The 288,358-nt window shown below is 46.5% G+C and overlaps 6 protein-coding genes across 10 annotated transcripts; all 6 read right to left on the reverse strand.

Moving 5' to 3' along the window:
* Positions 1–4,224: 4,224 nt before the first annotated feature.
* On the reverse strand, positions 4,225–36,602 carry LOC136613056 (oocyte zinc finger protein XlCOF22-like). The gene is made up of 7 exons (XM_066593882.1): positions 36,562–36,602; positions 32,810–32,954; positions 7,806–7,985; positions 7,600–7,723; positions 7,453–7,517; positions 6,834–6,936; positions 4,225–5,670 (listed from the first exon to the last, which is right to left on the reverse strand). Exons 2-7 carry the CDS (start codon positions 32,885–32,887, stop codon positions 4,586–4,588), a joined length of 1,635 nt encoding a protein of 544 aa, XP_066449979.1. The 5' UTR covers positions 32,888–32,954; positions 36,562–36,602; the 3' UTR covers positions 4,225–4,585.
* Positions 36,603–60,536: 23,934 nt separating this feature from the next.
* Positions 60,537–191,104, reverse strand: LOC136610384 (zinc finger protein 585A-like). Its single transcript, XM_066589616.1, has 14 exons — positions 191,062–191,104; positions 181,784–181,925; positions 181,406–181,585; positions 100,708–100,831; positions 100,561–100,625; positions 99,942–100,044; positions 97,662–99,094; positions 71,213–71,301; positions 65,940–66,084; positions 65,562–65,741; positions 65,356–65,479; positions 65,209–65,273; positions 64,604–64,706; positions 60,537–61,902 (listed from the first exon to the last, which is right to left on the reverse strand). The coding sequence occupies exons 2-14, from the start codon at positions 181,859–181,861 to the stop codon at positions 60,749–60,751; spliced, it is 3,843 nt and encodes a 1,280-aa protein (XP_066445713.1). The 5' UTR covers positions 181,862–181,925; positions 191,062–191,104; the 3' UTR covers positions 60,537–60,748.
* On the reverse strand, positions 123,111–131,498 carry LOC136613057 (uncharacterized). Of its 3 annotated transcripts, none has more exons than XM_066593883.1 (2): positions 130,598–131,498; positions 123,111–123,410 (listed from the first exon to the last, which is right to left on the reverse strand). In XM_066593883.1, exons 1-2 carry the CDS (start codon positions 131,423–131,425, stop codon positions 123,198–123,200), a joined length of 1,041 nt encoding a protein of 346 aa, XP_066449980.1. In that variant the 5' UTR covers positions 131,426–131,498; the 3' UTR covers positions 123,111–123,197. The 3 variants fall into 3 exon arrangements, with proteins under 3 accessions (XP_066449980.1, XP_066449982.1, XP_066449981.1); XM_066593885.1 differs by lacking the exon at positions 123,111–123,410 and adding an exon at positions 123,805–123,939; XM_066593884.1 differs by lacking the exon at positions 123,111–123,410 and adding an exon at positions 126,597–126,701.
* A 43,223-nt stretch (positions 191,105–234,327) lies between the features above and the next one.
* Positions 234,328–258,063, reverse strand: LOC136613055 (oocyte zinc finger protein XlCOF22-like). Of its 3 annotated transcripts, XM_066593879.1 has the most exons (8): positions 258,022–258,063; positions 252,655–252,708; positions 250,695–250,837; positions 249,490–249,666; positions 249,284–249,407; positions 249,137–249,201; positions 236,957–237,059; positions 234,328–235,802 (listed from the first exon to the last, which is right to left on the reverse strand). In XM_066593879.1, the coding sequence occupies exons 3-8, from the start codon at positions 250,770–250,772 to the stop codon at positions 234,634–234,636; spliced, it is 1,716 nt and encodes a 571-aa protein (XP_066449976.1). In that variant the 5' UTR covers positions 250,773–250,837; positions 252,655–252,708; positions 258,022–258,063; the 3' UTR covers positions 234,328–234,633. The 3 variants fall into 3 exon arrangements, with proteins under 3 accessions (XP_066449976.1, XP_066449977.1, XP_066449978.1); XM_066593880.1 differs by lacking the exon at positions 252,655–252,708 and having other exon boundaries at positions 258,022–258,049; XM_066593881.1 differs by lacking the exons at positions 252,655–252,708; positions 258,022–258,063 and adding an exon at positions 252,405–252,642.
* Positions 258,064–264,765: 6,702 nt separating this feature from the next.
* LOC136610385 (octapeptide-repeat protein T2-like) lies at positions 264,766–265,467 on the reverse strand. Its single transcript, XM_066589617.1, has one exon. The coding sequence runs from the start codon at positions 265,465–265,467 to the stop codon at positions 264,766–264,768; it is 702 nt and encodes a 233-aa protein (XP_066445714.1).
* A 9,320-nt stretch (positions 265,468–274,787) lies between these two features.
* On the reverse strand, positions 274,788–275,723 carry LOC136610915 (olfactory receptor 10A7-like). Its single transcript, XM_066590107.1, has one exon. It carries the CDS (start codon positions 275,721–275,723, stop codon positions 274,788–274,790), a length of 936 nt encoding a protein of 311 aa, XP_066446204.1.
* Positions 275,724–288,358: the final 12,635 nt, after the last annotated feature.

A 288,358-nucleotide genomic window follows, 5' to 3' on the forward strand; every position in this document is an offset into this window, starting at 1 on the left:
TACACACAAAATTGTGCGCGTCAAAACGCCTGTGTGACCGAGCCCTGAATCCCAAAATGCTAGCAATAAAATATTCATATTACCTCATAAAAGAAAACAAAAACAAGACAAAAAAATAGCCATCACTCAGCAAAGTTGATAGGAAAATAAAAATGTTCTAATATAAAATATATCTTTTTTTAATAACACATGCTTTTATTGTACATTGTCGTGGATTTGGTATTGCTGTAGCTGTACTGACCTGCAGAATGAAGGCTACATGCTATTTATGTCACACGGTGAATGGCAGAAGATGTAATAAGTGATATGTAACGGTGCCACTAAAAACAGAACTTATTTAACAGAAAACAATCCCTAACATGATTATGTAGCTGAAAAAATAATAAAAAAAACATCAATTTGGAACAAAGTTTCACTGCTATTTTTATCACATCATCAATTTGTGCTCTAAATGACATTATTTTTCTCTTCTATGACACGAAAGGGCGAGCTGGCAAATGTTAGCCTTGGGGGGGGGGGGGGGGGGGGGGCAAGTACAAAGCACCGAGCTCAGTCAGGGCAAAAAAATAATTGTAATATAGTAAAGCTATTTTTAATTTAATTAAAATGCTTTTATTTTACAAAAGTAGAAAAAAATTATATATACAAGTATGAGAAAAACTAAGAACACTCTAGGTGAACAAGGCTGTAAGGCTGTGACTCGTTCTTCGTTTTTTGCGTGCCTGACTATTTAAAGCATTAATTTGAAATAAAGCAAGGAATATACTACAAAAATCCATACTTCCCTGTATCTACTATTTGTTCCTATACAAGCGTTCACATGGATGATTGTTAGACACAAAACTGCGCACGCCTAGCAAAGATAGGACATGCAAGTGCAGGTCGCATGTAGCTCTGTGGTGCTCGCAAAGATAGGGAATGTCCTATCTGTGCTGCGTGCATTCCAAAGGCTCCTATGAAAGGACGCACCTTGGATCACGTGAACGGGCTAGATCAGGTAGCTGGAAGCAGCCCATTAACACAATCTTTACAGCACTATAGCTAGCTGCGATCTTTTGGTGCGGCTAGCAGGGCGAAAATTATGCTCGCCTGAGTGCAGTACAATGTAAGGAAATGGGGTTTTATCAAACTCCGCTCATTCACAGTAGAAGACATCTGCAGCTCCATCTATTTCACATGAAAACGCCTCGCATCCACAGGGCTGTCACATGGTGGGGAGCGCAATATGGGGGCGGGATTCACAGCCCGATATCATCTTCAGCCGCGTGTGGCTTGCCTTATTAACACATTTTTACCACCACTATATCTGGTAAGAATAAAATCAAAGGATTATATTCTCTGCATATTGCACTCACAAATTTTGCGAAGCCATTACAAAAATGGCAGAAAAGAAGTTCCAAACCAATACCCTGCTGCAAAAAGCACAATGCTTGTAGCACATTTAACCCTTTCCAATCCATTTTTTTTGGCCACGTGCATTTTCCCCAGCTCCAATTTATTTTGTGCGGGAAAGAGGTTGGTGGATTACTTGGAACAACAACATAGAAAACCACACAAATAAATTAACCTAATGATTTTATTAGCAATTTTAGATAAATTAAAATGTTTTTATTTATTTTGACTTAAACTTTTTTAGCGTGTGATACTTTTTGAAACAAATTGCAGGATGAAGTCCAGGCTTCCTAGTACGTTTTTCACAGTAAAAGGTGGTTTCTCTCCTTCCCCCTTTCTCATTTCTTTTGCTGCAGACTATACAATCCTTTGTTTGTTTTTTGGGGTTTTGCATTATGAAGTGCATCTTTCCATTTAGTCGTTCCTCAAGGTCCGATGAGGATGGTCTTCCTCTCTTTCTCGAATTTCTATTCCTCACGTTGCCTACAAGCTGCATGATGAGATTTCTCCTGTAGGAAAGATGTGTCTGCATTTTTTCTCCGCTCTCCTTTTTATCCAATGAGTATAGGATGTAGCTGTTCACAATCCCAACTTCCAGCAGCCAGAAGAATAACTTTTTCCACCATTTGTAGGACCTCCTTGTAAATGCATAACATCCGCAGTACTGATCAGCTCTGTCCACTCCTCCCATAAACCTCGTATATTCTAAAATTACTGTCGGTTTTTCAAACTGGACAGACTGTTTCTTCCGATAACCGGTGATCAATTGCGTTTGAGGGGCAAAGAATGTACTAAGCATTGTCACTACCCTCCTGTCGTGAAATCAGAGGCACATCATTTTGAAATTACTTTGATAGGCGCAGAACTGATATTCCTGAAGTTTTTTCTTTTTCAGGTCACTTGGAAAATCCTTCCGAGAGGCCATTACTGTTCCAGTAATGTGCATTTTTATTTTATGCAATTCTCGGGCAAGCTGAGGGCTTGTATAGAACCTATCAGTGAATATGTGGTAGCCTGAACCACTGGTTTGGCTTTGCAAAACTTGTGCCATGTGAATAACAATGCGATACGTAAATGGCAAATCAGGGCGAATGAGGCTTTCCGTTGTTGTCTTTCCGTAATAGGGAACATGAGAAAACACATAGCCATTTTCTGAATCACATAGACAAAAAATTCGCAGGCCCCACTTTGTAGGCTTCTTTGGATTGTAGCACTTGAATTGAATTCTTCCTTTGAAACCTACTGTGCTCTCGTCTATTGCCACGTTTCTTACCGGTACATATAGATTTCTGCATTTACTGTCAATATATTCGCTAACATTTTTCACCTTGCTCCCTCGGGTACGCATACCCTCTTGAGCTGTGGCAGGAGAAACTAAATGGAGCATCCAAAATACTTGAAAAAAACGGCGAAGAGAAAACATCCTTGAAGAATGGGGTTTTGTCCAGCCATTCTTCAGTAAAATAGTCATCCAACTGCGCTTTCGAATTCAGAGCCATATTCAATATGACGCCAAAGAACGCCTTCATTTCTTCTGGTGAAGCATTGTTCCAGTAGCGCCATGCTGAGTATTTTGTTAGCGGAGTGACTTTCTGTATTTTTTCCGCTGCATAAATATTTGTCGTAAGTCACTATTTGGTCAAAAAGTTCATCTGTGAAAAACAGCTGGAAATATTCAAGTTCCGTTTTTGGACGAGAACTTCGAGGAAGGGTGAATCCCTGTTGTGTAACGGAATATGGGAACTTTATAAGATCGCCATCACCATCACGATAAATCTTCCAGTTATCTGTAACAGGTTGCGTATTATTGTCGCTTTCTTCATCACTAGAATCCTCAATTTAACTGGAACTAATATCACTGTATGATAGAACAGTGTCTTCTTCATGCTCATTTTCATCACTAAAGTCTTCTTCACTGTCACTCTCCTGACTAATCCACCTCAGAATATCTTCATCAGATATTCTATGCATATTTGTCATTTTATTTATTGCTGTCATTCCTGTCAGTTTTCCTCACAGCTGGGCGGGAATTCAGCCAAATACATAGCGACATCTACTGGCTGTTCCGTGATCATACCAGTAAGCATCATGTAAGTGTGTCGGGTAGGCTCCGGCAGCAGAGCGGAGGGGAAAACATCTGGCATTCAGTAAAGGAAGAATCCAGCACTGATTAGCACTGGATTCTTCATTTCATGAATGCCCCTATGTGCTTCCTCCCCGCTCTGCTGCCAGAAGACACCCGACACACTTTTATGTCAGTAAGTGAGCTGGAAACAGCTCTGAACAGCGCTGGATTCTTCATTTACTGAAAGCCAGATGTTCCTTCTCTGCTGCTGTGTATTCTCCGACAATACAGGAGGGAAGAAAGAACATGAATGCAGTCAGTAAATGAAGAGCCCAGCGCTTAGCAGTGCTGATAGTGAATGCCCGAATGTGCTTCCCTCCCCCGATCTGCTGCCAGAAGACACCCGACACACTTTTATGTCAGTAAGTGAGCTGGAAACAGCGCTGGACAGCGCTCCATTCTTCATTTACTGAAAGACAAATGTTCCTTCTCTGCTCTGCTGCCGTGTATTCTCCGTCAATACAGGAAGGGAGAAAGAACATGAATGCAGTCAGTAAATGAAGAATGGAGCGCTGTCCAGCGCTGTTTCCAGCTCACTTACATAAGTGCGTCGGGTGTCCTCCGGTAGCAGATCGGGGGAGGGAAGCACATTCGGGCATTCACTTTCAGCACTGATAAGCGCTGGGCTCTTCATTTACTGACTGCATTCATGTTCTTTCTTCCCTCCTGTATTGTCGGAGAATACACAGCAGCAGAGAAGGAACATCTGGCTTTCAGTAAATGAAGAATCCAGCGCTGTTCAGTGCTGTTTCCAGCTCACTTACTCATATAAGTGTGTCGGGTTGCCTTCAGCAGCAGAGCGGGGGAGCAAGCAGTGAAGAAACAGCATGTCGGGTCTGTCCCTACATGGGAGCTATAGAGGAAAATGATGATGTCGGGGCAGACCCGACAATGGATTGGAAAGGGTTAATAACTTTTTAGTTAAAATCCAACCATAGCAGGTTTTTTTCCATTAAACAAATGTCAAACCACCCCCGAAGAAGTCCATTAATACTGTGGTAACTGCTGGACATGTAGTCAACTTTTTGTATATTTTTTCTTGTACTATTTGTTAAAAAAAGAAAATAGTTACTTGTCTGCGTGAATTCGTAGATGGTTAAGAAATTGTGATTGCCTAGTAAAACATTTCCCACATTCTGAACATGAAAATGGCTTCTCTCTTTTGTGACTTCTCTGATGTTCAACAAGATTTGCTTTTCTCGTAAAACATTTGCCACAATCTGAACATAAAAACGGCTTCTCTCCTGTGTGAATTATCCGATGTTTGGTAAGATAGGATTTCCTAGTAAAACACTTCCCACATTCTGAACACGAGAATGGCTTCTGCCCTGTGTGAATTCTCTGGTGTACATCAAGTCTTGCTTTGCTAGCAAAACATTTGCCGCATTCTGAACAAGAAAATGGCTTCTCCTCTATGTGAATGAGCTGATGTGACACAAGATTTGATTTATTTGAAAAACACCTCCCACAATCTGAACATGAAAATGGCTTTGCCCCTGTGTGACTTCTCTGATGTTTGGTAAGATGTGATTTCACATTAAAACACTTTCCACATTCTGAACACAAGAATGGCTTCTCCCCTGTGTGAATTCGCAAATGTATAGCAAGCTGTGATTTGCTTGAAAAACACTTTCTACATTCTGAACATGAAAATGGCTTCTCTCCTGTGTGAGTTCTGTGATGTATAACAAGATATGACTTCACATTAAAACATTTCCCACATTCTGAACATGGATATTGCGTCTCCCCAGTGTGACTTTTCTGATGTTTAACAAGATCGGATTCCTTAGTAAAACATTTCCCACATTCTGAGCATGAATATGGCGTCTCCTCTGTATGACTTCTCTGATGTTTAACAAGATATGATTCCTTGGTAAAACATTTCCTACATTTTGAACATGAATATGACTTCTTCCCTGTATAAGCTCTTTGATGTTCTTGTCTTCTGAGATATTTCTTCTGCTTATCAGTCTGTGATGAATAAGAAGATGGGACCTGTATAAGAGGATCAGATGATGGATCTTCGCTGTGAAGGGCTGAGGTAATAACTGGGATAATAGCAGGTTCTTCATATGTATCTTGTGTGATGTCACAATCCTCTGCTTTACAATCTTCAGATATCAGACAGCCCACTGAGCTCCCGATACAGTCATCTGCCAAGAATTTTACTATTATTGAACTTGATAAGTGATAATTTAGATTTCTATAAAAATTAGATCTCACATAGAAAAATACAATTAGTAATAAGCAAATAGAACACCATCTAACAGTAGACCTTAGAGTGAGGACCAGTGAATCAAGACGTTCTGCCACCAGGCTGTTATCTTCCAGTAAATGCTCAGTGGAGAACCATAAAGGTTATGTCGGTCAGTGCTATTAGGTGGTGTCTGTCTCACGCACTTCGATCTACATGCAGTTTATATGGTTACATATTTGGATGCTTTTTGGATACAAAGAGCGGTGTCATTAAAAATCTGAAAAGCATACAATGAGGTTCACCTGGATATGGCGGATGGGCCATGATGTTTTGATCAAAATATGAGCTAACAGCCTTGCATTGGTGGTATAAACAGCAGTGCAGTTTTAAAATAAAAATAATCTTGCTATTTGTATAGTGCCACAGCGCTTTCAGGTAATTTATTTATTACCCCCTCCAAGCTGGGTACTCATTTTACCGACCTCGGAAAGATGGAAGGCTGAGTCAACCTTGGACTGGCTCCCTGAACCATGCAGTGATTGAACTTGTGACTTTCAGGTTGTCAGAGAGTTTAGAACTGCATTTCTGTTGTCTTAACACTATGCACCACATGGGGCTCTCACATTCTTGTTTTATTCAGTTATTAAATGTGTATGAGTGCAGAGGCGTGTTTCTATTTGGCCTAGTTGACGTCACCTGCAGCCATTGGGCAATCTTGCTCTTGCACAAAAACTTTGGTGAAGTGGGAGGGAAACTTCTGTTGCCTACTCCTTGGACTGTTCTCTGGATCACTGCAGTCCCCATGATCTTGCTTTTCATGCCTAATCAGACCCTCTCTGTTAATGCAGCAGCCAATACAGCAGGACCAAAACTGCACTCATGCCTCATGTACACCACATAGCGCACACCAAAATTCAGCTACCATGTAGCCCCGTCCTACTTCAAATACAACTTGGGTAATGTAGCCATGGATACAACGGTATCAGATTTCATCCATATTTAGTTTGTACTTTGGAACCTGACTGATCCCAGAGCTTATAACTCTACATACACATCTGCAGCGGGTGACTGAGGAGAATCTGTGACTCTTCTCTGCTGTATTTAGTGCTTACTACTCACTTAGGAAGTTACCTGTAGGAATCTCCTCCTTAATCTCCTGTTTGATCCTCACATTTGTCTCTGAAGTATTAATATTGGTCGGATCGTCATCCGAATACAAAAGCTGTGGAGCAAATATTGTAAAAGTCAGCAGACGGTTGGAGAAGTCATGCAAAATGTTTTACATCACCTGAAATGATCATTAACCATCATCACAACCCAAAATGACCTGACAGGAGTAGTTATCTGAGCCACATAGCTGCAGGTCTAGAAGCTGGACATAGATATTAGATGGCGGGCTCAATGACACCTCCGGAACCTCATACACATGTATATCCGGCATGGCTAGACACGCTGTATGTTGTCTCAGTGAAGGAGATCAGCTTCTACCAGACACATCCGCTGGTTGTCTCTGGGGAAATAAAGTAGTCAATAGATATAAATCCAACCTGTTGGCTCCTTATTCCCACCAGCAGTCTCCACCGCCAGAAAACTTTGAGAAGATCCAGACATGTAATGTCTCTGGTCAGCGGTAAGCCTGCCATCTTCACAGGCCTCATCACACAAGTAGAAGACATCTAATAAGCCTGAAGACAAGAGCTTCACAGCCTTCTACAGATCAGAGGTACATCTCCATTACCTGGTAGTCCTGTGGAAGAAGAGCACGGGTACAGCTCTCAGGGGTTCTTCTCTTACTGGATAGAACTGAAGGAAACACAGATGGACACTAAAGTGATTCTTTATATACAGATAATAAAGTCCCTGTGGATTTAGTCCTGTCTATTACCTGGTGATGGGAGTGGCTGGCGGGTCTCCATCATGGTGTCCTTGTACAGATCCTTGTGTCCTTCTAAATACTCCCACTCCTCCATGGAGAAATAGACAGCGACATCCTGACACCTTATAGGAACCTGACAACACAATATACAGTCATCACCCAGAAGCCTCCAGTGCTGTTACTGCATAATGTCCAAGCATTCCCTGCAGCGTCACCTCTCCAGTCAGCAGCTCAATCATCTTGTTGGTGAATTCTAGAATCTTCTGTACATTGATGTCCTCATGTATCAGGTGGTGAGGTGAGGGCCCCAAGATTGGGTTCAGGGGTCTTCCCCATCCATCACACACAGGGGGCTGACAGCAATCACTAGAGGTCTTCTTCACTACTGTGCAATCCTGTATATGGGGAGACATTAATAAATATCACTACAGACATTTCCAGTATCCATTGCCTCCCTAATGACATAATCTGTTATTACCATAGATAAGAATGATGTAATATGACATCATCAGAATCTCTCATCTCTCCAACAACATCATCTGTTATTACCATAGGCAAGAATAATGTAATGTGACATCATCAGAATCTCTCTCCTATTGATTGACATCTGTTATTACCATAGATAGGAATGATGTAATGTGACACCAAATTTTCTCCCATCTCCAGTTACAGTTAGGGCCAGAAATATTTGGACAGTAACACAATTTTCGCGAGTTGGGCTCTGCATGCCACCGCATTGGATTTGAAATGAAACCTCTACAACAGAATTCAAGTGCAGATTGTAACGTTTAATTTAAAGGGTTGAGCAAAAATATTTGATAGAAAATGTAGGAATTGTACACATTTCTTTACAAACACTCCACATTTTAGGAGCTCAAAAGTAATTGGACAAATAAACATAACCCAAACAAAATATTTTTTGGTTCAATATTTTGTTGCGAATCCTTTGGAGGCAATCACTGCCTTAAGTCTGGAACCCATGGACATCCCCAACGCTGGGTTTCCTCCTTCTTAATGCTTTGCCAGGCCTTTACAGCCGCAGCCTTCAGGTCGTGCTTGTTTGTGGGTCTTTCCGTCTGAAGTCTGGATTTGAGCAAGTGAAATGCATGCTCAATTGGGTTAAGATCTGGTGATTGACTTGGCCATTGCAGAATGTTCCACTTTTTTGCACTCATGAACTCCTGGGTAGCTTTGGCTGTATGCTTGGGGTCATTGTCCATCTGTACTGTGAAGCGCCGTCCGATCAACTTTGCAGCATTTGGCTGAATCTGGGCTGAAAGTATATCCCGGTACACTTCAGAATTCATCCGGCTACTCTTGTCTGCTGTTTTGTCATCAATAAACACAAGTGACCCAGTGCCATTGAAAGCCATGCATGCCCATGCCATCACGTTGCCTCCACCATGTTTTACAGAGGATGTGGTGTGCCTTGGATCATGTGCCGTTCCCTTTCTTCTCCAAACTTTTTTCTTCCCATCATTCTGGTACAGGTTGATCTTTGTCTCATCTGTCCATAGAATACTTTTCCAGAACTGGACTGGCTTCTTGAGGTGTTGTTCGGCAAATTTAACTCTGGCCTGTCTATTTTTGGAATTGATGAATGGTTTGCATCTAGATGTGAACCCTTTGTATTTACTTTCATGGAGTCTTCTCTTTACTGTTGACTTAGAGACAGATACACCTACTTCCCTGAGAGTGTTCTGGACTTCAGTTGATGTTGTGAACGGGTTCTTCTTCACCAAAGAAAGTATGCGGCGATCATCCACCACCGTTGTCTTCCGTGGACGCCCAGGCCTTTTTGAGTTCCCAAGCTCACCAGTGAATTCCTTTTTTCTCAGAATGTACCCGACTGCTGACTTTGCTACTCCAAGCATGTCTGCTATCTCTCTGATGGATTTTTTTCTTTTTTTTCAGCCTCAGGATGTTCTGCTTCACCTCAATTGAGAGTTCCTTTGACCGCATGTTGTCTGGTCACAGCAACAGCTTCAAAAATGCAAACCCACACACCTAGAATCAACCCCAGACCTTTTAACTACTTAATTGATTACAGGTTAACGAGGGAGACGCCTTCTGAGTTAATTGCAGCCCTTAGATTCCATTGTCCAATTACTTTTGGTCCCTTGAAAAAGAGGAGGCTATGCATTACAGAGGTATGATTCCTAAACCCTTTCTCCGATTTGGATGTGGAAACTCATATTGCAGCTGGGAGTGTGCACTTTCAGCCCATATTATATATAAAATTGTATTTCTGAACATGTTTTTGTAAACAGCTAAAATAACAAAACTTGTGTCACTGTCCAAATATTTCTGGCCCTAACTGTATATTATCTGTAAGTACCATAGATAAGGATAATGTAATGTGACATCATCAAGATTCTTCCCCTCTCCAGTGACATCATCTATTACCATAGATACAAATGATGTAGTTTGACATCATTAGTATTTACACCCTCTCCAGTGACATTATCGGCTATTAATATAGATAAAACTGATGTAAAGTGACATCATCAGAATCTTTTCCCTCTTCAGCGACATCACCCGTTAGCATAGATAAGAATGATGTAATGTCACATCATTAGAATCTCTCCCCTGTCCAGTGCCAACAGTTATTTTTTCTTTCTTCTTTGCTCCTTTTTCTGCTTCCTCTTCTCTTTCTTTTCTCTCCCTTCCCTCTCCCCTGCACCCCCACCACCTCCTCCTATGGTTTACTCATGATTTGTCCATCAGGGCAATATTCTTTTTTTATTGAATCTGTTTTTATTAAGTTTCTCAATTTTACAATATACGTTATAACAACTTCAGACAACAAAGGGCTGGTCACAATCATATTACACAGTTTTGGGTTCATAGGGTATTTGGTATATCAAGAGACTGTGCAGCATTTTACAGATAACAGGGTGATTAATAGGCTGAGAAAACGTTTTAACTCTGCCATATCAGAACAATAAATGAGTATCTCCAATAAACTGAACCTTGTGGCAAACATATCCAGACAGGGCAGAGACACAGACAGATCAAAACAAGAGAAAACATGACGAGACAAGACGAGAACAGGGGTGAGGGGGGAGAGGGTAGCAGGGGGGAATTTGGGTATTTTGTAAGAGTGCCTCTGACGGTACCTATATCATGAAGATACGTAGTCAGGCTAAGTAGAAAAAATGTCGAGGAGTCTCAACTCACGCCAGGAGAACCAGGTTTTAATGAACTTATCATATGTGTTGTTGTGCCAGCTGGATAGCTCCTCCAGGTTGTAGATTGTGTCTACTTTGTCTCTCCATTGTATCAGAGAGGGGGGTGCCTCGCGTTGCCAGTGGAGAGGGATCAGAGCCTTTGCAGCGTCTATCAGGAGGGCCATCAACCTATCTCTTTTAGGGAGAAATGATGAGGATGGCCTCCAGAGGAACACTATGTCAGGCGTGAGTAAAAATCCCGGTTTTATCTTTACCAAGACCTTCCCCACTCCCTCCCAGAAGGGTCTCAATCCTTCGCACGCCCACCATATGTGTAGGTACGAACCCACCTCCCTCTTACACCTCCAGCAGCAGTCCTGAGAAGATAATTTGTAAGCTGAAAGCCATTGCGGAGTCCTGTACCACCTGACCAGGAGCTTATAGTGGGATTCCTGAGCGAGAATGCAAGGAGATAAGCCGAGTGAGGTGTTCAGGACCGCTTTAATTTCATTAGGGGAGAGAGTTAGGTTCAATTCCTTTTCCCAAGAGGTGATAAATGTGGGTTTTGTTGGATGATGGGGAGTGATGAAGTGCTCCCTTAACAGGGAGATTTTCCTTTTGCTTGGCATAATGTGCTTAAGTGTACTTTCGAAAGGGGTCAAGGGTCTAGCTGTACCGTGGCTCTTAAGAAAGTCTCCTAATGTCTTAGACACTGAGGCAAGAGTAAGGAAGGAGGGGGACCAGCTCGGAAGCAGTCTTTGTGGGATCTCCGAGGGGGGTATGTGGGCTAGCTCCTGCAGATCTCCAATTTTGAGGTCCCGGAATTTCTCCCAGATTGAGGCGTTACATGAGTCAGATGGTAAGTCTAACAGTTTATGAATAGTGCTTAACGGGGAAATTGGGGATGGATTTGGGGCCAATTCCTTCTTAACCGTGTCCCACACCTCGCAAGGTCCTCTCAAAAGGGGGCAGAAGTCCCTTTGTCTATAGTTGTTTCTGCTCGGATACCAAAGATCCTCCAGAAGCATCCCACCATTCCTGGTCAAGGCTAGTTTAGGAAGCAGGTTATTTTTAGCCGGAAGGACTAGGTCCAGCCAGTGGCTCAGCTGCGGGGCCCTATAGTAATCGAATATGTTGGGGAGTCCTATTCCACCCTCCGATTTTCTCTTAATCATTAGGCTGTAAGCCAGCCTTGGTCTTTTATGTCTCCATACATATGCCGCGAAGGCTGAGCGTAGAGACCTAAAAAAGCTGCTCGGAAGGTGTATAGGAAGCATCCTAATTTTGTAGAGAATTTTAGGAAGGACATAGGATTTCAGAATATTTCTCCTACCGAACCAGGACATAATTGGTAAATCGTATTCGGTCAGTAGTTTCTTCACCTGATCCAATAGAGGAGTGAAATTTACCTCATATATGTCTTTGGTTTTCTTTGGTATTTTAATACCAAGGTAGTCCAAGGAAGTCTCCGACCACGCAAAGGGAAATGTTGTTCTAAGTGTTTCGCAACGAGAAACGGGGATGGAGATGTTGAGAACAGTCGATTTATTGAAATTTATTTTAAAATTTGAAATAGTTCCAAATGCATTTAGTATCTCGACTAGCCTGGCAAATCCTTTTTCGGGGTTGGTTATGAGAAAAACTATGTCATCCGCGAAAGCCGCAGTGGACAAAGTTTCTTCTCCTATGCTTAGGCCTTTAATATCCGGGTCCTGTCTAATCTGTGTCAGGAGCGGCTCAAGTGTCAGTATGAAAAGTGAGGGGGAGAGAGGGCAGCCCTGGCGAGTGCCGTTTTTAATGTCAAACGGGAGTGATAGCACTTCGTTAACCCGAAGTCTAGCGTGGGGGGATTCATACAGCGAGAAAATTGCGGACACAAACTTCTCTGGGATATTGTAGTTAAGTAGAGTGCTTTTCATGTAGTTCCAGCTAACTCTATCAAAAGCCTTCTCGGCGTCGGTTCCTACGAAGGCTAACGGAATGTTTTGGGTCCGTGCATATCTCGCCGCATAAAGGAGCCTGTGGCAGTTGTCTTTACCCTCTCTCCCCCCCACGAAGCCCGCCTGTTCTCCACTGATCAGAGCCGGTATGAATCTATCCAACCTTCTAGCCAGTAGTTTCGCCCACAGCTTGACGTCCTGATTGATGAGAGATATGGGCCTGTAACTCCCACAGAGCGCAGGATCCTTATCTTCTTTGGGAATTAATGCTATATGTGCCTCCTGCGCCTGTTTGGGTAGTTTGGACCCTGAAAGGAGTGCATTGAACAGGTCCGTCAGTCTGGGGGTCAAAGCCGACTCGAAAGTCTTATAGTAAGTCAGGGTTAAACCGTCAGGTCCTGGGCTCTTATTGGGTGGACAGGAGGCTATTAGGTCTTTTATCTCCGACTGTGTCACAGGTTCAAGTAGATCATTAGCTTCTTCTCTTTTTAGTTTTGGCAAGGTGAGGCGGTTTAGGAAGGAGTCAATTTGCTCTTTAATTTGGTGTGTCGGGTCCTCTGGGAGTTGTCTCTGCAGATTGTACAGATCCGTATAAAAAAGTTGGAACTGATCGGCTATGGCTTTGGATGAAGTTACTATTGTATTAGCTCCAGTTTTGATAGCATGGATTGTACTCTTGGCCCGTGCTTTCTTAATTAAAGCAGACATATATTTGCTGCCTTTATTGCCTTGTGCGTAAATGATATGTTTCCTATAGAAGTGCCTTTTATTAAATTTAGAATCCAAACACAGTCGAAGATCTTTCCTTAGCTCGGACAGTTTATCTATGAGGGAATTGGTTTGCGAAAGCTTTGCTAGCTGTTCTATCCTAGCTATTTGCGCCAGTTTGTCGTCTATTTCTTTTTGTTTTATTTTTTTTGTTCTAGAGCCCAAAGCAATGAGCAGGCCTCTAATGTAAGCCTTATGGGCCTCCCACACCATGGGCAGTTCTACCTCACCTCCCGCGTTGAGTTGGAAGTATTCCTCAATTTGACTGGTTAGTTTTAAAGTCTCTTCCTTTGAGTCGAGTAGAGTAGCATTAAGCCTCCATCTCCATTCCTTGGGGGTTTGCCTAAGAGTGTGTAGAGTTATGTGTACCGGTGCGTGGTCGGAGACTGTTATCGAGCCCACCTCGGCACCCACCAAATCCTTGAGAAGCCCAGATGAGACGAACAGGTAATCTAGTCTCTGATAAGATAGATGGACATGGGAAAAGAAGGAGTAATCCTTCGTTGTTGGGTATAGAAGTCTCCAAGCGTCCACCAAGCCCATATCATGTAGGCATTTATTGAGTCTTCTAAGTCTCAATCTAGGTAGGTGAGAACGTCCAGTTGAAGAGTCGAGTATGGGATTGAGGGTGGCGTTAATATCTCCTCCCAATATAATCTGTCCCTCTGCGAAGTGTGTAAGTACTTCTAACTGGGAAACTAGCCAGGGGACCTGGTCGGTGTTGGGGGCATATAAATTTGCAATTGTGATTTGTTTGTTGTTGATGGTCCCTTTCAGAAACATGACCCTTCCCTCACCGTCAGTGTACTGCGAGTTGCAGATGAAACTGAGGGTTTTATGAAAAAAGATTGAGACCCCCCTGGAGGATGAAGTGGTGCAAGTGCTGTGAAAGCTCTGAGCAAATTGCTTACCTGGCAACGCGAAGCACCTGTCCCCCTTGTAGTGGGTCTCCTGGAGGAGAAGGATCTTTGTGGCGTATCTTTTGAGGAGTAGAGACACTCGATGGCGTTTTCCTGGCGTGTTGAGGCCTCGCACATTGAAAGAAGTTATCTTCAGGTCATTCATGTCGCCCTACTTACTGGAGAGAGGTGTAGGAAAAAGGAGAGACTGCTTAGTAGAGATTCCGGACTTATATTGAAGCCTTCTTACCAGACAAGATATAGGAGCGAACAAATGGAGGGGTGGGGGTGGGAACCAGGGTAAGTGTAAAGGGAGTTATACACTGGGGAGCAGGACACTAGGAAAAAATGATAGTTACACCAACAGACAATTAATACAATACAGTATATGATAATAAGAGAAAGTTATATAAAACTCTTGTTATTAGGTGTATGGGTTACAACAAGCAGCTCACCCACTGCACCTAAGTACTTTAATAGAATGAATTTATGGCCTGGTCCGATAAGCACGGTCAAGGACCTTTGCTAATGGTGGGGAATCAGGCAGGTAGCTGGTATATCAACCCGCGAAGATAAGTAGGTACTAAAAAGAAAAGCAGCACAATCACGGAGTGAATAATACCATATCTATGGCAGAAGTTTTAAATAGCCGGAGACCTTAAAGGTCTTGAATGGAACTGTAGGGGCTGGAGAAAGACGTCCCCTCAAATACTCAGGGAAGAGTTAAGCGTGCTCACCGCCTCCTCTGTAGCCCGAACAGTTCAAAACGGCCACAAGGGTCGGGCTCCACCAACACACACAAATCAACAATGTCGACTCTTCCACAGGTGCAACTAGCAGTAAAATAGAGTCGGGAATATGATAGTGTCCACAGGTGATGGTAACCCTCTACCTCTCAGGGGGAGAAATTTTATCAAACCTCATGTAGATTCAGGTGTCCATCATGTCCATTTCCTCTCTGGACTTCTTCTTCCTCCCTTTGGGCGATTTTTGGTTGCAAACCGGAGTCCAGCCTCCAGAAGTAGGTAGACTGGAAAATGAAGGAAGGTCGGGTAGAGGCAACCAGCTCGGAATTTCAATAGGCGAGATGTCCAGCAACTGCCAGCATTGTTGGAGGTCGCCAGGGGAGCGGATGTTGATTTTTTGACCCGCATGGGTTATCCCCAACCCGAAGGGGAACAACCACGCATATCTTATTCCTTTTTCTTTGAGGGCCTCCAGAAGAGGGCGCATCAGTCGCCTCTTGAGCAGGGTGGAAGGGGCCAGATCTTGGTAGAATTGAAGCGGGGTGTCACCGTAGCGAAGGTCTTTGTGTTGCCTTGCTGCCTTTAAAATTGCCGCGGCGTCAGGAAATGAGAGCAATTTACAGACGACATCCCTGGGAGGGTCCGAGGGCGGGGGAGGGGATCTGAGTGCTCGGTGAATGCGCTCAATAACGATGCCGGAAGATCTTTCCTCTCCCAGTAGTAGACTGAAAAGTTCTTTGGCTATTTTCAAAAGGCAGTCAGACGCCCAGGACTCTGGGAGCCCTTTGATACGGATATTGCTGCGTCTGTTTCTGTTTTCGATGTCTTCTTGTTGTAACAGGGCTTTGTTGATCTGGTCATGATGCTCTCTCAGCGTTTTTTCCATTTCAAGCGAGTGAGTTGTTAAAGAGGTGGTTGTTGCCTCCAATTCCTCCACCCTGCGGCCCATGAGTCGGAGGTCTTCTTTAATTTCTCCCAGATCTGTTTTTAAGGGTTGCAGTGCTTGGGAGAACAGCTCTCTCATAAAACCTTTAGAGACATTTTCTCCTTCTTCGCCATCTGTGGATGCCTCATCCTCTCCCTCTCTGTTGTTGTATGAAGTGCTCTCCTGCGCCTGCGCCGTCTTGGAGGAAGGTCGTGGAGAGCGGGTGCTCCGTTCTTTAAGGTATCTTTGCATATCTGCCTGATTTTTATGTGGTCTAGGGGTGCTCTGAATGTCTCCCCCTCTTTCTCTGCCAATTTTCCCCATTCCTGGATTAGAAGCAGCTGTAGGTCAGGTCCCGAGGGTGCCGCTCGGACGGGCTCTGCATTCAGCACTCCATCCTACTCAGGAATCCGGGCAGGATAAATAAAAAATTTATAATGCGGCAACTTGTATAAAGCGTCCTGGAAATTGTATTATTGGAAGACCTGCATGAAACAGTTCTGAAAAAATTAGAGCGAAGCTCTGCAGAGTGTTTTGCTGTACTGAGGGTCAGTAGGCTGTCTGTGGCTACGATAAAGTGCTGCGTAGCGGCAAAAAATTGTTTGTAAAGTGAAATGGGAGGCAAATTGCTTCTACACTCCCCAGAGAGAAAAAATTGTGTTAATAGTGGAGCTGGGTAACCAGCTCCGAAAAAATTAGGGTAGCACCCTCTTCTCTATTCCTGTACACTGCAAAGTGGTAGTTTCAGCGTTGTCTGAGTGTTCTTTCTTGCAGCTAATACTTCTGCTCCCCTTCACTGCTGCAGACTTAGTAGGGGGGAGAGAAGGGGGGGGGGGAGAGAGAAATGGCGGGAGATTCGGGCGGGAAGACTGGTCTTGTGGAGTGATGCAGGGGAACAGAGTGGGAATGGTGTTCCTTGTGGCTCAATAACAGTTCAGTTCAGGGTGGGTGGGTTCCCGGAGGTCCCCTTTACTCACTGTTCGGTGTGCTGACTAGAGTCCCTCACCGAGCCGGCTGCCGCTGCTTCCGAACGCGGGGTTATGAAGGAGGCACCCTGTGAGCCGTTCCTGCAGCGGAGCTCACCTCCGTTTCACTCTGCAGGCTCCGTTCCCAGCAGAAAACAAACAGGCAATTAGAGTTAACGGCGGAAGAGCGCTCCTCCGCTCCGCCGCTCTCCCTCCTCACACAAGGACCAGACCGGAGCTCCGTGATGGCGCTGTGTCCCGATACTCCCGCCTCACCGATTTTGCGGGGAGATGTCTCAAAATGCTCCTCACACTGCAGGGAAGCTTATCCAGAAGTTGTTGGGCACAAATGATAGCCCAAAAAGCCGCCAAAGTCGCAATAAACTACTGATGGCTCCGGAGCACGGTCTCCATGCGACTTCCCGCTCTGCAGGCTTGGCCACGCCCCCCATCAGGGCAATATTCAAGGAGTAAAGGCTCATGGTTGCTGTTCCTTCATTTCCGTACAGATATTATATAATGTATATATATTGCATGTATTATTATAAGCTGTATCTTTGAGCTGTATTATCTTAGGGAGGCGAACAAGTGGCTCCGAGTTGGTGTAAGAAAGAGGGGTTTGGGTTCCTGGAGAACTGGGCTCACTTTGCTGTCGGCTTCAGGCTCTACTGTAGGGACGGGCTGCATCTTAATGGGGAGGCTGTGCTGGAAAAGAAGATGGCTAGAAGGCTGGAGGAGTGTTAAAACTAGGGACTGGGGGAGGGCAAAAAGAGAAACAGGGGAAGTCAGTGTAGTTAGCGACCTGGGGCCAAGTTATGGGAATGGGGGTCGAACAAGGGGTAATACAACCATAAGTAGCAAAATGAATTTAAGGGACAAAAATACCCGTATAAATTGTATGGCAACAATTGCAAGAAGTCTGATTGGCATAGTGGGAGAGATTGAAGGGAGAATGACTGATGAATTACCATATAGTTGGAATAAGGGAAACATGGCTTCATGATAAGTGCGATTGGGCTGTGAATTTACAGGGTTACAATCTCTTCAGCTTAGACCATAGGAAACGGAAAGGGGAAAGGTTATGTCTGTACTAAATCCTACTTAATGCCAAGGCTATGGGAGTATATAGGAGCAGGAGAGAAACATGTGGAATCTCTGTGGGTAGAAATACAGGGAGAAGAAAAAAATAACAAAATCCTGATAGGGGTTTTCTAAAAACCACCAAAAGCAACAAAAGAAACGGAAACCTTACTATTAAGGCAAATAGAAGAGGTGTCAAACTGCAATGAAGTAATTATTATGGGGGACTTTAATTATCCGGATATAATATAAGAAAACGAGACCCGTAAATCTTACAAGGATGTTAAGTTCTTGAGAACAATTAAAGATAACTACCTTACCTAAATAATAAGGAAGCCAACTAGAGGGAGGGCCACTCTGGACTTAGTACTAGCTAACAAACCAGACCGAATAATAGGGGTGCAGGTTGAAGAGCACTTGGGAAATCGTGATTACAATATTATTAATTTCCAGCTATCATTCAATAAGAAAAGTCATCAGGGAGTGACAAATAAACTTAACTTTAGTAGCTCTGAGCTGAACAAATTTTGCTTTACTATCGGTAACATTAATTGGGACAAAATCCTCAAAAATATCAGTACGGACAGCAAATGGGAAACATTTAAAAACATCCTAATTACCTCATGTAAGCAGTTCATACCCTTTAAAAACAGTAGAACTACAAGCAGAAGGAAACCAATGTGGCTTGACAAGACTGTAATGGGGGCAAAGAACAAAAAAAAGACTGCTAAAACAAAAAGGCAGCAAAGAAGCGCTAATATCATACAGGGAAAAAAAATCTAAGTATGGCCGCCTGCACACGGGCGGAAATCCCGCTGCGGGATTTCCCGCGGGATTTCCGCCACTGAAAGTTTGCATAGGAGTGCATTACAATACGCACTCCTATGCAGGCGGCCGTGGTTTGGCCGCGCGAAATCTCGCGCGGCAAACAAACCTCGGCATGTCCTATTTTTGTGCGGAGCACGCACTCACCCGGCCGCCGGCTCCGGTCTGCGCATGCGCCGGCTGCGCGGCAGCCGGCACATGAAAGAGTCGGGGCCACCAGGCGCGGGTGAGTACGCGCTCGTCCCTGCAGGCTCTCGGGTCGGGTCCCGCGGCGAGAATTCTCGCTGCCGGATCCGACCCGCTCGTGTGCAGGCGGCCTATGTAAAGGAAAGATCAAAATTACTAAGGAGAATGCAGAAAGACTGATCGCCAAAGAGAGCAAAAACAACCCTAAACTATTCTTCAATTAAATTAACAGCAAAATAATTTGCACTGGCCCTTTAACAAATAATACAGGAGAGCTCATGGAAGACGATGGGGGAAGGCAAATCTATTAAATAGGGTTTTTTTTCAAGTGTATTCACGAACGAAAAGGAAATGTCACACAAGATGCAGGGGAATAAAACGAACTCCCTGCAAAATATTGCATGCCTAACACAGGAGGAAGTGTAGAGCTGGTTAAAAGAGGATTAAAATCGATAAATCGATGGACCCAGATGGAATACACCCAAGGGTTCTAAGGGAACTAAGTGAAGTGATAGCTAGACCACTATTTCCAATATTTATGGATACTATCAAGACCGGGGTTGTACCATTGGATTGGCACATTGCCAATGTGGTTCCAATATACAAAAAGGGGTCCAAAAGAGAGCCTGGAAACTACAGGTCAGTAAGTCTAACTTCAATAACTGGAAAAATATTCGAGGGATTATGGAGAGATGCCATTCTAAAATACCTCAAGGAGAGCAACGAAATAACTCCTTACCAGTATGGGTTCATGAGGGTTCGATCATGTCAGACCAATTTGATCAGCTTCTACAATAAAGTAAGTTCTAGGCTGCACCTGGGAGAGTCTATTGATCTCGTATATCTGGATTTCTCTAAAGCATAATAGGTTGATATATAAAATGAGACAGCTCGGACTGGGTAAAAATGTGTGTATCTGGGTAAAGAATTGGCTCTGAGATAGAAAGCAGAGGGTGGTAATAAATGGTTCATACTCTGACTGAGCCACCGTTGCTAGTGGGGTGCTACAGGGTTCAGTATTAGGGCCCATTCTGTTTATTATATATTTTTTCAATGACCTGATAGAGGGACTGCACAGTAAAATATCAATATTTGCAGATAATACAAAGTTATGCAGGATAATTAATATAACGGAGGACAATGCATGGCTACAAAGAGACCTAGATAATCTGGGGGCTTGGGCAAAAAAATGGCAAATGTTGACAAATGTAAGGTTATGCACATGGGTAGGAGAAACAGATGTCACCAATACACACTAAATGGGGTACAGCTAGGGAAAAGTGAGATGGAAAAAGACCTGGGGGTACTAGTGGATTGTAGATTTAACTGGAGCAACCATTGTCAGTCAGCTGCTGCAAACGCTAATAAGGTCTTGGGGTGCATTAAAAGAGGCATAGGGGCAATGAATGAAATCAGTATTCTTCCACTATATAAGGCACTTGTCAGACCACATATGGAATACTGTGCACAGTTCTGGTCACCAATACTCAGGAAATATATAGCAGTGCTTGAGAGGGTGTAAAGGAGGGCAACTGTATTAATAATTGGAATGAGGGGATTGGAATACCCAGAGAGGCTATCAAAGTTGGGATTATTCACCCTGGAAAAAGACAGCTAAGGGGCAATCAAAACACCCATGTATAAATACATTAAGGGACAATACAAGGATCTTTCCCGTGATCTGTTTATACCCAGGACTGCAACTGTAACAAGAGGGCATCCACTATGTCTAGAAGAAAGCAGGTTTCATCACTAACACAGAAGGGGGTTCTTTACTGTGAGAGCAGGGAGACTGTGGAACTATCTGCCTGAGGACGTGGTGATGGCAAAATCCATTGAGGAGTTTAAAAGGGGACTAGATGTCTTTCTCGAGCGGAAGGATATTACAAGCTATAGGCATTAGGTGACCAGCGGGTTGTTGATCTTGGTCTTACAGTCAGGTAGGAACTATCAGAGGTTGATCCAGGGATTATTCTGACTGCCATTATGGAGTTGAGAAGGAATTTTTCCCCAGATAGGGCTAATTAGCTCTGCCTCTTGGTGTTTTTTGCCTTCCTCTGTATCAACAAGGAGGTTAATAAAGGCTGAATCAGATGGACATTGTCTTCATTCAGCCTAATATACTATGTTACTTCTTGATAAGATCGGTCAGCGGTTGAGCAATAACATAATAATTCTTAATGACTCTACGGTAAAAATTTGCGAAACCTAAAAACCGCTGGAGAGCTTTCAGACTATCTGGTCTGACCCATTGGGAGATTTCTGCCACTTTATCAGACTCCATTTGAATCTCAGTGGTTGAAATCACGTAACCAAGGAAAGACACTTGTTTAGTACCAAAAATACATTTCTCAAACTTGACAAAAAGTTAGTACTCACGCAAATGTGTCAGAACCATCCTCAGGTGCCGCACATGTAAATCACAGTCTGGGGAATACACCAGAATGTCATCGAGACCAAAAATACCCCCAGGAAGTCGTGGAAGACCACGTTCATAAACCCCTGGAACACAGCGGGGGCATTACAAAGTTCGAAGGGCATGACTAGACATTCAAAATGTCCGAACGAGGTTTTGAATGCGGTCTTCCACTCATCTCCCTTTCGGATGCAAATTAAATCATAAATTCCCCTTAAGTCCAATTTGGAAAACCAGTGGGCCCCTACCACCTGATTCAATAAATCGGGAATCAGGGGCAAGGAGCCCTGGTTCTTCACTGTAATTTTATTCAAAGCCTGATAATCCACACAAGGCCTCAATGTCCCATCCTTCTTCTCTACAAAGAAGAGACCTGCCCCGGCAGGGGACCTGGACAGCTTAATATGTCGTTTGGCCAGAGACTCCGAAATATAGGATTTATGGGCTTCATGCTCACGCCCAGACAAATTGAAAATGGCTCCCTTAGGGATGGGACTGTCGGGGATCAAATCAATACCACAGTCTCACTCCCTATGGGGAGGCAAAGTCTCATACAGTTTCTTGGAAAATACATCATGAAAATCAGACAAATACTCAGGAATAAGTATGGTATCTGCTGAACACATGGACATAGTAGCTAAGTGACTATAACAGGAGAACCCCCAATGTGTCAATGCCCGAGTGGACCAATCAAATCGGGGATTGTGCAGTGCCAACCAGGGCATACCAAACACTACATCAACGCACATCCTTTCCATTATCAAGAACGATAGATTCTCAGAATGGAGAATATCCACAGTGAACTGTAACATGGAAGTCCTCCATTGTACAACACCTGCAGACAAAAGGGTAGAATCAATACTAGTGAAGGGTATGGGAATCTTTAACGCCGAGAATTCAGTCATCAGAGGTCTGACAAAACTTAATCAAATTGGCGACAGCACCCGAATCAATAAAAGCTTAACTGGACTGAGTAAAATTCCGGAAGCCAATCTGAAAAGGCACCAACAACTTACGGAGTACCTGTGATCCTAGGCGATCCTCCCAAAAATCGCCTAGAATCTGAAATTTTCCACCGGTTTGGACTGATGTTGTAGACACGTCTGAGGACAGGTCGCTATATGATGTCTGGCTTTCACACAATAGAGGCAGAGATGATGAATCATCCGGAACGGTCGCCGTTCCTCGGGACTTAGCTGGTCCACTTCCATAGGCTCGGCACCAGAAGTTGGCATGGGAGAAGTAGGAGCCTTACAGGCCTGACATTCCTCTTTTCTAGATCTCAGGCTGGTGTCAGCTTTAACTGGCAATTCCATCGCATCATTGAGTGTCACGGGAGCGGGATGAGAAATGAGTAGATCCTTGACAGCGTCAGAAAGACGGTCCGGCTCATGAAAAATACCTCCAAGTTCCCAAAAAACAAATCAACTGACTGCAGGCAAGCCGAACTCTCAGGTAAGGAGTAGGCCCATGTCTGGGGGGAACCCCGAAGTAAGGACATAATCAATCCAACTTTCTCGGATTCTGAGCCGGAGGAGCAGGACATACAATCTACATGCCTGCTGAAAAACAAAAAACTTGCTCCTCTTCCCTGAAAATACCTCAGGAAGCGGACACTTGGGCTCAGGAATAGAAGGGGCGGTAGAAACATGCCCTAACTCCCGCTGCTCCTGTGGCAACATACGACCAGACAGGTCTTGGGTAACGTCCACTAAATCCTGCAACTGACTTGTGAGGGTACTCATAGCCTCCATATGAGAGCAATTTTAAAGGCCAGTTATTATGTTACGGTATACTACCCTTGATACGCCAGCCCGGGTGCCCTAGATCTCACCCACAACCCCTGTCCCTGCCTACTTGCCTCCACTCCTGGCTAACCCCAGGCGGGCAACTGGGCGGCGATTCCTACTCTCACTAGGGACCGAAAAAGGAACACTGGCGTACCTGGATGGAAAGGGTAGAATACTGACAGAAAAGGCAGATGTAAATAACCAACACGAACAATACTAAGCTGAACTGAGGCAGATGGTAAAACCTGGTGGATAATAGCAAAGTATAGCAGACAAGATGACAGAAGCAGGAGACCAACAGAGGCAGACCAGCTAGCACACTGAGGGAAAACAATAACTGGCAGTGATTGCAAGTCTCTGCCTGACCTTTAAACAAAAGCCTCCGCCCAGAGAAGGAGACAGCCAACTCCCAACAGAACACAACGAAAGGGAGCTCATGCATGGCAGCTGCACTGACCGCAGGACCCCACACACCGCTGCCCAGGGAAGACTAGCAACCGCTGCATGGTAATACTAAGTCCCAAAGAAAAGGCCCCCATGATGGATCTGAGTGCTAGAGAACTAGCCAACTATTTAAAAAAAAAAAAAAGACAACATGCAAAAAGAAATCTCAGAAAACTGCATGGCTAGTACAGATCCCAATCTCCTCAGCACTGCATCGATCCAAATTCACTTTCTATGTTGGAACCAACGACAGAGAAAGAAGTCTCCAGGCTGCTTTGTCGCTCGCCCCACCACCTGCGCTAGCGACCCTCTCCCTCCTCATCTCCTCTGATCCCTTGTCCCAGCTGTAATTACCCACCTCATCACCATCTGCAACGTCTCCCTAAGCTCTGGGATCTTCCCCTTCTCATTCAAAACACTCCATCATATCCGCTCTGCTAAAAAAACAACAACCCTTGAACCGACTGATGCTGCCAAGTACCGACCAGTCTCAAACCTTCCCTTCATCTCTAAAATACTAGAATGCCTGGTCTACTCCCACCTCACATGCTTTATCTCTGACAACTCTCTCCTCGACCCCCTCCAGTCCAGTTTCCACCCTCTCATCTTGACCGTAACAGCTCTCACAAAAGTTTCAAATGACCCGATGACGGTAAAGTCGAGAGGAAACTGTTCCCTACTAATCCTACATGACCCTCTCTTCTCTATCTACACAGCCCCAATTGGACAAACCATCCACAAATTCGGCCTCTAATACCATCGCTACACTAACGGAAAGAAATATCAGAATTGCGTCTCGTAAATTCTTCATTTAAAACAAATTTAGAAGGTGAATATTTACTCACCTGATACAAGGTGGGTTTAGATCTTGATGCTTGAAAAAGGCACATTGTGTGGTGCCGATACATGTGACATTCAATTAATGAAGACGTTTTCAAGCATATTGGTTGCTGATTGAATAATCTACGGTGGAAGTGCACCGGAGTCCCAAAGAGCACAGAGTGGATTTTTCCATCACCCCTAGATCTCTATGCTAATGACACCCAACTATACACCTCTTCCTGTGACATCTCTGAACCATTCCTCCAAAATATCACTGCCTATCCACTGAAGAAGTGAATTCAAACACCTCATCCACAAAGCTCTCCCTGGCACCGCACCACCATACATCGTTTCCCTCCTGTCCGTACATGACCCAGCCCACACACTACGATCCACTGACACACTCAGACTAAACACCCCTCTAGTACGAGCCTCACATGATTGCCTACAGGACTTAACCAGAGCAGCACCCATTCTCTGGAATGCTCTACCCCAAGGCATCCAGACAATTCCCGATTCACGAAATTTCAGGCGCACCTTATAAATGCTCTTTTTCAAAGAGGCTTAACAAATCTCCTGACCTAGTCCCCCTGCCCCTCCCTATGGCTCCCCACACTGTCCGCTCTGCCTGTTGCATACAACCTCTACCCCTGCACTTCCTTACCACCCCTACCCCTTTTGCTGCCTAACATCTGTTTTCCACATGTAATTCCCACACTGCCTGTGTTCCACCGTGCGTTATTTTCCTCCCACTTGTACCTCCTGTATCACTCCCACCCCATTTGTTTCAAAGTGATTGTATATCACATGCAGTTGTTGTATTGTCTGTGTTCTCTGATGCTTGAAAGCGCTGCAGAATAAGTTTATGCTATAGAAATAAAGATAATTATTATTATGTAATGTGATGACACAATTTCTGCAATCTTTAACATAGATAAGAATGATGTATTGTGACATCATCAGAATCTCTCCACTCTGCAGTGACATTATTTGTTATACCATAGATAAGAATGATGTAATGTGACATCATCAGAATTTCTCCCATTTCCAGTCATAGCGACTATTAGCACCATAGATAAAAATGATGTAATGTGACAATATAAGAATTTTTCCCCTCTTCAGTGCCATTTTTTATTGTCACATATTAGAATGATGTAACATTACATGATCAGAATCTCCTCCCTCTCCAATAACAATCAGAATTTCTACCGTTTCCAGACATATCATCTGATAGTACCATAGATAAGAATGATGTAATGCGACCTCAGAATTGTTCCCGTCTCTAGTGACATTATCTATTAGCAAAAATAAGAAAGATGTAATGTGACATCATCAGAATCTCTCCCTTCTTCAGTAACATCTGTTATTGCCATGTATTAGAATTTCTCCTCTCTCTAGTGACATATTGTTTTTACTAGAGATGAGCGAGCACCAAAATGCTCTGGTGCTCATTACTCGAGCCAAACTTTTTGTAATGCTTGAGAGCTCATTTCGAGTAACGAACCCCATTGAAGTCAATGGGAGACTCAAGCATTTTTCAAGGTGGCCCATGCTCTGGTGTGAGATTTACCTGAAAACATCAGAAAGTGATGGAAACACCACAGAAGCCATTAAGCCAAATTGTGGGCAAGAGCCTGGTGGCCACCCCCCTAACAATTTAGTTGGGCCAGACCATAATTAGCAAGGCACATGTGCTGGCACATCTTAGCTAAGCACCACACTAAGTGGAACGAAGGCCGGTCACCGCCTTCGGGTGAAACCACTGCCTCTTCTCCTGTGTTACATGCAGGCAGGATGAAAGCATGAGCCTGCGTTCACAGCGTACTGAAATTTTTCACAGCACAGCGTCCAGCTATCCTCATCACAGACAGGCTAAGGCGCACGCCTTCGCCTACTCAATAGGCCACAGCTGACTGAAATTTTTACCAGCGCAGCGTTCAGCTGTCCTCATGCTACACGGTCACTTGATAGCCACACCACCCTCATGCCTATTTATAAGTTCGTATTGGTTGAGGAGGAACAGGAGACACACTGCGGAGGGTTGGCAGGGCCTGGTAGTGACCCTCATTGAAATTGTGGGCGATATCAGCAATTCTTATCAGCATTGTGGCCTAAATTAACGTATGATCATAATTCCAATCCCATGCCACCTCCGTCAGAAAACTTTTATGAGCCACAAATGTGGGCATAAAGGGGACTCAGATGGCAGTACTTCTACACATCACCACAATTCAACAACCCATTCTAAAACAAAAGATTTTTTTTACCCAGAGTGCAGGTAAACCCCGGAAAGATTTGTTTACCAAGAGTATAGGCGAACCCCTGAAAGATTTGTTTATTAAGAGTGCAGGTGAACCCCTGAAAGATTTGTTTACCGAGAGTATAGGTGAACCCTTGAAAGATTTGTTTACCGAGAGTATAGGTGAACTCCTGAAAGATTTGTTTACCGAGAGTATAGGTGAACCCTTGAAAGATTTGTTTACTAAGAGTGCAGATAAAAACCTGAAAGATTTTTTGAGCGACAGCTCATACTTGCTTAATTGGATTTAGGTGGCGTTCCACCAACAGGCAAGCTACCGCCTGTCCCAGCCCCTGCCTCTCCCGGAGAGCTTGTTAACCAGTGCCCCAGGGGAAGACATCATGAACTGTAAAGAAATTAGTGGCCAAAGATGGACACCGCGCTGGGATACGTGTCCGTACGCCGTGTGACCCTTTTAAAATTGTACTCCATAGCTGACAAATCGCAGACAAATTAATATATGATTATAGGTGCCATCCCATGCCTCCTCCGTTGCAGCATTTCATTAGCCACACACGCCAGCATAGGGGGGACTCAGAGGCCAGTACTTCTACATTTTTAATGAAGAAAACAACCTATTTTAAAAAGAAGAATTTTTTTTACCAAAATTGCAGGTGAGAACCTGAAAGATTTTTTGAGCAAAAGTGCAGGGTATTTGTTTACCAAGAGTAAATCTTAAGCTTCTTTCCACCAGTGGAGAAGAGAAGTCAGGGAAAATCCAGACTTTGTTCATCTTAATAAGTGTAAGCCTGTCGGTGCTGCCAGTTGACAGGGGGGTACGCTTATCCGTGATAATACCCCCAGCAGCACTAAACGCCCTCTCTGATAACACACTAGCGGCAAGGTAGGCCAGCACCTCCAAGGCATACAGCGCAAGTTCGTACCACGTGTCCAGCTTTGACACCCAATAATTGTATGGAGCAGAGGGATCACGGAGGACGTTGGTGCGGTCGGCTATGTACTCCCTCACCATCTTTTTACACTGTTACCTCCAACTCAGGCTAGACTGGGGAGTGGTGACACAGTCTGGCTGGGGTGTCATATAACTGGCAAAGGCCTTGGACAGTGTTCCTCTGCCTACGCTGGACATGCTGCCTGTTCCCCTCGTCTCCCCTGCTAGTTGGCCCACTGAACTACGTCCTCTACTGCTAGCATTGTCAGATGGGAAGTTTAGTATCAGCTTTTCCACCAGGGCCTTGTGGTATTGCATCACTCTCGTACTCCTTTCCTCTTCGGGAATGAGAGTGGAAAGGTTATGTTACGGTATACTACCCTTTATACGACAGCCCAGGTTGCACTGGATCTCACCCACAACCCCTGTGCCTGCCTGCTTGCCTCCACTCCTGGCTAACCCCGGGCAGGCAACTGGGCGGCAGTCCCTACTCTCACTAGGGACCGAGAAGGGACGCTGGTGTACCTGATGGAAGGGTAGAATAATGACAGAAAAGGGAGATGAAAAGCAACCAACACGAACAAACTAATCAGAACCGAGGCAGATGGAAAAACCTGGCAGATGGTAGCAACTATAGCAAACAAGCTGATAGAGGTAGGAGACCTACAGAGGCAGACTAGCTAGCACACTGAGGGAAAACAATAACTGGCAGTGACCGCAAGTCCCTGCCAGACCTTTAAACAAAAGCCTCTGCCCCTCTGGGGGTGGTCTGGCTATCAAGCGACATATTGTCAAACCCCCATCTCCTGTTCTATCTGCAAAGCATCTGCCTTAATGCTTAGCAGCGACATTCTCAGCAGGCAAAGCAGCGGGATGGTTACGCATTGCTGCTAACCATTTTTGTTGACTCCTCAAAGTTTCCTAACACCTGACAGATGTCAGGCATCCATGCCCACTCCTCTGTGAAGAAGTGCGAAGGGTGACTACCACTCCGACGGGCATGTTGCAGCTGGTATTCAACAATGGCTCTACGCTGCTCGTAAACCCTGGCCAACATGTGCAAAGTTGAAGTCCAGCGCGTGAGCATGTCGCACAACAGTCGGTGAACTGGCAACTGGAAGAGCTGTTGCAGTGTCCTGAGGGTGGCAGCATCTGTGGTGGAGTTTTTGAAATGTGCGCACACGCGACACACCTTGCTGAGCAGCTCAGACAAATTGGGGTAGATTCAGAAAGCGCTGAACCACCAGATTGAGCATGTGGGCCAGGCATGGCACGTGTGTTAGTCTGTCAGGCTGCAGAGCCGCCACCAGGTCACACACGACCATGCCTGGTTTGAGATTCAGCGGTGAAAGCCATAGATCTGTCTGCTCTGCCAAACCCTGTAACAGCTCTTGGGCGGTGTGCCTCTTGTCACCTAAGCTCAGGAGTTTCAGCATGGCCTGTTGACGCTTTCCCACCGCAGTGCTGCAGCGCATCGAGCTACCGACTGAAGGCGACGTGCTCATAGATGGTAATTGAGAGGTGGATAAGGAGGGAGGTGGAGGAGGTGGCATAATAAGTCGGAGAAACCATGACCAAGGTAGGACCCGCAATTCTCGGTGTGGGTAGCATGTGAGCGGACTCAGGGTCAGACTCGGTCCCAGCCTCCACCAGGTTAACCAAATGTGCCATCAGGGAGATGTAGTGTCCCTGCCCGCCAGCAGTTGTCCACATGTCGGTGGTTAAGTGGACCTTCCTAATAACCGCGTTGGTGAGGGCACGGTTGATATTCCGTGATACGTGCTGGTGTAGGGCAAGGATGGCACAGCGGAAAAAATAGTGGCAACTGGGGACCAAGTAGCGAGGGACAGCCGCCGCCATGAGGTTGCGGAAAGCCTCAGTTTCTACAAGCCTATATGGCAACATCTCCAGGCTCAGCAGCTTGGAGATATGCACGTTTAGCGATTGTGCATGTGGGGGGGGGGGTGGCTGCATTTGCTCTTGCGCTCAAACGTTTGTATGCAGATGACAACTTACTAGTACCGTCTTGTAGGACTCCATTCACACAGTGAATCCCACCTTAAAAAACCACAGGAAAATATTTTCTGGGCCAGTTATGTTACAGTACTAGTAGGGTGCACAGGTACGCATGGCGTGGAACTCCCTGACCCTCACTCACAACAATGTCCCTTCCTAGAGGTAGCCCCAAAGGTGGAGAGGTCCAGGCCGCCAACACTGACCCTACGCTGCCTAGTGGCAGGACAGGAAGGAAACGCCGTACCTATGTAGATGAAAACTTACTAGTACCGACAGGCTAGGCCGATGGAATAAACCAACACGACAGGAAAACCACTGAACACAGGCAGAGCTGGATCGAGACAACGTAACTTTTACTAGAGCAGGACCGAAGTCAGACACACAGGGAACGGATCCAATAACTGGCAATTGCTATCAGCAGCTGGCAGACTATATTCAAGAGTCTCCGCCCCTTGGCGTGCCACACGCCGCGCCCGCACACCGGAGCATGGCACCACTGCTCGCCCACCCAAATGTGAGCTCAACACCATCCCAAAACGCCATACGAACCGTGCCACTACCACCCATGGTCCCTGACCGGCCTCATTGTAACAACAGCTGAACATTGGTGGAGGCAGTGGAGGACCGTGCAGGTAAAGGGGTGGGTGCAGGGTGGGAGACGCTCATGCCTGCATCCTGGGAGGGGGATTGCTTCTTAGTGCCGGCATGTGACACAGGAGAAGAGGCAGGGGTGTGACCCACAGGCGGTGAATGGCCTTAGTTCCACCTCATCGGGGGCTTAGCTATTATATGCCTGCGCATGCTGGTGGTGGCTCCCCTGCTGATCTTCGTGCGGCACAGGTTGCACACCACTCTTCGTCGGTCGTCCATGCTCTCATTAAAAAACCTCCAGACCTTCGAACACCTAGCTCTCTGTTCGGGAGCTTGCTGCGAGGAGGTGCTGTGGGGAACAATTGGGGGATTACTTGCTCTGGCCTTGCTTCTCCCACTGGCCACTCTATTGCCTCTTCCAACCTGTTCTGCTGCTGTACTTGCCTTCCCCTCTGAAGCGCTGTCTTCAGTAGGCTTAGCAAGCCAGGTGGGGTCAGTCACCTCATTATCCACCAGCTCTTCCTCTGAATCCTCAGTCTGCTCCTCACTCAGACTTACTGCCCTAACAACAACCTCACTGACAGACAACTGTGTCTCATCATCATCATAAACAAATACCTTTTGAGACACTACTTGGAAGCCCCCACCCTCATCACTCCGAGACTGTGAATTGTCCAAATTTTGGGCATTGGTCACGACAAACTTCTCAGGTGGCTCATGAATCATTATTTGCGACTCAGGGAAGGGACCTGAGGTCAGTTCCTATGAGTATGCCTGTTCTAAATCTCTCCTTTACCTGGAGAGACCAGGCTGGGAGGAAGGAGGATCAGCGTGAGGATTCACAGGTCCAGTGGCTAGCATGAGTGGACTGCGTGAAAGACTGGGTGGTGAATAAATTACTGGACGCGTTATCCGCTATCCACGTCATCACCTGATCACACTGTTGTAGTTTTGATAATGGTGTACCACGCGGACCTGCAAACTGTGGGATGAAGCTAGGGAGCGTAGATACATGTCGTTCTACTTCTCCCTCAGCAGCAGGCACTGTTTCACCCCACCCAGGATGTTGACCTTTGCCCACACCCTCATTTATACGCCCACGTCCTCGACCCTTACCCCTAAATCTTGATCATGTTGTATAATGCACAGCGTCAAAATGCTACGCAAACTGCGAGGTATTTTGCGTATGCTTTAAGCCAAAAACAGACAAAGTAAAATGTGTACAGTCTTGTTATATAGTGCGGATCAAGAGGACACACACTAACAGTATTTTACGTACGCTTTAAGCCAAAAATAGACAGTGTAAAATATGTACAGTCTTGTTATATAGCGTGGATCAACAGGACACACACTTGGGTCTATTATGCAAATGCTTTCAGCCAAAAGCAAATAAAAAAAACGAAAAATGAGGAGTTCTGTTAGTTCCTATATACTCTGTGTACACCAGTAGCAGTATACTGTATAGATCCGGTAACAGTATGCAGTATACAGCCGGGATGCTTGTGAATGCTTTGTGCGCACTACTGGTCCCAGGCAGCCAAACTGATGATGCACTAAAGTAGAGTTGTAGTCCTAAAAAGGACTGTTGGGTTTTTTGAAGATGGATCCCTGCCTAAACGCTCCTTCTAACCTACACTAACACTCTCCCTCATTCACAGCAGCTCTGTCCCTCAGCTAATCCAGCCTCCATGTGAGGCAAGCATCAGGTGACCTGAGTTTTTATGATCCTAGGTCCCCTGATCTGGCCAACCAATCACTGCTATAGATGTGCACAGGGCTGGCACGTTATAGCAGGAGGTGCGAAAGCCTTCCCTGCATGTTCATTGGCTACAAAAGCCGCAAAACATGTGGGGAGGAGAGGGTGAAATTTTATCGAACAGCACATGGTGCTCACTCGAGTAACGAGTACCTTCGAGTATGCTAATGTTTGGACAAGCATGCTTGCTCATCTCTAGTTATTACCATAGATAAGTATTATGCAATGTGACAGTATCAGAATCCCTCCAATTTCCAGTATAATGTAATTTGTCGTCATCAGATTTCACTCCTCTCTATTACCATAGATGAGAATTATGTAATGTGACATCATGAGAATTTCTCCCATCTCCAGTCATAGCATCTATAAGTACCATAGATAAGATTAATGTGACATCAGAATTTCTCCCCTCTCCAGTGACATCATCTCTTACCATAGATAAGAATGTTGTGATGTGACATCATGAGAATTTACCCCATCTCCAGTCAAAACATCTATTAGTACCATAGATAAGAATGATGTGATGTGACATCATCAGAATCTCTCCCTCTCCAGTGACATCATCTGTTATTACCATAGGTAAGAAGGATGTAATGTGACATCATCAGAATCTCTCCCCTCTCCAGTGACATCATCTGTTATTACCATAGGTAAGAAGGATGTAATGTGACATCATCAGAATCTCTCACCTCTCCAGTAAGCTGGAAGATTATCTCTAAGGTGAGATTTAATATACTCTCCGCCATCTTGTCTCTGTCCTTCTCCATCCTTGACAGGCCAATCAGGGAAACTGTTATATAGAAGATAACAACAGAGGATATTATATTGTCGGACCTGATGGGAAAGAAGATGAATCAATATGAAAACCACAGAGATACAAAATAATAAATACTTTTACTGGAGAAAATACATGCTGCATATTTGCACAATACAAATACAGCCATTGTGTGTGTAGTTTGTAAATGTTTGTGTCTGTTAATATGTAGTGATACCAGCGTAATTATGTGGGTGAACAAAAACAGTAAGATACAGAAGACTTCCCCGTTCATTCTGTGTAAATCTGCAGTGCATACGCAAATTAAATATGGATTTTTACCGCTCCCATAGACTTGTATGCAGCATAAATGATATGATAACTTTTTTCTGTGGGTCGGTACGATTACGATAGTTAAATATTTTTACTTTATTTTTTATATTTATGATATTATTAGATTTTTCAACTTCTGCACAATAAAATCCATTTGACATAAAAAAAATAACAATTGTAAAAACAAAGTTTCATAACACATTTTTTGCCTTGGACAGAGCTCTAAAAGGGCTTGGTTTTTGCATGATGAGCTGTAGTTTTTATTAGTACGCTTTTGGGGTACATACATAGTGACCCAGAGGGGTCCTACACAGTGCTGTTGATATATTAGGGAGTGTGGGAATTTACGCAGGGATTCAAAGGTTAACTACAGGTTCATCTGCCCAGCAACTAGCCTCTTTCCTATTGGCTGCTGGCAGTTCTAACTGTAATTGGCCAGTCTGCCTGATGAGAAAGACTCGGGGATAGAGAGAGAGAGAAAAAGAAAAAATAAGAGAGAAAGAGAGAGTAAATGAGAGAGAGAGAAAAGAGAGAAAGAGAAAAAAAAGGAGAGCGAGAGAGTGAGAAAGAGATAAAGAAAAAAAAGAGAAAGTGAAAAAAAAAAGAGAGAGAGAAGGAAGTGTGCATTTACCATAGTTGGTGATGCAGAGTGGATGTGCGTGATGGAGGTTAGTGAGAGCAGCCGTGAGGAGATGATGGGGAGTGGAAGTAGTGGTCGGAAGAGAGATCCTGGAGCAGCTGAAAGCTCTGAAGAAGGAAATGCAGGAGCCATTCTTCTTCCAATCAGAGTTCAAAATGAGCGTGTGAGGGAGAGGTAAAGCCCCTGAGGCCGGGTATAGTCACCTTGGGTGAGGAAGTCAGCACAGCATTAAGTGTCCAGCTCTGACAGAAGGGTTACTGTAGAAGCAAGCACCATATATCACCTCACAGCCAGATATCCCCAAACCATCTGATACCCCATAGGCATATATCCCCGAGTCATCCAGTCACCTCACATCCAGATATCCCCGAGTCATCCTGTCTCCTCACAGCCAGAAACCGCCGAGTCATCCTGTCTGCTCACAGCCATATATCCCCAAGTCATCCTGTCTCCTCACAGCCAGATATCCCCAAGTCATCCCATCACCTCACAACCATATATCCCCAAGTCATCCTGTCACCTCACAGCCAGATATCCCCAAGTCCTCCTGTCACCTCACAACCATATATCCCCAAGTCATCATGTCACCTCACAGCCAGATATCCCCAAGTCATCCAGTCACCTCACATCCAGATATCCCCGAGTCATCCTGTCTCCTCACAGCCAGAAACCGCCGAGTCATCCTGTCTGCTCACAGCCAGATATCCCCAAGTCCTCCTGTCACCTCACAGCCATATATCCCCAAGTCATCCTGTCTCCTCACAGCCATATATGCCAAAGTCATCCTGTCTCCTCACAGCCATATATCCCCAAGTCATCCCATGACCTCACTGCAATTGTTTAAGCAATCGATGTGACCACTGTAAGACTGAAGAAAACCTTTAGGCTGCATTTTGTAAAAAAGTGTAACCATTCCATTGGGTGAAGATTAGTAACTTGCTTCCATCTTGGTGACTTTCCTGACGCTCTCAGCTTCCGTCTGATTCCTTCACTAGTAACTATTGTGCTGTATGGCACTGGCGTCACGACAGTCACCAGCACAAGTCATCAGTTGTTAACAGCACTGCAGACGCTGCTATTTGGACAGAATTGGCAATGGCCGCAGTGACACAGTTCAGCTATCTCCGCTTCTCACGGTTCGCGTCCCGTCTGGCGCTGCAGACATAATGTAATACCTATAAGATGTCCGGTATTCGCTCTCACATTTTCTGCCTATTCCTGTATAGAGCCGGTACAAATAAGGTAATGGATGGTAACTGCGCCGGGCTCACAGGAATGGATGTTTGTTGTGTACGACACCTGCGTGTAATGGCCTCAGCGCCGTGCTTCTCTCGGCTTCCCTCACACTTACAGATATGTATTGCAGATGTTGTGCGCATAAAAAGATGGCAGCCGTTCTATTCTCTGCAGATTCCGTATATAAGAGCCTCTCGCCCTCTGATTCCGCATATAAGAGCCTCTCGCCCTCTGATTCCGCATATAAGAGCCTCTCGCCCTCTGATTCCGCATATAAGAGCCTCTCGCCCTCTGATTCCGCATATAAGAGCCTCTCGCCCTCTGATTCCGCATATAAGAGCCTCTCGCCCTCTGATTCCGCATATAAGAGCCTCTCGCCCTCTGATTCCGCATATAAGAGCCTCTCGCCCTCTGATTCCGCATATAAGAGCCTCTCGCCCTCTGATCCCGCATATAAGAGCCTCTCGCCCTCTGATCCCGCATATAGGAGCCTCTCGCCCTCTGATCCCGCATATAAGAGCCTCTCGCCCTCTGATTCCGCATATAAGAGCCTCTCGCCCTCTGATCCCGCATATAAGAGCCTCTCGCCCTCTGATTCCGCATATAAGAGCCTCTCGCCCTCTGATTCCGCATATAAGAGCCTCTCGCCCTCTGATTCCGCATATAAGAGCCTCTCGCCCTCTGATTCCGCATATAAGAGCCTCTCGCCCTCTGATTCCGCATATAAGAGCCTCTCGCCCTCTGATTCCGCATATAAGAGCCTCTCGGCCTCTGATTCCGCATATAAGAGCCTCTCGCCCTCTGATTCCGCATATAAGAGCCTCTCGGCCTCTGATTCCGCATATAAGAGCCTCTCGCCCTCTGATTCCGCATATAAGAGCCTCTCGCCCTCTGATTCCACATATAAGAGCCTCTCGCCCTCTGATTCCACATATAAGAGCCTCTCGCCCTCTGATTCCGCATATAAGAGCCTCTCGCCCTCTGATCCCACATATAAGAGCCTCTCGCCCTCTGATTCCACATATAAGAGCCTCTCGGCCTCTGATTCCGCATATAAGAGCCTCTCGCCCTCTGATTCCACATATAAGAGCCTCTCGCCCTCTGATTCCGCATATAAGAGCCTCTCGCCCTCTCTGGCGGCGCCGAACACAATGCGGATGCCATTACTTAGCGTATTTGTGATGTTTTTCCACATGTTGCTAGGAGACAAGTGAGGGAAGTTATAAAAGCAGAAGAGAATGGTGCGGGTCGGTCATGTGAGCGCTAGAGGGGGTCTCGGGGGGGACAACGTCCCCCATCATCCCCTGCAGGCAGGAGTGATACGGACGGGGTCAGGACAGCCAGACTGTATCCCCGGGACAGCAGGAAGGCTAAAATATAGATTATTGGGGGATTATTATTTTTAGCCCCAAACCGTCAGTCCTGAAGGGGTTAATCCTCCCCTCCCCCACTGACCTGACTTGAGGAGAAACACTGACCTGTAGAGCAGGACAGCAACACACCTGCTTCCAGGACCTGTGATGATGTCACCGTCATGTGATCAGTCATCTGTGGGAGGAGCAAGAGATCACATGACCCGGTAGTGATTTCTGGATCTGGAATGCTGCTGTACTGAATATAATGCTAGCTGGATGAGCTGAATGGGTCAGGATGGATGGAGTAGAGCTGTGTGTGTGATGTGTGGGGGTCAGGATGGATGGAGTAGAGCTGTGTGTGTGATGTGTGGGGTCAGGATGGATGGAGTAGAGCTGTGTGTGATGTGTGGGGGTCAGGATGGATGGAGTAGAGCTGTGTGTGTGATGTGTGGGGGTCAGGATGGATGGAGTAGAGCTGTGTGTGTGATGTGTGGGGGTCAGGATGGATGGAGTAGAGCTGTGTGTGTGATGTGTGATGATCAGGATGGATGGAGTAGAGCTGTGTGTGTGATGTGTGGGGGTCAGGATGGATGGAGTAGAGCTGTGTGTGTGATGTGTGGGGGTCAGGATGGATGGAGTAGAGCTGTGTGTGATGTGTGGGGGTCAGGATGGATGGAGTAGAGCTGTGTGTGTGATGTGTGAGGGTCAGGATGGATGGAGTAGAGCTGTGTGTGTGATGTGTGGGGGTCAGGATGGATGGAGTAGAGCTGTGTGTGATGTGTGGGGGTCAGGATGGATGGAGTAGAGCTGTGTGTGTGATGTGTGGGGGTCAGGATGGATGGAGTAGAGCTGTGTGTGTGATGTGTGGGGGTCAGGATGGATGGAGTAGAGCTGTGTGTGTGATGTGTGGGGGTCAGGATGGATGGAGTAGAGCTCTGTGTGTGATGTGTGGGGGATCTGGATGGATGGAGTAGAGCTGTGTGTGTGATATGTGGGGGTCAGGATGGATGGAGTAGAGCTGTGTGTGTGTGATGTGTGGGGGTCAGGATGGATGGAGTAGAGCTGTGCGTGTGATGTGTGGGGGTCAGGATGGATGGAGTAGAGCTGTGTGTGTGTGATGTGTGGGGGTCAGGATGGATGGAGTAGAGCTGTGTGTGTGATGTGTGGGGGTCAGGATGGATGGAGTAGAGCTGTGTGTGTGATGTGTGGGGCTCAGGATGGATGGAGTAGAGCTGTGTGTGTGATGTGTGGGGGTCAGGATGGATGGAGTAGAGCTGTGTGTGTGATGTGTGGGGGTCAGGATGGATGGAGTAGAGCTGTGTGTGATGTGTGGGGGTCAGGATGGATGGAGTAGAGCTGTGTGTGTGATGTGTGGGGTCAGGATGGATGGAGTAGAGCTGTGTGTGTGATGTGTGGGGGTCAGGATGGATGGAGTAGAGCTGTGTGTGTGATGTGTGGGGTCAGGATGGATAGAGTAGAGCTGTGTGTGTGATGTGTGGGGGTCAGGATGGATGGAGTAGAGCTGTGTGTGTGATGTGTGGGGGTCAGGATGGATGGAGTAGAGCTGTGTGTGATGTGTGGGGGATCAGGATGGATGGAGTAGAGCTGTGTGTGTGATGTGTGGGGGTCAGGATGGATGGAGTAGAGCTGTGTGTGTGATGTGTGGGGGTCAGGATGGATGGAGTAGAGCTGTGTGTGTGATGTGTGGGGGTCAGGATGGATGCAGTAGAGCTGTGTGTGATGTGTGGGGTCAGGATGGATGGAGTAGAGCTGTGTGTGTGATGTGTGGGGGTCAGGATGGATGGAGTAGAGCTGTGTGTGTGATGTGTGGGGGTCAGGATGGATGGAGTAGAGCTGTGTGTGTGATGGGTGGGGTCAGGATGGATGGAGTAGAGCTGTGTGTGTGATGTGTGGGGGTCAGGATGGATGGAGTAGAGCTGTGTGTGATGTGTGGGAGTCAGGATGGATGGAGTAGAGCTGTGTGTGATGTGTGGGGGATCAGGATGGATGGAGTAGAGCTGTGTGTGTGATGTGTGGGGGTCAGGATGGATGCAGTAGAGCTGTGTGTGATGTGTGGGGTCAGGATGGATGGAGTAGAGCTGTGTGTGTGATGTGTGGGGGTCAGGATGGATGGAGTAGAGCTGTGTGTGTGATGTGTGGGGGTCAGGATGGATGGAGTAGAGCTGTGTGTGTGATGTGTGGGGGTCAGGATGGATGGAGTAGAGCTGTGTGTGTGATGTGTGGGATCAGGATGGATGGAGTAGAACTGTGTGTGTGATGTGTGGGGGTCAGGATGGATGGAGTAGAGCTGTGTGTGTGATGTGTGGGGGTCAGGATGGATGCAGTAGAGCTGTGTGTGATGTGTGGGGTCAGGATGGATGGAGTAGAGCTGTGTGTGTGATGTGTGGGGGTCAGGATGGATAGAGTAGAGCTGTGTGTGTGATGTGTGGGGGTCAGGATGGATGGAGTAGAGCTGTGTGTGTGATGTGTGGGGGTCAGGATGGATGGAGTAGAGCTGTGTGTGTGATGTGTGGGGGTCAGGATGGATGGAGCAGAGCTGTGTGTGTGTGATGTGTGGGGGTCAGGATGGATGGAGTAGAGCTGTGTGTGATGTGTGGGGGTCAGGATGGATGGAGTAGAGCTGTGTGTGTGATGTGTGGGGGTCAGGATGGATGGAGTAGAGCTGTGTGTGTGATGTGTGAGGGTCAGGATGGATGGAGTACAGCTGTGTGTGTGATGTGTGGGGGTCAGGATGGATGGAGTAGAGCTGTGTGTGTGATGTGTGGGGGTCAGGATGGATGGAGTAGAGCTGTGTGTGTGATGTGTGGGGGTCAGGATGGATGGAGAAGAGCTGTGTGTGATGTGTGGGGGTCAGGATGGATGGAGTAGAGCTGTGTGTGTGATGTGTGGGGGTCAGGATGGATGGAGTAGAGCTGTGTGTGTGATGTGTGGGGGTCAGGATGGATGGAGTAGAGCTGTGTGTGTGTGTGTGATGTGTGGGGGTCAGGATGGATGGAGTAGAGCTCTGCGTGTGATGTGTGGGGGTCAGGATGGATGGAGTAGAGCTGTGTGTGTGTGTGTGTGTGTGATGTGTGGGGGTCAGGATGGATGGAGTAGAGCTGTGTGTGTGTGTGTGTGTGATGTGTGGGAGTCAGGATGGATGGAGTAGAGCTGTGTGTGTGATGTGTGGGGGTCAGGATGGATGGAGTAGAGCTGTGTGTGTGATGTGTGGGGGTCAGGATGGATGGAGTAGAGCTGTGTGTGATGTGTGGGGTCAGGATGGATGGAGTAGAGCTGTGTGTGTGATGTGTGGGGGTCAGGATGGATGGAGTAGAGCTGTGTGGGATGTGTGGGGGTCAGGATGGATGGAGTAGAGCTGTGTGTGTGATGTGTGGGAGTCAGGATGGATGGAGAAGAGCTGTGTGTGATGTGTGGGGGTCAGGATGGATGGAGTAGAGCTGTGTGTGTGATGTGTGGGGGTCAGGATGGATGGAGTAGAGCTGTGTGTGTGATGTGTGGGGGTCAGGATGGATGGAGTAGAGCTGTGTGTGTGTGTGTGATGTGTGGGGGTCAGGATGGATGGAGTAGAGCTCTGCGTGTGATGTGTGGGGGTCAGGATGGATGGAGTAGAGCTGTGTGTGTGTGTGTGTGTGTGTGTGATGTGTGGGGGTCAGGATGGATGGAGTAGAGCTGTGTGTGTGTGTGTGTGTGTGATGTGTGGGAGTCAGGATGGATGGAGTAGAGCTGTGTGTGTGATGTGTGGGGGTCAGGATGGATGGAGTAGAGCTGTGTGTGTGATGTGTGGGGGTCAGGATGGATGGAGTAGAGCTGTGTGTGATGTGTGGGGTCAGGATGGATGGAGTAGAGCTGTGTGTGTGATGTGTGGGGGTCAGGATGGATGGAGTAGAGCTGTGTGGGATGTGTGGGGGTCAGGATGGATGGAGTAGAGCTGTGTGTGTGATGTGTGGGAGTCAGGATGGATGGAGTAGAGCTGTGTGTGATGTGTGGGGTCAGGATGGATGGAGTAGAGCTGTGTGTGTGATGTGTGGGGGTCAGGATGGATGGAGTAGAGCTGTGTGTGATGTGTGGGGGTCAGGATGGATGGAGTAGAGCTGTGTGTGATGTGTGGGGTCAGGATGGATGGAGAAGAGCTGTGTGTGTGATGTGTGGGGGTCAGGATGGATGGAGTAGAGCTGTGTGTGATGTGTGGGGGTCAGGATGGATGCAGTAGAGTTGTGTGTGATGTGTGGGGGGCAGGATGGATGGAGTAGAGCTGTGTGTGTGATGTGTGGGGGTCAGGATGGATGGAGTAGAGCTGTGTGGGATGTGTGGGGGTCAGGATGGATGGAGTAGAGCTGTGTGTGTGATGTGTGGGAGTCAGGATGGATGGAGTAGAGCTGTGTGTGATGTGTGGGGTCAGGATGGATGGAGTAGAGCTGTGTGTGATGTGTGGGGGTCAGGATGGATGGAGTAGAGCTGTGTGTGTGATGTGTGGGGGTCAGGATGGATGGAGTAGAGCTGTGTGTGATGTGTGGGGTCAGGATGGATGGAGAAGAGCTGTGTGTGTGATGTGTGGGGGTCAGGATGGATGGAGTAGAGCTGTGTGTGATGTGTGGGGGTCAGGATGGATGCAGTAGAGTTGTGTGTGATGTGTGGGGGGCAGGATGGATGGAGTAGAGCTGTGTGTGTGATGTGTGGGGGTCAGGATGGATGGAGTAGAGCTGTGTGTGGTGTGTGGTGTCAGGATGGATGGAGTAGAGCTGTGTGTGATGTGTGGGGTCAGGATGGATGGAGAAGAGCTGTGTGTGTGATGTGTGGGGGTCAGGATGGATGGAGTAGAGCTGTGTGTGTGATGTGGGGGTCAGGATGGATGGAGTAGAGCTGTGTGTGTGGTGTGGGGGTCAGGATGGATGGAGAAGAGCTGTGTGTGATGTGTGGGGGTCAGGATGGATGGAGAAGAGCTGTGTGTGATGTGTGGGGGTCAGGATGGAAGGAGTAGAGCTGTGTGTGTGATGTGTGGGGGCAGGATGGATGGAGTAGATCCGTGTGTGTGGGGGTCAGGATGGATGGAGTAGAGCTGTGTGTGTGATGTGTGGGGGTCAGGATGGATGGATGGATAAGAGCTGTGTGTGTGATGTGTGGGGGTCAGGATAGAAGGAGTAGAGCTGTGTGTGTGTGATGTGTGGGGGTCAGGATAGAAGGAGTAGAGCTGTGTGTGTGTGATGTGTGGGGGTCAGGATGGATGGAGTAGAGCTGTGTGTGTGATGTGTGGGGGTCAGGAATGAAGGAGTAGAGCTGTGTGTGTGATGTGTGGGGGTCAGGATGGATGGAGTAGAGCTGTGTGTGATGTGTGGGGGTCAGGATGGATGGAGTAGAGCTGTGTGTGTGATGTGTGGGGGTCAGGATGGATGGAGTAGAGCTGTGTGTGTGATGTGTGGGGGATCAGGATGGATGGAGTAGAGCTGTGTGTGTGATTTGTGGGGGTCAGGATGGAAGGAGTAGAGCTGTGTGTGTGATGCGTGGGGATCTGGATGGACGGAGTAGAGCTGTGTGTGGGATGGTAAGGATGGTTGTAGTAGCGCTGTGTGTGTGATGTGTGGGGGTCAGGATGGAAGGAGTAGAGCTGTGTGTGTGATGTGTGGGGGTCAGGATGGAAGGAGTAGAGCTGTGTGTGTGATGCGTGGGGGTCAGGATGGAAGGAGTAGAGCTGTGTGATGTGTGGGGATCAGGATGGATGGAGTAGAGCTGTGTGTGTGATGTGCGGGGGTCAGGATGAATGCAGTAGAGCTGTGTGTGATGTGTGGAGGTCAGGATGAATGCAGTAGAGCTGTGTGTGTAATGTGTGGGGGTCAGGATGGATGGAGTAGAGCTGTGTGTGATGTGTGGGGGTCAGGATGGATGGAGTAGAGCTGTGTGTGTGATGTGTGGGGTCAGTATCGATAGAGTACAGCTGTGTGTGTGTGATGTGTGGGGATCAGGATGGATGGAGTAGAGTGAGTTTTGGGACGTGTGTGTGTGTGGGGAATAGATATGTAGTCAGGTTAGATGTAGTAGACCTGTGTGTGATGTGTGAGGAACAGGTTAGATAGAGAATGATAAAAACTGAAAAAAAAAGCATATACAGAATGAAAAGAATTGAGCTAAGCAGCAGCACATGTGAAAAAGACTTGGGTCTACTAATAGATCATACAATGAATATGAGTCAAGAATGTGATGCAGCAACCAAAAAGGGAAACACAATTGTGGGATGTATTAAGAGAAGCACAGAGTCTAGATCACGTGAGGTCATTATCCCCTTCTACTCTTCCTTAGTCAGACCTCATCTAGAATACTGTGTCCAGTTCTGGGCACCCCACTTTATAAAAGACCTGGACAAACTGGAGCAAGTTCAAAGAAGAGTTACCTCTTACTTCTGCAAAGGACGTGGTGTACCAGCAACTGCAGACATGCAAAACAATTGCTCACAGTGCGGCGGCCCAAACAAACTAGCAATTAATAAATGGGAAGTCTTTCCCTAAATATGTAACAAACGAGGGAGAGGGCCCTGCCTAACATGGCAGACTGATCAAGTCGATAGATGCGGGCTTGCAGTCGTTCCTGGAACCTAAGTAACCCTACTTGGTCAAACTGATAAGGGACAAAACAAAAATAAAACGCAGTACTTAGCTTTTGTAGAATAAGCCGAAGCACACAGAGCCGAACCCCAAAAGGGAGCTTCAGTCAAAAAGTTTTCTTCTTCCCAATATCGGTTAGATGTAAAAAGGTTCCAACGGATATATCAGATGGACATATTTGCACATGTGTACATGAAAAATGTGTGCGCTCAAAATAGAAACTACTGATTTCAAAGAGTTAATTCACACGCGCACTTTGGTCACCCAAAATATTACCCAACATGCTCTATTTTCCTGAGCATTTCACCAGGAAAAGAATACATCTTGAAAAAGTTAAACTAATTGGCCATATCTTTGGCTGAGAGCATTGCAGAATAATTTTTTTTGTGTGCACAACTGTGTATGACTTGCACGTGCAAAATGTACAGTAAAAGACGCTGATGCGCGAGCAAACATGTATTGCTCATTCAGCAAAAGCGCGGCACAATTATGTATCCGCCCGTGTGACGCAGGCCTAACACTTCCCTCACTGGTCATTGCAGGTTTGTTTCTGTCTTGTAAAGTACACTGTCAATTTCATGTACTTTCTTACACAAATCTGAACCCCATTCTTTTGAATATGGTCATACCCATAAGCGATGGTTTCCGCACGGCACCACGATTTGATGTTATCCATGTGGGTAACAAATCATGGCGTGTTCTATCTAGCTGCGTGATCTCGAAACGTAGCCCCATTGCAAGCAATGGGAGAACTCGGCAATCCCGTGCCGCTGCTGTGACAGCAAGGAATTAATTTCATCCCGAAGTGATGCGAGGATGTTTTCACATAAAAATGCCTCACATCTGGTAACCACATCCATTAACTATTTGGGCATACATATAGGAGGAACCCCTGAATCTATTTACAACCTTATTTACCTTCCATTGGTAACCAAAATGTTATCGGAACTCCGTAAATGGGACAATCTCCCCTTAGCTCTTGTAGGAAGATGTCACCCTATTAAAATGCTTAGTTTCCCAAGACTTCTTTACCCACTGCAAACTATTCCATTGCTGTTAAAACGGGAGGTCGTGTGAAAACTTCAGTCCGCTTCTTCTGCTTTTATATGGAGGAACAAACGCCCGGCGGAATACATTTTCCAGACATCCGTAGCTATAATTTGTCATGCCTCTTCCATCACTCATTGGACTGCTGTCAAGGCACCAGCTAATTCTCAGACCATAATTTGGAATCCAATCTTCTCCTGGAATTTAAACGCTTTACTACACACAAACTTTTCTAAACTTTTATTGGCGGCCAGGCGATCTCTTTTAGCTAAAGCTACCCGTGCCACATAAAAAGCCCTACAGAAGGCGTATGGGCTACCCTTTCGACTATCAAAACACATGCACCTGTGGAATCACCCAGAGTTTAGTGCAGGTTGTAATAATAAGCTTTTTACATTCTGGTGTAGTAGGAATATTAAAAAGTTATCACAACTATTACATCAAAAAGGAAGCTAGGTATATGTCTTTAACAGAGCTTCAGATGCTTTATGGCCTCCCTTCTTCCCACTTTCATCCATATGGGTAGCTTTGGGGTTTTTTGAAAGATAGACTAATTAATATAGCAAAGGAACATGTCGCCAACACACTTGACTTCTTCATACAATACCCTCCTAAGAAACACTCAATCTCTACTTTGTACTTTCACATTAGAAAAAATCATGCGGATAAAGATTACCCATCTCTATTTAAAAGATGGGCACAAGAACTAGAAGACCCTAAAAATTAGTGAGAAAATACTTGAAGAATGGGCTTCAGTAAAGAAAACTATCATAAATGAAAGATGGAGGGAGTGACACCTTAAGCTAATACATAGAGCAATTTATGGTTTAGACCCCCCCCCCCCTACCCTAATGCCTCAGACCACTTGCTTGCATGCCCTAAATGTTCTCAAACGTGGACTGACCTATTACATGGTATGTGGTCCTGCCCTAAAATCCAAAAATACTGGATGGATATTAAAACCCTTATATATAGAACATGGAAACGTGTTAGCCCTGTTAATAACATACTTATTTCCTTCTTTGCTGCCCACAATAACAATGACAAGGCTGTCATACATTATATTGTTTGTAGGTAAATGCTGTTTATTACAATATTGGCGACAACCACAAGTCCCAACAATATTTGATATTATACAAAAGATCAAACACTTCCTGCACATGGATAGGCTAGAAACAGAACGACAGGCGGAATCGCAGGCCAAAAGATTCTTCCGACAATGGCGTTACTTCATTGAAACATTTATCACTACCCCAGAAATAAAATCATGTGTGTACCCCTTTAAAGATACTACCTGGTACCTCACCCTGGAAAATACCGGCAAGCTAAGGAAATGGAAACTAGATGGCTAAACTATGAGGAATTAGAAATAACTCAGGTTTCTATATTTTGAATATGACCCACATCCAGATGAGAGTGGAGATGTCATGTCCGTGCAACACACGAGTTCCTCGGTCAGCACGAGACACAGGGTGATGATAACAACTACAGTAGATGAACGACTATTGCACTGAAGAACAGTGCGCACCACAAGTGAAGTACGTAACCCAAATATAAAGCCATTGCAACACCAGAGTACAACACTCAGCACGGCGATAGGGAGCATACACATTGTGGAAAATAGCCACACACCAAGCTATGCTGAACGGTAGCACCACTCCAGGCAGAAGAAAGCCTGGCCCTAACCTAGCTGGGGAGGTGGAGGGTCCCTGCCTAGAAGTGGAGTATTCGTCTCGATAGTAATTCGTAAACCCCAAGAATCTTTGTAGGGCCTTCAAAATTCTTAGGTTGAACCCAGTCCAGAACAGCTCAGACCTTTCCCAGGTCCATCTTAAATCCCTCTGGGGTTATAATATGCCCTAGAAAAGAAATCTCCTGCGCTGCGAAAACGGGAATTTTTCTTACCGATAATTCCCTTTCTTGAAGGCATCATGACAGCATACATCTGGAGGTTGCTCACCTGCTGACCTGATGGGACAGGAAAAGGCAGAGCATAAAAGAAACCTCCCCTCCACCAAACACCAGTGCGTTCCAAATAACCACAGTGACAGAATACTTAACCAGAAGGTGTGTTTTTATTGTCATCACACACCTTAGACAAAGAAATCATAAGCATACACATTACCTCATGTGTTAGACAAAACAAGGGTAACCATGTCGGTAGGGGGGGGGGGGGGGGAAAGCCCGTATGTTGTCATGATGCCTTCAAGAAAGGGAATTATCGGTAAGAAAAATTCCCGTTTTCCGTTCGACATCATGACAGCATACATCTGGAGGAATACCAAATAACTAAATGTGATTGTTCTCAGTAAGAGAAACGACGTAGTCTTGTAGATATGATACCTTTTAATGGCTAACAAAAATACATGATGTAATAATAGCGAGCTTTCGTACCAACGCAGGGGTACTTCTTCAGGCTAATGGATTGGATCTGAAGAGGCATGCATATTTATACACACTTATAACATACATACTTCTGACAAGGCACAGATATGGATGTGATTGGTTCGCACTTAAAAGGAATTCTGCAACAGCAAACAAACTTTTTTTGTCTAGGCACTGATAGCGGAGTGAAAGTTTTATGGTCCCTAAATTACTGTTGGAGGGGGGGGAGGTCATCAGGCTTGACTTTCTACAAGAGATACACAAACATTTTTAGCTAAGCACTGATAAGGGAGTGAAAGTTTATGGTCCCTGAATTACTGTTGATGGGGGTCTTATCTGTGCAATCAAGTCTTACACTTCCCATTCACGCATAAATCCTGGGGAATAATTTAACCCAGTATTCAGCGTGTCAAAGGTTGTTATCAATTTATATTCCCAAATTCTTCTGTGGTTTTGTGACTTGAAACCACCCTTCAATATCAAAACTCTCATATCTCCTATGTCATGTCCATGGTTAGAGAAGTGTCCACACCGCATTAAGTTCTCTAAAGTTAGATGAACCAGATCTCTCATGAGCGTCCCAAGTACCCTGTATATGACCGCCTTCAAAGTGGGCCCCCCACCCTTTGGCGCTGGCATCTGTTGTGATTATTATTGCAGGGTCCAAGTTCCATTCGGATGCCCGTGACAGGTTGTCCGATGACAACCACCAGCGGAGTGAAGATCTGGCTTTAGCAGAAATAGAGATTGTCTGGTCAAGTGAGGACTGTAACTTGTCCCAATTCTGAAGGATTAGTGACTGGAGACCGCGACTATGGAACTGGGCCCAGGGAACCACACCAATACACGAAGTCATTAGCCCCAGGATCCGCATTGCGTCTCTTACTGTTACTCTAAATTTTTTATAGAGAGTGGAACATTCCTCTAAAATAATCTGTTTCCTTAGAGGAGGAAGGGACGAATTTTGGAGACTGAAATCCAGAATGACTCCCAGGAATTTTTTCCTGGTTTCTGGTTCCATGTTGGATTTTAGATCATTAATAATCCAACCCAGGTCCTTAAACAGTTGAAGCGTGGAACCCAAGTGTGACCTCAGAATAGTCGGGGAATCTGCCACCAACAGGAAGTCGTCCAAGTAGGGGACGATAATAATCCCACGATTGCGCAAAAAGGCAACCATTTCTATCACCACCTTGGAAAAAATCCGCGGAGCAGAGGAAATTTCAAATGGGAGGCAAATAACCTGAAAGTGACAGATTTCCCCTTCCATTCTCAGCGCAAACCTCAGGAACTTTTGCGAGTTGGCGTAAATAGGGATGTGAAAGTAAGCATCCTTTAGGTCAATTGTAGCCATTACATTATCCCTGGCAATTAGGGGAGTTGCAGTTCTGATAGTCTCCATTTTAAATTTCCTATACTAATAATACTAATAATAATTATTGTGGGGTGGGAACCATCTGGTTTGGGAACCAGAAAAAGGGGGGAATAAAATCCCTTCCCCCGTTCCTTCTTGGGGACGGGGATAACCGCGCCAAGATCCAGCAGGTTCTGTACACCTCTCAACAGAGCCTGCTCTAGGCCTGGAGACTGGATTGAGGTTACAATAAATCTGTCAGGGGGGCGAGATACTAGTTCGATCTTGTACCCCTCCGCCACCAGGTGTAGCACCCACTCGTTAGTCGTTATGTTACGCCAACTAGTGGAAAAACGAGCCAGTCTACCGCCCACCGGGCACGAAGATGCGGGCTGAGGGACAACAATAAGAGTCTTACCCCTTCCACCCTTCGGATAAGACCATCTTCCGGTCTTCCCTTTCCCAGCGTATGTAGACGAGGGACGTGGAGTGAAGGGTCTCTTGGGTGGTCTGATGGCTGGCAGTCCCTGGTTCTTGTCAGCTGCTTTTTCCAGCGGGCGATCCAGGTCTGGTCCAAAAATGCGTGCGCCCCGAAAGGGTAGGGTACACAGCTTGTTTTTGGATGTTAAGTCCCCCGACCACTCCTTTACCCAGACTGCCCTTCTGGCGGTGTTGGATAGGGCTGCCATGCGAGCTCCGAAGCGGACCGTTTCCATAGAGGCATCCGCCAGAAACCCCGTTGCCATCTGTAGCAGAGGGATGCCGCTCGCAAACTCTTCCCTGGAGGCTTTTTGGTCAATTAGTGACGCGATCTGATCCAGCCAGACCGCCATGGAGCGAGCCACAGAAGTGGCCGCGATATTGTATTTTATAATAAGGCTGGACGTGGACCAGGCCTTACGCATGGTTATGTCCACTTTATTATCCAAGAAGTCCTTTAAGTGGGACGTATCTTCAAATGGTAATCCAGACTTCCTGGACACCATAGCGATAGCCGCATCTACTTTCAGCATTTCGTCCAGAAACGCCACCTCGTCTCCCACAAATAAAAGGCGCTCCTTGAACTCCCTAGGGATTAGCGGAGCCTGATCCACACAATCCCACTCGTTTAGGATTAGTTGTTTGAGTGTGGCATTTACAGGAAATGAAGATTTCCGTTGTGGAAGCAATCCCGCAAACATATCGTCTTGCGCCGTGCGGGGTTGCTGCACATCTTCCTCCACCTGCATGGTTCTACGTACAGCTTTTAAAAGTTGATCCATGTCACCTGGAAAAAAGGTACTTTTTCTCCTCCTGCAACACTTCCCTTTCCTGAAGGGACAGGAAAAGCACTGGTGTTTGGTGGAGGGGAGGTTTCTTTTATGCTCTGCCTTTTCCTGTCCCATCAGGTCAGCAGGTGAGCAACCTCCAGATGTATGCTGTCATGATGTCGAAGGGAAAGTACATTTCTCCTTCTTGGCAAATAGATCATTTTCATGGAGAGCTGGCAACACCTGTCGAACATGCACAATATGACTGTCAAGGATCTGGGGTCTGGGTATGGTAGTCCCTGAAAACAACCCACACCCCTGTCCCTACCTACTTGCCCTCCTGGTCTAAGCCCCTGGGTGACAACTGGGCGACGGTCCCTACACTTACTAGGGAAGCGGGGCACAGGGACCGATACAGACAAACACTGGAAACAAGCGAACACAGAGGAGAGTCAGACAGTGCGGGTCGGTAACAGGAAGGTACGTGGTACAAAGGGGTCAGGCAAAGCAAAGTCAGGTCCGAAGTCCGAGGGTCAAGAGCCGGGAGCGCAATCCAAATATGCAGGTGTAGCCTGGAGACAAACATACACTGGCAATGCTGGAAGGAAACAGGCACGTTTAAATGCTGTCAGAACTCCCGCCCCACCAGCTGATTGGCCCAGACATAAGGCAGCGATTGCGGAGATCCAGAAATCCAGCAGCAACTGCAGAACATGGTAATCAGGATGTCATGGCAATGGGGACGGCATCTGCCACATCCCCAGCAACTCGATCACCCAGGTGCCGCCCCCTGAGCACAGGAGCACGCGCCCGGAGCCAGTGTCCGGGACCCCGACGGCCAGGGGAGGTCACCAAGACCGGGGCTCCCCTGCGCCGCACCCGATCAGCTCGGGTGATCGTGCCCGCACCACCGGTCCTGAGACCCCGAGAGCCGCCGGTCCTAACAATGACAAACATGGGAAAAAAATAAGGATGTCATCCAAATAAAACCAACACAAAATGTCCAACGAACTTCTAAAGAACCTCATTTATGAAAGCCTGAAATACTACCGGCACATTGGTCAAACCGAAAGGCATCACAAGATTTTCAAAATGACCTTTGAAATTTGGGAGTATTGAAAGCAGTCTTCCATTTATCCCCCTTTCTGACCCGTATTAAGTTGTATTCCCCCTCAAGTCCAGCTTGGAAAACCAGCAGGCACCCATTAACTGGCTAAACAAATCAGGAATAAGCGGTAACGGATAAGAGTTGCACTTAGTGATCTTGTCGAGTTCCTTAAAATCTAGACATGGTCGCAGACCCCCATCTTTCTTCTTAATAAAAAAAAACCGACAGCTACTGGCGAATTGGATGGGTGTATGTGTCTCTTTCTCAAACTGTCTGTGATATACTCCTCTCTGGACCTGACACATTATAAATGTGACTTTTGGGTAGCTAGCAACCTGGAATGAGGTCAATAGTGCAATCCCCCGCCTATGAGGTGGTAACTTGTCTGCTTCCTCTTTAGAAAAAAAGTCAGCAAAGTCCTTGGTGTACTAAGGTAACTCCTCGGTTTGTACCGCAGAGACATTGATTCCATGACAAACAACATTATTTTCTCTGTATGTAACAACCCAATCTTAAGACAAACATCTGGCACAAAGAATTTTAAGCAGTTCTGGGACAGTGGAGTGGAATAAATGGCTGATACAGTTATTGGGTAATCCAAGGGTCTTATATCAAGTCTCAGCTATTTGGTAACCTCATAGTAAATTAAATTAACTCCAGCTCCATTATCTAAAAAGATTGTTACCGAGCAACTATGCCCACCAATACGGATCTCTGCTGGAAGGACCAACCTGGAGGATGATATCCAGGCGACTTGCAGACCCAACGTGAACATTGTGAGGGTTATGAACATATTAATTTATATATGTATGTATCTTTGATATACGTTTCCGGAGGCTGTAGGCCTAAATTGTACACTCTATTCTGTGTCCTATAAAAAGCTCTGCTACATTAAGTACAGGTGTAATCTTAAGTGTCCATCATGTCTCCAAGAGCTTGTTTATCTCGTTACACTGATCAAAAGGTTGTATGGAATGCTTTGTTAATGTAGAGTGTGATGATAATCAGGATACCAGACACGATGTCTACATACAAACAAATAAAGCATTGTTTATAGAGAAGACAAAATTATGTACCAGTAAAACAGGTCGACCTCTGTAAAGCAGTTCAACCTCTGATACGCCTACTATTTTTTGTATAAGAAAGACAATGTACACAATAAACTCAGATTGCTCTAAGACACGACCGTGATGCCTGTGTCTATTGCTTTCTCATGGTGGCTGCCATAACCACCTCTGATTTGGAGCCCCACAGCATATTAACGTAACATGGAAAAATCCCTATCAGTAATTGGCGCCCGATCGCGGGGCTTGATGGAACAAGAGGACCACCTACACCTCGAACCCCCCCGGACCCAGATGGGATAAGGAGCCACTCGGAACCACGGATTGACAAAAACTGCGCAGTAAGGTAAGGTTTTATCTTGCCACAATCTATCCGTGCTTCCTGGCTGCTCCTTTCCTGTCCGAGGGGTAAGAAGTGCATGCCTCTTATAAATCTTCAAGCTTTTTAAGAATTCATATGGTGGGCTGAATATGCTGTGCGGGTGTTTAACTGTTATTGTCTTTATTTGTTACTTTGCATGGTCAGTGTACAGAATATGATACCCTATTGCCAATCTCTGGAAGGCATGGTATAAATTATACCAGGGAAGCCTAAAGTATTCAGGGGATAAAACCCCTGATGGGATCCTCTTATTAACATAAGAGAAGTAGTAGAGACGAGGTAAAATATGCAAGGTGAGGAAGTACAGAATATGAAACCCGCTTGCCGATCTCGGGAAGGCATGGTATAAATTGTACCAGGGAAGCCTAAAATTTTCAGGGGATAAAATCCCTGATGGAAGCCTCTTATAGGTATAAGAGAAGTAGTTGAGACGGGGGGAAATAAGCAGGGTTGGGAAGTACCGACACTTTTAGACAAGTGAGGAAGTACTGACACTTAAAAAAAGTACTGACACTTTAGTAACTGACATGCAAATGTTTTTGTCTATATGTGTGTGTATAAATGGAAGGACCTGTATGAGAGTTAGACTGTGTTATATGGTGTATACTGTCCGGTAACCAGAAACGAAATGAAGCAAAAATGACCAAATGCTGAGCCAGACCACAGGGGGTGGAACTAGGTGACGTAAGGAGATGGGAGGGAAGAACAATAGGAACAGGTCTTGCTCCACCCTACACACAGTCCAGCCTAGGTGAGAAGTGTGTCTCCATTTTAAGTGGATGTTGGTGTATATATATGTATATTGTGGTAATGTATAGAGTGAAGGTCACTCTTAGACTCCATGTTAAGTCTCTCACTTGAACAAATAGAGTGACCAAAGGAGGGGCATCTAATTTTATTCCTGAGACTAGTTGTGTGAGATAATAGCCCAGGATTACCACAGTGTATATATGTATATACAGATTCGTGGAATATGTGGAATTCAAAAATATTGAGTTGTGTTAATTTGAATATTATTGAATTAAGATATTAATATGAGATAATTGTGTACTTGAAACACCTGATAAGTACTTTAGTCAAATTAATAGCAAAAGTTCTATTTAAAGTGTATCTCATTTCCAATTAACAACAGTATTTTATTTGAAGAGTGTATAAAGAAAATAATAATAAAAATAATAAGCCTCTTGATGTACATAAACCGCCAGCCATTGTCCATACTGCTGGTAAAGAGGATAAGGTGTGAAAGATAGCTAAAGAAATTGGCAAATGAATATTGGTCCCCATCCCACTTATTAGGGTCCCAATCAACTACAGTATGAACCTTTTATAGTGTCTAACTCTCTTTAAAGCGTAATTTGAACTAAGTCTTGCTCCTTGCAGCAATATATATTAATAGCGCTGTGAACAGGATTACGCAGAGAGTAATACACTAGTTTGTTTTAAAGGAAAATTTTGATAAACTGATAGTTGAAGAATTTCTTGTGATAATCTGGCACAGTGTGAAAATGTCGCCGTTTAAGAAAATCCGAAATAGTACGAAAATGTCGGTAGCTAAGAACAAAGAAGTGTCCGATGAATTGTTAATTATGCCAGGGTGGAATAAAGCCCCCTATAATATATTGGCCGCTGAGTGGTCGCAGTGTGGTGAATATCAGTATGTGGGTAGAAATGGGCATAAGTTGTATTGTGTTTGTCATTGGGTAGCCTATTCTGAGCAAATTGTGTAAAAACCGCGGTACTAAGAGTTTTTCTTATCTATACATAATTCGCTCATTATTGGAAGTCTGGTGTACAGTAAATACAATCCCAATTTCTACTTCACATATTATCAGTCCGTATAGGAATGAATAAAACCCCCCTTAGTGAGTGTGAATTTGCAGTTTTTGTAAGGTGGGGGCAAGTGTATTACACTCTAAGTTCATTTTGAATAGTCAGCCCAGGTTATTTGCACAATAGAAGATGGTCACAGGCAGTGGAACCAGTTATACAGCTATTTGTCTGGAGAAGTTTCTGTGTTCTATAGAAGATAAGATACATTTCAAAGGGTGGAGTACTGGGCTTTAGAAGACCTACTTGTCTTTGCAAAGAAATCTGAATTAAGAATTGGTTATATTTGGCTACACAGGAAGTATGTTGTATTATATATATATATACTGTTCAGTAGCTGAAAATGAAATGAGAAAAGAATTCAAAGATGTTCTCTCATTGTCGGGTTAGTTCCCTCTTCCATCTTCACCCCCTCCTTCATCTCAATTCCAACCGTCTCCTCCCCACCCTATGCCAAGTCATCCACTCCAAGGTCAAACATTGGACTGGAGGGATGGACCTGCTGGCATTGTGGACAACAGAACCCGGATTGGAGAGAGAGCTGCCCTGCTTGCGGAGCTCCTCGGCACAAACCGGTTATGCCTATGCTCAGTAGATCCTAGGCTAGTGAGTGGAAGCATGAGAAGGAGGACAAGGAGGAGATGCAGGAGTATATGTAGAACAGGGAAGGCAGCGGGAACTATAATCTAAAATTATGTGAAAGACTATTGTGGCACAGATTGGGATAAAATTAAACATAGAGAATTGAGAAGTGGTAAAATATTTTTAATTTGTCTGAAACATTGGGGAAAAAGAAAAAAAAATTGAGAGAATCCTCCTTGTCTCTTTCTAATATCACACAAAGAGAAGGAAGAAAGTGTAAAACAATTCTATGCCCCCCTTCAACAACGTTTGTCAGATCTGGGATATAGGGGCATAGAAGAGAAGGGTAAACATGTACTTAGTATGGCCTTTGTAGAAGGTCTATTGAAATCCCTAAGGTCATAGATAATAAGCCAGAGTGGAGACAGTCTGAATCTCCGGCCCCTTTTCAGACAAAAGGGCATTTATGTAACTGTCCTGCAGGCTTGGACTCCGCCTGAGGGGACTGTGCTGTTGCAATATGTTAATGACTTTCCAGCTTTGTGCTGAGGATATGAAACATGTCAATCTGCACCCATTTCTCTTCTAAAATTTTTTTAGCAGAAAATGGCTGCAAGGCTTAAAAAGGAAAAATTACAGCTTTGTAAACAAAAGGTTGTTGTCTAGCTCAAGAAGGCAGACATCTCACAGAACGACGCAGGGCTGCAGTTCAAGCCATTTCTGTATCTTCTTCTGCTGCCAAAGCTTCGCACCTTTTTGGGACTTGTCTCATACTGCCGTCCCTGGCCTTTCATGCGACAGCAGTATTGACGCAAAAACATGGAGGACGTCCACGGTCACTTGGGTATTACTCCGGTAGCCCGAGGAGCCCCTCCTGTGTCTGTGCGGTGGCAGCAGTACAAGTAAGGGTTGACAAGTCTTCTGAGTTAGTCCTGAACTACCCCCCCTAGTGGTTCTCACCCCTCATGACATCCAGAGTATACTTACTCAAGTACAACCTAAACATCTGTCTCTAGCTCGTCAAATAAGGTTGCAATGTGCTTTGCTCATGCCCCCCCCTTTAATATTTCTTTTCAATGGTGAACCCGGCTACTCTTCTTCCAATCGAGTATCCTGTTTCAAATGGGGGAGGGGGAGGCATAGGTGATCAAATGGGGGAGGGGGATGCATAGGTGATCTATGTACTACAGATCAGCTATTTAAAAAAAAAAATTTTTGCAAATAAGAACGTGATCTATTTGGAATAGAATATCAGCATGATTGTCTAGCATTGATGCAACAAGAAAGTTTAAGTTTTAAAGAGTTATTGAAACCCCTTGTTAATACATATTTTGAGTTGTTTTTATAGATGGTACCAGGGTGATTGATGACTCCACACCAGATATGCAGTGTTCACACAACAAGATCTCTAAAAGCAGAATGCCTCCGCATGTCTCAGTACAAGAAGCGGAACTGAAGGCCCTCACTGAGGCGTGTAGAGTGACAGAAGGTAACCATTTACACTGACTCCTGGTATGCATTCGGCATAGATCATGGTTACGGCCCAATATGGAAGGCCAGACATTTTTAAACTTCTGTAGGACAACCCATTGAGAATGGTGTAGCAGTACAGAACCTTATGAAAGCCCTACTCCTACCAGACAAAGTAGCAATCCTGAAGGTGAAAGCTCATACTAAAGCCAACAGTGCAGAAGCAAAAGGCAACGCCCTAGCAGACTTCAGCGCAGACAGCGGCCCTCAAGCCGTGGAAGAAAGAAGAAAAGAAGATACTGACCGCACAAGTCAGAGACTATGATTTGGACTTTGATAAAAATTTGAACATTGATGTACTAAAGACATTACAGTCACAAGCCAGCAAAGAAGAAAAAGATAAATGGACTAATATGAGAGCAGTAGAACAGGGTGGCGTATGGCAAACAGTCAGTAACTTGCCTACCACGATCCCTGTACCCCATGATGGCCCAGCTGATCTATGGAAAGACTCACCTATCGGAGGCAGCTATGCTACTGATGCTTGAGAGAGAAAGGGTTGCCCCCTGGGTTCTTTGTAGCTGCTACATCATTTGTCCAGTTTTGCATGAGCTATGCCGTAAGCAACAGGGTAGAAGTAAATTGACCACAAAGGCACTTGCCAGGACCACTCTACCCATTTCAGGGATTGCAAATTGACAACATTCAGCTCCCACGTGTTGGGAAGTATGAATATGTGCTTGTTGTTGATGTTTTTCAGGTTGGAGGCGTACCCTGTTACAAAAGTAAATGAGCAGGTAACCGAAAAGAAGCTCATGAATAAGGTAATCTGCAGATACGGGGTACCAGAGGTAATCGAGTCAGATAGAGGTACACATTTCACAGGTGAAATAATGCAACACTTCATGTCTGCCCTGGGTAACTCCCAGGCATTTGACACCCCTTATCATCCACAAAGAGCCAGAAAACCATATTGCATTATAATATTTCTCTTCAGGCAATGAAACCCTGCACCAGAGGAAAACGAAAATGGTATGATACCCTATTAGGGGGAATTGGTACAGGTGTAGGGGTTCTAAACTCTATAGATTTAGAGGTGATGAAGAATAAAATGGTTGGGGTAGGACAGGATGTTTCTAGATTGATAAATGTTCAGGCACAATGCATGCCTTCCTTGTTCCTCCCCCGATGTCTTGCATTAGGATATGATAAGGATGTATTAACGCTTTTTAATCTGGTTTTGCGGTTTAAAAGGATTTGTTTGTAAATATGAGTAAATTCATGAACTATACACAATGTAGCCTGCAATATGTATATATGATTCACGAGAGGGACAAAGCAGTCAGATGTGATGACAAATAATGAAAAATTGTGGAGAAATATTTTCAAGAATGTAATTCCAGTAGCATCTTGGATACGGCCCGGGGCTGATGGTATAGAATGCTCTGATGAGTATAGCACTGGGGAAATGACTTTATGATGTAAAGGACACAAGCCTGATGTGTAAGTTTGTAGTACTACCTGTGGTGTTTGGACCGCCTCTATATGCTTTCCAATATTGGTTGCCCAAGTTCACAGGTATGATGATTTATAGTGAAAATAAAACCCATGGTATAGAGAACTGTGAAGAAACACTGGATGGCCTAGCATGCGGACGGAGTACAGCCGCATATGAGCCATGTTTCCTGCAGCCTTCAGTCAGCATATGTGATTGGACGGTGGTACCTGCTTCTTCCCATATGCTGATGGAAGTTGGCCCCCAATATATATGCTTTGTTACCAACCAAACTAAAACCACCAGTATGTATAATCTCACCACTCCATTATCTGGATGTATACAGAACATATCGGTGATACATTGGTTTACAGAAACTTACACCTTTTTGCCAGATGCTGAAGCTGCAATAAAGTATTACTAGCACCCAGATGCTATCCCTATGTCAACTCTGACTGTATCCTTGGGTAGAATTGTAAGACTAATGATAGATACTGAACACCTTTAAAAACATTTGGATGTTACTAACCTCTCCCTTATGGAATTAGAAAAATGTATGGGTAGGAGATAACCTAGTCAGCCTAGGTACTAAGATCCAGGTAGACACAGAGTATAACTGGTATGATATTTTTACTGAATGGTCACCTATTGCAGGAAAGATGATGGATTTTATGTTTCACCCTTTACTAATACTGTTTCTTTTGTTCATTCTTTTGAGTGCTTGCAATTTATGGAAATTCTGTGGGATACGGAGACAAGCAAATTATCTGGAATCGCTCCCTCTACGATATCGTTAAAACAGTCATACGTAAAAGAGCAACAACAGTGGGGATCCGGCGAAGAGGATAGAAAGACCGGCGGGGGTGGCTTAGCACCCTTGATAGTACCACTACAAAGGCTCTTTTCAAGATGGACTGTTTCAAAATGGGGGATTGTGAGGGTTATGAACATATTAATTTATATATGTATGTATCTTTGATATACGTTTCCGGAGGCTGTAGGCCTAAATTGTACACTCTATTCTGTGTCCTATAAAAAGCTCTGCTACATTAAGTACAGGTGTAATCTTAAGTGTCCATCATGTCTCCAAGAGCTTGTTTATCTCGTTACACTGATCAAAAGGTTGTATGGAATGCTTTGTTAATGTAGAGTGTGATGATAATCAGGATACCAGACACGATGTCTACATACAAACAAATAAAGCATTGTTTATAGAGAAGACAAAATTATGTACCAGTAAAACAGGTCGACCTCTGTAAAGCAGTTCAACCTCTGATACGCCTACTATTTTTTGTATAAGAAAGACAATGTACACAATAAACTCAGATTGCTCTAAGACACGACCGTGATGCCTGTGTCTATTGCTTTCTCATGGTGGCTGCCATAACCACCTCTGATTTGGAGCCCCACAGCATATTAACGTAACATGGAAAAATCCCTATCAACATCCTCTTATCTATCAGGCCAGCAAGTTCCCCTGACTGAGACCCTCAGAAAGGACAAACCTGTATAAAGTGTCCTTTATAGCTGCAGAAAAAACAGCGACCTCTGCCACCTTGCTTCTCCCTTTTCCCCGTGCCACTATATAAAGAGCCTTATTACATGGGTTCATTAAACTCAACGGGCTCTACAGAAGAGGCAAAGGATAGCTCATTTGTTCGATCACTCATCCACCGACTAATCCGTATGGCTAGGGAATTGACCTCATCAAGAGTTCTAGGTGTGGGATGTGAAACCATGAGATTCTTTATCCTATCGCAAAGCAAAATTGACTGCGCAGTGCGGGGTCATTCCACTTTAAATCATTAGACCAATGGCAAAGCTCTGCGCAAAAATCTTCGATAGGTAATTTTCCCTGACGTAGGTCTCTGATTTTACCCTTCACCAGGAATACCCTATCGGGGTCATCATAGATCAGACCCAAAGCCGAAAAAAATGAGTCCACCAATGAAAATGCCCAGGCCTGGGGATCTCCCTGCAACCTGGAGATTACCAGCCCTACCCTCTGAGACTCATCACCAGAAGAAACAGGGCGCAGTTTAAAATACAATTTAAGGATTCTTTGAAAACAAAAAATTTCTGCCTTTTACCAGAAAAAAGATCTGGCAGATCCAGCTTAGGTTCTCTAACTAAACCCATACCGCCTAAGTGTTGTTGCTTGACTCCCGCAACCTCGATAGCCAGAGACCCAAGCTGATTGGATAATACCTCTATGGGATCCATACTACTGCTAGGCAAAACAAAAAGCCACTGAGGAAACATCTGGCTGCTTATTATGTCACGTCCGTGCAGAACACAAGTTCCTCCCTTAGCACGGACATGATAACAAATACAGTAGATGAAAGACTATTGCACTGAAGAACAGTGCGCACCACAACTGAAGTATGTAACCCAGATGTAAGGCTCATGCGACACCAAAGTACAACACTCAGCACGGTGACAGGGAACATACACACTGTAGAAAATAGCGGCAGACCAAGCTATGCTGAATGGTAGCACCCCTCCAAGGAGAAGGAAGCCTGGCCCTAACTTAGCAGGGGAGGTGAAGGGTCCCTGCTTAGAAGCGGAGTATTCATCTCCATAGAGACGGCCCTGCTATCTTCATCCACGGGCCCTGACTGTCCCTCAAGGGACCCCTGGAGAGATGAACCAAACAGCTGAGCAAAACAGAAATGAAAAGCAAAAATACAACTGAAAAGGAATCCGCAGCAACTTATCTGCAGGTAGAAAAACAGCCAGCACAGTAGAGCTCCAAACTCCAAGTTCTCCATTATGGAACAGAATAAGCAGCACTGATCACCAGGAGGGGTGAGAATATAAAGTCACTCTGCACCTGAAAACTGGCAGAGTGAATAGAAAACCACACCTCCACCCTACTCCCAGGCATGACTAATCCAGCATGCTCTAACCCATAGAATCTTACAAGTTTATGTACAAGCTTACGCGGTTTCCATATTATAAATAATGTTACATTGCCTTACATTATTCTTATTGTTATAACTAAATGCCAGTAAAAAGATCTTTAAAAAAAAATGCCTTGCATCAACGCGGCTGTCATGTGGTTGGGAGCGCGAAATGGAGGCGGGATTCATGGCCTGTTATTACCTTTGCCAATGTGTTGCTAGCCTTATTGTTACACATTTTACCACCATATCTGGCGCACACTGCATGAGGAGAAACATTGTAAGACAAAAATATTTAACACAAAAATGTAAAACGAGTGCAGAAAACACCACAAACAGAAAAGCATTGTTTGCACAAAGCTTTAGATTTCACTAATGGCTTCCAGCTAACATCTGGCAGTGTATTGAGCAATGACACGGGTATTTAGTGCGCATTTGTGAACCTCTCATAGACTTCTATGGGACCTTTGGTGCACAAATATAAGAAACAAATCAAAAGATTCTATTCTCTACATATTGTGCTACAAATTTTGCATATGCAAATAGTCGTGTGAAGTGACCTAATAATGAAGCCATTACAAAAATGCCAGAAAAGAAGTTCCAAACCTATAACCTGCTGCAATTTCCAAAAACCACAGTGCTTGTAGCAGATTTATTAACTTTTTTAGTTAAAATTCAACCATAACAGTTTTTGCTAAAAAAAATGTGAGCCCCTCCTCCCTCCCCAAAAGCCTATTAGTACTGAGGCATTTTTTTTTAAGAAAATTGCTGGACATGTAGTCACCTGTTTATATGTTTTTCTTGTACTATTTGTTAAAAACGAAAATAGTTACTGGTCTGTGTGAATTCGTAGATGATTAAGAACTTGTGATTTCCTAGTAAAACATTTTCCACATTCTGGACATGAATATGACTTCTCTCTTTTGTGACTTCTCTGATGCTCAACGAGATTTGCTTTTCTAGCAAAACATTTGCCACAATCTGAACATAAAAACGGCTTCTCTCCTGTGTGAATTATCTGATGTTTGGTAAGATGCGATTTCCTAGTAAAACACTTCCCACATTCTGAACACGAGAATGGCTTCTCAGCTGTGTGAATTTCTTGATGCACATCAAGTCTTGCTTTGCTAGCAAAACATTTGCCACATTCTGAACATGAAAATGGCTTCTCTCTTGTATGACATCTCTTATGTTCAACAAGATTTGCTTTTCTAGCAAAACATTTGCCACAATCTGAACATAAAAACGGCTTCTCTCCTGTGTGAATTATCTGATGTTTGGTTAGATAAGATTTCCTAGTAAAACACTTCCCACATTCTGAACACGAGAATGGCTTCTCCCCTGTGTGAATTCTCTGATGTACATCCAGTCTTCTTTTGCTAGCAAAATATTTGCCGCATTCTAAACATGAAAATGTCTCTTCCTCTACATGAATTAGCTGATGTGTAACAAGATTTGATCTATTTGAAAAACAATTCCCACAATCTGAACATAAATATGGCTTCTCCCCTGTGTGACTTCTCTGATGTATAACAAGAAGTGATTTCTTTGAAAAACACTTTCTACATTCTGAACATGGAAATGGCTTCTGTCCTGTGTGAGATCTCTGATGTCTAACAAGATATGATTTCACATTAAAACATTTCCCACATTCTGAGCATGAATATGGTGTCTCTCCTGCGTGACTTCTCTGATGTATAACAAGATACGATTTTGTTGTAAAACATTTCCCACATTCTGAACATGAATATGACTTCTTCCCTGTATAAGCTCCTTGATGTTCTTGTCTTTTGAGATTTTTCTTCTGCTTATCAGTCTGCGATGGATCAGATGATGTGAAATGTATAAGAGGATCAGATGATGGATCATCATTGTGAAGGGCTGAGGTAATATCCGGGATAATGTCAGGTTCTTCATATGTATCTGTATCATATTTACAATCTTCAGATATCAGATAGCCCTCTAAGCTCACAATATCGTTATCTGAAAAAATTGTTAATGATTTTACTATTATTGAACAAAAGTAAAACTGACAGTGATATTTTATAACATTTCTATAAAAATTAGAAACTCACAAAGCAAAATGCAAATAGTCAGTAATAAGCGAACTGAACACAATCTAACAGTAGACCTCAGAGTGAGGACCAGTAGATCATGATGTTCAGCCACCAGGCTGTTATCTTGCAGCTTTCCCTTTCTGTGGTGAAGCCTTCATCTTCAATGTACCTGTCACCATGCTTCTAGTAAATGCTCATTGGAGAACCATAAAGGTTACTGTCATTTAGTACAATGAGGTGTTGTCTGTCTGTCACACATATCCTGAGTTCTACATTCACTTTATCACAAACCAAGATAAAGGGGAGTAGAAAACCAATATACCTGGCTATATGGTTATATTGAAGACTCATTTTGAGGCCCTTTCGGTCCAAACAGCGGTATCATTAATAATCTGAAATCCATACGATGAGTTTTACCTGGATATGGCAGATGGGCCTCCATGTTTTGATCAAATCATGGAGTTAACAACCTTGTGTTTTCATGTGGGTGGTATAGACAACAGCAGTTAATAAATATGTATGAGGGCGGAGGCATGTTTCTTTTTGGCCTGGTTGACATCACCTGCAGCCATTGCATCTGCAGCTGTCTCCCCTGCTCTATTAATGAAGAGGGGAGACTCCCTCTCCTCACACACATGGGCAATCTTGCTTCTGCACAAAAACTATGGTGAAGTGGGAGTGAAACTCCTCTTGCCTTCTCCTTCTCCTATGGATCACTACAGTCCTCATGATCTTGCTTTTCATGCCTAATCAGACCCTCTCTGCTAATGCAGCAGTCAATACAGCAGGACCAAAATTGCACTCAGGGGCGTAGCTAGAGGCTCATGGGCCCGGGTGCAAAAGTTTAGCTTGGGGCCCCCTTCCAGACCCGTCCACCCACCACTCCTTTTCACAGCTACTCCTTGTATATCACTTTTAGCTACATTACTGTTTTTTTTAATGACCCATTCACGGATCATTAGTAATCAGGGGTTTTAGATTTTTAAAACATCCAGAACACAAGCCTCAAGGCACGCTTTGCTTCCCCAAGAAAGAAAAAAATAATTCTATATACACATACATAATACAGGCACACATACATTGGGGACAGCATGAGCTAACTTTTATAACATGTTAGGGCTCATGTGCACGGCCAGGTTTTCACCACGTATTATGCACACGTGGTAATCCCAGCATGCTCTCTTTCTCTGCGTACCACGTAACGTGAGCCCTGTACACTTGTATGATACACTGCCCATACACATTACATTGTTTCCATACGCATTGCCACTCTAAACAGAGTGGGGAATTAGAAAAAGAATCCCCCTGTGCATGTGCAGTGCTACACAAAACCGTATGTGGTCCCTACCGGCAGCGTGCACGGCTGGGAAATGTGTGAGATGCTGGTGGTCTCCCACAGTGTTGTAGGCTTACGGCTGTGGCATTGAGCCCTTAGTCACCAATACAGCGGCTCGGTTCTAGCATACCTCTAATAGTGAAGTCAGGTGCCGGCTCGCAGAACCCCCCTCACTCACCCCCACTCCCCATCACACAGAACCCCCCTCACTCACCCCCACTCCCCATCACACAGAACCCCCTCACTCACCCCCACTCCCCATCACACAGAACCCCCCTCACTCACCCCCACTCCCCATCACACATCACACAGAACCCCCCTCACTCACCCCCACTCCCCATCACACAGAACCCCCCTCACTCACCCCCACTCCCCATCACACAGAACCCCCCTCACTCACCCCCACTCCCCATCACACAGAACACCCCTCACTCACCCCCACTCCCCATCACACAGAACCCCCCTCACTCACCCCCACTCCCCATCACACAGAACCCCCCTCACTCACCCCCCATCCCCATCACACAGAACACCCCTCACTCACCCCCACTCCCCATCACACAGAACCCCCCTCACTCACCCCCACTCCCTATCACACAGAACACCCCTCGTTTCCCCCACTCACCATCACACACAGAACACCCCTCACTCACCCCCTCCCCCTTCTTAATCATACCGAGGAGGTTCCCTCTCACTGACTGCACTTACTTTCACTATGGTCTCTGCGCAGGCAGGCACATCGGTGCACATATCCGGGCACATCGGTGCTTCCTCCCAGGACCTCCGCTCAGACTCCTCCCCTCTGATGATCTCTGTGCTGGAGAACCAGATGGGGGAGGGGTCTGAGCGGAGGTCCTGGGAGGAGCGCCGATGTGCAGGAGAGCCTGCCTGCCTGCGCAGAGACCATAGTGAAAGTAAGTGCAGTCAGTCAGTGCCGCCTGACTGACTGCAAAGTAAGCCCCGTGGGCCCCCAGGGGCTCAGGGGCCGGGTCGCAACCGCACCCCCAGCACCCCCTATATGTACGCCAGTGATTGCACTCATGCCCCGTGTACACCAGATAGCACACACCAAATTCCAGCTACTATGTAGTCCCGTCCTACTTTAAATACAAATTGGGTAATGTAGATACATACAAAGATATCACATTTCATCCATATTTAGTTTGTACTTTGGATGAATGGGGGAACATACAGCGGAACCTGACCAATCCCAGACTTTATAAATCTACATACATATCTGCAGCCAGTGACTGAGGAGAATCTGTGACTCTTCTCTGCTGTATTTAGTAACCTGGGCAGTTACCTGTAGGAATCTCCTCCTTAATCTCCTGCTTGATCCTTACATTTATCTTTGTGGCGTTAATATTGCTTAGATCCTCATCCTGGTACAAAAGCTGTAAGACAAATATTGTGATAGTCAGAAGACAGTTGGACGGTTTTACATGACCTGAAATGCTCATTAGTCATCATGACAACCCAAAATGACCTGACAGGAGTAGTTATCTGAGCCACATAGCTGCAGGTCTAGAAGGACATAGATATTAGATGGTGGGCTCAATGACACCTCAGGAACCTCATACACATGTATATTCGGCATAGCTAGACATGCTCCAAATTGTCTCAGTTGAGGAGATCAATGTCTACCAGACACATCCGCTGGTTGTCTCGGGAAATAAAGGAGCAGAAAGATATAAATCCAACCTGTTGGTTCATTATTCCCACCAGCAGTCTCCACCACCAGAAAACTGGGAGAAGATCCAGACAAGATGTAATGTCTCTGGTCAGTGGTAATCCTGCCATCTCCACCGGCCTCATCATACAAGGAGAAGACATCTAATAAGACTGAAGACAAGAGCTTCACAGCCTTCTATAGATCAGAGAGACATCTCCATCTACCTGATGGTCCTGTGGAAGAAGAGGACGGGGACATCTCTCTGGGGTTCTCCTCTTACTGGATGGAACTGTAAGAAACACAGATGGACACTGAAGTCATTCTTTATATACAGATAATAAAGTCCTCATGGATTTAGTCCTGTCTATTACCTGGTAATGGGAGCGGCTGGTGGGTCTCCATAATGACGTCTTTGTACAGATCCTTGTGTCCTTCTAAATACTCCCACTCCTCCATGGAGAAATAGACAGCGACATCCTGACACCTTATAGGAACCTGACAACACAATATATAGCCATCACCCAGAAGCCTCCATTGCTGTTACTGTATAATGTCCCAGTATTCCCTGCAGCGTCACCTCTCCAGTCAGCAGCTTAATCATCTTGTTGGTGAGTTCTAGAATCTTCTCTACATTGATGTCCTCATGTATCAGGGGGCGAGGTGGGGGTGACAAGGTTGGGCTCAGGGGTCTTCCCCATCCATCACACACAGGGGGCTGACAGCAATCACTAGAGGTCTTCTTCACTACTGTGTAATCCTGTATATGGGGAGACATTAATAAATATCACTACAGACATTTCCAGTATCCATTGCCTCTCCAGCCATATCATCTGTTATTACCATGGACAAAAATAATGTAATATGACATCATCAGAATCTCTCCCCTCTCCAGTGACACCATCAGTTATTACCATGGACAAAAATAATGTAATGTGACATCATCAGAATGTCTCACCTCTCCAGTAAGCTGGAAGATTATCTCTAGGGTGAGATTTAATATACTCTCCGCCATCTTGTCTCTGTCCTTCTCCATCCTTGACAGGCCAATCTGGGAAATTGTTATATAGAAGATAACAACAGAGGATATTATATTGTCGGACCTGATGGGAAAGAAGATGAATCAATATGAAAACCACAGAAATACCAAATGATAAATACTTTTAATGGTGAAAATGAGGGGTCTCTCCCACAATCGTAATTTGCTGCATATTTGCACAATTGAAATAAACCTATTCCGTGCGTATTTTGGAATTTTTATGTATGTTAATATGCAGTGATAACAGCGTAATTATGTGTGTGAAAAAAGAAATGTAAAGGTCCGTTGCACTCCGAGTGGGGGATGCAGAAGACAAGCGGAGCCGAGCACTCTAAGCGGGGTATAAAGGACAGAGCTGGACAGCTGTGTTCTTCATACCCGGCCTGTGTTCTGGGAGCGGGATATAGATGAAACAATAGCATCCGCTGAATCCCGCTGTGAATTCCTCATAAGGCTGATCGTTGTCTTTCAGCATGCTAAAAAGACAAAAATCAGGGATGGCTGAATGAAAATTCAACGATGTAAGTGCAGTTACACACAACGATTATCGCTCAAAAGACCTTGTGTCTAAATGGGCCTTAAGAAGGTGCCGGAGATTTCCCCTTTTTATTCTGTGTAAATATGTAATGAATATGCAAATGTCAGGCATATTCAATGCGGATATTAACCGCACCTAAAGACTTGTATGCAGGATAAATGACAAGATAACTTTTTTTCGTGGGTCGGCACGATTACGACAGTTAAATATTTTTACATTTTTTTTAGATTTATTATATTATTACATATTTAAACTTCTGCAAATAAAATCCATTTGAATTTAAAAAAAAAGAAAATTAAAAAACAAAGTGTCATAACTTTTTTTTTCTTTCCATGGACGGAGATCTGTGAGGGCTTGGTTGTTGCATGATGAGCTGTAGTTTTTATGAGTCCCCTTTTGGGATACATACATAGTGACCCAGAGGAGTCCTACACAGTGCTGTAGCTACATTAGAGAACTTAGGAATTTACACAGGGATTTAAAGGTTAACTGCAGGTTAATCTACCCAGCAAAGGGGTTAGGTTTAATGTGCCCGGCAACTGGATTCTTTCCTATTGGCTGCTGGCAGTTCTGTCATTGGCCAGTCTGCCTGATGAGAAAGACTCAGGGACAGATAGAAAGAGAACAAGATAGAATAAGAGAATGAGAGAGAGACAGAGAAAGAGAAATAAAAAAGAGAGAGGGAGGGAGAGAAAAGGAGAGCAAGAGAAAGAGAGAGAAAGAGCGCGCAAGAAAGAGAGTGAGAAAGAGAGAGAGAGTAGGAGAGAGAAAGAGAAATAGAGAAAGCGAGAGAGAAAAAGAGAGAGAGAAAGAAAGAGAAAGAAAGAGAAAGAAAAGAGAAAAAAGAGAGAAAGAGAGAGAAAAGGAGAGATAAATAAAGAGAAATGGAGAAAGAGAGAGACGAATAGAGAGAGGAAGAGAGAAAAAGAGAGATTGAAAAAGAGAGAAAGAAGTGTGCAGTTACCATAGTTAGGTGATGGAGAGTAGAGTAGATGTGCGTGATGGAAGCTAGTTAATGAGCAGCAGTGAGGAGAGGAGGGGAGTGCAAATAGTGGCTGGTAGCAAGATTCCGGAGCGGGTGAACAACTGGGAATAAGAAAACGCAGGAGCCCTTCTTCTAACCGGAGTTCAAAGTGAGCCTGTGATGGAGAGGTAAACTGCCGAAGCTCCTGCATTAAGTGTCTAGTTCTGACAGAAGGGTTCCTGTAGAATCCAGCGCCATATATCACCTCACAGCCATATATCGCCAAGTCATCCTGTCTCCTCACAGCCAGATATCCCAAAGTCATCCTGCCACCTCACAGCAATATATCCCCAAGTCATCCTATCACCTAACAGCCATTCATCCCCAAGTCACCCTGTCTCCTCACATCCATATATCCCCAAGTTATCCTGTCACCTCACAGCCGGATATCCCTAAGTCATTCTGTTACCTCACAGCCAGATATCTCCAAGTCATTCTGTTACCTCACTGCCAGATAACCCCAAGTCATCCTGTTACCTCACTGCCAGATATCCCCAAGTCATCCTGCCACCTCACATCCATATATCCCCAAGTCATCCTGTCACCTCACATCCATATATCGCCGAGTAAGCCAGTCATGTCACAGCCAGATATCCCCAAGTCATCCTGTCACCTCACAGCGAGATATCTCCAAGTCATTCTGTTACCTCACAGCCAGATATCCCCAAGTCATCCTGTCACCTCACAGCCATATATCTCCAAGTCATCCTGTCACCTCACTGCCAGATATCCCCAAATCATCCTGTTACCGCACAGCCAGATATCCTCAAGTCATCCTGCCACCTCTCATCCATATATCCCCAAGTCATCCTGTCACATCACAGCCATAAATCCCCAAGTCATCCTGTCACCTCACAGCCAGATATCCATGAGTAATCCTGTCACCTCACAGCCATATATCCCCAAGTCATCCTGTCACCTCATAACAACGTGTATCAATACTGGGTAGACAGCAGCACACATGCCAAACTCATATACGAGGGAGGCTTCTTATATTGTGCAAAGGATGCACGCTTCCAACCTGGTTCTGGATCCTTAACCACGTCAATATAGACAGTCCAAAGCAGCATCCAGGGTAACTTCCAAATGATAGTTTCACTCATGTCATCCGGTGAGAATAATCTTTATTATGCACATACATCACGACAACGTTTCGACCGCATTGTCAGCGGTCTTGACAAAAACCGCTGACAATGCGGTCGAAACGTTGTCATGATGAATGGGCATAATAAAGATTATCTTCACCAGATGACGTGAGTGAAATTATCATTTGGAAGTACCCCTGGATGCTGCTTTGAATTATATATGGACTGTCACCTCATAACCATTGATCCCCAAGTCATCCTGTCACCTTACAGCCAGATATCTCCAAGTCATCCTGTCTATCTCACAGCCATATATCCCCGAGTAATCCAGTCATGTCACAGCCAGATATCTCCAAGTCATCCTGTCACCTCCCAGCCAGATACCCCTAAGTCATCCTTTCAACTCACATCCAGATATCCGTAAAATCATCCTGCCACCTCATAGCCAGATATAACCAAGTCATCTTATTACATCACAGCCATTTCTCTCAGAAAGTAGATGGAACATCAACTAATCTTCCCTGTGCTATTGGGGGAATAAAAGAATGCAGGCTATCTGTAAGCAGAGAGATGGTGAGGGAACACTTAGCTAACTAATATGAATTCAAGTCTCAAGGTCCAGATGAATTACATCCTAGGATACTAAAGGAGGCAGCAGAGGTAATTGCTGTACCACTCGCCATAATTTTTGAAAATTCCTGGAGAACAAGAGAAGTCCCAGAAGATTGGAAATGGGCACATGTTGTCTCTATCTTTAAAAAAGGGAAGAAGGTGGATGCAGGAAACTACAGGCCTGTGAGCCTGACTTCTATACTGGGAAAGATCTTTGAACAAATTATTAAACAGCATGTATGCAAGTACTTGGATGAAAATGGAGTAATTAACCAGAGCCAGCATGAGTTTGTAACAAACAAGTCATGCCAGACGAATCTAATTTCTTTCTATGATAGTATCACTGACTGGGGTGATGAGGGAAATGCGGAGGTTATAGTTTTTCTTGACCTTAGTAAAGCATTTGACAAAGTATCTCATACCATACTTATTGAAAAAATGACCAAATTTGGGATTGACAAGGTAACTGTTAGGTGGATTCACAACCGGCAAAGTAATCGTACTCAAAGAGTGGTCATAAGTGGCTGCACATCCAAGTGGAAGAATGTATCAAGTGGGGTACCACAAGGCTCTGTCCTAGGCCCAGTGTTCTTCAACATTTTTATAAATGATCTGGAGAAGGGAATTGATGGGAAACTGGTTAAATTTGCTGATGACACAAAGCTAGGAGGGATAGCTAACACTAGGAAAAAGAGAGAGAGTATTCAAAAAGATCTAGAAAAGCTTGCACAGTGGGCAGCGACTAACAAAATGGTATTTAACAAGGAGAAATGCAAAGAAAGGGCAAGAAGAATGAAAAAAGGAGAAATAAAATCGGAGGAATTGAGCTAAGGGGCAGCACATGTGAAAAAGACTTGGGTATACTAATAGATCATAGACTGGATATGAGTCAACAATGTGATGCAGCAGCCAAAAAGGCAAACACAATTCTGGGATGTATTAAGAGAAACATAGAGTCTAGATCACGTGAGGTCATTATCCCCCTCTACTCTTCCTTAGTCAGACCTCATCTGAAATCATGTGTCCAGTTCTGGGCACCCTACTTTAAAAAAGTCATAGACAAACTGGAGCAAGTTCAGAGAAGAGTTACCAAGATGGTGAGCGGTCTGCAAATCATGCCCTATGAAGAACGGTTAAAGGATCTGGGAATGTTTAGCTTGCAAAAAAGAAGGCTGAGAGGAGACTTAATAGCGGTCCACAAATATCTGAAGGGTTGTCACACTGCAGATGGATCAGCCCTATTCTCATTTGCACAGGGAAAGACTAGAAGCAATGGGATGAAACTGAAAGGGAGGAGACACAAATTAGATATTAGAAAAAAAACATTCTTACAGTGAGGGTGATCAATGAGTGGAACAGGTTGCCACAAAAGCTGGCGAGTTCTCCTTCAATGGAAGTGTTCAAACAAAGGCTGAACAAATGTATGTGTGGGACCCGATGACCCTGGAGATTCCTTCCAACTCTAGCATTCTATGATTTATATATCCCCAAGTTATCTCCTCACCTCACAGTCAGATATCTCCAAGTCATCCTGTCCCCTCACAGTCAGATATCTCCAAGTCATCCCTTAACTCCACTGCCAGATATCCCCAAGTTATTCCAACACCTCACAGCCAGATACCCCAAAGTCAACCTGTCACTTCACAATCGGATATCCCCAAGTGAACCCTTAACCCCACAGCAAGATATCCCGAAGTCATCCCATATCCTCACTGCAATTTTTTAAGTAATCTATGCGATCACTGTATGACTGAAAAAAAAACTTTATGTTGCATCTTGAAAAGGAGAAAAGTGTAAACATTCCATTGGGTGAAGATTAGTAAATTGTTTCCATCTTGGTGACCTTCCTGCTGCTCTCAGCTTCCTTCTGATTCCTTCACTGCTGACTATTGTGCTGTATGACAATCACTATTAAAAGTCATCAGCCACTTACTGCACTGCAGATGCTGTTATCTGGGCAGCATTGGCGCGACCACTGTGACACGGTTCAGCTAACTCCGCCTCTTGGCGTCCCGTCTGGCGCTGCAGATATAATGTAATAACTATAAGATGTCCGGCATTCGCTCTCATATTTTCTGCCTATTCCTGTATAGAGCCGGTACAAATAAGGTAATAGATGGTAACTGCGGCCGGGCGCACAGGAACGGATGTTTGTTGTGTATGACATCTGCGTGTAATGGCGGCAGCGCCGTGCTTCTCTCGGCTTCCCTCACACTTACGGATCTGTAATGCGGATGTTATGTGCATAAAAAGATGGCAGCAGTTCTATTCTCCACAGATTCCGCATATAAGAGCCTCTCGCCCTCTGATTCCGCATATAAGAGCCTCTCGCCCTCTGATTCCGCATATAAGAGCCTCTCGCCCTCTGATTCCACATATAAGAGCCTCTCGCCCTCTGATTCCGCATATAAGAGCCTCTCGCCCTCTGATTCCACATATAAGAGCCTCTCGACCTCGGATTCCACATATAAGAGCCTCTCGCCCTCTGATCCCGCATATAAGAGCCTCTCGCCCTCTGATTCCGCATATAAGAGCCTCTCGCCCTCTGATTCCGCATATAAGAGCCTCTCGCCCTCTGATTCCGCATATAAGAGCCTCTCGCCCTCTGATTCCGCATATAAGAGCCTCTCGCCCTCTGATTCCGCATATAAGAGCCTCTCGCCCTCTGATTCCACATATAAGAGCCTCTCGCCCTCTGATTCCACATATAAGAGCCTCTCGCCCTCTGATTCCGCATATAAGAGCCTCTCGCCCTCTGATTCCGCATATAAGAGCCTCTCGCCCTCTGATCCCACATATAAGAGCCTCTCGCCCTCTGATCCCACATATTAGAGCCTCTCGCCCTCTGATCCCACATATTAGAGCCTCTCGCCCTCTTATCCCACATATTAGAGCCTCTCGCCCTCTTATTCCACATATAAGAGCCTCTCGCCCTCTGATTCCACATATAAGAGCCTCTCGCCCTCTGATCCCACATATAAGAGCCTCTCGCCCTCTGATTCCACATATAAGAGCCTCTCGCCCTCTGATTCCACATATAAGAGCCTCTCGCCCTCTGATTCCACATATAAGAGCCTCTCGCCCTCTGATTCCACATATAAGAGCCTCTCGCCCTCTCTGGCGGCTCCGAACACAATGCGGATACCATTACTTAGCGTATTTGTGATGTTTTTCCACATGTCGCTAGGAGACAAGTGAGGGAAGTTATAAAAGACCCCAGAAGTTGTAGCAGACGGTGCAGGAGCCCCCGGGGACCACCGACCCCTCCGAGCTGTTACCGTGGATATCAGGGGACATTATATACATCCCACGGTGACTTCTGATATAGGCAGACTCATCACTCTGATGCATCGGATGTGGGCGCGCAGAGAGAGCGCCATCCTCTGGTGAAGAAACGGTAGTCAGAGCGCCAACATAGGAAAGCAGAAGAGAATGGCACTTGTGCGGTCATGTGAGCACTACAGGCAGGTCTCGATGTGTGTGTGTGTGGGGACAACTTCTCCCATCATCCCCTGCAGGCAGGAGTATAACATACGCAGCACACACAGGCGTACGTAGGGAAACCGCTGCCAATATTACATATTACGGTACGGCCGTGCCAGCGCACAAGTCAGGACAGCCTGTATCCACGAACAGCAGGAAGGCCAAACACTAAATTATATATTACTAGCTGATATACCCGACTTCGCCCAAGTTAATTTGATACACGTGTTTATGTGTTGTTCGCACAGAAAATTTTATGAGGTCAAAGTTACTTTAGATTAACCGAGTAATAAAATATGTATACACATAGAGAAGCGTTAGATTCTTCTCAGGCTGCATGCACCGATGTCCCTCTGCAGAATGTGCCACCTCTTCCACTCATTTAGGACCCAAAGAATGCTCACATCAAATATGTTTGTACGACATCAGAACGTTAGAGAATTAGTGGCAAGCCAGTCAGTAAGGGCCATTACTTTTATACATATATAGATTTGGTTATTATTTTTAGCCCCAGTCAGTCTTGGAGGAGTTAATCCTCCCCTCCGACACTGAACTGACATGAGGGGACACTAACCTGTAGAGCAAGACATCAGCTCTATGCTTCCAGGACCTGTGATGATGTCACCATCATGTGATTAGTCACATGTGTGGGAGGAGTCAGATCACATGACCAGGGAGCAATTACTGTATATAGAACTCTGCTGTGCTGGATGTAATGCTAGCTGGATGAGCTGAAGGGATCATGATGTAGTAGAGCTGTGTGTGTGATGTGTGGGGGTCAGGATGGATGGAGTAGAGCTGTGTGTGATGTGTGATGGTCAGGATGGATGGAGTAGAGCTGTGTGTGTGATGTGTGGGGGTCAGGATGGATGGAGTAGAGCTGTGTGTGTGATGTGTGGGGGTCAGGATGGATGGAGTAGAGCTGTGTGTGTGATGTGTGGGGGTCAGGATGGATGGAGTAGAGCTGTGTGTGTGATGTGTGGGGGTCAGGATGGATGTAGTAGAGCTGTGTGTGTGATGTGTGGGGGTCAGGATGGATGGAGTAGAGCTGTGTGTGTGATGTGTGGGGGTCAGGATGGATGGAGTAGAGCTGTGTGTGTGATGTGTGGGGGTCAGGATGGATGGAGTAGAGGTGTGTGTGATGTGTGGGGGTCAGGATGGATGGAGTAGAGGTGTGTGTGATGTGTGGGGGTCAGGATGGATGGAGTAGAGCTGTGTGTGTGATGTGTGGGAGTCAGGATGGATGGAGTAGAGCTGTGTGTGTGATGTGTGGGGGTCAGGATGGATGGAGTAGAGCTGTGTGTGTGATGTGTGGGGGTCAGGATGGATGGAGTAGAGCTGTGTGTGTGATGTGTGGGGGTCAGGATGGATGGAGTAGAGCTGTGTGTGTGATGTGTGGGGGTCAGGATGGATGGAGTAGAGCTGTGTGTGTGATGTGTGGGGGTCAGGATGGATGGAGTAGAGCTGTGTGTGTGATGTGTGGGGGTCAGGATGGATGGAGTAGAGCTGTGTGTGTGATGTGTGGGGGTCAGGATGGATGGAGTAGAGGTGTGTGTGATGTGTGGGGGTCAGGATGGATGGAGTAGAGCTGTGTGTGTGATGTGTGGGGGTCAGGATGGATGGAGTAGAGCTGTGTGTGTGATGTGTGGGGGTCAGGATGGATGGAGTAGAGCTGTGTGTGTGATGTGTGGGAGTCAGGATGGATGGAGTAGAGCTGTGTGTGTGATGTGTGGGGGTCAGGATGGATGGAGTAGAGCTGTGTGTGTGATGTGTGGGGGTCAGGATGGATGGAGTAGAGCTGTGTGTGTGATGTGTGGGGGTCAGGATGGATGGAGTAGAGGTGTGTGTGATGTGTGGGGGTCAGGATGGATGGAGTAGAGGTGTGTGTGATGTGTGGGGGTCAGGATGGATGGAGTAGAGCTGTGTGTGTGATGTGTGGGGGTCAGGATGGATGGAGTAGAGCTGTGTGTGTGATGTGTGGGAGTCAGGATGGATGGAGTAGAGCTGTGTGTGTGATGTGTGGGGGTCAGGATGGATGGAGTAGAGCTGTGTGTGTGATGTGTGGGGGTCAGGATGGATGGAGTAGAGCTGTGTGTGTGATGTGTGGGGGTCAGGATGGATGGAGTAGAGGTGTGTGTGATGTGTGGGGGTCAGGATGGATGGAGTAGAGCTGTGTGTGTGATGTGTGGGAGTCAGGATGGATGGAGTAGAGCTGTGTGTGTGATGTGTGGGGGTCAGGATGGATGGAGTAGAGCTGTGTGTGTGATGTGTGGGGGTCAGGGTGGATGGAGTAGAGCTGTGTGTGTGATGTGTGGGGGTCAGGATGGATGGAGTAGAGCTGTGTGTGTGATGTGTGGGGGTCAGGATGGATGGAGTAGAGCTGTGTGTGTGATGTGTGGGAGTCAGGATGGATGGAGTAGAGGTGTGTGTGTGATGTGTGGGGGTCAGGATGGATGGAGTAGAGGTGTGTGTGATGTGTGGGGGTCAGGATGGATGGAGTAGAGGTGTGTGTGATGTGTGGGGGTCAGGATGGATGGAGTAGAGCTGTGTGTGTGATGTGTGGGAGTCAGGATGGATGGAGTAGAGCTGTGTGTGTGATGTGTGGGGGTCAGGGTGGATGGAGTAGAGCTGTGTGTGTGATGTGTGGGGGTCAGGATGGATGGAGTAGAGCTGTGTGTGTGATGTGTGGGGGTCAGGATGGATGGAGTAGAGCTGTGTGTGTGTGTGATGTGTGGGGATCAGGATGGATGGAGTAGAGCTGTGTGTGTGATGTGTGGGGGTCAGGATGGATGGAGTAGGGCTGTGTGTGATGTGTGGGGGTCAGGATGGATGGAGTAGAGCTGTGTGTGTGATGTGTGGGGGTCAGGATGGATGGAGTAGAGCTGTGTGTGTGTGTGATGTGTGGGGATCAGGATGGATGGAGTAGGGCTGTGTGTGATGTGTGGGGGTCAGGATGGATGGAGTAGAGCTGTGTGTGTGATGTGTGGGGGTCAGGATGGATGGAGTAGAGCTGTGTGTGTGATGTGTGGGGGTCAGGATGGATGGAGTAGAGCTGTGTGTGTGATGTGTGGGGGTCAGGATGGATGGAGTAGAGCTGTGTGTGTGATGTGTGGGGGTCAGGATGGATGGAGTAGAGCTGTGTGTGATGTGTGGGGGTCAGGATGGATGGAGAAGAGCTGTGTGTGTGATGTGTGGGGATCAGGATGGATGGAGTAGAGCTGTGTGTGTGATGTGTGGGGTCAGGATGGATGGAGTAGAGCTGTGTGTGTGATGTGTGGGGGTCAGGATGGATGGAGTAGAGCTGTGTGTGATGTGTGGGGATCAGGATGAATGGAGTAGAGCTGTGTGTGTGATGTGTGGGGGTCAGGATGGATGGAGTAGAGCTGTGTGTGTGATGTGTGGGGGTCAGGATGGATGGAGTAGAGCTGTGTGTGATGTGTGGGGGTCAGGATGGATGGAGTAGAGCTGTGTGTGTGTGATGTGTGGGGGTCAGGATGGATGGAGTAGAGCTGTGTGTGTGATGTGTGGGGGTCAGGATGGATGGAGTAGAGCTGTGTGTGTGATGTGTGGGGGTCAGGATGGATGGAGTAGAGCTGTGTGTGTGATGTGTGGGGGTCAGGATGGATGGAGTAGAGCTGTGTGTGTGATGTGTGGGGGTCAGGATGGATGGAGTAGAGCTGTGTGTGTGATGTGTGGGGGTCAGGATGGATGGAGTAGAGCTGTGTGTGTGATGTGTGGGGGTCAGGATGGATGGAGTAGAGCTGTGTGTGTGATGTGTGGGGGTCAGGATGGATGGAGTAGAGCTGTGTGTGTGTGATGTGTGGGGGTCAGGATGGATGGAGTAGAGCTGTGTGTGTGTGATGTGTGGGGGTCAGGATGGATGGGTAAGAGCTGTGTGTGTGTGATGTGTGGGGGTCAGGATGGATGGAGTAGAGCTGTGTGTGTGATGTGTGGGGGTCAGGATGGATGGAGTAGAGCTGTGTATGTGATGTGTGGGAGTCAGGATGGATGGAGTAGAGCTGTGTGTGTGATGTGTGGGAGTCAGGATGGATGGAGTAGAGCTGTGTGTGTGATGTGTGGGGGTCAGAAAGGATGACGTAGAGGTGTGTGTGTGATGTGCGGGGGTCAGAAAGGATGACAGTAGAGGTGTGTGTGTGATGTGTGGGGGTCAGAAAGGATGACGTAGAGGTGTGTGTGTGATGTGCGGGGGTCAGAAAGGATGACGTAGAGGTGTGTGTGTGTGATGTGCGGGGGTCAGAAAGGATGACGTAGAGGTGTGTGTGTGATGTGCGGGGGTCAGAAAGGATGACGTAGAGGTGTGTGTGTGATGTGCGGGGGTCAGAAAGGATGACGTAGAGGTGTGTGTGTGATGTGCGGGGGTCAGAAAGGATGACGTAGAGGTGTGTGTGTGATGTGCGGGGGTCAGAAAGGATGACGTAGAGGTGTGTGTGTGATGTGCGGGGGTCAGAAAGGATGACGTAGAGGTGTGTGTGTGATGTGCGGGGGTCAGAAAGGATGACGTAGAGGTGTGTGTTTGATGTGCGGGGGTCAGAAAGGATGACGTAGAGGTGTGTGTGTGATGTGCGGGGGTCAGAAAGGATGACGTAGAGGTGTGTGTGTGTGTGTGATGTGTGGGGGTCAGGATGGATGGAGTAGAGCTGTGTGTGTGATGTGTGGGGGTCAGAAAGGATGACGTAGAGGTGTGTGTGATGTGTGGGGGTCAGAAAGGATGACGTAGAGGTGTGTGTGTGATGTGTGGGGGTCAGAAAGGATGAAGTAGAGCAGTGTGTGATGTGTGCGTGTCAGAAAGGATGAAGTAGAGGTGTGTGTGTGTGTGTGTGTGTGTGTGTGTGTGTGAGTGATGTGTGGGGGTCAGAAAGGATGACGTAGCGGTGTGTGGGGATCAGAAAGGATGACGTAGAGGTGTGTGATGTGTGGGGGTCAGGATGGATGCAGTAGAGCTGTGTGTGTGATGTGTGTGGAGTCAGGATGGATGAAGTGTGTGTAATGTAGGGGGTCTGGATGGATTGAGTAGAGCTGTGGATAGGGTTGTGGGGCAGGATGGAAGTAGTGGAACTGTGTGTGATGTGTAGGGATCAGCATAGATGCAGCAGAGCTGTATGTGGGGTCAGGATGGATGTAGCAAAGCTGTGTTTGTGATGTCTGGGGGTCAGGATGGATGCAGTAGAGCTGTGTGTGTGATGTGTGGGGGTCAGGATGGATGGAGTAGAGCTGTGTGTGTGATGTGTGGGGGTCAGGATGGATGGAGTAGAGCTGTGTGTGGGGGGGGGGGGCTTTGTCTGATGTGTGGTGCATCAGAATGGATGTAGCTGAGCTGTGTTGAGCTGAATTGAGGCTTGCAACAAAGTTGAAAAGCAATAAAAAGGCTTTTGGGGGGGTATGTAAAAAAAAGGTCAAAGATGCAATTGGATGCTTACAATATGAAAATGGTGAATTTGCTAAGGATGATGTTAAGAAGGGCGAACGTTTAAATTCCTATTTTGTATCTGTTTTCTCTCAGATGTAACATTAGCTGATCTTCCCTGTAATATTATAGGAATAAAGAATGCAGGCTATCTATAAGCAAATAGATGGTGAGGGAACAAATAGCTAACTTAAAGGGGTTGTCCCGAGAAAGCAAGTGGGGTTCAGCACTTCTGTATGGCCATATTAATGCACTTTGTAATGTACATTGTGCATTAATTATGAGCCATACAGAAGTTATTCACTTACCTGCTCCGTTGCTGGCGTCCCCGTCGCCATGGTGCCGTCTAATTTCAGCGTCTAATCTCCCGATTAGACGCGCTTGCGCAGAAGGGTCTTCTCCCTTCTTTTGGGTCTCGGCACGAGCGGTGTTCTGGCTCCGCCCCCTTCAACGCATCATCGCGTAGCTCCGCCCCGTCACGTGTGCCGATTCCAGCCAATCAGGAGGCTGGAATCGGCAATGGACCGCACAGAGCCCACGGTGCACCATGGGAGAAGACCCGCGGTGCATTGTGGGTGAAGATCCCGGCGGCCATCTTAGTAAGGTAAGGAAGAAGTCGCCGCAGCGCGGGGATTCGGGTAAGTACTAAACGTTTTGTTTTTTTTAACACATGCATTGGGTTTGTCTCGCGCCGAACGAGGGGCCTATTGAAAAAAAACAAAAACGTTTCGGCGCGGGACAACCCCTTTAAGTTAATTCAATTTTCCAGGTCCAGATGAATTACATCCTAGGATACTCAAGGAAGCAGCAGAGGTAATTGCTGAACCACTTGCGATAATGTTTGAAAATTCCTGGAGAACAGGAGAAGTCCCAGAGGGGGAGGCAAGTGCAGCAGCAGGGCAGGTTGGAAGAGTCAGTGGGGTGGCCAGGGGGAGAGGCAGGGCCAGAGCCAATAATTCCCCAACTGTTTCCCAAAGCACCCCCTCGTGGTAAGCCTCTGTGCAGAGGGCTAGGTGTTCAAAGGTGTGGATGTCTTTTAGTGAGACTGCAGACGATCAACGAACAGGCATATGATGCCCAAGCACCCCACAAGGTGGGATGAAGTCCATTCACTGCCTCTGGGTCACATCACTGCCTCTTCCCCTGTGCCACAACCTGGCACACAGATCCAATCCCCCTCCCAGGATGCAGGTACAAGCGCATCTCGGCCTGCACCCACACCCTCACCTCCACGGCCTCTAGCAATTTCTCCTAGCGCAGCATTCAGCTTTTGCTAACACAAGCATTGGAGCAAAAGCAAAAATACACCGCCACCCACCCACATGCACAAGCTTTAAACTTGCACATTGTCAAACTAATCAGCCTGGAGATGCTGCTATATAAGCTTGTGGAAACGGAGGCTTTCAAAAACATGATGACGGCGGCGGTCCCGCGCTACTTGGTCCCCAGTCGCCACTATTTTCCACGGTGCGCCACCCCGCACTACACCAGCACGTCTCCCACAACATAAACCGTGCCCTCACCAACGCGGTTACTGGTAGGGTCCATTTAACGACAGACATGTGGATAAGTACTGGCAGGCATTGACACTATATCTCCCTGACGGCACATTGGGTGCACTTGGTGAAGGGTGGGACCAAGTCAGAGTCTGGGACCGCTAACGTGCTACCCACACCAAGGATAATGGGTCTTACTTCGGTGCTGGTTTCTGCGGCATATTATGCCACCTCTTCCAACCCCCCCCTCTTCCTCTGCCACCTCCACCTCTCAATGTGTGCACACATTTCCGCAAGACCACCACGGATGCTGCCACCCTTAGGACACTGCAACATTGGTTCCAGCTGCCAGAGCACCGACTGCTGTGTGATGTGCCCCCGAGCTGGAATTCTACGCAGCACGTTTGCCAGGCTTTATGAGCAGCGTAAAGCAATTGTGGAATACCAGCTGCAACATGGGCACCATAGTGGTAGTCAGCCTCCCCAATTCTTTACTGAGGAGTGGGCCTGGATGGCAGATATCTGCCAGGTCCTTGGAAACTTTGAGGAGTCTACCCAGATAGAGAAGTTCGCTGCAAAGCATAAAAGCCAACGCTTTGCGGTTCGAACAGGATACGAGGGATGACAGTATGTTGCTTGATAGCCGGACCATCCTCACATTTCTATCTCAGCTCGTTTTGGAGGAGGAGCAGGAAGGATAGGGGAGGAGGAGGGGGAAGAGACTGCTGGCCACACTGCAGAGGGTAGCCATGCTGCTTCCCTCTCATCTGTTCAGCGTGTATGGGCTAAAAAGGAGGAGGAGGATCCTGAAAGTCATCCTCCTAGGGAGGACAGCGATGTGTTGTCTATTGGGACCGTAGCACACATGGCTGACTTCATGTTAGGCTGTGTTTCCCGTGACCCTCGCGTTAGACACATTCTGACCAACACGGATTACTGGGTGTACACCCTTCTCGACCCACAGTATAAGGAGAACCTTTTAACTCTCATTCCCGAAGAGGAAAGGGGTATGAGAGTGATGCAATACCACAGGGCCCTGGTGGAAAAACTAATACAAAAGTTCCCATCTGACAGCGCTAGCGGTAGAAGACGCCAAGTAGCAGGGGAGGTGCGGGGATCAGGCAGGATGTCCAGCACAGGCAGGGGGACACTCTCCAAGGCCTTTGCCAGTTTTATGGCTCTCCAGCAAGACGATGTCACCACTCCCCAGTCAAGATTGAGTCAGAGGGAGTACTGTAAAAAGATGGTGAGGGAGTACATAGCCGATCGTACCACCGTCCTCCGTGATCCCTCTGCTCCATACAACTATTGAGTGTCAAAGCTAGACACGTGGCACGAACTTGCGCTGTATGCCCTGGATGTGCTGGCCTGCACTGTTGCTAGCGTCTTGTCAGAGAGGGTGTTTAGTGCAGCTGGGGGGAATCATCACGGATAAGCGTACCCGCTTGTCAAATGCCAGCGCTGACATGCTTACACTCATTAAGATGAACAAATGCTGGATTACCCCAAACTTCTCTTCTCCACCAGTGGAAAGCAGTGGATCGTAAAGATTCTTTTCACTGCAACAGAAGAAATATGCATCCTTTATCACCCCAAAAAGGGGAGAAGTAGCTTGGTCTATCCCTCTCAGATCTTACTCCTCCTCCTCCTCCTAAAACAGCATGTCATCATACTGAGCTACCAATTTTTCTGTGGGCCAAAAGGCTCAGCTTAAAACCAATCTTTTTGGAGGATAGCCTCCAGGTTCTGCTACAAATTAAGCAACAACGAACTGTATATTTACAAAACGTTTATGGGTTTCAACTACCCTTGGGGTAAAGCAATTTTTCAGGGGTACACTTGTACTCCTGGTACACCAATTTTTCAGGACCTCGCCTATACTGTTAGCAAACTAAATTTTCCGGGCTTCGCCTATACAGTTGGTAAACAATTTTTTTCAGGTGTTCGCCTATTCTCTCGGTACACCAATTTTTCAGGGTTTTCGCCTATACTCTTGCTACAGAAATGTTTCAGGGATCCGCCTATACACTTGCTACAGAAAAATTTGAGTGGTTCGCCTATACTATTGCTACAGACAGGTTTGAGGGGTTCACCTACACTCTTGCTACAAAAACGTTTCAGGGGTCTTCCTGTTTAATTCTGTCCATGGGTTTCGTAGGCTCGCCTATGCTGTTGGTGCACAAAGGTTTCCCAGCGCAGTGTCCAGCTGTCTAGCACAAATACACTGCATGACTTGGGTAGGGCACAGACAGCTTTCCCATTGCATTGTGCAGCTATCTGACACATACATGGAATGAATTGTGTGGGGACACATGGGTTTCCCATAGCTATGTAACCCACTGCACCTTGGCTCACACAAGGTGGAGGTTGCTGACGCAAGGTGGCGATTGGCCTTGGTTGCAGCTAGTCTGGTGCTTATCTAAGATGTGCCAGCACGTATACCTTGCTGCTTATGATCTGTCTAAAGTAAATTGTTAGGGGGGTGACCGCCAGGCTCTTGCCCCCAGTTTGGCTTAATAGTGCGACCTAGGATCCTCAGATGCACCCCATGCATGCTGCTCCTGTCATTCCCTATCTGTTTCTGTGGTATTTCCATGACTTTCTGATGTTTTTAGGTGCTTCACACAACCTCAGCTTGAAAAATGCTCGAGTCCCTTATTGACTTCAATTGGGTTCGAGCATTACGAAAAGTTTGACTCGAGTAACGAGCTCCTGAGCATTTTGGTACTCGCTCATCTCAAGTTGTGACCTCTTTAATTTTCCTATTTAGGACCTAAAGAATGGTCGTTACTAATTTTATGTTTGTACGACACCAATAAGCTACATTACACAGGGGTGCCATTAATTTTGCACTTAGCATTGAATTTTCGAGTTGTGACCTTTTTACTTTTCCTGTTAAGCACCTACAGAGCGCTCCTACCCAATTTTATGTTTGTACGACATCAGAAAGTTAGAGAATTAGAATTGGTACATTACACAGGGGTGCCAATACTTTTGCAATTTGCATTTTATTCTCGAGTTGTGACCCCTTTACTTTTCCTCTTTAGAACCAAAAGAATTTTCCTGACAAATTTATTGTTTGTGCGACACCAGTAGGTTAGACAATTAGTAGCGAGTTAGTCAGCCAGTGAGTCAGTGAGTGAAGATAGATATAATGATGGCACTGAGAAGCTCATTCCAAGCAGAATTCAAAGGCCTATCAGCTACATTAAATTCCTCCCTTCAAGAACTAGGAGGCAGAATCGACCATGCTGAAAATAAAATTGTTGAAATTGATGGTTTGCACAATTTAATAGATGCACATTATGCACTGGAAGAGGTGGTGGAGAAACTGAGGGCGAAAATTGCAGATTTGGAAGATCACAACAAAAGGAACAATATTAATTTGCATTCCATCCCTGAAACAGTTCTATTGGCGGATCTTACAAGTTTTGTGCAGCAACTGATAAAAAAACGCTTACCAAACATAGCAGGCAGTGATATGAGTATTGACAGAGCATATAGGATTACCCAAGCCAAGATTTTTACCTAACTCTACCCCACGTGACACAATCACCAGAGTTCACTTCTATTATACTAAAGAGGCAATGATACAGGCGGCACGCAAAACCGACTGACCTCCAAGCCCCTTTACAGATATTCAGCTCTTTGCAGACCTCCCCCAAGTGACTATTCAAGCAAGACACCAATTATCCAACATCATGGCATCCCTACACTAAACTAGAATTGCCTAGAAATGGGGCTTCCCGACCAAAATTATTCTCCAACGCAAGGGAGAAACACATGTGTTTTACAAAGCGCCTGAAGCAGAGGCAAAGCTAAAAGCATGGAATATACTCATTGCTGCTCCGGACAAAGGTCCTCCTGAGAACAGGCTCCAGAAACAACATCAGGACTGGTCCCGCAAATCAACATGTTGGGGTAACACCATCATACCTACTATTGCTAAGGAAGAGCCCACTGTGCAGGAACTTTGCACCCCTCCGATATGTAGGCCTGTAGTCCTGCCGTAACTTTGACTTTGCTTGTTTCTATGCTGCATCAGTTTCACGCCAAAAGGCAGTATGGCTTCTGCCATGCCCCTCTCGGACGTGATGGGATGTAATGCCCTACTCAATATTCTTAATTGTCTGTTATGGTTCCTTATGGTTAAGTTCCCAGAAAATGCACACCTCCAGCTAAGCCAAATACAGCTTATTTTCTATAAGCCACAATGACCCTAAATATCCTTTCACTTAATGTAAATGGCCTAAATTCCCCACAAAGAAGAAACTTAGCATGGAAGAAAGTGCTGCTTCATAACATGGATGTCTCTGTTTGCAGGAGACGTACTTTGCCACCTCTACGACTCCCAAGATGGCACAAAAAAAAATTCCGGTTGTAGTATCTGCATGCACAGACAAAAAGTAAGCAGGGGTGTTAATCGCCATCCAAGAGAGTGTCCAGTTTACTACTACTACCCAACTACTAGATACTAAAGGCAGATACATAATATTGGTGGGCTCTATAGATTCAAAACCTATCACCATAGTGAATATTTACGCGCCTAACACAAGACAAATTAATTTTATGTCCAGAGTCATGGTGGAAGCGTGGAGTTTGGCAAAGGGAAACGTATTTGTATGCGGTGACCGTAACCTAGTACCAGACAAATTGTGCTACTCCATAGTTTCAGAAAGACTTACTGGTTTAATACTGGGTCCCTGGTTACAACGCGAGGGGCTGTACGATACATACAGATCTCTAAATGCATCAGTTAAAGAATATACCTTCTTCTCTGTGCGCCAAAGGGGTTTTTCTAGAATAGACTTATGTCTGGTAGGCGGGGAGACTTTGCCACTGATAATCTCCTCTTCAGATCATCATGGGGTCTTGGTTGGACCATGCACCAATAGTGTCCACATTTGCCATAGGGAACAAATATTCCCTCCCTACAATGTGGAAAATAAATACATTCCTACCCCAAGTACAAACATTTAATCTCCGAAGCCATCAAAGAATATTTCATGCTTAATGCGAATCCAAAATGCACACAATGACTGTCTGGGCAGCCCATAAGGCCTACATGAGGGGTAATTTTATACAGTTAGGGTCTCAGTATAAAAAGAAAAAGCAGCTACTATTGAACACCTCCTAACACAGATTTGTAAGACAGAAAGAGAAGTGCAGGCAGCCCCATCAGACTCCCTCACCGACCAACTTTTTAGTCTAAAAGAGAAGCTATGTTAATCGTTCATAAGCGACGATGATAAAAAAAAAAAAGCGCCAGTACAGGGCTTCCCTCTATTTGTCACTAAATAAACCCTTCAAGATGCTGGCCAATCGTGTTAGGAAGAAGTTTGCTAAAACAAGAGTCCCCTTCATTTGGAGCACAGATAAGACCATAAAATCTCCCATCCTAAGCAAATGGTGGATGTCTTCAGGACATATTACAGCAAGCTGTATAATCTAAATAATGATAGGCAAGTCTTCCAACCTTCTCCAAACCATATAGCAGATTTTTTGCAAACCTGTCCCCAGAACTAAATGCTTTGTTGGGGTCTCCTGTATCCCCCTCGGAACTAAATGAGATGTTTGCATTCCTAAAAGCTTAAAAGTTCCTGGGGGCAGATAGCTTTGCCGACGAGTATTACAACATTTTTCCTTCCTCCCTGTCCCCCTTTCTATCTGAGGCCCTGAACTCCCGAATGTTTCAGGATAGATTTCCACGGGAAATGTTGCCAGCTACCATAGTGGAAAGATATGGAATAAAAGAATGCGCCTTATAAAACAATTAATTCTCCTGATAAAACTTTAACAGAGAATGGAAGGTGAATGTTAACTCACCTGGTGCTTGAAGGGTTAACTCTGTCCTGGGAAAGCTTTCCGGCACCCTTTATCCAAGATAGCGTGTAGTAATTACTCTTTCTCCTCGATCCACCATGGTTGTGGAGAGCTGTCTGGGGTGCTCAAGTTCAATGGATAACCAGGAGCTCGCGATAATAGATATACATTTTAATATAGAATACCCCACGCTGCAGGCGACTGGGAGTGAATGGGTTTCACAGAGTTGTATTTTCTCAGAACCTTGCCTGTCCAAGTCCCGAAAGGAATACTGAAAAAATTTCAGACAGCTATCGACTTTTGTTTGGAGCAGGAAAAAAACCCAGGATAGCACTATCCATTCTAGCTTTGCACCCAACACGAGGGGGAGTGGGACTGCCAAAACTTGAAGAGTATTATAAAGCTTGTATCCTAGGCCAAACTAAGCTATGGATGCAAAGAAATGTTAACTTGGGGTGGGTGGGAATAGAAAAAGATCTAAATAAATCTAGGCCTCTCAATCTCCTACCCTAGCAATGACTATATCGTGTGTAATTAACTATCCATCACTAATAGAGATGAGCGAGCACCAAAATGCTCGGGTGCTCGTTACTCGGGACGAACTTTTCGCGATGCTCGAGGGTTCGTTTCGAATAACGAACCCCATTGAAGTCAATGGGCGACCCGAGCATTTTTGTATTTCGCCGATGCTTGCTAAGGTTTCCTTGTGTGAAAATCTGGGCAATTCAAGAAAGTGATGGGAACGACACAGCAACGGACAGGGCAGGCGAGGGGCTACATGTTGGGCTGCATCTCAAGTTCACAGGTCCCACTATTAAGCCACAATAGCGGCAAGAGTGCCCCCCCCCCTCCCAAAAACTTTTACTTTTGAAAAGCCCTCATTAGCATGGCATACCTTAGCTAAGCACCACACTACCTCCAACAAAGCACAATCACTGCCTGCATGACACTCCACTGCCACTTCTCCTGGGTTACATGCTGCCCAACCGCCCCCCCCTCCCCCCCACAGCGCACACCAAACTGTCCCTGCGCAGCCTTCAGCTGCCCTCATGCCACACCACCCTCATGTCTATTTAGAAGTGCGTCTGCCATGAGGAGGAACCGCAGGCACACACTGCAGAGGGTTGGCACGGCTAGGCAGCGACCCTCTTTAAAAGGGGCGGGGCGATAGCCCACAATGCTGTACAGAAGCAATGAGAAATATAATCCTGTGCCACCGCCATCAGGAGCTGCACACGTGGGCATAGCAATGGGGAACCTATGTGCCACACACTATTCATTCTGTCAAGGTGTCTCTGCATGCCCCAGTCAGACCGGCCTTTTTAATTCATAGACACAGGCAGGTACAACTCCCTATTGTGAAGTCCCTGTCGACCGACAGCATGGGTGGCTTCCTGGAACCCACCGACGATACATAGAAATATCCCATTGCATTGCCCAACACAGCTGAGGTAGTAATGTCGTGCTTAATGCAGGTGGGCTTCGGCCCACACTGCATGCCCCAGTAAGACTGGGGTTCTTTACAAGTGGACACATGTAGGTTAAACTCCGTGTGCACCTACAGCATGGGTGGCTCCCTGGAACCCACCGGCGATACCCAAAAATATCCCATTGCATTGCCCAACACAGCTGAGGTAGTAATGTCGTGCTTAATGCAGGTGGGCTTCGGCCCACACTGCATGCCCCAGTCAGACTGGGGTTCTTTACAAGTGGAAACAGATGCATTTATAATTCCCTGTGGACCCACAGCATGGGTGGGTGCCAGGAAGCCACCGGCGGTACATAGAAATATCCCATTGCATTGCCCAACACAGCTGAGGTAGTAATGTCATGCTTAATGCAGGTGGGCTCCGGCCAACACTGCATGCCCCAGTCAGACTGGTAATATGTACCTTAACAGTAACCGCGTTGGTGGTAATGTGGTGGTGACTGCGGACCTAGTAGCGCGGTTTTATTTTCTTGGTTTTCGGAATGTGGCCAGGATTAAGTGGGCCGTGGCGGGGGATGTTTTGGAGGCACTACGTGTCCTCTCCACGTGTCCGTGGTTATATGCACCTTAACAGTAACAGCGTTGGTGGGAAATGGCCTCGCCGCCATCATGTCTTTGGGAAGCCTCTGTTTCCACACCCCAGAGACATACCATTAGCAGCGGTATAGGCAGAGCCCAGAATTAGTAACATTTCAGCCGTAGCATTAGCGATAGGCCCCACTAACATATCACTAGCAGCATTATAGGGGGAGCACAGTCTTAGTTCCATTTTAGTAATAGTAGCAGCCTACACAGGCCCTAGTAACAATTCCGAAGCAGCAGTATAGTGGGAGCGCAGTCTTCGTTCCATTTCAGTAGCTGCAGTATAGACAAGGCACAAGTTACATTTATGTAGCTAAAGTGTAGGCCAACCCCACACACCTTTCTGTACCATGAGTGCAGGCGAAGAACATAGAAATTGCTATGATTACACTGTAGGCGAGGGGCCACAAAAATTGCTGTATCAACAGTACTAATGTACATCCAAAAAATTGGCCATGGCCAATCAAGAGGGCAGGTGAAACCTATTAATCGCTTTGGTTAATGTGGCTTAAGTGGTAACTAGGCCTGGAGGTAGCCCAGTTTAACGAAAAATTGGTTCAAGTTAAAGTTTCAACGCTTTTAAGAGCATTGAAACGTATAAAAATTGTTTAGAAAAATTATATGAGTGAGCCTTGTGGCCCTAAGAAAAATTGCCCGTTCGGCGTGATTACGTGAGGTTTCAGGAGGAGGAGCAGGAAGAGGAGGAGGAGGAATATTATACACAGATTGATGAAGCAGAAATGTCCCCGTTTTGGATGGTGAGAGAGAACGATGCTTCCATCCGCGGGTGCATAATACGTATTGCTTAGGTAACGCTGCTGTCCGCTGGTGGAGAAGAGAAGTCTGGGGAAATCCAGGCTTTGTTCATCTTGATGAGTGTAAGCCTGTCGGCACTGTCGGTTGACAGGTGGGTACGCTTATCCGTGATGATTCCCCCAGCCACACTAAACACACTCTCTGACAAGACGCTAGCCGCAGGACAAGCAAGCACCTCCAGGGCATACAGCGCGAGTTCAGGCCACGTGTCCAGCTTCGACACCCAGTAGTTGTAGGGGGCAGAGGCGTCACGGAGGACGGTTGTGCGATTGGCTACGTACTCCCTCACCATCCTTTTACAGTGCTCCCGCAGACTCAGCCTTGACTGGGGAGCGGTGACACAGTCTTGCTGGGGAGCCATAAAGCTGGCAAAGGCCTTGGAGAATGTTCCCCTGCCTGCGCTGTACATGCTGCATGATCTCTGCGCCTCCCCTGCTACCTGGCCCTCGGAACTGCGCCTTCTGCCACTAGCGCTGTCGGATGGGAAGTTTACCATCAGTTTGTCCACCAGCGCCCTGTGGTATAGCATCATTCTCGAACCCCTTTCCTCTTCGGGAATGAGAGTGCAAAGGCTCTCCTTATACCGTGGGTCGAGCAGTGTGTACACCCAGTAATCCGTAGTGGCCAGAATGCGTGTAACGCGAGGGTCACGAGAAAGGCATCCTAACATGAAGTCAGCCATGTGTGCCAGGGTACCTGTACGCAACACATGGCTGTCTTCACTAGGAAGATCACTTTCAGGATCCTCCTCCTCCTCCTCTTCCTCCTCCTCAGGCCATACACGCTGAAAGGATGACAGGCAAGCAGCATGGGTACCGTCAGCAGTGGGCCAAGCTGTCTCTTCCCCCTCCTCCTCATCCTCCTCATGCTCCTCCTCCTCCTCCTGAACGCGCTGAGATATAGACAGGAGGGTGCTCTGACTATCCAGTGACATACTGTCTTCCCTCGGCTCTGTTTCCGAGCGCAAAGCGTCTGCCTTTATGCTTTGCAGGGAACTTCTCAAGATGCATAGCAGAGGAATGGTGACGCTAATGATTGCAGCATCGCCGCTCACCACCTGGGTAGACTCCTCAAATTTTCCAAGGACCTGGCAGATGGCTGCCAACCAGGCCCACTCTTCTGTAAATAATTGAGGAGGCTGACTCCCACTGCGCCGCGCAAGTTGGAGTTGGTATTCCACTATAGCTCTACGCTGCTCATAGAGTCTGGCCAACATGTGGAGCGTAGAGTTCCACTGTGGGCACGTCGCACAGCAGTCGGTGCACTGGCAGATTAAACCGATGTTGCAGGGTCCGCAGGGTGGCAGCGTGCATGTGTGATTTGCGGAAATGTGCGCAGATCCGGCGCACCTTTCCGAGCAGGTATGACAAGTGGGGGTAGCTTTTCAGAAAGCGCTGAACCACCAAATTAAAGACATGGGCCAGGCATGGCACGTGCGTGAGGCTGCCGAGCTGCAGAGCCGCCACCAGCTTACGGCCGTTGTCACACACGACCATGCCCGGTTGGAGGCTCAGCGGCGCAAGCCAGCGGTCGGTCTGCTCTGTCAGACCCTGCAGCAGTTCGTGGGCCGTGTGCCTCTTCTCTCCTAAGCTGAGTAGTTTCAGCACGGCCTGCTGACGCTTGCCCACCGCTGTGCTGCCACGCCGCGTGACACCGACTGCTGGCGACGTGCTGCTGCTGCTGACACATCTTGATTGCGAGACAGAGGTTGCGTTGGAGGAGGAGGAGGAGGAAGGTGCTTTAGTGGCGGAAGCATACACCGCCGCAGATACCACCACCGAGCTGTGGCCCGCAATTCTGGGGGTGGGTAGGACGTGAGCGGTCCCAGGCTCTGACTCTGTCCCAGCCTCCACTAAATTCACCCAATGTGCCGTCAGGGAGATATAGTGGCCCTGCCCGCCTGTGCTTGTCCACGTGTCTGCTGTTAAGTGGACCTTGGCAGTAACCGCGTTGGTGAGGGCGCGTACAATGTTGCGGGAGACGTGGTCGTGCAGGCCTGGGACGGCACATCGGGAAAAGTAGTGGCGACTGGGAACCGAGTAGCGCGGGGCAGCCGCCGCCATCATGCTTTTGAAAGCCTCCGTTTCCACAAGCCTATACGGCAGCATCTCTAGGCTGATCAATTTTGCAATGTGCACGTTTAACGCTTGAGCGTGCGGGTGCGTGGCGTCGTACTTGCGCTTGCGCTCAAACTGTGGCGCTAGCGACGTCTGGACGCTACGCTGAGAGACATTGCTGGATGGGGCCGAGAACAGCGGGGGTGAGGGTGTGGGTGCAGGCCAGGAGACGGTAGTGCCTGTGTCCTCAGAGGGGGGTTGGATCTCAGTGGCAGGTTGGGGCACAGGAGGAGAGGCAGCGGTGCAAACCGGAGGCGGTGAACGGGCATCGTCCCACCTTGTGGGGTGCTTGGCCATCATATGCCTGCGCATGCTGTTGGTGGTGCCTCCCCAGCTGATCTTGACGCGACAAAGGTTGCACACCACTGTTCGTCGGTCGTCAGGCGTCTCTGTGAAAAACTGCCACACCGTAGAGCACCTTGACCTGTGCAGGGTGGCATGGCGCGAGGGGGCGCTTTGGGAAACAGTTGGTGGATTATTCGGTCTGGCCCTGCCTCTACCCCTGGCCACCGCACTGGCTCGGCCTGTGCCCACACCCTGACTTGGGCCTCCGCGTCCTCGCCCGCGTCCACGTCCTATAGGCCTACCCCTACCACTCAGCATGGTGTATTACCAGTGATTTGATTTCCCAGGCAGGAAAGAAAGTGGCGCAAGGCTGCAGCCAAAATAGAATTTTTTCCCTTGTTTTTCAAAGGACAAGCCACACTGCGTGTATTCAATGAATACTACTAAGTGCAATAACTGTGTTGTGGCCCTGCAAATGTGTCATAGAACTGCAGTGATGCAAAGTTATTCGCTACAGCAGATCAGGGATTTCCCATGCACGAAAAAAATTGGCGCAAGCCTGCAGCCAAAATAGAATTTTTTCCCTTGTTTTTCAAAGGACAAGCCACACTGCGTGTATTCAATGAATACTACTAAGTTTAATAACTGTGTTGTGGCCCTGCAAATGTGTCAGAGAACTGCAGTGATGCAAAGTTATTCGCTACAGCAGATCAGGGATTTCCCATGCAGGAAAAAAATTGGCGCAAGCCTGCAGTAAAACGTAGCTGGCTGCGTCTGATTTTTTTTAACGTTCTGCACGCAGCACACACGTACCCAGAGCCCTGAGGACTGTCAGAGGCAGGCGAAATAGAATTTTTTCCCTTGTTTTTCAAAGGAAAAGCCACACTGCGTCTATTCAATGAATAATGTATGTCTTCTGGCCCTGCCTACACAATTCTATCCCTGTAGTATTAATGCCGGGTGCAATGGTCTGCACAGCCGGTTTTGAGAAAAAAAAAAAAATATGCAACACTGCTAACAGCAGCCTGGACAGTACTGCACACGGATAGATGTGGCCCTAGAAAGGACCATTGGGGTTCTTGAAGCCTACACTCACTGCTAACACTCTCCCTGCCTAACCACCACTTCTGTCCCTATTGCAGGGCGCAATGCTCTGCAGATCCAATTTTGAAAAAAAAAATAAAAATACAGTGCTAACACAGTACTGCACACTATTAGATGTGGCCCTGAGAAGGACCGTTGGGGTTCTTGAAGCCTACACTAACTCCTAACGCTCTCCCTACAGCAGCTCCAGCATGATACCACTGTCCCTCAGCTAACTCACAAGGCATCTGAGCCGAGCCGCGGGAGGGGCCGATTTTTATACTCGGGTGACATCTGATCGCCCCAGCCACTCACAGCAGGGGGGTGGTATAGGGCTTGAACGTCACAGGGGGAAGTTGTAATGCCTTCCCTGTCTTTCAATTGGCCAGAAAAGCGCGCTAACGTCTCAGAGAGGAAACTGAAAGTAACCGGAACACCGCGTGGTACTCGTTACGAGTAACGAGCATCCCGAACACCGTAATATTCGCACGAATATCAAGCTCGGACGAGTACGTTCGCTCATCTCTAATCACTAACAGTTAAGTCTGATTTCATGTCTCCTCCCATGGTGGCTACATTGGAGGCATGGCGCACCATTATCGAGACCTTCAGTGACTTTGATACTCTAACCACATTACAGATCCCCATAGAAGTCTTAGATCATTTTGCTGATGACTTTGGAATATGCTGATGAAAGACTAGAGGTGTATGTATGTTGGGTGGGGGGCCTTTTGACGCAGAGTGGTATCAAACCCTTCGAAGTATTGGTGAGAAAATTTGGTCTTACCTGCATTGAAAGGTTTAGATATAGGAAGGTTAGTTGTTTTTTTTACACGTATCTAAATTAAGGCAAATCAATGTGCCTGTAGTAGTAGGATACTTGTTGCAACCTGCAATATCAGCTGAATCACCAGTGACTAGAAAATTTTATGACATTCTCACAGGTAACTCCTATCCAAGAAAAAAGATGCATGTCCTCAACTGGGAAAAAAAATAGGTTACAGTTTTCCAATGGAGGAATGGATCACAAAACCATAAGTGTGGCACGTGCAACAAAGGTAGCAGCAATCTTAGAAGCCCATGCCAAAGTGTTAACGTGATGGTACCTAACCCATCTATCTTGGCAAGTACAGGGGTGGGAAGTAGCAACAGGTGCTGGAGGGAATGCGGCCAGGTAGGCTCACTGATACATATTTTTTGGGCTTGCCCACAGATTAAATTGTTCTGGGAGGAAGTACTTGACATCCTAAAAAAGTCACGGGATTCTCACTCCCAGATACACCTAAAACATTACTTCTACTCATTGGTCTGAAAAGCCTGCCCCATAATGTGAGAAGCCCGATTGCTCATGCCCTTATGACGGTGAAAAATTTAGTGGTGAGACACTGGAAGTCTACAGAAACGCCCAAGGGGAAAGATTTTGTTAATAAAATGGTAGAACATGCCACTTGCGAGAATCTCATGGCCCTCCGAAATAATACAATAATTAAATAGAAAGATATGTGGAAGCATGGAAGCATGCTGGCTTACATGCTACCTGATCTAAATTATGGGAGTAACTTTAGGTTAATGTGATGATGTTTTCAATATTTTGACTTATATATGAAGACTTACTACTGTGTCTGATCTAAGTTTCCCTTCCCACTCACCCTCCCTTCCAACCCTTCCTTCCTCACCTCCCCCCAATCGCCCCCTTCCAGTATGAACCTGGTGCAATTTTATAACTGGAATTCTGAAAAAAATTGTGTGGGCCATAACATCGCAATAACAGTTTAATAAATGTGATTATTATTCTGATATTGTTTGAAAAAAAACTACTCTGTTTTTGCTGAACAAATGCTCAGATGTCCTATTTTGCTGCACCAATAAAAATTAACTTTGGAAAACAAAAAAGAATGGGGTTCAAAATCAGGCTAGATCTGTGCATCTTGCAACACACAAATCTCACATAATTTTCACGACCGTGTGAAAGCGGCCTAAGGGTGCTTTCAAATGGCAGTTTTTATGTTCTTTTTTTTTGTGAGCCAAAACCAGGAGGAAAGTGAAGGTATAATGGAAAGATTTGCATGTCTTCTGTATTTTGGTTGCATTCCTGGTTTTGGCTCACAAAAAACTGAACACAAAAACTGCCGTCTGAAAGCGTCCTAGCACAAGATAAACAGGTGTTTTGCCTCACCCTAATATCTATCGATCTATCAAGGTGAAAGCCCTCACTGACTCACTGACTGACTGATTTGCCACTAATCCTCTAACTTCCTGGTGTCATACAAACATTAAATTTTGCACGACCATTCTTTAGGTCCTAAATAGGAAACATAAAGGGGTCACAGCTCGAAAATTCAATGCTAATTGCAAAAGTATTGGCACCCTCGTCTGATGTACCACATCTAATTCTTTAACTTCCCGATGTCGTACAAACATGAAATTTGGCAGGAGCATTTTTTAGGTCCTAAATAGGAAAAGAGGTCACAAATTGAAAATTCAATGCTAAGTGCAAAAGTATTGGCACCCCTATGTAATGTAACTAATCTGATTCTCTAACTTTCCGATGTCGTACAAACATGAAATTTGGCAGGAGCATTTTTTAGGTCCTAAATAGGAAAGTAAATAGGTCACAGCTTGATTATTCTATGCTAATTGCAAAAGTAAGTGCACCCCTATGTAATGCAACTTCCCGATGTCGTACAAACATGAAATTTGGCTCCACCATTCTTAATGTCTTAAATAGGAAAAGTAAAGAGGTCATAGCTCGATTATTCAATGCTAATTGCAAAAGTAAGTGCACCCTTATGTAATGTAGCTTCCTCATGTTGTACAAGCATGACATTTCGTGCTAGCATTCTTTAGGTCCTTAATGTGGAAAATGGGAAGGGTGGCACATTCTGCAGAGGGGCATCAGTACATGCAGCCTGAGGAGAATCTAATGCTTTGTAAGAACTGTGGATGTGGAACCACTATGTCAACCTACCAGGTAGGTGAAGATGCAACAGGCAACCCCAGTGTGGGAGAAAAGATACCAGATGAACATTTCTATACATGGATGGAAACTAGGGAAGGTATCTTGCCCTGAACTGATAACCACGAGAGAGAAACCCCTGCCTATAAGCAAAGCACTTGTCCCAATAAGGACAACCCCGCGGTCTTTCTTTAGGCGCTGACTAACCCTGGTGGGACAGAACACCTATAGGACAAAGATAGAACAACAACGGGGAGTACAGAAACAAAGAAGGAACAAGCTGACAAGAATAAACAGTAACAAACAACAGGAATAACAGACCACAGAGTACACCAATGAAGAACACAGAATATAAGCAGACAGCAAGGTAGCAAGGATAACTGCCAAAGCAGTGGCTGGACGTGCAGTGATAGGAACTAACTCTCAACAGCACTGCAGCAAGATCTGAAAGGCTCAGGGGAGCTATATACAACAGTGATTAGAAATGGAGCATCAGCTGAACAGGAAAAGGCTGGGATATAGTAACCCTAGGAGGGCTGGAAGTGAGTGAATATAAGCTTAGGGAACAGAGAGAATAGGATGATGCCCAGATTTGCCAGACACAGAAGCAGAAAATTGTATCTGAACAGCACACCTAAAACGTTCCTCAATATGTATACGTATTTTATTACTTGGTTACTCTAAAGTAACCACCACTTAATAATACGTAAACACCTGTATCAAATTAACTCGGCCAAAGCCAGGTATATCAGCTAGTACATACATAAAACTATATATGGTATTGCAGTAACTGCACTCACCTGCGGAATGAAGACTACTTGTTATTTATGTCACAGACTGAATGGTAGCAAATGTATTAAGTTAGGAATACCCCAAAATGTTGCCATTAAATAAACAGAACTCCTCCCAATCCCTCACACGGCCGTGGAGCCAAACATAAAAGTGAGATCAGTTTGGAACGAAGGATCTGTTATTTTTATCCACATCATTTTGTGCTCGACATTATTTGCCTTTTTTCTTGCATGACGTGGAATACTCTGACTGTTGGGGTGTGTTCACACATGGCGGAGTTGTTGCAGAATCTGCTCCAGGGTTCACAACTAAGTACAGTACAATGTAAGGAAATGGGGTTTTATCAAACTCCGCTCATTCACAGTAGAAGACATCTGCAGCTCCATCTACAGCAGGAAACCCAGGATTGTCATTGCAGAGTCCATGTAGGTGATGGGAAGAGTTTTTAATTCGAACTTCTATAAAATTGCAAGAGGAGAAAATTGGTCTTTTGCTCACAAAGTGCAGTACAATAGGCAGAAGAGGTATAACTTACAATTAAGGGAGGTCTCTCGCCTTCAGACCCCCAAAAATTAAAATGGGCCCAAAAAGTGCTTTTTATTCAGGAGCTTCCATCAAACAGTCTTCTTCCCAATATCGGGTAGGTATAAAAAGGTTCCAAGAGATATATCTCAGATGGACATATTTGCACATGAAAAATTTGTGCGCTCAAAATAGAAGCTATAGATTTTAAAGGGTTCATTCACACGAGCAATTTGGTCACACAAAAAATTCCCCAGCAGGCCCCGATTTCCTGTACATTTCACCAGGAAAAGAACACATCTTGAAATATTTAAACTAATTTTTACCACAACCATATCTGGCACACACTGCATAAGGAGAAAAACAAAAAAGCCAAAAGAAACTTGGAACCCAAAATTGTAAAGCAAGCGCAGAAAACACCACAAACAGGCAGGCAGTGTTTGCACAAAGTTTTAGATTTCACTAATGGCTTCCAGCTAACATCTGGCAGTATACTAAGCAATTACACGGGTGTTTAGTGCGCATTTGTGCACCTCTTATAGACTTCTATGGGATCTTTGGTGCACAAATATCGAGCATACTGGTTTTTTTTTCCTGCGTGCATAAAAACTGATAAGAATAAAATCAAAGGCTTCTATTCTCTGCATATTGCACTCACAAACTTTGCATGTGCAAATCCAGTTGTGTGAAATGATCTGATAAAGAAGCCATTTAATACATTTTTGTTAAAATCTAACTATAGCAGTTTTTGCTTAGAAAAAAAGTCAACCCCCACCCCCTCCCCAAAGGCCTATTGCACTGTGGTATTTTTTTTTAAGAAAGCTGCTGGACATGAAGTCACCTTTTTATATTTTTTTTCCTGGACTATTTGTTAAAAAAGAAAATAGTTGCTTGTCTGTTTGAATTGTTAGATAGTTGAGAAATGGTGATTTCCAAGTAAAACATTTCCCACATTCTTAAAGGGGTTGTCCCGCGCCGAAACGTTTTTTGTTTTTTTTCATAGACCCCCCCGTTCAGCGCGGGACAAACCCAAGGGACGGGATAAAAAAAAAAAAAAAAAATTTACTTTACCCGAATCCCGTCTCTGCAGCTTCTTTCTTCTTTGCAGCCAAGATGGCCGCCGGGATCTTCACCCACGATGCACCGCGGGTCTTCTCCCATGGTGCACCGTGGGCTCTGTGCGGTCCATTGCCGATTCCAGCCTCCTGATTGGAATCGGCACACGTGACGGGGCGGAGCTACGCGATGACACGTAGAAGGGGGCGGAGCCAGAACGCCGCTCGTGCCGAGACCGAAGAGAAGGGAGAAGACCCTTCTGCGCAAGCGCGTCTAATCGGGAGATTAGACGCTGAAATTAGACGGCACCATGGAGACGAGGACGCCAGCAACGGAGCAGGTAAGTGAATAACTTCTCAATGGCTCATATTTAATGCGCAATGTATATTACAAAGTGCATTAATATGGCCATACAGAAGTGCTGAACCCCACTTGCTATCGCGGGACAACCCCTTTAACATGAAAATGGCTTCTCTCTTGTATGAACTATCTGATGCTCAACAAGATTTGCTTTTCTAGCAAAACATTTGCCACAATCTGAACATAAAAACGGCTTCTCTCCTGTGTGAATTATCTGATGTTTAACAAGATATGATTTTTCAGTAAAACACTTCCCACATTCTGAACACAAGAATGGCTTCTCCCCTGTGTGAATTCTCTGATGTACATCAAGTCTTGCTTTGCTAGTAAAACATTTCCCACATTCTGAACAAGAAAACGGCTTCCCTCTTGTGTGACTTCTCTGATGTTTTACAAGATATGATTTCTTAGTAAAACATTTCCCACATTCTGAACAGGAATATGACGTCTCCCCTGTGTGACTTCTCTGATGTATAACAAGTTGTGATTTCACATTAAAACATATGCCACATTCTGAACATGAATATGGCTTCTCTCTTGTGTGAATTACCCGATGTTTAACAAGATTTGCTTTTCTAGTAAAATATTTTCCACAATCTGAACATAAAAATGGCTTCTCTCCTGTGTGAATTATCCGATGTTTGGTAAGATATGATTTCCTAGTAAAACATTTCCCACATTCTGAACACGAGAATGGCTTCTGCCCTGTGTGAATTCTTTGATGTACATTAAGTCTTGCTTTATTAGCAAAACGTTTGCCGCATTCTGAACATGAAAATGGCTTCACTTCTATGTGAATGAGCTGATGTGCAACAAGATTTGGCTTATGTGAAAAACACCTCCCACAATCTGAACATGAAAATGGCTTCTCTCCTGTGTGACTTCTCTGATGTTTGGTAATATGTGATTTCTCAGTAAAACACATCCCACATTCTGAACACGAGAATGGCTTCTCCCCAGTGTGAATTCTCTGATGTTTGGTAAGATCTGATTTGCTAGTAAAACACTTCCCACATTCTGAACATGAGAATGGCTTATTCCCTCTGTGAAGTCTCTGATGTTTACCAAGTAGGGATTTGCTTGAAAAACACTTTCTACATTCTGTACATGAATATAGCTTCTCCCCTGTGTGACTTCTCTGATGTAGAACAAGTTGTGATTTCACATTAAAACATTTCCCACATTCTGAACATGCATATGGCATCTCCCCTGTGTGACTTCTTTGATGTTTAAGAAGATATGATTTCTTAGTAAAACATTTCCCACATTCTGAACATGAATATGACTTCTTCCCTGTATAAGCTCTTTGACGTTCTTGTTTTTTGAGATTTTTCTTTTGCTTATCAGTCTGTGATGGATCAGATGATGGGACCTGTGTAAGAGGATCAGATGATGGATCATCGCTGTGAAGGGCTGAGGTAATATCTGGGATAATGGCAGGTTCTTCATAGGTATCTTGTGTGATACCACAATCCTCTGCTTTACAGTCTTCAGATATCAGACAGCCCACTGAGCTCCTAGTACCGTTATCTGCCAAAAATTTTAATGATTTTACTATTATTGAACATAAGTAAAATTGTTAGTGATATATTAGAATATTTCAACACAAATTAGAACTCACATAGCAAAATACAATTAGTCAGTAATAAGCAAACAGAACACAATCTAACAGTAGACCTCAGAGTGAGGACCAGTAGATCATGATGTTCAGGCACCAGGCTTTTATGTCGCAGTTTTCCCCTTCTGTGGTGAAGCCTATGGTAACATTGAGGATTCCTTTAAAGTCCTTTTTGATATAAGGAGCGAGGTCATTAAAAATCTGAAATGCAAACAATCAGCTTCATCTGAATATGGCAGATGGGCCCCCATGTTTTGATCAAAATATGAGCGAACAACCTTGCATTGTCATGTGGGTGGTATGGACAACAGTAGCGCATTGCAGTTATTAAATACGTATGAGGGCGGAGGCATGTTTCTATTTGGCCTGGGTGACGTCACCTGCAGCCATTGCATCTGAAGCAGTCTCCCCTGCTCTATTCATGAAGAAGGGAGACTCCCTCTCCTCACACATGGGCAATCTTACTCTTGGACAAAAACTGAGGTGAAGTGGGAGGGAAACTCCTCTTGCCTTCTCCTTGGGCTGTTCTCTGGATCACTGCAGTCCCCATGATCTTGCTTTTCATACCTAATTAGACCCTCTCTGCTAATGCAGCAGCCAAAACAGCAGGACTAAAACTGCACTCACGCCCTGTGTACACCAGATAGGAGACAACGAATTCCAGCTATTATATGGTTTATAAATCTATTTACATTCTGCAGCCGGTGACTGAGGAGAATTTGTGACTCTTCTCTTCTGTATTTAGTGGGTACTACTCACCTGGGAAGTTACCTGTAGGAATCTCCTCCTTAATCTCCTGCTTGATCCTTACATTTATCTTTGTGGTATTAATATTGCTCAGATCCTCATCCTGGTACAAAAGCTGTGAGACAAATATTGTAAAAGTCAGCAGACGGTTTGAGAAGTCGTGTCAAATGTTTTACATGACCTGAAATGATCATTAATCATCATCACAACCCAAAATGACTTGACAGGAGTAGTTATCTGAGCCACATAGCTGCAGGTCTAAAAGGACATAGATATTAGATGGCGGGCTTAATGACCCCTCAGGAACCTCATACACATGTATATCCCGCATGGCTAGACCCACTGCATGTTGTCTCAGTGGAGGAGATCAGCGTCTACCAGACACATCCGCTGGTTGTCTCTGGTAAATAAAGGAGCAGATAGATATAAATCCAACCTGTTGGCTCTTTATTCCCACCAGCAGTCTCCACCACCAGAAAACTGGGAGAAGATCTAGGCAAAATGTAATTTCTCTGGTCAGCGGTAATCCTGCCATCTCCACCGGTCTCATCACACAAGTAGAAGGCATCTAATAAGACTGAAGACAAGAGCTTCACAGCCTTCTACAGATCAGAGGGACATCTCCATCTACCTGATGGTCCTGTGGAAGAAGAAGACGGGGACATCTCTCTGGGGTTCTTCTCCTACTGGATCGAACTGCAGGAAAGACAGATGGACACTGAAGTCATTCTTTATATACAGATATTAAAGTCCTCATGGATTTAGTCCTGTCTATCACCTGGTGATGGAAGTGGCTGGGGGGTCTCCATCATGGCGTCCTTGTACAGATTCTTGTGTCCTTCTAAATACTCCCACTCCTCCATGGAGAAATAGACAGCGACATCCTGACACCTTATAGGAACCTGACAACACAATATACAGTCATCACCCAGAAGCCTCCAGTGCTGTTAGTGTATAATGTCCCAGCATTCCCTGCAGCGCCACCTCTCCGGTCAGAAGCTCAATCATCTTGTTGGCGAGTTCTAGAATCTTCTGTACGTTGATGTCCTCATGTATCAGGTGGTGAGGTGGGGGTGCCGAGGTTGGGCTCAGGGGTCTTCCCCATCCATCACACACAGGGGGCCGACAGCCATCACTAGAGGTCTTCACTGCTATGCAATCCTGTATATGGGAAGACATTAGTAAATATCACCACCGGCATTTATAATATCAATCGCCTCCCCAATTACATCATCTGTTATTACCATAGATAAGAATGATGTAATATGAATCTCTCCCCTCTGGAGTAACATCTGTTATTACCATAGATAGTAATGACGTATTCTGACATCACAATTTCCCTCACCTCTCCAGTGACATCATCGGTTATTACCATAGATAGGAAAGTTGTACTGTGACATCACGATTTCTCCCCTCTCCAGTCATATCATCCGTAAGTACCATTGATAAGGATAATGTAATGTGACATCATCAAGATTCTTCCCCTCTCCAGTGACATCATCTATTACCATAGATACAAATGATGTAATGTGACATCATTAGTATTTACCCCCTCTCCAGTGACATCATCTATAACCTAAATAAGAATGATGTAGCGGAACCTCATCAGAATTTCTCCCCTCTTCAGTGACATTGTCTGTTACCATAGATAATGATGTAATGTCACATCATTAGAATCTCTCCCCCCAGTGCCAACTGTTTTTTTTTCTTTCCTCTTTGCTCCTTTTTCTTCTCTCCTATTTCTTTCCTCTCCCCTGAACCCCCACCTCCCCTATAGTCTCCTCATGATTGGTCCTGTGGGGCAATATTCAAGGAGTAAATGTGCTTGTGTGCAATATTTTATATGTTAGAACAAATGACAGAGAAAGAAGTCTCCAGGCTCCTTTCCACTGCCCGCCCCACCACCTGCGCTAGCGACCCTCTCCCCTCTCACCTCATCCAGTCCCTTTCCCCAGCTGTCATTACCCACCTCACCACCATCTGCAACCTCTCCCTAACCTCTGGCACCTTCCCCTCCTCATTCAAACATTCAATCATATCCTCTCTGCTAAAATAAACAACCGTTGACCCGACCTTCGCTCGCTGCAACTATTGAACAATCTCAAACCTCCCCTTCATCTCCAAATTACTAGAACGCCTGTTCTACTCCCGCCTTACATGCTTGATCTCTAAAAAATCTGTCCTCGACCCCCTCATCTCGACTAAAACTGCCCTCACAAAAGTGTCAAATTACCTGATGACGGCAAAGTTGAGAGGCAACTACTCCCTACTAAGCCACCTTGACCTTCTCTTCTCTATCTACACAGCCCCAACTGGGCAAACCATCTGCAAATTCGGTCTCCAATCCTAACGACAGCCAACTATACACCTCCTCCCGTGACATCTTTGAACCATTCCTCAAAAATATCACCGACTGTCTATCTGCTGTCTCTAATACTATGTCCTCCCTTTTTCTCAAACTTAACCTCTCTAAAACTGACCTTCTCGTCTTTCCATCTTACAACCGACCTCCCCTCAACAGCTCTATTCCAGTGTCTGGCACCACCATAACCCCTAGACAGCATGCCTTGGTGGTCACACTGGACTCTGACCTCTCCTTTACACCACCACCCCCGCAACACATCCAATCTCTGGCCCAAACATGTCACCTGCACCTCAGAAATATTGCTAAAATCTGGCCGTTCCTCACCCCGGACACGCTAAAGATACTCGTCACCCTCAACCACTTCCGACTCGACTACTGCAACTCGCTAGTCATTGGCGTTCCTCGCACTAGACTTTCCCGTCTCCAATCTATACTAAATTTAGCAGCTAAGCTCATTTTTCTATCCAGCCATTTTTCAGACACCTCTGCACTATGTCAGTCACTGAAATGGCTGTCTATTCACTGCAGAACTAAATTCAAACTCCTCACTCACAAAGCTCTCCATGGCGATGTGCCACCATACATCGTTTCCCTCCTGCCTGTACACAACCCAGCCCACACACTCTGACCTGCTAACACACTCAGACTAAACACTCTTCTAATACGATCTTCACATGATTGCCTACAGGACTTCACCAGAGCAGCACCCATACTCTGGAACACTCTACCCCAAGTCATTCAGACAATTCCCGATGCACAAAATTTCCAACACACCTTAAAAACACACCTCTTCAGAGAGGCTTAACAAATCTCCTGACCTAGTCCCCCTGCCCCTTCCTATGGCTCCCCACACTTTCCGCTCTGCCTATTGCATATGACCTCTACCCCTGCACTTCCTTACCCCCCCCACTACTTTTGCTTCCTAATAACTGATTTCCACATGTAATTTCCGTACTACCTGTGTTTCCCCATGCCTTTTCTCCCTCCACCTTGTACCTCCTGTACCACTCCCACCCCATTTGTTTCAAATTGATTGTATATCACATGCAATTGTTGTATTGTCTGTGTTCTCCCATGCTGGAAAGCGCCGCAGAATAAGTTTATGCTATAGAAATAAAGATAATTATTATTATTATTATTATGTAATGTGACATCAGAATGTCTCCCCTCTCCAGTGACATCATGTTTAATTACCATAGGTAAGAATGATGTATTGTGACATCATCAGAATCTCTCCCCTCTGCAGTGACATTATCTGTTATTACCATAGATAAGAATGATGTAATGTGACATCCTGAGAATTTCTCCCATTTTTAGTCATAGTGACTATTAGCGCCATAGATAAAAATGATGTAATGTGACTTTATAAAAATTTCTCCCCTCTTTAGTGCTATCTGTTATTGTCAGGTATTAGAATGATGTAACGTGACATGATCAGAATCTCCTCCCTCTCCAATTACATCATGTATTACAATAGATAAGAATGATGTAATGTGATCAGAATTCCTCCTGTCTCCAGACATATCATCTGATAGTACCATAGATAAGAATGATGTAATGCGACCTCAGAATTTCTCCCGTCTCTAGTGACATTATCTATTACCATAAATAAGAATGATGTAATGTGACATCATCAGAATCTCTCCCCTCTTCAGTACCATCTATTATTGCCATGCATTAGAATTTCTCCTTTCTCCAGTGACATAATCTGTTCTTATCATAGATAAGTATGATATAATGTGACAGTATCAGAATTTCTCCCATCTCTAGTGACATCATTTCTTAGTACCATAGATAGGAATAATGTAATGTGATGTCAACCAATTTCACTCTCGATTGACATCTATTACCATACATAAGAATAATGTAATGTGACATCATGAGAATTTCTCCCATCTCCACTCATAGCATTTACTAGTACCATAGATAAGAATGATGTGACATCACCAGAATCTCTCCCCTGTCCAGTGACATCATTTATCACCAAAGATAGGAATAATGTAATGTGACAAAATTGGAATTTCTCCCCTCTGCTGTAACATTACCTGTTAGTATCACAGATAAGAATCATGTGATGTTACATCATCAATAACTCTTACCTCTCCAGTGACATCATGTGTTATTACCATAGATAAGAATGATGTAATATGACATCATCAGAATCTCTCCCTCTCCAGTGACATCATCAGTTATTACCATAGGTAAGAAGGATGTAATATGACATCATCAGAATCTCTCCCTCTCCAGTGACATCATCAGTTATTACCATAGGTAAGAAGGATGTAATGTGACATCATCAGAATCTCTCCCTCTCCAGTGACATCATCAGTTATTACCATAGGTAAGAAGGATGTAATGTGACATCATCAGAATCTCTCCCCTCTGCAGTGACACCATCAGTTATTACCATAGGTAAGAAGGATGTAATGTGACATCATCAGAATCTCTCACCTCTCCAGTAAGCTGGAAGATTATCTCTAAGGTGAGATTTAATATACTCTCCGCCATCTTGTCTCTGTCCTTCTCCATTCTTGACAGGCCAATCAGGGAAATTGTTATATAGAATATAACAACAGAGGATATTATATTGTCGGACCTGATGGGAAAGAAGATGAATCAATATGAAAACCACAGAAATACAAAAAAATAAATACTTTTACTGATGAAAATAAGGGGTTTCTCACACACGCGTAAATTGTTGCATATTTACACAATCGACACACAGCCCTTCCGTGCGCATTTTGGAATTTTTCTGAATGTAAATATGCAGTGATAACAGCGTAATTATGTGGATGGAAAAAGAAATGTAAGAGGGTACCGGAGATTTCCACTTTCATTCTGTGTAAATATGCAATGAATATGTAAATGTCAGGCATATTCAATGCGGATATTAACCTTTCCAATCCACTGTCTGACCTCTTCTGACAATCTGATTAAAGCTTGTACAGCTCCAATGTCAAAAGATGTCCAACAGGGTATTCTCACCGTCTATTGCCAGCCACTCCGCTGTCGGAGCATCTCTAGTGCACACACTGGCTTTAGCCAGCAGATGGCACCGTTGAATAACAGCAAAAAGAAAAAGCCTTTTAGGAAACCCTGAATCCAAAATCGGATTGGAAAGGGTTAACCGTTCCCATAGACTTGTATGCAGCATAAATGACATGTTAACTTTTTTTTCGTGGGTCGGTATAATTACGATAGTTAAATTTTTTATTTTTTTTAATATTTATTACATTATTGGATTTTTAAACTTCTGCACAATAAAATCTGTTTGAATAATAATAAAAAAAAAAATTAACAAAACAAAGTGTCATAACTTTTTTTTATTTTTCCATGGAGGAGCTCTGCGAGGGCTTGGTTTTTGCATGATGAGATGTAGTTTTTTATTAGTACCCTTTTGGGGTACATACATAGTGACCCAGTGGGGTTCTACACAGTGCTGTCGAGCCGTCTGCCTCACAGCCAGATATCACCAAGTCATCCCATCACCTCACAGCCAGATATCCCCAAGTCATCCTGTCACCTCACAGCCAGATATCCCCAAGTCATCCTGTCACCTCACAGCCAGATATCCCCAAGTCATCCTGTCACCTCACAGCCAGATATCCCCAAGTCATCCTGTCACCTCACAGCCATATATCTCCAAGTCATCCTGCCACCTCACAGCCATATATCTCCAAGTCATCCTGTCACCTCACAGCCAGATATCCCCAAGTCATCCAATCACCTCACAGCCAGATAACCCCAAGTCATCCTGTCACCTCACAGCCAGATATCCCCAAGTATTCCTGTCACCTCACTGCCATATTTCCCCAAGTCATCCCGACAATTCACAGCCATATTTCCCCAAGTCATCCCGACAATTCACAGCCAGATATCCCCAAGTCATCCAATCACCTAACTGCCAGATATCCCCAAGTCATCCCCTCACCTCAGAGCCAGATATCCCCAAGTCATCCCCTCACCTCAGAGCCAGATATCCCCAAGTCATTCCATCACCTCAGAACCATATATTCCCTAAGTCATCCTGTCACCTCACAGCCAGATATCCCCAAATCATCATGTCACCTCTCAGCCAGATATCCCCAAGTCATCCCGTCACCTCAGAGCCAGATATCCTCAAGTCATTCCATCACCTCAGAACCATATATACCCTAAGTCATCATGTCACCTCACAGCCAGATATCCCCAAATCATCATGTCACCTCTCAGCCAGATATCCCCAAGTCATCCTGTCACCTCACAGCCATATATCCCCAAGCCATCCTGTCACCTCACAGCCAGATATCCCCAAGTCATCCTGTCACCTCACAGCCAGATATCCCCAAGTCATCCTGTCACCTCACAGCCAGATATCCCCAAGTCATCCTGTCACCTCACAGCCAGATATCCCCAAGTCATCCTGTCACCTCACAGCCAGATATCCCCAAGTCATCCTGTCACCTCACAGCCAGATATCCCCAAGTCATCCTGTCACCTCTCAGCCAGATATCCCCAAGTCATCCTGTCACCTCACAGCCAGATATCCCCAAGTCATCCTGTCACCTCACAGCCAGATATCCCCAAGTCATCCTGTCACCGCAAAGCCATATATCCCCAAGTCATCCAGTCACCGCAAAGCCATATATCCCCAAGTCATCTAGTCACCTCACAGCCAGATATCCCCAAGTCATCCAGTCACCTCTCTACAATTGATTAAGCAATCTATGTGATCACTGTATGATTGTAAAGGAGAAATCTTCACAGTTATAGACAATTAAAATACAAAACTTTATTAAGCTTGATTAAAATAATTACTGGGCCAAAAAAAGCAGACAAACAGAAAAAGAGACACAAAGCATATATCCCTCAGAGCTCACTATATTGATTAGAGCGGGATAGGTCATATCTGTATAGGGATATTGCCTCAATGAAAAGATTGTAAAGAAGAAAAGTGTAAACATTCCATTGGGTGAGGATTAGTAAATTGTTTCCATCTTGGTGACCTTCCTGCTGTTCCCAGCTTCTGTCTGATTCCTTCACTGCAGACTATTGTGCTGTATGGCACTGGCGTCACGACAGTCACCATCACAAGTCATCAGCCCCTTACTGCTATCTGGCAGCATTGGCACTGACCGCTGTGACACGATTCAAACAACTCCGACTCTCACCGTTCACATTCTGTCTGGAATGGCAGAAATAATGTAATAACTATAAGATGTCCGGCATTCGCTCTCATATTTTCTGCCTATTCCTGTATAGAGCCGGAACAAATAAGGTAATAGATGGTAACTGCGGCATATGACATCTGCGTGTAATGGCGGCAGCGCTGTGGTTCTCTCTGCTTCCCTCACACTTACAGATATGTAATGTGGATGTTATGTGCATAAAAAGATGGCAGCACTGGGGTGTGGCCTGAAGGCGAGCAGGACGGAGGCTGCAGCTTACTCACAAAATGCCCCAGATTACAGGGATGAGGAGCAGACGACCGAGCAGAGGGAGTCCGCGGTGGCTAGAGGAGTTCCTGGTAGTGCGCAGGTCTCCACGGACATGGCTGACTCGGACACGTCCACCCCTAGCTCCCTGTCGGAGACACCATACAATAGCAAGGAAAAGAGCCGTCATCCACCAGCGTTAGAGGTGAGCAGGCTGTTAGCAAAAAACAAAAACCTCAATATGTACAAGTTGGGAGACGAGCAGCAAAGGAGGACATTATGGCAGGAAGTGAGTCAGAGGAAAGGATGGGGAGGGGGAGAGAACAGCTAAACCCCGGAGCTAAGATGGCGGCAGCTTCTCTGGAGCAGGGCACCAGCTCCCCCTCAGACAGCCCTGAAAAACAAAGACCGAGGCTGACCAGTGCATTCAATATGGAGGAGTCAGAGTCTGCACCTCTGACAGAAGTAGATGAAGCAGAAGGTTTTGACAATCTTCCCACTGGCCACTGAATCTTTCATTTTAGAGGCTATTAAGGCTCTCAGTGCTACAAGGAGCACCACAAGGAGCACTCAGAGCAAAATGTAAGACACGGTCAGATCACATAACGAGCTGCTGGAGGCTCACTGTGAGCTAGAAGGAGTAACAAAACTGCAAAATAAACTGACCGACCTAGAGGACGTAAATAGGTACAATAATGGGAAACTTTGTGGGGTGCCGGAGACCGAATCAGCCTCAGAAATACTAAAATATCTCAAACTTGGGAAGCCCGCAGCCGGGCGGACGACATGCGGGGATCCCACAGCCGGGCGGACGACATGCGGGGAGCCCGCAGCCGGGCGGACGACATGCGGGAAGCCTACAGCCGGGCGGACGACATGCGGGAAGCCTACAGCCGGGCGGACGACATGCGGGAAGCCTACAGCCGGGCAGACGACATGCGGGAAGCCTACAGCCGGGCAGACGACATGCGGGAAGCCTACAGCCGGGCGGACGACATGCGGGAAGCCTACAGCCGGGCAGACGACATGCGGGAAGCCTACAGCCGGGCGGACGACATGCGGGAAGCCCACAGCAGGGCGGACGACATGCGGGAAGCCGACATGCGGGAAGCCCACAGCAGGGCGGACGACATGCGGGAAGCCTACAGCCGGGCAGACGACATGCGGGAAGCCGACAGCAGGGCGGCCGACATGCGGGAAGCCTACAGCCGGGCGGACGACATGCGGGAAGCCTACAGCCGGGCAGACGACATGCGGGAAGCCTACAGCCGGGCAGACGACATGCGGGAAGCCTACAGCCGGGCGGACGACATGCGGGAAGCCTACAGCCGGGCAGACGACATGCGGGAAGCCCACAGCCGGGCGGACGACATGCGGGAAGCCCACAGCAGTGCGGACGACATGCGGGAAGCCGACATGCGGGAAGCCCACAGCAGGGCGGACGACATGCGGGAAGCCTACAGCCGGGCAGACGACATGCGGGAAGCCTACAGCCGGGCGGACGACATGCGGGAAGCCTACAGCCGGGCAGACGACATGCGGGAAGCCCACAGCCGGGCGGACGACATGCGGGAAGCCCACAGCAGGGCGGACGACATGCGGGAAGCCGACATGCGGGAAGCCCACAGCAGGGCGGACGACATGCGGGAAGCCGACATGCGGGAAGCCTACAGCCGGGCGGACGACATGCGGGAAGCCTACAGCCGGGCAGACGACATGCGGGAAGCCTACAGCCGGGCGGACGACATGCGGGAAGCCTACAGCCGGGCGGACGACATGCAAGTAGAAATGCACATGAATAGAACTATAACGGAATCCAGACGCCATGTTTGTGCTGCATGTTGGAGAATGATGGGATATCATCTGATGGGAAAGTAAGGAACTATTTTCTGTGGAAAATATGTAGTAAATATACAGTGTAACATCACGGGCTGATACACCTGTGCTGGGTATTGTGTAACACACGTGGGCTGTATACCGGCATTATGTAACACACGTACACTGGACATTATGTGACACGCGTCCGTTGGATATTATGCAACACGTGTGCGCTGGATATTATGCAACATGTGTGCGCTGGATATTATGTGACACAAGTGTGCTGGATATTATGTGACACGCGTGCGCCGTATATTATGCGACACGTGTCCGCTGGATATTATGTAACACGCGTGCGCTAGATATTATGTGACACATGTGCGTCGTATATTATGTAACACGCGTGCGCTGGATATTATGCAACATGTGTGCGTTGAATATTATGTGACACACGTGCGGCGGATATTATGTAACGCGCGCGCTGGATATTATGCAACATGTGTGCGTTGAATAGTACGTGACACACCTGCGCCACATATTATGTGACACAAGTGCGTTGGATATTATGCGGCACACGTGCGCCGGATATTATGCGACATATATGCGCTGAATATTATGTGACACAAGTGCGCTGGATATTATGCAACATGTGTGTGTTGAATATTATGTGACACACGTGCGCCGTATATTATGTGACACACGTGCGGCGGATATTAGGTAACGCGCGCGCTGGATATTATGCAACATGTGTGCGTTGAATAGTACGTGACACACCTGCGCCGTATATTTTGTGACACGCGTGCGTCGGATATTATGCGACACGCGTGCACGGATATTATGCGACACGCGTGCGCCGGATATTATGCGACACGCGTGCGCCGGATATTATGCGACACGCGTGCGCCGGATATTATGCGACACGCGTGCGCCGGATATTATGCGACACGCGTGCGCCGGATATTATGCGACACGCGTGCGCCGGATATTATGTGACACACGTGCGCCGTATATTATGTAACATGTGTGCGTTGGATATTATGCGACACGCGTGCGCCGGATATTATGTGACACGCGTGAGCCGGATATTATGTGACACGCGTGCGTCGGATATTATGTGACACACGTGCGCCGGATATTATGTGACACACGTGCGCCGGATATTATGTGACACACGTGCGCCGGATATTATGTGACACACGTGCGCCGGATATTATGTGACACACGTGCGCCGGATATTATGTGACACGCGTGCGCCGTACGAATATGAATGCTCCAATAAAATATAAATGAGGTGAAAAATAAAAGATGGCAGCCGTTCTATTCTCCGCTGATTCCACATATAAGAGCCTCTCGCCCTCTGATTCCACATATAAGAGCCTCTCGCCCTCTGATTCCACATATTAGAGCCTCTTGCCCTCTGATCCCACATATTAGAGCCTCTCACCCTCTGATTCCACATATTAGAGCCTCTCGCCCACTGATCCCGCATGTAAGAGCCTCTCGCCCTCTGATCCCGCATGTAAGAGCCTCTCGCCCTCTGATCCCGCATGTAGGAGCCTCTCGCCCTCTGATCCCGCATGTAGGAGCCTCTCGCCCTCTGATCCCGCATGTAGGAGCCTCTCGCCCTCTGATCCCGCATGTAAGAGCCTCTCGCCCTCTGATCCCGCATGTAAGAGCCTCTCGCCCTCTGATCCCGCATGTAAGAGCCTCTCGCCCTTTGATCCCGCATGTAAGAGCCTCTCGCCCTCTGATCCCGCATGTAAGAGCCTCTCGCCCTCTGATCCCGCATGTAAGAGCCTCTCGCCCTCTGATTCCACATATAAGAGCCTCTCGCCCTCTGATTCCACATATAAGAGCCTCTCGCCCTCTGATTCTACATATAAGAGCCTCTCGCCCTCTGATTCCACATATAAGAGCCTCTCGCCCTCCGATTCCACATATAAGAGCCTCTCGCCCTCTGATTCCACATATAAGAGCCTCTCGCCCTCTGATTCCACATATAAGAGCCTCTCGCCCTCTGATCCCACATATAAGAGCCTCTCGCCCTCTGATTCCACATATAAGAGCCTCTCGCCCTCTGATTCCACATATAAGAGCCTCTCGCCCTCTGATTCCACATATAAGAGCCTCTCGCCCTCTGAATCCACATATAAGAGCCTCTCGCCCTCTGATTCCACATATAAGAGCCTCTCGCCCTCTGATTCCACATATAAGAGCCTCTCGCCCTCTGATTCCGTATATAAGAGCCTCTCGCCCTCTGATTCCACATATAAGAGCCTCTCGCCCTCTGATCCCACATATAAGAGCCTATCGCCCTCTGATTCCGTATATAAGAGCCTCTCGCCCTCTGATTCCACATATAAGAGCCTCTCGCCCTCTGATTCCACATATAAGAGCCTCTCGCCCTCTGATTCCACATATAAGAGCCTCTCGCCCTCTGATTCCACATATAAGAGCCTCTCGCCCTCTGATTCTGTATATAAGAGCCTCTCGCCCTCTGATTCCACATATAAGAGCCTCTCGCCCTCTGATTCCACATATAAGAGCCTCTCGCCCTCTGATCCCACATATAAGAGCCTCTCGCCCTCTGATTCCACATATAAGAGCCTCTCGCCCTCTGATTCCACATATAAGAGCCTCTCGCCCTCTGATTCCACATATAAGAGCCTCTCGCCCTCTGATTCCACATATAAGAGCCTCTCGCCCTCTGATTCCACATATAAGAGCCTCTCGCCCTCTGATTCCACATATAAGAGCCTCTCGCCCTCTGATTCCACATATAAGAGCCTCTCGCCCTCTGATTCCACATATAAGAGCCTCTCGCCCTCTGATCCCACATATAAGAGCCTATCGCCCTCTGATTCCGTATATAAGAGCCTCTCGCCCTCTGATTCCACATATAAGAGCCTCTCGCCTTCTGATTCCACATATAAGAGCCTCTCGCCCTCTGATTCTGTATATAAGAGCCTCTCGCCCTCTGATTCCACATATAAGAGCCTCTCGCCCTCTGATTCCACATATAAGAGCCTCTCGCCCTCTGATCCCACATATAAGAGCCTCTCGCCCTCTGATTCCACATATAAGAGCCTCTCGCCCTCTGATTCCACATATAAGAGCCTCTCGCCCTCTGATTCCACATATAAGAGCCTCTCGCCCTCTGATTCCGTATATAAGAGCCTCTCGCCCTCTGATTCCACATATAAGAGCCTCTCGCCCTCTGATTCCGTATATAAGAGCCTCTCGCCCTCTGATTCCACATATAAGAGCCTCTCGCCCTCTGATTCCACATATAAGAGCCTCTCGCCCTCTGATTCCACATATAAGAGCCTCTCGCCCTCTGATCCCACATATAAGAGCCTCTCGCCCTCTGATTCCGTATATAAGAGCCTCTCGCCCTCTGATTCCACATATAAGAGCCTCTCGCCCTCTGATTCCACATATAAGAGCCTCTCGCCCTCTGATTCTGTATATAAGAGCCTCTCGCCCTCTGATTCCACATATAAGAGCCTCTCGCCCTCTGATTCCACATGTAAGAGCCTCTCGCCCTCTGATCCCACATATAAGAGCCTCTCGCCCTCTGATTCCATATATAAGAGCCTCTCGCCCTCTGATTCCACATATAAGAGCCTCTCTCCCTCTGATTCCACATATAAGAGCCTCTCGCCCTCTGATTCCACATATTAGAGCCTCTCGCCCTCTGATTCCACATATAAGAGCCTCTCGCCCTCTGATTCCACATATAAGAGCCTCTCGCCCTCTGATTCCACATATAAGAGCCTCTCTCCCTCTGATTCCACATATAAGAGCCTCTCGCCCTCTGATTCCACATATAAGAGCCTCTCGCCCTCTGATCCCACATATAAGAGCCTATCGCCCTCTGATTCCGTATATAAGAGCCTCTCGCCCTCTGATTCCACATATAAGAGCCTCTCGCCCTCTGATTCCACATATAAGAGCCTCTCGCCCTCTGATTCTGTATATAAGAGCCTCTCGCCCTCTGATTCCACATATAAGAGCCTCTCGCCCTCTGATTCCACATGTAAGAGCCTCTCGCCCTCTGATCCCACATATAAGAGCCTCTCGCCCTCTGATTCCACATATAAGAGCCTCTCGCCCTCTGATTCCACATATAAGAGCCTCTCGCCCTCTGATCCCACATATAAGAGCCTCTCGCCCTCTGATTCCACATATAAGAGCCTCTCGCCCTCTGATTCCACATATAAGAGCCTCTCGCCCTCTGATTCCACATATAAGAGCCTCTCGCCCTCTGATTCCACATATAAGAGCCTCTCGCCCTCTGATTCCACATATAAGAGCCTCTCGCCCTCTGATTCCACATATAAGAGCCTCTCGCCCTCTGATTCCACATATAAGAGCCTCTCTCCCTCTGATTCCACATATAAGAGCCTCTCGCCCTCTGATTCCACATATAAGAGCCTCTCGCCCTCTGATTCCACATATAAGAGCCTCTCGCCCTCTGATTCCACATATAAGAGCCTCTCGCCCTCTGATTCCACATATAAGAGCCTCTCGCCCTCTGATTCCACATATAAGAGCCTCTCGCCCTCTGATTCCACATATAAGAGCCTCTCGCCCTCTGATCCCACATATAAGAGCCTCTCGCCCTCTGATTCCGTATATAAGAGCCTCTCGCCCTCTGATTCCACATATAAGAGCCTCTCGCCCTCTGATTCCACATATAAGAGCCTCTCGCCCTCTGATTCCACATATAAGAGCCTCTCGCCCTCTGATTCCACATATAAGAGCCTCTCGCCCTCTGATTCCACATATAAGAGCCTCTCGCCCTCTGATTCCACATATAAGAGCCTCTCGCCTGCTGATTCCACATATAAGAGCCTCTCGCCCTCTGATCCCACATATAAGAGCCTCTCGCCCTCTGATTCCACATATAAGAGCCTCTCGCCCTCTGATTCCACATATAAGAGCCTCTCGCCCTCTCTGGCAGTTCCGAACACGTACGGACGCCATTACTTAGCGTATTTGTGATGTTTTTCCACATGTTGCTAGGAGACAAGTGAGGGAAGTTATAAAAGCAGAAGAGAATGGTGCTGTGCGGTCATGGGAGCGCTAGAGGGGGCTCAGGGGGGACAACACCTCCCATCATCCCCTGCAGGCAGGAGTGTATCACACAGGCTTAAACAGGTAGACCGCTGCCAGTATTACTGTACGGCCGTGTGCGGCACCAGTGAGGACAGCCGGACTGTATCCTGGAAACAGCAGGATGCCGAACACTAAAATACAGATTATTCGGGGATTGTTATGTTTAACCCCAAACTGTCAGTCCTGAAGGGGTTAACCCTTCCCCTCCCCCCTGACCTGACATGAGCAGCACCCACCTGCAGAGCTGGATGACCACCCCATGATTCCAGGACCTGTGATGATGTCACTATCATGTGATCAGTCATGTGTGTGGGAGGAGTCAGAGATCACATGACCCGGGAATTATTACATGAGGTAATATAAACTGGATGAGCGATAGCCATCAGAATGTAATAGAGCTGTGTGTGTGATGTGTGGGGGTCAGGATGGATGGAGTAGAGCTGTGTGTGTGATGTGTGGGGGTCAGGATGGATGGAGTAGAGCTGTGTGTGTGATGTGTGGGGGTCAGGATGGATGGAGTAGAGCTGTGTGTGTGATGTGTGGGGGTCAGGATGGATGGAGTAGAGCTGTGTGTGTGATGTGTGGGGGTCAGGATGGATGCAGTAGAGCTGTGTGTGATGTGTGGGGGTCAGGATGGATGGATTAGAGCTGTGTGTGATGTGTGGGGGTCAGGATGGATGGAGTAGAGCTGTGTGTGTGATGTGTGGGGGTCAGGATGGATGGAGTAGAGCTGTGTGTGTGATGGCTGGGGGTCAGGATGGATGGAGTAGAGCTGTGTGTGTGATGTGTGGGGGTCAGGATGGATGCAGTAGAGCTGTGTGTGTGATGGGTGGGGGTCAGGATGGATGGAGTAGAGCTGTGTGTGTGATGGGTGGGGGTCAGGATGGATGGAGTAGAGCTGTGTGTGTGATGGGTGGGGGTCAGGATGGATGGAGTAGAGCTGTGTGTGTGATGGGTGGGGGTCAGGATGGATGGAGTAGAGCTGTGTGTGTGATGTGTGGGGGTCAGGATGGATGGAGTAGAGCTGTGTGTGTGATGTGTGGGGGTCATGATGGATGGAGTAGAGCTGTGTGTGTGATGTGTGGGGGTCAGGATGGATGGAGTAGAGCTGTGTGTGTGATGTGTGGGGGTCAGGATGGATGGAGTAGAGCTGTGTGTGTGATGTGTGGGGGTCAGGATGGATGGAGTAGAGCTGTGTGTGTAATGTGTGGGGGTCAGGATGGATGGAGTAGAGCTGTGTGTGTGATGTGTGGGGGTCAGGATGGATGGAGTAGAGCTGTGCGTGTGATGTGTGGGGGTCAGGATGGATGTAGTAGAGCTGTGTGTGATGTGTGGGGGTCAGGATGGATGGAGTAGAGCTGTGTGTGTGTGATGTGTGGGGGTCAGGATGGATGGAGTAGAGCTGTGTGTGTGATGTGTGGGGGTCAGGATGGATAGAGTAGAGCTGTGTGTGTGATGTGTGGGGGTCAGGATGGATGGAATAGAGCTGTGTGTGATGTGTGGGGGTCAGGATGGATGGAGTAGAGCTGTGTGTGTGTGATGTGTGGGGGTCAGGATGGATGGAGTAGAGCTGTGTGTGATGTGTGGGGGTCTGGATGGATGGAGTAGAGCTGTGTGTGTGATGTGGGGGTCAGGATGGATGGAGTAGAGCTGTGTGTGTGATGTGTGGGGGTCAGGATGGATGGAGTAGAGCTGTGTGTGTGTGATGTGTGGGGGTCAGGATGGATGGAGTAGAGCTGTGTGTGTGTGATGTGTGGGGGTCAGGATGGATGGAGTAGAGCTGTGTGTGATGTGTGGGGGTCAGGATGGATGCAGTAGAGCTGTGTGTGATGTGTGGGGGTCAGGATGGATGGAGTAGAGCTGTGTGTGATGTGTGGGGGTCAGGATGGATGGAGTAGAGCTGTGTGTGATGTGTGGGGGTCAGGATGGATGGAGTAGAGCTGTGTGTGATGTGTGGGGGGTCAGGATGGATGGAGTAGAGCTGTGTGTGTGATGTGTGGGGGTCAGGATGGATGGAGTAGAGCTGTGTGTGTGATGTGTGGGGGTCAGGATGGATGGAGTAGAGCTGTGTGTGTGATGTGTGGGGTTCAGGCTGGATGGAGTAGAGCTGTGTGTGTGTGGTGTGTGGGGGTCAGGATGGATGGAGTAGAGCTGTGTGTGATGTGTGGGGGTCAGGATGGATGGAGTAGAGCTGTATGTGTGATGTGTGGGGGTCAGGATGGATGGAGTAGAGCTGTGTGTGATGTGTGGGGGTCAGGATGGATGGAGTAGAGCAGTGTGTGTTGTGTGGGGGTCAGGATGGATGGAGTAGAGCTGTATGTGTGATGTGTGGGGGTCAGGATGGATGGAGTAGAGCTGTGTGTGATGTGTGGGGGTCAGGATGGATGGAGTAGAGCTGTGTGTGATGTGTGGGGGTCAGGATGGATGGAGTAGAGCTGTGTGTGTGATGTGTGGGGGTCAGGATGGATGGAGTAGAGCTGTGTGTGATGTGTGGGGGTCAGGATGGATGGAGTAGAGCTGTGTGTGTGATGTGTGGGGGTCAGGATGGATGGAGTAGAGCTGTGTGTGTGATGTGTGGCGGTCAGGATGGATAGAGTAGAGCTGTGTGTGGGATGTGTGGGGGTCAGGATGGATGGAGTAGAGCTGTGTGTGGGATGTGTGGGGGTCAGGATGGATGGAGTAGAGCTGTGTGTGTGATGTGTGGGGGTCAGGATGGATGGATGGAGTAGAGCTGTGTGTGATGTGTGGGGGTCAGGATGGATGGAGTAGAGCTGTGTGTGATGTGTGGGGGTCAGGATGGATGGAGTAGAGCTGTGTGTGTGATGTGTGGGGGTCAGGATGGATGGAGTAGAGCTGTGTGTGTGATGTGTGAGGGTCAGGATGGATGGAGTAGAGCTGTGTGTGTGATGTGTGGGGGTCAGGATGGATGGAGTAGAGCTGTGTGTGTGATGTGTGGGGGTCAGAATGGATGGAGTAGAGCTGTGTGTGTGATGTGTGGGGGTCAGGATGGATGGAGTAGAGCTGTGTGTGATGTGTGGGGGTCAGGATGGATGAAGTAGAGCTGTGTGTGTGATGTGTGGGGGTCAGGATGGATGGAGTAGACCTGTGTGATGTGTGGGGGTCAGGATGGAAGGAGTAGAGCTGTGTGTGTGATGTGTGGGGGTCAGGATGGATGGAGTAGAGCTGTGTGTGTGATGTGTGGGGGTCAGGATGGATGGAGTAGAGCTGTGTGTGTGATGTGTGGGGGTCAGGATGGATGGAGTAGAGCTGTGTGTGTGATGTGTGGGGGTCAGGATGGATGGAGTAGAGCAGTGTGTGTGTGATGGGTGGGGGTCAGGATGGATGGAGTAGAGCTGTGTGTGATGTGTGGGGGTCAGGATGGATGGAGTAGAGCTGTGTGTGATGGGTGGGGGTCAGGATGGATGGAGTAGAGCTGTGTGTGATGTGTGGGGGTCAGGATGGAAGGAGTAGAGCTGTGTGTGTGATGTGTGGGGGTCAGGATGGATGGAGTAGAGCTGTGTGTGTGATGTGTGGGGGTCAGGATGGATGGAGTAGAGCTGTGTGTGTGATGTGTGGGGGTCAGGATGGATGGAGTAGAGCTGTGTGTGATGTGTGGGGGTCAGGATGGATGGAGTAGAGCTGTGTGTGATGTGTGGGGTCAGGATGGATGGAGTAGAGCTGTGTGTGTGATGTGTGGGGTCAGGATGGATGGAGTAGAGCTGTGTGTGTGATGTGTGGGGGTCAGGATGGATGGAGTAGAGCTGTGTGTGTGATGTGTGGGGGTCAGGATGGATGGAGTAGAGCTGTGTGTGTGATGTGTGGGGGTCAGGATGGATGGAGTAGAGCTGTGTGTGATGTGTGGGGGTCAGGATGGATGGAGTAGAGCTGTGTGTGATGTGTGGGGATCAGGATGGATGGAGCAGAGCTGTGTGTGTGATGTGTGGGGGTCAGGATGGATGGAGTAGAGCTGTGTGTGTGATGTGTGGGGGTCAGGATGGATGGAGTAGAGCTGTGTGTGATGTGTGGGGGTCAGGATGGATGGAGTAGAGCTGTGTGTGTGATGTGTGGGGGTCAGGATGGATGGAGTAGAGCTGTGTGTGTGATGTGTGGGGGTCAGGATGGATGGAGTAGAGCTGTGTGTGATGTGTGGGGGTCAGGACGGATGGAATAGAGCTGTGTGTGATGTGTGGGGTCAGGATGGATGGAGTAGAGCTGTGTGTGATGTGTGGGGCTCAGGATGGATGGAGTAGAGCTGTGTGTGTGATGTGTGGGGGTCAGGTTGGATGGAGTAGAGCTGTGTGTGTGATGTGTGGGGTCAGGATGGATGGAGTAGAGCTGTGTGTGTGTGATGTGTGGGGGTCAGGATGGATGTAGTAGAGCTGTGTGTGATGTGTGGGGGTCAGGATGGATGGAGTAGAGCTGTGTGTGTGATGTGTGGGGGTCAGGATGGATGGAGTAGAGCTGTGTGTGATGTGTGGGGGTCAGGATGGATGGATGGAGTAGAGCTGTGTGTGTGTGTGATGTGTGGGGTCAGGATGGGTGGAGTAGAGCTGTGTGTGTGATGTGTGGGGTCAGGATGGATGGAGTAGAGCTGTGTGTGTGATGTGTGGGGTCAGGATGGATGGAGTAGAGCTGTGTGTGATGTGTGGGGGTCAGGATGGATGGAGTAGAGCTGTGTGTGTGATGTGTGGGGGTCAGGATGGATGTAGTAGAGCTGTGTGTGTGATGTGTGGGGGTCAGGATGGATGAAGTAGAGCTGTGTGTGATGTGTGGGGGTCAGGATGGATGGAGTAGAGCTGTGTGTGTGATGTGTGGGGGTCAGGATGGATGGAGTAGAGCTGTGTGTGATGTGTGGGGGTCAGGATGGATGGAGTAGAGCTGTGTGTGATGTGTGGGGGTCAGGATGGATGGATGGAGTAGAGCTGTTTGTGTGTGTGATGTGTGGGGTCAGGATGGGTGGAGTAGAGCTGTGTGTGTGATGTGTGGGGTCAGGATGGATGGAGTAGAGCTGTGTGTGTGATGTGTGGGGTCAGGATGGATGGAGTAGAGCTGTGTGTGTGATGTGTGGGGGTCAGGATGGATGGAGTAGAGCTGTGTGTGTGATGTGTGGGGCTCAGGATGGATGGAGTAGAGCTGTGTGTGATGTGTGGGGGTCAGGATGGATGGAGTAGAGCTGTGTGTGATGTGTGGGGCTCAGGATGGATGGAGTAGAGCTGTGTGTGATGTGCGGGGGTCAGGATGGATGGAGTAGAGCTGTGTGTGATGTGTGCGGGTCAGGATGGATGGAGTAGAGCTGTGTGTGTGATGTGTGGGGGTCAGGTTGGATGGAGTAGAGCTGTGTGTGTGATGTGTGGGGGTCAGGATGGATGAAGTAGAGCTGTGTGTGATGTGTGGGGGTCAGGATGGAAGGAGTAGAGCTGTGTGTGTGATGTGTGGGGGTCAGGATGGATGGAGTAGAGCTGTGTGTGATGTGTGGGGGTCAGGATGGATGGATGGAGCAGAGCTGTGTGTGTGATGTGTGGGGGTCAGGATGGAAGGAGTAGAGCTGTGTGTGTGATGTGTGGGGGTCAGAATGGATGGAGTAGAGCTGTGTGTGTGTGATGTGTGGGGGTCAGGATGGATGGAGTAGAGCTGTGTGTGATGTGTGGGGGTCAGAATGGATGGAGTAGAGCTGTGTGTGTGTGATGTGTGGGGGTCAGGATGGATGGAGTAGAGCTGTGTGTGTGATGTGTGGGGGTCAGGATGGAAGGAGTAGAGCTGTGTGTGTGATGTGTGGGGGTCAGGATGGATGGAGTAGAGCTGGGTGTGTGATGTGTGGGGGTCAGGATGGAAGGAGTAGAGCTGTGTGTGTGATGTGTGGGGCTCAGGATGGATGGAGTAGAGCTGTGTGTGATGTGTGGGGCTCAGGATGGATGGAGTAGAGCTGTGTGTGATGTGTGGGGATCAGGATAGATGGAGTAGAGCTGTGTGTGATGTGTGGGGGTCAGGATGGATGGAGTAGAGCTGTGTGTGATGTGTGGGGCTCAGGATGGATGGAGTAGAGCTGTGTGTGATGTGTGGGGCTCAGGATGGATGGAGTAGAGCTGTGTGTGATGTGTGGGGCTCAGGATGGATGGAGTAGAGCTGTGTGTGATGTGTGGGGCTCAGGATGGATGGAGTAGAGCTGTGTGTGATGTGTGGGGATCAGGATAGATGGAGTAGAGCTGTGTGTGTGATTTGTGGGGCTCAGGATGGATGGAGTAGAGCTGTGTGTGATGTGTGGGGGTCAGGATGGATGGAGTAGAGCTGTGCGTGTGATGTGTGTGTGTCAGGATGGATGGAGTAGAGCTGTGTGTGATGTGTGGGGGTCAGGATGGATGGAGTAGAGCTGTGTGTGTGATGTGTGGGGGTCAGGATGGATGGAGTAGAGCTGTGTGTGTGATGTGTGGGGGTCAGGATGGATGGAGTAGAGCTGTGTGTGTGATGTGTGGGGGTCAGGATGGATGGAGTAGAGCTGTGTGTGTGATGTGTGGGGGTCAGGATGGATGGAGTAGAGCTGTGTGTGTGATGTGTGGGGGTCAGGATGGATGGAGTAGAGCTGTGTGTGTGATGTGTGGGGGTCAGGATGGATGGAGTAGAGCTGTGTGTGATGTGTGGGGGTCAGGATGGATGGAGTAGAGCTGTGTGTGATGTGTGGGGCTCAGGATGGATGGAGTAGAGCTGTGTGTGATGTGTGGGGCTCAGGATGGATGGAGTAGAGCTGTGTGTGATGTGTGGGGATCAGGATAGATGGAGTAGAGCTGTGTGTGTGATGTGTGGGGCTCAGGATGGATGGAGTAGAGCTGTGTGTGATGTGTGGGGGTCAGGATGGATGGAGTAGAGCTGTGCGTGTGATGTGTGGGGGTCAGGATGGATGGAGTAGAGCTGTGTGTGATGTGTGGGGGTCGGGATGGATGGAGTAGAGCTGTGCGTGTGATGTGTGTGTGTCGGGATGGATGGAGTAGAGCTGTGTGTGATGTGTGTGTGTCGGGATGGATGGAGTAGAGCTGTGTGTGATGTGTGGGGGTCAGGATGGATGGAGTAGAGCTGTGTGTGATGTGTGGGGGTCAGGATGGATGGAGTAGAGCTGTGTGTGTGATGTGTGGGGGTCAGGATGGATGGAGTAGAGCTGTGTGTGTGATGTGTGGGGGTCAGGATGGATGGAGTAGAGCTGTGTGTGTGTGATGTGTGGGGTCAGGATGGATGCAGTAGAGCTGTGTGTGATGTGTGGGGGTCAGGATGGATGGAGTAGAGCTGTGTGTGTAATGTGTGGGGTCAGGATGGATGCAGTAGAGCTGTGTGTGTGATGTGTGGGGGTCAGGATGGATGGAGTAGAGCTGTGTGTGTGTGATGTGTGGGGTCAGGATGGATGCAGTAGAGCTGTGTGTGATGTGTGGGATCAGGATGGATGGAGTAGAGCTGTGTGTGTGATGTGTGGGGGTCAGGATGGATGGAGTAGAGCTGTGTGTGTGATGTGTGGGGGTCAGGATGGATGGAGTAGAGCTGTGTGTGTGATGTGTGGGGGTCAGGATGGATGGAGTAGAGCTGTGTGTGTGTGATGTGTGGGGTCAGGATGGATGCAGTAGAGCTGTGTGTGTGTGATGTGTGGGGTCAGGATGGATGCAGTAGAGCTGTGTGTGATGTGTGGGATCAGGATGGATGGAGTAGAGCTGTGTGTGTGATGTGTGGGGGTCAGGATGGATGGAGTAGAGCTGTGTGTGTGATGTGTGGGGGTCAGGATGGATGGAGTAGAGCTGTGTGTGTGATGTGTGGGGGTCAGGATGGATGGAGTAGAGCTGTGTGTGTGATGTGTGGGATCAGGATGGATGGAGTAGAGCTGTGTGTGTGATGTGTGGGGGTCAGGATGGATGGAGTAGAGCTTTGTGTGATGTGTGGGGTCAGGATGGATGCAGTAGAGCTGTGTGTGATGTGTGGGATCAGGATGGATGGAGTAGAGCTGTGTGTGTGATGTGTGGGGGTCAGGATGGATGGAGTAGAGCTGTGTGTGTGATGTGTGGGGGTCAGGATGGATGGAGTAGAGCTGTGTGTGTGATGTGTGGGGGTCAGGATGGATGGAGTAGAGCTGTGTGTGTGTGATGTGTGGGGTCAGGATGGATGCAGTAGAGCTGTGTGTGATGTGTGGGATCAGGATGGATGGAGTAGAGCTGTGTGTGTGATGTGTGGGGGTCAGGATGGATGGAGTAGAGCTGTGTGTGATGTGTGGGGGTCAGGATGGATGGAGTAGAGCTGTGTGTGTGATGTGTGGGGGTCAGGATGGATGGAGTAGAGCTGTGTGTGTGTGATGTGTGGGGGTCAGGATGGAGGGAGTAGAGCTGTGTGTGATGTGTGGGGGTCAGGATGGATGGAGTAGAGCTGTGTGTGTGATGTGTGGGGGTCAGGATGGATGGAGTAGAGCTGTGTGTGTGTGATGTGTGGGGGTCAGGATGGATGGAACTCTATTTTATTATAAAATTAGGAAACATAACAGTAATTGTCAAAACAAAAGTATGACTCTCTCCACAGTTTGGAGCATTAAACACAAATTAACACAACATGTGTATTCTGGTCCGTACAATGTCCGCTCAGGAAGCTTGCTTCTTCTGAACAAAACAGAAAAATAAGGACCTCCTCATCCTCTCTTGACCTTTCTTGAGCTTCTCTTTTGTTCTTTGCCTCTTCTCCTGCTTTAGTTTTTCTGTCCGTATCTTCCCTTACTGCCCATGGACTCTCTGGTGCCAGAAGATCCTCGATGCCAGACAAATCAGCAGTGCCAGTATACGTTCCCCAGAAAAAAAAACAAATAAACTGGCTTTAGATTTTTTTTTTTTTTTTCCCCATTTGAAATGAAATAACAGTACCACCTAGAACATTCCCCTCATAAACCCCCCTACGCTATGCCGGGCCCTTAAGAGATGAAAAGAAGATAACATGAAATATTTACATTATTTCTACAATTTTCTGTTAGTGTAGTTATACTATAACCTACTTACAAAATTATTATTTATATATTTTTTATTTATTTTTTTTTTCCCAACACAATAACTAATCTAATATTTACAGCATATTATATACATATATACACAAAATATAATTTATTATTTTTTATTTATTTATTTATTTATTTTTTTTCCCCCCCCTCAATATAATTTAATTAAATTTTGTTACACACTTAATTCTCTTCACTATAAAGAAAATGACCTTCACCCTCTTACCATCACCGTCTTACCATCGAGTCCTGGTTCAGTCATTTGCAAGCCCTATTTCTCCTTTTGTACTTAAAACAAAACAAAAAGCTATTAGTGTGAGAAAAACCAGCCCACCACCAGGAATCGGAAAGGGAAACAGGCTAGGGCACCGTAAAAGAAAGGCCCCTCCATAACCGAGATGCCTTTGGCGCTCCCAACCTGCTGCCCTCCCAAGAACGTACCTTCCCCAGGTCCTCAAGAATGCCCCTACATACTACTTCCACCGGGAGGATTTTCTGACGCGTCGAAACTAGACACCTTGCGTGCCACGTGAAATATCTAACCACTAGGCTGACTAAATATAACGTGCATTTATCCCGGCCACCCAGAACTCTGAAAGCTCCATATGCCCACTCGGAATAGGAGAGTCCAGCCAGCCGGGGCCAGCCGATGGAAATCCCCACCCTTCTATATACCTCTGTATTGAAGGGACATTGAAGTAGGAAATGCTCCATGGTTTCCACCGTAGAGCCACACTCCTCACGGGGGCAATTTCTTTCCTCCGTGCTCCTATACTTCAGATTGTCCCTCACATACAGCTTTCCGTGGAAAGAGCGCCTGGCCAAATCCGAAAACTTCATAGGGACCCTCACTGAATTTAACAAAACCAACCCACCCTCCAGGTCCTGGCCTGGGCAGTCCTTGAGGGCCAATGGCTTTTGGAAACGGGAGGTCAGGACCCTCCTATCAAGGAACCTCCTCGAGAGAGTCTCAAACTCCACAGCCCCCAAGCCCCATCGACGGATAAGCTTCAGAGCCGGAGTAACGTAAGCCGGGAGATGTCCGTGCGGCGTGCGTAGGTCTTTCACTCGCCCTCCTCTCACCCAATCCTGGAGAAAGGGCCGAAACCATGACTTAGAGGAAACTACCCACCAAGGAGCCCTTTCCTCATTGCGGAAGTTGACTAGATTAATCTTCAAGAAGGTGTTGACTAAAAACACCACGGGATTGACCATACCCAATCCCCCTAGTCTCCTTGGGCGGTATGTAACCTCTCGCTTCACTAGGTTCAGCCTGTTGTCCCATAACAGCTGGAAGAACAGGCTATACATCCGTGTCCAAGAAGACTCTGGCAAGATGCACACGCTGCCTAGATAGATAAATAAGGGGAGCAGGAAGGTTTTGATGAGGCTCACCTTTTCCCTCAGGGACAAAGACCATCCCTTCCATTGGTCCACCTTTTGACTAGCATCTTTTAGTCTGCCTTCCCAATTTGTTTCGGGATAATTTCCCTGGCCGAAATGGATGCCCAGAATTTTTAATGACTCCTGGGGTCTTGGGAGGGTGTCCGAGAGACTAAAATCAGGGTCTCCTTCTCCCAACCAGAGACTTCCACACTTATCCCAGTTGAGCTGGGATCCAGTTACTTCTGAATACTCCACAACCTCCGACATCACCCATCCCGCCTCCTCGCGAGAAGAGACGAAAATCGTGACATCATCGGCGTAGGCCACCACCTTTAGTGCCGGCCCAGAGTCCCCCAGGCCCACCCCAACCCCCGCCAACGGCCCACAACCCAACCTCCTTAAAAAGGGGTCGATCGCAAACACGTATAGCAGGGGGCTTAAGGGACAGCCCTGACGAACCCCGGATCCCACAAAAAAGGGGCGCCCAGCCCAACCATTCACCAGCGGGAAACTCTCAGCCCCTTTGTACAAAGTTTTTAACCAATTGACAAACCCTACCGGCAGACCATATTTCAAAAGCACCGACCAGAGGTACTCATGGTTAACCTTATCAAAAGCCTTTGCCTGATCCAAGGACAGCAAGAACCCTCTCCAGTTCCCAGCCCTGCCCTGCTCCACAACCTCCCGGACACTCAGCACAGCACTAAATGTGCTTCGGCCTGGAACAGAACAGTGCTGATCACCCGAAAGCAGCTCCGGTGCAAAACGCACCAAACGATTAAACAGCACCTTAGCCAAAATCTTCCGGTCCGTATTGAGCAGCGCTATGGGACGCCAATTCTCAATCCGGGACGGATCCTTACCCTTTGACAAGATGATCAGGGCTGACCTCCTCATTGACTCTGGCAGAGTACCCGAGGAAAGGCACTCATTATATACCTCAGTCAATAGGGGAACCAACTGTTCCTTAAAGGTTTTGTAGAACTCGGATGATAAGCCATCCGGACCTGGCGTTTTCTTGAGCTTAAGCCCATCAAAGGCCAGTCTCACTTCCTCTTCTCTGATAGCGTCTGTCAAAACGTCAAGCCCAGAGGTCACTCTCTCTTCAGGAATGGTTTCAGCCAGGAAAGCCGACAGCCTGTCTCGATCTTGATCCTTCCCTGCCAGAAGGCCCGAGTAGTAGGATCTGACTACCTCCAGGATCTCTGAACTGGACCTCTTCAGAGACCCTGTACTATCAATCAGTCCTGTAACCATCTTACTATTTACTGACATCCTACAGTTTCTGTAGGGGTCGGGCGAGCGGAATTTCCCGAAATCCCTCTCAAAAACCAAGGATGTGTACCTATCATACTGGCACCTTTTTAACAGGGATTTCACTCTGGAGACTTCCTCACGGTTGCCCCCCGCCGAGACAAGCCTCTCGAGTTTCCTCCTCAGTCCTTGATATAAACGATAACAAGACAAGGATCTGAGGTTAGAGAGCTCACGGAAATACCTCGCTGCCCTTTTCTTGAAAATCTCCCACCACTCTGACTTACTGTTACATAGGCCCATGAGCGGAATCTGGCTCTGAAGGAACTCCTCAAAGGACTGTCTTATCTCAGCTTCTTCCAGGAGGGCCGAATTCAATTTCCATAAACCTCTACCCATCCGAGGGGTATCTGTAACATTCAAAGTAAACATAATTAAACAGTGGTCGGAGAACTCCACCTCCACCACCAATAAAGGTGAGGAGACAGCTTCCTCCTTTAAATAAAACCTGTCTATCCTAGACCTACTACTACCTCTATGGAAGGTGAACACCGTGTTGCCTGGGGCATGCCTGATGTGGATGTCCTCCAGGCGAGCCTCACTGACTATTCTATTCAAAGCGACGCTATCATAATCCAGTCTGTCTTTGGTACCTCCCCTATCGCAGAGCCTCGTGACGTTATTGAAGTCTCCACCAAAGACTACCAACCGGCTTGAAAAAAGATAGGGCTTGATCCTTGTGAAAAGGTCCTTTCGCTCACATTGACTTTGAGGACCGTAGATGTTAATCAGTCGTAGCTCTTGACCTCCCACAAGGACGTCTAGGACCAAACACCTCCCCATTTCCACCTCAATCACCCGTCGGCATGTGACATCTGCGGTTTTAAAAAGAACCGCCACTCCGCTATACTGCTCGGCCGCAAGAGACCAATAGGAGGGCCCGTGAGTCCACTCCCTCTTTGCCTGATATATACTGGCTAAATCTGTTAGCCTGGTCTCCTGCAAAAATAAAATATCAGCTTCAACACGGCTGAAAAAAATCAAAGGCCATAAATCTTGCAGTATTTGACTTAATGCTGGCTACATTAATGGTCGCCAGCGTCAACGGACTGAGTGCCGCCATCTAAGGTGATTAAGGTTGGATGACTCTTATCTTATCCCTTCCCCTTTCTTCACCCGAAAACCCACATTCCTCTCCTCCTCTCTTTAATGACGCAGACATATCCATGCCCTCGATTGTTGCCCCTCCATCTTCAGGGGACGCCAAACGTTTGTCTGGTGGCTTCGGTACCTCCTCCCTCCCCTGGGACTCAGTCTTCCCAAGGACGGGAGGGGGGGTCACATCCTCCGGCCCCTCCCCACCCCTCTCGGGTTCCCCCGTCACCCCCACCAGCAAGGGAGATTCAGGTTCCCCCTCAAGGGATTGAAAACGGTTTGAAAGAGACACCAGAGGGGAGCCGGTTTGTCCTTCCATTAGTCTCTGACCCGGGGCAGGAGAAGATTTCCTTTTACCTGGTTGTTTTTTCTTTTTCACATCCTTTTTCCGCCTCTTTTCCAGCCATTCTCTGCCATCTTCATTTGATGACAGAGCGGCGCCAGAGGCGGACCCCTCTTCCCTCTGCAGTCTCTCGGTCTCCTCCTCCAACTCGCTCTCCCCTGGAGCCTCAGTAGCAGGAGCTTTCTCAAGGGCAGGGGCGCGGACCGTACCAACGGTTTTCCCAGATGTTTCACCTGCCCTTGCCGCCTTCCTGGCTTCCAGGCGTCTCATCTGACTTGCTGTCTTACTGCCGTTCTTCACTGGACCCTCAGCCCCAGTACCCCCGTCAACACCCTCCCCCACCGGCAGACCCTCACCCTGCGTCTCCTGAGGCCTACCCGTGGGTTCAGGGGCCGTGTTGGCACTAGATCGAGGGCAGCGGCTGTAGGGGTGTCCTAGAACACCACACAGGTGACAGCGTATGTCCCTACACGATGCGGCTGTATGGCCTACCCCTCCACATGAGAAGCACACCTGCTGAGTGCAGTCTGCACTAAAATGGGTGGGGTCGCCGCATCGGTGACACACTTTAGGCTGTCCCCGGTAGAAGACCGAGATCCTGTCCCTACCCAGATAGGCCGAGGAGGGGATGTGGGTCACTGAGTTCCCCGCCCGGCTCAGCTGGACCAGAAAAGTCCATGCCCCGGACCAGATACCATATTCATCCCGGTTTTTCACCGGGGCACCCTTAACTTCTCCAAAACGACTTAACCAGGTCATGATATCAAGCGAAGACAGAGACTCATTACGCGTTAACACAGTCACCGTCTTTACATCGTCCTGGCGGGACAGGGGGGAGACCCTGAAATCCCGCCAGCCGGGCCGATTCTTCACCAGCTCGTAATTGGTCCAGAAGAGTTCCAAACCCTCTGGCCTTACGAAACTGATGTCGAACTCCGGGGTACCGAAGGGATGGATCAGAGCAAAGATGTTATGTGCCCTGAAGCCCATCTTCAGCAGTAGTTCAACCACCTCACTTCTCCTAGGGCATGTTTCATCACTTTCCCACCGAAGACGGACTGCATTCCTTCTGGTCCCCCTTGGCCCGCCTGTTGGGAGTGACCAATTTCCCGTATTTTCTCGGAAGGCAGAAAGACCAAAACGTTGAACCCAAAAACTTAAATCCACCTGCTCACCATCTATAAGGGCAGACCTCTCGCCCCGTCTCAGAGCGGCCGTGAGTTGCTGTCTTAAATCCCTATCCGTGCCACCAGACAAAACCCTCCTCGCATCACCCTGAACTGCACCAGCGTAGCTCTTTGCCCCAGGGGCCACCGGGGGGTTACTACTGTGGGGAGGGGAGGGCCTAGATGAAGGGCCCGGCATAGCCCCCCTCTCATCTCCACTCATCTCATTATTGCTCCTGCTCCCTTGCTGGGGAGGCTCAATCCCTTTTCCCCCTTCCATAATTTTTCCACTCCAGCATCCTTCACCTGCATTCTCACCTGCACCCACACTCTTCTCCCTCCCCTCACTCTCCCTACTTTCCTCAACCTCCACACCTTTGTTATTCTGCATTTTATTCTGTTTTGTTCTTTCAACACTCCCCTCCTCCCCTCTATCAGTGTTTAGCCCTTCATTTCCCTTATCTATTACAATCTCCTTCTCTCCCTCTGCTTCTACTTGCTTTATGACTTTCATCCCCTCATGCACTCCACCATTCTTTCTTTTATTTCCCTTTTGTCCCTCCTCTGTTCCCCCTCCCCTCTTGTTTTGGGAAACTGCTTGTATCGTCTTCCCTGCTGCTTTCTTTACCTTCGGGCTGGCCTGCACCAAAAGGGTCCCCGACGAGCCACTTTGCAGCATGGCCTGGGTCCCCCCCAGCCGGCCATCCCGACCGCTCTCACTCATTCTTCTTTAACCCTCCTTTATTTCAGCCACACTCTTACAACTCGCAGCTCTTCTCATTTTAACATCTTCCAAAGAGACTGACTTTGGCGCAGTTTCTCTGGTGCTCAGGCCTGGTGCTGCCTTACTTGCCCCAACTGATTTCCCGGTGGCGCCTTCCCTGGGCGTTACTGCTTTTACATCTATTTTTTTTCCCTGGACATTTTTAACCCTCTGAGTGCTGAGAACCCCGGACTGCTTTTTACTTTCATTCATCAGCTGCCCCTTTTTAATCACTCCTGCCTTTCCACTCCCCGCTGCTTCAGCTCCCCGCCGCTCCATCTCCTGTGCACGATCCGCTGCCTTAACTCCTAACTCCCCGCTGGACACTAGCCCCGTGCCTGTATGAGCCGGGAGAGTTTGGGATTCAGGTTTTACATTGCATGTTGCTGGCACTGCTGATTTTACACTGGCATCGCCTCTGCCCTTTCTTGATGTATTTAACCCCTGCCCGGTCCCTTTTGTTTTAGTATCTTTTCCTTTGTCCTGGAGAGGAGAGACCACCGGCCGCTGCTGCGTTGCCGCCTGTGCGTTCTCCCCCCCTCCAGGGCACTGCTCATCTACTATTGGCAAACAATCCATATCATCTGTCTCCTCACCCGGCTCCTGTACCTCCACCACAGTAGCCTGGTCTGAGGAGACCTGCTTAGTTACATGCTCCAACTGTACTTGCTCCACCGAGCCCGCGAAACCATCATTACTATGCCCCTCCCCCTTGCAGTCTGACCCTGCAGCAAGCACCTTGCCAGACTGGACACGGGGGGCTACCAATGGTTCTATTTTCTCTCCCTTTTGACTGGCTCCCGGTGCCACTTCAGACACCGGGCGACCCCCTGCCGCAGGGATTGCATTATCAGGAAGTGGCACATATCTTGAACTTACCACTTCCACTGTAGCCTTCTTCGCCTGGCCTTTTGCGCGGATACGGGTGTCCTCTTCAGGTGTCTCGTTCCCGAAGCACAGCTTGCTCAAATCCGGGGGGGCCTCCATTTTCTGGATCTCGCTGAGTAGATACCCGCCGCTGTCACTTTCCTCTTCCATGGATGAACCTGAGAGGGGCGGGTCGGCTTGTCTTGCCGGGATGCTAGCGTCAGACTCGTGACCCGTCCTCTGCTTTCCTTGGCTGCCTCTGGGGCTCTGTTCATTAACCCCCTGCGATCTAGCAGTGTTTGAATGCTGCTGCAGGCTTGCAGAAAGCTGGGTTTTCCCTCTGCAGCCTTCCTCTGCACTCTCTTCACTGCTGGTATAGGATGGAATATTCCTATTAAAGCGCTCCTGGTGTCTCCAGTTCTCCGACATACTGCCTCCGTTTGCCTTTATAGCGTCTTTTCTTGCCGTCAGTTTCTTAATTTCCTCCATTATGTTCTTTATTTCGTCCTGATAGTCTTTCTTTTGGTCTCTTGAGCATGTCTCTAGCAGGGCTTTCAGACCCTGCACTTCATGCTGCAGTTTCTTCAATTTGCCGCTTATTGCCTCAAACTCCCGCTTGTACTTATTAAAGCAGGTGGCTAATTGCTCCGCTGTCTCTCCATCCTTTCTTTCACCCCAGGAGTACAGATCTTCCTCCTGGGGCTTACCTTTAATTTCTGCCGCTTGCACTTTCAGTCTCTGCGACCTCCTTAATTCTGTATTGGCTCCTGGAACCGGCTGCCTCTCGCTGCCCCCCGCCGGTCCATCCCGGGAGGCAGTGGATGCCCCAGGCGAGGGCATACTCGCTGGGGAAAAGCAGACCTTCTCCCCCTGGAAGAGGGAGAGGCTGCCTGCACGTCTTCACTCTCCAACAGCTGAGCACACACTGCTGCACTCTGACACGCCCACCTCAGGATGGATGGAGTAGAGCTGTGTGTGATGTGTGGGGGTCAGGATGGATGAAGTAGAGCTGTGTGTGTGATGTGTGGGGGTCAGGATGGATGGAGTAGAGCTGTGTGTGATGTGTGGGGGTCAGGATGGATGGAGTAGAGCTGTGTGTGATGTGTGGGGGTCAGGATGGATGGAGTAGAGCTGTGTGTGTGATGTGTGGGGGTCAGGATGGATGGAGTAGAGCTGGGTGTGTGATGTGTGGGGATCAGGATGGATGGAGTAGAGCTGTGTGTGATGTGTGGGGGTCAGGATGGATGGAGTAGAGCTGTGTGTGTGATGTGTGGGGGTCAGGATGGATGGAGTAGAGCTGTGCGTGTGATGTGTGGGGGTCAGGATGGATGGAGTAGAGCTGTGTGTGTGATGTGTGGGGGTCAGGATGGATGGAGTAGAGCTGTGTGTGTGATGTGTGGGGGTCAGGATGGATGGAGTAGAGCTGTGTGTGATGTGTGGGGGTCAGGATGGATGGAGTAGAGCTGTGTGTGATGTGTGGGGGGTCAGGATGGATGGAGTAGAGCTGTGTGTGATGTGTGAGGGTCAGGATGGATGGAGTAGAGCTGTGTGTGTGGGGCTCAGGATGGATGGAGTAGAGCTGTGTGTGATGTGTGGGGGTCAGGATGGATGGAGTAGAGCTGTGTGTGATGTGTGGGGGTCAGGATGGATGGAGTAGAGCTGTGTGTGATGTGTGGGGGTCAGGATGGATGGAGTAGAGCTGTGTGTGATGTGTGGGGGTCAGGATGGATGGAGTAGAGCTGTGTGTGATGTGTGGGGGTCAGGATGGATGGAGTAGAGCTGTGTGTGATGTGTGGGGGTCAGGATGGATGGAGTAGAGCTGTGTGTGTGATGTGTGGGGGTCAGGATGGATGGAGTAGAGCTGTGTGTGATGTGCGGGGGTTAGGATGGATGGAGTAGAGCTGTGTGTGATGTGTGGGGGTCAGGATGGATGGAGTAAAGCTGTGTGTGTGATGTGTGGGGGTCAGGATGGATGGAGTAGAGCTGTGTGTGATGTGTGGGGGTCAGGATGGATGGAGTAGAGCTGTGTGTGATGTGTGGGGGGTCAGGATGGATGGAGTAGAGCTGTGTGTGTGATGTGTGAGGGTCGGGATGGATGGAGTAGGGCTGTGTGTGATGTGTGGGGGTCAGGATGGATGGAGTAGAGTTGTGTGTGATGTGTGGGGGTCAGGATGGATGGAGTAAAGCTGTGTGTGTGATGTGTGGGGGTCAGGATGGATGGAGTAGAGCTGTGTGTGATGTGTGGGGGTCAGGATGGATGCAGTAGAGCTGTGTGTGATGTGTTGGGGTCAGGATGGATGGAGTAGAGCTGTGTGTGATGTGTGGGGGTCAGGATGGATGGAGTAGAGCTGTGTGTGTGATGTGTGGGGGTCAGGATGGATGGAGTAGAGCTGTGTGTGATGTGTGGGGGGTCAGGATGGATGGAGTAGAGCTGTGTGTGTGATGTGTGGGGGTCAGGATGGATGCAGTAGAGCTGTGTGTGATGTGTGGGGGTCAGGATGGATGGAGTAGAGCTGTGTGTGTGATGTGTGGAGGGTCAGGATGGATGGAGTAGACCTGTGTGTGTGATGTGTGGAGGGTCAGGATGGATGGAGTAGACCTGTGTGTGTGATGTGTGGGGGTCAGGATGAATGGAGTAGAGCTGTGTGTGTGATGTGTGGGGGTCAGGATGAATGGAGTAGAGCTGTGTGTGTGATGTGTGGGGGTCAGGATGGATGGAGTAGAGCTGTGTGTGATGTGTGGGGGTCAGGATGGATGGAGTAGAGCTGTGTGTAATGTGTGGGGGTCAGGATGGATGGAGTAGAGCTGTGTGTGTGACGTGTGGGGGTCAGGATGAATGGAGTAGAGCTGTGTGTGTGATGTGTGGGGGTCAGGATGGATGGAGTAGAGCTGTGTGTGTGTGTGTGTGTGTGTGTGTGTGAGATGTGTGGAGGTCAGGATGGATGGAGTAGAGCTGTGTGTGTGTGATGTGTGGGGGTCAGGATGGATGGATGGAGTAGAGCTGTGTGTGTGTGATGTGTGGGGGTCAGGATGGATGGAGTAGAGCTGTGTATGTGATGTGTGGGGGTCAGGATGGATGGAGTAGAGCTGTGTGTGTGATGTGTGGGGGTCAGGATGGATGGAGTAGAGCTGTGTGTGTGATGTGTGGGGGTCAGGATGGATGGAGTAGAGCTGTGTGTGATGTGTGGGGTCAGATGGATGGAGTAAAGCTGTGTGTGTGATGTGTGGAGGGTCAGGATGGATGGAGTAGACCTGTGTGTGTGATGTGTGGAGGGTCAGGATGGATGGAGTAGACCTGTGTGTGTGATGTATGGGGGTCAGGATGGATGGAGTAGAGCTGTGCGTGTGATGTGTGGGGGTCAGGATGGATGGAGTAGAGCTGTGTGTGTGATGTGTGGGGGTCAGGATGGATGGAGTAGGGCTGTGTGTGATGTGTGGGGGTCAGGATGGATGGAGTAGAGCTGTGCGTGTGATGTGTGGGGGGTCAGGATGGATGGAGTAGAGCTGTGTGTGTGATGTGTTGGGGTCAGGATGGATGGATTAGAGCTGTGTGTGTGATGTGTGGGGGTCAGGATGGATGTAGTAGAGCTGTGTGTGATGTGTGGGGGTCAGGATGGATGGAGCAGAGCTGTGTGTGTGATGTGTGATGGTCAGGATGGATGGAGTAGAGCTGTGTGTGTGATGTGTGGGGGTCAGGATGGATGGAGTAGAGCTGTGTGTGTGATGTGTGGGGGTCAGGATGGATGGAGTAGAGCTGTGTGTGATGTGTGGGGGTCAGGATGGATGGAGTAGAGCTGTGTGTGATGTGTGGGGTCAGGATGGATGGAGTAGAGCTGTGTGTGTGATGTGTGGGGGTCAGGATGGATGGAGCAGAGCTGTGTGTGATGTGTGGGGGTCAGGATGGATGGAGTAGAGCTGTGTGTGATGTGTGATGGTCAGGATGGATGGAGTAGAGCTGTGTGTGTGATGTGTGGGGGTCAGGATGGATGGAGTAGAGCTGTGCGTGTGATGTGTGGGGGTCAGGATGGATGGAGTAGAGCTGTGTGTGATGTGTGGGGGTCAGGATGGATGGAGTAGAGCTGTGTGTGATGTGTGGGGGTCAGGATGGATGGAGTAGAGCTGTGTGTGATGTGTGGGGGTCAGGATGGATGGAGTAGAGCTGTGTGTGATGTGTGGGGGTCAGGATGGATGGAGTAGAGCTGTGTGTGTGATGTGTGGGGGTCAGGATGGATGGAGTAGAACTGTGTGTGATGTGCGGGGGTTAGGATGGATGGAGTAGAGCTGTGTGTGATGTGTGGGGGTCAGGATGGATGGAGTAAAGCTGTGTGTGTGATGTGTGGGGGTCAGGATGGATGGAGTAGAGCTGTGTGTGATGTGTGGGGGTCAGGATGGATGGAGTAGAGCTGTGTGTGATGTGTGGGGGGTCAGGATGGATGGAGTAGAGCTGTGTGTGTGATGTGTGAGGGTCGGGATGGATGGAGTAGGGCTGTGTGTGATGTGTGGGGGTCAGGATGGATGGAGTAGAGTTGTGTGTGATGTGTGGGGGTCAGGATGGATGGAGTAAAGCTGTGTGTGTGATGTGTGGGGGTCAGGATGGATGGAGTAGAGCTGTGTGTGATGTGTGGGGGTCAGGATGGATGCAGTAGAGCTGTGTGTGATGTGTTGGGGTCAGGATGGATGGAGTAGAGCTGTGTGTGATGTGTGGGGGTCAGGATGGATGGAGTAGAGCTGTGTGTGTGATGTGTGGGGGTCAGGATGGATGGAGTAGAGCTGTGTGTGATGTGTGGGGGGTCAGGATGGATGGAGTAGAGCTGTGTGTGTGATGTGTGGGGGTCAGGATGGATGCAGTAGAGCTGTGTGTGTGATGTGTGGGGGTCAGGATGGATGGAGTAGAGCTGTGTGTGTGATGTGTGGAGGGTCAGGATGGATGGAGTAGACCTGTGTGTGTGATGTGTGGGGGTCAGGATGAATGGAGTAGAGCTGTGTGTGTGATGTGTGGGGGTCAGGATGAATGGAGTAGAGCTGTGTGTGTGATGTGTGGGGGTCAGGATGGATGGAGTAGAGCTGTGTGTGATGTGTGGGGGTCAGGATGGATGGAGTAGAGCTGTGTGTAATGTGTGGGGGTCAGGATGGATGGAGTAGAGCTGTGTGTGTGACGTGTGGGGGTCAGGATGAATGGAGTAGAGCTGTGTGTGTGATGTGTGGGGGTCAGGATGGATGGAGTAGAGCTGTGTGTGTGTGTGTGTGTGTGTGTGTGTGTGTGTGTGAGATGTGTGGAGGTCAGGATGGATGGAGTAGAGCTGTGTGTGTGTGATGTGTGGGGGTCAGGATGGATGGATGGAGTAGAGCTGTGTGTGTGTGATGTGTGGGGGTTAGGATGGATGGAGTAGAGCTGTGTATGTGATGTGTGGGGGTCAGGATGGATGGAGTAGAGCTGTGTATGTGATGTGTGGGGGTCAGGATGGATGGAGTAGAGCTGTGTGTGTGATGTGTGGGGGTCAGGATGGATGGAGTAGAGCTGTGTGTGTGATGTGTGGGGGTCAGGATGGATGGAGTAGAGCTGTGTGTGATGTGTGGGGTCAGATGGATGGAGTAAAGCTGTGTGTGTGATGTGTGGAGGGTCAGGTTGGATGGAGTAGACCTGTGTGTGTGATGTGTGGAGGGTCAGGATGGATGGAGTAGACCTGTGTGTGTGATGTATGGGGGTCAGGATGGATGGAGTAGAGCTGTGTGTGTGATGTGTGGGGGTCAGGATGGATGGAGTAGAGCTGTGTGTGTGATGTGTGGGGGTCAGGATGGATGGAGTAGGGCTGTGTGTGATGTGTGGGGGTCAGGATGGATGGAGTAGAGCTGTGCGTGTGATGTGTGGGGGGTCAGGATGGATGGAGTAGAGCTGTGTGTGTGATGTGTTGGGGTCAGGATGGATGGATTAGAGCGGTGTGTGTGATGTGTGGGGGTCAGGATGGATGGAGTAGAGCTGTGTGTGTGTGTGATGGGTGGGGGTCAGGATGGATGGAGTAGAGCTGTGTGTGTGATGTGTGGGGGTCAGGATGGATGTAGTAGAGCTGTGTGTGATGTGTGGGGGTCAGGATGGATGGAGCAGAGCTGTGTGTGTGATGTGTGATGGTCAGGATGGATGGAGTAGAGCTGTGTGTGTGATGTGTGGGGGTCAGGATGGATGGAGTAGAGCTGTGTGTGTGTGTGATGGGTGGGGGTCAGGATGGATGGAGTAGAGCTGTGTGTGTGATGTGTGGGGGTCAGGATGGATGTAGTAGAGCTGTGTGTGATGTGTGGGGGTCAGGATGGATGGAGCAGAGCTGTGTGTGTGATGTGTGATGGTCAGGATGGATGGAGTAGAGCTGTGTGTGTGATGTGTGGGGGTCAGGATGGATGGAGTAGAGCTGTGTGTGTGATGTGTGGGGGTCAGGATGGATGGAGTAGAGCTGTGTGTGATGTGTGGGGGTCAGGATGGATGGAGTAGAGCTGTGTGTGATGTGTGGGGTCAGGATGGATGGAGTAGAGCTGTGTGTGTGATGTGTGGGGGTCAGGATGGATGGAGCAGAGCTGTGTGTGATGTGTGGGGGTCAGGATGGATGGAGTAGAGCTGTGTGTGATGTGTGATGGTCAGGATGGATGGAGTAGAGCTGTGTGTGTGATGTGTGGGGGTCAGGATGGATGGAGTAGAGCTGTGCGTGTGATGTGTGGGGGTCAGGATGGATGGAGTAGAGCTGTGTGTGTGATGTGTGGGGGTCAGGATGGATGGAGTAGAGCTGTGTGTGTGATGTGTGGGGGTCAGGATGGATGGAGTAGAGCTGTGTGTGTGATGTGTGGGGGTCAGGATGGATAGAGTAGAGCTGTTTGTGTGATGTGTGGGGGTCAGGATGGATGGAGTAGAGCTGTGTGTGTGATGTGTGGGGGTCAGGATGGATGGAGTAGAGCTGTGTGTGATGTGTGGGGGTCAGGATGGATGGAGTAGAGCTGTGTGTGTGATGTGTGGGGGTCAGGATGGATGTAATAGAGCTGTGTGTGATGTGTGGGGGTCAGGATGGATGTAATAGAGCTGTGTGTGTGATGTGTGGGGGTCAGGATGGATGTAATAGAGCTGTGTGTGTGATGTGTGGGGGTCAGGATGGATGGAGTAGAGCTGTGTGTGTGATGTGTGGGGGTCAGGATGGATGGAGTAGAGCTGTGTGTGTGATGTGTGGGGGTCAGGATGGATGGAGTAGAGCTGTGTGTGTGATGTGTGGGGGTCAGGATGGATGGAGTAGAGCTGTGTGTGTGATGTGTGGGGGTCAGGATGGATGGAGTAGAGCTGTGTGTGTGATGTGTGGGGGTCAGGATGGATGGAGTAGAGCTGTGTGTGTGATGTGTGGGGGTCAGGATGGATGGAGTAGAGCTGTGTGTGTGATGTGTGGGGGTCAGGATGGATGGAGTAGAGCTGTGTGTGTGATGTGTGGGGGATCAGGATGGATGGAGTAGAGCTGTGTGTGTGATGTGTGGGGGTCAGGATGGATGGAGTAGAGCTGTGTGTGTGATGTGTAGGGGTCAGGATGGATGGAGTAGAGCTGTGTGTGTGATGTGTAGGGGTCAGGATGGATGGAGTAGAGCTGTGTGTGTGATGTGTAGGGGTCAGGATGGATGGAGTAGAGCTGTGTGTGATGTGTGGGGGTCAGGATGGATGGAGTAGAGCTGTGTATGATGTGTGGGGGTCAGGATGGATGGAGTAGAGCTGTGTGAGATGTGTGGGGGTCAGGATGGATGGAGTAGAGCTGTGTGTGTGATGTGTGGGGGTCAGGATGGATGGAGTAGAGCTGTGTGTGTGATGTGTGGGGGTCAGGATGGAGTAGAGCTGTGTGTGTGATGTGTGGGGTCAGGAAGGATGGAGTAGAGCTGTGTGTGTGATGTGTGGGGGTCAGGATGGATAAGGTAGAGTTGTGTGTGATGTGTGGGGGTCAGGATGGATGGAGTAGAGCTGTGTGTAATGTGTGGGGGTCAGGATGGATGGAGTAGAGCTGTGTGTGATGTGTGGGGGTCAGGATGGATGGAGTAGAGCTGTGTGTGTGATGTGTGGGGATCAGGATGGATGGAGTAGAGCTGTGTGTGTGATGTGTGGGGGGTCAGGATGGATGGAGTAGAGCTGTGTGTGATGTGTGGGGGTCAGGATGGATGGAGTAGAGCTGTGTGTGATGTGTGGGGGTCAGGATGGATGGAGTAGAGCTGTGTGTGATGTGTGGGGGTCAGGATGGATGGAGTAGAGCTGTGTGTGTGATGTGTGGGGGTCAGGATGGATGGAGTAGAGCTGTGTGTGTGATGTGTGGGGGTCAGGATGGATGGAACTCTATTTTATTATAAAATTAGGAAACATAACAGTAATTGTCAAAACAAAAGTATGATTCTCTCCACAGTTTGGAGCATCAAACACAAATTAACACAACATGTGTATTCCAGTCCGTACAATGTCCGCTCAGGAAGCTTGCTTCTTCTGAACAAAACATGAAAATAAGGACCTCCTCATCCTCTCTTGACCTTTCTTGAGCTTCTCTTTTGTTCTTTGCCTCTTCTCCTGCTTTAGTTTTTCTGTCCGTATCTTCCCTTACTGCCCATGGACTCTCTGGTGCCAGAAGATCCTCGATGCCAGACAAATCAGCAATGCCAGTATACGTTCCCCAGAAAGAAAAACAAATAAACTGGCTTTAGATTTTTTTTTTTTTTTCCCATTTGAAATGAAATAACAGTACCACCTAGAACATTCCCCTCATAAACCCCCCTACGCTACGCCGGGCCCTTAAGAGATGAAAAGAAGTTAACATGAAATGTTTACATTATTTATACAATTTTCTGTTTCCCTACGAAGTTATACTATATCCTACTTACAAAATTATTATTTTTATATATATATATATATATATATATTTTTTTTTTTTTTTCCAACACAATAACTAATCTAATATTTACAGCATATTATATACATATATACACAAAATATAATTTATTATTTATTTTATTTTTTTTTCCCCCCCTCAATATAATTTAATTAAATTTTGTTACACACTTAATTCTCTTCACTTTAAAGAAAATGACCTTCCCCCTCTTACCATCACCGTCTTACCATTGAGTCCTGGTTCAGTCATTTGCAAGCCCTATTTTTCCTTTTGTACTTAAAACAAAACAAAAAGCTATTAGTGTGAGAAAAACCAGCCCACCACCAGGAATCGGAAAGGGAAACAGGCTAGGGCACCGTAAAAGAAAGGCCCCTCCATAACCGAGATGCCTTTGGCGCTCCCAACCTGCTGCCCTCCCAAGAACGTACCTTCCCCAGCTCATCAAGAATGCCCCTACATACTACTTCCACCGGGAGGATTTTCTGACGCGTCGAAACTAGACACCTTGCGTGCCACGTGAAATATCTAACCACTAGGCTGCCTAAATATAACGTGCATTTATCCCGGCCACCCAGAACTCTGAAAGCTCCATATGCCCACTCGGAATAGGAGAGTCCAGCCAGCCGGGGCCAGCCGATGGAAATACCCACCCTTCTATATACCTCTGTATTAAAGGGACATTGAAGTAGGAAATGCTCCATGGTTTCCACCGTAGAGCCACACTCCTCACGGGGGCAATTTCTTTCCTCCGTGCTCCTATACTTCAGATTGTCCCTCACATACAGCTTTCCGTGGAAAGAGCGCCAGGCCAAATCCCAAAACTTCATAGGGACCCTCACTGAATTTAACAAAACCAACCCACCCTCCAGGTCCTGGCCTGGGCAGTCCTTGAGGGCCAATGGCTTTTGGAAACGGGAGGTCAGGACCCTCCTATCAAGGAACCTCTTTGAGAGAGTCTCAACCTACACAGCCCCATCGACGGATAAGCTTCAGAGCCGGAGTAACGTAAGCCGCGAGATGTCCGTGCGGCGTGCGTAGGTCTTTCACTCGCCCTCCTCTCACCCAATCCTGGAGAAAGGGCCGAAACCATGACTTAGAGGAAACTACCCACCAAGGAGCCCTTTCCTCATTGCGGAAGTTGACTAGATTAATCTTCAAGAAGGTGTTGACTAAAAACACCACGGGATTGACCATACCCAATCCCCCTAATCTCCTTGGGCGGTATGTAACCTCTCGCTTCACTAGGTTCAGCCTGTTGTCCCATAACAGCTGGAAGAACAGGCTATAGATCCATGTCCAAGAAGACTCTGGCAAGATGCACACGCTGCCAAGATAGATAAATAAGGGGAGCAGGAAAGTTTTGATGAGGCTCACCTTTTCCCTCAGGGACAAAGACCATCCCTTCCATTGGTCCACCTTTTGACTAGCATCTTTTAGTCTGCCTTCCCAATTTGTCTCGGGATAATTTCCCTGGCCGAAATGGATGCCCAGAATTTTTAACGACTCCTGGGGTCTTGGGAGGGTGTCCAAGAGACTAAAATCAGGATCTCTTTCTCCCAACCAGAGACTTCCACACTTATCCCAGTTGAGCTGGGATCCAGTTACTTCTGAATACTCCACAACCTCCGACATCACCGATCCCGCCTCCTCGCGAGAAGAGACGAAAATCGTGACATCATCGGCGTAGGCCACCACCTTTAGTGCCGGCCCAGAGTCCCCCAGGCCCACCCCAACCCCCGTCCAACGGCCCACAACCCAACCTCCTTAAAAAGGGGTCGATCGCAAACACGTATAGCAGGGGGCTTAAGGTACAGCCCTGACGAACCCCGGATCCCACAAAAAAGGGGCACCCAGCCCAACCGTTCACCAGCGGGAAACTCTCAGCCCCTTTGTACAAAGTTTTTAACCAATTGACAAACCCTACCGGCAGACCATATTTCAAAAGCACCGACCAGAGGTACTCATGGTTAACCTTATCAAAAGCCTTTGCCTGATCCAAGGACAGCAAGAACCCTCTCCAGTTCCCAGCCCTGCCCTGCTCCACAATCTCCCGGACACTCAGCACAGTACTAAACGTGCTTCGGTCTGGAACAGAACAGTGCTGATCACCCGAAAGCAGCTCCGGTGCAAAACGCACCAAACGATTAAACAGCACCTAAGCCAAAATCTTCCGGTCCGTATTGAGCAGCGCTATGGGACGCCAATTCTCAATCCGGGACGGATCCTTACCCTTTGACAAGATGATCAGGGCTGACCTCCTCATTGACTCTGGTAGAGTACCCGAGGAAAGGCACTCATTATATACCTCAGTCAATAGGGGAACCAACTGTACCTTAAAGGTTTTGTAGAACTCGGATGATAAGCCATCCGGACCTGGCGTTTTCTTGAGCTTAAGCCCATCAAAGGCCAGTCTCACTTCCTCTTCTCTGATAGCGTCTGTCAAACCGTCAAGCCCAGAGGTCACTCTCTCTTCAGGAATGGTTTCAGCCAGGAAAGCCGACAGCCTGTCTCGATCTTGATCCTTCCCTGCCAGAAGGCCCGAGTAGTAGGATCTGACTACCTCCAGGATCTCTGAACTGGACCTCTTCAGAGACCCTGTACTATCATTCAGTCCTGTAACCATCTTACTATTTACTGACATCCTACAGTTTCTGTAGGGGTCGGGCGAGCGGAATTTCCCGAAATCCCTCTCAAAAACCAAGGATGTGTACCTATCATACTGGCACCTTTTTAACAGCGATTTCACTCTGGAGACTTCCTCACGGTTGCCCCCCGCTGAGACAAGCCGCTCGAGTTTCCTCCTCAGTCCTTGATATAAACGATAACAAGACAAGGATCTGAGGTTAGAGAGCTCACGAAAATACCTCGCTGCCCTTTTCTTGAAAATCTCCCACCACTCTGACTTACTGTTACATAGGCCCATGAGCGGAATCTGGCTCTGAAGGAACTCCTCAAAGGACTGTCTTATCTCTGCTTCTTCCAGGAGGGCCGAATTCAATTTCCATAAACCTCTACCCATCCGAGGGGTATCTGTAACATTCAAAGTAAACATAATTAAACAATAAAGGTGAGGAGACAGCTTCCTCCTTTAAATAAAACCTGTCTATCCTAGACCTACTACTACCTCGATGGAAGGTGAACACCGTGTTGCCTGGGGCATCCCTGATGTGGATGTCCTCCAGGCGAGCCTCACTGACTATTCTATTCAAAGCGACGCTATCATAATCCAGTCTGTCTTTGGTACCTCCCCTATCGCAGAGCCTCGTGACGTTATTGAAGTCTCCACCAAAGACTACCAACCGGCTTGAAAAAAGATAGGGTTTGATCCTTGTGAAAAGGTCCTTTCGCTCACATTGACTTTGAGGACCGTAGATGTTAATCAGTCGTAGCTCTTGACCTCCCACAAGGACGTCTAGGACCAAACACCTCCCCATTTCCACCTCAATCACCCGTCGGCATGTGACATCTGCGGTTTTAAAAAGAACCGCCACTCCGCTATACTGCTCGGCCGCAAGAGACCAATAGGAGGGCCCATGAGTCCACTCCCTCTTTGCCTGATATATACAGGCTAAATTTGTTAGCCTGGTGTCCTGCAAAAATAAAATATCAGCTTCAACACGGCTGAAAAAATCAAAGGCCATAAATCTTGCAGTATTTGACTTAATGCTGGCTACATTAATGGTCGCCAGCGTCAACGGACTGAGTGCCGCCATCTAAGGTGATTAAGGTTGGATGACTCTTATCTTATCCCTTCCCCTTCCTTCACCCGAAAACCCACATTCCTCTCCTCTTCTCTTTAATGACGCAGACATATCCATGCCCTCGATTGTTGCCCCTCCTTCTTCAGGGGACGCCAAACTTTTGTCTGGTGGCTTCGGTACCTCCTCCCTCCCCTGGGACTCAGTCTTCCCAAGGACGGGAGGGGGGGTCACATCCTCCGGCCCCTCCCCACCCCTCTCGGGTTCCCCCGTCACCCCCACCAGCAAGGGAGATTCAGGTTCCCCCTCAAGGGATTGAAACCGGTTTGAAAGAGACACCAGAGGGGAGCCGGTTTGTCCTTCCATTAGTTTCTGACCCGGGGCAGGAGAAGATTTCCTTTTACCTGGTTGTTTTTTCTTTTTCACATCCTTTTTCCGCCTCTTTTCCAGCCATTCTCTACCATCTTCATTTGATGACAGAGCGGCGCCAGAGGCGGACCCCTCTTCCCTCTGCAGTCTCTCAGTCTCCTCCTCCAACTCGCTCTCCCCTGGAGCCTCAGTAGCAGGAGCTTTCCCAAGGGCAGGGGCGCGGACCGTACCAACGGTTTTCCCAGATGTTTCACCTGCCCTTGCGGCCTTCCTGGCTTCCAGGCGTCTCATCTGACTTGCTGTCTTACTGCCGTTCTTCACTGGACCCTCAGCCCCAGTACCCCCGTCAACACCCTCCCCCACCGGCAGACCCTCACCCTGCATCTCCTGAGGCCTACCCGTGGGTTCAGGGGCCGCGTTGGCACTAGAACGAGGGCAGCAGCTGTAGGCGTGTCCTAGAACACCACACAGGTTACAGCGTATGTCCCTACACGATGCGGCTGTATGGCCTACCCCTCCACATGAGAAGCACACCTGCTGAGTGCAGTCTGCACTAAAATGGGTGGGGTCGCCACATCGGTGACACACTTTTGGCTGTCCCCGGTAGAAGACCGAGATCCTGTCCCTACCCAGATAGGCCGAGGAGGGGATGTGGGTCACTGAGTTCCCCGCCCAGCTCAGCTGGACCAAAAAAGTCCATGCCCCGGACCAGATACCATATTCATCCCGGTTTTTCACCGGGGTACCCTTAACTTCTCCAAAACGACTTAACCAGGTCATGATATCAAGCGAAGACAGAGACTCATTACGCGTTAATACAGTCACCGTCTTTGCATCGTCCTGGCGGGACAGGGGGGAGACCCCGAAATCCCGCCAGCCAGGCCGATTCTTCACCAGCTCGTAATTGGTCCAGAAGAGTTCCAAACCCTCTGGCCTTACGAAACTGATGTCGAACTCCGGGGTACCGAAGGAATGGATCAGAGCAAAGATGTTATGTGCCCTGAAGCCCATCTTCAGCAGTAGTTCAACCACCTCACTCCTCCTAGGGCATGTTTCATCACTTTCCCACCGAAGACGGACTGCATTCCTTCTGGTCCCCCTTGGCCTGCCTGTTGGGAGTGACCAATTTTCCGTATTTTCTCGGAAGGCAGAAAGACCAAAACGTTGAACCCAAAAACTTAAATCCACCTGCTCACCATCTATAAGGGCAGACCTCTCGCCCCGTCTCAGAGCGGCCGTGAGTTGCTGTCTTAAATCCCTATCCGTGCCACCAGACAAAACCCTCCTCGCATCACCCTGAACTGCACCAGCGTAGCTCTTTGCCCCAGGGGCCACCGGGGGGTTACTACTGTGGGGAGGGGAGGGCCTAGATGAAGGGCCCGGCATAGCCCCCCTCTCATCTTCACTCATTTCATTATTGCTCCTGCTCCCTTGCTGGGGAGGCTCAACCCCTTTTCCCCCTTCCATAATTTTTGCACTCCCACATACTTCACCTGCACCCTCACTGTTCACCCTCCCCTCACTCTCCCTACTTTCCTCAACTTCCACACCTTTGTTATTCTGCATTTTATTCTGTTTTGTTCTTTCAACACTCCCCTCCTCCCCTTTATCAGTGTTTAGCCCTTCATTTCCCTTATCTCTTACAATCTCCTTTTCTCCCTCTGCTTCTACTTGCTTTATGACTTTCACCCCCTCATGCACTCCACCATTCTTTCTTTTATTTCCCTTTTGTCCCTCCTCAGTTCCCCCTCCCCTCTTGTTTTGAGAAACTGCTTGTACTGTCTTCCCTGCTGCTTTCTTTACCTTCGGGCTGGCCTGCACCGAAAGCGTCCCCGACAAGCCTCTTTGCAGCATGGCCTGGGTCCCCCCCAGCCGGCCATCCCGACCGCTCTCACTCATTCTTCTTTTCCCCTCCTTTATATCAGCCACACTCTTATAGCTCGCAGCTCTTCTCATTTTAACATCTTCCAAAGAGACTGACTTTGGCGCGGTTTCTCTAGCACTCGGGCCTGGCGCTGTCTTAATTGCCCCAACTGATTTCCCGGTTGCACCTTCCTTGGGCGTTACTGCTTTTACATCTATTTTATTTTCCCTGGACATTTTTAACCCTCTGAGTGCTGAGAACCCCGGACTGCTTTTTACTTTCATTCATCAGCTGCCCCTTTTTAATCACTACTGCCTTTCCACTCCCCGCTGCTTCAGCTCCCCGCCGCTCCATCTCCTGTGCACGATCCGCTGCCTTAACTCCTAACTCCCCGCTGGACACTAGCCCCGTGCCTGTACAAGCTGAGAGAGTTTGGGATTCAGATTTTACATTGCATGTTGCTGGCACTGCTGATTTTACACTGGCATTACCTCTCCCCTTTCTTGATGTATTAAATTCTTTTGTTTTACTATCTTTTCCTTTGTCCTGGAGAGGAGAGACCACTGGCCGCTGCTGCGTTGCCGCCTGTGCATTCTCCCCCCCTCCAGGGCACTGCTCATCTACTGTTGGCAAACAATCCATATCATCAATGGCATCATCTGTCTCCTCACCCGGCTCCTGTACCTCCACCACAGTAGCCTGGTTTGAGGAGACCTGCACAATTGCATGCTCCAACTGTACTTGCTCCACCGAGCCCGTGAAACCATCATTACTATGCCCCGCCCCCTTGTAGTCTGACCCTGCAGCAAGCACCTTGCCAGACTGGACACGGGGGGCTACCAATGGTTCTATTTTCTCTCCCTTTTGACTGGCTCCCGGTGCCACTCCAGACACCGGGCGACCCCTTGCCACAGGGATTGCATTATCAGGAAGTGGCACATATCTTAAACTTACCACTTCCACTGTAGCCTTCTTCGCCTGGCCTTTTGCGCGGATACGGGTGTCCTCTTCAGGTGTCTCGTTTCCAAAGCACAGCTTGCTCAAATCCGGGGGGGGGCCTCCATTTTCTGGATCTCGCTGACTAGATACCCGCCGCTGTCACTTTCCTCTTCCATGGATGAACCTGAGAGGGGCAGGTCGGCTTGTCTTGCCGGGAAGCTAGCGTCAGACTCGTGACCCGTCCTCTGCTTAACTTGGATGCCTCTGGGGCTCTGTTCATTAACCCTCTGTGATCTAGCGGTGTTTGAATGCTGCTGCAGGCTTGTAAAAAGCTGGGTTTTTCCTCTGCAGTCTTCCTCTGCACTCTCTTCACTGCTAGTATAGGATGGAGTGTTCCTATTAAACCGCTCCTGGTGTCTCCAGTTCTCCGACATACTGCCTCCGTTTGCCTTTATAGCATCTTTTCTTGCCGTCAGTTTCTTAATTTCTTCCACTATGTTCTTTATTTCATCCTGATAGTCTTTCTTTTGGTCTCTTGAGCATGTCTCTAGCAGGGCTTTCAGACCCTGCACTTCATGCTGCAGTTTCTTTAATTTGCCGCTTATTGTCTCATACTCCCGCTTGTACTTATTAAAGCGGGTGGCTAATTGCTCTGCTGTCTCTCCATCCTTTCTTTCACCCCAGGAGTACAGATCTTCCTCCTGGGGCTTACCTTTAGTTTCTGCTGCTTGCACTCTCAGTCTCTGCGACCTCCTCAATTTTGTATTGGCTCTTGGAACCGGCTGCCTCTCGCTGCCCCCCGCCGGTCCATCCCGGGAGGCAGTGGATGCCCCAGGCAAGGGCATACTCGCTGGGGAAAAGCAGACCTTCTCCCCCTGGAAGAGGGAGAGGCTGCCTACACATCTTCACTCTCCAACAGCTGAGCACTCACTGCTGCACTCTGACATGCCCACCTCAGGATGGATGGAGTAGAGCTGTGTGTGTGTGATGTGTGGGGGTCAGGATGCATGGAGCAGAGCTGTGTGTGTGATGTGTTGGGGTCAGGATTAGAGATGAGCGAGCATACTCACTAAGGGCAATTTCTCGAGCGAGCATCGCCTTTAGCGAGTACCTGCCCGCTCGAGAGAAAAGGTTCGGTTGCTGGTGCGGGTGACAGGTGAGTTGCAGCAGTGAGCAGGGGGAGCGGGGTGGGGGGAGAGTTCCTTCCCGTTCCTCCCCGCTCTCCCCCGCCACCAGCAGCCGAAAAGTTTCCCAGTTCGTCCATCCTGACAACACACATGGAGGTTGCCCTGTGACCTTGTTGGGACAGGAAGAGGAGAGTTTAAAAGGCCATCTCCCACCGCCATTCTCCAGTGTTCTTGCTGTCCCAACGGGACACAAGGAAGAGTTCCGTGTGTACCGAGGATGGATTTCTTACCTGTATCTTACCAGATCTTCGCAACACTGCCCTGCAGATGTCACACATTCCTTTGGGGGGAAGTCCGGTTGTTTCCTGCTGGAGCAGAAGGTCCCCCCACAAATGTCGGGCATCACTGCGGAGGAGACAAAAAAGGGCATATAATTACAAGCTCTGGCTTCTGCTGTGGCAGTAAGTCCAGACTTTCCCTGTTCAGCCTCTTACCTGTCTCCCTGGTGCGGCCGGCGACTCTGGTGACGGCTGAGGGTCGTAGTTATAAACAATTGACAAGGGGTCTTGCTTCATTGAGAGATGTGGCTCTGGAAAAGTGGAGCTTGGACATACCAGACCTGGATTTGGATGACCAAAACAGCCTTTTGGTTAACTCAGGGCTACCCTGAAGTGACAGGTTAGTCCAAATCAATTTCCTACACAGAATCTTTTATACTCCTGTCAGCCTTTGTACCATGTGCCTGCTAGGAATATTTTAGGGACACCTCAGCTAATATGTTGCCAAGTTCCAAATTAGTAAAGTGTTGCAGGCCTGGAGAAGTCAATGTGACACAGCCAGACAGGTTGTATTCCAAAGAATTCTAAAGTTTATTCTAAAAACATAGACCTTTGTGGAGAAAGAAAGGGAGTGGCTTTCTGCCAAAGCTGTATAGACGTTTTGAGAAATTGAGAGGCAACAAATCAATAGCGGCATCGCTGCATAACACGTACATAGTCTCAACACATAGCAAGTGAAGTCATGAGAAACAGACATTTGATAGAAAAACAGGCAAACAATACATTTTCTTACTAAATTTAAGACATAACAATTAGATATGTTTCATGACTATCGCTGCACTAGTGATGCTGGCTGCATGCCTAAAATATTTATATCTCAGTTTGTAAAAGAGAATTAACCCCTTAAGGACATGGCCTATTTTGGCGTTGAGGACCAAACTATTTTTGGTATTTTTTTTCATCTCCATTTTTCAAAAGCCATAACTTTTTTATTTTTCTGTTGACACAGCCATATAAGGGCTTGTTTTTTTGTGTGTCGAACTGTAATTTTTATTAGTGCCATTTTGGGATGCATAGACTATATTGTAAAACGTTTATTATTTTTTTATGATCGTAGAGAGAAAACACATCAATTCTGCCATAGATGTTTTTTTAAATCATTAGTTTTTATTGATCTCGTGTAGAATTACAAGTACAGAGCATATATAAGTATTTTTCAGAAAATATTAAGCCTTAACAGCAAGTATATAAGATTTCTTCAAGATATGATGCACCTAAAAGTTTGCAAATAGTACAAGACATTTTTGTTTAGCGGGGGGGGGGGGGGGGGGTCAGGAATGGGATAGGTAGGGGGGGAATTTGATAGAAAATAAAGATAACAACTTTAGAACTTCAATAACAAACTGTACCAGAGTCTTCATTTAAGCGAAAGAAAATTTTAACCATGGATTCCACATTTCATTGTATCGCAAGATGTCATTGTTTTGAAGGGCTATAATCTTCTCATATATACTGTGTTCAGCTATCAATTGAGTTAGATCTCTTAAGGTAGGTGATATATCAGATCTCCATTTCTTAGCGGTCAGAGATTTGGCACCTAATAAAATATGTCCTATGAGTTTTTTTAAAGGAAGAGAAATTCTACCAGGGTGTAGAAGCAATAAAGCTATTTCTGGAGTGAAATTGAGATTAAGGCCCAACACCTTGTAAATAAGCCTGTAGACATCTCTCCAAAAGGGCACAATTTTCGGCATGACCAAAAATAGCGTAATGTGTAATAGCGGGCCTTGATGTCCACATCCTCTCCGACATTGGGCATTGGTGGCTATATGTCTTCTCGCCAGCAGGGAGGGAGTGTAATACCAGTGCGTTAATAATTTTAAGTGGGTCTCCATCAGATTAACACCTTGTGAAGCTTGTCCTGCCCATCTAAAAGCTTTAAGCCAGTGCGCCATAGTGATTATTTTGACCTAGGTCTTTTTCCCAGTTGATAAGGTGGCATTTCCCCGTCGATCTCAGTGTTCTTGAGAAACTGCTGTTATCGGACCACACCAGTACCGATCTGATGACCTCGTTGCCAGGTGCCAAATTGGTAGATACGAAAGCCCGTGATGAGAAGATTTGCTAGCAATTATCTATCAATAGCATGAAATCCCTCCATGTTATGTCAAGACACTTCTCCATGAGAACTCAATGAATTCTACTTTCTTATCAACATTGCCAACTCCAATACAGAAAGAAGAGGGTGTATTCAAAAGTTACTGGGTACAAAGATTAGTGATACATAGGTGACAAATCTTATTGATCATAAGGCTTATTGACATCTACCAAATAGTCTCAAAGCTCTTAAGGCCAGCCTCAGACATAGAAATTACTTAAGTCAGGATATTGCTGTTGCGTTAGACACTATTACTGCTATAGTTGTGTGTCTTCTATGTTAACATAGCTCAGCCTTATTTAATTTGTCTGTTGACCTCTTATCTTAAAATCCTAGTTACCGGAACTACAAAGCATAGCTTTTAGTCTTCTATTTAAGGGCCAATGGTCCAATACAAGGTAAGAAACATACACTTATTGCATTCTGAAACGTAACACTTTATATTCCATGACACTGTCATAAAATGTACAAGTAGAAGGTTTTATTTGAAGATAGTTTAGGTAGGAGTAAATTATGTCTGGGACCCTGAGGTCACGAATATAGGTCTGTATAAAGGAAGTCACCTGTATATATCTGTATGCTTCTATATATGATAGCCGGTATTTAAACTTCAGCAACGTGAAGGGAAGAGGGCTGCTTGTGGAGGTGAGGTCAGATATGTAGTATAGGCCAAATTTGGTCCATGATTTAAGTTGTAAGTTGGGGATTAAGTATTCTAAAGTTTCAATAGGTATGTTTGGAAGGGGCCGATATTTGTTTTTGTCAGCTTGTCGAAATAGGTCAAACAAGGCTTCCATGTAGGCTCTCATCGAGGGGAACATGTTTAGGGCACTCAGGCTGTTCACCAGATCAGGATAAGAGGCTCTAATTCTTGCCGCAAATAGTAGAGATTTTAACGATCTTTGTTTATTTTGTTCTATTGAAGGCCAGCTTAGTTTTGGGTTGTAACTAATCCAGGGTGACACATGGCTCAACACAGTGGATTTATAATAGGATTCTAGATTGGGGAGGCCCAAACCTGCTTGGTATCTGTTTAAAGATAGGCTTGATAATGCTATTCTGAGTCTCTTGTTTTGCCATATAAAGTTAGAGAGTTGACTTTGGAAAGAGGTTAAAATTTGTTTAGGGATTGGCACAATAAGTGTTAGGAAAAAGTGGATAATTTTTGGTAGGATTATCATTTTGTAGACTGAGACTTAGCCAAGCCAGGATGTAGGATAGGTTAGGAATGTATCTAGTTCTATCTGGATATCCTCTAGAAGCGAGGGAAAGTTGGCAGTAATCAAATGTGAGGTAGGGAACGATAAATTTATACCCAGATAAGGGATATTCTTAGTTTGCTATTGAAATGGGAATTCTGTTCATATGTATTTTTGTAAATTGTCTCCAAGATGTATTCCCAATATCGGCGATTTTTTAATATTTAGTTTATAGTACGATATTTCAGTAAATTTAGTCAAAGTTGTCTGGGTTTTCCGCAGGGACGTGAGAGGATTAGTTAGTATAAGAAGAACATCGTCTGCAAATAAGCTGATTTTATGTTGTCTAGATCCAGCAACAATTCCTTGTATATCTGGATTAGTTCTTATGGTTTCCACAAGAGGTTCCATTATCAAAGTAAATAATAGGGGTGATAGAGGACCACCCTGGCGAGTGCCATTAGATATGGAGAAGGAGTTGGAAAGTAAACCATCAGCTTAGACTTTTGCTGAGGGAGAGGTATACAAGGCTCGAATAGCTTTAAGTATGTTTCCTGAGAATCCAAATTTATCCAAGGTGGCAAATGTATATCCCCAGTGTAGTCTGTCAAATGCTTTTTCAGCATCAAGGGTAGCCAGAACTGCTGGGTGGCATGTATGTTCAAGTTTGTATAAGAGGTTTAGGATTCTTCTAGTTCCATCAGGAGCCTATCTTCCCTTGGTAAATCCTACTTGATCCAAATATATAATGTTGGGTAGGATATCTAAGAGTCTCTGAGCGATCACTTTAGCATAAATCTATAAATAATGTTGCAATTTAAAAGAGAGGTCTAAAATTGGAGGGGGAGGTAGCGATTGGTTTAGCGATTGTTGCTTCTAAATTTTCTTTAGGGAAAGAACCGCATGTAATACCTTGATTAAAGGCACGCAACATATGTGGGACCAATATATTATAATATAGCTTGTAATAATCATTGGAGAAACCATCAAGGCCTGGAGCTTTTTGAGATTTTAAAGTTTTAATAGTATCTATTATTTCTGTGGGTAACATAGGATTATCAAGAATTTGTAGTTGGGAGGCTGAGATCATTGGGAGTTGAATGTCACTCAAAAACCTTTCAATAGCTTCACTAGAGGGTTGAGTAGTGTTTTTATCATCTTTTAGGTTGTAAAGTTTTTCGTAATATTGGCGAAAGGATTCTATAATGTGGGAAGGATGGTATAGTTTCACTGATGGGTTTTGGGGGTCAATTATATATGGGATCGTAGATTTTTGTACCTTTTTTTTAACAAGATTGGCTAGCATGCGTGAGGGTTTGTTGTTGGATTCATAAAATGATGCCCGCTTGGCTCGCATTTCTTTGTCAAAGTTATCCATCAGCTTAGATCTAAGTGCCTGTCTCAAAACAAATAATTCCTTATTTAAAGATTCAGAAGGAGCGTTAGAGAGTTGGTCCTCAATGTTAGAGATTTGTGTTATTAGTCTGTATATTTGTTGTTTTTTTCCCTCTTATGTTGAGCGCTAATTTTAATAAGAACCCCTCTGATGACAGCCTTATGTACATTCCAAATAGTGACTGGGGAAATTTCTGGGGTAGAGTTGTTTTTAAAGTAATCTCTTAGAGAGGACATTACAAGAGACTGATATTTGGGGAGTTTCATCAAAAACTCATTATTTCTCCAAGTTTTAGGACGTTCACTGGATTCTTTCAGGGAAACGGAAATTGAGACGGGCATGATCCGACCAAGATGCTATCCCAACTTGTGCCGATGTAACTAGGGAGAGGGCAGGTCTATTCACCAAAATCAAATCTATTTTTGAGAAGGTTTTATGTCTTGGTGAATAAAAAGTAAATTTTTTAGATGCCTAGAGGAGGGATCTAGGCATCTAAAGGTGTCAAAAAGAGCCTCTTTATAGAGCCAAGGGAGCAGGGAAGGTGTCGTTCTTAGGGGACCTTTTGTAGAGTCAAGCAGCTTATCTGGTACAGTATTAAAGTGCCCACATATAATAAGGTTGCCCACCTTTTTGATAGTTTTATTTAAAAAAACATATTTCAGCAATATTTGGAGCATATAAATTGATCAATGTAAAAAGCTTGTAGTTTAAGAGACCTGATAAGATCAGCTATCTACCTTTAGCATCCACTTCTTGTGATCTGACATCAACCTGCAGGAAATCTCTAAAAGCAATCATAACTCCTGCTTGTTTTTTGGAAGGACATGCTAGATAAATTTTTGGAAATTTTTAATGGGCATGTGGAGACTGCAAAGTGGGTTTTCTGTGCATATATGATATCAGCATCCATGGATAGGGGCTCTTTCCACAGTGAAGATCTCTTAAAAGGCGAGTTCAGCCCATTAGTATTAAGAGATAATATTTTAACCAACATCTTGGTATTTCAGAACACAAGCATAGGTATGTGGACATTTCAAAAGACCTGGTAGATCATATTTAAAAACATGAACAAAAACAAAAATCAACACATGCATTGCCATGCAGGTTAAACATCGTCTGTTTCAGAACATATGTAGAACTAGTTTAACAGGCTACATGGCCTGATCAATGGAGGGGAGGACGAAGAGTTCACCTGTCAGGGAGCTTCCGGAATCACCTAGCGTAGGTGCACTTTAGGATCCAGCGTAACAAGATAGAGGTCACTTTTGGATCCATTCTTGTATTTGTTTTCTTGGGGATTTTGATGTCGATTTGGATCAATGTGGGTCGGGCAAATTAAGTCCTCAAGATTTGAGTAGTGGAATAGCATCCTCAGGTTTAAGAATAATATGGGTGGTGTCATCTTTGCAAATGAGAATTTTAGTAGGAAAACCCCATCAATAGGGAATTTTGGCTTGTTGCAGGGCCAGAGTAAGTTCATAATTTTTTTTTCTTTCAATCATAATAGCTTGGGATAAATCTGCATATAGGCGAACTTCCGCACAGGGAGATGGTAGTTGATTTAATTTACGAGCGGCCATCATAAGAGCATCTTTTGTGTGGTAAAAATGAATCCTAGCTATAATGTCTCTTGGAGTAGAATCGGCAAGAAATGTAGCTCTATGAAGCATGTGAGCTCTGTCTATGATTAGACCTTGTGGATTTGTATCAGGAAGTAGTGTGTGCATAAATTGTTTCATATAGTTAGGGATTTCATATATTACGATAGACTCCGAGATCCCTCGGAATTTGACGTTGTTGCATCTATTTCTATCTTCCAGATCTGCAAGTTTTCCTTTAAGCTGCTTAACTTCGTCGGCCAAATCATAGTGCGCATCTATCAGGGCATTATGCGACTGGGTGATTTTGCCCATTTTGTTTTCTGTATGGGCCACCCGTTCACCAATAGCTTCTACGGTGGCTGTAAGTGATGTGTTGAGAGATTTAAAGCTAAGTTGGAATAAGTCGCTCAATGCCACCACCATGTCTTTTATAAAAGAATCTGAAGCTGGCTGGGATGAGGACGGCATAGAATATAGTCCCTTAAAGAGGGGGATTGCAATATAGAAGAGTCAGTTTCTTCTTGTTTGGGTCTCTGCTTGAGTGGACTTGCAGAAGGAGAGGGTTCTTGGGATTTATGGAGTGAGGTTTGCACCGCCATTTTGGGAGATATATGAGAGTGTGAGCTTTGCCTTTTTCCCCCAAGATGGACGTGTGTTGGGGAAATGCAAGCATTACTCACCCCACCCTTTTGTGAGGATCATTTAGTGGAGTCCGCCAGCGCCGCCCCTTCATTTACCTTCATGTCCATCGGCAGAGCGGGGAGAGCCGGAGGTTCTGCATTGCCGGCGCGCGGGGCCTCCGACGCCATGAAGAATTCATCCAGCCACTGGGGCTGTGAGCGGGAGGCTCTGCGCCATTACATCTCTGTGGTTAGAAGACCAGCAGGAGAAGTCCCTGACGGCTGTGGGTCCCAGTGCGTCACTTTGAAGTAGCTGGTAGGTGAATCCCAGCACGGAGCTTTTAGGCTACTCCGCCATCTTCTCTCATGGTCAGGACACGCCCCCCCCCCCCTTATAAATATATTTTTATGTTTTTCCACTTTTCCACAATAAAACCCCTTTTTTTTGGAAATTATTCGTTTTTCTAAAACCACTGCATTCAAAGTCCTATAACTTTTTTACTAGAGATGAGCGAACGCGTTCGTCCGAGCTTGATATTCGTGCGAATATTAGGGTGTTCGGGATGTTCGTTATTCGTAACGAACACCATGCGGTGTTCTGGTTACTTTCACTTCCTTCCCTGAGACGTTAGCGCGCTTTTCTGGCCAATTGAAAGACAGGGAAGGCATTACAACTTCCCCCTGTGACGTTCAAGCCCTATACCACCCCCCTGCTGTGAGTGGCTGGGGAGATCAGGTGTCACCCGAACATAAAAGTCGGCCCCTCCCGCGGTTCCCCTCAGATGCGGTGTGAGTTAGATGAGGGACAGTGCTGTTTGTACCGGAGCTGCTGTAGGGAAAGAATTGGTAGTTAGTGTAGGCTTCAAGACCCCCCAAAGGTCCTTATTAGGGCCACTGATAGCTGTGTGTTGGCTGCTGTTAGCAGTGGCAAATTTTTTTTTCTCAAAATCGCCTCTGCAGACCGTTGCACCTGGCATTAGGGACAGAAGTGCTGCATAGGCAGGGAGAGTGTTAGGAGTGAGTGTAGCCTTCAAGAACCTCAACGGTCCTTTCTAGGGCCATATTTATCCGTGTGCAGTACTGTCCAGGCTGCTGTTAGCTGTGCTGCATTTTTTTTTGCTTCTCAAAATCGCCTCTGCAGACCATTGCACCCTCCATTGATACTGCAGGGAAAGAATTGTATAGGCAGGGCCACAACACAGTTATTATTCATTGAATATACGCAGTGCTGCCTTTTGGTGGAAAAAAACTGAAAACAAATCTATTTGTCCAGCCTCTGTCCGTCCTAAGGGCGGTGGACACGTGTGAGCTGCTTGAACAACATTGCTAAATCAGACGCACCCAGCTACGCTTTACTGCTGGCTTCGCCATTTGCTTTCCTTAATTGGGAAAAAAATACCTGCTCTCCAAGAGTTATAATAACTCTGCTACCCTCACGTTCTGTGACACATAAGCAGGGACACAGCACAGTTATTAAACTTCTCATGTTCATTGAATATACGCAGTGCTGCCTTTTGGTGGAAAAAAACTGAAAACAAATCTATTTGTCCAGCCTCTGTCCGTCCTAAGGGCGGTGGACACGTGTGAGCTGCTTGAACAACATTGCTAAATCAGACGCACCCAGCTACGCTTTACTGCTGGCTTCGCCATTTGCTTTCCTTAATTGGGAAAAAAATACCTGCTCTCCAAGAGTTATAATAACTCTGCTACCCTCACGTTCTGTGACACATAAGCAGGGACACAGCACAGTTATTAAACTTCTCATGTTCATTGAATATACGCAGTGCTGCCTTTTGGTGGAAAAAAACTGAAAACAAATCTATTTGTCCAGCCTCTGTCCGTCCTAAGGGCGGTGGACACGTGTGAGCTGCTTGAACAACATTGCTAAATCAGACGCACCCAGCTACGCTTTACTGCTGGCTTCGCCATTTGCTTTCCTTAATTGGGAAAAAAATACCTGCTCTCCAAGAGTTATAATAACTCTGCTACCCTCACGTTCTGTGACACATAAGCAGGGACACAGCACAGTTATTAAACTTAGATAATTCATTCACTAGAGGCAGTGGGGCCTTTCGTTTTCCAAAAAGGGCAAAAATTATATTTGGCCTGCAGTCTTGCGCCAATTTATTTCCTGCCTGTGAAATCAAATCACTGGTAATACAGCATGCTGAGGGGTAGGGGTAGGCCTAGAGGACGTGGACGCGGCCGAGGACGCGGAGGGCCAAGTCAGGGTGTGGGCACAGCCCGAGCTCCTGATCCCGGTGTGTCGCAGCCGACTGCTGCGCGATTAGGAGAGAGGCACGTTTCTGGCGTCCCCACATTCATCGCCCAATTAATGGGTCCACGCGGGAGACGGTTATTAGAAAATGAGCAGTGTGAGCAGGTCCTGTCCTGGATGGCAGAAAGTGCTTCGAGCAACCTATCGTCAACACGCAGTTCTGCGCCGTCCACTGCTGCAAATCCGAATCCTCTGTCTGCTGCTCCTCCTTCCGCCCAGCCTCCTCACTCCACTACAATGACACCAGCTCAGGAGCGGGAACACTCCCAGGAACTGTTCTCGGGCCCCTGCTTAGATTGGGCAGCAGCGGTTCCTCTCCCACCAGAGGAGTTTATCGTCACTGATGCCCAACCATTCGAAAGTTCCCGGGGTCCGAGGGAAGAGGCTGGGGACTTCCGCCAACTGTCTCAACAACTTTCTGTGGGTGAGGAGGACGATGACGATCAGACACAGTTGTCTTGCAGTGAGGTAGTAGTAAGGGCAGTAAGTCCCAGGGAGCAGCGCACAGAGGATTCGGAGGAAGAGCAGCAGGACGATGAGGTGACTGACCCCACCTGGTGTGCAACGCTTACTCAGGAGGACAGGTCTTCAGAGGGGGAGTCAAGGGCATCAGCAGGGCAGGTTGCAAGAGGCAGTGCAGTGGCCAGGGGTAGAGGCAGGGCCAGACCGAATAATCCACCAAGTGTTTCCCAAAGCGCCCCCTCGCGCCATGCCACCCTGCGGAGGCCGAGGTGCTCTAAGGTCTGGCAGTTTTTCACAGAGACGCCTGACGACCGACGAACAGTGGTGTGCAACCTTTGTCGCGCAAAGTTCAGCCGGGGAGCCAACACCAACAGCCTCACCACCACCACCATGCGCAGACATATGATGGCCAAGCACCCCGCAAGGTGGGACGAAGGCCGTTCACCGCCTCCGGTTTGCACCCCTGCCTCTCCCCCTGTGCCCCAACCTGCCACTGAGATGCAACCCCCCTCTCAGGACACAGGCACTACCGCCTCATGGCCTGCACCCACACCCTCATCTCCGCTGTCCTCGGCCCCATCCAGCAGTGTAGTTCAGCGCACCGTTCAGCCGTCGCTTGCGCAAGTGTTCGAGCGCAAGCGCAAGTACGCCGCCACGCACCCGCACGCTCAAACGTTAACCGTCCGCATAGCAAAATTCATCAGCCTTGAGATGCTGCCGTATAGGGTTGTGGAAACTGAGTCCTTCAAAAGTATCATGGAGGCGGCGGCCCCGCGCTACTCAGTTCCCAGTCGCCACTACTTTTCCCGATGTGCCGTCCCAGCCCTGCACGACCACGTCTCCCGCAACATTGTGCGCGCCCTCACCAACGCGGTTACTGCCACGGTCCACTTAACTACGGACACGTGGACAAGCACAGGCGGGCAGGGCCACTACATCTCCCTGACGGCACATTGGGTGAATTTAGTGGAGGCTGGGACAGAGTCAGAGCCTGGGACCGCTCACGTCCTACCCACCCCCAGAATTGCGGGCCCCAGCTCGGTGCTGGTATCTGCGGAGGTGTATGCTTCCTCCACTAAAGCACCCTCCTCCTCCTCCTCCTCCTCTGTCTCGCAATCAAGATGTGTTAGCAGCAGCATGTCGCCAGCAGTCGGTGTCGCGCGGTGTGGCAGCACAGCGGTGGGCAAGCGTCAGCAGGCCGTGCTGAAACTACTCAGCTTAGGAGATAAGAGGCACACGGCCCACGAACTGCTGCAGGGTCTGACACAGCAGACCGACCGCTGGCTTGCGCCGCTCAGCCTCCAACCGGGCATGGTCGTGTGTGACAACGGCCGTAACCTGGTGGCGGCTCTGCAGCTCGGCAGCCTCACGCACGTGCCATGCCTGGCCCATGTCTTTAATTTGGTGGTTCAGCGCTTTCTGAAAAGCTACCCACGCTTGTCAGACCTGCTCGTAAAGGCGCGCCGGCTCTGCGCACATTTCCGCAAGTCCCACACGGACGCTGCCACCCTGCGCACCCTGCAACATCACTTTAAGCTGCCAGTGCACCGACTGCTGTGCGACGTGCCCACACGGTGGAACTCTACGCTCCACATGTTGGCCAGGCTCTATGAACAACGTAGAGCTATAGTCGAATACCAACTCCAACATGGGCGGCGCAGTGGGAGTCAGCCTCCTCAATTCCTTTCAGAAGAGTGGGCCTGGTTGGCAGACATCTGCCATGTCCTTGGTAATTTTGAGGAGTCTACCCAGGTGGTGAGCGGCGATGCTACAATCATTAGCGTCACCATTCCTCTGCTATGCATCTTGAGAAATTCCCTGCAAACCATAAAGGCAGCTGCTTTGCGCTCGGAAACGGGGGCGGGGGAAGACAGTATGCCGCTGGATAGTCAGGGCACCCTCCTGTCTATTTCTCAGCGCATACAGGAGGAGGAGGAGGAGCATGAGGAGGATGAGGAGGAGGGGGAAGAGACAGCTTGGGCCGCTGCTGACGGTACACCGGCTGATTGCCTGTCATCCTTTCAGCGTGTATGGCCTGAGGAGGAGGAGGAGGAGGAGGATCCTGATAGTGATCCACCTAGTGAAGACAGCCATGTGTTGCGTACAGGTACCCTGGCACACATGGCTGACTTCATGTTAGGATGCCTTTCTCGTGACCCTCGCGTTGCACGCATTCTGGCCACGACGGATTACTGGGTGTACACACTGCTCGATCCACGGTATAAGGAGAACCTGCCCACTCTGATTCCCGAAGAGGAAAGGGGTTCGAGAGTGTTGCTATACCACAGGACCCTTGCGGACAAGCTGATGGTAAAATTCCCAGCCGACAGCGCTAGTGGCAGAAGGCGCAGTACCGAGGGCAAGGTAGCAGGGGATGTGCGTAGATCGAGCAGCATGTACATCCCAGGTAGTGCAACAGTCTTTAAGGGCCTGGCCAGCTTTATGTCTCCCCACCAAGACTGTGTCACCGCTCCCCAGTCACGGCTGAGTCGGCGGGAGCACTGTAAAAGGATGGTGAGGGAGTACGTAGCGGATCGCACGACCATCCTTGGTGACGCCTCTGCCCCCTACAACTACTGGGTGTCGAAGCTGGACATGTGGCCTGAACTAGCGCTGTATACCCTGGAGGTGCTTGCTTGTCCTGCGGCTAGCGTCTTGTCGGAGAGGGTGTTTAGTGCGGCTGGGGGAATCATCACAGATAAGCGTAGCCACTTGTCAACCGACAGTGCCGACAGGCTAACACTCATCAAGATGAACAAAGGCTGGATTTCCCCAGACTTCTGTTCTCCACCAGCGGACAGCAGCGATACGTAAGCAATACGTAGGCTGCACCCGCGGATGGAAGCTACGTTCTCTCTCACCATCCAAAACGGGGACATTTCTGCTTCATCAATCTGTGTCTAATATTCCTCCTCCTCCTCCTCCTGCTCCTCCTCCTGAAACCTCACGTAATCACGCTGAACGGGCAATTTTTCTTAGGGCCACAAGGCTCACTCAAATAATTTTTCAGAACAATTTTTATAAGTTTCAATGCGCTTAAAAGCATTGGAACTTTAACTTGAACCAATTTTTCGTTACACTGGGCTGCCTCCAGGCCTAGTTACCACTTAAGCCACATTAACCTAAGCGATTAATGGGTTTCACCTGCCCTCTTGGCTGGCCATGGCCAATTTTTGGGATGTACATTAGTACTGTTGATACAGCAATTTTTGTGGGCCCTCGCCTACAGTGTAATCAAATTAATTTTTAGCCCACCTGCATTACAGCTGACGTTACCTCAGCTGTGTTGGGCAATGCAATGGGATATTTTTATGTACCGCCGGTGGGTTCCAGGGAGCCACCCATGCTGTAGGTGCACACTGAGTTTTTAATACATCTGTACACTTCTAAAGAACCCGTCTGACTGGGCCATGCAGTGTGGGCCGAAGCCCACCTGTATTACGCACGACATTACTACCTCAGCTGTGTTGGGCAATGCAATGGGATATTTCTATGTACCGCCGGTGGCTTCCTGGCACCCACCCAGGCAGTGGGTCCACAGGGAGTTTAACCTACATGTGTCCACTTGTAAAGAACCCCAGTCAGACTGGGGCATGCAGTGTGGGCCGAAGCCCACCTGCATTAAGCACGACATTACTACCTCAGCTGTGTTGGGCAATGCAATGGGATATTTTTATGTACCGCCGGTGGGTTCCAGGGAGCCACCCATGCTGTAGGTGCACACTGAGTTTTTAATACATCTGTACACTTCTAAAGAACCCGTCTGACTGGGGCATGCAGTGTGGGCCGAAGCCCACCTGTATTACGCACGACATTACTACCTCAGCTGTGTTGGGCAATGCAATGGGATATTTCTATGTACCGCCGGTGGCTTCCTGGCACCCACCCAGGCAGTGGGTCCACAGGGAGTTTAACCTACATGTGTCCACTTGTAAAGAACCCCAGTCTGACTGGGGCATGCAGTGTGGGCCGAAACCCACCTGCATTAACCCTTTCCAGTCCACTGTGTGACCTGTGAAGACATTAGGGTTTAAGGCTGTACAGCTCCGTTGTTGGTAGACGTCCGTCGGGGTTCTCTTACTGTATATTGCCAGCCTCTCTGCTGTCGGAGCCTATCCTACGTGTCAGCTCATGCAGTACTGGCTTTAGCCAGCATATAGCGCCGTTGTATAACAGCAGAAAAAGAGTAAGCCCCCTAGGAAAACCATATACAAATTGGATTGGAAAGGGTTAAGCACAACATTACTACCTCAGCTGTGTTGGGCAATGCAATGGGATATTTCTATGTACCGCCGGTGGCTTCCTGGCACCCACCCATGCTGTAGGTGCACACGGACTTTTTACTACATCTGTACACTTATAAAGAACCCCAGTCAGACTGGGGCATGCAGTGTGGGCCGAAGCCCACCTGCATTAAGCACGACATTACTACCTCAGCTGTGTTGGGCAATGCAATGGGATATTTCTGTGTACCGCCGGTGGGTTCCAGGGAGCCACCCATGCTGTGGGTCGACAGGGACTTCACAATAGGGAGTTGTACCTGCCTGTGTCTATGAATTAAAAAGCCCGGTCTGACTGGGGCATGCAGACACCTTGACAGAATGAATAGTGTGTGGCACATAGGTTCCCCATTGCTATGCCCACGTGTGCAGCTCCTGATGGCGGTGGCACAGGATTCTATTTCTCATTGCTTCTGTACAGCATTGTGGGCTATCGCTCCGCCACTTTTAAAGAGGGTCGCTGCCTAGCCGTGCCAACCTCTGCAGTGTGTGCCTGCGGTCCCTCGTCATGGCAGACGCAATTCTAAATAGACATGAGCGTGGTGTGGCATGAGGGCAGCTGAAGGCTGCCCAGGGACACTTTGGTGTGCGCTGTGGGGGGGGAGGGGGGGCGGTTGGGCAGCATGTAACCCAGGAGAAGTGTCAGTGGAGTGTCATGCAGGCAGTGATTGTGCTTTGTTGGAGGTAGTGTGGTGCTTAGCAAAGGTATGCCATGCTAATGAGGGCTTTTCAGAAGTAAAAGTTGTTGGGAGGGGGGGGGGGGCCCACTCTTGCCGGTATTGTGGCTTAATAGTGGGACCTGTGAACTTGAGATGCAGCCCAACACGTAGCCCCTCGCCTGCCCTATCCGTTTCTGTGTCATTCCCATCACTTTCTTGAATTGCCCAGATTTTCACACATGAAAACCTTAGCGAGCATCGGCGAAATACAAAAATGTTCGGGTCGCCCATTGACTTCAATGGGGTTCGTTGTTCGAAACGAACCCTCGAGCATCACGGGAAGTTCGTTCCGAATAACGAACACCCGAACATTTTGGTGTTCGCTCATCTCTATTTTTTACTTTTCCAAGGACTGAGCTCTATGAGGGCTTATTTTTTGCAACATGAGCTGTTGTTTTTATTGGTACCATTTTGGTGTACATACATTTTTTTATCACTTTTATTGCGTTTTTTGGGGGCAAAATGCTAAAAATGAGCATTTTGCCTCAGTTTTTTTAGCATTTTTTCAAACGCTTTTTGCCGTATAGGATAAAAAGCGTGTTTGATTTATTGTATGGGTCTTTACGGATACGACGATACCAAATATGTGAGAATTTTTTTTCGCTAATATGAGAAAAGGCATAAAAAAAGTTTTTATTTTTTGTACAATATTTAGATTTTTTTTTTTACACCATCTGTGTCCCTCTGAGGGACTTACACTACAGCACTGATGATCACTACGATAAGGCATGGCAGGACTTCTCTCCTGCCATGCCTTATCGCTTATTACAGCGATACCGGCGAACGCGTTAAAGTCAATGGAAAGGAAATTAAAGTTTAAGTTTCAGCTCCCCTTACGGATCGGATCCATAGGAGGAGCTGAGAGTACTTACTCCCCGTCCTCCGCACCGTCCGGTATCTTCTGGGTTCTCCCCGGCCCTGCCACCGGCGTCTGCGTGTGCGGTCCTGGTGCATTACGTCACGCGCATGCGCAGAGAGCCGGGAGGCCCGGGAAATTTAAAAACTCCCTGCTCCCAGCTAGTATGAGTAGCCAAGAGCAGGGAATTGTCACCGGTTCCCGGTCACATGATCGCTGCTATCCAATGGATAGCAGTGATCATGTAAAAGTTAAAAAAAAGTTTAAAAAGGGAGAAAAAAAAAAAAGAAAAAAAATTTGTTTCATCTCCCCTCTTGGATCATATCCATGAGGGGAGATGAAATTAGGTACCTAAAACCCCTAGATTTATCCGCGGACCTTGCCCGGCTTCTGCGCATGCGTCCATCGCCAAAATAGCGGATGCAGGCGTAAAAGCCGCAGATTGGCGGGGTAATTTAAAATCTCCCTGCACCTGGCTACTAAATGTAGCCAAGGGCCTGGAGATTTCATGGGGTGCCATGGTACGTTTTTCCCAGTCTCGTGATCTCTGTTATCCAATGGATAACGGCAATCAAGTAAAAGTAAAAAAAAGATCGGATCCGTGAGGGGAGGTGAAATTACTTAAATAAGGCCACCAGCGATGTCCACTGACGGGATCCTTATCTGCGGACCTTTGCCCAGTTTTGGCACATGCGCCCGTTGCCAAAATGGCAGACGCGAGCGCAGAAGCTGGGGAGGGCAAGAGAAAATTTAAAATCTCCTTGCTCCTGGCTACTAAATGTAGCTAAGAGCTTGGAGATGTCACGGGGGGCCGTGGTGAGCGGTCTTCGGTTAAAAGACAGTTAAAGTTTGACGCTCCGTTAAGTTTGGGCCCCGTTGTGCATCCAGACAGAAGATTAGGGCCACAATAGGTATGTTTCTGAACACGGGACAGACGGGGGTATCCATTTTTGGGTGAAAGCCTCCATTCATATGTCTGCTGTCCAAAAAAAAACTTTTTAAAATCACATAATTGATTTAAAAAAAAAAATCGTAATTTTTTACTTCTGCTTTGCTTTGATTCATTCAAAAACTGTTGGGTCAAAATATGCAGAACACCCCTAGAATAATGCGCTAACAGGTCTAGTTTCCAAAATAAGGTCATTTGTGGGGTCCACCGCGTTTTGGCTGCTCAAGGGGTCTACAAGTGAGCAATGGGGCCCAAAACGCCTTCAAGCAAAATGTCTGATCTGAAAACCACCGGCTGCTCCTTTCGGTTTTGGCCCCGTTGTACATACAGACAGAAGATTAGGGCCACAATGGGTATGTTTCTGAACACAGGACAAACAGGGGGATCCATTTTGAGGTGTAAATCCTCATTTTCATGTGCACTATAGCAAAAAATCCTGTGTTTAAAATTATGTATTTGCAAAAATATGAAATTTTATTTTTTCTACTCTAAATTGCATTAATTCCTGAAAAGAAACGGTGGGGTCAAAATACTCATGACCTCCCTCAGTGAATACACTAAGGGGTGTAGTTTTTTGAATGGGGTCAATGTGGGGTTATCTATAATTCTGACACCTATGAGCCTTTGCAATCTTGGCTTGGTGCAGGAAAATAAAGTGTTACTCAAAATGTTGATAATGTTAAATTTGTACGTCTCCTAAATGGTTAAAAAAAAACTAAAGTTTTTCAAACATGCATTCAGAATAAAGGGAACAGATGGAAATATATAGCTTAGCAAAAATTTGTACAGTATGTTTGCACATATTTGAGATATTACAGTGGAAAATGTGAATAAATGGCAATTTTCTCAAAATTTTCCCAATATTGGCACTTTTAATAAATATACACAAATTCAATGGGTCTATTTTTACCACCTAAATGAAGTACAATATGTGGCGAAAAAACAATGTCAGAATCACTTGGATATTCAAAACCTTTATGGAGTTATATGTTAAGTGACATGTCAGATTTCCAAAATTTGGCTCCGTCACTAAGGCGAAAACAGGCTTCGTCACTAAGGGGTTAAAGGTACATTCAAGGGTTCTATTTCACCCCTGCTTGGCTTGTCATTTTACTTTTCTTCTCTTTTTCTGCCAGATTCCCACCATCACAGACTCTTCAGTGGCTGTTTTATGTACAGGTAGGCGTTCTGAAGTCTCCTTACTTGTCTCCACACGTTGCAAAAGGTACAGATGTTTATCAGACATAAGATGGAAGCAGAAAAAACAAACAAAATTACTACCAAGCTTATTATTACTAACAGGATACAAGAAAACTAAATTACCACTGGGTAAAATAACAGATTGCATCATTATTACTTCTATTTATTGCATAGTTAGACTAAGGGTTTCATCGAGACTACTCATGGCGTGTCCAAATCATGTCATACATAGAGATATTAGAGAAGGTATACATTGTATGCAGCAACACAATATACAAATGACCACCACCCGCATACTATGCCAAACAATCGCCGGAGCCAAGATAGGCTGAACCAGGATCCAAACAACCAATCAAACCATCCCTGATCCTTATCTTATTGATTGCATTATGCTTTGTATCCCCTGTGTTTTTTATGTACGGATTCTGCATTGTTAGTCAAATTAAAACAGCACATTCCCTCAAACTCCTCACGCTGGTTATTTAAGGCCAGCAACATGTAGTCAATTGTGGCCCTATTCTGTAGATTAGCTTTACGCACCCCTTGTACATTCAAGAGCAACAAGTCCAGGGCTTGAGGTAGTGTTCAGAGACTTGGCCATGTCGCGTGCTATGCCATTTATTACTCATCCATTGCCAAGCCTTATACTCTTACTTAGGAGGCTCCTAGGGCTATTACTTCAGAGTTACTGAGAACGGTTGGAGGTCCTTCTCAGTCCTCATCAAACCTCTTTGTCACCCCCCCCCCCCCTCCTACGTCAGTGTAGTGGCTCTGGTTTCTGATACATAAAGATGCTTAGACGGGGCAGAGTACATGATCCTCCTGTAATATTTGCAGGAATGTAAGTGTAGGTGATGTTCCCACAAGAAAAGACTCAGCCTGTTGGTGACTTAACATGTCTAATGTGACTGGGACTTTTTATAGTGTTGTTACAAGTCATACTGTTAGTCATGGCCTGGCATTTTGTCTGGTTACACAGAATTATTGAGTCATTTGTCTGTTTTGTATGATTGTGAGTTATTTAGGCACATTTTCCTATTTCAAATTTATTTTTGGTAAGATGGTAGCAGACTGCTGCTTCTACCACCTGTCTGACTTGAAACTTGGTCATGTTTGCCCACTGGGTGTGTTTTACTTGTGAGCAATATGGACATTATTCATAGATATTTACAAAATTCTGTTTGTCATTGTCCTCTACCTCTGTGTCATTATAGATTACTGAGAATACACTTTTTAGTATTAAAGTTGAGGTAGGTACTGCCAACAGGCAGGTACGCAGTATATCCTCACCGCTCTTAAGGTTGGCTATACATATATTAGTAATATTTAATACCTGACGGGCCAGGTATTCCCACATGTTGGCATGCCTTTCTGCCCATTGCACCTACCTCTTTACATGCCTTACCTGCTCTGTTTCCTTAGCTAGTGGGAAACAAAAGAGGAAAAATGCAAAGACCATGACCATTATACCACAGGCCGTAAGGGATACAGGCCTCATTGCCCCTGGGGTTTGGTTGTCTTTTTTGCTGTGTGAGGCGTTGATCCAATTTGGTTTTCCTTCCAACTTGACTGAAGTGCTTGTGGTCAGCAGAACCTAGTAGGAACCATCAAATATGGGTTCCAGCATTCTCCTCACATGTCTCCGGATGATAACCCAATCTCCAGGCTGCAGGTCATGTGTACCTTCAAAATAATTAGTATCTGGAATAGAAGAGAACACTCAGTCGTGTGTTGTTTTTGGACGTTTGCTTAGAGACTGTACATAGTCAGTGTCCCAAACTATGCCTGCGGCCCAGTCTTGGCACACGTCCAAACAAAATTTCATAGGGAGAAAATCCTGTCTTCCTATTAGGTATGTACCTAACTGAGAAAAAGGCTAATAGAAGGCACTCAGTCCAAGGTTTGCCCATTTCCCTCATTGATTTTTGTATTTTTAATTTCAGGGTACCATTCATCCTTTCTACTTTCCCACTACTCTGAAGTGTGTACCTCTATCTGACTCAATCACTTTTGGTACCCCCCGTACCTGCAGATTATCTCATTCATGAGATTCTTTGCGGTTATTTGCGAGGTTGTCTTGGTGGCAGCTGAATGTAGTCAATTTGCAAGCTCTGAAATGGGTAGAGTGGTCTAGGCAAGTGTTTTTGTGGCACCTTTACCTTCTATCCTGGGTTGCTTATGGCACAGATCATGCAAGATTGGAAAACTGATGCAGCAGCTACAGAGAATTCAGGGGCCACTCATCCTTTCTCAAGTGTCAACATCATTGTTGATTTTGATAGATGTGTCTTTCCGTGTGTCAGCTGAGCCATCATGGGGTACAGGGACCATGGTAGGCAAGTTCTGTTGACTGTTTGCCATATGTCATCCTGTTCTGCTGCTCCCATTTTAGTCTATTTATCCTTTTCTTCCCTGCTGGCTTGTAACTGTAAAGTCCTTAGCATATCAATCAAGTTTTGTCAATATCCACATTTTTGTTTCTAACTTGTGCTGTCAGTATCTTATTTTCCTCTTTCTTCCATGGCTTGAGGGCTGCTGTCTTTGCTGTGCTGTCAGCAAGGGCGTTGCTTCTTTCTTCTCTAGTGTTGGTTTTAGTGTGTGCTTTCACCTTAAAGACTGCTACTTTGTCAGGTAGAAGTAGGGCCTCCATAAGACTCTACACTGCTGCAACATTCTTAATTGGTTGTCCAGCTGAGGTAAGAAACTGTCTGGCCTTCCATATTAGGCCATAATAATGAGCTATGCCAAATGTATACTGGGAATCAGTGTAAATGTTTGCCGTCTTACCTTCTGCGGCCTTCAATTCCGCTTCTTGTGCTGAGACATGCAGAGGCAGAGCCTCTGCTTTTAGGACATCCCTTTTGCTGCATGCAATAAGGGTGAGGGGAGGCTGTGTCTCCATTCAGGTTTTCAATCCTGAAGTTTCTTTCTGATGGATGGTTTAAGACTGTCCACAAATGCTAAAGCAAGCATAGTGTCACCCATATCCCCAATTCTATTACATCCCAGGTCAGCCCATCTGGTCAGTAGTCTAGAGTAGAAATGTTTTACTCCTTCCACCTTGTCCGTACTATATTAGACAAGGACAGAGATGATTCTTACAGTTTCTCCTTTGCCCAATGTAACAGTCCAATATTATGATACGGTCCGGACATAACCTGTCTTCTATCTACCAGGTCATTTCCACAACTGTCCTGTACATGCTGATTTATATGTCCCCCAATGCTTCCCCAACCTTAAGGGTGACTAACAGGGCCAGATCTGCCCAGGTGGCATTATATGTACTTTGTATCTGAGCCATCTGCCTATAGAAAGGCATAGGTCTAGATATCAGATCCCGGAGTTGTTGTATTAGGGACCTATGTTCTTGTGGGGTCCAAGGTTTATACTCAGTCAGCATCAGAGTCTGTGGTGTCTGTTGAGTAACCTTGGAGTAACTAGCCCCTGTGGTGGTTTTCTTACTGTCATCATCACTGCTTCCTCCACCCCTTCCTCCTCTACCTGCAACATCCCTGCCACTGCCTGACTTCTGGTCACCATGGGAAAAATTTCTACCGCCCTGTTCTGTCATGCAGCCTCACAGGCAAAGCAGGAATTTTTGTGATCAGAATGCAGGTCCAACCGGTCAGAGCTGAGGGTTGTGCATATGGGGGAGGGTAGCACATTGGAGTATCTGGGGGTGGATAGTACATATGTCCTTTTATATTTCTTTTTCTGATAACTCATCTCATCTGTTGCTTCACTCGCCTTGATCCAACTTCCCAACATTCCTTCTAATCCAGTATCTTTTACCCAGAACCCATGGCTGATCTAAGATTCCATTCTCCCAGCATCCCTTCCCCACAACTTTACTTTCTCTTTCATCAACTATTTCTCTAGATGTCTTCTATCGATGTGCATTTTAAACATTTGAATTTCCCATTTTGTTACTTGGTGTACTGTCTCTTCCCTTCTGTCTCTGCTTATGCCCTCTTCCTAAGAGGGGCTCACAATCAAACTATGCGTAAGAAAGAGATTGATTTTTTATATCTCAAAAAGGCTTCTTGAAATTCCAAAAACTGATCAGTAAGAGGGCTCCAGGGCTCACTACTGCCCTTCCAAGCTTTCTGCATTATCTTATACAGTACCCAAAACTCAAAGAGAAAATATACACACATTCCAGCAATCATGCAGACGTCCACCCTAGCAACATATCTTTGTCAAGTTCTTAAAGACCTGAGGACTTATAAAGAAACATGCACACCTACCCTCAGACAGGAAAAAGATCAGCTAAGGAGAACAGATCAAAGTGGCAAGATGTCTTACCTTACAGCACTGTTTTTCAGTCTGTGGTTCCCTCCCACCCATTGTACGAAAATTGGGGTATAGTGGTCTTCTTTGGCTTGCCTTGAGTCCCACTTGGGCGTCAGTTTGTTAGGAGTAATCCAGGGACCCTTATAATATGTTGACAGGCTCCAAATTAATAGTGAATGTAGTTACTTCAGGCCTGGAGAAGTCAATGTGGCACAGCCAGACAGGTTGCTATGTTTCAAAGAATTCTAAAGTTTATTATAAAAACATAGACATTTATGGAGAAAGAAAGAGAGTGGCTTTATGCCAAAGGTGTATACAAGTTGTTTTGAGAAATAGCGAGGTGGCAAATAATAATAGGCATCACTGCATAACACATACATAGTCTCAACATATAGCAAGTGTAGTCATGAGAAACAGACATTTGATAGAAAAACAGACAAATAATATATTTTCTCACTAAACGTAAGACATAACAATTAGATATGTTTCATGGCTGCACTAGTGATGCTGGCTGCATGCCTAGAAAATTCATATTTCAATTTGTAAAAGAGAATTGATTTAAAAGGTGTGAGATGTTTAAAGGAGACACTTGTTAGTTTGCAAAGAGAATTAATCTGAAGCTTCTAAGATGGCTGACAGGGAACAAGATGGGCAGTTAAAACCAGGATCTTAACAGGCCTAATTCCCAATGCAGACTGTCCAGGATGCTTGATTAGTCCAGGCACAATCATGCATATGGTTTGGGAATGCCATGTTTTGCAGACAAATCAGAGAGATGTCCTCAAGTTTATGGCATCCTGAACATCCTGCATCCTAAAATTTGTCTCTTTGGCCTTGTGAAAGACATCCTGGTTGACACAGAGTCTCTCTCTCCTCTCTCCATATATATATATATATATATATATATATATATATATATATATCTTTTCTTTTAGGCTAAAAACGTTACATTGCTTATATGGCCCGAGGCTGACCTGCCAAATTTGCTAAGATATGGGGCTGGTGGGTTTACTGTCCTAATACTGCATCAGCTATATCTGACTAGTTATTAGGCAGTGGGAAATTTGGAGGTCTCTTTTTTTACTCTACACTGAAGCCTGGTTTAGACACAACAATCATACCTCAAAAAATCTTTTGAGCGATTTTTGAGCGGTAATCATTGTGTGTTTTTTAGAGCACAAGGTGATCACTCAAATGTTGAGCGATCACCTTTTGCTCCGAGCAGGGGATGCAGTAGACAAGCAGGGCCGCTTGTCTTCTGCATCCAGCTGTTCCCTGCTTAAAGTGGCCGGCTGTTATACAGCCGAGCGCTCCAAGCGGGGAATGCAGAAGACAAGCGGAGATGCTTGTCTTCTGCATCCAGCTGTTCCCCACTCGGAGCGCCCAGCTGTTATACAGCTGAGCATTTCGAACGGAGGATGCAGAAGACAAGATGGTTGCTTGTCTTCTGCATCCAGCTGTTCCCCGCTCGGAGAACCAGCTGTTATACAGCTGAGCGCTTTGAGCGGGAGATGAAGAACACAGCTGGATCACTGTGTTCTTCATACCCCGCCTGTCTTCAGGGAACAGGATACATCTGAAACAATAGTATAAGCTGTATCCCACTGTGATTTGCTAATAACTGATCACTGATCTTTCAGCATGTTCAAAAGACGGCTTTGAGTGATTTTTGGGCGAAAATCATTGTCTAAAAGGCCCCTATTGCTTGCTGTGATGACAGTCATGTCCTGGGTGAAAACTCTGTTTTCATATTTTAGTTACCATGATTCCCAGGTTAGGAATCTTGGGTTCTGTTTCTTTTTTTTTTTTTTTTAAAAGACGGGGGGTAAATAAAAAGGGTATATGTAACTATAAAGGATGGAAAGAGTTCAAAAGTTTTGATTGTTGAAATTTAAAAACACTGGTAATGTATCTTCCAATGGATATTTGTATTATGTTGTATGAGAATACCCGATAAATGTTTCTTTAAAAAAAAAGTGCACATCACATTTCCTGAATATAAAGGGATCAAGAAGTTGCATGAATCCCAAAACACTAGCAATAAAATATGCATATATTGCCCCATAAAAAAATTAGCCATCACACAGCTAATTTGATAGAAATGTAAAAATCTTCCAATATATTAATGCAAAATAAATAGATTTAATAGAGCATGTTTTTTATTGTACAATTGTAGAACATATATAAAGCTGGTAGATTTGGTATTGCTGTAGCAGTGCTGACCTGCAGAATGAAGGCTACATGTTAACAATTCCCTCACAGGTTTTTGTAGGTCTGTTTTTGAAGTTCATGTAATTTTATTCAAGCAATTTGTGGTAACAAAGGCTGGTTTCACACAGGTAAAAAAAATAGTCCAAGCTATGTGCATTTTGAGACATGCAAATCTCACACAAATATGTACCCCATTCTTTTGAATGGGGTCATACACAAGAGCGATGTTTTCCCACATTATATTGTGATGCAATAAACAAATTGCGTCATGCTCTGCCTGGCTGCGTGATCTCGCACTGCAGACCCATTGTCTTGAATGTGGCTTGCGGTGGAGGCACCATTAGCATTGAAATCAATGGGAGAATTATGCAATCCTGTGCACTGCTGTGACAACCATAGTGGGGGATTCCCTGCATCCTCAAAGTGATGTGAGGCTGTTTTCACATGAAAATGCCTCGCATCCAAAGTGCTGTCACATGGTAGAAAGCGCAATATAGGGGCAGGATTCACGGCCCATTATCGCCTTTGTCCATGTGAGGCTCACCTTATTGTTACACATTTTTCCACCACCATATCTGGCACACACTGCATGAAAAGAAACGCCAAAAGACAAAAAACATGGAACCAAAAAAATGTAACACGAGCAGAAAACGCCACAAACAGAAAAAGGGTGATTATACCTACCCGATAATCGGGTTTCCAGGAGTCTCCACGACAGCACCAACTGAGATCACCTTCCTCCTGATAGGACAGGAAGACACCGAGAGGTTAAAATCTCCCCCCCCCCCCCCCGTCCCCCCTTCCTCAGTGTATTTTAACGAAACTGCCAGGGTAGGAGCTAACTTAGATTTCTTTACCTATCTGGTATATGTAAAATTTTATTTATTTTATTTTATTTTTTTGGGGGGGAGGGAATGTACGGGTGCTGTCGTGGAGACTCCTGTAAACCCGATTATCGGGTAGGTATAATCACCCTTTTCCCAGGTCGTCTCCACGACAGCACCACCTGAGACGTACCAACTAAAGCTATTTTTAGGGTGGGATTGCCGCCGAGAGGACTTTACGACTGAAGGTTATGTCCTCATCAAGTTGCACTTTTACCTTATAATGTCTGACAAAAGTGTGTGGTTTCTTCCACACTGCTGCCTTGCATATTTGTTCCATGGATGCCGAGCTATGCTCAGCCCATGAAGTCGCTATTGCCCTCGTGGAGTGGGCTTTAAGAGCCGCGGGGGCCTCTTTCCCCAGGGTCCTATATGATTCGCTAATGGCCAGGCGGATCCACCGGGCTATAGAGCTTTTAGCTGCTTTTTTCCCCGTTAGGGCCTGAGAATTGGACGAACAGGTTGTCGTCCTGCCTCCATGGACCTGTGGCCTCGATATACTTCAGGACCGCTCTCCTGACGTCTAAGCAATTTAGGGCTCTCTCCTTCTCGTTTTTTGGGTTATTAAAGAACGAGGAAATTACTATGTTCTGTGCCCTATGGAATGGAGACACTACTTTAGGCAAGAAGGTCGGGTCCGTTTTAAAGACTAATTTGGTGTCTGTTATTTTAAGGAGCGGGTGGCGGATGGATAGGGCTTGTAGCTCGCTAACCCGTCTAGCTGAGGAAATGGCCACTAGGAAAATTGTTTTAATTGTGAGCGTTCTTATTGAGAGCCCCTCAATTGGTTCGAAGGGTTCTGCCGACATAACCCCCAAGACCAAATTTAAGTTCCAGTCTGGACATATATTAGTAGGTCTAGGTCGCAACCTATCTGCCGCCGTCAGGAATCTACTGATCCACCTATCTCCCGCTAGCTTAGTATCAAAAGGGCGCTAAGGGCTGCCGTCTGGACCCTTAGGGTGCTCGGGGAGAGGCCCATGTCCAGTCCCTCCTGCAGGAAGTCCAGGATTAATGGAATGTCAGCACCGCTGCTCGAGGAGTCCTTTTCATGTCTCCAAGAGATAAACCTCTTCCAGATCTTTTGGTAGATGCGGTTTGTTGTCTCTTTTCTACTTGCCAATAGCGTCCTGACTACCTTGTCTGAGAATCCCCTGTCTCTTAGTATGGATTCTTCAGTATCCAGGCTGTCAAGTGGAGTCTGCTTATATCAGGATGATTCAGAGGCCCCTGGGTTAGAAGACTCACGTGAGCAGGAAGGGTGACAGGCTCCTGGATGCTCAGGTTCTTTAGAAGGCTGAACCAGCTCCTCCTTGGCCAAAAGGGAGCCACTAGGATCAGGGTGCATGCCTGTGACCTGAAGTGCTGCAGTACCCTTGGGATTAGTGGAATTGGGGAAAAAGCGTACACCAGTTCTCCTCCCCAATCCTGGCTCAGGGCGTCCACTGCTGTTGGCCGGTCCTCCGGTCTGAGGGAGAAGAAGTTCTCTACTTTAGCGTTTTGTCTGGATGCGAACAGGTCCAGTTGTGGGAGACCCCACCTGTCCGTCATGATCCGGAATGCCTCCTGGGATAGAAACCATTCCCCTGGGTCTATACGCCTTCGGCTGAGGAAATCTGCCCTCTGATTCAGGGATCCCTTCAGATGTACTGCTGATAATGAGAGGATGCGGCCTTCCGCCCAGCGAAAGATTCTTTGTGAGATGCTTTGTAGATCTGGCGACCTCGTGCCCCCCTGATGCCGAATATGGGCGACTGCCGTGAAATTGTCTGACAGCACTCTTATGTGCTGGTTTTTTACCTCGTCCCCCAGGAGTTGGAGGGCCTTCCAGATCGCCTGCAGCTCTCTGTAGTTCGAGGACTGGTATTTCATCCCCTGCGGCCATGGACCTTGTAGGAGCTTGTCTCCGACGTGCGCCCCCCCATCCCCAGGAACTCGCATCGGTCATGACCTGCGTGGCCGGATTCTGCATCCAGTGGACCCCCCTTTGCAGATTACCTGGGGAAGTCCACCAGCGTAAGGATACCTTCACTGAGTATCTTATCTGCATTCTTCTCTCTAGCGAGGATTGCTTGCCGTCCCATGCCGCGAGAACTGCTGCTTGCAGAGATCTGGTGTGCGCCTGAGCCCATGCCATTCCTGGGATGCATGACGTTAGGCTTCCCAGGAGGGACATAGCCTCCTGGATTGAGCATGACCGTCTTTGAAAGAAGGATCCTACCATCTGTCGGATCTTGTGCGCTTTTGACTCGGGGAGAAAAGAGCATTGAGCTTCTGAATCTAGTGTTATGCCTAGAAACACCTTCTCCGTGCTGGGGTTTAGGCTGGACTTCTCCCAATTTATTATCCATCCTACAAATTGTAGTAGGTTGAGCACCATCGTCAGGTTTTCTGCTAGGAGTTCTCTGGACTTGGCTATAATTAAAATGTCGTCCAGGTAGGGGACTATGAGAATCGACCTCTGCCTTAGGTAGGCTGCGACTTCCGCCATGATTTTCGTGAAAATGCGGGGTGCCGAGGAGATTCCGAAGGGCAGGCATCTGAATTGGAGATGTCTTGTCCTCTTGCCCATCTCTAGCGTGAACCTTAGGTATGTTCGTGAGTCCTTGTGGATTGGTACATGAAAATAGATGTCCTTCAAGTCGATCGATGCCATATAGGCTCCTTTGGGAATCAACCTCACTGCTGAAGTGATTGATTCCATCCTGAACTTTTGGTATTTGACAAAGATGTTCAGGGGTTTTAGATTTATTATCATGCGTGAGCCCCTCCCCCCCCCCCTGGTTTTTCTGTTAGGAAGAGTCTGGAGTAATGCCCCCAGGTCTCTTCTCTCTGTGGCACGAAGGACACTGCTTTTAGACATTGTAGGTCCCGAACCACCTGCTGGAGTGGGTGCAGTTGTTGCGCTGGACCTCTGGTAGTGACATATCTTCTCCTGGGGAGGGACACCAGTTCGATTTGGTATCCCTGCTGCAGGATCTTCGGGATCCATGGGCTCCTGCACACTGAGGCCCACCGATCCGCGAAGCTCTGCAGCCTCGCCCCCACTGGGATGGCGCCAGGGCTTCTGCTTGGCTGGATCCCCCTGGTGAGGGTTAAAGAGGAAATTCCTCCCTCTGGCCCCCTTGGGGTAACTCCAGCGGCCCGTCTTGCCCTTGCCTCTATATGGTTCCGGCTGCTGGGCTGGGGCCCGGAAGAAGGTCTTCCCTTTATACTGTTTCTCTTCCGGGAATCCTTTCCTTTTGTCTGATGCCTTTTCTAGGATCTTGTCCAGATCCGGACCGAAGAGGAACTGTCCGTGAAAAGGGAGCGAGCATAATTTATTTTTTGAAGCCAGGTTGCCTGACCATGACTTCAGCCACAGAACTCTTCTGGCAGATTTGGTTAGGGCTGTTGTTTTTGCCGAGAGTTTCACAGACTCCGCTGCTGCGTCTGCCAAAAAAATTGGTGGCCATTTTTAGCATAGGGAGGGAATCTATAATTTGTTCCCTCGGTGTTTTATTTGAGATGTGCAACTCCAGCTGCTCTAGCCATACCCCCAGGGTTCTAGCGACACACGTGGCTGCGACCCCTGGTCTGAGCGTACTGGCGGCTGCCTCCCAGGATCTTCTTAATAGGCCCTCTGCCTTCCGATCCATTGGATCTCTCAGTTGTGTGGCGTCTTCAAAGGGCAAGGTTGTCCTTTTAGCCACCTTAGCCACTGGGACGTCCACCCTGGGTATTTCTTCCCAGTTCGAGCATACCCCCTCCTCAAACGGGTAGCGTCTCAACTCCCCTAGAGGAGAAGGATCCCGTGTCGGGTTTTTTTCACTCTTTATATATCAGTTTGGATATATTGTTGTGGACCAGGAAGGTATGTTTCCGCCTCTCCCCCAAAGACCTCGTCTTGTATGGTGCGGGGTTCCTTGGGTTCTTCCATCTTTAACGTGGCTCTAACGGATTTGATAAGCTCCGTTAGGTCTTCTCTGTGGAAGAGGTATTTTTTATAGTCCTCTTCTTCTGAGGACTCCTCGAGCACCAGCTCTTCTGGTTCTGATTCTGAACTCTCTTCAGAGTCTGAGTGCTCCTCTGGGCTATACGCCTTCCTCCGGCGTTTCGCCCCTGATGCCCCCGTTGGTGGCGTTCTTGGAGTCGTCAGGTCTGACCGTACTTCCTCTCAGACAAGCTTCCTGACGTCCTCGAGGAATCCTCCCGATTCCTCCTTGACTAGTTTGGCTACGCATGTTTTGCATAATGACCTCACATGCGAAGTCGGTAGTCTTGCGCCACATTCTGCGCATTTTTTCGCCTTGGATCTGGGAGGGGCATCCTTTTTATCCCCCTGGCAGATAAACAAGAAATTTTTGCGTATAAGGATGCAACATTCACAAATAACATACACGAATATGCATGCCTTGTTTTGCCCCACTGGCTACTTACGGTTGCTGCGGCTGAACATTCCGCAACCTCTGGTGCTGGAGCACTCATGTCTTAATACTGGTGCTGCAGACACTCTTGGGGCAATAAGCCATATACTCACAGAGTGGCTTTTAGTTGCTCGGCGCCATCTTCTCTCAGGTTCCTTTCAATTTTTTGAATTTGGCGCCTTTAATTTTAAGCCCCCCCTCCTCCGCGCGCCGGCCGAGCCTGCCGCGATGGCGTCATCGCGCTCGTCACGCCCCGCCCCCCTCCGTGCTCATTAAGGGGAAGCAGGAAGCGCCGCGCTCGTTCCTAAGCCGGTGTCTGAGGAGAGCTGGAGCCCCGTTTTGAACCCCCCATGGGCCGCCGCGGGAGGAACCTGGCCCAGGGGAACCACCCCATGTGGCGTCCCGGGAGTCGTTCTGCAGGAAGGGAGGGCAGGCTGGACCACTGCCCTCCGATCCGCCGGTAAGGACTTCAGGCTGGCGTCTCCACCAGCCCCTCTCGGTGATCCTGCCTCCTGGCAGGACAGAAAAACACTTAGGAAGGGGGGACTGGGGGGGGGGGAGATTTTAACCTCTCGGTGTGTTCCTGTCCTATCAGGAGGAAGGCGATCTCAGGTGGTGCTGTTGTGGAGACGACCTGGGAAAGCATTGTTGCACAAAGTTTTAGACTTCACTAATGGCTTCCATCTAACATCTATGGCAGTGTATTAACCAATAACACGGGTATTTAGTGCACACTTGTGCACCTCTCAAAGACTTCTAAGAGACCCTTGGTGCACAAAAATCGAACATACTGTGTTTTTTTCTTCCTGTGTGCATAAAAACTGGTAAGAAAAAAATGAAAGGCTTCTATTCTCTGCATATTGCGCTTACAAATTTTGCATGTGTAAATCCAGTTGTGTGAAGTGACCTAATAAAGAAGCCATTACAAAAATGCCAGAAAAGTAGTTCAAAACCTATACACTGCTGTAATTTCCAAAAACCACAAGCTTGCAGCACATTCATTACTTTTTTAAATCCAACCATAGCTGTTTTTGCTGAAAAAAAGCCACCTCTCCACCAAGCAAAAGTCCATTAGTGGTATTTTTTAAGAAAACTGCTGGACATATAGTCACCTTTTTGAATATTTTTTCCTGAACTATTTGTTAAAAAAGAAAATAGTTACTGGTCTGCGTGAATTCTTAGATGGTTAAGAAATTGTGATTTCCAGGTAAAACATTTCCCACATTCTGAACATGAAAATGGCTTTTCTTTTGTGTGACTTCTCAGATGTTCAACAAGATTTGCTTTTCTAGTAAAACATTTGCCACAATCTGAACATAAAAACGGCTTCTCTCCTGTGTGAATTATCCGATGTTTGGTAAGATATGATTTCCTAGTAAAACACTTCCCACATTCTGAACACGAGAATGGCTTCTGCCCTGTGTGAATTCTCTGATGTACATTAAGTCTTGCTTTGCTAGCAAAACATTTGCTGCAATCTGAACATGAAAATTTCTTCTCCTCTACATGAATTAGCTGATGTGTAACAAGATTTGATCTATTCGAAAAACAATTCCCACAATTTGAACATAAATATGGCTTCTCCCCCGTGTGACTTCTCTGATGTATGATAAGAAGTGATTTCTTTGAAAAACACTTTCTACATTCTGAACATGGAAATAGGTTCTCTCCTGTATGAGTTCTCTGATGTCTAACAAGATATGATTTCACATTAAAACATTTCCCACATTCTGAACATGAATATGGCATCTCTCCTGTGTGACTTCTCTGATGTATAACAAGATATGATTTCGTAGTAAAACATTTCCCACATTCCGAACATGAATACGACTTTTCTCCTGTATAAGCTCTTTGATGTTCTTGTCTTCTGAGATTTTTCTTTTGCGTATCAGTTGGTGATGGATCAAATGATGGGACCTGTATACGAGGTTCGCTGTGAAGGGCTGAGGTAATATCTGGGATAGTGGCAGGTTCTTCATATGTTTCTTGTGTGATACCACAATCCTCTGCTTTACAATCTTCAGATATCAGATAGCCCTCTGAGCTCTCGACACTGTCATCTGCCAAGAATTTTAATGATTATACTATTATTGAACAGAAGTAAAATTGATAGTGATATTTTAGAACATTTCTATAAAATTAGAACTCGCATAGCCAAATGCAATTAGTCAATCATAAGCAAACAGAAGATAATCTAACAGTAGACCTCAGAGTGAGGACCGGTAGATCATGTTTGGCCACCGGACTCTTATCTTGCAACTTTCCCTTATGTGGTGAAGGCTCCATCTTTATAGGTTCATGTCAATGTACCTGTCAACATGATTCTAGTAAATGTTCATTGGAGAACCATAAAGACTCCTGTCACTTCGTGCAATTAGGCATTTCATGAGATCTACATGCAATTTATCACAAAAGAAGATATAGGGGAGTAGGAAACCAATATACCTAGCTATATGTTTACATTGAAGATTCAGTTTGAGGCTTTCTGCGTCCAAACAGCGGTGTCATTAAAAACTCTGAAATCTAAACAAAGAGGTTCACCTTGATATAGTAGACAGGCCCCAATGTTTTGATCAAATTATGAGTTAATAACCTTGCATTGTCATGTGGGTGGTATAAACAACAGTAGCGCAGTGCAGTTATTAAATGTGTATGAGTGCGGAGGCGTGTTTTTATTTGGCCTAGTTGACGTCACCTGCAGCCATTGCATCTGCGGCTGTCTCCCCTGCTCTATTCATGAAGAAGGGAGACTCCCTCTCCTCACACATGGGCAATCTTACTCTTGCACAAACAGTGTGGTGAAGTGGGAGGGAAACTCTGTTCTCTGGATCACTGCAGTCCCCATGATCTTGCTTTTCATACCTAATTAGACCCTCTCTGCTAATGCAGCAGCCAATACCGCAGGATCAAAACTGCACTCACTCCCCATGTACACCACATAGCGCACACCAAAATCCAGCTGTTACGTAGCCCCGCCCTACTTTAAATACAACTTGGTTAATGTAGCCACGGATACAATGGTATTGCATTTCACCCATATTTAGTTTGTACTTCGGATGAATGGGGCAACGTACAGTGGAACCTGACCGATCCCAGAGCTTATAAATCTACATACATATCTGCAGCCGGTGACTGATGAAAATCTGTGACTCTTCTCTGCTGTATTTAGTGCTTACCACTGACCTGGATAGTTACCTCTAGGAATCTCCTCTTTAATCTCCTGCTTGATCCTCACATTTGTCTCTATAGTATTATTATTGGCCGGATCTTCATCTTGATACAAAAGCTGTGAAAAAAAGCATTGTAAAAGTCAGCAGACGTTTGGAGAAGTCCTGTGGAATATTTTACATGACCTGAAATGATCATTAATCATCACAACCCAAAATGACCAGAGTAGTTATCTGAGCCACATAGCTGCAGGTCTAGAAGCTGGACATAGATATTCGATGGCAGCTCAATGACACCTCAGGAACCTCATACACATGTATATCCTGCACAGCTAGACATGCTTCACATTGTCTCAGTGGAGGAGATCGGCGTCTACCAGACACATCCGCTGGTTGTCTCGGGGAAAATAAAGGAGCAGATAGATATAAATCCAACCTGTTGGCTCCTTATTCCCACCAGCAGTCTCCACCATCAGAAAGCTGGGAGAAGATCCAGACAATATGTAATGTCTCTGGTGAGCAGTAATCATGCCATCTCCACCGGCCTCATCACACAAGGAGAAGACATCTAATAAGACTGAAGACAAGAGCTTCACAGCCTTCTACAGATCAGAGGGACATCTCCATCTACCTGATGGTCCTGTGGAAGAAAAGGACGGGGACATCTCTCTGGGGTTCTCCTCTTACTGGATTGAACTGTAAGAAACACAGACGGACACTGAAGTCATTCTTAATTGACAGATGATAAAGTCCCCGTGGATTTAGTCCTGTCTATCACCTGGTGATGGGAGTGGCTGGGGGGGCTCCATCATGGCCTCCTTGTACAGATCCTTGTGTCCTTCTAAATACTCCCACTCCTCCATGGAGAAATAGACAGCGACATCCTGACACCTTATAGGAACCTGACAACACAATATATAGCCATCACTCAGAAGCCTCCAGTGCTGTTACTGTATAATGTCCCAGCATTCCTTGCAGCGTCACCTCTCCAGTCAGCAGCTCAATCATCTTGTTAGTGAGTTCTAGAATCTTCTGTACATTGATGTCCTCATGTATCAGGGAGTAGGGTTGGGGCTCCGGTATTGGGCTCAGGGGTCTTCCCCATCCATCACACACAGGGGCCCGACAGCCATCACTAGAGGTCTTCTTCACTACTGTGTAATCCTGTATATGGGAAGACATTAATAAATATCAATACAGACATTTCCAGTATCCATCACCTCTATAGTGACATCATGTGTTATTACCATAGATAAGAATGATGTAATATGACATCATCAGAATCTCTCCCCTCTCCAGTGACATCATCAGTTATTACCATAGGTAAGAAGGATGTAATGTGACATCAACAGAATCTCTCACCTCTCCAGTAAACTGGAAGATTATCTCTAATGTGAGATTTAATATACTCTCCGCCATCTTGTCTCTGTCCTTTTCCATTCTTGACAGGCCAATCAGGGAAATTGTTATATAGAAAATAACAGAGGATATTATATTGTCAGACCTGAGGGGAAAGAAGATGAATCAATATGAAAACCACAGAAATAGCAAATGATAAATAATTTTACTGGAGAAAATAAGGGGTTTCTCACACAAGCGTAGCGTATTAAGTTATGTAAATTGCTGCATATTTCAGCAATCAAAACACGGCTATTCTGTGCATATTTTGGAATACTTGTGTATGTAAATATGCAGTGATAACAGCGTAATTATGTGGGTGAAAAAAGAAATTAAGAGGGTGCAGGAGATTTCCACTTTCATTCTGTGTGAATATGCAATGAATACGCAAATGTCAGGCATATTCAATGCGGATATTAACCGCTCCCATGGACTTGTATGCAGCATAAATGACGAGATAAGGTTTGTCTGCGGGTCGGTACGATTACGATAGTAATTTTTTTTTTTTTTTCACTTTTGCACATTAAAACCCATTTGTTTTTTTGTAATTTATATTACTTTTAAATTCAACGTTTCATAACGCTTAGATTTTTCCATGGATGGAGATCTGTGAGGGCTTGGTTTTTGCATGATGAGCTGTAGTTTTGTTAGTACCCTTTTGGGATACATACATAGTGAGGGGTCCAACACAATGCTATTACTATATTAAAGTAGTTCAGGCATTTAACCAAGGATTCCAACAGTTGACTACAGATTAATCTGCCCATTAGGGGGATTCAGTATAATCTGCCCAGCAACTAACCTTTTTTTTTCATTGTCTGAGAAAGAAGAGAGGAGAGAAGAGAAAAGAGAAGGGAGAAAGAGGAAAGAAAGAGTAGAAGAGAGAGAGAGAGAGAGAAAAAGAAAATTACGCACTGGAAGGTCAGAAATGCACAGTTAGTTAATGGATGGAGAGTAAAGAAGTTGAGCATGAAGAGAGTTAGTGAGAGGAGCGGTGAGGAGTAGATGGGGAGTAGACACAAAGCCAGTACTGGTCGGAAAAGAGATCCCGGAGCTGTGAAAAAGAAAATGCAGGAGCCATTCTACCAATCGGAGTGCAAAGTGAGTTTATAACCGACAGGTAAAGTGCTGAAGCCCCTGAGGCCGCGTATAGTTACCTTGGTGAAGGAGTCAGCACAGCATTAAGTGTCTAGTTCTGACAGAAGGGTTACTGTAGAAGCCAGCACCATATATCACCTCACAGCCACGTATCCCCAAGTCATCCTGTTACCTCACAGCTAGATATCCCAAAGTTATCCTGTCACCTCACACCCATATATCCCCAAGTCATCCTATCACCTCACAGCCATTCATCACCAAGTCATCCTGTCACTTCACAGCCATATATCCCCAAGTCACCCTGTCACCTCACACCCATATATCCCCAAATCCTCATATCACCTCACAGCTAGATATCCCCAAGTCATCCTGTCACCTCACAGCCAGATATCCCCAAGTCATTCTGTCTCCTCACAGCCAGATATCCCCAAGTCATCCTATCACCTCACAGCTAGATATCCCCAAGTCATCCTGTCTAGAGATAAGCGAGCACCAAAATGCTCGGGTGCTTGTTGCTCGAGTCGAGCTTCCGCGATGCTCGAGGGTTCGTTTCGAGTAACGAACCCCATTGAAGTCAATGGGCGACCCGAGCATTTTTGTGTATCGCCGATGCTCTCTAAGGTTTTCATTTGTGCAAATCTTCAAAACCTACGAAAGCGATGGAAACGACACAGCAACGGATAGGGCAGGTGAGGGGCTACATGTTGGGCTGCATCTCAGGTTCCCAGGTCTCACTATTAAGCCACAATAGCGGCATGAGTGCCCCCCCCCCTAACAATTTTTACTTCGGACAAACCCTCATTAGCAAGGCACACCTTAGCTAAGCACCACACTACCTCCAACCAAGCACAATCACTGCCTGCGGGACACACCGCTGCCTCTTCTCCTGGGTTACATGCTGCCCAACCCACCCGCACGACCCTGTGTCCACAGCGCACACAAAAGTGTCCCTGCGCAGCCTTCAGCTGCCCTCATGCCACACACTGGCTGCATAGCCACACCACCCTCATGTCTATTTATAAGTGCGTCTGCCATGAGGAGGAACCGGAGGCACACTCTGCAGAGGGTTAGATGGGCCAGGTAGCGACCCTCTTTAAAAGGGATGGGGCAATAGCCCGCATAGCTCAATCGACACTGCAAGGGGAGAGCCATCTGCCCCCTACCCAAGTCAGCCAGTGTCTTTGTGCCAGACAGGTCAAACACCGCGATGGGAACGAATTGTGCACCAACAGCATAGGTGGGTCCTAGGCAAACCAAGACATGAACAATAAATAAATCAGAGCGGCCAAACATGGCAGACTTGCATCGCACTGACGACATAGGCCTTGGCCCACAGCTTCAGCAATCATAGGCAGGAAGTGGACTTTCACTGCACCCAGGACATGGGCCTCTGCGCAAACCCTCAGCAATCGCGGGCCTACTGCGGACTCCAATGCTAGCGTAGCTGTGAACGTCTCATTAGCGCTGTATTGCTCCTCTAGTTTGTCCCAATGGGAAGTCTGTTTGGAGTGGACCCACAGCATAGGTGGCTCCCAGGAAGTCACCGACGGTACATTAATAAATCCCATTGCAGTACCCCAGATAGCTGTGCTAACATCAGATAAAATACAGGTGGGCTTCGGCCCACACTGCATGCCCGAGTCAGACTGGGGTTTTTTAATTAATAGTCACAGGCAGGTACAACTCCGCTATGGGTATTTTGTGTGCACCCACAGCATGGGTGGCTCCCTGGAACCCACCGGCGGTACATAAATAAATCCCATTGCAGTGCCCCAGATAGCAGAGCTAACGTCAGATAAAATACAGGTGGGCATTGGCCCACACTGCATGCCCGAGTCAGACTGGGGTTTTTTAATTAATAGTCACAGGCAGGTACAACTCCGCTATGGGTATTTTGTGTGCACCCACAGCATGGGTGGCTCCCTGGAACCCACCGGCGGTACATAAATAAATTCCATTGCAGTGCCCCGGATAGCAGAGCTAACGTCAGATAAAATACAGGTGGGCATGCCCCAGTCAGACTGGGTTTTTTTCCTGGGCCAGATACGTAGAACATCGCGATGTGAAAACTTAGTGCAGCCATACTATGCACAGACCCCTGTAGTATTCCTGTGGCAAAGGTATAAGCTGGCCCCACTAACAGTTATGTTGCAGAAGTCTAGGTAGACCCCAGTAACATTTCAGTTGCAGCAGTGTAGACTGACCCCAGTAATATTTCAGTAGCAGCAGTGTAGGCAGAGCCCAGTAACATTTCAGTAGTAACAGTATAGACAGACCCCAGTAACATTTCATTTTCAGCAGTATAGACAGACCCCAGTAACATTTCATTTGCAGCATTATAGACAGACCCCAGTAACATTTCATTTTCAGCAGTATAGACAGACCCCAGTAACATTTCATTTTCAGCAGTATAGACAGACCCCAGTAACATTTCATTTGCAGCAGTATAGATAGACCCCAGTAACATTTCAGTAGCAGCAGTGTAGGCAGAGCCCAGTAACATTTCATTTGCAGCATTATAGACAGACTCCAGTAACATTTCAGTAGTAACAGTATAGACAGACCCCCCCCAAAACATTTCAGTTGCAGCAGTATAGACAGCCCTCAGTTACATTTCAGTAGCAGCAGTGTAGGCAGAGCCCAGTAACATTTCAGTAGTAACAGCATAGACAGACCCCAGTAACATTTCATTTGCAGCATTATAGACAGACCCCAGTAACATTTCAGTAGCAGCAGTATAGGCAGAGCCCAGTATTAGTAACAGTACAGTAGTAACAGTATAAACAGACCACGGTAACATTTCAGGAGCAGAAGTATCGGCCGACCAAAGTAACTTTTCTGTTGCAGAAGTATAGGCAGACCCCTGTAGCATTACTGTGGCAGAAGTATAGGTAAGCAGAACAGAGTTACATTTCTGTAGCAAAAGTGTAGGCCAACCCCTGACACATTGGTGTACCATGAGTGCAGGCGAAGCCCATAAAAATTACTTGGATTACATTGTAGGCGAGGGCCCCAAAAAATTGGTGTACCAACAGTACTAATGTACCTCAGAAAAATTGCCCATGCCCAACCAAGAGGGCAGGTGAAACCCATTAATCGCTTTGGTTAATGTGGCTTAATTTGTAACTAGGCCTGGAGGCAGCCCAGTTAAAATAAAAATTGGTTCAGGTGCAAGTTTCAAAGCTTTAATGAGAATTGAAACGTATAAACATTGTTTACTAAAGTAATATGACTGAGCCTTGTGGGCCTAAGAAAATTGCGGCTGCAATTGCCTCCCCCTCTGAAGACCTGTCCTCAGTTGGCTTTTCAAACCAGGTGGGGTCAGTCACCTCATCGTCCAGCGGCTCTTCCTCTGAATCCTCTGTGCGCTCCTCCCTCGGACTTACTGCCCTTACTACTGCCTCACTGATAGACAACTGTGTCTCATCGTCATCGTCCTCCTCACCCACTGAAAGCTCTTGAGACAGTTGCCGGAAGTCCCCAGCCTCATCACCCGGAGCCCGGGAACTTTCCAAAGGTTGGGCATCAGTCACGACAAACTCATCAGGTGGGAGAGGAACCATTTTTTCCCAATCAGAGCAGGGGCCCGAGAACAGTTCCTGGGAGTCTGCCTGCTCATCAGAATGTGTCATTTTCATGGTGTGAGGAGGCTGGGAGGAAGGAGGAGCAGCAGCGAGAGGATTCAGAGTTGCAGCAGTGGACGGTGTAGAAGACTGGGTGGTCGATACATTGCTGGATGCACTTTCTGCCATCCATGACAGGACCTGCTCACACTCCTCGTTTTTTAATAAAGGTCTACGACGTGGACCTAAAAATTGTGATATGAAGCTGGGGACCCCAGAAACTTTCCTCTCTCCTAATCCCACAGCAGCCGGCTGCGATTCACCTGGACCAGGAACTGGGCCTATGCCCACACCCTCACGTGGAACTCCGTTTCCTCGATCGCGTCCACATCCTCTACCCCTACCCCTACCCCTCAGCATGGTGGATTAAGAATCGAGCAGACACTGAGAGGTGTAAAAAATTTTGTGAATTATTGCCGCGCAGTTGGTGGCTACCAGCGGTTATATAACACAAAATGAAGCCAGATATAAATTATAAGGAAGGCTGCAAGCAGGCCTAGCTGTGCAATATGCAATTGTGATGCACCTCAAGTTCCACAGGCCACGCAGTGAAATGCACTGGGTCACAGGTAGGCGTAAAAAGGATTTATTTTTTAAAATATTTTTTTTTAAAGCAATGCAGGCTATAGAGCGTGTATCGGACTTTCCCTCCATGGGTGTCTGTCACCATACACTGTGCGGGCAGCTGACGACAAACACAGAGCGGTGTGAAAAATTGGTGGTTTCTTGGCATGCAGTTGGAGGCAGACAGCGCTTACGTTACGCAAACTGCACCCAGAAAAAAATGTAACAGAAGGCTGCAAGCACGCCTAGCTGTGCAATACTGAGGTACTACAACTCCCAGCAGCCACAGAGTTAAATGCACACGGTCACAGGTAGCCGTAAGAAGGACCGTTGGGGTTCTTCTAGACAGGATTCCACATTACCACTGTCCCTGCCTCACCAATACTTCCCCTATACTACGTAGTACAGACTGCAGCCTGAGAATGCTACAGCCTGCACGCCCGATATAAAAAAAAAAGTGCAATACTGCTCCCAGCAGCCACAACAGTAGTGCACTAGGTGAGCTAAGAAGGTCCGTTGGGGTTCTTGTAGACGCTAACACTCTCCCTATAGCAGCAGCAGCACTCTCCCTAATCTCTGCCAGTGTGTGTCTGTGGCGAGCCGCGGGCGGGCCCACTTTATATATTCGGCGGTCACTTAATCTCGCCAGCCACTCACTGCAGGGGGGTGGGATAGGGCTGGAACGTGACAGGAGGAAGTTGTAATGCCTTCCCTGCATGTCTATTGGCCAGAAAATGCAGGGAAGGAAATGGAATTGACTCGAGTACCGCGTGGTGCTCGTCTCGAATAACGAGCATCTCGAGTACCCTAATACTCGAACGAGCATCGTTTGGACAAGTATGCTCGCTCATCTCTAATCCTGTCTCCTCACAGCCATATATCCCCAAGTCATCCTGTCACCTCACAGCCAGATATCCCCAAGTCATCCTGTCTCCTCACAGCTAGATATCCCCAAGCCATCCTGTCTCCTCACAGCTAGATATCCCCAAGCCATCCTGTCTCCTCACAAATACACCCCAAGTCATCCTGTCACCTCACAGCCAGATATCCCCATGTCATCCTGTCACCTCACAACTAGATATACCAAGTCATCATATCACCTCACAGCCATACATCCCCAAGTCATCCTGTCTCCTCACAGCCATATATGCCAAAGTCATCCTGTCACCTCAGTCATATATCCCCAAGTCATCCTGTCACCTCAGTCATATATCCCCAAGTCATCCTGTCACTTCAGTCATATATCCCCAAGCCATCCTGTCACCTCACAGTCAGATATCCCCAAGTCATCCTGTCACCTCACAGTCAGATATCCCCAAGTCATCCTGTCACCTCACAGTCAGATATCCCCAAGTCATCCTGTCACCTCACAGTCAGATATCCCCAAGTCATCCTGTCTCCTCACAGCCATATATGCCAAAGTCATCCTGTCACCTCACAGTCATATATCCCCAAGTCATCCTGTCACCTCACAGCCAGATACCCCCAAGTCATCCTGTCACCTCACAGCCATATATCCCCAAGTCATCATATCACCTCACAGTCATATATCCCCAAGTCATCCTGTCACCTCACAGCCAGATATCCCCAAGCCATCCTGTCACCTCACAGTCATATATCCCCAAGTCATCCTGTCACCTCACAGCCAGATATCCCCAAGCCATCCTGTCACCTCACAGTCAGATATCCCCAAGTCATCCTGTCACCTCACAGTCAGATATCTCCAAGTCATCCTGTCTCCTCATAGCCATATATGCCCAAGTCATCTAGTCACCTCACAGCCATATATCCCCAAGTCAACCTGTCACCTCACAGTCATATATCCCGAAGTCATCCCGTCACCTCACAGTCATATATCCCCAAGTCATCCTGTCTCCTCACAGTCATATATCCCCAAGTCATCCCCTGACCTCACTGCAATTGTTTAAGCAATCTATGTGATCACTGTATGACTGAAGAAAACCTTTAGGCTGCATCTTGTTAAGGAGAAACATTCCATTGGGTGAAGAACAGTTAATTGTTTCCATCTTGGTGACCTTCCTGCCGCTCTTTGCTTCTGTCTGATTGCTTCACTACCGACGATTCTGCTGTATGGCACAAGTCATTAACCATTTACTGCACTGCAGACGTTGCTATCTGGGCAGCATTGGCACCGACCACTGTGACACGGTTCAGCTAACTCCGCCTCTTGGCGTCCCGTCTGGCGCTGCAGATATAATGTAATAACTATAAGATGTCCGGCATTCGCTCTCATATTTTCTGCCTATTCCTGTATAGAAGCCGGTACAAATAAGGTAATGGATGGTAACTGCGGCCGGGCGCACAGGAACGGATGTTTGCTGCGTATGACATCTGCGTGTAATGGCCTCAGCGCCGTGCTTCTCTCGGCTTCCCTCACACTTACGGATCTGTAATGCAGATGTTTTTCACATAAAAAGATGGCAGCCGTTCTATTCTCCACAGATTCCGCATATAAGAGCCTCTCGCCCTCTGATCCCACATATAAGAGCCTCTCGCCCTCTGATTCCACATATAAGAGCCTCTCGCCCTCTGATTCCACATATAAGAGCCTCTCGCCCTCTGATCCCACATATAAGAGCCTCTCGCCCTCTGATTCCACATATAAGAGCCTCTCGCCCTCTGATTCCACATATAAGAGCCTCTCGCCCTCTGATTCCGTATATAAGAGCCTCTCGCCCTCTGATTCCGTATATAAGAGCCTCTCGCCCTCTGATTCCGTATATAAGAGCCTCTCGCCCTCTGATTCCGTATAGAAGAGCCTCTCGCAATCTGATTCCGTATATAAGAGCCTCTCGCCCTCTGATTCCGTATATAAGAGCCTCTCGCCCTCTGATTCCACATATTAGAGCCTCTCGCCCTCTGATTCCACATATAAGAGCTCTCGCCCTCTGATTCCGCATATAAGAGCCTCTCGCCCTCTGATTCCACATATAAGAGCCTCTCGCCCTCTGATTCCACTTATAAGAGCCTCTAGCCCTCTGATCCCACATATAAGAGCCTCTCGCCCTCTGATTCCACATATAAGAGCCTCTCGCCCTCTGATTCCACATATAAGAGCCTCTCGCCCTCTGATTCCACATATAAGAGCCTCTCGCCCTCTGATTCCACATATAAGAGCCTCTCGCCCTCTGATTCCACATATAAGAGCCTCTCGCCCTCTGATTCCACATATAAGAGCCTCTCGCCCTGATCCCACATATAAGAGCCTCTCGCCCTCTGATTCCACATATAAGAGCCTCTCGCCCTCTGATTCCACATATAAGAGCCTCTCGCCCTCTGATTCCACATATAAGAGCCTCTCGCCCTCTGATTCCGCATATAAGAGCCTCTCGCCCTCTGATTCCGCATATAAGAGCCTTTCGCCCTCCCTGGCGGCTCTGAACACGATGCGGACGCCTTTACTTAGCGTATTTGTGATGTTTTTCCGCATGTCGCTAGGAGACAAGTGAGGGACGTTATAAAAGACCCCCAGAAGTTGTAGCAGACGGTGCAGGAGCCCCCAGGGATCACCGACCCCTCCGAGCTGTTACCGTGGATATCGGGGGACATTATATACATCCCACGGTGACTTTTGACATGGGCAGACTCATCACTCTGATGCATCGGATGTGGCCGCGCAGAGAGAGCGCCATCCTCTGGTGACAACACGGTTGTCAGAGCGCCAACACGGGAGAGTAGAAGAGAATGGTGCTGTGCGGTCATGTGAGCGCTAGAGGGGGCTCAGGGGGACAACTTCTCCCATCATCCCCTGCAGGCAGGAGTGTAGCAATAAAATGTAGATAATTTGGGGATTATTATTATTTTTAGCCCCAAACTGTCAGTCATGAAGGGGTTAATCCCCCTCCAACAGCCATGAAGTGGGTAATCTTCCCCTCCAAACCCAAGCAGTCCGGAAGAGGTTAATCCTCCCCCCTCCAAGCCTTCCTGGACACTGACCTGCAGAGCCGGACAGCAGCTTTCAGGACCTGAATGACATCACTGTCATGTGATCAGTCACATTTGTGGGAGGAGTCAGAGATCACATGACCATGGGGAATTCAGTGGATGCAGAACTCTGCTGTGCTGGTTGTAATTCTTGCTGGATGAGCTGAAGGGATCAGGATGCATGGAGTAGAGCTGTGTGTGAGGTGTGGGGGTCAGGATGGATGGAGTAGAGCTGTATGATGTGTGGGGGTCAGGATGGATGGAGTAGAGCTGTGTGTGTGATATGTGGGGGTCAGGATGGATGGAGTAGAGCTGTGTGTGATGTGTGGGGGTCAGGATGGATGGAGTAGAGCTGTGTGTGTGATGTGTGGGGGTCAGGATGGATGGAGTAGAGCTGTGTGTGTGATGTGTGGGGGTCAGGTTGGATGGGATAGAGCTGTGTGTGTGATGTGTGGGGGTCAGGATGGATGGAGTAGAGCTGTGTGTGTGGGGGTCAGGATGGATGGAGTAGAGCTGTGTGTGATATGTGGGGGTCAGGATGGATGGAGTAGAGCTGTGTGTGATGTGTGGGGGTCAGGATGGATGGAGTAGAGCTGTATGATGTGTGGGGGTCAGGATGGATGGAGTAGAGCTGTGTGTGTGATATGTGGGGGTCAGGATGGATGGAGTAGAGCTGTGTGTGATGTGTGGGGGTCAGGATGGATGGAGTAGAGCTGTGTGTGTGATGTGTGGGGGTCAGGATGGATGGAGTAGAGCTGTGTGTGTGATGTGTGGGGGTCAGGATGGATGGAGTAGAGCTGTGTGTGATGTGTGGGGTCCGGATGGATGGAGTAGAGCTGTGTGTGTGATGTGTGGGGGTCAGGATGGATGGAGTAGAGCTGTGTGTGATGTGTGGGGTCCGGATGGATGGAGTAGAGCTGTGTGTGTGATGTGTGGGGGTCAGGATGGATGGAGTAGAGCTGTGTGTGATGTGTGGGGGTCAGGATGGATGGAGTAGAGCTGTGTGTGATGTGTAGGGGTCAGGATGGATGGAGTAGAGCTGTGTGATGTGTGGGGGTCAGGATGGATGGAGTAGAGCTGTGTGTGATGTGTGGGGGTCAGGATGGATGGAGTAGAGCTCTGTGTGTGATGTGTGGGGGTCAGGATGGATGGAGTAGAGCTGTGTGTGTGATGTGTGGGGGTCAGGATGGATGGAGTAGAGCTGTGTGTGTGATGTGTGGGGGGTCAGGATGGATGGAGTAGAGCTGTGTGTGATGTGTGGGGGTCAGGATGGATGGAGTAGAGCTGTGTGTGTGATGTGTGGGGTCAGGATGGATGTAGTAGAGCTGTGTGTGTGATGTGTGGGGGTCAGGATGGATGGAGTAGAGCTGTGTGTGATGTGTGGGGGTCAGGATGGACGGAGTAGAGCTGTGTGTGATGTGTGGGGGTCAGGATGGATGGAGTAGAGCTGTGTGTGATGTGTGGGGGTCAGGATGGATGGAGTAGAGCTGTGTGTGATGTGTGGGGGTCAGGATGGATGGAGTAGAGCTGTGTGTGATGTGTGGGGGTTAGGATGGATGGAGTAGAGCTGTGTGTGTGTGATGTGTGGGGGTCAGGATGGATGGAGTAGAGCTGTGTGTGTGTGATGTGTGGGGATCAGGATGGATGGAGTAGAGCTGTGTGTGTGATGTGTGGGGGTCAGGATGGATGGAGTAGAGCTGTGTGTGATGTGTGGGGGTCAGGATCGATGCAGTAGAGCTGTGTGTGTGATGTGTGGGGGTCAGGATGGATGGAGTAGAGCTGTGTGTGTGATGTGTGGGGGTCAGGATGGATGGAGTAGAGCTGTGTGTGTGATTTGTGGGTGTCAGGATGGATGGAGTAGAGCTGTGTGTGATGTGTGGGGGTCAGGATGGATGGAGTAGAGCTGTGTGTGATGTGTGGGGGTCAGGATGGATGGAGTAGAGCTGTGTGTGATGTGTGGGGGTCAGGATGGATGGAGTAGAGCTGTGTGTGTGTGATGTGTGGGGGTCAGGATGGATGGAGTAGAGCTGTGTGTGTGATGTGTGGGGGTCAGGATGGATGGAGTAGAGCTGTGTGTGTGATGTGTGGGTGGGTCAGGATGGATGGAGTAGAGCTGTGTGTGAGATGTGTGGGGGGTCAGGATGGATGGAGTAGAGCTGTGTGTGTGATGTGTGGGTCAGGATGGATGGAGTAGAGCTGTGTGTGTTGTGTGGGGGTCTGGATGGATGGAGTAGAGCTGTGTGTGTGATGTGTGAGTCAGGATGGATGGAGTAGAGCTGTGTGTGTGATGTGTGGGGGTCAGGATGGATGGAGTAGAGCTGTGTATGTGATGTGTGGGGGTCAGGATGGATGGAGTAGAGCTGTGTGTGTGATGTGTGGGGGTCAGGATGGATGGAGTAGAGCTGTGTGTGTGATGTGTGGGGGTCAGGTTGGATGGAGTAGAGCTGTGTGTGTGATGTGTGGGGGTCAGGTTGGATGGAGTAGAGCTGCATGTGTGATGTTTGGGGATCAGGATGAATGATGTAGAGCTGTGTTTTTCATGTGTGTGGGGCAGGATGGATGTAGCAGAGCTGTGTGTGATGTGTGTTTTTAGTGTAAATCAATCACACCAGATCTGTGCCTTTGCCTAATGCATCCTGTTCTGCACACCTGTAATACCCTTTAGGGTAAGGGTATTTGGAAGGGAGGGACCGCCACACAATTAGAGAGGGACAGACCAAATTACATGTGGCAAAACACTTTTGTGGTCACGGACTCAACATAGAGTGGATAAGAGTTATAATACTGAAGGGCAACCTAAAGTCACAGTGTCACTTAGAAGTCTAATTTTTTTCGGCAAGGTTTGATACCCTCTAGACTGGAATGAACCTATAATGTTTTTTTTTTTTTGCATTAGTGCAGAATGTGAAAGGTCTGAAGTAGATTAAGAGTGGTGTCTTTAAGGAGAGTGTCTGGGAAGGAATGGGGTGTGAAGATACCTGGGGGTTAGAGTGTGTCGGGGAATGGCATCATCTCTCCCCAAGGAGAGCACCCGGAAGAAGTGCTATTCTTAATCTTTGTTTTACAGACTTGGTAAAAACTCACATTGATTTGATGGAATGCTGCCATCCAATAGGTGGCACTGAAGAGGTATTGTTCCATCTTTCTTGTTTTCAGGTCTGAAGGCGAGATTTCACATTCCTAGTCACTGAACTAATTTTTTGTTATGGTCATCCCTCTCTGGAATTTATCTAAATGCTATTAATGTCAACATGTCTGTGCCCTCTTACCCCCTGTCTCTGGTATTTATCTAGTGCAAATTAAGTTTAGCATGTTCATGCCATCTCATGTGCTTATGTGTATTTGTTAAATATGTAGTTCCCTTATGCATGAGGAAGGACCCAGAAGAGGTCCAAAAGTTCGCTTTAGTGTCATGTATTTTTGTTAGCCATTAAAAGGTATCATATCTGCAAGATTACTTGATTTCTCTTACTGAGAGCAATTACATTTTGCCCTACTGGATAACATAGTACCAACCCCCCTTTTTTCCATTAAACTCAAAGGAACACACAGGGGACTTGAAACTGGAAATGTAATGCTATAACACAGCACTATAGTTGTATCTAATAAAGAAAAGAAACTCCAAAAACTTTGACTCAAAGAAGGCCTATACCCAAACACCGATCAAGAACACCTCAAGGATTGAACGGAACCCCCAAAAGGACACGTATACAGGTAAAATCAGCTGTTTTATCAATCAGTCATCTCACAACCCCACTAATGTGGAGCTCAGTGTACTCTCTAAGGGACTTATATTCTGTCCTACTGAATTGGTTGATATGACAGAAGTCTGCAGTGACAGATGAGTATTTCAGCAGACTAAAACTGAATAAATTATTCCATGACAAAGAGAAGATAGGAGCACCCAAACACAGGAGAAACTAGGGGGCAAAAAGCAATCTCATTTGACACCCTCTCTTGGTAGCAATCCCACTTTAGACAAATATATAGACTCATTTTGACATGTGGTGCAGTCTACTATACTGGACAAGCAGTAAAAGGAAACATTCAATATATAGGAAATAATGGCCATTTATGTACTTAAGAACAACAAGGAGTTCACCATTAAGGCTATAGATAAAGGTGGGTCTATAGTCCTCATGGACACATCAGACTACACAAAAGAAGCAGGCAGACAGCTGAGTGACACCAGATACTACACCAGACTGGATCAAGACCCAACTCAAATATATTTGACGGAATTGAGAAGGATCATCAAAGGTCAGTCTGTGGGCCTCACAAAACTTTTGGACTTGATACCAGGAAACCCTAAGGTTGGAACATTCCACATGCATTCCGAACTACAGAAAGCTAGCAACCCAGGGAGGCCAATTATCTAAGGTGTGGGGACCCTCACTGAAAGAATCTCAGGATGGGTAGAAGGTGTCCTTAAGCAACTGGTGAGAAACACAACCAGCTACTTGCAGGTGACCACGGGCCTACTGAACAAACTATCAACCGTAGGTCCACTCCCTGATGGTGCCATCCTAGCCACCATGTATATGGAATTCGTATATTCTAACATTGAAGATGGACTGACCGTTTGCCAGGTACACCTTGAAGTCAATGGGGTCACCTCTGAATCGGTGTTATAACTCACAAGATTCATCCTCACATACAATTATTTCTCCTTTTGGCAAGAGATATTTCTGCAATTCACCAGAACCGCCATGGGCATTGAAATGGCACTGCAATATACCAACCTTTTCATGGCAAAACTGGAGATTGACCTTCTGGCCTCTTGCTTCAGCAAACCATTGGTCTACATCTGCTATATTGATGATATAATGATCATTTGGACCCACTCCGAACAAGAAGTAATAAAATTCCATGAGAAATTCAATGAATTTCACCCACCATGAACCTTACATTAAGCTACTTGTATACAGAAATTAACTTTTTGGACACCACCTTAAAAATTTTAAACAACATGCCTGTATTTACACCTCCTACTCATCACATTCTAGCATTGTTTTAAGTGCAAATTAATCGCACCATGTCTATGCCTTTTCATATGTATGTGTATGTATATATACTATAAAATATATACCTCTTTGACTCTATTCCATTAACCTGAGAAGGAACTCTTAGTAGGCTTGAAAGCTCGCTATCTACAAGATTACTTGGTTTCTCTTTCTGAGAACAATCACATTTTGACATAGGTACTAGTACTGTCACTTTTCTTTCCCTGTAAAGGTAGGTACAAATAATATTTCTTCCCTTTCTTTCTCTGTAAATGATGTAGGTATAGACAGTACTGCCTCCCTCTCTTGCATTGTAAATGATATACTTGTACTAGCTGTTATACTCGACTCCCCCCACATTAATTTGGTAGAGGTATTTATTAGAGATGAGCGAACGTACTCGTCCGAGCTTGATGCTCGGGCGAATATTAGGGTGTTCGGGATGTTCGTTATTCGTAACGAACACCACACGATGTTCGGATGTTCGTCTATATGCGCTCAATGGGGCCGGCGGCAGCAGCGCCAACCCCATTGAGAACATATAGAAGACAAATCCTTCTTCTCTGCCACAGCTGTAACAGCTGTGACAGAGAAGAACGATGTTTGCCCATTGAATTCAATGGAGCCGTCAATACAGCCGACTCCACTGAATGCAATGGGCTGCCGGCGATCGCGGGATGAATTGTCGGAAAGGGGTTAAATATATAAGCCCTTTCCTGCAATTCATCCAGAAATGTGTAAAAATAAAAAATATATATATACTCACCTGGTGCGGGCAGATGGAGTTCAGCGCGGCAGGCTGCAGTTCTCCTGAACTGCTCTGAACAGCTGTGAGTAGTATTCAGCAGCCGGGGATTTAAAATCCCCGCCTGCTGAATGAGAGGCCTCTGATTGGTCACAGCCTGACCAATCAGAGGCCAGCCCTCACTCACACCCATTCATGAATTCATGAATGGGTGAGTGAGGGCTGCCTCTGATTGGCAGCTCTCCTGCCCCTGAGCCAATCAGAGGCAGCCCTCACTCACCCATTCATGAATTCATGAATGGGTGTGAGTGAGGGCTGGCCTCTGATTGGTCAGGCTGTGACCATTCAGAGGCATCTTATTCAGCAGGCGGGGATTTTAAATCCCCGGCTGCTGAATATTACTCACAGCTGTTCAGAGCAGTTCAGGAGAACTGCAGCCTGCCGCGCTGAACTCCATCTGCCCGCACCAGGTGAGTATATATATATTTTTTATTTTTACACATTTCTGGATGAATTGCAGGAAAGGGCTTATATATTTAACCCCTTTCCGACAATTCATCCCGCGATCGCCGGCAGCCCATTGCATTCAGTGGAGTCGGCTGTATTGACGGCTCCATTGAATTCAATGGGCTAACATCGTTCTTCTCTGTCACAGCTGTTACAGCTGTGGCAGAGGAGAACTTGCTGTGTCGTTCCCATCATTTTCTTGAATTGCCAAGATTTTCACACATGAAAACCTTAGCGAGCATCGGCGAAATACAAAAATGTTCCGGTCGCCCATTGACTTCAATGGGGTTCGTTATTCGAAACGAACACCCGAACATCGCGGGAAGTTCGTTTCGAATAACGCGAACCCGAACATTTTGGTGTTCGCTCATCTTTAGTATTTATCTGTTGTTCACATGGAAATTTTTATTAAGCCATGGTTACTTTCGAGGAACTGAGGAATAAAATATTTATACACATAGAGGAGCGTTAGATTCTCCTCAGACTGCATGTACCAATGTCCCTCTGCAGAATGTGCCACCCTTCCCACTCTACTCACTTTTTAGCCTTAAAGGTAATGTCCCTTTATGCTCAAATTTACTCCCCAACTGGAGTTTGCAGCTCCTTCTTAGCCTTAAACGCATATTCCATCCATGTAGTCCATGACTCCTTTCTCATGTACTTTAGAGCCTTTCAGTATATGCACACAGAGATCAGTTAGATTCTCCTCAGTATATACACACAGACATCTGTTAGATTCTCCTCAGTATATACACATAGAGGTCAGTTAGATTCTCCACTTGGTGCTCGGATGCGGGCATCTAATCCTGACTGCTGAGGGCAACGGCAAGGCACCGCGTGTATGTCCTGGGTAAGCGCCAACACCTGCGATGGAAGAGCTGTTGGCACAGATGGACCGGCTGACGGAGGTTCTCCTAAAGCATCCTGCCTTATGGAAGGAAGGAGCGCCGACCACAGATAGGCTCAGAGAGACAGTGCAAACATTTCTACAGAAAATGACACCTGATGATGATGTTGAGGCCTACCTGATGGTGTTTTTGAGAACCGCCGAACGTGAGAAACTCCCCAAGGCTAGTGGGTCGAGTTTCTTTCACTCTTCCTCACGGCGGAACCACAGAAGGCATACCACGACCTCAGTGCTCACGAGGCAACCAACTACGCCAGCAGAGGTCCTGGCTCGTCTGGGTGTTACAGCGGCAGCCCGAGTTCTGAGAGTAGATAATTGGAGCTACAGGGCCGACCAATCAGCCCGGTCGCAAATGTTTGACTTGTACCATCTGGTAAAGAAATGGCTGGAACCGGACATTTGCACACCCGCCCAAATGGTCGATAAGGTCGTGGTGGATCGTTATATTCGTGCCCTGCCAGCAGATCTGCAACATTGGGTCGGCCATGGAGAACCCAAAGATGCTAACCAGCTGGTAGATCTGGTCGACCGCTACACTGCGACTGAGAACTACCTCCGGGACGTCCATTCTGTTCTGTCCCCCACTACGAGTTCTAGACCTACACAGGGTAAGAGACCACTAGCTGCCGGAGGAAAGCTGTGGTATGGCAGGAAGGAGGTCAGGCCACCAGAAAGGGCACCGTTGGAGTTGAAAGGCTCTGATAGCCTTAACCAGTCTCCTAAGCCAAAGAAACCAGGGCCTTTGAGGTGCTGGAGATGCCAGGAGCTCGGGCATGTGTTGGCTCAGTGCCCTATGACTAATGAACCTATGGAGTGTGACGGTGCTTGGCATCGGTCGTTGTTCGCAAGCCCCATTTGCAATGCCTCACAGAGACTAGAGACTGAGCCACAATTGTGTTGCATAAGTGTAAACCACTATTCTGTGGAGGCTCTACTGGACTCGAGGAGCCTGGTCACCTTAGTGCATGCTAGCCTGATAGCAGAAGGCTTCATACCAGGTAAAGACATAAGTGTGGTATGTATACACGGTGATACAAGGGGGTATCCTATGGCACAGTGTAACTTCGAAACTCACGTCGGAACTTTGACCTACGATGTAGGTGTTGTCAAAGGGTTAATGCACAGCGTGATATTGGGACGCAATTTCCCTGTATTCTGGGACTTGTGGGGAAAAATGATAATCCCTTCTAAAGAGACTGACGCAAATCCAGCTGACCTTACACCGCCGCAGGATAGCGGGGTAAATGTGGACGTTGAACCAGAGGATATAACTTTTCCTTTACAGGTCTTGGCTGGGGATGATGCTGAAGAGGAAGTCTACCCCTCGGTCCAGGATGTGTCCGATCTGGAGGATGCGCCTGGGAACTTTGGGACAGCCCAGTTAAGGGACCCCACGCTTCTCAATGCAAAAGAAAATGTCATAGTGATAAATGGTGTGTTACAAGAACCAGGTTCTGACCAACTGTTCCCCCATTTTGCCATGAATAATAACTTGTTGTATAGAGTAACAAAAACAAGCGGGAAAGTGGTGGAACAGCTGGTCGTGCCAAAGCCGTACAGGTGCAAGGTGCTAGACTTAGCACATAATTATGTGTTAGGAGGACATTTAGGAACTGACAAAACGCAGGATAGAATTCTTTAAAGGTTCTTCTGGCCAGGGGTATACAATGACATCAAGGAGTACTGTGAGTCCTGCCCCACCTGTCAGATTACCTCTCCTTTGTCGAACTTCCACAGTCCCTAAGTGCCTCTTCCGATTATAGAGGTTCCCTTTGAAAGAATTGGGATGGATTTAGTGGGTCCCATAGTCAAGTCGGCTAGATAAAATCCATACATTTTGGTTGTGTTAGATTATGCCAAGTGATACCCTGAGGCCCACACTGCATGCCCCAGTCAGACTGGGGTTCTTTAGAAGTGGACACATGCAGTTACAACTCCCTGTGGACCGACAGCATGGGTGGGTGCCAGGAAGCCACCGGCGGTACATAAATATATCCCATTGCAGTGCCCAACACAGCTGAGGTAATATCGTGCTTAATGCAGGTGGGCTTCGGCCCACACTGCATGCCCCAGTCAGACTGGGGTTCTTTAGAAGTGGACACATGCAGTTACAACTCCCTGTGGACCCACGGCATGGGTGGCTCCCTGGAACCCACCAGCGGTACATAAATATATCCCATTGCAGTGCCCAACGCAGCTGAGGTAATGTCGTGCTTAATGCAGGTGGGCTTCGGCCCACACTGCATGCCCCAGTCAGACTGGGGTTCTTTAGAAGTGGACACATGCAGTTACAACTCCCTGTGGACCCACGGCATGGGTGGCTCCCTGGAACCCACCAGCGGTACATAAATATATCCCATTGCAGTGCCCAACACAGCTGAGGTAATGTCGTGCTTAATGCAGGTGGGCTTCGGCCCACACTGCATGCCCCAGTCAGACTGGGGTTCTTTAGAAGTGGACACATGCAGTTACAACTCCCTGTGGACCGACAGCATGGGTGGGTGCCAGGAAGCCACCGGCGGTACATAAATATATCCCATTGCAGTGCCCAACACAGTTGATGTAACGTCAGCTGTAATGCCGGTGGGCTAAAAATGAATTTGATTACACTGTAGGCGAGGGCCCCCAAAAATTGGTGTAGCAACAGTACTAATGTTCCTGAGAAAAATTGCCCATGCCCAACCAAGAGGGCAGGTGAAATCCATTAATCGCTTTGGTTAATGTGGCTTAATTGGTAACTAGGCCTGGAGGCAGCCCAGTTAAAATAAAAATTGGTTGAGGTGAAAGTTTCAACGCTTTAATGAGCATTGAAACGTATAAAAATTGTTTACAAAAATTATATGACTGAGCCTTGTGGGCCTAAGAAAAATTGCCCTTTCGGCGTGATTATGTGAGGTTTCAGGAGGAGGAGCAGGAGGAGGAGGAGGAATATTATACACAGATTGATGAAGCAAAAAGGTCCCCGTTTTTGATGGTGATAGAGAACGTAGCTTCCATCCGCGGGTGCAGCCTACGTATTGCTTAGGTATCGCTGCTGTCCGCTGGTGAAGAAGAGAAGTCTGGGGAAATCCAGCCTTTGTTCATCTTGATGAGTGTAAGCCTGTTGGCACTGTCGGTTGACAGGTGGGCACGCTTATCCGTGATGATTTCTCCAGCCACACTAAACACACTCTCTGACAAGACGCTACCCGCACGACAAGCAAGCACCTCCAGGGCATACAGTGTGAGTTCAGGCCACGTGTCCAGCTTCGAGACCCAGTAGTTGTAGGGGGCAGAGGGGTCACCGAGGACGGTCGTGCAATCGGCTACGTACTCCCTCACCATCCTTTTACAGTGCTCCCGCCAACTCAGCCTTGACTGGGGACCGGTGACACAGTCTTGCTGGGGAGCCAGAAAGCTGGCAAAGGCCTTGGAGAATGGTCCCCTGCCTGCACTGTACATGCTGCCTGATCTCTGCGCCTCCCCTACTACCTGGCCCTCGGAACTGCGCCTTCAGCCACTAGCGCTGTCGGATGGGAAGTTTACCATCAGTTTGTCCACCAGCGCCCTGTGGTATAGCATCATTCTGGAACCCCTTTCCACTTCAGGAATGAGAGTGGAAAGGTTCTCCTTATACCGTGGGTCGAGCAGTGTGTACACCCAGTAATCCGTAGTGGCCAGAATGCGTGTAACGTGAGGGTCACGAGAAAGGCATCCTAACATGAAGTCAGCCATGTGTGCCGGGGTACCAGCACGCAACATATGGCTGTCCTCACTAGGAAGATCACTTGCAGGATCCTCCTCCTCCTCCTCCTCTGGCCATACACGCTGAAAGGATGACAGGCAAGCAGCATGTGTACCCTCAGCAGTGGGCCAAGCTGTCTCTTCCCCCTCCTCCTCATGCTCCTCCCCCTCCTCCTCCTCCTCAACACGCTGAGATATAGACATGAGGGTGCTCTGACTATCCAGCGACATACTGTCTTCCCCTGGCTCCGTTTCCGAGTGCAAAGCGTCTGCCTTTATGCTTTGCAGGGAACTTCTCAAGAGGCATAGCAGAGGAATGGTGACGCTAATGATTGCAGCATCCCCGCTCAGCATCTGGGTAGACTCCTCAAAGTTTCCAAGGACCTGGCAGATGTCTGCCAACCAGGCCCACTCTTCTGTAAATAATTGAGGAGGCTGACTCCCACTACGCCACCCATGTTGGAGTTGGTATTCCGCAATAGCTCTATGCTGCTCATAGAGTCTGGCCAACATGTGGAGCGTAGAGTTCCACTGTGTGGGCACGTCGCACAGCAATCGGCAGATGAAACCGATGTTGCAGGGTCCGCAGGGTGGCAGCGTCCATCTTGGAGCTGCGGAAATGTGCGCAGATCCGGCGCACCTTTCCAAGCAGGTATGACAAGTGTGGGTAGCTTTTCAGAAAACGCTGTACCACCAAATTAAAGACATGGGCCAGGCATGGCACGTGCTTGAGGCTGCCGAGCTGCAGAGCCGCCACCAGCTTACGGCCGTTGTCACACACGACCATGCCCGGTTGGAGGCTCAGCGGCGCAAGCCAGCGGTCGGTCTGCTCTGTCAGACCCTGCAGCAGTTCGTGGGCCGTCTGCCTCTTCTCTCCTAAGCTGAGTAGTTTCAGCACGGCCTGCTGACGCTTGCCCACCACTGTGCTGCCATGCCGAGTGACACCGACTGCTGGCGACGTGCTGCTGCTGCTGACACATCTTGATTGCGAGACAGAGGTTGCGTAGGAGGAGGGTGGTTTAGTGGAGGAAGCATACACCGCTGCAGATACCACCACCGAACTGGGGCACGCAATTTGGGGGGTAGGTAGGACGTGAGCGGTCCCAGGCTCTGACTCGGTCCCAGCCTCCAGTAAATTCACCCAATGTGCCGTCAGGGAGATATAGTGGCCCTGCCCGCCTGTGCTTGTCCACGTGTCTGTTGTTAAGTGGACCTTGGCAGTAACCGCGTTGGTGAGGGCGCGTACAATGTTGCGGGAGACGTGGTTGTGCAGGGCTGGGACGGCACATCGGGAAAAGTAGTGGCGACTGGGAACCGAGTAGCGCGGGGCCGCCGCCGCCATCATGCTTTTGAAAGCCTCCGTTTCCACAACCCTATACGGCAGCATCTCCAGGCTGATCAATTTGGCTATGTGCACGTTTAACGCTTGAGCGTGCGGGCGCGTGGCGGCTTACTTGCGCTCGCGCTCAAACAGTGGCGCTAGCGACGTCTGGACACTGCGCTGAGTGACATTGCTGGATGGGGCCGAGGACAGCGGAGGTGAGGGTGTGGGTGCAGGCCAGGAGACCGTAGTGCCTGTGTCCTCAGAGGGGGGTTGGATCTCAGTGGCAGGTTGGGGCACAGGGGGAGAGGCAGTGGTGCAAACCGGAGGCGGTGAACGGCCTTCGTCCCACCTTGTGGGGTGCTTGGCCATCATATGCCTGCGCATGCTGGTGGTGGTGGCTCCCCAGCTGATCTTGGCGTGACAAAGGTTGCACACCACTGTTCGTCGGTCGTCAGGCGTCTCTGTGAAAAACTGCCACACCGTTGAGCACCTTGACCTCCGCAGGGTGGCATGGCGCGAGGGGGCGCTTTGGGAAATAGTTGGTGGATTATTCGGTCTGGCCCTGCCTCTACCCCTGGCCACCGCACTGGCTCGGCCTGTGCCCACACCCTGACTTGGGCCTCCGCATCCTCGCCCGCGTCCACGTCCTATAGGCCTACCCCTACCCCTCAGCATGGTGTATTACCAGTAGTGCAGAAACAGAACGCTGTAATTAAATGTGCCGCTTATTGGCCTGTGGTTGGAGGCTGACTTCGCTTACGGAACGCCAGGAAATAATTTTGCGCAAGCCTGCTGTAACACTTAGCTGGCTGCGTATGAATTAGGAGGACTACTACACGCAGCAGAGACCCAGAACACTGAGGACAGTCACAGGCAGCCCAAATGAATTTTTTCCCCAAATGTTTTTGCAAAGGCCCACTGCCTATATTCAATCAATATGTCTTCTGTCCCTGCCTAACCACCACTTCTGGCCCTGGAGTATTACTGCAGGGCGCAATGCTCTGCACGGCCGATATACCAAAAAAAAAAAAAATGTGCAACACTGCAAAAAGCAGCCTCCACAGTACTGCACACGGTTAGATGTGGCCCTAAGAAGGACTGTTGGGGTTCTTGAAGCCTAAAATACTCCTAACGCTCTCCCTATAGCAGCTTCACCAAGACAGCACTTTCCCTATGTCAGAATGCATCTGTGGTGAGCCGCGGGAGGGGCCGATTTTTATACTCGGGTTACACCTGATCTCCCCAGCCACTCACTGCAGGGGGGTGGTATAGGGCTTGAACGTCGCAGGGGGGAGTTGTAATGCCTTCCCTGTCTTTCTATTGGCCAGAAAAGCGCGCTAACGTCTCAGAGATGAAAGTGAAAGTAACCCGAACATCGCGTGGTACTCGTCACGAGTAACGAGCATCTCGAACACGCTAATACTCGAACGAGTATCAAGCTCGGACGAGTACGTTCGCTCATCTCTAGTTGTTTGATATAGCCAGAGGAACCTGGGAGACCGAGTATACTCCCTATAGGAGCGTCATAGAGCATGTGGCTCAGATGCAGGACCGCAATAATACTGTAATGCCCATTGTCAGGAAACACTTGCAGAGGGCACAGGAAGCCCAAAGCAGAGTGTACAATCGTTCTGCCAGGGTGAGAACTTTTAGTCCCGGTGACCGAGTTCTCATCTTGGTGCCTACTGTAGAGAGTAAATTCCTCGCTAGATGGCAGGGTCCCTACAAAATTGTTGAAAAGGCAGGCGGCGTAAACTATAAAGTGCATCAGCCGGGAAAAAGGAAGCCATATCAGGTGTACCATGTTAATTTAATAAAACTCTGTAAGAATAGAGAAGCTTTGGCTACCTCAAGCATCAGGAGGGGTGGGCCGCAGCCCTCCCTGCCCAATGTTAGAGTAGGTGAGGCCCTCTCGGTGTGCCAACGGCAGGAGGCAAAAGAGTTCCTGCAAAGAAACAAAGACAAATTCTCTGAACGGCCCAGTCGTACACACGTCATAACACATGATATCATAACTGAACCCGGGATAAACGTAAAATTAAAACCGTATAGTATCCCAGAAGCACGTAGGGAAGCGGTTTCTGCTGAGGTTAAGCGCGTGCTGGAATTAGGAGTGATAAAGGAATCAAAAAGCGAGTGGTCAAGCCCCATTGTGTTAGTCCCCAAACCAGACGGTACTTGGAGATTTTGCAATGATTTCAGGAAGTTAAACGAAATCTCCAAATTTGATGCATATCCCATGCCCAGGGTTGATGTATTAATTGAGAGACTGGGTAATGCCAGATATATCACCACACTTGACCTTACTAAAGGGTACTGGCAAATACCTCTGGCTGACAAGGCCAAAGAGAAAACGGCCTTCTCAACCCCAGAGGGTCTGTTTCAGTACAAAGACATGCCGTTTGGTTTACATGGCGCACCTGCTACCATTCAAAGGTTAATGGATCAGATTTTGAGGTCTCACCATAACTATTCTGCTGCGTACCTAGACGATGTCATAGTCTATAGTACCGATTAGGAGAGTCACCTTGGGAAGGTACAGGCGGTCATGGATGCCATAAAAGGGGTAGGTTTAACCTTAAACCCTGGAAAATGTGCACTAGCCCTGGAGGAAGCCAAGTACCTTGGCTATGTTATTAGCCATGGCGTCATTAAACCCCAGGTCAACAAGGTAGAGGCCATACAGGTATGGCCTAGACCTTTAACAAGAAAACAGGTCAGAGCCTTTTTAGGAATGACCGGGTACTACCGTAGGTTCGTGCCTAATTTTGCCTCCATTGCAGCACTACTTACAGACTTGACAAAAGAGGGCAAGTCGGTTATGGTGGCATGGACAACCGAGGCTGGGCAGGCCTTTCAAAATTTAAAGTCGGCCCTTTGCCAGCAGCCAGTATTGATAACGGCCGTCTTCTCAAAAGAGTTTATTGTTCAGACAAATGCTTCTAATGTAGGGTTGGGTGCAGTGTTGTCCCAGTCCATAAATGGGGAAGAACATCCAGTAATGTATTTGAGCTGGAAACTGTCTCCTGCGGAGAAGAATTATGCTATTGTTGAACGTGAATGTTTAGCGGTAAAATGAGCATTGGAAACATTGAGGTACTATCTCTGGGGGAGAGAGTTCAAATTGGTGTCAGACCATGCCCCCTTGACCTGGATGAGGCAAAATACGGAAAAGAATGCGAGGGTTACGAGGTGGTTTCTTTCACTTCAGAACTTCAAGTTCACCCTCAAGTATAAACCAGGCAAGTCACAAGGTAATGCTGATGCCCTGTCTAGGGTGCATTGTCTGACCACCAAAACGGCCCAGCCCTCTGGTCTAGAGAAGAGGGGGGGATATGTAGGCAGTTAAAGGGTGAGGTTGTGGATGGAGTATACCTCCCTCCCAGGCTCTTAGTCTGGACAGGGTGGCGGTCCAGTCCAAAACTTCACCCTGGTTCTTAGGAGGCTCAGCTGTAGGCACTGACCCCGTTAATGGGGGCATAAAAGACTGCAGCTCCCAGGGAGTCAGTGTCTGTTAAGTTGAGGAGGGAGCAACACCTCACTGCATGGACCTGAACACCCTGCGTGGTGCACTTGCTGTTTTCGAGAGGACTTCTCTGTTTTTGCTTTGTTTGGTCTTTACTTTAAAATAAAACTGAAGCAAGTTGTATGGGTTTTCCTGTTCCAGTGTGTCTTTGCCACCCCACCCTCTGGAGGACTGCATGCTATATATATATATATATATATATATATATATATATATATATATATGTGACCACAAATATATAAGAGGGACAGTTAAGGCCTGAACCCGCTGGGGAAACAGGGTTCAGACATCAGAGAATGCTCCCTTGACAATCCTCTGTGCAGGCCGTGCCAGGAAGGGCTAGCAAGCAGGGATGGCAGGTCTACTTTGCTTAGCATAACATAAGTAACATCCTGGGTATTCTTTCTGATGATAAAATGGGGGAGTTGATAGAGAAATTTAGTTGACTTTAAGGGTGGATGGCTTTAAAGTATCAGAAAGGATTTTGCAATGTCCTTTCCTTGGACCTTGAGTTAAATATAAGTGTATGCTTCACTCAGAATTTTGTAGTCATCTTGAGTTGCCAAGTTATCATCAGAAATGAACCACGCGATGTCCAATGTGTGGTCGGTATCTTCCTTTTCTTCAAGATATTCTGAAATTTGGATATGCCCCCCCCCCCCCCCCCTTGACATTGACTTGTTTTTGCCAATACCATTCCTACCCACGTAGAACATTCTTTTAGCCTGGGAAGATTATTTTATTGCCAAGAATATATGTAACCCTATACCTTGATTTTCTCATATCTGTAAACCAACGTGTTTCCATACATTTTGTAACACCTCCTTTTTAAAATGATAAAAGATAGTAAGGGGGCAATTCACATCAGAACTTGCTACCATGTAATGCAATTCAGATTTATGTCATCTGAGTCATTGTTGGTGTGGTCGCATGCAGCTCCTAATTATTAATTTTACCTGATCTGATGGCTTCTTTAACAAATGGTTGTCAGTGTATCCAGCACATCAGGATTGGCATCATGTCAAAGGGATATGGGGTTCAAAGTATCATCTTCTGAGGATTTGAGGTCCATAAGAAGCTTGGCCTTCCATTCATACATGACCTCAAATGGAGTGCACTTGGTTGAGGCATGGACAGATACATGATAGGCAAGCAAAACATCAGGAATGAACTGGTTTCAGTTGTTTTTTTGTCATTGACAAGCTTACTAAGAGATTATTTGAATGTTCGTTCGTTACGCTGGCCATTTGTTAGTGGGTGGTAGGCAGATGAAATGCAGTGATCTCTTTGAAAATGCTCCATCAGGTTGTCAATGATCAAGTTCGCAAACTCTTGTCCTGTTGCCAATCAGAGTGTCCATGCATCCAATGTGGCAAATAACAAAAATTTGCTACTGACTTGGCATACTTATGTGGAATAGCTGTTACTTCAGTCTACTTGGAGAAATGATCAGTGGCGACAACTATATATTTGTTGTCGTTTGATGTTCCAGAAGGGGACCAATCATATCAATCCCAAATAAGCTCTATACTTTTCCAGGCACTTGTATACTGTTGAGTTGTGGACCCTTCTTTCAGGTTTTTGGGATTTATGACAAAACATTTTTGATAGGCTTTGACATGTTGGTTAACATCCTTCATTCCCTTCCAGTATTAAGAGTCAGAGATTTTGGCTAACCTTTTATCTGTGTCAAAATGGCCACCAGAAATTGGTTTGTCATTACAGGCTTCCAGGATATTTGACAGTCGGCTTTTAGTGAGAACCTCTTTTTGCCCATGGTAAAGAAGCCCTCCTTCTACTCAATATGGCTTAGTTGTTTGTCTAAACTGGGACTTGGCATTTACACATTTCTCTGGAGGTAGATCGTAGATCTACTCAGGGTACTTTTGTTGCATTGCAGTGCAGAATATCAAAAGCTGGTCATACCGTTGGTCTTCCCTGGTTGTAAAAATGTGAAAATAATCACTCTGCCACTGTTCACAGTACCAGAAAAACAAGCTATAAGTGGTAACGAAAAAACAAAGAAGAGGAAAGATTTTCCTAAGGGTCTCTAGCAGGTGACAATCCCTACCTAATAGTGAATGACATGTCACGATTAGGATGCATTCATCCCCATTCCTGGTACACTCATTATCCCTGCAACCAATAACTAGTGATTACCACTACACAAATAAACAAACTCCACCACAAAACAAACCACAGTACTTATATTTAAGAGTTGCTGGGAGAATCACAGAACCCAGTTGCTGGATGAGCCAAAGAACCCAACAGTGTTACCCTACTCCTACAGAAGGAGACAAAAAGTGTAATCGTACAAAACCAAGGCAAGGGGAAAATAAAAACCCTCCCTAAGAGTTCAGTAACAATATGTCTCAGTTTAGTTGCAGAGGAGCAGGCTGGTAGTGGAGCTTGACTATGGCTTGTTAGGCATAATAATGATGCACTAGATCAGAAGCAGAGGCAGGCTTTTATAGTTTGCTTAATCAAGAGCAGGGCACAGCCAAGACAGGGAAGTGGATCAGGGATATGGGAACCAGACTCAGGTCCAGCAAGGAAGCTGTCCAAAATGTTGGATGGCTCAGCAGGGAGAGCTGCCAACTAGAGCACAGGAGGTCCTGGGTTTGATCCCTGACAATGTCTCTTTGCCTACCACAGCCTGAGGGCCATGCCTGCACCAACAGTGCATGCCCAGTGTCCATTGTCCGGGACATGTCAAGCTATAGCTAAGCCTAAAAACCCGTCTCTCCCTTACAACCCCCACCCAACCAATTTATAGCCTCTAACACTATATACATATATATAATACAACCTAACTCCTACCATTTTTACAAAAACTGTAACAAAACAAGACCATCCCATATACATAATGCCTGTGTTGTTGATAGGACACAGAGACTGTTTAATACTTCACAGGAGACAACTGGAGAGACGTACCTCTTGAGGAACAATTTGTGGAAAACTCTGTGGATTCTCCAAGTGTCCGGTAGTGCCAGCTCTTATGCCATGGGACTAATCACTTTAGTGACAGGAAAAGGGCGCACAAACTGAGGAGCCAGCTTCAATAGAGGCACTTTTAACTTCAGGTTTTTGGAAGATAAGCACACCAACTGGCCCACAGACAAAGGTTCAGAGATAGTATTTGTACCTCTACTCCTCCTAAGCACTGCATCCTTGGACTGCTCCAAGTTGCCATGCACCTTCTCACACACATCCCGCAGGTCCTGAACCTGAGCGTCTGCAGATGGATTGTTAGAGGAGGAGGGGAAGGACACCGCAAACCTGGGATTAAATCCAAAATTACAGAAGAAAGGAGACATGCCAGATTCCGAATGTGTATGATTATTGATAGCAAATTCAACCAACTCTAGAAAATTGACCCAGAGACTCTGACAATCACTCACATACATTCTAAGGTACTGAACCAGGTCCTGGTTCATACGTTCTGTCTGCCCAATAGAATCCGGGTGGAAGGCAGAGGAAAACGACAACCCAATACCGATATTCTTACAAAAAGCCCTCCAAAAGCGGGCAACAAATTGGACTCCCTGGTCGGAAACAATATCCTCAGGGACCCCATGCAGGTACACAATCTCCTTAATAAACATGGTGGCTAACTCAGGTGCGGACAGAAGCTTCTTTAGAGCCGTAAAATGCGCCATCTTGGAAAATCTGTTGACGACCACCCAGATGACCGAGCACCCCTGGGACTCTGGGAGGTCAGTAATAAAATCCATCGACAGATGGGTCTATGGCCTCTCCGGAACAGAAAGAGGACAAAACGGATGCTCAGGTCATCTCTGTACATTCTTCTCTCGAGCACAAATAGGGCAGGACCTGACAAATTCCCTGACATCCCGAGACATTTGTGGCGACCAATACAAATGGCCACATAGCTCCAGGGTGCCTTGGACCCCTGGATGCCCTGCTAAAACCAAAGAATGAACCTCCTCCAGTATGAGGAGCCGCAAGGCATGGGGAACAAATAGCCTCCCCTCCGGGAGGCCTTGAGAATGGACTGCTGAGCCGACCTGAGTAAGGGTGGCTTCAGACAAGCGTGTTTTTGTGCGTACATAGGTGCGTACATAAGTGCGCACCCATGTACGTGCAAAAACACGCGTAAATGCAGGTCTGTGCATTGTCTGCAATGGAGCCGCGGCTGCTGTTGGCGGCTCCATTGAAAACAATGTTTCTGCCGGCACCCCTGCATTGTTTTTCAGGGAAGAGCTTTACGTCTAAGTCCTTCCCTGAAAAACTAAAATTTTAGTGTAAAAATAAATAAATAAACTTACCTGTCCGCCGCTGCTGTGTCCCCTGTGGGGATGAAGAACACATTTGCCGCATGCGGCAGATGTTTCCTTCATCCACGGTAGTAAAAATAATTCCCTGCTGCTACATCTGCCACATCTGTGACGGATGCAGCAGAGGAATTCTTACTGTTGAATCATTTTTATTGAAAATTAGCAAGTAACAGAATATACATACATGGAATGAGCAGCCTTTTGTTTTCATGTAATACAGGTCGCTCTTAGAAATTCACATAAGATATGTAACATGAAATATCTTTGACTTGCTATCCTGAAACAATCGTTATAAATTTTTCAAATATAGGTGGTAAGGGAGGGGGGAAAGGGTTGGGGTAGGGGGAGGTAAGGAGAGGAAGGTGGAAACAATAGGGACCATTCCTCTGCATATATTAGAACCAATCTGCCTCTGGTCCGTCTGGGGTGGTTTATCTTTCCTATTTTATAAACGGATGGTCTGTGATATCTCTCTGTCTTTACAGCATTAAATTTGCAGATTCAAGCATAAAATAGTTTATCCAAGGACTCCAATCCTCTTTAAATTTAGAGATTTTGTCTTGTCTGAATGCGTAAGTCCTTTTCAACACCACATGCTCTGATATTAAATTAGTTATATCTAACAGGGAGGGGACCAGTTGGGACCTCCAATTTCTAACTAACAGTAATTTAACAGTAAGGAGGCAATGGGAAATCAGCTTTCTGAACCTGGGGGGAATTCCTCTATTTCTAGCAAGAATAGTGCTAATTCAGGTGAAGGATGTGCTTTTATCCCTATGACATTGCTAATAAGTTCAAAGAAGCTTTGCTAGATGGCCCAGATATCCGGACAGCTCCAAAAGATGTGTAACAGGGCGCCTTTCATCCCGCAACCTCTCCAGCAATCATCGGGAACCCCGGGGAAGAAATCCGCTAATCTTGTCAAAGATCCTTACCAATGTGTAAGAGTTTTATAGTGGACCTCCATCAGGGAGGTGCATGAGGATGCCCTGTTTACCCATCGGATTGCTTTGGTCCAGCATAAAAATGGAAATGACTTCCCCAAGTCTCGCTCACAGTTGAGAAGGTGTGCTCTTTTCTTCCTTTTGTGCTGAGTTCCCACCTCCGCAGAATATTTCGTATATATCTTTTAAAGGTAATTTATATGGAGGGGGGGTCGAATAGAAATCTATAGAAGTAGTTAGGTAGATAGATCTCCTGAGATATAGTGGAGTACCACCTTCCTCGAATCTGAGAATACAAAAGAAAATCTCCACTCAGAAGCCTTTATTCCTCTTGGAGACAGTGAAACATTTTAATTTTTGAGCCGTCAACTATATCAGACACATTTTTAATACCCTTGGATCTCCAGGTACGTGAATTTATATTATCAGAGCAAAAATCTAAAACTTCTATTGTTATGGGTATTTTTATCCTGGGGGAGTGGTCTTTTGTGAGTTTTACTAGTTGCTTCCAGATATCTATGGTGTTTCTAACCAGTGGGTTCTTTAGCATGACATTGTCTATGTTTATACTTGATGCTAACAATAGATTTCTAAGGGATTTTCTCCCTAATGAGTTTTGTTCAATGTTGGGCCAGCTTATTCCTTTTTGTGGGATACACCATGCCCTTAGTTGGGAAACAATATTTGCTTTATAATTAGCTTCTAAGTTGGGTACTCCTATCCCTCCATATCTCCTAGGACAATATAGTATTACCGCGGCTACTTTCGGTCTCTTATTTCCCCAGATGAAGGACATGAGCTGGTTTTGCAGGCTCCTAAGCAACTTGGAGCTGCATTTCAGTGGTATTGTTCTCAGAATATATAATTTTTTCTGCAGAACCATAATTTTATATATGACAATTCTGCCTAGCCAAGAGACTTATGTTCTACTGTAATTATTTAGGCTTTCATGGATTTCTTCCGTTAACGACTCAATATTTAGGTCCATTGTGCTGCTTATTGGTGAGCTAATTGTTGTGCCCGACATGTCCCACATAAATGGGAACTCCTGCTTAATCAGTGTTTGAAGCTTAGGGTGGACATTAATAGTTAGGATTTTTGACTTTGTCAGATTTACCTTATAGAGTGAGATCTTCCCGAATTCGGTTAGCAGATCAGAGGCCACCCGAAGAGACTCCAGTGGGGAGGTCATCATTAGTACTATGTCATCTGCAAATCAACCTATTTTGTGTTGTCTGCATGTCATCAGTACTCCCTTAATCTTCTCAGTCATGCAGATTGCCCCCTCTAGGGGTTTCATGGCCAGGATAAACAACGTAGGCGATAGTGGACAGCCTTGCCTGGTGCCATTCGTTATATTGAACGAATTGGAGATAACCCCGTTTACAAGAATGCGAGCAGAGGGGGCCCCATATAGTGCTTGAATAGTCGACAGAGTTCCATCTCTAAAGCCCATTTTTCTCAATGCAGCGAAGGCATATCCCTAATGTATTCTGTCAAATGCCTTCTCTGCGTCAAGGGTGAGAAGCAAACAGGGCATGTGGGAATTTTCAGCTTCGCTTACAATAGTTATCAAATGTCTCGTCGCATCTGATGCTTGTCTTTCTTTGACAAAGCCTGTTTGGTCGCTGTGAATAAGGTCAGGACATATATCTACAATCTCAATGCAAGTATTTTTGCATACATTTTGGTATCACTATTTAGTAGTGATATAGGTCTAAAGTTTGCGGGGTTGGCCGTGTCCTTACCAGGTTTAGGGATTGTTACAATATTTGCCTGGAGCATTTTTGATTCATTAAATAGATTTCTCATGTGGATTACCAACTGGGTTTTATACAATTTATAATATTCATTTGAGAAACCGTCCGGGCCAGGGGCTTTATCTTTTCTGGCTTTTTCGATAGTTTGTAGGATTTCTCTGGAGGTGATGGGGGAGTTGAGTTCTTCAAGCTGCCCTTTCTTCAGTTTAGGGAGCTGAATGGAGGCCAGGAAGTTATTAATAGTAGCTTCTGATGGTTGTGGCGTAGATTAATTGGCCTGGAGGTTGTAAAGGGATTCATAACATTTTCTGAACTCTTCAGCTATTGCTATAGGATTAGATATTTTGTTTTTTGTAATTGGGTCCATTATGTAGGGAATTTTTATTTTAATTATTTTTTGTTTAACTTTATTGGCCATCAACCTGGTGAATTTATTATTGCTAGTTTAGTAGGTGGTTTTTATGGTTTTCAAGTTTTTCTCGTATTCATCCATCAAAATATTACGGACCTTGAGCCTAGTTCCCCTAAGGGAGTTGTGTAGGGAAGATGATGGGTTAGTTTGGATTTTGTTTTCGAGGGTTTTTAAGTCTTCCAGAGATATTTTAAGAAGGTTGTTTTTCTTTTAAAAATGGAGCCTTGTTGAATCATTGTACCTCTAATTACAGGTTTATGGGCGTTCCAAATAGTGAACCGACATGTTTCTGGGGTATCGTTGAAGTGAAAATATTCCTCAATTGATTCTTTTATTTATTTATTTTTTTAAACCTCTGGATTTTCATTAAGAATGTGTTATTCTTCCAGCTTCCAAAAGTCAGGATTCGTGGGCCTAGTGTTACTTTGAGCGTGATTGGGGCATGGCCAAACCATGATGTCACACCTATTTTTGCCTCTTGTAATCTATTGAGAATTGTAAAGTCCACCAGAAACATGTCCATTCTTGAAAAGGACCTGTGTCTAAACAAGTAAAAGGTGTATTCTCTAGAGTTCACATTCAAAGATCTAAAAGCATCATACAACTCAGTTCTATGTATCCAAGATGACAAAGTGAACCCCCAACAACTTCCTGTCTGGCTAGAGTCCAAGGATGCATCTGCTATAGCGTTAAAGTCTCCACACATTATCAAAGAGCCCTGCCTAAATTTCTTAATTTTCCTCGCCACTCTGTTCAAGAATCTTCATTGTCTTGAATTGGGAATGTAGATGTTGACTAGAGTCACGAGGAAACCATTCACTTTACATATTAACAGCAAAAATCTACTATCTTCATCTCGAATCTCCTCCATCAGCTGGAAATCCACTGAATCCCTCACAGCGATCAAGACTCCCGCTTTCTTCTTTGAGGCATTTGCCATATATATCTTAGAGAACTTGGGATGAGCAATTTTAGAAGCATTGTCCCGAGCTATGTGAGTCTCCTGAGCACAGAAAATGTCAGCTTTAGAGGAAAGGGCTTCTTTCCATAGTGTTGTCCTCTTCTATGGAGAGTTGAGTCCTTTTACATTTAGTGATATTAATTTTAACTCCATTTAGAATTTCGGTCGACTGCTTCATAGAATTATACTTCATGCTCGGATTATCTGAGAGACGATCGTAGATTCTCTCCTTGATGGAAGTGGTACAGTAGAATGGTAAATTGGGATAGCATAGTTTTTGGTGAATCATATAACGATGCATAATGGGTCTTTTGGTAAAGATGTTTTCCATATTGACTCACTATTTGATAACAGATCCTATTCTCGAGGGTTAGGAATAGTGAGGGTGGAAATTTAGGAGAATAACTTTTGTCAAGTAACAAAATTAGAAAAGGAAACAAAAACAAAAATAAGTAAAAAGGACCTTTATGGGTCTCTGAATGACTGGAGACCTTATGTACAAAAGCCTGAAATTGGGGTGCGAATAGTTCAGCCATTTTTTTTTGGATGGCACCTCCTCTGTTGATGTGAGGACCGGTGACAAGAGAACTTAATAAGGGAAATGGGAAGCCAAGAGGATTCAGCGAAGGCTGGCCACCGCTTTGTTAGCATGACAGACTCTTTTCTTCTGGGTCCATTCTCTCTCAATTTGGGAAGGGGCTGTATCTTTAGGAACTAGTAGCTTCCATTTTTCCAGTTGCGAAATTCCGTCATCAAGAGATGATATAGTGGTAGATTTTCCATCTCTAAATACATGTAATTTGGTCATAAAGCCCCATTTGTAGATAATTTAATCTCTTCTCTTATGACTTCTCCCCGAATGAATGACAGGCGAGAGCTGCCTGTGATTGGCTGAGCACCTCAGCCAATCACATTCAGCTCTTTCAGCAGGCAGAGATTTTAAATCCCTGCTGATAGATCAGCACCACAGAGCAGGGGACAGCAGGAGAAGACATGGCTGAGCCCCGGCTGAGCCCCGGCAGCTGAAAGGAGGTGAGTATTTATTTTTTTTGTTTTTTCAAGAACTTTTACTGGATTTTCAGGGAAGGGCTTTAATTTAAAGCCCTTCCCTGAAATCAATTGACGGGGTGCCAGCAGCAGAATCATCACACACATGACAGCTGCAGTAGAGAATTGAAGAATTCCTCTGATGCATTTGTCACAGATGTGGCAGATGTAGCAGCAGAGAATTCTTTTTACTAGCGGGGATGAAGGAAACATCTGTCACATGCGGCAAATGTGTTCTTCATCCCCGCAGGGGACACAGCTGCGGCGGACAGGTAAGTTTATTTTTTTTTTTACACTAAAATTTTTGTTTTTCAGGGAAGGGCTTATATGTAAAGCCCTTCCCTGAGAAACAATTCAGGGATGCCGGCAGATCATTGTTTTCAATGTAGCCGCCGGCAGTAGCCACAGCTCCATTGGAAACAATGCGTGCATTCACTATGGTGCACGCATGTCCTATCTTTGCAGGCACACGCCTGTAAAGCACGGACTTGTGCACACACCATAGTGAATGCATTGGGGCTAATAGGCGCGTGTTCATGTGCGTGCATATGCACGCACAAAACACACGCTCTTCTGAAGCCACCCTAAAACAGAGGTGTCAGATGTAAGAGCTACAACCATGTCTGGGCCCAGAACACTCTCTGGCTGAGGCTCTTCTACCTTGGTAACCCCAAAGCTGTAAGACAGCGCATCAGCTTTGACATTCTTGGACCCAGGCACATATGTGACTACAAAATTGAAATGCGAAAAAAACAATGCCCAACTTGCCTGACAAGCATTCAAGTGCTTGGCGGACTCCAGATAAACCAGATTCTTGTGCTCTGTGAGGACCATTATAGTATAGACGAGTATAGTATAGACGAGCGCCCTCTAAGAAATGTCTCCACTCATCAAAGGCCCATCTTATGGCCAATAATTCCCTGATGCCAATATCGTAGTTGTGTTTTGCCTGATTAAACTTCCTGGAAAAGAACTCACAGGGTTGAAGACCAAGTCAGCTGGGAGATTCCTGTAAGAGGATTGCCCCCATCCCATGCTCAGAGGCATCCACTTCAATGAAGAACGGGCGACCTAGCTCCGGCTGAGCCAACACCGGGGCTGTGGAAAAAGCCCTCTTGGGAAGTGCAAAGGCCTTCACTGACTCTTGAGACCAGAAATCAACCCTAGCCCCCTCCCTGGTCACTTAGTCAAGGGTTTGGCCACCACTGAAAAGCTCTTCATGAATCTCCAATAGAAGTTTGCAAACCCCAAAAAGCGTTGTAACGCTTTAACTTGGTGGGTTGCACCCAATCGGTGATGGCATTGACCTTGTCCGAGTCCATCCGGATGGCCGATAGAGAAATGACATATCCCAGAAAATCAATTTCCTGTACACCAAAAAGGCATTTCTCCAACTTAACTATAATTGATGGTCTCAAAGACGGGAAAGCAGTGTCCATAAATGACCGAAAATGCTCTCCCAATCAGGAGAGAATATCAGAATGTCATCCAAATATACAACCGTGATAGTGCCCAGAATGTCATGAGAAATGGTATTTATAAAACCTTGAAAAATAGCTGGCACGTTACATAACCCGAATGGCATGAATAGACATTCAAAATGCCCCACCGTTTTCCATTCGTTCCCTCTCTGATACAGATGAGATTATAAGCTCCCCGAAGGTGTAGCTTGGAGAACCAACAGGCCCCTATGACCTGGTTGAGGAGGTCTGGAATCAGGGGTAAAGAGTACTGGTTCCTTATGTTTATCCTATTCAAGGGTCTATAATGAACACAGGGCCGGAGGCCACCATCCTTCTCCACAAAAAATAACCCTGCCCCTACGGGTGATTCGAAAGGACGTGTATGTCCCTTGGCGAAACTCTCAGTAATATACTCCTTCATTGCCTCACATTCAGGAACAGTTACATTATATATTCCCCCCTTAGGGATCTTGCTCCCGGGAATAAGATCGATCTTGCAATCCCATTCCCGGTGCGGAGGTAATGGCTCAGAAAGTTGTTTGCAAAACACGTCAGAAAAGTCCTCAATATACGGAGGCAACCCCTTTTACCCTACACTCTGTGGAATGCACCTGGACGGAGTCCAAATGCTCACCACCACCTTGCCCCCGCTGTACTAGTTCAGAGGTGGATCAAACTGGGGGTTGTGCTGTCGGAGCCAGGGTAACCTAAGGACTAAATCCACGGACAGGCTTTCCATCAGCAGGAATGAAAACACCTCTGAATGTAGCACCCCCACGGAAAAGATTAGTTCAGGAGTCCGCTTACTAATTAACCCCGCTGACAACGGAGTGGAATCGATACCCAAGATCCAGATGGGAGAATTCACTGGTAAAAAACATGCAGACATAGATTTGACAAACTCAAAATTAACAAATGCAGCCCCCAATCAATGAAGGCCCAACCATTGAGGATATGAGCTTTATACAAAATAGAGAATGGCACTAACAATTTAGAACATTCCGGAAGTACCTGAGCTCCTAGGATCCCTCCGGACATCACCTAGGAGCGGATGTTTTCTGACGGCTGTTTCTTTGGGCAGCTGGCCACCCGATGACCTTGACCTCCGCAATAAAGGCATAATTAGTTCCTGAGCTGGAATTTCTTGCGCTCCTTTGGGGACAAAAAGCCCACTTCCATTGCCTCAACTTTATTTGTAGCTGAGGTCAAGGGCGGATTCTCGTACCGGGTCACGGGCGGTTCAGTCTGAGTCTTGTGTCGGGCCCTAAGACGACGGTCGGCCTTTACCCCGATAGTCATAGACTGTTCTAACGTCTCGGGTTCCGGGTGCGACTACAACAGATCTTTAACAGACTTTAGAAACATCTTTAACCCATTTAGAAATAAATCTTTAAGAGCGCGGTCATTCCACCTAGATTCCACACAAAACTGCCGAAACTGGGAGCAGAACTCTTCCGCAGGACGTCTTCCATGCCGAAGACTCAATAATTTAGTCATGGCGTATCCTGCCCTACCTGGCTCGTCATAAATCTGTCCAAGGGCCGTAAAAAAGGCATCAACCGATTGGCGGGGCTGTGAGTTGGAGGGCAGCGAGAATGCCTAGTTTTGAGGGTCGCCTCTCAAGCGTGAAATTATAATGCCTACCCTCTGGTATTCAGGACCCAACGATTGGGGGTGTAATTCAAAATATAACCTGCACGCTTTCCAGAAAATAAAGAACGTCCTACGTTCACCCAAAAAATCGTCGGGTAGCGCAATCTTAGGTTCAAACTCCAAGCCCGGGGCTGCAGCTATAGTGACTGGAGTACCAACAACGGTCTGCTCCTGTTGCTGGAGCCGAGCAAACAGATCTTGCACCAACCCTCTTAAGGCTTGCACCTAATTAGCAAGGGCCGCAACAGCCTCCATATCCGGGTTCAAACAGGAAGGTCGAAGCAGGTTCCCAGCAACAATATGGCCAGTGCTTCTGTTAGGGCTTGCCAGGGTAGATGAACAGGGGTTCCCTACGCCAACCCTCTCCCATGTCCCTATCTATTCCCCCCCCCCCCCCCGGGCTAGGCCCCAGGGTGACAACTGGGCGACGGTCCCTGCGCTGCACTATTGTCAGGGATCCCAAGAAGGACGGACTGGGAGACCGACAGGTGGGAACCATGAGCTGACTAGAACAATGATGCGCCGACCAGCGAATAGTCAAGACAACAGGCAGGGTCAAACAAAAAAGTCACGAGCGGAGTACAGGAGGGCAAAAACAGAAGCAGAGTCAAATGCAAGCTGAGGTCAAGCCAAAAGACACGTTTGACGTACAGGAGGGTAAAGCAGAAGCAGAGTCAAATGCAAGCAGAGGTCATACACACTATAGTCAGGTCAATGATTACGGATGTAGTCAGAACAAGTCAAAACAAACACTGGTACTGGAGTCTGAGCCAGCAGGGTTTATATGCAGACCTCCCCGCCCAGAGGGGTAGGGATAAGTCACATGATGACTGGAGGAAGTCATAAAGCCACCTCCCTCCAGCGGAGCGCACCCACCCGAGCACCGCGTGGATGACCAGCCGACTGGCGTGCCCATATTAATATGGGTACTGTAGGCAGCAAGCAACCAGATGTTGAAGAATGTTACATAGCCTCGCTGATAATAGCTCATATGGCAGGGAAAAAGAATGTGAGCAAATTCAAAAGGTTAATGTTGATTACAAAATGTCGCTCAGGAGGTAGACTTTCTGAAAGAATGTGTTAATAATTAAAAAAAGGATGTTTGAAATATAAAGGATTGTGGAATGCGGCAGTTGCTTGGTGGAATGTTTGTAAACAAGTAACTGTTGGAAGAGTGAAAGAACATTGGGATGAAAATGCTAGATACATGTATAGTTATTGTGTCCTGAGGACGAAGGAGGAGGTAGCTTCCTCTTCCGCTGTGGATGATGGGAAGTAAATTGTGAAACTGCCCCCTCTGATAAGAAGGAAGCTCATGACATGCTTGCTTCTATTGCTACTGTTGCCCGGCCCCACCCCCATATAAGCACTCAGAATTGACTTGCTGGCATTGCACACAAAAGAATGAGTCGTGTCAAGATGCCTGCCTGACTTGTGATGCCCCGTAATGCTGCCCTCCTCTAATTGCGCCCCCTTCAGGGCTGTACCAATTACTGTCCAGTCTAAATCCAGGACAGTTCTATAGTCCTCCCTAAGTAGCACCTTCTCTAGTGCCACTTATGACGACTCCGACAGCCATTTTAGCTCCAGTCGTCTCAAGAATAGACAACGCTGATAGCTGCATGTTAATGCCTGCTGCTAATGTTGTTACTAGTACCCCAGCCCAAGATGTGTCTGTTGTAGAGGACTTCCTTCCAGGCATATCTGTTTTGGCACCAACACAACCCCAACAGCCACCAGTAACATACTCCTGATCAATGCCAACATTAACTCCCATAATTACCACTCAGTACTCCCGAGTTGTGGCCCGAAGGAAAGACACTTTTTCCTCAGGGGACACTTTAAGAATAAAAATAGAAGGAGATGATGAGGACACCGAGGTTAATTGTCAGATGGCCACAACCAGTGGTTCTATACTCACTGTCCTATCCACATCCACCCCCAGAGGTATGGGTACCGTTCCCCGATGCGGGAGCATTTTCCATCCTTTGAGCACTGCTGTGTCTGTCCCCACCACACCTGTGGCCCCAGACAGTCCCATCTTTACCCCATGGTGTCCAAATGATGTATACCACATCATAAGTCGCTTACGCAACCCAGAAACACACCCAATACCTTTTGTACACCATTGCACTCAAGTACAATGCACCTACAGCTGTTGCTGGAGAGATTTTGGGGACATTGTGCGTTCAAAGGCTGGGGATTCTTTCTATCCACTCATAAGCGCTGACTTGGGTGTGACCACTGGTGATGACACTAGCGACACTAGCTTTGATCCTGGCCTACTCTTCATAGAGCACCTCACTCAATGGGCACAGGCCCAGTTGGTGCAACAATCCATGTCTCTCTATGATTGCAAACAAGAGACTGGGAAATCTGCTGAGAAATACTATGTCCATGTTAAGCAACACTGGACTGATACTGGGTTTCAGCCACATGTACCAGCCCATGTTCAATTACTAACCCAGGCCTACTGTGGTGGCCTAAAAGACTGTAATAAAATGAAAAATTGAGTAATCCCAACCTGAGTGGCAGTCATTGACCCTTGAGATCCTTTTACCGATTACAAGGGGTGTTGAGTGCCAGCAGTCCACCAACACTGGTATCAACATAGTGCAGCCTGTGGACTTTCAGTCCCACCATCAAATCATTTTTTACAAGTGGAATAAACCTGAACACATAAAGAGAAATTGTCAGTCCAACCCAACACCCAGGGTGGACCAAAAAAACAACTGAAAATTTGGCATGTCAGCGCCCAGTGCCGATCCCCCATTCTTACTTGTGTTAACAGACCCCCTTTAGGTCAAACTCCCATTGTTACACTTAATGTTGAGGGGGCAGGACAGCTTCCTTTCCTTGTGGATACTGGCACCGCCAAGAGTGTATTCAATGGCAAATATCTCTCCCCATCCCAAGTGAGTGAAAAGTCTCTTTCATGCGTTGGAGTAGATGGCACCCCACAGGAGACTCTGCTTTCCTGTTTCCTCAATATTACCTTTGCACCTAATCAGTCCATGCTAATTCATTTTTTGGTCATAGACACTTGCTCCCTCAATCTCCTAGGTGCTGACCTGCTGCAAAAAACCAAGCTCATCTGCAGTTCCTGCCCAGCAGTCAGGTGTGCCTGGCTGACAATGTAAAAGAAAAGTCAATTTTTCTGCTAGCTGCCATACAAGCCCATCCCTCTACTAACGTTATGCCATCCATCCTGATACCCGATGAGATGATATCAGTCTTACAGCATGTGCCACAGACGTTTTGGGTGCAGGGACCAGCCAATATTGGTCGCCTTCCTGTCCTGCCTGTGCACATAACTCTCAAACCTGGTGCAAAGTTAACTTGCAGACATCAGTAGCCTTTTGCTATGGCTCAGACCAATGCAATCATCACATATATACAAATTCTTTTACAGAACTGGGATGTCATTCCTTATTTCTCTCCCTGTAATTCACTGTTGTTTCTGGTTAAGAAAAAGGTGGAGAAAGGACAGCCTGATCAATACCGCATTGTACAAAATCTCAGAGCAGTGAATGAGGCTAAGATTTTGATCACTCCCATTGTACCCAATCCTCACGCTCTTTTGGCTCACGTCCCTCCCTCATCTGTTTACTTTATAGTGGTTAACCTGGCAAATGCTTTCTTCTCAATTCCCTTACTTGAAGACAGCTAGTACCTATTTGCCTTTACACACCAAGACAAACAGTACACATGGGTGGTCCTACCCCAAGGCATCCAGAATTCACCCATGCTCTACTCCCAACTCATGGCACAGGTTCAGGGGACATGGTCGTGCTCTGACCCAACCATTGTCCTTCAGTATGGGTGATCTCCTTTTGTGTGACCCCATTAGGGCTAAATGCATCCAGTACTCTGTTTCCCTTTTGGAATTTTTGTCTGAAAATAACTACAAGTATTCCAAGAAGAAACTACAATTTTGTTGCACTTCTGTCACCTTTTTGGGTCACTGCGTCTCCATGGCGTTACGGCACCTTACATCAGATTGCAAGGCTGCTGTAGCAGGACTATCTGCCCCTACGTCAGTCTCTGCTCTTTGCACTTTCCTTGGACTTGTCCCCTACTGTCGGCCTTGGATAAAGAATGCTTCACAGCTCATGCCACTTCTTAATGATTGTTTACAAGTTTCACCATTCTGCCTTACCTCAGAGGCTCTACACTCATTTTCTACCTTAAAAGATTTGATTCTGGCTGCACCAGCAATTGGACTACCTAACTATGGCAAACCCTTTAGGTTGTATTGTCAGGATAATGCTGGAATTCTGCGGGGGTCCTCACGCAAGAACATGGAGGACATCAATGTCCAGTCGCCTACTACTCTGTTAGATTGGATCCACCCTCTTGCCTACGAGTAGTAACCTCTGTCAGCCTACTATTGGACAAGTCGTCTGACTTGGTCTTTGATCTCCCTGTGAGTAAAAGAAATTAAAAAGGAGGGTGGAGCAAGACCCAGTGATGGTAGTGGAATATTTATGGAGTACAAAGAGTTTTCAATGATTGAGTATTTTGAATGGTGGAGGTGCTGCCAACCAGATGACGCTCCACCAGTGTGGGCGTAAGTGTAGCGAAAACGATGTGAAAAGAACTGGTATGGAAGCGCAACACTCTAAGCTACTAGAAGATGTAGATCAAAGTCCAATGTGTGATGGTGAAAGCACTTCTTTTTTATTATTTTTTCAGAAATTAAAAACCAGCAATGGAATACGCGTTTCGGGGAAGAACCCCTTCGTCAGTTCGGCTGGATAGGACAACAGGATGCCTAGGGGTGACACGATTCCAAAGATGTATAGAATGTGTCGGAGGTCCTGTGTGCAGGAGGACAGGGGAGAAAAAAAATCCTTTAACTGTTCTTTTCACATCCTTTTGATCTCCCTGTGACTGTTCTGGCTCCCCATGACATTACTCAAGTGCAACCTAAACACCTATCAATAGCTTGGCATTTACATCTCCAGTGTGCTATACTCATGCCCAGCCATGTCAACTTAGCCAGATGCCAGACCATGAATCCGGCTACGTTTCTGCTCCCACTGGACATCGATGTCCAGAAAAAGACCTTTCAGTCTATGACTGTGCCCAGCTCATGGCTCGGGAAACTCGTGGATTCAGCACAGTTTTTGACAAACCTTTGGACAATCCAGACCTTGCTTTGTTTGTAGAAGCTCCCGGTATGCTGTTGAGGGACACTTTTACACCGGGTTCGCCGTCACCTCAGAGTTTGATGTTTTGAAAGCACTACCTATTCCTCCACACTGTTCAGCACAAGAAGCAGAGCTAGTTGCTCTTATGGAGGCATGCCAAATTTCCTCAGGTAAAACTGCCAACATTTATATGGACTCATGCTATGTCTTCATAGTGGCCCATGATTACTGCCCAATTTGGCAAGCCCATCAGTTTCCCACCACGGAGGGTAAACCAATATGCCATTATCAGTGGGTGATGGAACTGATGAACTCTTTACTTTTGCCCACCTCCGTGGCGGTGGTCAAGGTGCATACTTCCAGTACCTATCCAGAAGCTAAGGGTAACCACCTCACTGACCAGGCCACACAGAGAAAAGGGCTATACTTTCAACTCTAAAAGTTGCCCTATTCTTAATGCCTGCCCAGACCACAGTCATCTCACTGGTTAATTTTTCTGTGCTCCATACCCTGCAATGACAAGCAGCCCCTGCAGAGATCAAAGAATGGGAATCCCAAGGTGATACCTACAATGAACTCAAAGACCTTTGGTAACACACTTTCAAGCCTTGCCTTCCTCGCTCTCTTTACCTGGTCATGGCCTCTTATGCCCATGGACCTTCGCATGTGTCCAAGACAGCCATGACTGATTTGGTGGCCTGACATTAGTGTGCCCCAGGGTTTTCTGTGGTGGCTAGCACCTACTCAAGAGCCTGTCTCATCTATTCCATGAATAATCCAGGTGGCATTGCAAACCTACCTATGAGACACACTCCCAAAGTGTTTTTTCCTTTTCAGAGATTGCAGATTGACTGCATCCAGCTACCAAAAAGTGGCCCCTACGAGTATGTCCTTTGTACTGATCTATCTTGTTGGTCAGAGACTTTCCTGTGGCTAAAGTTGTGGCTTGCCATACAGCTAAGAAAATACTCTCAGAAGTAGCGTGTCAGTTTGGTATCTCTGAAACCATTGAGAGTGAGAGGGGTACCACTTTTACTGCAAACGTTATGAAGGAAATGGCAGGGATGTTGGTCACTGAACAAGCTTTCCACACACCCTACCATCCTCAAAGTAGTGGAAGAGTAGAGAGACTAAATGGTACTTTGAAAAACAAAATTCTGAAGGCCATGACCAAACTCAACAAGCCATGGCTTGACTGACTTACTCTTGCACTATTTTCAGTAAGAAACACACACCCCTTACAGATGCTCGGGTCTCAGTCCCTATGAGGTTCTGTTCTGGTGTGCAACTAGGTTAGGGCTGTACTTTCATCACCAGTTAACCTTTCAGCATGGGAATATGGTCTTGTACATGAGAAATATCACTGATCAATTAACTTAATTGCAGGACAAGGTTTATTTTTCTCTTCCAAATCTGGATTTGGTGGAGGGTACTCACTCTCTCAAGCCTGGGAACTGGGTAGTGACCAAGAGGCATACCAGGAGAAGCCTTGAGCCTCTATGTGATGGTCTCTTCCAGGTCCTGCTAACCACCACAACCTTAATGAAGTTGCAAGGGAAAGACACCTGGACGCACGCTTCCCGCTGCAAGAAAGTTTTCATTCTGACTGCAACAGACCAAAGCTTATCATGAGCCTGTATATGCTTTCATGCCTTATACCTATGGTCATTGGTGCCCTTGTTAAGAATCATGATGCCAGTAGTTCTCCAACTGACAAGGGCACCCCAACCGTGATATATGTAAATATGTTTACTGATGTGTACATGGTTAAGTTTGATTTCTGTGATATTGTTAAATGTGTCCCTGAATGGCCGATCTCTCTATACTGGGAAATCAGTTATTACCTTTGTGCCACCATAACTCATGAATGCCTGAAGCAATTTCAACCAAACTTGGTACATAAACAAAACCTACATAACTTACTCATATAAAGGAGAACTATTTCAATAGGGACATATACACTAGCTTAAGAAGAGGAATTGCCAAAATCAACTGCCCCAATGTTTTCATCTATTGGTAGCCCACAAGTAGTTAATGAAGCCATACTGAATTGGTATATATATATATATATATATATATATATATATATATATATATATATATATTTATATATATATATATATTTATATATATATTTATATATATATATATATATATATATATATATATATATATATATATATATAAAATAGGATGTATGTATGTGTGTATGTGTCACCATAACGCATAAACGCCTGGAGCAATTTTCAACCAAACTTGGTACATATATAACTCATACCATGGGGACACATTTTGGGGGATAACACAGCCCCACTACACCAGGGGGAGGGGGTAATGCCAGAATTGCACTTAAGCAGATGATTTTTATTTCACAGTATTATATTACACAGACAACCTCCTCATCATACACTAATATATTACACAGACGACCTCCTCCTCAAATACTAATATATTACACAGATCTCCTGCTCCTCAGATAATATCTTACACAGACAACCTCCCCCTCTGCTCCAACTACCACACAGCTTCCCACAAGCACTGAGTACCTCAGCAGGATTACAAATGAAAGCTGAGCTGTGATTGTTTGCTATTGGCAACAAAAATTACAGGGGAAGTAGGTGAGTTTTTGATTTTTAATTACGCCACTATTACACAGACCTCCTGCTCCTCAGATAATATCTTACACAGAAAACTTCCTCCTCCAAATACTAATATTACACAAACGACCTCCTCCTCATATACAAATATATTACAGTTGACTTTCTCCTCATGCAGTAAGATATTACACAGACAACCTCCTCCTCATATACTAATATAATAAATCAGTACACACACACACACATATTCAAACTCTTTTTGTGTCTAAGAATAAAATGCATAGACAACACTGAGTAATCAGCTAGTTAAATATATTGGGCACTTGCTTGGGGGTACGGGGCACTAGGCTAGAGATCCAGGGCATATGACCCAGATCTTTAGCATTAAATAACCCCTGTCCAACAGAGGAGCCCTCTCTTGCCAAAGGTTAATCATAGAAACACACAAAAAAGCTTTTCTTTGTGTGCTCACCTAACCGCTTGGGTCTGGGCGGTGAAGCTGTGACTCATGGATTGCCTGTGAAAGGATCTGCTGGAGCTGGGACTGCATGTGATTAAGCTAAGGTAGTGAACAACTTTTCAATTTCATTTAATCGTTGAATCGTAGAGTTGGAAAGGACCTCCTGGTTATTGGGTCCAACCTCCTACTCAGCAGGATAATCCTAGACAGATGTCTATCCAGCTTCTGTTTGAAGATTTCTATTGAAGGATAATTCACAACTGCCTGTGAAAACTGTTCCACTCATTGATCATCCTATCAAAAAGATTTTTTTAAATATCTAATTTGTGTCTCCTCCCGTTCAGTTTTATTTCATTGCTTTCAGTCTTCCCATGTGCAAATAGGAATAAGGCTGCTTACACTGGACTGTGTTGATCTTACCAAAGGTGTTTACAAGAAACAACATGGGATTGGCGTATATGACCATCCTAGTCTCTACATACAGTATGTAACATCTCTAATTAAGTTCAAGCTAAAACCCTAAAAAAATAGGAAAAAAGGGTTGTAAAACCGAGTCCACAGAGGTTCTGACAAAATAAAAACACTGCCAAAGTAGATGAACAACGGAAGCAGGTTTGTTTTGATCAGATTAACCTTTTCCCAAAACGTCAAAGACGAACCCTTCCACTGGACCACCTTCTGAGTGGCAGTATCAAGCCGGTCCACTCAATATTCCATGGCTTAATCTTCCCAGCCAAACTAAGTGTCAAGAATTTTAACCAAGTCCTAAGATACTAGAAGCATGTCTGGGAGCCCAAATTAGGGTATCCCCATCCTAACCAGAGTTTTGAACTTATCCCAGTTGATGTTTGACGCAGATGCCTCCGAGTAGCAATCCCCCTCTGGCAACATCTACTGTGTATCACTTCTTAAGGACACAAAAATAGTGCAATAGTCGATAGAATGTGATCAGCAGCACTCACCAAACCCGATGTAATCGGTAGGAAATATCGGAAATAGAGATGGGTGCAAGCCTCAAGAAACTGAATCCCAAGTTCCAAACGTCTTGAGGACACAAAGATGGTGAATTAATTAGAACAATGTCCTACCCAGCTGTCGTTAGGGGCATAGAGTCTCCCACCTTGCTCTGTGAAGGCATCAAATCCATGCTTTTCTATGCAAAAAGTCAGGTCCCTCACTCTACCTTCTAAATTCATTATGATGCATGCACCCTCCCTCAAGGTCTCCAGGAGGTGCTCTTGCAAAGCAGTTGGCATTGCAAAAATAGTACTCCTATTTGCAACTTCCATCAACTCCACTCCTAAACAATCATCAACTGGACCAGGACCTGTATTATTTTGGTTCTGTTAACATTACCAGTTCCAGAGGGTGAGTCCACCATTACCAGGGTCCCTCCAGTTGTGTCAGATGCATATTGTACACTGGAGGTGGCACCCATCCTCTGGTCAACACTAATATCAGTGGCTGAGGCTGGAGACCCACACTAATATTACCATAATATTGTCACGTAGCATAGATGAGTGGGAAGATCAGCAGAGTTGGCCACCACTCACTTATTCCCTTTCACACCTTACATGCATTTCAGGGACATAGGAAGGACAGCCTTCTAGGAGACTCCTAAAGCTGGGTTTGCTGCACTATTAAAACCCCTTCTCCACTAATGTGGCAGCTTTCATAATCAGCATTCTCATCCTTAGAGTCTGATTCAGGCAGGCCGACCTGTTTGGCCAGAATATTGGAACTAGTAGTGCCTCCATGTATGGATTGTTGTTCTGTGGAGCACATGGCCTGCCTGTCCTGATCGTCCCTCTTTGTGTAATCTCTAACTCAGATTTTGCAACAAGATATAGGTAGTTATGTTATTATTTATTGTTGACCTTTTGACCACAATGTTAATTGAAGTTAGCAGATGTAAATGACATAGCATGTAACTAATAATGAAAAATTCTGATGGTATATTCTGTGTAATGTCTACTCTGACATTATCCTGTTATTGTCACTCTTCCAAGTGTGCTCTGATTTGGTTATTGCCTTTATTCCGTCTCCCACTAAGTCTTGTCTTCTTGTCTTGTCTATTTAATAACGGCACCAGGGTTTGAGATCGTGTTCTCATACCTTGTTTTTTTATACATAATGACCTCTACTTGTATGTGAAATTTTCTTCATTTTGGGGAAAAAATCCTTCCTGACTCCAATCTGGCAATCAAAATAATCCCCAGATTTAACAACCCTTGAAGTTATTAAGGATTATAACTAGAGAGGAGCGAGTATACTCGCTAAGGCTAACTACTCGAGCGAGTAGTGCCTTAGCCGAGTACCTCCCAGCTCGGCTCTAAATATTCGGGTGCCGGCGGGGGGTGGGGAGCGGCGGGGCAGAGTGGGGAGGAACGGAGGGGAGATCTCTCTCTCCCTCTCTCCCCCCCGCAACTCACCTGTCACCCACACCAGCCCCCGAATCTTTAGAGACGAGCGGGGAGATAGTCGGCTAAGGCACTACTCGCTCGAGTAATGTGCCTTAGCGAGTATACTCGCTCATCTCTAATTATATCATATAATATTGTATCGCTAAAGAAAGACGTCCAGACCCATTTGGAACTCTTTTATCGAATTTGTCATCACCACATCCTCAGGCACAGAGCTTCATAGTCTCACTACTCTTACAGTTAAGAACTCCATTGATTAAGTTTTGACAGCTTTATTTCATTTTTCATTAATTAAAAAGAAACCTTTCACATTTTAAAAAAGTTTAATAGAATGTTAAAATGAAAATAAAAATCCACCACATGTTGCTTTACTAAGAAAAACACTTAAAAAGTGCACATCGCATTTCCTGAAAATAAAAAAAGGCTAGCAATAAAATATACATGTTATAATATATTAATGTAAAATATATATTTTTTAATAAAACATGTTTTTATTGTACAAAAGTAGAACATATATAAAGCTCCTGGATTTGGTATTGCTGTAGCTGTACTGACCTGCAGAATGAAGGCTACATGTTATTTATGTCACACGGTGAATGGCAGAAGATGTAATAAGTTATATGTAACGGTGCCATTAAAAACAGAACGTATTTAGCAAAAAAAATACCTTACATGATTATGTAGCTAGAAAAATAATAAAAAGAACATCAATTTGGAACAAAGTTTCACTGCTATTTTTATTACATCATCAATTTGTGCTCTAAATTACATTATTTTTCTCTTGTATGGCATGAAGGGACGAGCTGGCAAATGTTAGCCTGGGGGACAAAGTACAAAGCACTGAGCTCAGTCAGGGGAAAAATAACATTGTAATTAGAGATGAGCAAACGTACTCGGATAAGCACTACTCGTCCGAGTAATGTGCTTTATCCGAGTACCGCTGTACTCGTCTTGAAAGATTCGGGGCACTCCGCTGCTGACAGGTGAGTCGCAGCGGGGAGCGGGGCAGAGCGGGCGGGAGAGAAGGAGAGAAAGATCTCCCCTCCGTTCCTCCCCGCTCTCCCCTGCAGCTCCCCGCTCCGCAGCGCGTCCCGAATCTTTCAGGACGAGCGGGGAGGTACTCGGATAAAGCACATTACTCGGACGAGTAGTGCTTATCCGAGTACGTTCGCTCATCTCTAATTGTAATACATTAAAGCTAATTTTTTAAAATTAAAATGTTTTTATACACACCCTTATACAGCCATAGGAAAAACTAAGAAGACACTCATTGATTTCTATGGTTTTACATATCATGACATAATAGTAAACATATTAATGCAATGTTTTAAATGAAAAATGCTTTTATTGTACCCCAGTAGATTATGTTATATTTGGTGGTTATTTTTAGTTCAGCACAGGTATTTCACATGGTAAGGGGTTATGTGACGTATTTGCCAAAAACATCTCCACCAAAAACTGCAGCTCCCTCCTAATTACTACTTTCATTCAAGATCAGTTTTCTCCTCATAAGGGCATTTTCATGGCTAGTCGATATACGCTTCCATCTACACAGTTCCCCCCTTCTCTCCCCCTCACCGGCTCTCTGCCTCTCTCTTCCAATCTGGTGTTTGCAATGGGAGGGTGCGAGAAAGGGGGAGGAGTTAAGCTCCACTCTGCCACGCCCACTCCCATTGCTGGCTATGGGCAAGGGGCGGGGGCCTAGCTCCACCCAATCTCACCTGTTCCCATTGCAAATCACTTAGAGGGGTGGAGAGAAGCAGAGAGTTGGGGAGGGAAGGGAAGGGGGCTGCTCAGATGAAAGCGTATATCGGCCAGCCGTTAAAATGCTGGCCGATATATGCTCGAGTAAATAAGCCCTAAGGCTAATTTCACACTGTCGAGCGTAATATCAGGCCATGAAACTCGGCTCAATATAGTGTCCACGTGCGATTTAGCCCTGGATGTCGTGGTAGCAATACTCTTTCATATGGCTTCCAGTAGTAGCGAATGATCGACCTGTGTTTCCCCATTCTTTTTAATGGGAAACCTCACATCTCACTAACATGAATTTTGCAAGCTGCGTAATGTGTTTTCTTGCGCCATTTAAAACGGCGGGTGAGGAGTTCTGAAGGAACATTCAAAAATAAGATGTGTCGTTATTGCTTTCCTGTGGGAAAACACCGCTTATGTGCATGACTAAATTTAAAAGGATGGGGTTCATATTCATGCAAGATTTGTGCGTCTCACAACACCTAAACTTCACACAATTTCGTCAGTCGTATATAAAACTATATATGGTATTGCAGTAACTGCACTCACCTGCGGAATGAAGACTACTTGTTATTTATGTCACAGACTGAATGGTAGCAAATGTAATAAGCTCGGAATACCCCAAAATGTTGCCATTAAATAAACAGAACTCCTCCCAATCCCTCACACGGCCGTGGAGCCAAAAATAAAAGGGAGATCAGTTTGGAACGAAGGATCTGTTATTTTTATCCACATCATTTTGTGCTCGACATTATTTGCCTTTTTTCTTGCATGACGTGGAATACTCTGACTGTTGGGGTGTGTTCACACATGGCGGAGTTGTTGCAGAATCTGCGCCAGGGTTCACAACTAAGTACAGTACAATGTAAGGAAATGGGGTTTTATCAAACTCTGCTCATTCACAGTAGAAGACATCTGCAGCTCCATCTACAGCAGGAAACCCAGGATTGTCATTGCAGAGTCCATGTAGGTGATGGGAAGAGTTTTTAATTCGAACTTCTGTGAAATTGCAAGAGGAGAAAATTGGTCTTCTGCTCACAAAGTGCAGTACAATAGGCAGAAGAGGTATAACTTACAATTAAGGGAGGTCTCTCGCCTTCAGACCCCCAAAAAGTATAATAAGAAGCACTTTCTTGGGCCCATCGGGGAGCTTTAGTCAAAAAGTCTTCTTCCAAATATTGGGTAGACATAAAAAGTTCCAAAAGATCTACATCAGATGGACATATTTGCGCATGCGTACATGAAAAAGTTGTGCGCTCAAAATAGAAGCTATAGATTTTAAAGGGTTCATTCACACGAGCAATTTGGTCACACAAAAAATTCCGCAACTTGCCCTATTTTCTGCGCATTTGCCCAGGACAAGAACACATCATGAAATATTTAAACTAGTTGGCCATGTCATTGGCTGAGAGCATCGCTGCATATTTTTTTGTGCGCACAACTGTGTATGACTTGCACATGCAAAACTTACAGCAAAATACGCTGATGCGCAAGCAAAAATGTATTGCTCATTCAGTAAAAACGCAGCACAATTACGTATCCACTCGTGTGACGCAGGCCTAACACTTCCCTCACTGGTTATTGCAGGTTTGTTTCTGTCTTATAAAATACACCATGAATTTCATGTACTTTTACACAAGGCATTTTTAATGGTGACGAAGGCTGGTTTCACACGGGCGAGAATATCTGGTGAGATTTGTGCGCTTTGAGATGTACAAATCAGACAACTATGAACCCCATTCTTCTAAATGTGGTCATACACATGAGCGATGGTTTCCAGCATGGCCCGGATGCGCTGCTATGTGGGAAAACAAATTGCAGCGAGTTCCATCTGACTGTGTGATCTCGTATCACAGTACCAATGTTTAGAATGTGGCCGGCGACGGAGGCACCATTCACGTTGAAAGCAATGGGAGAACGCGATCCTGTGCCGCTGCTGTGACAGCCACAGTGAGGGATTTCCTGCATCCTCGAAGTGATGCAAGGCTGTTTTTACATGAAATGCCTCACATCCACATGGTTTTAACATGGCGGGGAGTGCGATATAGGGGCAGGATTCACAGGTCATTATCGCCGTCACCCATGTGTGGCTAGTCTTTATGTTACTCACACATTTTTAACACTATATCTGGCACACACTGCTTTAGAAGAAACACCACAAAAAACATAGAACCCAAAAATGTAAAACGAGTGCAGAAAACACCACAAACAGAAAAGCATTGTTTGCACAAAGTTTTACACTTCACTAATGGCTGCCAGCTAACATCTAGCAGTGTATTGAGCAATAACACACGTATGAAGTGCACATTTGTGTACCTCTCATAGACTTCTATAGAACATTTGGTGCCCAAATGTGCACAAAAATCGAGCATGCTGAGTTTTCATGTGTGCCCATAAAAACTATATAAAATCAATGGGTTCTATTTAGAGATGAGCGAGCATGCTCGGATAATGCAATTACTCGAGCGAGCATCAGTCTTCTCGAGTAACTGCACTCTCGTCCGAGCAGGCTCGGGGGGGGGGGGGGGGGGAGAAAAGAGAGAGAGAGGAGAGAGGAGAGAGAGAGAAAGATCACTCTTCCCCCGCTTACCCCCACCACCCCCTGAGCCTGCTTGGACAAGAATGCAGTTACTCGTGTAAATCCAGTTTTGTGAAGGGAACTAATAAAGAAGCCATTACAAAAACGCCAGAAAAGAAGTTCTAAACCTATACACTGCTGCAGTTTCCAAGAACAACAATGCTTGCAGCACATTTAATAACTTTTTCAGTTAAAATCCAACCATAGCAGTTTTTGCCAAAAAAAGGTCACCCCTCCACCCCCACCACTAGAAAAAGTCCGTTAGTAATGTGGTATTCTTTTTAAGAAAGCTGCTGGACATGTAGTCAACTTTTTGTATATTTTTTCTTGTACTATTTGCTAAAATAGTTACTGGTCTGTGTGAATTCTTAGATGCTTAAGAACTTGTGATTTCCTAGTAAAACATTTCCCACATTCTGAACATGAAAATGGCTTATGTCTTGTGTGAATTATCTGATGCTCAACAAGATTTGCTTTTCTAGCAAAACATTTGCCACAATCTGAACATAAAAACGTCTTCTCTCCTGTGTGAATTATCCGATGTTTGGTAAGATATGATTTTCTAGTAAAACACTTCCCACATTCTGAACACGAGAATGGCTTCTCCCCTGTGTGAATTCTCTGATGAACATCAAGTCTTGTTTTGCTAGCAAAACATTTGCCACATTCTGAACAGGAAAATGGCTTCTCCTCTATGTGAATGAGCTGATGTGACACAAGATTTGATTTATTTGAAAAACATCTCCCACAATCTGAACATGAAAATGGCTTTGCCCCTGTGTGACTTCTCTGATGTTTGGTAAGATGTGATTTCTCATTAAAACACTTCCCGCATTCTGAACACAAGAATGGCTTCTCCCCTGTGTGAATTCTCAGATGTATAGCAAGCTGTGATTTGCTTGAAAAACACTTTCTACATTCTGAACATGAAAATGGCTTCTCCCCTGTGTGACTTCTCTGATGTATAACAAGATATGATTCATTGGTAAAACATTTCCCACATTCTGAACATGAACATGATGTCTGCTCTGTGTGACTTCTCTGATGTTTAACAAGAAATGATTCCTTAGTAAAACATTTCCCACATTCTGAACATGGATATTGCATCTTCCCTGTGTGACTTCCCTGATGTTTAACAAGATGTGATTTCACATTAAAACATTTCCCACATTCTGAACATGAATATGGTGTCTCCTCTGTATGACTTCTCTGATGTTTACCAAGGTATGATTCCTTGGTAAAACATTTCCCACATTCTGAACATGAATACGACTTCTTCCCTGTGTAAGCTCTTTGATGTTCTTGTCTTCTGTGATTTTTCTCCTGCTTATCAGTCTGTGATGGATCAGATGATGGGACCTTTATAAGAGTATCAGATGATGGATCTTTGCTGTAAAGGGCTGAGGTAATATCTGGGATAATAGCAGGTCCTTCATATGTATCTTGTGTGATACCACAATCCTCTGCTTTACAATCTTCTGATATTAGACAGCCTTCTGAGCTCCCAAGACTGTCATCTGCCAAGAATTTTTAATCATTTTACTATTATTGATCATGATAGTGATATTTTAGAAAATGTAAATAAAATTAGAACTCACATAGCAAAATGCAGTTAGTCAGTAATAGGCAAACAGAACACAATCTAACAGTAGACCTCAGATCATATTGTTCAGACACCAGGCTGTTATCTTGCAGTTTTCCCCTTCTGTGGTGAAGCATACATCTTTATATGTCAATGTATCTTTCACCATGCCTCTAGTGAATGCTCAGTGGAGAATCATAAAGGTTCCTGTGAGTCAGTGCTATAGGGTGGTGTCTTTCTCACACAATTCCTAAGATCTACATGCACTTTATCACAAACCAAGTTAGAGGGAGTAGGAAATCAATATACCTGGCTATATGGTTACATTGAAGATTCATTTGGAGGCTTTTTGGGTACAAAGAGCAGTGTCATTAAAAATCTGAAATCCATACAATGAGGTTCACCTGGATATGGCAGATGGGCCCCCTATGTTTTGATCAAAATACGCGCTAACAACCTTGCATTGTCATGTGGGTGGTATAAACAGTAGTGCAGTTTTAAAATAAAAATAACTCTTGCTATTTGTATACTGCCAACTTATTCCGCAGCGCTTTCAGGTAATTTATTTATTACCTCCCTCCAAAGAACTTATTTTCTCGACCTCGGAAGGATGGAAGGCTGAGTCAACCTTGAGCCGGCTACCTGAACCATGTGGGAAGTGGAATTGCAACCTTCAGTGAAAGCTTCTCGTGAGCAAGAGCTTAGGATTGCATTTCTGTTGCCTTTTATTCAATTATTAAATGTGCATGAGTGCAGAACAATGTTTTCATGCCTAATCAGGGCCTCTCTGCTAATTCAGCAGCCAATACAGCAGGACCAAAACTGCACTCACGCCCCTGGTACACCACATAGCGCACACCAAAATCCAGCTATTATGTGGCCCCGTCCCATTTTAAATACAAATTGGGTAATGTAGCCACATATAACGGTATCCCATTTCATCCATATTTAGTTTGTACTTTGGATGAATGGGAAACAGACAGAGGAACCTGACAGACCCTAAAGCTTATGAATCTACATACATTCTGCAGCCAGTGACTGAGGAGAATCTGTGACTCTTCTCTGCTGTATTTAGTGGTTACTACTCACCTGAATAGTTACCTGTAGGAATCTCCTTTTTACACTCCTGCTTGATCCTCACATTTATCTCTGCAGAATTAATATTGCTCGGATCTTCATCCTGATACAAAAGCTGTGAGACAAATATTGTAAAAGTCAGCAGACAGCTGGATCGGGGAAGATTTGTCTGACTATAAATGGAAATTGGATGATCAGATAAAATCGTTCAAAAAAGTCGAGAACATGAAGCGTTCTAAATGGCAACGGGACTTGGAAGATTATACGAAGGGCTTCATCTACAATTGGCAGATGCCTAAAGGCCATATCCAGATGCAGGCCAAGACTCCTGTTGCCAATGGCAGAAGAAAATTTTTATTGTTCAATTATTTTTATTGTCAATAGGCATAACATATAACATATACAAAGATCAGTTGCAATGCCAAGTAAAGTATAGCGATAATTTCTTCTTTTCAGAAAACTGCACAAGGTTACAAAACTGGCCTAAAGATAAAAGTATAATTGTAACTTCTTAAGAGGGGAAGGGAATGGGGTTTAAAGGGGGGAAAGGGGAGGGAAGGAAGTAGAATGAAAGTAAAAAAAAAATTGGATTTGAGGGCTTATTTCTCAGTTGTAGTCTACATTTGCTACACAACACATCTGACGTCACGATTTTCAGAAAAGGAAAGTAAACCATGGTCAATTTTGCTCTTTAAGGGTTTAACTTAGCAATCATGTGATCTAATTGAAGGTAGTCTATCCAGGGACCTCACTCTTCATTGAATTCTGAAACTCTATTTTGTCTAAGGGCGAAAATCCTTTCCATAGCCATGTGTTCTGAGAACATCTGAGTTACGTCTATCAAGGAAGCGGTGAGATGGGACCTCCAGTTCCTCACTATCAGTAATTTGATGGCTAGAAGACCATATGAAATAAACTTCCTGAACAGCCGAGAGACATTCTCTATTCTTAACATTAAGATTGCTAACTCCGGTGAGGGAGGTACTCTAACCCCAGTTATGTTGTTAATAAGAGAGAAAAATCCTGCCAGGTAGAATGGATTTTTGTGCAGCTCCAGAAGATGTGTAATAGGGAACCTCTTCTCCCACAGCCTCTCCAACATCTGTCCGATACTTCTGGAAAGAAGTCTGCCAATCTCGCTGGAGGTCTGTACCAATGAGTTAGTATTTTACAGTGGACCTCCACCAAGGAGGCACACACAGATGCTTTGTTCGCCCATTTATGTGCCGTGGTCCACTGTGACTCTGGGAAGGATCTCCCCAGTTCCCTCTTCCAATTGAGGTGCGCTTTTTCTTTTGGCTTTGTCCGGGGTTCCCTCCACTGCAAAAAATCTCATAAATGTTCTTCAAAGGTAATTTATTAGGGGAAGGATTAAGGAGGAATTTGACCAAGCTAGTAGGTAGAGAGGTCACTCTAGATGCCACCCTGGGCCATCTACTTTTAATTTGAGAATATAGAAGGAAATCTCCACTCTGGAGGCCAAACTCCTCCTGGAGACAATGGAAGGATTTCATTTTAGTTCCCTCAGCTAGGTCTGAGATCCATTCGATGCCTTTTAACCTCCAATTTCTTATATTGATATCATCTATACAGTGTTTAATAATTTCCATGAGTAGGGGAACATCTGTTCTGGGAGAATAATTCTCCGTGATTGTTAGTAAGTGCCTCCAAACCGCAATGGAGTTCGCGATTAATGGGTTTTTCACATGGCTTATTTCCATATGTATACTTGTAGCTAATAATACGTTTTTGAGAGACTTATTCCCTAGGGAGCTTTGCTCAATGGTTGGCCAACTTATTTCCTTCTGGGGGACCCCCATGGTCTTAACTGAGAAACCATATTTGCCTCATAGTAAGCGACTAAATTGGGTACACCCAAACCCCCCAAACTTTTAGGGCTATATAAGATGGAAGCTGCTACTCTTGGTTTCTTGTTACCCCATATGAAGGTCATGAGTTGGTTTTGCAGTCTTCTCAGCAATTCAAGATTGCATTTTAACGCTATTGTTCTGAAGATATATAAAATTTTAGGGAGGATCATCATTTTATAAACTACGATCCTCCCTAGCCAGGAAAGCTCTACTTTATCGTAGTGAATTAAGTCTTGTTGTATACTTCCCATTAATAATTTTATATTGTGGTTCATTGTGTTGCTTAGAGGTAAATTGATTATAGTTCCTAAATATTGGATTCCCGAGGGGTCCCATTGGAATGGGAATTCTTCTTTTATTAGCGCTTGGAGTTTGTAGGTTAATCGATAGTATTTTTGATTTTGTTGGGTTAACCTTGTAATAGGAAATTGTCCCAAAATGTTTTAGGAGGTCTGAGGCTGCTCTAAGGGAATTCAGAGGGGAGGAAATCATCAAGACAATGTCGTCTACGAAAAATCCAATTTTATGATTCCTGCCTGCCAGAGGTACACCCTTATTTTCTCCACACATACGAATAGCCTCTGCTAATGGTTCTATTGTGAGGATAAACAGTGTGGGCGAAAGGGGGCAGCCCTGTCTGGTTCCGTTGGTAATTACGAATCGTCTAGACACCACTTTGTTGATGAGAACACGGAAGGACTTTTATATAAAGCTTGGATATCCGACATAAAATTGCCTCTGAGACCAAACCTCTCAAGAACGGAAAAGGCGTAATTCCAGTGTATTCTGTCTAATGCCTTCTCTGTATCCAGTGTGAGGAGCAGACAAGGCATTAAAGAGCACTCAATTTCCCCCACAATGTCCATCAAACGACGAGTCGCGTCTGACGCCTGCCTTCCTTTAACAAAACCTACTTCATCGCTATGGATAAGTTCGGGGGTAACCTCCAATAGCCTCAGGGACAGGATTTTAGCATATATTTTCGTATCGTTGTTTAAGAGTAAGATGGGTCTGAAATTTGCAGGTGATGATGTTTCTTTGCTCGGTTTGGGGATAGTTACTATATTTGCTTGGAGCATTTCAGGGGGCAGTGATCCAGTCGTCATTGCTTTTTTGTATTTCTCATATGATCTACTAGTTGGTCTTTATATAGTTTAAAATATTCGTACAAGAAGCCGTCAGGGCCAGGGGCTTTATCTGTCTTAGCCTTGTCGATGATTTGCGCAATCTCTTGGGAGGTAATGGGTAAGTTTAGTTTTTGTAACTGTGTTTCTGTGAGTTTGGGAAGCTGCAGAGAGGATAGGAAGTTAATACTTGCTTCAGTGGGCTCAGGAACCGCTGGATCATCGCTAAGATTATATAGGTCTTCATAAAACTTCCTAAATTCCTCAGCTACTGCTATGGGATTAGATATTTTATTCTTTGTAACTGGGTCAATTATAAAGGGGATTTTACTTTTAGTTCTTTTTTGTTTAACTTTATTAGCCATCCATTTAGTGTTTTTATTGTTATCGGTATAATAGGATGTTTTTATAAATTTTTCTCATGTTCGTCTATTAAAATATTACGAACTTTAAGTCTAGCTTCTCTAAGCTCACTACCTAGGGAAGGTGAAGGGTTGGAATTAAGAGATTGCTCAAGGTTTTTCAATTCTTCCATAGTCTTTTTAAGGAGGCTATTTTTTTCCCTTTTATAGATGGAACCTTGCTGTATCATTACACCTCTTACTACTGGTTTATGGGCGTTCCAAAGTGTGAATCAACATGTTTCTGGGGTATCATTGTGTTGAAAATATTCTGTAATCGTTTCCTTGATTTTCTTTTGGAATTTGGGGATCTTCATTAGAAAAGTGTTATTTCTCCAACTGTTAAAAGGCGGAACATAGGGACCTAATTTTAGTTTTAGTGTAAATCGGAGCATGGTCAGACCATGAGATGACACCTATCTTTGCTTCCTTTATTCTATTAAAAATTTGAAAGTACACCAGAAACATGTCAATTCTTGAAAAAGACTTGTGTCTAAATGAGTAAAAGTTGTATTCTCTGGAGTTCACATTCATGACTCTAAATGCATCAAAAAGATCAGTATTATGTATCCAAGATGACAGTATAAATCCCCTGCTACTCCTTATATGACTCAAATTTAAGGTATCATCTGCTATGGCATCAAAATCTCCACAGATTATTAACGAGCCTTGTTGTACGTTTCTTATTTTCCCTTGTCACTCTGCCCGAGAATCTCAATTGTCTTGAATTGGGAACATAGATGTTGACCAAGGTGACAAGGATGCCACTCAGCCTACATATTAGTATCAAAAACCTGCCCTCTTCATCTCCAATTTCTTCTATTAATTGAAAGTCCAGCGAATTTTTCAATGCTATCAGGACTCCGGATTTTTTCTTTGAAGCGTTCGCCATGTAAGTTCTGGAGAATTTAGGGTAGTTTCGGTGGATTCTGACTGTCCAAGTAGGTCTCGAGCGCAGAAAATGTCCGCTTCAGACGAGAGAGCCTCTTTCCACAAAGCCGCCCTTTTATAGGGAGAATTGAGTCCCTTGACGTTTAGCAATACTAGTTTTATGTCCATCAATGCAAAACCAACTTGACTGTGTTTGTAGGCAGAAAGAAACAAGTGTTCTTTGTCGTGATGGAAGCTAGATTTATTCATAAGTAAAGTCATCCTATTTTAGAGTTTGGAGCGAGAAAGGGAAATAGAAGAGGGGGGAGGGGTAAGCTTCTCAATTGAAGTATTAACGAAACTTGAGTTGCGATTTAACACTTATAATTAACTAAAGAAAAAGGACCTTTCCATTTGTTGGCGACAAATACTTTGGAAAAGGTATTTGTTGGGGTATCATACATTTCAGCCTGGATTCTGAGCTCAGTTAGATCTTTGCTCGAGGGCCTTAGAAAACAAATGTTTAGTTCCCGCAGGAGTAATTCAACGGTTGGGAGCTGTATCTCTAATTGATCTATTTGGTTGCTTCCGGGACCAGTCCATATTAATGTATTTAGGACTGTAGGCTTTAGGTGCTGGGAGGTTCCACTTTCCACTCTTGAGATAGTATGGTGGAGACCAAGCCCTTTTTATTGACATAGAGCTTGGTGGGGAAGCCCCATCTGTAGGTGATGTTGTTTTCTCTTAAAACCGCTGTTATTGGAGCGAGCTTCCTGCGTGCAGCCATTGTAGCCTGGGAGAAATCAGAATATAGTTTAATACTTCCGAAGGGAGGAGGAAGATCTCCTAGGTTTCTGGCAACCTTCATCAAGTTCTCTTTGATGTGATAGAAATACACCCTAGCAATCACGTCTCTAGGTGCGTTTTCAGGGACATTCATTGGCTTGTGGAGCCTATGGATTCTGTCTAAGATGCGTTCTTCAATCTTAGAGTCACTCACTGTTGCCCTCATCCACTTCCGGCTTGATTATTGCAACTCGTTCCTGATCGGCCTCCCTTGCACCAGACTCTATCCTCTCCAATCCATCCTGAATGCGGCAGCCAGGCTCATCTTCCTGTCCAGCCGCTACTCGGACGCCTCTGCCCTGTGCCAGTCACTGCACTGGCTGCCTGTTAAGTACAGAATTCAATTTAAACTCGCTACCTTCATCCACAAAGCCCTCCACAGTGCAGCACCTCCCTATATTGCCTCCCTCATCTCAATCCATCACCCAGTTTGGGCTCTCCGCTCTGCTAACAAAATCAGACTGAGCACCACTTTAATTTGAACTTCTCATTTTTGCCTCCAAGACTTCTCCAGATCAGCACCGGTCCACTGGAACGCACTACCAAAGGCTACCCGAGCAATCCAGGACTCGCAGAACTTCAGGCATGCTCTAAAAATGCACCTCTTCAGGGAGGCATACCGCATTCATTTCCTGGGAAAACCACTCTGTACTCCGCCTGATAACATGCTCCCTGACCTATTGACTGCAATCCCTGCTAGCCATCATAAACCGCTCCTGCAGTAATACTGTTTCTGCCGCCACACGGCTAAATGTCTGACCATTGTCTATGTGTATAACATCGCTCACTCTCCACCTCGCCATACCGTGCACATCACCAGCCCCTTTACCTTCTGTATCACCCCACTATTCGTAGTATGTAAGCTCGTTAGAGCAGGACCCTCACCCTATTGTTTCCATCAACTGATTACTATGTAACCGTGGTTCTGTAATTTTTGTATTTTGTCTTTCAGTATTCCCCCTGTCTATGTAAGCGCTGCGGAATATGTAGGCGCTATACAAATAAAGTTTATTATTATTAGAGTCTGGCAGAGGAATTTTAATGAGGTCTTGGACAGAATTATTCAATTCCTCTGGTTTAACAGTCTCGGCGATTCCCCTTAACTTTATATTATTGCGTCGATTTATATAACTGCCATTTTGTTTTTTAAAGACTCAAGTTCTTCTTCCAGTTTGTAATGGGCATCTATAAATTTATGTGAACTGGTAATCTCTCCTGTCTTGCTCTCAAGGTGGTCTACTCTGTCTCCCAATTCATCAATGGTGTTGTTAATTTTTAAATTAATTTCAGCAAGGTCTCTTCTGATAGAGCCTTTTAGGGTAAGCACCATGTCTCTAATAAAACATTCTGAGGCCGTTTGGTTAGAACATTAAATGTTCAATATGGGGTCTACAAGATCCTCCTCCTCACCCCAACCTAGTGCCTCAGTAACTGGAATTTGTAATGGATTCTCCCTTCTGGGACGTCTTTTTTCTGGGCTCACTCTAGGTGAGCCTATACTTCTTTTCTCAGAGTGTAATGTAAGTTGTAGTGAGGAAGATGGCGCCTGCTCCCGCGCCTCCCCCCCTCCACTACGCTCTGGTGAGTGACCATTTCTTTCCCTTCTCCTCGTTCCTCTGTAGGGCTATGTGCATGTGGAGAGGGTGGTGTGGGGCTGCTTGGGTGTGCTGATAGCGGTGGCAGTGCAATCTGCCTACCGCTCTCTCTCTCTGCTGTGACCTCTGGTCCCGCCGCCTCCATCTCTCCCTCTCCTGCTGAGCAGCATGCAGCTGACTCCATTGTGCTGTCCTCTTCAGTGCCACGTGCCGGATAGAAGTCTGTGAGGCGCTTTGAGCCGGTCTTCCCCGTTCTGCTCCAGGACATCGTCGGGTGAGGGTAAGTTTCTTACTCCTCCTTTTGCTAGCTGGTGCCATTGGCAAGCTTTGGTTTGCTTTTTAGCTGATTTTTAAAATGTAGCTGCTCACTGCATGTCCGCCATCGGCTCCTTCCAGGCCACGCCCCGCAGAAGAAAATTTTTCAACCGCCGAAGGGCTCCTAGATCTAATGCTACACCATGTAATCTGACTCTACTCACGAGTCTGTGCGCGATGTCTCCATTAATTTAAAGGCAGGCCTTTTTCAGAGGCACGTCATCCTCTGTTACAATGGGATCATGCTCACAAACAAAGAAGAGGACGAGGAGAGGTGGTAGGAGGTGCAAGACAGCCAGACACGCTGTTGAGAGGGATCCAGACAAGATCCCTACGCAAGAATTGATAGGTGACTAATAATAATATGTTGGTGATTAATATATCTTCAAAGACATTGTCTCCATCTGATATTTCTGTATTTGCTAGGGGCTTGTCATACTGTCCCAGTTCCAAGGCCAGTTGGTTTCAACTGGACTTGGATTGTAAACATTTTTTTGTATGTTACGACTAAAAACATATTTCTCAGGAGGCAGATAAAGGTAATGCGATTCGAGAATAATCCATTTCCTGTACTGATTTTTCATCAAAGGAGATTGTTCTCTGGAACAAAAGTTTGCTTGCTCCGACAGTTTTAAATTGAGGGCACAAAGTTATAGAAGATCTATTTGCCATAATCTTAGTAAAATGGAATACAAAGCACTAAAGCAGCTAAGTGATGACAGTCTTGTTATTAGACCTGCTAACAAGGGTGGTTCGGTGGTTGTTATGGATATGATCAAATACCATACTGACATCATGAGTCAATTAGTCAACTCTGAGGTCTATGAGACCCTGGAATCTAACGCGCTACAACATCACCAAACCAGCCTGATATTCTTACTGGAGGAAGCTTTTACACGGGGCGTTATAGATCTAAAACTTAGTGAATACCTATGTCCTAAATTTCCAGTTATGCCAGTGTTATATACACTGCCAAAAATCCACAAGAGCTTGGAAAATCCACCTGGCCGGCCAATAATATTTGGGCGTGGTTCACTATACAGTAATGCTTCCAAGATCTAGGATAGGATTCTCCAGCCATTGGAATGAACAGCTCACTCTTTTGTTCGAGATACTACTGATTTCTTGATTAAATTACAGGACGTGACAGTCACTAGGGATATTATATTGGGGTCATTCGATGCAGTATCCCTTTATACTATCACTGGCCATGACATTGGATTAGCGGCCATGAGGAAACATTTGTCTGACTCTGGAATGTCAGAGGGAAGCATCAGGTTTTTGATGACTCTTCTGGAAGATATCCTATGTAAGAATATTTTTCTCTACAATGGGGCGTGCTATCGGCAGAACCGCGGTACAGCCATGGAGTCTAATGTGGCCCCATGTTACGCTAACACCTTTATGGAATATATTGAGGAATCATTTACATATACCTCCCCAGCCTGGACACATGTCCAGGTCTGGTGGAGGTATATAGAGGATATCTTCTTTATTTGGAAGGGTAATGAGGAGGACCTGTTGATTTTCCACTCTGAGCTCAATGATATTCTGACCGATCTGAAGTTTACCATTACTTATTCTTATAGTAGGATACAGTTTTTGGACATATATGTTTTATTGGTGGATGGTCAACTTCGGACTGATCTTTTTCAGAAACCTACCGATTGCAATAATGTGCTCCATTTTAAAAGCTACCATCCACCTAGCATTCTGAAATCTGTACCCTGGAGCCAGATGTTGAGAATCAAGAGTATTATTGATGATGAGTATTTCGACAATCGGTTGGACCAGAAGTGCAATTTTTGGAACGAGGCTATCCAGCACAATTAATTGAGAATTTACATTCTAAGGCTTTTACGATGCCAAAGGAAGAATTACCTGCTTTTGGGTCCAAAAAGTGTTTCCCTGCTATACCAGAATTTCAAAACCTCAATTAGTGGTGCATCGCACGGGACATAATCTTAGAGATAAAGTAGTAAGAATAGGAGATGTGTGGAGAACTCACCAACTGTGAATACCTTTATTCCAACCAAGGTGGGCTGCTTTCCCTGTATGAACTGTGCAAGTTGTAGCAACCTTATCAGGGGAGATAAGTTCACACCCCACTACAGGACATAAATACCAAAATCAGACATAGGTATTCATGCCTTTTCTCCTTTGTTATTTGTATGATTCTATGCCCTTGGAAAAACAACCACTGAGGTTAAATCACGCATTGCCAACCACACAAGTACAATACGCATGGGCGATGCTGATGTTCCTGTAGCAAAACATTTTTTGGAAGCAGGGCACTCTGTGTGCCAACTCCGTTATAGAGTGATAGATGGTGTCCGTAAATTATATTGGTTTGGTGATAACTTAAATGCATTCTTTACCTTGATTCCATGTCTCCTCGTGGCCTTAATCTAGAATATTGTCTGGGGCCTTACATATAACTTCTGTTGAATTATCTGCATAATTCTGTAGGACATGCTTGACTCTACATATGTTATAGCGATTTCTACATACTGTGACCAATTATGGTTGTTTGAGATACGATTGAATATAATGTATGGTCTGTTATTTTGTTTTTAATGGGTATTTAAATCAATTTTTCTGTTCTATTGACAGTACTGCACTTATTCGTAGATGGCGTGTCCTTGATGGTGTGATGCAAGACTCTACATTTTATGGCGAATGATATTTGCCTTGGATTTGGAGAAGAATTGGGAATGAAATTATCGGAGGTGAGTGGTAAGTTATGGGAGTGAGCATGGGGGAGAGAGAGAGAAAGATCCCCCCCCCCCCCCCCAGTTTCTGCCCGCTCCCCCCTGCCGGCCCTGAATCTTTTGGCACGAGCGGGCATGTACTCGAAAATGGCAATACTCGCTCGAGTAATTTGCCTTAACGAGTACGCTCGCTTATCTCTAATTACTATACAACTTTTAAACATGGTGACCTAATGTGCATAGTCAGTAGGGGGCAATTTATTTATGGGACTTTTAAATACCTTCCCATTAGATCTAGGTATATCCCATGCATGCACAGGTGTGCTGTATGGCTGATTATGATATAAGTACTTGAGCCCTGCATGTTACTCAAACCATATAGATGGGATGATGAATTATGCAATAATATTCATATATTCATCAGACTATTAAGTCGTGATATTGAAATGCAGTATACCCTATATATGTGGGATATTTGGTTTTGAGCTCTTTACTTGATACAGATAGTACCCATTGGATAATGAGTCATATTAAGATAGTCAAAGATCCTCTGTACTAATAGGTCATGATAACATGATATATTGTGACATATCTCTTAATAAAAGTGGCTCGGTGTTGATTGTGGCTCTTTTAATTACAGACATACCCATGTGTGAATATCATCTGTGCCGCACTTACTACTAACTATAGTTGGTGGATTCTGTGAGATGGTTTTATCTCTGCACATGCACTGTGGTCATTTATCATCCGGCGCGGATGCGGAGATACTGACTAATCATACTTCGGTGGTCTATGTGGCGACTCCTTCACGGATGCGCTGGAATGATAACTATGCAACCTGATAAGTAACACCGGATTGGTGAAACTTTTGATGCAATCGAATCTCATGAGGCCTTTAGCTTCTCGTGCATGCGTGTATGATGGGGATTTGGCGCAGGCATGTTTGTGATGGCTGTCCGCCTGTTGTGTCCGTAATTTACACAACAGCCTTGATACACATGCACTGGTGGTTCTGTCTGCGGTTGATGATGTGGGATTGCTGTTGCTATGGCGCAAACATTGTTGAGGTCAGTGTTTATGATAAGATTACGTGGCGCCACCAGATGCTGCAAGTGGATATACACAGATGTGTCTGATGGAGCTACATGTCAGTTAACATTGCTGATTTACACCTGAAATACTGAGGGGTTATCACCATATTGGAGTAGGTGCACTGGCTATGGAACTCGCAGCACCAATGCGATTGGTAAGAATGTTAAAAGGGTGTGGTGACATGTGATTGGCTTAAGGGTTATTCATTTGTATTTATATGTTAGCATTTGATTTTATCTGTATGCTGGACAAAGACCGCAGTTACTATGGTCGAAACTTTGAATGCATTTTATGGAGAAGAAAAAAATTCTACAACTTTTTCTACAAGCAGTCTGCTGGAATGAGTTTCTGAGTGCAGCATCTTTCTATGCATTTGGATTAAGTATGGTGGGCTGAAGGGTCTACAGCCTCATTTCTGGAAGCTAGCACCCTGATTGAACACTTCCCCATGGTGACGAATTATTTGGAGTGCCACTGACAACGTTGTGATTTTAGTTAGAGAAGTCATGTGAAATGTTTTATATTACCTGAAATGTTCATTAATCATCATGACAACTCAAAATGACCTGACAGCAATAGTTATCTAAGCCACATAGTTGTAGGTCTAGAAGCTGGATATATATATTAGATGGTGGCTCATACACATGTATATCCGGCACGACTAGACACGCTGCCCATTGTCTCAGTGGAGGAGAAAAGCGTCTACCAGACACATCTGCTTCATAAAAGGAGCAGATATAAATCCAACCTGTTGGCTCCTTATTCCCACCAAAAGACTGGAAGAAGATCCAGACAACATGTAATGTCTCTGGTGAGCTGTAATTCTATCAGGACTTGAACCGGGAACGCTTAACGTCTCAGCCTGGTTCTCTTATCCCAGTTATCTAGCCCCTGCCTCCTGTTCCTGACCCCGCCTCTTACCTTGATTGCATATTCTATAAAAGCCTGGCTTTGCCACTCCCTCAATGTGTGATTATTGTGTTCTACCATCAAGATCCTGTTTCTCCTGCTCCGTTACTGCATACTGATACCTGCTGCTGACCTTTGGCTTCCATTGCCTACTCTTCCGATTCATCCCATTTGTACTGCATACTGATACCTGCTGTTGACGTTTGGCTTACATTGACTATGCTTCCGTCTCATCCCATTTGTATTGCATACCGTGACTTCCCGATAACGACTCCTGGCTTTTATAACTACTCTTCAGTGACCAGCTTGGCTACTACACCTTCTGCTCCAATCCAGCATCAGTACGACGCAACATCTGCCATCTCCACCGTCCTCATCACACAAGTTGAAGACATCTAATAAGACTGAAGACAAGAGCTTCACAGCCTTCTACAAATCAGAGGGACATCTCCATCTACCTGATAGTCCTGTGGAAGAAGAGAACAGGGACATCTCTCTGGGGTTCTTCTCTTACTGGATGAAACTGAAAGAAACACATACGGACACTGAAGTCATTCTTTATATACAGATAATAAAGTCCCTGTGTATTTAGTCCTGTCTATTACCTGGTGATAGGAGTGGCTGGCGGGTCTCCATCATGGCGTCACTGTATGGATCCTTGCGTCCTTCTAAATACTCCCACTCCTCCATGGAGAAATAGACAGCGACATCCTGACACCTTATAGGAACCTGACAACACAATATACAGTCATCACCCAGAAGCCTCCAGTGCTGTTACTGTATAATTTCCCAGCATTCCCTGCAGCGTCACCTCTCCAGTCAGCAGCTCAATCATCTTGTTGGCGAGTTCTAGAATCTTCAGTACATTGATGTCCTCATGTATGAGGGGGTGAGGTGGGGGCCCCGAGATTGGGCCCAGGGGTCTTCCCCATTTATCACACACAAGGGCCCAACAGTCATCACTAGAGGTCTTCACTACTGTGCAATCCTTTAGATGGGGAGACATTAATAAATATCACTACATACATTTCCAGTATCCATCGCCTCTACAGTGACATCATCTGTATATATAGAATAATGTAATGTGACATCATCAGAATCTCTCAACCCTCTCCAGTACCATCATCTGTTATTACCATAGAAAAGAATAATGTAATGTGACATCATAAGAATCTCTCCCCTGTTGAGTGACATCTGTTATTACCATAGATAGGAATGATCTAATATAACATCATAATTTCTCCCCTCTCTAGACATATCTTTAAGTACCATAAATAAGGATAAGGAATGATGTAATGTTATATCATTAGAGTCTCCTCCCTCTACAGTGACATCATCTATTACCATAGATACAAATAATGGAATGTGACATCATTATTATTTACCCCCTCTCCTTTGACATCATCTATCACCATAAATAAGAATGATGTAATGGGACATCATCAGAATCTCTCCCCTCTCCAGTGACATCATCTAATACCATAGATAACAAGGATGTAATAAGACATCAGAATTTCTCCCCTCTCAAGTGACATCATCTGCTAGTACCATAAAAACAAATGAAGTAATATGACATCATCAGAATTTCTTTCCTCTCTGGTGACATTTATTACCATAGATCTGTTATTGCCAAGTATTAGAATGATGTAATAGGACATCAGAATTATCTCCTCTCTCCAGTGACACCTATTATCATAGATAAGAATGATGTGATGTGACATCATTAGAATCTCTCCCCTCTCCATTGACATGTTATTGCAATTAATAAAAATGATGTTATGTGACATCATCAGAATATCTTTCCTTTCTAGTAACATCATATGTTATTACTATAGATAAGAATAATGTAATGTGACATTATTAGAACTTCTCCCCTCTCCACTCATATTACCTGTTATTAACATAGATAAGATGGATGTGATGTGACATCATCAATATCTCTCTACTCTCCAGTGACATCATCTATTATTACCATAGATAGAAATGATGTGCCGTGACATCATCAGAGTCTCTCACCTCTCCAGTAAGCTGAAAAATTATCTCTAAGGTGAGATTTAATATACTCTTTGTCATCTTGTCTCTGTCTTTCTCCATCCTTGACAGGCAAATTATGGGAAATTGTTATATAGAAGATAACAGAGGATCCTATATTGTCAGACCTGATGGGAAAGAAGATGAATCAATATGAAAACCACAGAAATACAAAATAAAAAATACTTTTACTGGAGAAAATAAGGGGTCTCTCACACAAACGTAGCGTATTAAGTCATGTAACGGTGTTGCGTATTTACTCAATTGAAATACACCTATTCAGTTCGCATTTTGGAATTTTTGTGTATGTAAATATGCAGAGATAACAGCGTAATTCTGCGGGTAAAAAAAAGAAATGTTAGAGGGTGCCGGAGATTTCCCCTTTCTTTCTGTGTAAATATGCAGTGACTACGTAAATGTCAGGCATATTCAATGTGGATATTAACCGCTCCCATAGACTTGTATGTAGCATAAATGACAAGATAAAGTTTGTCTGTGGGTCGGTATAATTACAATAGTAAATTATTTTTTTTAATATTTTTACCACTTTTGCACAAAAAGAGAGAGGGAAAGAGAGAGAGAAAGAGAGAGAGAGAAAGAGAGAAAGAGAGAGAGAAGAGAGAGGGGGGGAAGAGAGAGGGGGGGAAGAGAGAGGGGGGAAGAGAGAGGGGGGGAGAGAGAGGGGGGGAGAGAGAGGGGGGGAGAGAGAGGGGGAAAGAGAGAGGGGGGAGAGAGAGAAGGGGGGAGAGAGGGGGGAGAGAGAGAAGGGGGGAGAGAGGGGGGAAGAGAGAGGGGGGAAGAGAGAGGGGGGAAGAGAGAGGGGGGAAGAGAGAGGGGGGAAGAGAGAGGGGGGAAGAGAGAGGGGGGAAGAGAGGGGGGAAGGAGAGGGGGGGAAGAGAGGGGGGGGAGAGGGGGGGAAGAGAGGGGGGGGAAGAGAGGAGGGGGAGAGAGGGGGAGAAGAGAGAGGGGGAGAAGAGAGAGGGGGAGAAGAGAGAGGGGGGAGAAGAGAGAGGGGGGAGAGAGAAGGGGGGGAGAGAAGGGGGGGGGGAGAAGGGGGGGGAGAAGGGGGAGAGGGGGGAGGGGGGAAGAGCGGAGAAAGGGGGGAGAGGGGAGGGGAGAATCTTTTTTTGGATCATCCTGTGAGTGCTGAATCCCCTTTTTTTCCTCATCTGATCTCTGGTTATGTGAAGGCTCCCTGCTGGTGAAGTCGTGCCTGGTTTCAGCTAGCTCTCCGGTTACCTGCTGGATCGTGAATCGGGATTATGTTTATATGTCTACCTGGATATTAGGTGCCGGTGGGTCCCCTTGGACAAGGTGTGTCCCACCAGGCACCAGGTGAATCCTTATTTTCCCTTTTTTTTTGCGAAGTATAGAATAACAGAGGGCTGTTTCACCATTTGATTTACTACAGGAAAGAATAGCTCCGTGCAACACGTAAAGTAAGAGGTTACATGATGTCAAGGGGCACATGGGTTTCACTAAGAGTACAATGTTGTGATAAGCTTTGTGTTGAGGGAACCTTATTATCTTCCTACTACTTCTTTTTCTTTGATATTGTGGTATAGAGTAACTAAGAACATACAAAGAGGGTGGACCGCCTACTAATGTATTGTAATATGTTTATTGCTGTTTTACACTGCATGAAGCGAAGGTGTGAATGACTGAGATAAGCTGATCCGATACGTGGGCACTGACCTCTTGCACACATTAAAGACCAACCGTATTGTGTGTGTTGTCTTCAGACAATACCCTTGATTGTGTTCAATGTTCACAGGCCCTACTCGGAAAGGCAGGAAAGCGTCTTTGTGTATGTAGCGAAGCACTGATTCTGGTCAGGACCCTTTGTGGTTCCACTGTATATTTCAGCGGCCAAAGGCTTGTTTTATGTTGTTTGTCTTTTAAATCAACATCAAGAACATAATTACTACCGATGGAAAATACAAACTATAAGGCATTCTTCTGTGCATGTCTCTGTTGTTGTTGCCAATGACAGGAAGTCCTTGAAGGAGATAAGTACATGCAGAAGTCAAAAATTGTGATGAGTGCAAAAAGAAATATGGATTTAAAAATAAATTAAAAGTCCCTAGTTGTAAAGAATTATGTAATAAAATATGGACAAAATCATCTAAAGATCATCAGAAATATGGATTATCTGCTGCTGAAGCCTGGTTAAAAGGAGCTCCAAACTGCCACGCTCATATAAAAAGTAGGCCTGATGCAGCAAAAACTGAAATGATGCCTCTGGTAGATAAAGAAGATGATCATATAATCTGTCTTGTACAAACGGTGGCGCCTATCCTGCAGTTGCAAATGAGGGTCCTGGTAATGCCCAACCACCCCGCTACTTTCAGGAACCTAAACTCAACGCTCCTCCGTTGCCATGTCATCATATAAATTCTGTGTCAGATGATGATGACGGTAGTCCTAAGATTCCTGCAATCCAAAGTGTCCATAAGAGTGAGAGATAAATGATCCAATGAGTATTACAACTGAGTAAGGATGTCTTTCCTATGATTGACATCCCAAACCCCCGGCGTTGGTAAGATGATGGCAAGGGAGGTCAGCATCCTGCCACCTTGGAAGTATATAGACCATGAACAGAGAAGTATGTTGGAAAAGCAACAGAACATATTAAGCATCCAAAAATAGACCCCTAACAGTTTGATGAACAATTCATAGGGTTAATGAGGAGCTGAAAATTGAATGGGGAAGAAATAGAGAGAGATGATCCTAACACTGCATATAATCAGAAAGAAATAGGAGGCTAATTAACGAAACATATGTTTACCCTTAGGACAGGATCATTGCAGGATGGTTTGGAATATGCACAACATGCAGAAAAGCTTTTAAAAGAAAAGGGAAGGGGGAGAAAGTGAGTGGTTTTTTTATACAGGGAGAAGAATGTGATACAATGGTTCAGGAAAGTCAGAGATGTCATTGGACAGAGAGAGGACGTGGAAGGAGAGGCAGAGGAAGAAGCAGAGGTCAGACACAGCTCAGGGTTTCAAATGTGTGTTGGAATTGTGGGAAATCTAGTGCTTTTGCCTGAGAATGTCCCGAGAAACAATGCTCTTGCACACATTGGGAAAAATGCCTAGAAGGGCTGGATGTACAACACTTGGAGGATCTCTTGGCAACTTCTACTCTGCCTGAGATAGATCTCCAGGTGAGTGGGCAGATGATTATCTTCCTGGTGGACTCAGGAGCCACCAGGACATTAATACATCCCAATGATGTACCTGATGTAAAATGCAGTAACAGACAAATTATGGTAAGAGGGGTTAATGGCCGGACCCACAGGGAATCCCTCTGTGAACCCAGAGACAAATAAGTCTGTGAAACGTCAGATTATATTGTCTTGAAGATGTCCGGTAAATTTGTTGGGACGAGATAGGATGATGAAATTAGGTATTTCTATTACTAAGGGAAATAAATTTAAAGTTAGAACAGCCCCTGGAGAAATGCAGACACTACACACTGAAGATAGCAGTAGAGCAATGTAGGTGGTAAGTGAACAATATAATGGAGGCAGAAAAACAAGTAGTTACAACGCTGTAAAGCCATTTTGTTGAAAAAAGGCTTTCTGCCAGGGTGGATTTTCAGCCAAAACTACATCTTCATTGTACTATGTGGTACCGATTCTATCAAATCCTACATCCAACACGGGAAAACAGATATTCTGGGACACAGAGGGATATTCTGTGGCCTCGTGTATCCTTAGTGAACACATGCAGTCACTATACAAAGGCCTTTGTCCCCATATATCCCTCTCAAAACCACCAAATGCAGAATGGAAAGAATTTGGCCAATTTGTACGTGCTTGTAAACAAAGTAAGGATTGGATCCGGAGGAGGGATGGCATCTGGGGAAATCCTAAATTAAAATCATTTGCAAAAACAGTCCAAACTACTTTGATACTACATCCTGGAGCCTTTATTCCAAAATAATTGTTGTTACCCTAACACATAAACCTTGCAGTGCAGGAGACTGACCTAGAACAGTTGCCTGACAGTCTGTGGTCAAAAGGGCCAGCCAATGGAGGATTGATGAAGGGAGTAGAAGCAGTCACTATTACTCCTAGATCTACCTTCTCTCCACATCAGAGACAGTACCCCATAAAACCAGAAGCTGAACTTGGCATAGAGCATTTAATCAAAGATCTGTTACAAGCAGGAGTTATTATACCATGTCCAGACAGTCCCTGCAACACACCTCTGTTCCCGGTTAAAGAGGCTCCCCCATTCGTGGCATGGGGGGTGGTGCAGGATTTACAACAAGTTAATAAGGCTGTGAATCCAAGAGCACTCACACTACCAGATTCACACAAGTTGCTTGATGACCTCAGACTAGGGATGAGCGAGTATACTCGCTAAGGCACTACTCGCTCGAGTAATGTGCCTTAGCCGAGTATGTCCCCGCTCGTCCCGAAAGATTCGGGTGCCGCCGCGGGGCGGGGAGCTGCGGGGGAGAGCAGGGAGGAACGGAGGGAAGATCTCTCTCTCCCTCTCTCCCGCCCACTCTCCCCTGCTCCCCGCCGCAACTCACCTGTCAGCTGCGGCGGCCCCCGAATCTTTAGGGACGAGCAGGGAGATACTCGGCTAAGGCACATTACTCGAGCGAGTAGTGCCTTAGCGAGTATACTCGCTTATCCCTACCTCAGACCATAATCTACTCATTTTACTGCTGTGGATATCAGCAATACCTTTTTTAGTATACCCATAGACCCAGATCACCAATTTTGGTTTGCTTTCACGTACAAGGGAAGAAGGCATATCTTCACCAGGGTACCTCAGGGCTATTGTGAATCTCTGACAATTTTCTCCCAGGCTATGTCAGCAAACTTAGCCCAGTTCCAAACGCCTAGAGGTAGTCAGCTACTACTGTATGTCAATGACATACTGCTGGCAGCAGACAGTGAGGAGAATTGTAGGGAGGACACGGTCATACTCTGGAGGTTTCGCTATGAGCAGGGTAATAAAGTAAATAGGAGCAAACTCCAATACTGTCAGCAAACGGTTGAATATTTGGGGTGTAATCTGTCACACGAAAGTAGGCATTTGGAGGACATTAGGAAGCAAGCAATCCTGGAGGTCCCAAAACCGCAAACAAAAAACCAAAGGATGACCTTTTTGGGAATGGTGAACTTCTGCAGAGCCGGGATCCCAAATTATGAATGCTTGTCAGCGCCTCTTACCAGACTCATCTATGATGAACCTCTGGCTGCAGCTGACAGGATCCAGTGAGATGGGCCCTCTGATGAAGCCTTTGTCGGTTTAAAACAGACTCTGGTGGGCACATCAGTTCGGGGGCTGTCAAACTACAACAAGCCCTTTGTGCAAATTGGTGACTCAGAGAAGGATATATGACCTCTGTGTTAACTCAGGAACACGGTGGGAAACAGACCGCTGGAATACTACTCTTCCAGACTAGATCCAGAGGCCCAATGTATATACTTTTATATGCTTCTACACGAGATCTGAGACTATCTTCTCCATCGTAAACAAATACTCACAGCCATTCATCCCCAAGTCATCCTGTCACCTCACATCCATATATGCCCAAGTCATCCTGTCACCTCACAGCCATTTATCCCCAAGTCATCCCGTCACCTCACTGCCATATATCCCGAAGTCATCCTGTCACCTCACTGCCATATATCCCCAAGTCATCCTGTCACCTCACATCCATATATCCCCAAGTCATCCCGTCACCCCACAGCCATTCATCCCCAAGTCATCCTGTCACCTCACAGCCAGATATCCCCAAGTCATCCTGTCACCTCACATCCATATATCCCCAAGTCATCCTGTCACCTCACAGCCATTCATCCCCAAGTCATCCTGTCACCTCACATCCATATATCCCCAAGTCATCCTGTCACCTCACAGCCAGATATCCCCGAGTCATCCTGTCACCTCACATCCATATATCCCCGAGTCATCCTGTCACCTCATAGCCATTCATCCCCAAGTCATCCTGTCACCTCATAGCCATTCATCCCCAAGTCATCCTGTCACCTCACAGCCAGATATCCCCAAGTCATCCTGTCACCTCACTGCCATATATCCCCAAGTCATCCTGTCACCTCACAGCCAGATATCCCCAAGTCATCCTGTCACCTCACTGCCATATATCCCCAAGTCATCCTGTCACCTCACAGCCATATATCCCCAAGTCATCCTGTCACCTCACAGCCAGATATCCCCAAGTCATCCTGTTACCGCACAGCCATATATCCCCAAGTCATCCTGTCACCTCACAGCCATATATCCCCAAGTCATCCCGTCACCCCACAGCCATTCATCCCCAAATCATCCTGTCACCTCACTGCCATATATCCCCAGTCATCCTGTCACCTCACTGCCATATATCCCCAAGCCATCCTGTCACCTCACTCCCATATGTCCCCAAGTCATCCTGTCACCTCACAGCCAGATATCAGAAGAGAATGGTGCCTGTGCGGTCATGTGAAGGGGGTCTCAGGGTAACAACTTCTCCCATCATCCCCTGCAGGCTAGGGTGTAACATACACAGCACACACAGGCGTACGCAGGGAGACCGCTGCCAGTATTAGGCCGGCTGCACACGAGCGTGACGGGCTCCGCCGCGGAATATTCCGCAGCGAAGCCCATCATGGCGCCCCCCAGAAACCCATACTTACCAGCGGTCTCCTCGCTCCCGCATGACGCTTCCCCGCCCACCGCCGGATCACATGACACGCCCACCGCGTCACATGATCCGTCGGCTGAGTCATATGACGCAGCGGCGGTAGGCGGGAAAGTGTTTTCACTCTATCTTCTGCTGTGTAACAGCGGGAGATAGCGTGAACGGACGGCTTCCATTGACTGCAATGGAAGTCGTCAGCGTGTACACCCGCAGCAAATAGAGCATGCCGCGGGTGAGGACGGGAGATTTCACGGTGCGGAATTCTGCACCATAAGCATTGTGCTGTTAGGTTCAATAGAACCTAATAGCTGCGGGCAACGCAGCGGATTTTCGCCGCGAATTACGCAGCGGAAATCCGTTCGTGGGAAGCAGGCCTTACGGTACGGCCGTGTGAGCGGCACAGGTCAGGACAGCCGGACTGTATCCTGGAAACAGCAGGAAGGCCGAACACTAAAATATAGATTATCTAGTTATAATTATTTTTAGGCCCAAACTGTCATTCCCGAAGGGGTTAATCCTCTTTTTCTCTCCCTGCAGTCCAGAAGGGGTTAATCCTCTTTTTCTCTCCCTGCAGTCCAGAAGGGGTTAATCCTCTTTTTCTCTCCCTGCAGTCCAGAAGGGGTTAATCCTCCCCTCTATAACTGACCTGACATGGGAGAACACACCGACATGCACAGCAGAAGGCAGGGTCCAGGACCTGTGATGATGGCACTGTCATGTGATCAGTCATCTGTGTGGGAGGAGTCAGATCACATGACCAGTGGGACATCAGTGGATGTGCTACTTTGCTGTGCTAGATGTAATTCTACCGGTGGCTGAATGAGCAAAAGGGATTGGCATGTAGCAGTGCTGTGTGTGTGATGTGTGGGGGTCAGGATGGATGGAGTAGAGCTGTGTGTGTGATGTGTGGGGGTCAGGATGGATGTAGTAGAGCTGTGTGTGTGATGTGTGGGGGTCAGGATGGATGGAGTAGAGCTGTGTGTGATGTGTGGGGGTCAGGATGGATGGAGTAGAGCTGTGTGTGTGATGTGTGGGGGTCAGGATGGATGGAGTAGAGCTGTGTGTGATGTGTGGGGGTCAGGATGGATGGAGTAGAGCTGTGTGTGATGTGTAGGGGTCAGGATGGATGGAGTAGAGCTGTGCGTGTGATGTGTGGGGTTCAGGCTGGATGGAGTAGAGCTGTGTGTGTGATGTGTGGGGGTCAGGATGGATGGAGTAGAGCTGTGTGTGTGATGTGGGGGTCAGGATGGATGGAGTAGAGCTGTGTGTGATGTGTGGGGGTCAGGATGGATGTAGTAGAGCTGTGCGTGTGATGTGTGGGGTTCAGGCTGGATGGAGTAGAGCTGTGTGTGTGATGTGTGGGGGTCAGGATGGATGGAGTAGAGCTGTGTGTGTGATGTGGGGGTCAGGATGGATGGAGTAGAGCTGTGTGTGTGATGTGTGGGGGTCAGGATGGATGCAGTAGAGCTGTGTGTGTGATGTGTGGGGGTCAGGATGGATGTAGTAGAGCTGTGTGTGTGATGTGTGGGGGTCAGGATGGATGGAGTAGAGCTGTGTGTGTGATGTGTGGGGGTCAGGATGGATGGAGTAGAGCTGTGTGTGTGATGTGTGGGGGGTCAGGATGGATGGAGTAGAGCTGTGTGTGTGATGTGTGGGGGTCAGGATGGATGGAGTAGAGCTGTGTGTGTGATGTGTGGGGGTCAGGATGGATGGAGTAGAGCTGTGTGTGATGTGTGGGGGTCAGGATGGATGGAGTAGAGCTGTGTGTGTGATGTGTGGGGTCAGGATGGATGGAGTAGAGCTGTGTGTGTGTGATGTGTGGGGGTCAGGATGGATGGAGTAGAGCTGTGTGTGTGTGATGTGTGGGGGTCAGGATGGATGGAATAGAGCTGTGTGTGATGTGTGGGGGTCAGGATGGATGGAGTAGAGCTGTGTGTGATGTGTGGGGGTCAGGATGGATGGAGTAGAGCTGTGTGTGATGTGTGGGGGTCAGGATGGATGGAGTAGAGCTGTGTGTGTGATGTGTGGGGTCAGGATGGATGGAGTAGAGCTGTGTGTATGATGTGTGGGGGTCAGGATGGATGGAGTAGAGCTGTGTGTGTGATGTGTGGGGGTCAGGATGGATGGAGTAGAGCTGTGTGTGTGATGTGTGGGGGTCAGGATGGATGGAGTAGAGCTGTGTGTGTGATGTGTGGGGTCAGGATGGATGGAGTAGAGCTGTGTGTGTGATGTGTGGGGGTCAGGATGGATGGAGTAGAGCTGTGTGTGTGATGTGTTGGGTCAGGATGGATGGAGTAGAGCTGTGTGTGTGATGTGTGGGGGTCAGGATGGATGGAGTAGAGCTGTGTGTGTGATGTGTGGGGTCAGGATGGATGGAGTAGAGCTGTGTGTGTGATGTGTGGGGGTCAGGATGGATGGAGTAGAGCTGTGTGTGTGATGTGTGGGGTCAGGATGGATGGAGTAGAGCTGTGTGTGTGATGTGTGGGGGTCAGGATGGATGGAGTAGAGCTGTGTGTGTGATGTGTGGGGTCAGGATGGATGGAGTAGAGCTGTGTGTGTGATGTGTGGGGGTCAGGATGGATGGAGTAGAGCTGTGTGTGTGATGTGTGGGGGTCAGGATGGATGCAGTAGAGCGGTGTGTGTGATGTGTGGGGGTCAGGATGGATGGAGTAGAGCTGTGTGTGTGTGATGTGTGGGGGTCAGGATGGATGGAATAGAGCTGTGTGTGATGTGTGGGGGTCAGGATGGATGGAGTAGAGCTGTGTGTGATGTGTGGGGGTCAGGATGGATGGAGTAGAGCTGTGTGTGATGTGTGGGGGTCAGGATGGATGGAGTAGAGCTGTGTGTGTGATGTGTGGGGTCAGGATGGATGGAGTAGAGCTGTGTGTATGATGTGTGGGGGTCAGGATGGATGGAGTAGAGCTGTGTGTGTGATGTGTGGGGGTCAGGATGGATGGAGTAGAGCTGTGTGTGTGATGTGTGGGGTCAGGATGGATGGAGTAGAGCTGTGTGTGTGATGTGTGGGGGTCAGGATGGATGGAGTAGAGCTGTGTGTGTGATGTGTTGGGTCAGGATGGATGGAGTAGAGCTGTGTGTGTGATGTGTGGGGGTCAGGATGGATGGAGTAGAGCTGTGTGTGTGATGTGTGGGGTCAGGATGGATGGAGTAGAGCTGTGTGTGTGATGTGTGGGGGTCAGGATGGATGGAGTAGAGCTGTGTGTGTGATGTGTGGGGTCAGGATGGATGGAGTAGAGCTGTGTGTGTGATGTGTGGGGGTCAGGATGGATGGAGTAGAGCTGTGTGTGTGATGTGTGGGGGTCAGGATGGATGGAGTAGAGCTGTGTGTGTGATGTGTGGGGGTCAGGATGGATGCAGTAGAGCTGTGTGTGTGATGTGTGGGGGTCAGGATGGATGGAGTAGAGCTGTGTGTGATGTGTGGGGTCAGGATGGATGGAGTAGAGCTGTGTGTGTGATGTGTGGGGGTCAGGATGGATGGAGTAGAGCTGTGTGTGTGATGTGTGGGGGTCAGGATGGATGCAGTAGAGCTGTGTGTGTGATGTGTGGGGGTCAGGATGGATGGAGTAGAGCTGTGTGTGATGTGTGGGGTCAGGATGGATGGAGTAGAGCTGTGTGTGATGTGTGGGGGTCAGGATGGATGGAGTAGAGCTGTGTGTGATGTGTGGGGGTCAGGATGGATGGAGTAGAGCTGTGTGTGTGATGTGTGGGGGTCAGGATGGATGGAGTAGAGCTGTGTGTGATGTGTGGGGGTCAGGATGGATGGAGTAGAGCTGTGTGTGTGATGTGTGGGGGTCAGGATGAATGGAGTAGAGCTGTGTGTGATGTGTGGGGGTCAGGATGGATGGAGTAGAGCTGTGTGTGTGATGTGTGGGGGTCAGGATGGATGCAGTAGAGCTGTGTGTGATGTGTGGGGGTCAGGATGGATGGAGTAGAGCTGTGTGTGTGATGTGTGGGGTCAGGATGGATGGAGTAGAGCTGTGTGTATGATGTGTGGGGGTCAGGATGGATGCAGTAGAGCTGTGTGTGTGATGTGTGGGGGTCAGGATGGATGGAGTAGAGCTGTGTGTGATGTGTGGGGTCAGGATGGATGGAGTAGAGCTGTGTGTGATGTGTGGGGGTCAGGATGGATGGAGTAGAGCTGTGTGTGATGTGTGGGGGTCAGGATGGATGGAGTAGAGCTGTGTGTGTGATGTGTGAGTCAGGATGGATGGAGTAGAGCTGTGTGTGTGATGTGTGGGGGTCAGGATGGATGGAGTAGAGCTGTGTGTGTGATGTGTGGGGGTCAGGATGGATGGAGTAGAGCTGTGTGTGTGATGTGTGGGGGTCAGGATGGATGGAGTAGAGCTGTGTGTGTGATGTGTGGGGGTCAGGATGGATGGAGTAGAGCTGTGTGTGTGATGTGTGGGGCTCAGGATGGATGGAGTAGAGCTGTGTGTGTGATGTGTGGGGGTCAGGATGGATGGAGTAGAGCTGTGTGTGTGATGTGTGGGGCTCAGGATGGATGGAGTAGAGCTGTGCGTGTGATGTGTGGGGCTCAGGATGGATGGAGTAGAGCTGTGCGTGTGATGTGTGGGGGTCAGGATGGATGGAGTAGAGCTGTGTGTGTGATGTGTGGGGGTCAGGATGGATGGAGTAGAGCTGTGTGTGATGTGTGGGGGTCAGGATGGATGGAGTAGAGCTGTGTGTGTGATGTGTGGGGGTCAGGATGGATGGAGTAGAGCTGTGTGTGTGATGTGTGGGGGGTCAGGATGGATGGAGTAGAGCTGTGTGTGTGATGTGTGGGGGGTCAGGATGGATGGAGTAGAGCTGTGTGTGTGATGTGTGGGGGGTCAGGATGGATGGAGTAGAGCTGTGTGTGTGATGTGTGGGGGGTCAGGATGGATGGAGTAGAGCTGTGTGTGTGATGTGTGGGGGTCAGGATGGATGGAGTAGAGCTGTGTGTGTGATGTGTGGGGGTCAGGATGGATGGAGTAGAGCTGTGTGTGTGATGTGTGGGGGTCAGGATGGATGGAGTAGAGCTGTGTGTGTGATGTGTGGGGGTCAGGATGGATGGAGTAGAGCTGTGTGTGTGATGTGTGGGGGTCAGGATGGATGGAGTAGAGCTGTGTGTGTGATGTGTGGGGGTCAGGATGGATGGAGTAGAGCTGTGTGTGTGATGTGTGGGGGTCAGGATGGATGGAGTAGAGCTGTGTGTGTGATGTGTGGGGGTCAGGATGGATGGAGTAGAGCTGTGTGTGTGATGTGTGGGGGTCAGGATGGATGGAGTAGAGCTGTGTGTGTGATGTGTGGGGGTCAGGATGGATGGAGTAGAGCTGTGTGTGTGATGTGTGGGGGTCAGGATGGATGGAGTAGAGCTGTGTGTGAGATGTGTGGGGGTCAGGATGGACGGAGTAGAGCTGTGTGTGATGTGTGGGGGGTCAGGATGGATGGAGTAGAGCTGTGTGTGTGTGATGTGTGGGGGTCAGGATGGATGGAGTAGAGCTGTGTGTGTGATGTGTGGGGGTCAGGATGGATGGAGTAGAGCTGTGTGTGTGATGTGTGGGGGTCAGGATGGATGGAGTAGAGCTGTGTGTGATGTGTGGGGGTCAGGATGGATGGAGTAGAGCTGTGTGTGTGATGTGTGGGGGTCAGGATGGATGGAGTAGAGCTGTGTGTGTGATGTGTGGGGGGTCAGGATGGATGGAGTAGAGCTGTGTGTGTGATGTGTGGGGGGTCAGGATGGATGGAGTAGAGCTGTGTGTGTGATGTGTGGGGGGTCAGGATGGATGGAGTAGAGCTGTGTGTGTGATGTGTGGGGGGTCAGGATGGATGGAGTAGAGCTGTGTGTGTGATGTGTGGGGGTCAGGATGGATGGAGTAGAGCTGTGTGTGTGATGTGTGGGGGTCAGGATGGATGGAGTAGAGCTGTGTGTGTGATGTGTGGGGGTCAGGATGGATGGAGTAGAGCTGTGTGTGTGATGTGTGGGGGTCAGGATGGATGGAGTAGAGCTGTGTGTGTGATGTGTGGGGGTCAGGATGGATGGAGTAGAGCTGTGTGTGTGATGTGTGGGGGTCAGGATGGACGGAGTAGAGCTGTGTGTGATGTGTGGGGGGTCAGGATGGATGGAGTAGAGCTGTGTGTGTGTGTGATGTGTGGGGGTCAGGATGGATGGAGTAGAGCTGTGTGTGTGTGTGATGTGTGGGGGTCAGGATGGATGGAGTAGAGCTGTGTGTGTGTGTGATGTGTGGGGGTCAGGATAGATGGAGTAGAGCTGTGCGTGTGATGTGTGGGGGTCAGGATAGATGGAGTAGAGCTGTGCGTGTGATGTGTGGGGCTCAGGATGGATGGAGTAGAGCTGTGCGTGTGATGTGTGGGGCTCAGGATGGATGGAGTAGAGCTGTGCGTGTGATGTGTGGGGCTCAGGATGGATGGAGTAGAGCTGTGCGTGTGATGTGTGGGGCTCAGGATGGATGGAGTAGAGCTGTGCGTGTGATGTGTGGGGCTCAGGATGGATGGAGTAGAGCTGTGCGTGTGATGTGTGGGGCTCAGGATGGATGGAGTAGAGCTGTGCGTGTGATGTGTGGGGCTCAGGATGGATGGAGTAGAGCTGTGCGTGTGATGTGTGGGGCTCAGGATGGATGGAGTAGAGCTGTGCGTGTGATGTGTGGGGCTCAGGATGGATGGAGTAGAGCTGTGCGTGTGATGTGTGGGGCTCAGGATGGATGGAGTAGAGCTGTGCGTGTGATGTGTGGGGCTCAGGATGGATGGAGTAGAGCTGTGCGTGTGATGTGTGGGGCTCAGGATGGATGGAGTAGAGCTGTGCGTGTGATGTGTGGGGCTCAGGATGGATGGAGTAGAGCTGTGCGTGTGATGTGTGGGGCTCAGGATGGATGGAGTAGAGCTGTGCGTGTGATGTGTGGGGCTCAGGATGGATGGAGTAGAGCTGTGCGTGTGATGTGTGGGGCTCAGGATGGATGGAGTAGAGCTGTGCGTGTGATGTGTGGGGCTCAGGATGGATGGAGTAGAGCTGTGCGTGTGAAGTGTGGGGCTCAGGATGGATGGAGTAGAGCTGTGCGTGTGATGTGTGGGGGTCAGGATGGATGGAGTAGAGCTGTGTGTGTGATGTGTGTGGGGTCAGGGTGGATGCAGGAGAGCTATGTCATCTCCTTGCACTTCTTATTCTCCTCTTCCTGTCTTTGACCTCCACACTTCTTTTTCTGTTCCTTTACTTACCTGCCCCCAGTATTCCTGTTCCTCCCTAATTCCCCTGCTCATATGCTTCATTCTTTTCGTATTTTCCTGCTCCTCTCCTTTCCCCCTTATTCCCCTGCTTCTTTCCTTTTCCACCTGCATTCCCCTGCTTCTTTCCTCTCCCCCTTATTCCCCTTCTTCTTTACTTTTCCACCTGCATTCCCCTGCTTCTTTTCTTTTCCACCTGCATTCCCCTGCTTCTTTCCTTTTCCACCTGCATTCCCCTGCTTCTTTCCTTTTCCGCCTGCATTCCCCTGCTTCTTTCCTTTTCCGCCTGCATTCCCCTGCTTCTTTCCTTTTCCGCCTGCATTCGCCTGCTTCTTTCCTTTTCCGCCTGCATTCGCCTGCTTCTTTCCTTTTCCGCCTGCATTCGCCTGCTTCTTTCCTTTTCCGCCTGCATTCGCCTGCTTCTTTCCTTTTCCGCCTGCATTCGCCTGCTTTTTTCCTTTTCCGCCTGCATTCGCCTGCTTCTTTCCTTTTCCGCCTGCATTCGCCTGCTTCTTTCCTTTTCCGCCTGCATTCGCCTGCTTCTTTCCTTTTCCGCCTGCATTCGCCTGCTTCTTTCCTTTTCCGCCTGCATTCGCCTGCTTCTTTCCTTTTCCGCCTGCATTCGCCTGCTTCTTTCCTTTTCCGCTTGCATTCGCCTGCTTCTTTCCTTTTCCGCCTGCATTCGCCTGCTTCTTTCCTTTTCCGCCTGCATTCGCCTGCTTCTTTCCTTTTCCGCCTGCATTCGCCTGCTTCTTTCCTTTTCCGCCTGCATTCGCCTGCTTCTTTCCTTTTCCGCCTGCATTCGCCTGCTTCTTTCCTTTTCCACCTGCATTCCACTGCTCCCCTCGTTTCCCATTCCCTTACTCTTCTCCTATTCCCTCTTTATTCCCCTGCCCCTCTCCTCTGCCCTTTATTCCCCTGCCCCTCTCCTCTGCCCTTTATTCCCCTGCCCCTCTCCTCTGCCCTTTATTCCCCTGCCCCACTCCTCCACCTTTTATTCCCCTGCTCCCCCCCATTCCCTTGTTCCTCTTCTTTCCGTCCTAACCCCTTATTCCCCTACTCATTTCCTCGCCCCTTCATTTTTCCTGTCTTTCTATGCTTCCCTTTACTTTTCCCTTATTCTCCTGCTTTTCTCCTTCTCTTCATTCCCCCTTATTCTCCTGTTCTTTTCCTTTCATTTCCCATTATTCTCCGGCTCTTTTCCGTTTGCTCCCTCTTATTCTCCTCCTCTCCTTCACTCCCACCTTATTCCCCTGCTCCTTTCTTAGCCTCCGCCCTTATTCTGCTGCTCTTCTCCTTCCCTTCTTTTCCTCTCTCTTCCTTTGCTCCTCTCCTTCTCTTCCTTCCCTCCCTCCCTTATTTCTCTGCTCCTCTCCTTCCCTCCCTCCCTTATTTCTCTGCTCCTCTCCTTCCCTCCCTCCCTTATTTCTCTGCTCCTCTCCTTCCCTCCCTCCCTTATTTCTCTGCTCCTCTCCTTCCCTCCCTCCCTTATTTCTCTGCTCCTATCCTTCCCTTCCCTCCCTCCCTTATTTCTCTGCTCCTATCCTTCCCTTCCCTCCCTCCCTTATTTCTCTGCTCCTATCCTTCCCTTCCCTCCCTCCCTTATTTTTCTGCTCCTCTCCTTCCCTTCCCTCCCTCCCTTATTTCTCTGCTCCTCTCCTTCCCTTCCCTCCCTCCCTTATTTCTCTGCTCCTCTCCTTCCCTTCCCTCCCTCCCTTATTTCTCTGCTCCTCTCCTTCCCTTCCCTCCCTCCCTTATTTCTCTGCTCCTCTCCTTCCCTTCCCTCCCTCCCTTATTTCTCTGCTCCTCTCCTTCCCTTCCCTCCCTCCCTTATTTCTCTGCTCCTCTCCTTCCCTTCCCTCCCTCCCTTATTTCTCTGCTCCTCTCCTTCCCTTCCCTCCCTCCCTTATTTCTCTGCTCCTCTCCTTTCCTTCCCTCCCTCCCTTATTTCTCTGCTCCTCTCCTTCCCTTCCTTCCCTCCCTTAGTTCTCTGCTCCTCTCCTTCCCTTCCTTCCCTCCCTTAGTTCTCTGCTCCTCTCCTTCCCTTCCTTCCCTCCCTCATTTCTCTGCTCCTCTCCTTCCCTTCCTTCCCTCCCTCATTTCTCTGCTCCTCTCCTTCCCTTCCTTCCCTCCCTCATTTTTCTGCTCCTCTCCTTCCCTTCCTTCCCTCCCTCATTTTTCTGCTCCTCTCCTTCCCTTCCTTCCCTTCCTTAGTTCTCTGCTCCTCTCCTTCCCTTCCTTCCCTTCCTTAGTTCTCTGCTCCTCTCCTTCCCTTCCTTCCCTTCCTTAGTTCTCTGTTCCTCTCCTTCCCTTCCTTCCCTCCCTTAGTTCTCTGCTCCTCTCCTTCCTTCCCTCCCTTAGTTCTCTGCTCCTCTCCTTTCCTACCCTTCACTATCCCGCTTAATCTCCTGCTCCTCCCGTCCCCCTTAATCTCTTCCTGTCCTGCTGTGGATCGTTTGCCATCCAGGTCTCTTGGTTCCAGTGCAGGTTGTACTTATCGGGACAATCGCCCTTCTTGCTGCTGGTTTTCACATTGTGGCTATTTCCTTAGAGTAGGGATATGTTATGTCTGCCAGTGAGACCAGATCCACAACACGAGGCTCATCAGCAAAAAAGGCATCCAAAATAGGTTGCACAGGTCGTCTGCAGCGCCCACAGTGGTTTAGATCCAAATTAGACCACCAGAAATGCAATGTGAAGAAAGTTGATGTAGGCAGCAGTTGCGGTGCAAATACAAAGCGTTTTTTATTCCTCCCAAAATGTGACGTTTCGACTCAGGGAGTCTTTGTCAAAAATCTTTTTGGGAGGAATAAAAACCGCTTTGCATTTGCACCGCAACTGCTGCCTACATCAACTTTCTTCACATGCCAGTTAGACCAGTTCACAGTCCTACCTCTTGGTGTTCAGTATGCATTTTGTGTGTGCTTATGGCGTTTGTGTGAACGCCATCTTGCATTCATGCTGAGGCTTGGTGCCCTTGTGTTGTGCGGACCTAACCCCCCCCCCCCTTATTCCCTGCTCCTCCCTCCCCAACCCCCTTTACTCTTCCGCTCTACTCCTTTCTTTTATCCCCGCCTTATTCCCTGCTCCTCTCCCTTCTCCCCCCATTTTCTGTGTTTCTCTCCTACAGTTTAGTCCCCCCCTATACTCTACTTCTCTTCCCAGTCCCTTATTCTCCTGCTCCTCTACTTCCCTTCACTCTCCCTTATTCTCCTGCTCCTCTACCTCCCTTCCTGGCAAAATGGATCCTTGTATGACTAAATGGAACAGCTCTAAATGGACCCCATTTACTATAATAGGGTGCATTTGGTTTCCGCTCAGCTCTCTGGAATTTTACCAGATGAAGAAGTCCTTCTTTTTTTTAAACTTTTTTCTGATATTTTGTGCCGGATCGGCGTCAGAACGTCTGACTGTAGGTTCCAGAACAGATGTGAATGTAGCCCTAGCCTCCTTCCCCTCTGCATGATGACTTAAAGGGGAAGGAGGAGGCTTAAAGGGGTTTCTCCAGACTCCATACCACATCTTCTCCTGACTAATCTTAACCAGTCCACCTTGTCAGCTCACCACAAGCCATCTGGATTCTCTTCTCCTTGTTGTGAAGTTAGCATACCTTGCGTTCTTCCGGCAGGTCAGTGAAGGTTGCGTTCCTGTGACGTAGCATTCACTGGCTAGGAAGGAATGCTGACCTATTTCAGAAAGAGCGGGCATGAGCATTTTCTGCAATAGCTCGGCACTCCCTACCAGACTGTGATTTAGTGACGTAGTGTACATTGCCGGGCAGGAAGGAGACTGCCTGTGAATGTACGTAACTTCACAGGAAGCAGATGAATTTGCCAGCGGGAGGTGAGGTGACCTCCCCTTCCTCTCTCCAACTCCCCTTCCTCTCATGGGACTCCAGCAGACAGGAGAAGAACTGGTAGACTGTAGACTGACTGGGGTGGAATAGGTGAGTATAGAATTTTAGTTTTTTAATGACAGAACCCCTTTAGCTCTGTGCTACTTCTACTCTCAACGTGTGAATCTAGTTGAAGGTTTTTATAGTTTGTGTTGTCTCCACCAGAGACCTTTTTGATTCCTACTTGTCTGCCAGGAGTTTCTTAAAACGAAAAGCTCTCTCTGTTCGACTCTTAATGCCTACTAGAGTTACTAGTAAACCTCTCACCATTACATGCTACAATATGAAGGGATTAATTGAGCCCCGAAGAGACACCAGCTCCTCTCTCTGCTTTGGAAATGATATTGCTTTCTTTCAACAAACTCACTTTAACCCCTTAATGTTACAGGACGTAGGTTTGCATCCTGACAGGTGGTACTTAATGCAATAGGACGTAAAATTATGTCCGGTGCATAGCTCGGGCTTAAAAGTTAGCCCGCACCATCCTGCAGTGATGCAAGGCTGTTTTCACATGGATGACAACGGCGATATTGATCCGTGATTCATGATCGGATATCACCCTCCCTTCTGTGAAATTAGCCTTATGCTGCCCTTAAAAGATTGAAATCCAACTATGTGAACTGGAGCTATCAGATGTGGGGTACATGCTGCTTCTCTGACGGAGACTAGACTTTCTCTTCTCAAATACATAACTCTTACTACAGACTAGATTATCTGTTCATTAACTCCTTATTGTCACAGGATGTTAGTGTATGCCCTGGCTAAGGGGTACTTGACCTAACAGGTCATATACTTTCATCCTGTGAAAGGCATGGGCTCAGAAGTGAGCCAACTGCGATGGAGAGCCTGTTTCCTGCTGCAACAGTGGATATCTATAAGAACGCCGATCCCAGCTGTTAACTGCTTACATAGAATAAATGGTAAACTATAGGTGAAAAGAGAAAGAAAATGTAAACACATTTATGAGGTATGAAAGTTAAAATTGCATTGCAGAATGTTTGTGATGAATAATTGTTTTGGTCTAAGGCATGGTGATCTTATATAACCCACAATTCATAGTAAAATTACTCATTGATACTGGATGACAAAAATGGACACAATGGACCTTAGGACCATTGCAAAAATTCAGGCTCAGTCTTGTAGTAGATTTTTAATATGGGTGGTCCCCTCTTCAAAGCCAGTCACTCCTTATGCAAAATATGTGGTAAGGAGACATTACAAATTTATACTTGTACTCGTATAATATTAAAAACAATGATTATTTTAGTCACTGATGCAACATTTCAAAATGCACGGTTATCTCTATTTGTGACTTGCCAAGTGAAGGAAAAAAAGGATGGGTGGAGCTAACCTAAAGAGGTGCCAAAACTATTTGTTTGCAAAGCTGATTGTGGCCCCTTGCCTTGAGAAATTGGAGATCAACAACTAATATGATGGTGCTACCAACCAGGTTGGATGCTACACCTAGATGGGTGGTCCTAGGATTAGAAAACCGAGTGACCAGAATAAAAGGCCTCATGTGTAGCACAACCTGCCAATAATGTTGGCATCTCCTTAAATTGGGGGTATCCCTTTTTTTTTTTATAGTGAAATGCAAGCAATAAAAAAGGGTTTCAAGACACAAGGCCTCTTCATCAGTTGTGCTGGAGTGTAAGCAGATGAAGTCGAGGTGGAAATGTGAGACAATTCCTCAACTACTGCATACGGAAGAGGGGAAAACACCCCAAACCAGTCTGTCTGTGCATGGTTACTGGCTTGGTTTAACCCCTTAGCAATGAAGCCTGTTTGCGCCTTAGTGAGGAAGCCAACTTTTGGAAATCTGACATGTGTCACTTTAACATAGAATAACTCTGTAAAGGTTTTGCATATCCAAGTGATTCTGACATTGCTTTTTCGTCACATATTGTACTTCATTTAGGTGATAAAAATAGACGGATAGAATTTGTGAATATTTCTTAAAAGTGCCAAAATTGGGAAAATTTTGGAAATTATTTTATTTTTGCACATTTTTGTTTTTTTAAACATTGATTTTTATTTAAGACAGAACAGGAGGAGTTACAAGGTATATGATGTATTGCATACCATTACAATAACATGGTCATCTATACAGCTGAAATAGGCTTCCTTGAAATATAGATTCAATTTTCTTTTTTTTTTTTTTGCCCCCTCCGTATTAGAAACGCGACATTTCTATGATATGATGACAGGAAACCAAAATGTAATGAAAATAATCCATATGCTCAATTGGGAGAAAGAATTAAGGGAGAAGATCTCTTTGGAAACATGGGGGAGAGCGTTTAGATCATCACTGCAGTCCATAAGAGGCGCAGCTATTTTAGAGACGCAACTAAAATTATAAATGACGGGGTACTACTCTCCCCAACGTATAGCTAGCCGAATGGGGAATGGAGACTGCCTATGCTGGAGAGAATGTGGCCAGATGGCTTCACTGTTACATATTTTCTGGGTATGCCCGAAGCTGATTTCTAGGGTGGGATTTTTGATCTATTGCAGAGAATGTTAAAAACTTATATACCAAAAAAATCCAAACTTGGCTTGCTGCTGATAAATCTGTGTGAATTCTCTCCGCCCACTAGATATCTAATAGACCACGCTGTAATGATGGCTAAAACTTGTATAGCGAAACACTGGAAATCCCCTTTACCCCCACCACTTGAAGAGTTTGAGAATCGTATGGCAGAACATTGTTTTTTTCGAAAATGGATGGCTATTCGCTCTAATTCGCTTAATAAATATTTAGATGTATGGGATTTGTGGTTACAATTTTACAAAAAAATATGATTTTCTATCTTTGGATCATAGAGGCCGTGTTATAAATGTTTCTGTTGTTGAAATGTTTTCACATTTTTAACTGTAATATCTCAAATATGTACAAACCTACTGTACAATTTTTGCATATATATATATATATATATATATATATATAAAATCCCCATCCATTTGTTTATTTTATTCTGACGCACATTTGAAAATTTCAGGAAATGATACAATTTTTAGAGAAGGAAAAATAACAATTTGATATTTTTGCAACTATGTAATTTCAAAGACCATTTTTTTCTATAGTGCACATGAAAGTGAGAATTTACACCCCAAAATGGATACCCCTATTTGTCCTGTGTTCAGAAACATATCCCTAATCTTGTGTCTGTATGCACAACGGGTCCCAAATCAAAAAAAGAGCAGCCAGCGGCTTTCAGAACAGAAATTTTGCTTGAAGGTGATTTAGGCCCCATTGCCCACTTGTAGAGCCCGTGAGTGCCCAAATGGAGAACCCCCAAAAATGCCCCTATTTTGAATCTAGACTCAATGCCGATCGCATTGCTAGGGGGCTCCCTGCAGCCTGGGATGACAGCTCCACATTGTTGGCTACCTCCGATAATCAGCAGCATGGAGCTGTCATGTCCAGAGCCTGCAGGGCTTTAATACTTAGGGGATGCACATTTTGACGTCCCTGAGAATAAAAACCCACTTAGGCAGGACGTAAAAAGGCAATGGGCCGTCACTAAGGGGTTAATATTCCCAATCATCGAGGACTTGTTATGAGGTCACTTTGAATTGAAGGAATGCTGCCATTGAATAGACCCTGAATAGGAAAAGTAAAGAGGTTACAACTCCAAAATTCAATGCTAATTACAAAACTATTGGCACTCCTATGCAATGTACCTAATCTAATTCTCTAACTTCCCGGTGTCATACAAACATGGTGAATTGGTTAAGAATGATGTTGAGAAGGCCAAACTTTTAAATTCCTATTTTCTCTTAGAAAGTAGATAGGACATCAACTGATCTTCCTTGTACTATTAGGGGAATAAAATAATGCAGGCTATCTTTAAGCAGAGAGATGGTGAGGGAACACTTAGGTAACTTAAATGAATTCAAGTCTCCAGGTTCAGATGAATTACAGTACATCCTAGGATACTAAAGGAAGCACTGGAGGTAATTGCTGAGCCATTCACCATAATCTTTGAAGATTCCTGGAGAGCAGGAGAAGTCCCAGACGATTGGAAAAGGGCAAATGTTGTCCCGATCTTCAAAAAAGGGAAGAAGGTGGATCCAGGAAACTACAGGCCTGTGAGCCTGACTTCTATACCGGGAAAGATCTTTGAACACATTATTAAACAGCATGTATGCAAGTACTTGGCTAAAAATAGAGTAATTAACCAGAGCCAGTATGGGTTTGTAACAAACAAGTCATACCAGACGAATCTAATTTCCTTCTATACAGAATCATCTACTGGGTTGATCAGGGAAATGCGATGGATATAGTATATCTTGACTTTAGTAAAGCATTTGACAAAGTATCTTATGCAATACTTATTGCAAAAAATGACCAAATATGGGATTGACAAGGCAACTGTTGGGTGGGTTTACAACTAGCTGAGTGATCATACTCAAAAACTGGTCATAAATGGATGCACATCCAAATAGAAGAATGTATCAAGTGGGGTATCACAAGGCTCTGTCCTAGGCCCAGTGTTGTTCAACATTTTATAAATGACCTGGAGGAGGGAATTGATGGAAAACTGATCAAATTTGCAGATGACACAAAGCTAGGAGGGAAACCTAACACTAGGGAAAATAGAGAGAGTATGCAAAAAGATCAAAACAGCTTGAAAAGTGGGTGGTGAGTAACAGAATGGTATTTAACAAGGAGAAATGCAAAGTCCTATATCTGGGCAAGAAAAATGAAAAAAGCTCATACAGAATGGAAAGAATTGAGCTAAGAAGCAGCACATGTGAGAAAGACTTGGGTATACTAATAGATGATAGACTGAACACGAGTCAATATTGTCATGCAGCAGCCAAAAAGGCAAACACAATTCTGGAATGTATTAAGAGAAGCTTAGAGTCTAGATTACATGATGTAATTATCCCCCTCTACTCTTCCTAAGTCAAACCTCATCTGGAATACTGTGTCCAGTTCTGGGCACCCCACTTTAAAAAAGACAAACTGGAATAAGTTCAGAGAAGAGTTACCAAGATGGTTTGTGGTCTACAAATGATGTCCTATGAGCAGCGGTTCAAGGATCTGGGAATGTTTATCTTGCAAAAAAGAAGGCTGAGAGGAGACTTAATAGCTGCCTACAAATATCAGACGGGCTGTCACAGTGCAGCGGGATCAGCCCTATTCTCATTTGTACAAGGAAAGACTAGAAGCAATGGTATGAAACGGAAAGGGAGGAGACACAGATTAGATATTAGAAAAAAACTTTCTGACAGTGAGGGTGATCCATGAGTTCAACAGTTTACCACAGGAGGTGGTGAGTTCTCCTTAAATGGAAGTCTTCAAATAGAGTCTGTACAAATATCTGTCTGGGATGATTTAGTGAATCCTGCACTGAGCACGGGGTTGGACCAGATAACCCTGGAGGTCCCTTCCTACTCCTACGCCATTCTATGATTCTATGAAATTTGGCACAACAATTCTTTAGGTCCTAAGTAGGAAAAGTAAAGGTGTCACAACTCGATTATTCAATGCTAATTGCAAAAGTAAGTGCACCCCAGTGTAATGTAACTTTCCGATGTCGTACAAACAGGAAATTTGGCACGAGCATTCTTTAGGCCCTAATTACGAAAAGTAAAGGTGTCACAACTCAGTTATTCAATGCTAATTGCAAAAGTAAATGCACCCATATGTAATGTAACTTTCTGGTGTACAAATGTGAAATTTGGCACAAGCATTCTTTAGGTCCTAAATAGGATTACTAAGGTACTAAATAGGAAAATTAAGGTGGTCACAACTCAATTATTTAATCCTAGTTGCAAAAATAAGTACACCCCCATGTAATGCAACTTCACGTTGTCATACAAGCATGAAATTTGGCGCGAGCATTCTTTAGGTCCTACATGAAGAGAATGGGAGGAGTAGCACATTCTGCAGAGGGACATCGGTGCATTTAGCCTGAGGAGAATCTAATGCTCCTCTACGTGTATATGTATTTTATTCCTCGGTTCCTCTAAAGTAACCTTGACTTTATAAAATTTTTCATGCAAACACATAAACACCTGTATCAAATTAATTCGGGCGAAGCCAGGTATATCAGCAAGTTTCACTATAACAATGAAAAAATCTCTATCTATACACCTGATTTTATGAGCAACCATCATTATTGGCAGGCTGAGCTACACACCAGGCATTTTATTCTAGTCACTCGGTATTCTCTTCATAACTTGAGTTTTTTGAGGAGTACCTACAGACCTAGTTCCTTGAGGCCTGGTGCCCTAGCACATATAATACAATATTCTGGGTGGATTTGTCTCTAACTTTTGATAAATACACCTAAATTTTTGCGCAGAGCTGCTATGACCTCCTGGTTCCGTAGAGTGTATATGATTGGGTTAAGCAGTGGGGTTACAACAATGTACAACAAGGAAATCACTTTGCTCGCATTTGTTGAACAGTTCATTGATAAAAATAAATAGACACTTATTAAAGTCCCATAATAAGTGCAGACTAGAACCATATGGGAACTGCAAGTGGAAAACGCTTTGTTTCTTCCCACAGCAGATGATATCCTAATAATAGAAATGGATATTAAGATGTAGGTAACAACGATAAAAATGAATGGAAGAAGAATGACAGGAACAGAAAACAGAACAGCCTGGACCTTCACTATGGACGTATCAGAGCAGGAAAGTTCTAGTATAGGGGATAGATCACAGAAGAAATGGTCAATGATGTTGGGTCCACAAAACTGCAGTCTACAAACTAGACCTGTAATAATTAAGGTTATGAAACATCCTAAGAGCCAAGGCCAAAACGCAAGGTTAAGCTGAAGTTGGAAGTCCATGATGTAGATATATCTCAAGGGGTTGCAGATGGCCAAGTAGCGGTCATAGGACATCACCGTGAGCAAAAAACATTCATAATTGGTGGATGCAGAAAAGATGTAAAATTGTATCATACAGGCAGCGAATGAAATCGTGTCACCTTCTCTGATGATGATGGAGAGCATTTTCGGCACAATGTTGGTGGTTGATAATATTTCAAAGGAAGAAAGTAAGCTGAGAAAAAAGTACATGGGAGTGCGAAGATGATAATGATTTGTCACTAAACATACAATCAAGAGGTTTCCTGTCAAGATCCCAATGTAAATTAAGAGAAAAATCAGAAAAAGAAATATTTTCAGATTTTGAATGTTGTGGAATCCAAGAAGTAGGAACTCCGAGATCTTGGTCTGGTTACTGTCAGTCATTTCAAGGGGCCAGGTGGTTCACAGGATCTAGAAATTAATTATCTTGTTAGCAATAAGAATAATAATAACAATAAGGGCAACTCTACAGGAAGGTGAGCTGATTTCTAAGCTGAAAGTTGTGCATAGTATGCCATTCAGTGTAGTCAATGAGCTCACGCTGTACTGTATATCTAATGAATATGCCACCAATTTCATTCAACTGCATAGAGATTTTACATCACTCCAACAGAAGATAAACACTGCATGTTCCGCCAGATGCTGTAATGCGGACCATATAAAGCAGCTTTGTGTCTATAATAGACTACCTACATAATATGGTGCCAAAGACATGTTATGGTGCTTCATTGGATTCTTTTTGACTGGCATACAGGCTCCTTTTACAGAGTTCTGCTGGATATACTGTAGTTTAATTCACCCTCTATAGTACAACTGAGTTCATCACAGTATAGCTCAAGCGTACATGACCTGTGGTCAACAATGTAGTCTGTGCATCCCCCAACAAGCTGGACATGCTTGTCCACGTCTGGTGACTGTTCACATCTATCATCCATGTTAGAGAGAAGATAAGTGTTGCCTAGTGCAGGAACACAGACTGGTATTAATGGTGCACTGTGTGGCAATCTATTGGACACCTATATATTGTCAAAATAAGGGACCCTTCATCTCTGTTTGGTACTCCAGAAAGGCGTACCGACGTGGCTGTGCACATATGCACCTCTCTTCGTTGTAGTTTAAAGGGGTGTTTCTACGTCGAGCTGTTTTGCTGCCCGCAGCAGGCAATGCCATACATTGCGCAATGGCCCAAGTTGATACTGCAAGCTTAGTTCCATGCACCTCAATAGGACTAAGTCTGTAGTACTAAGCCGATCCATTGCACAATGTACAGAACTGTCTTCCTGCAGCAAAACAGCAAAAAGTGGGACAACCCTTTTCAAGGAGTTGTAAAATACTCGGCAGTTTTTACAGATCCTATAAACTAAAAGAGCCTTATGCCCACAGAGTATCCTCCTCTCTGGAGTGCCAAAAATGGGAGAAGGGGACCCAAATTCTCCAAATAGGTTGGAGTCCTTAAAAGTGGAACTCTTATCCATTAGACATTTATGACATCTGCTACTGATATACCATACATTTCTCAGATGGTTTAGGAATGCTATTTTAAAGTACAACTATATTTATTAAAAATTTGACATTTTATAGTAACATCTCAGAAGTTTTAATTGGTGAGATCCCTGGGATCCCCACTGATGGATATAAAGAATTAGCAGAAGAGTTCAGCTGAGCACTGTGCCCCTTCAGCTGCCATTGCTAGCAGTGTACAGACTGCATAGACTTTCTATGAAGCCCATACACCACTTTAAGAAGTGACAGAAATTGGGGGGGGGGGCATGGCCTGGCCGTGAGAGAAGATGAGGGGGGAGTATAGGAGCTCATTCCGGAACAGAATTCACCTACCAGCTACTCCACAGCGACGTGCAAGGTCCTTCACCCCTCAAATAATACCTCCTGCTAGCTCTCACCACGGAGATGTTGAGACGCAGAGCCTCCCGCTCACAGCTATGGTAACTTGACAATTTCTTCACAGCGCCGGAGGCCCCGCGCATGGCACTGTCTTCTCTCCGGCTTCCCCTGCTCTGCTGACAAGCATTAAAGAGAGCGAAGAGGTGCCCACAGACTCTCCTGGAGGATCCTCACCGGAGCGGACACCGGAGGGAGCGGTGAGTAATCCCTGTGCCTCTCCAGCACATGTCTATCCCGGGGGGAAAAGACAAGGTCCGCACTCTTAGATATCTGCCAAAATGGCGGCATTAGCCTCAGCCTCACCCCATAAAGCACAGCATCCATCTTCCTCTGCAAGACCGCTTAAACAGCGCCCCAGGCAAGAAGGCAGTCACCCTATTGCAATTCAATCCCCCTCTCTAAGAGAATACATTAAAAGCATGGCATCATCATCCCAGCCAGCTTCTGAATCCTTTATAAAAGACATGGTAGTGGCGCTAAGTGATTCCTTTCAATTGAGCTTCAAATCTCTCAACAACTCGCTCACAGCCACTGTAGAAGCTATAAGAGACAACACAGAAAACAAAATGGGTGAACTTACCCAATCTCACAATGCATTGATTGGTGCACACTACGATCTAGTCGATGAAGTTAACCAACTTAAAGGAAAGCTTGCAGATTTGGAAGATAGGAATAGACGCAACAACCTTAAATTTCGTGGGATTTCTGAATCTATCACAACATGTGAAATTCCCAATTATATAAAACAACTGATGCGCGCACTACTTCCTGATGCGAATCCACAAGATTTAGTCATAGACAGAGCTCACAGGTTACCAAGACCTAAATTTCTCGCCGACTCTACTCCAAGAGACATAGCTAGGATTCATTTTTACTGCCCTAAAGATGCACTAATGTCTGCTGCTTGCAAATTAAATCAACTACCATCTCCCTATTCAGCCATTCACCTATACACAGATTTATCTCAAGCTGCTATGTTCGCAAGAAAAAAATTCTTTGAACTAACTTTAACTCTGCGACAAGCTAAAATTCCTTATAGATGGGGGTTTCTGACTAAATCTTGGTCCGCAAGGATGATATCACCCATGTTATACTCAAGCCTGCGGATGCTACCCCACTACTCAAATCTTGGGGACTTAATTTAGCTGACTCCCAACGCCCCCAGTCGGCAACAAAATCTCAAAGAAAACAAACACAAAATTGGACCGAAAAATAACACTTATCTTGATACGAAGAATCCCAAAATGCACCTATTTTAGGTGACTCCGGAGGTTCCCTGACAGGCGAACTTTTTCGTCCCCCCCTCCCCCTTTCCACTCATCAGGCCTTATAGCCTGCCAAGTTTGTTTCATAAATGTTTTGGAACAAACAAAGTTTAACCTGCATTATAATGCAAGTCTTGGTTTTTGTTTTTGTTCATGATTTTAAATCTGATCTACCAGTCCTTTTGAGATGTCCACATATCTATGAGTATATTCTGAAATATCAAGATGCTGGTTTAAATACTTTCTCTAAATACCAATGGGCTTAACTCATCATTGAAAAGATCTTCATTGTGGAAGAAGGCTCTATCTAGGGATGCTGATATTATATGTGTAGAGGAAACCCACTTTGTGATCTCCGCATGCCCAAAATTGTTGCATAAAAATTACCAAAATGTGTTTAGCATGTTCTCCTAAAAAAAACAAGCAGGAGTTATGATTGCTTTTAAAGACTCCATACAGGTGGATATTACATCTCAAGAAATAGACGTCAAGGGCAGATATTTGATTTTAACAGGCTCTTTAAACCACAAGCCTTTTACGTTGGTCAACTTATATGCTCCAAACAATGCTCAATTGTGTTTCTTAAATAAAACTATCGAAAAAGTAAGGAGATGAGAGGTGGGCAACCTTATCATATGTGGCGATTTCAATACTGTACCAGACAAGATGCTTGACTCTACAAGGGGTTCCTTGAGAACAACGCCTTCTCTGCTTCCTTGGCTTCATAAAGAAGCCTTATTTGACATTTTTAGATGCCTGGATCCCTCTTCTAGGGAATTTACCTTCTATTCACCGAGACACAGGACCTTCTCAAGAATTAATCTTGGTGAATAGACCTGCCCTCTCCCTGGTTACATCCGCAAAAATTGGGACAGCAACTTGGTCAGGTCATGCCCCTGTCTTTCTTTGGAGAAACCAATGAAAGACCCAAAACATGGAGAAATAACGAGTTTTGGGGGCAGAGCCTAACAGCTGAGCGGGATGGAAGCATGAAGGGATAGCTCCATCTCAGCGGCACTCAAACAGGCCACTACAGCAGCTAATAGCAGCTTCAGATGGGCAAAACTAGCAAGGACCGAGGGGGAGAGATACAACGAACCCCCTGACTGCAGTGAGGACAAGCCGGTATGCAGCGCTACCTGAAGGAAAGGAGCACCTGATTACCACACATGGCACACAAGATGGCGCTGCTGCAGGAGAGGAGCAGTGTACATAGTAAGGAGTTGGAGGAGGAGGGAGCTTATTCATAGGGAGAGGAGGGAGAGCCTATATCAAAGGGGTTTATGAAATCTTTAATACTAATTGCTCTGTACCCTGTATTGGCTGACCTCTCAGAAATTAAAGAGGAGCTTAAGCACATGGGATGCCGAGTAGAAGACCTGGGGTCCTCCTCTGCCACCATCACAGCTCACGCTAATGGAGTGGCCCAGGCTCTTAAAGAACAACATACTCCCCTGAATAGAGTGCTCCTGATGCAGTAGGACTTAGAAAATCGCAACAGGCGATGTAACATCTGTATTAAGGAACTTCCAGAATCTTGGGCTGTAGACGCACTCCCCAAAGTGGCTGCGGAAATTTTCAGTTCCCTGGTGGGCCCAGACAAAATGACGTCCATCTTAATCGAGCGCATACACAGAGCGCTTAGACCGCAGCCACCAGCCTCTGACCTCCCGAGAGATGTGGTCTGCAAAATTCTGTCCTTTCCTGATGTGGTGGAAATACTGCGTGTGGCAAGAAGCTGTAAGGATCTGCGCTATGAGAATGCACCAATCTAAATCTTTCAAGACCTGGCTCCCTCTACCTGAGCCAAAAGGCGCATACTTCGGCCATTGCTGGGGGCTCTAAAAGCTAAAGACATTAGATATTCATGTTTTTTTCCCCTTTGGCCTGGGGATAACTTATAAAGGCAGGAAAATTATTATACGCACTCCGGAGGACCGGCAGGACAGTTGGAAACTCCTAGACTTAAGCCCTATCAATATTCCGAGCTGGCTTCCTCTCCCAGACTTCCCGACACTCCCTACATTAACGACGCCCAAACAATGGACCATGGCAGGGACTTCCAAATCATCGAGAGGGAAAAAGAAAAAAAACAAGGACGAAACCCCGGTGGCTGATACTTAATCTGACTCAGCTGAGTTGGATTGTTTTACAAGTGATTTCAGCAGTCCCGGCTTAGATGGATCCGACTTGTTATTTAGAGGACCCATTATTGGTCTTCTCCTAGGCTGACCTTGCCTAGGACCAAAGGTGGACGTCATTGCTGAATCGTTTATTATGCTGTGGGACTGGACTCAGGGGACTTTCTCCGATACCTCCTATGTCTTGTTCCATCATGTTGCTACTTTCACTTGCTTAGACCTCATGGGGTCCTTCTAGTTGTTGTTAGTTTACGTTGATATATCTTCATGGGCCACCTTAGGGGTGTCTAAGATATTGCTTTGCACAAATTTAAAGGAGATGTCCCGCGCCGAAACGGGTTTTTTTTTTTTTAAACCCCCCCCCCGTTCGGCGCGAGACAACCCCGATGCAGGGGTTAAAAAAACCACCCGCACAGCGCTTACCTGAATCCCGGCGGTCCGGCGTCTTCATACTCACCTGCTGAAGATGGCCGCCGGGATCCTCTGTCTTCATGGACCGCAGGGCTTCTGTGCGGTCCATTGCCGATTCCAGCCTCCTGATTGGCTGGAATCGGCACGTGACGGGGCGGAGCTACACGGAGCTACACGGAGCCCCATAGAGAAGAGGAGAAGACCCGGACTGCGCAAGCGCGGCTAATTTGGCCATCGGAGGGCGAAAATTAGTCGGCACCATGGAGACGAGGACGCCAGCAACGGAGCAGGTAAGTATAAAACTTTTTATAACTTCTGTATGGCTCATAATTAATGCACAATGTACATTACAAAGTGCATTATTATGGCCATGCAGAAGTGTATAGACCCACTTGCTGCCTCGGGACAACCCCTTTAATTGACTGTTGTGATTATTCTGTGTTTTTTTTTGTTTCTGATCCCTTGTGTCTTTCCCTATCTGTGTGCCCTTTCCTTCACTCCCACCCTCCCAATATACCACGTCTTTGACCGGAGATCAGCTACTAGTGTATAAATTTTGCCAACTAATAAACCCTTTTTCTATATTTTCTGTGATACCCGGGGCTTCGGACAGTTTACTCTGCCCAGCCCTCATGATGGGAAACCGGCTGCGACTCACCTCATTCAACGTGAGAGGCCTCAATTCACCCTGCAAAAGGCACAATGTGGCTCTTCTCACGAAAAGGTACGGCACCAAAATCCTTTTCCTACAGGAGACACATTTTAAGGGGGGGGGGGGGGGGGAGATGCTGGAGTCTGCCTGGGAAGCAATTTACACAGAGTTTCCACAGTTCGCACCCCACATCTGCCTCTAAGGGAGTATCTACCCTGATTTACAGATCCGTAAATTTTATATGTGAGGCCCAATATAGAGACGAGGAGGGCAGAGTGCTTTATCTCAAAGGAACGCTGGATAGTGTCAAAGTGACTATTGTCAATTTATATGCGCCTAATTCAGACCAAGTCTCCTGGCTTGTCAAGCAACTGGACATTCTGCAGCATTTCTCTGTTGACCTTATCATAATTGGTGGAAATTTCAATATTACTCTCAACCCTTTGCTAGATTCCTCGACAGGTAAATCTCAGGTCTCGCAGGTTAGGTTGCAGAAAATTTACCGTCGCTTGGTGAAGCTAGGGGTAGTGGATGCATGGCGGCTCTTAAACCCTTCAGTTAAAGGGGTTGTCCCGCGAAAGCAAGTAGGGTTAAGCACTTCTGTATGGCCATATAAATGCACTTTGTAATATACATCGTGCATTAAATATTGGCCATACAGAAGTTATATACTTACCCCCTCCGGTGTTGGCGTCCCCGTCTCCATGGCGCCGACCGAAGCCTTCTTCTGCCTGGATTAGACGCACTTGCGCAGTCTGCCCTCTTCTGTCCCGCTCCGGCGTGCTCGCGCCGCAGAGGTCTTCTGCGCATGCGCAGAATACCTGTGCGGCACGAGCATGCCGGAGCGGCCCCTTCAGTGGGACAGAGGAAGCAGACTGCGCAAGCGCGTCTAATGGAGATGTGAACCTGATGTGGGATCCTTCCTTCACATCTGGTGGGAGTGTCTGGGGTTGTCCCTCTTTTGACGGTCAGTGGAGGGGATTCTGCGGAAACTCTCTTCTCATAACTTTACCATTACTCCTGAGATAATATTCCTTTGGCGGCCCTCTGAGCATTTTCATCCTTTGAAACATAGACTGGTAGCTTTTCTATTGGATGCTGCAAAGGCGCTTATTCCACGCCTCTGGCTTCAAAAATCACCCCCCACACTAGATTAATGGATTGATAAAGTCGACCTTCTGTACAATCTCGAGGAACTCACTAGCTGGCCAAGGGGCACGCATGGAAAATTTATACTCATTTGGGATCCCTGGCATCTATTGCAGAAGGATCTGTGAGGGACTGGTGCTTCGAGCGTTGGATGGGGCGAGTCTTTATCTCAGATGGAGGGCCGGAGGTCCACGATCTGGCTTGGCAATATGAGTGCTACATTCAATCTCCCCCCCCTCCCCCACCCCCACCACCTCCCCTTTTTTTCAGCTTTCTCCCTTCTATTTGTTTTTGCTTTCATTTGTCTGTTTTCGTCTGTCTTATATGTAAATGTTTGTTGGCTCGTTTACCTAAAACTGTTAGTATTTGGGAGATATATTTCGTTTTTTACGACGGGCAGAGCACTGCCTCTTTCTATACAGAAAAAAATGTTATGAATTGTATTTTATATCGCAAGTGGTTTCACACAGATTTTTGTGTCTGATCCTAAATGCAGCATTTTAAGCTAAAACCAGAAGTGGATTTTGAAGCTTCTAGAAATACAAAGTTAAGATGAATACGTCTCCTTCCTGCTGGATGCTCTCCTGGTTTTAGATTACATAACTGCATGAAAAACACACAAATATCTGTATGTGAAACCAGCCTTAGCGCGCCTTTACAGGAGCGTATTCATGTCTGCAAACTTCGTGAGTGCAATGCACAGAAAATAGAACCCATTGATTTCAATGGGTTTGTTCACATTTTTGTATTTTGCCTGCAAATTTTGTCCAAGCACAACAACACACCATGCTTCCTTTTCTGTGCATTTGTGCACCAAGTGTCCCCATAGAAGTCAAGAGGGTGCGCGAATGTACAAGAAATATGCAAGGAGATGTGTGATATGCCATGTGATTCTGCTGTAAAAAAACACATCTGGGACTCATTAGACAAATTAGCCATTTCAAGTAGTGCATCTTTTTTTGTCGCTTGCAAATGAATATGCCCTGCGGGTGGTAAAAGTACAGTAAATACACTGATGTACACAAAAAAGCATTGTTCATTCTGCAAAAATACAGTGCTCAGGTGCGTGCAAATATGTATGCACCACTTTTTATGTTTTGACAGAATAGCAAAAACTGTTGCATACAAATGTCTTCTTAGGCTCATAGTAAAATACGAAGCGCTCTACAAACATGGCTTTTTTGTAGTGCTGTTTTTTTCTCAGTCTTGCTGTTATTTTTGTGGTCCACAATGTTGACAAATCTATAGGATAAACATATCAAATAAAAAAATCATTAAAAATCACAGGTATCCTCTAAAAACCGTAAATGATTTCTGTGGCTTCTTTTGAACTCAAGAAACGCTTTTGTTGTGTTCCTAACTGCGGAATGCTTTCAGCGGTACGTCTTGCAGAATTATTAGATTTTTTAATGCAGATTTTAATTGCACAATCTCATCTACTGGTAGATTGTCACCCATTTTTTGCATCAGCTATTGCCCTCTAGTATCTGCAGACTTTCTGGTCTGAGAAAATTAGAGTGGACCTAAGCAAATGGTTAAGTGTATTTCCTGACAAGATCATCAAAATTCTTTCACCTGGCTTTCACACTTGTACAAAAAGGGCCTTTAATCCTAATTGCTTCTTTTGGAACCAGCAAGAAAGCCCTGTGTTGTAGTGGTAACAAAATTACTCATTTGCAGATGATCCCATTGATAACTGCCTATCCAATACACATTCTCTAAACTTGCTGACTGTGATTTCCCTCGACTGAGATGGGACAAAGAAAAAATAAATTACAGGGATTACGGGGTAATTGAAGCTCGCAGCTCAATAGCAGTTATATTTTTGAGACTGTGAGTGTACCATGGATGCAGTGCATTCACTCACAACGCTATGTGACCCTCCGCATCCACAGAACTGCATACCTGCGCAGCTAATCATCTGTTGCATATCATGTTTGATATTCACACATAGGCAAATTCATGATATGAAACATTGCGGCCATAGCTTTCCTATTGGAGGGCCTCCTAGGAAAATATGGCCAAAATGTTTAATTGGGTCTCCATCAGAAGCCCTACTTAGCCAGCCTTCGGTGATGTCATGAGGAGAACGGTTCAAGTGGATGCTTTGAAATTAAAGTTGGATTCCCCTATTGCCAGACCCAGGAGTTGCATCTAAAATCAGGCTGTCCACCTCTCCACGCCCCAGGAGTATGTGATACAAGTTCATAGACTGGTATTTTATTCCTTTTATTTTCATACTGTTTTGAGTGTATTTATATGATCTTTACCTTTTTGTAAATATCTCCTTTTGTAGATTTTTACTTAAGCACTGCCAACATTTTTAGAATGCAGCTTTACATTTTATTAGTCATCCTTCAAAGTTTTAAGCCATCCATAACCCCGAGGATTGTTAAGACCATCTAGACACAACGATTATCACTCAAAATGTGTTCAAAGTGCCGCGTAGTGGTGTAAACGCACGCCCATTGGGCATTTTATGTTAACTATTTGTTCATTGTTGTCTTTCAGCCCGCATGAAATCCATAGTTCGGCAGTTCGCTTTTCGCTAGGTTTAAATGACATTCGTCCAGTCGTTTAGTGACTTGAGGGGAGTGTTTAATCATTTGGGGGGGGGGGGGGCGTACATTCTGGCGTCTATTAAGCAGAGCAATTGGCTGTTGAGAGGGCAAAGGCTCAATTTTAACAGGCCCACCTAGTGCCCAACCATTGGCTGGGCCGTTGTGACGTACCCTCCAAGCAGCAACAGAGCATTGAAAAATGAATTTGCCATTGTAACCTCACATGTAAAGGTCGCAGCATCTTTACCGATACTTTTCTTTTACCTCTTGCAGATTTCATTATTACTCATCTGATATATTTGCGCGTGCATGAACGGCTGTTTCCAAATGTGATTTATAACCAAGAATATTCACATTTAGGTTTAAAATTAGAGATGAGCGAACGTACTCGTTTCGAGTAATTACTCGATCGAGCACCGCGATTTTCGAGTACTTCAGTACTCGGGTGAAAAGATTCGGGGGGCGCCGGGGGGCGGGGGTAGCAGCAGGGAACAGGGGGGAGCCCTCTCTCTCTCCCTCCCCCCCCCCCCACTCCCCGCTGCAACCCCCCACTCACCCACGGTGCCCCCCGAATCTTTTCGCCCGAGTACGGAAGTACTCAAAAATCGCGGTACTCGGGCGAAAAAGGGGTGTGGCCGAGTAGGCTCGCTCATCTCTATTTAAAATGTTTCTTTTAAAGGTCAATTCTCAAAATCACTTGTTATTGCCAGCGCACCTAGAGGTTTTTTAAAGGGCAATTCACGGCGCTAACTTCCTGTTGTCTTTGACATCAAATTAAGCCCACCCACCTAATTACACAGTCTTTTGGAAAACCAATACAAACAAGATGATTTTTTTCCTTCACTAATGCAGACGCCTTCCCAGCAAATTATCGTTCACTTTTCACTATATTTAAACCCTACCCAACAACAAAACAAATGACTGAAATGCCCAGGCGCCACATCCATTTCTAGCGATAATCGTGAGGTTTAAACGCCCATCTGCAAAACCATCGCTTACTTTTGATCATTTGAACACATTCAAGAACGAAGCGATAATTGTTGCATCTAAATGGGCCTTTAATTGTGTGTCAGCGGGTGGAACCCAACGAGGCTGACTCCGTGATGAAATGTGACTGGCAGATTGACATGCAGAAATAGGTGACCATCTGCCGCCCTTCTGGTCTAGGAAACGTTGAGTGGTTCTAGGTAAATGGGTAAGTGTATTATCTGCCAAGCAGAGCTCATCAATATTCATTCAACTGTCTTTGGGTCCTTTATTCCCATTTGTTCGTTTTGGTACCAGCAAGGAAGCTCTTTGTTGTAGTGATTATAAAATTAGCCATTTTTAGGAGATCTCATTGTCTCCCTAAACCTCCAGTATGCATGTATGACCCTGAAATGTGTGAATTGTGTGGCAGCTGATGGAAACCCAAGGTGGCTGACCTACCGGGCCTTAACAGTCAGTGATGGTAGCAAAATGTATTGGGGCATGCTAGGCCATGCAGGGGGCAATTTGAGCTTCACTTTGCACGAGTGCAGAATCTGCGGAGCTGGAAATAAGTCAACCCTGCGATCTGCCCCTGGGTGCCGTATGTCACAGGCCTGTTACTGTGATAGTCTGTACGACATATGACAAGTTTTTAGAAAGTGCAGGTACACTTTAAGCTTTTTATCCACAGGTAAAAGATGCATGCAACATTAGGGCTCAGTCACACGGGCGGTGATGTGCACGTATTTCCACACGGAAAAACGCCTGCACTGTGTGGGGACAAAAATCCGCAAGACCAGCTCCATTGCCATTTAGATGTTCTTTTTTTGACAGATGCGGACGTCTGCAGTGCGGACGTTTCTCAGCCCAGAAATACGCGCGTATCGCCGCTGATATGAGCTTACCTCCGCTCGTGTGACTGAGCCCTTATAGTGTATTACATTGTTTTGGTTTTTTTTTAAAAGTTATTTAAAATTAAAAGTCCTCTAAATACACAAACATTAAACTGTTTACTTTAGGATATCATTTATAATTAGAGATGAGCGAACGTACTCGTCCGAGCTTGATGCTCGGGCGAATATTAGGGTGTTCGGGATGTTCGTTATTCGTAACGAACACCACACGATGTTCGGATGTTCGGGTTACTTTAACTTTCTTCCCTGAGAAATCTTTTCTATATGCGCTCAATGGGGCCGGCGGCAGCAGCGCCAACCCCATTGAGAACATATAGAAGACAAATCCTTCTTCTCTGCCACAGCTGTAACAGCTGTGACAGAGAAGAACGATGTTTGCCCATTGAATTCAATGGAACCGGCAATACAGCCGACTCCACTGAATGCAATGGGCTGCCGGCGATCGCGGGATGAATTGTCGGAAAGGGGTTAAATATATAAGCCCTTTCCTGCAATTCATCCAGAAATGTGTAAAAATAAAAAATATATATATACTCACCTGGTGCCGGCAGACGGAGTTCAGCGCGGCAGGCTGCAGTTCTCCTGAACTGCTCTGAACAGCTGTGAGTAGTATTCAGCAGCCGGGGATTTAAAATCCCCGCCTGCTGAATAAGATGCCTCTGAATGGTCACAGCCTGACCAATCAGAGGCCAGCCCTCACTCACACCCATTCATGAATTATGAATTCATGGAATTGCAGGAAATGGCTTATATATTTAACCCCTTTCCGACAATTCATCCCGCAATCGCCGGCAGCCCATTGCATTCAGTGGAGTCGGCTGTATTGACGGCTCCATTGAATTCAATGGGCTAACATCGTTCTTCTCTGCCACAGCTGTTACAGCTGTGGCAGAGGAGAACTTGCTGTGTCGTTCCCATCATTTTCTTGAATTGCCAAGATTTTCACACATGAAAACCTTAGCGAGCATCGGCGAAATACAAAAATGTTCCGGTCGCCCATTGACTTCAATGGGGTTCGTTATTCGAAACGAACACCCGAACATCGCGGGAAGTTC

This window comes from Eleutherodactylus coqui, chromosome 2 (assembly GCF_035609145.1).
Source record: "Eleutherodactylus coqui strain aEleCoq1 chromosome 2, aEleCoq1.hap1, whole genome shotgun sequence".
Classification (NCBI taxonomy): Eukaryota; Metazoa; Chordata; class Amphibia; order Anura; family Eleutherodactylidae; genus Eleutherodactylus; species Eleutherodactylus coqui.

Bases quoted from the DNA above. Each gene is read 5' to 3' on its own strand.
- LOC136613056 (XM_066593882.1), bottom strand. From the start codon at position 32,887: ATGGAGAAGGACAGAGACAAGATGGCGGAGAGTATATTAAATCTCACC. The intron at 6,937-7,452 runs GTAATGGAGATG...TTTGCTCCACAG, and splicing joins TTCTTCCACAGGACTACCAG to CTTTTGTATTCGGATGACGA. The intron at 5,671-6,833 runs GTGAGTAGTAAG...AATTCTTGGCAG, and splicing joins TCCTACAGGTAACTTCCTAA to ATGACTGTATCGGGAGCTCA.
- LOC136613057 (XM_066593883.1), bottom strand. From the start codon at position 131,425: ATGCCCTCGCCTGGGGCATCCACTGCCTCCCGGGATGGACCGGCGGGG. The intron at 123,411-130,597 runs GTAAGTTCAAGA...TCTGGCATCGAG, and splicing joins AGAAGGCTACAGTGGAAGTG to GATCTTCTGGCACCAGAGAG.
- LOC136610384 (XM_066589616.1), bottom strand. From the start codon at position 181,861: ATGGAAAAGGACAGAGACAAGATGGCGGAGAGTATATTAAATCTCACA. The intron at 99,095-99,941 runs GTGAGTAGTACC...AATTTTTGGCAG, and splicing joins TCCTACAGGTAACTTCCCAG to ATAACGGTACTAGGAGCTCA. The intron at 66,085-71,212 runs GTAAGTGGCTGA...CTTTCCCATCAG, and splicing joins ATAACAGCATCTGCAGTGCA to GTCCGACAATATAATATCCT.
- LOC136613055 (XM_066593879.1), bottom strand. From the start codon at position 250,772: ATGGAGAAAGACAGAGACAAGATGACAAAGAGTATATTAAATCTCACC. The intron at 249,667-250,694 runs GTGAGAGACTCT...CCCCATCTAAAG, and splicing joins TTTTTCAGCTTACTGGAGAG to GATTGCACAGTAGTGAAGAC. The intron at 235,803-236,956 runs GTGAGTAGTAAC...AATTCTTGGCAG, and splicing joins TCCTACAGGTAACTATTCAG to ATGACAGTCTTGGGAGCTCA.
- LOC136610385 (XM_066589617.1), bottom strand. From the start codon at position 265,467: ATGGGAAACGAGGGGAGCAGTGGAATGCAGGTGGAAAAGGAAAGAAGC.
- LOC136610915 (XM_066590107.1), bottom strand. From the start codon at position 275,723: ATGACTGACAGTAACCAGACCAAGATCTCGGAGTTCCTACTTCTTGGA.